This window comes from Kryptolebias marmoratus, linkage group LG19 (assembly GCF_001649575.2).
Source record: "Kryptolebias marmoratus isolate JLee-2015 linkage group LG19, ASM164957v2, whole genome shotgun sequence".
Lineage (NCBI taxonomy): Eukaryota > Metazoa > Chordata > Actinopteri > Cyprinodontiformes > Rivulidae > Kryptolebias > Kryptolebias marmoratus.
The window spans coordinates 8,873,789-9,155,298 of NC_051448.1; the positions used below are offsets into that span (position 1 = coordinate 8,873,789).

Sequence of the window (281,510 nt, forward strand, 5' to 3'; positions counted from 1 at the left end):
AAGCTGTCACACCAGAAGCCTCAAGTGTAAACACAGTCTTCAAAAATCACAGTTTTAATGAACTTGAACACCCATACCCTCATCCCATGGGCCGAATGAGGTCCCCCCATGGGCTTAAATTGGCCCACATGCCACCAGTTGATGATCACTCTAATACAGCTTAATTATTCCTCATGGTATCAAGGGGGTGAAGTGCTCATGCAAACATAAACATGAAATGTTGTGACATGATGATAGTCTGATAGAAGCCCCTCAGCACTGAAGCCAGGTAAAAGGTTATTTGAAACCATAAAATAAATAAAATAAAATGAGCTTCAATTCATTCGTGTTTGGAGAACTACTTCTGCTAATTTTGTTGATTTGACTTTAATTCCGTACTCTAACACGAGCCTCCTAAATATGTCACAAATGAGAGCGTAAAACATTAGGATCTGACATTTTTACCTTGGGTTTCGGGTCAGAGAAGTTGTGGGACAAATATGGACCTTTAATCCACTCTTTAGCATTAACCAGCATTAGCCTTCCTTTATCTGTCTGCAGTTGTATCACCACAAGACGTTGAGAGCAAACAAGGAAGGATGAACCCATGTTTCTGCCCGTCTGAGCTGCTCTCCGTCTACATTTACTTTTCCTTCCTGTCTCCTCCTTTTGCTCATTTTCAGTCCCTCATCTGTCACCCCTTTCTCTATCTTTCTCGCTCATTCTCTCTGCTGCTGTACAATCAGTAAAAACTGTATGGAGACAGTAAAAGAGCTCGGCGTAGAGAGGCCGACGCCATTGGCTGGCGAGCACTCCACCCCCACTTGTGATTGGCCGCGGGCCTCAGCATAGGATTCAATCAGCTGGGTGGAAGTGTATGTAGGTCAGCGTGTAGTGATGTGAGCCATCTCTCTCTCTCTCACTCGCTCTCTCTCTTTCTCTTTCGCTCTCTTGCTCCGCTCCCCTCCTCCACCAACTTGGTTTGGCGAAACCCGGCTGTTATGTTTGCTGGCCACGTTCCAAACCTCAAACCCAGACTTGAAGCCTGAGAGGAAAGGCAGAAGGAGGCAGGAAGGTTAAAGGAGGAGGTGAAGTTGAAGAAGTGAGGAAAAAGGAAGGGGGCAAAAGGGCGTAGGTGACAGAAGGCAACGGTTCGACGTGCCCTTAGAGTGTTTGACAGAAACCTGACGAAAACGCAGCACGTTTTTAGTCTCTCCGTGTTTAAATAATAGTAGAGAGGGAGTAAAGTGGGCACGATGAGGGTTAGAACCATCATGCCGTGGAGTTCTACAGGCTAAAATAAACTCATCCTCACTGTGTCACAAAGACCAGAAACAGTTTTGACTATTTAGATACCTCACCTGTCAGGTTGTGACAGTGTGGGCGCAGAGCCTCTTTCATATGTATGGAAATCCTGCCTCACGTGTTCCTAGCCGAGCTTTTTCACTGAGTGCATCGCCTAAGGAGCAGCCAGCCTGCCACTTCTGTACTCAGCTAATGCCAGTGAATAATTCACGCTAACCCAGATTCATATACAGTGTTTACTCTACGCCCCCTCCCAAAAAAGAAAAAAAAAAAGCTGCCACAGACTCTGAGCAACACAAGCACCCACTGTAAGTGGTGCTCCCAAGGCGTCGCCCATAGTTGACTAACCCAGACAAGCAGACTGTGAAAAGCAGACAAAATAGTCTTGTACACTTCACTTTACTACTCCCTCTGCACCCGTGCCTGTCTGCATACTTCACATTAAAAGCGCCTCAGAGCAGTCTGCGTTCCCTGCAGCCCTCCCTCCTTATGTCTGTCTCTACCCACACATCTCACCCTTCTCACTCCCGGCTTTCTTTTATTAGGAACCCACAGTACAGTACAGTAAAACCCAAGGCATTCTGAGCGCGGCCCTGCCCACATGGAGTCAAGCACATTCTTTCCTGTCTCGCTTCACCCCATGTCCTTTTTTTTAAAAATTATTTTTAAATCTCGATTTGATGCTCCGGTCTTCTCCTCGCCCTGCCCTCGCTCTGAACTCATTATGGCGGATGTAGGCGATTCTTAACCATCCGCAGACTCGCGCAGAAAGGCTGGCTTTAACCTGAACATACCCTCTTACTCATCACGCCGCTGACCCACTTAGAGCGCAGCAGCACACCAGATGGGATTTTTACTCCAGGGCATGCTGGGAAAAAATAAGCTAAAAACAACCAAATCTGCATATCCACACATACTATGTGTGCTGGAACTGCTTACTCAGTGTCTAATTATTCAGATGATAAAATGCGACTTGCTTTTGTAACATTCAGTAGCCACAAACAGGTTTTTCCAGTGATGTCCTGACTTTACCTGACAGAGCACCATACCTAGAAACACATTCACATCTTATCAGCTATATTTCTGGGAAGCTTATGTAAAAATATTCTAGACTCATATCTCTGCCACTTACTCAAGTTTACTTAAAAAGTAAAAATGCTACACAATCATAACAATAACACTCGTGCATTTACATTGATCTAAGGCCAGAGATAGCAGCTAGTTAGCCTAGAAAGTAAAAATGTATATAAAGCATGTATACAAATGACTAATTGTTGTGCAATTGCTTAAATAAAGCAAATAGGTTTAAAATATTAGTGAATTTTAAAGGTTTTGTGTGGCAGACTTTGTTATAGTTTAAATGAGGCATGCTAGCAGTCTCCACCACGGGTGCTGTTGTAAATTAAACACACAGATGTGAAAATCTTCCTATCTAACTCTCCATATATAATCAGGTTAATGCCAATTTTATTATATTTTCTACTCTTTCTGTTAATCGTTTTAAAAATGAAGAGGATACAGCAAGGCTCATATAAACACACCATACAAAGCGTTGTACAAAGCATAACTCTGCACAAAGCTTTTTAGCACACAGCTAGACATGCATAATATATTATCAATATTACTTTTAAAGATAAAACAGTGAGATTTGACAAACGCTCAGCTCAGCTTTTTCTACCTTCCTGATCTTGTGACAAAGAAAGCGAACTACAGACCGTCCAACTAATGCGACACCACCACTTCCCTTTTTATCTGCTTATTTCTGTCCATCACTTTAAGGCTGCATGTGCCACACCAAAATCTAACTAAAGAAAGGTCAGAATGCAAATTTAAGGGGCTTAAAGCTGCAACGTCAACTTACGCAGACGCCTCAAACTTTTGCACAGGTCGCCGATTGCCCTTTTTTGTCTTCTTTCTTGTTGTCATCATTGTTTTCGTCCTCGAAGACTGAAGTTGCACGAACTTGTTGCATGATAAAGATCCACAAGCAAAAGTTTTTCTTGCTGTGTACATTTAGGTCAGAGCACTGTCAGTCGGTGTTAGGGTTATTTTTCAGGAGAGCTTCCTCTAAAGGATCCACACAGGGATCAAAGTAATGTGTGAGTATAGTTTTTCCTTTTTACACCCACCTGAAAGATGTAGTGTTGAGGCTTTCAGAAGAGGCCTGTTCATCTCAAAAACCTGTCAACGCTTTCACTCTCATTTCTCCACCCTCCCTTCTTCTTCTCGTTTTTTTCGCCTGTCTCTCTCTCTCTCTCTCATTTACAAGGCCTTCTCACACAACCTCCAAAGGATTACCAGACACACCCCTTTCAGAAGCGCTCAGCCCTAAAGCTCCACCGTCACCTCGCTGTGTGTACGCTGCGTGCACGCAAGCGTACGTTTTCGGCACTTTCTACCCATTTCTGCCTCCTCTGAGAAATGAAAGTGTGCACGAGGAAAAAAAACATAAAGAGAGATGGAAGGAGAAGGAGGGGAGGATTGAGTGATTGCTGCTCCCCAGTACAAACAGGGAGAAAAAGAGAGTGGAGTTCTGGCCCGCAGCCAGCTAGAGCCACCATGCAGCTTTTGTGTGGAGGTTTGACTTAGAAAGGACCTTTCAGAGAGGGAAGAAAAGAAGTGGGAGATGACAGAGAAATATAAAAACTGGCAAAGACAGAAAAGAGGGGGAAATGAGGAATGGGAGGAGATTTTAAACTAAATGATACAGACTCATTTATACAGTGGATCATAGATAGCCCAGTAAACTCCCATGTCCCCAAAAAGAAAGATCAGTTTACTTACAGTTATCAACTTGGGCAAACTGAAAAGTGTACCCACGATGGAGAATAAAACCTAAACCAGAAACGTTCAAAAAACGAGCGGCATGGTTGCCCCGTGGCTGTCACTAAATATAAATACAAAGCATGTTGAGACAAGCACTGTTTGGAGGAGAGGCTGAGGAAACTGCTCACCTCCTTTTCTGTGCTGGTTTGGACGTGTGCGACTCGGCGGCGGATGGGAGGAAATTCCAGTCTGACCTGTGAGCCGCACTTGGTGTTTTTGTGTCTGTTTGAGCCGTACTGTTAAACTGCGAGAGCCTAGGGACAAAGAGAGGGACGAAGGGCCTCCTGTGACCCCGCTGAACTCCGGTGCCCACGTTTGCACCCCACTGTTCCCCTCCCCCCGGAGAACAGGATATTTAAGCTCATGTCACTCTCGGGCTCACTTAGACTTGATAACAATGTACAGTATGCTCAGACTCCACTAATTAAATTCCACCTGAGTTGCCATGGCGATGAAGTTCACTTCAAGCGTGGAGGAAAGAAAGGGGGTGCGTGGTGTTTTGGTGTAAAAATAACTACACCCCTCCAGAATATGATGATAAATAATGGGATTAATTTCCTTTGTGAAAGAAAGAGTTTGTCCTGAAAACGGAGACTTTATTTATTTTATTGGCCGTACTTTCTGAAAAGGTAATGAGTAGAAACTGAGGAGTGGGCGAAAGAGAGATTTAGAGGAAGGAGTGGTGGGTCCCTTTGGACAAAAAAAAGGCATATTTTAGAATCCCAGCCCCTCCCCAAACATCCTGTCATCTTTTTTTTTTCTTTAATCAAGAGAAAACTCCTAAAAACTGCAAAACGTCCCCATTCTTCAATGAACAGATATAATAAAGAAAAGAGTAAAAAAAAAAAACATCACGTAACATTGTGTTGTTTGTTGCTCTGCACCTAACAAGTTTCACCCACTGTGGTTTCCAGTCTCTGTTTAGGGTTCATGTCCTGTTTCCAACCAGCACATGCACAGATAGCATCAGGGTTTTGGTTTCAGTCAGTTTTACTGGAACTTGATTTGACGCTGCAAAACTTTTTTGTTCGGTTGTTTTAAGTTCATAGTTCAAAACATGCAAATTCTGTGAGCAGACCATGCAAATACAACTGACCAGTGCTTGGAAATGGAAATTCAAACGAGTGCAGAGAATTCCACGCTTATACCAGGTACTTTGATCCTCATACGTATGCAGTCAGAATTGTAATGGACACACTAACGCATGAACTTAAACAGACGAGTAAAGTGGGTCAGAAGGTCACAGAACTTTACTCCAGAAACCAGGATTTCAAAGGTTCCTTTTACTTTGGTTTTTCAGAAAGTGATGCAGGGAGAGAAGTAATGAGAGGGCTGGGACGGAGGTATTGCAGAAGCGTGAGGTGAAACGAGAAATAATGTTTCTTGATTTTAATGTTCATTCAGAAGTCCTGATTTTGGGTTTACATTAGAGTTGCTTTAAGGAAACTGCAGGAACATGCATTAGCAGAAATGAAGAAGTACTCAAAGTAGAAGCAAGCTTCTGTTTCCTTTCCTTTTGTCTTGAAACAGGAAGTCATGTGACCAACCCATGAGGGTTGAGTCTGGAGGGGCTACTGTTGCTGGGGGGGAAAACTCGTACGCGTGCATGCGTGCAGCTGGCGTGCGTGTCATTGGCTGTTCGCAAAGGTTAGGATCTCCCGTTGTGCTGAGCCGCACATGAAACGTGCGCTCGAAGCAAAAAGACAACCTGCATGATGAGCGCACACGTGTCAAGGACCTTCACCGCCTCCTTCCCTTTCTCCAGCAGCCCAGCTGGTGTGCAGGCGGAAAAGAGCTGACGCGCCTGGAAGCGCTGACATCAGCAGATTATGAAACGCACAAAAACAGAAGTACACAGAGATTTTAATACGCATGTTGTCAAAGACTTTCTAATATAAAGATGTGATGGGTAGATCAGGTTAAACCAAAACAGACATGCACAAAACCAAAGTTTGAGTTCTTTTCTAAGTGGCCTCCAACTATTCATTATAAAACATTTAATGCACTGTATTTACTCCTGGCATCACAAATACTGTAACATCTGAGAAAAGTAGAAGTAAATTTACTGATTCTGGTTTTTCACTGTTGTATGTTTGTTTATAGGTTACCTTTACCCCTACCTTTTAGCTGTTTATTTACAGTCGGGATGAGCAAGGACATCCGGATAAATTCTCAGAAAGTAATCATAAAATTTACATCTACAACTGTAACTTTTCGAGTCAGTCCAATTTAAGATGGCCGCCATCGACCTTAGCAAACACAAAATGACTACAAATCAGGCATTTTTGCAAATATTGGGCTGGGAGTTGGTTGGATAGTAGCTGAGAGTCATCCCCAGCACATGCTCTGTGTGCTAACAGATTGCACAGGATCTTTATTTCAAACTTTGGCAATTTGTATTTCTTCAAGGAAAGCTCCTTTTTAATTAATTCTTCCTTTATAAATAGCCCTTTTCCACTGGTATCGCTTCCTCTTGTGGTTGACATTGCTCCATGTACATTGCCATAAATGATAATTTTTTTTTAATTATTTTTTACTAGTATTATTTCTGTTCCTTCTCGCCATCAGATTTGGTAAATCAATCATGTTTTGTCACTTCTTGCTGCTCCTTTTTTTTTTTTTTTTTTTACAACTAAGCAGCTAACTCACCACATCCCAGTAACTCTGACTTAAAATAAACTCTTATTTATGAGGCTGTAGCCTTACTAACTTTTAACAGCCCAGGACCCATAAGCTGGTATAAATCTGAAAACCGAACCACAGCAGAATTTATCATGACAAGTTTAAAACACCATCACATAAAAGCCTTGGTTTCAAACTAAAAGACTTTCATTTACAAAATAATATTAGATTTATAGATAGTGTGTGTGTGTGTGTAACTGCCTTACTTTCCCCATTTAGTGAGAAACAACAACAACAACAACAACATGTGATTTGCTGCGTGTCCTGTATCTAATTTTAGCACCATTAGGGTGAAGGGCCCCGTAAATACCAGCAGGGCCCCAGCATTAATCCGAACCAGATGTGAACTCCAGCGCTGCACCAAAAACTTCACACAAACGCACACATGGCTGCCAGAAAGGCCGTGTCACCAGCTCTGAGCGACTGGATTTGTGTCCGCCTCTCCAGTTGGGCAACATGTTTATGTGTAATGCTATTATCGCCATAATCTGTCTCCGGGAGATCACAGCTCACCTTCAGAGGAGTGAATTGAAGGTTTTAGAGGATATTAAACTGCCAATGTCAACAGATAGAAAACTACCCAAACTACGTCCCTGTGGGCGTGACTGCAGTCCAACCCTGAGGCATTAGGCGAACTGTTGTGGAAACACTGGATCAAAGACACAGCAGATGTCAGTGTCAAAGACACACACACACACACAAAGTGGAAGGAGGACCTGGAAAAAACAAGAACCTGCAGGGAAATCCATCACCAGGCATTTAATCCACAAAAACATCTAATTTCTGTCACCTGCACAGTCTACAGACATGCACCGAAAGGCTTCGTTACAGCGGCGTGCAGGACGTGCACGCCTCGCTTTGGGACAGCTCAGGACATCCCCACTGGGTTTTATCAGTCCCAGTTCCAGGACACGGTGTCCTTAAAGCTGAGGAGCAACTGAGCCTGCCAAGAACACACACACGCACACACTCAAACACACATACGCGCAAGCAGACTGACAACAGAAACATCTCAACGAAAACAAAGACGACTTCTTCAGCAAAAGGGGGGGGGGGGCAGATTTGCAAAAGAGTCAAAAAGCTGTATCCAAAATCAGCAGGAATTTCCTCATCTTTGTGTGTTTAGGTTTTCTAAAAATGCAAGCTGCACCACACCTAAATACTGCACTTTCAGATAAACATGCCCAAGGGTGGGTCAGGCCTTCTGTCACATTATATATGCTTCAAACTTTTATAAAGCGCATGCAATAACATCCTGAGAGGCTAATTAAGATCCTTGTTAAGAACAATAGCGAGGCCCAAGTCCTATAACAGTACACTGGGATTGTAATACAAACAAGTTGAACGAAGTCGAACTTTTTTAGACAGCCTGAACACTCTATAACTGGACTGTAAATATGGCTGAATGTAATTATTAAGCGGCTGGTTTAATCTAAAACTAAAATGCAAGAAAAGGAAGAAGTGGACAAACAAGATGAGGACAACATCCCACATTTTTTGTTTGGCTTAGTGGCACAAAACTGATTTGGACAATAAAAGAAGCATTTTTTACCCCATAAATGATCTCACACTTGGAGCTAAATCAGCCGTTTTTGGTGCATGTACACACCAAGCTGTAAACGTAACAGAAGATGGTTTTATTTTATCATTATTATCCTTTTTTTTTTCTTCTTTAAGACATCAGTCTGGCCTCTGGCTCTGGCAAGCTTTGTGGTTCGGTGGCTTGCAGTTTTTTAAAATCTTGAACTGTTTTATTATCTGACAAATAAAGGGAACAGAGGGCAGTTCTGCTGGAGACCATTATTGTACCGATCCAGGAGTGTGAGCATAGTGATAACAGAAGTACAACAAAACACACACACACACACACACACACACACACACAGAAGAAAAACAGTGAAATATCGAAACAAAAAAAACCCCAACATGAAATGATCCAGCTGTTATACATTACAAAATGATTGTTAAAAGCATGCAATTAATAAGGTCTTCAAACGATGCAGCTGGATATGTGGAATTAGAGGGAGACAGAGTCGGCTGAAGATTAAAGGGAGGAGAAAGGACACTTAATATTAAAACTAGCAGGGTGTCTATGTGATTAATTACATCTCTGTATGATGCGAGTATCACAGAGGGGCAGCAGGATGGAGGGAGACACAGGAAAGGCTGAATCATTCATGACTATTAGTAAGAGAATGTTATTTAAGCAGGACTATTTACTTCAGGTGACATCGGATACATTTGGGACATTTAGACCTAATTGCTCAGATAGTTTGAGAAAAATATCAGAGTAGCAAAGTGGGAGAATTGAATTTTGGCATTTGACTTTTGAGTCATAAATAAAAGAAGCTTCTCCCACTCACTCATACTGCTGCTCCTTTTCTGATTAGTTTCATTAGGTTTCATGGTGATCAGCCTAAACTGCTGTAGACTGCTAGTCAGCCCTGAAGGCTAATGGAGTCTGTTTACAGAGACAGAGGAGTCAGAGGGGTCCTGATGGTCATAAAAGTTCTCAATAGTTGGTCAAACTACTTCAAAACATCACAGAATGATAACAGTATGAAATGTAAAACACCTCCGAGCAGCTCAGATAATCTCAGTCATTGAAAACTGCTACAGAACAACTCAATAAGTCTTCAAAACAAGCAGAGAGACTATCAGAATCAATGACTAATCAGTGACTAATCAGAATCAAATTACAAATCACAAGAAACAGCCATTCAAGACGAACACAATGAAACTAAAACATTTACAGTAAACTACAAATTTATTACAGCTGCAAAATGTATCAAAACATCTTCAAAATCAGCATTAATAGACTCAAAACAACGAAAAAGACAAACAATAAACCACATCTACAAAGAGACTTAAAATGATCGAAAACCACCACAGAAAAACTTGTGACAGAAACCTCAAACAAGGGATTTTTAACAAATATTAAACAACAAATGACTTTAAAATCCACAACAAAACTCAACATTTTGAGGCAACTATAAGAAAGATTAAAATGACTCAAAATAACCAGAAAATGTATCAAAACACGGATTCAAAGTGAGTTAAAACAATCAGAAAGAAAACCAAAGGTTTTATAGTCGTTCATCCAAATGTTCTTTATAACCCTTTACATAACTGTCGGCTTTGCATTAATTATATAGAACTATGCAGTTATTTAGAAGCACAGACAGCAGCAGCAGATGGCTGTAGCCCTTCCAGCAGGATTATCATCATATTTCTGCCAAAATAGCCATGAAATATAAAACTGACAACAGTGAAAAAACGGCAGCAGTCTACTTTGGTCTTTTTGCTGCTCAGCTTGTTAGTCCACTCAGAATTAAAGTTTATTTCTTCAAATCGAAGCCATTCAAAGCGCTATCTACAGCAGGTAAGATACTAATTGTTCATAACCTTTCCACAGAACCCCTCCTAAGCCTGAACCTGTGAAAAGAAATGAGAATTTTCTTCATTTTTACATCAAAAGGCAAACAAGATGGGAATCACTTCTTACATAATCTCGAGATAAATCAAATTAAAAGGAGGACTCTGTGCTGACTCACGGGTTCACTAACATTCAAAAGCTTCCTTTTGCAGAGGAGTTACCGACAATGAGGCATAATATCAGTGAAAATGTCAGCTGCAAAGGAATTGATGGCTGTTAAATTTCCTTCAGGTTACGTAAGACCAAACAAATATGCCTTGCTCTCAAGTTGCCTTTTTATCCCTTGTCAGGAAGTGGACTAGATCTTCTCCCTCACAGTGTAAACATGAGCTGAAATGACCCATTATCCCTTTTAGTTACAAACACGGACGCACCTTTGCACTTTTGGTCACATTGTTTGTGTGCACGCCACAAGCTGTCACCGTGGCGTATGCTTTGTTGGGACACAGGCGACCGATCTATTGCTGATTAAAACACACTGACCCGGAGCAGCTCTGCAGAGGTGACACGGCCAGCGTGCCTCTGCAGTGACCTGCTCCGATTGGCTGTCGAAGGTGGGATGGGTCAGCCAACTCCCACACATCGGGCCGGGCCAGCCAATTGGAGAAGGTACAGGAGCGCACAAGGAGTCCTTTGAGCATGTGGTCTTACACAACAGGATACACCCAGAATCCAGGCAAAGACGGAGAGAACGGAGGACGAGGCACGCAGCTGAAACGTGATTTAAAAAGACAGTAGGATATTATGAATCAAAAACAAGACCCCTTTTCATTACAAGAAATGATATTTCACAAGTCTCTCTGGGAGTCTGGCTTTCCTTTTCGACCTCAATATGTTAACAGTGAAATAATAAGCAGAGGAAGGTGTAATGAGAGACTTTCTGTCAAGTTCCAGATCACCACTCACATAAACACGACTTTAACACAACTGAGAGAGACACCAGGCTGCTGGCTGGGAAATGCACTCATGATTGAAGAGAATGGAATGTTCTGTCTTCAGTCCAGAGCTCAGGGCAGCTGGAACCTGGACCAAATGTGTGTTTGTGTGAGTTCCTCAGAGTGTGTGTGTGTGTGTGTGTGTGTGTGTGTAGGGTCACAGTATAAATAACCGTCCTCTCTCTGCAGTGTTAGCACAGACCAGCCAGGCAGTTTATTTATAAACCAGCTCATACGTGTCAAAGACCTGCATGTTGTCCACACCTCTGCCCACTGTTGGATTCATGCTGACTTCCAGGTGTGCACACAGACACCACGAATGTGTAGGTTTCCCAAATTTTCAGTCTACACTGAATGAGCATTCCACACATGTGAAGAATGTCGACTTCTGCCGAGACTCAAATTATTTTCCTCCTTCAGAGTCTGACCAATTTCTCTCTAGCTATTATTTGCCATTTTAATGTCTCTGTTCATTTTTCAGTGTGTCATGTAGGTAAATTACTGACATAGGTAGCCTCAGACCCACAGTTGCGTATTTCTAGAGCTTTATCTATCACAGTTGTCTAGGCCAGTCTGGATTTCTGATTTTTGTTAAACTTTGATCTGCCAAATTTGATTTTTTTTATCTAAGAATTCCAGTGAACTGGAATTAAATGATTGTTTTCTAATTTCTGGTTAAACTAAAATTTGTTTTTATAGCTTCAGACATCTCTAGTGCTTCCTTTAACTTTCTTTTTAACCACCTTACAGATAGCGTGAAGGATGAGTCTCCACTCAGTCCACATCAAAAACATGCTGCCAAAACAGAAAAATCTGATTTTGGATTGCCCCTTAGCTAATGCACATTTACTGAACATTAAACGTAAATGTACAAAAGGTGATTTTTGAGCGTCAGATCATGTGATCACCTGTGATTCCTGTCAGGCTTCAAACCAACCAATTTCAGACACGAGCTGATTAACTGCTGCGACTCTTCTTTCTGCCATCAATGTCATCAGTTATTTTGGTTCTTCCACAGTTGAGCCGTTGTAGTGCTGCAGCTCTTATGCTCTCACAAGCTTTGTGCACTTGCTCCAGTTTTAACATTTACTGACATAACAGTCCCCTTGCAAACGCAAAAAAGCATATCGCTAACTTGTTACTACTGCCCCACACTTTCACTTCCCTCTACAACGTACACACTTCTTCTATACACTAAGAGTTTTGCACGTTTTGATACACATTGCGTATTATATCCTATTATATATAATAAAGACAAAAACTGAGACAACATAATTTTAAAAATAAAAGTTGTTTATTTTAAAGTAAAACAGTAAATTATATGTATTTTAAGCATCTGCACCAGACTTATTTGTGTTTGTCTTCAAAGTGAACTTTGAGGTCAGTATGTGGGTCTAATTTTACATCAAAGCTCTTATTTTGCAGTTCTTTAACACTGTCATGTTTAAAAATATCAATATAAAGTTTATTACCAATAAGTATTTATATGCTTGATAAGCTCATTTCTTTATATTACTGGGACTTTTAAACCATTAAGTACTTTCTTTCATGTTCCGTAAACTACTTAAATCAAAACTTTTATATAGTTTATATGTTTAAAAGTTTGAGAGGTTTGTTGTTTGTTCTCTTGTGGATAGGCTGGTGTGATTATAAACAGGAAATAAGAGCTGTAAAGTCAGCATATACTATATAATCATATATACTTATATCATATAAGTTGATCTTCACGGTATCTTCTGGACAAACAGTACTTACATAAAGCTTCATCACGGCTGTTTGCTCCCCGCCCTCGTCTTAAATCATAAATGACTTGGTGCCAAATGTCTTCTTGACCCAGCAGCAGTCACTGTTGACATTAGACTCAGATTAGTGCTGGTTTATATAATGACCTAAAAGCTGTGGAATCACACACACACAGTGTAAGGTGGGTTGTTGTGAGGCTCAGGTTACAAATTTTGTCCAATCACAGCAGCTGAAACAGATTTTGTATTATTATTTTGTTTTAAAGGGTGTGGCTAAAACATAATAAGTGAGCTGCAAACCCAGAGCACTTTGACCTTTGACTCAGCCCTGTCTCCAGCTCCATGACTCTGTGACCTTTTGACACAGCTTTTTCCTGCCGTACAAAGCAAAGAATACAATGTGTCTTCCCTCCTTTCTCTCTCATTATCTTTGCAATTCCAGTTAAGATAAGTGTGTGTGCATTTCTCCAAGGCAAATCAAGTACAGCAGCATAGTGAAGTGAAACTGACCCACTTCACCTATGTGCTGTAGCAGGGTGATGAAATACACTTGCAACACCGTGCATGCCCGCCCCTTTCTGCACTGCCTGGCTACATAGCCAGTTTCGCTCCACCAATCATTGCTGCTGGAGCCGGGACAAATGCAACCAATTAGGAAGCACACTTAAAATCATCTGAACCAATCAGAAAATTCTGCCTCTGACTCACCTTGAGGAGGTTTATTACATTTACAGCATACGCTTTGTGCTTTCTCTTGGATCTAATTCCCTTACAACCGTCTTAACGAGAAATGCTGGTATAGACGCCGCTTCTCGTGTTCACATTTACATAAATGCAAATATGAGCTCACTACCCACTCTCAAAAATCAGAGGACAAGAGAAAAGGGAGGGAAAGGGATTCCTTGCATGGTTGCTGACAGTGATTAATTGTTCCCACATGTTGCTGACAGACAAAAAGGTCTCTATGTTCCTGAGCTCTGCCTGCAGCTGGTGCACACACACACACACACACAAACACACACACACAGGCCTGTCATACAAAGTTCAGCTTTGTCAGGCTACTCTGAGCAAACTGGCTTCAAAAGTATCTAACTGATAGCAGATCTCATAAAAACTGAAAACTGTGAAGTTTACAGTGTCCATCCAGTCACGTCGGCTGAAAGGAGAGTTCATTCGATATAAAAACAGATAGCTCAGTTTGTACTTGTGATCACTTGAACTGACATTTGTATCGTGAGCTTGCTGCAGTGCAAACAGTAGAAAATAATAAAGAAATAAAAAAGAACTAAAGGAGTGAATGTGCTCTAATTGGGATATAAATGGCTGAAGTTGTATTACTTATGAAGAATACATCTTTGATGATTAAAAAAAAACTAGACTGGGGTCAAGTAAAGCAAACATTCTAAACAATGACATTTCTGCACGTTTGGTTAAACCAAAATAATTAATGCAGAATAAGATTGGGATACAAAGCCCCCTTTGAAGCAAGAAAATCCCTAAATTTATGAATTTTCTCTGGAAGGCGTCTGCTGCCATCTGTGTTAGTGTGTGTGTGTGTGTGTGTGTTATTTAGCTCCTGTGGCTGCTTAGTGCGAGCTATGAATCAGAGCTGCTGTCTCAGTGTGCTGTTTTTATTAATGGGGCTTCGGGAATACCCCAGAGGAGCTCACAGTCGCAGGAATACAGTGTCACTCTCACAACATGATGTAAACATTAAAACCAGTTTGGTACATATTTTCACTGAGGAACAAAACTTAAAGTAAATGTGTTTGTAATAAAGGGGTCCTTAATACAGAAAAATTGAAAGGCAGGACTACAATTCCAAAAAAATAAAAATGTTGAGTCATACTTATTCAGCTAAAACAAAACTTGCGGATATGAAGAGGGGAGAGATTTTTGATTTAGCATACAGGAATTTTCCTCTGTGTAATATTATAAGCATAGTATCAAGAAATGATCAAAATCTTGATTTGTTTTATTTATTTGTTTAGTCTTAAATGAACTAATGGGCAGTTTAGTTAACGTGTCATTAAATACATCAAACATGATGAGATATGATATGAGTGACTGAGTAGCTCCATGAGATTTACAGCAAAGAAAATGTTGAACGGTTTAAGGGGATAGTTCAGGTCCTTTGAAGTGGGGTCTTGTAGAAAGGTTATGAACATTTAACATGTTACCTGCTGTAGATAGATCTTTGGACAACCTGATTTTGGAGAAATGAGAGTTTGATCCGGGCCAGATTGGGGATTGCTGTCATCCTAAAACGACTCAAAAATTGGTTCATGCGAATGAACACCTTTATTTACAGTTTTATTGTTATTCGTGCAAATATCTGTAGCAGCATCTAGCTGTAGCAATTCTGGTGTGGCCGGGGGCACATTATGATATTCCTGCTGGTAAAAACATCCGTCTATCCATTTTTTTTTTACTCACTTTTTCCTTTGTGGGTTGTGGGGGAGCTGGTGCCTGTCTCTAGTGATCACTGTGCGAGAGGCGGGGATACCCTGGACAGGTCGCCTGTCCATCACATGGACACCTAGAGACAAACAAGACAAACGACCATTCATGCGCTCACTCATAATTGTTCAGAACGTTTCCACATAGCACCACTTCATAGTATCTGAATCCCTTTAAAGGTCTGTCCACTAGAGACACAGATTACCAGGTTCAGGTTTCAGCTGTTTTCAGAAAAACGACCTTAAAGGAATTGTTTTTAATGTTTGATTTTTCCAGACTGTCAGGTGTAATCGGCACAATATTTGTGGCGTAGAGAACGTAGGAGGATCTGCTACTAGCATTGCTCTTGTCCATCACACACGTTCCAGATATACCGCACACTTTTTCCTTCCTTTCATCTTGCAGCCATCATCTTCTCACCCTCTTTCTCACTGTGAGTCATTCTCGCTTTCATTTGGCACATAATTGTCTTTTCTTTCCGTCACCGTCCGTGTACCGGGTGCAAATGTCGCTTCTCTTTTTGTCGCCACTCCGAAACACCGAAGCACCTTGCTTGACATTTTCAGGAAATGATTGGTGACACAGAAAAGAGAAACATTGTTGAAGAAGGAAGGAAGACGGGAGAGTGGGCAGGGCTACGGGAATGAGGGACTGCGGGATGAATAGAGTTGAAAGGATTGACGGGCTATAAAGTGCTGGCAGGTGAGAGTTTGAAGCAGCAGGAGAACAAAAATCATTCATTCCTCCTTTCATTCAGCAACAGAAGTCGTTTTTTTTCTTCTAAAAATATCTGTCTTCCTACAGATGGAAACACTTAGCCAGAATGTGTGTCCATGCATGTGCTTATTGAAAAGTTTGGTAATGAAACAGCTTTGCATCATGCTGCCAGAGATGCTGGCAGAGCATAAACACGAGTCCCCCTGGTATTTCCTCACATCTTACCCCACTGCACAAAACACACACACACACACCCGGGAATTGTGCATTCAGACACACGCCCCATTCATGATTCCAGGCACCATTTTATGAATCTCCAGATGCACAACAGTGGTCACACATAAGTCCAACTTTTACATTAGTGTTTCCAAACATTCAGCACAGCTACATACACTCGGAAAAGGTCGCCGGTTCAGTTTGGCCACCAACAAAACATTCAAAAATGTAACTTTAAACGTCTCTTTTCTCCCTGATTGAACCACTTCTGACCAGAATAACAATCCATACCAAATCATCCGTAAACCGTTGCCCAGAAATAACATAACTGCTTCGTGGAAAACAACATTACAATTCCCACAAAAGCTCAAAAATGTTGGTTCTCACTGGTTTGAACTCAGAAATCTGTCCTGTTTCGGAGGGAGCAAAACAATGTACCTTGGAGGGAAACCGGAGAGGAAAATGTTGTGGATGGTGGTTGGGGTTGTTTATATGGGAGGATATAGCATTGCCCCGGAGTCCCTCAGGGCCCGTAAGAGCGATGTGTTTGGGAAACAACAGAAAGTGCAGAAGAAGGGAGGGAGTATGGAAAGAAAAGGAAACGGAATTCAAAATAACGAATTCAACAAAGCCTTTAGCAGATTGTTCAGCTTAAGAAAAGGAAAGGAAAATAAAGTATAGTTAAAAAGCATATATCCACATTTGAAACATGTATTGAAAAGAAAGAATGTTCCTGTTTGTGTTCATTCTCCAACATTTGTGATTCTTTATTTTGTTTTCTCATAAGAACCGCATATTGGTGTCCTCTCAAGCAACCAGATGGCTGCAAAATGTGTTTGAGTGGGTGGATGTGTTTGAGATAGGGGTTGCCCAGATGGACATGTACATGGGTCTTATTGAGGGATCGAATGTCACAGCAGTTTGGAGTACTAAAAAACTGCCTAAACAGAGCTTACATCAATGCAACCTTCATTTAAATTACAGTCACTGATTACTCAAAACCAGTGCTGCCATAAGCTTCTTTAATACAGTGGAAATGTTTTAGCGCTTTTGAGTGTTATTAAACAGTATCACTTCCTAAACTTTGACTCTTTTTCTAGCCTAAATTTAACCAAAGTCAACATTATTTTAAAATAGCGAAACCTACTCTCGCCAGTGTTTTATTCCCTGAAACCTACTATGATTACAATGATAATTTCAGGTATTTGTGGTTTGAGCTTCAGCAAAATTACAATAATTGACTGAATCCCGAATGACCCCTTCACAGCTCTATATGCATTTCACCACGTTCATTTTTAGAGTCAGACTCCCACACAGGTGGAGTTTTGCAAACCTTGGATCTGTGTGCTCCCATTTATATTACTGTGCAAAGGTTTTAAATCTGTCTTATTTTTTATATATTTTGCTTCTAAGGAGTCAGACTTTTCTTTAATAGGCTTTTAAAGTGATCTTGATCAATAATTCTCGAGATGCTTCAAAGATCTTCTTTGAACTTTGGCTTCTTTTTGACTTTTTTTTCAGTCCAGTTCTTGCATCAGACCATGACAGTGTGTGCTTAAAAACACAAAGAAAGTTGACAAGTGAAGGGCAAAAAAAAAAAAGGTCAGGACTAAAAAAACTATCCAGCAGATGAATAATATCTGAAACTCATGTCTTTAAAAAACAAGGAAAAAAATCTGAGCAAAGACTTTAGAGATGCTGAAGTTTTCAGCAAATAGCTCTTTGGGAATTAACTTGTTGGTGTTAAAAAACAAAACACTGCACAAAAAGTAAGAAAAGTTGAGTTTGGTTCATTGGTACTTTAATGTAACAGTTGCTTCTTGGTGAAAAATCTTACACCTTTGGAAAGCCTGCTTATTTCCCTTTAAATGGGGCCACATTTGTTAGGAAAATGCATTTGTGGGTTGAGCAGCAGAGTGGAGTATGTGGGTTGCGCCCATGAAAAACTTGCCAGATCTTCTCTGCCAAACAGCTTATTCTGCTAGTGGCTCTTGTTTTGAGCTTCTGACGCTGCAGGCGCTGACAATCAGGTGCCTGATTTTGTAACTGTAACGAGTATGTAGTTACTGAAGTTGGAACACACAGAAATCAAAATTTTTTTTATGTTGCTGTACACAGACATTTTAACATTGTGGTGTTTAAAGAAGGAGAAGGAAGCAAAACATAAAGAAATGACCGAGGTCTCAAGACTTTTGCACAGGACTGTAGCTCAGAGAGCAGATCCATGTCATCCTGTTAATATAAACCTGGCAGTCTTGCTGATCATTAAACATTGACCACAAAGTGATATAGCCAGTCAATAAGATACGTATTAATTTCATGATGGTTACCAACTATTCTTTTTAACCTTAGCCAATGAGCGCTCAACACAGTCTGATAGGTTTTATCTGTAAAACCTAAAAACCTGTTGAGACACAAAAGTAATATTGTCGTAGGTAAAAGTTATTAAGGTATAAAGGCTTATTTGTGTGTGGACTATGAACCTGGCCATCTAATTTTTCAAAATAGCTCACTCAGAGCCACAGTTTTGGACAGACAGACTGACCTTGACATTCCGAAAGTTACACTGTTACTGTGGACATTTGCTGCAGCGAGATTGGAGAGTAAGAACAAATGTCCATCTGATAACTGTGTCAACAGTTGGACAAGTTAGTCAACAGGGCTATGTTGCAGTTTGGGCTCTTAATGTGCGCACACGGCTGCGTGTGATGAATGAAACACTTGATCATTAGTAGGGGCTGTCATGTGCACCAATTCCTCCACAATGGGCCTTTTGGGATTTCACAAGAAATCAGAGTTTATCAACACACACCAGCCAAAACTCACACCCAAACAACCCATAATCTGACACACAGAGGCTCTTTGTTTGTGTTGTTCATAATTGAAGAGATGCATGATTATAGACCTCTGTCTCTGTTTTCTCTTTTATAAACACAACACAAAAGCTACAGCAGGGACAATGCTGACATCAGCGCTAAGTGTCACTTCACATTAATGCGAGCCTGTCTATATTTTTAGGGGAACAGAAACAGAGTTTGTTTTGCTTTCTTTGTTTGTCTCACTAACAAATCAATACTGATGACAGTAATAGTTTGAGGACTTGTTTCAAAAAGCTTTTGTACACATTGCTCAGTGAAGGCTCTTTCTCTGTTTTGTGTTACAGAATTCCATCCGGCACAACCTTTCCCTCCACAGTCGCTTCATCCGTGTCCAGAACGAGGGAACCGGAAAGAGTTCTTGGTGGATGATCAACCCTGAGGGAGGGAAGGGTGGCAAGGCTCCACGACGCCGTGCAGTCTCCATGGACAACAGCAACAAGTACACCAAGTCTGCCCGTGGCCGAGCTGCCAAGAAGAAGGCTGCCCTGCAGGCTGCTGCTGCAGCAGCTGGGGAAGGTGGTGGGGACAGCCCGTCAGGTCCATCTAAGTGGCCTGGGAGCCCAACGTCACGCAGCAGTGAGGAGCTAGATGCCTGGACAGACTTCCGCTCTCGAACCAACTCAAACGCCAGCACACTTAGTGGTCGGCTCTCGCCCATTTTGGCCAACCCTGAGTTAGACGAGGTGCCCGATGACGAGCCTCCGCTTTCACCCATGCTGTACTCCAGTCCTGGCAGGACACTATCTCCTGGGAACCCCACAGCCAATGGGAAGACTGCTACCACTGAGCTGCCCCGCCTGACAGATCTGGCAGAAACAATGAAATTGACTGATGGAATGACAGAAGAACTGATGGATGATCTGCTAGAAAACATTAAACTTGCACCAACCACCGCTAGCCAGACCCCACAGAATGGTTCCTCAGGGTTCAGTTTTGGGTCCAAACCTAATGGCATATGCTCACCATCCTCTACGTCCCCTCAATCTTCCAACTCTTCCTCAAATGGTGGAAGTAATAATTACAGTAACTCCATCTTTGGCTCCCACACACCAGGCTCCTCTCTGCGTTCGTCCCCCATGCAGACTATCCAGGAGAACAAGCCAACAACCTTCTCCACCCTCGGCATGTCCCGCTTTGGAGGCCAAATATTACAAGACCTGCTCAACTCCGACTGTCACAACCACAGTGATGTAATGATGACCCAGTCTGACCCACTGATGTCACAGGCAAGTGCAGCCCCCATCATGTCCCAGAACTCACGTCGCAATGTTATGGTCCGCAACGATCCTGTAATGACCTTTGGGACGACTGGAGGACTTCAGAGCAGCCAAAGAGAGATGCTGCACAGCAACAACCACAACCAGAGGTCTTTAAATGGAGACGTGAACTTAGCCAACGAGGCTAACTCTCTGGCGAACGCCAAACAGCAGCTTCTACTGTCACCACTGGGAGGAAATGGGACTTCCTCCATGCAAATTGACCCCTCGATCTTTCTAAACGGCACAGTCAGCAGCAGTGGAGGGTGTCAAGATCGCTTCCCTGCAGATCTTGACCTGGAGATGTTCAACGGCAGTCTGGAGTGTGACATGGACTCCATAATTAGGAATGATCTGATGGATGCGGATGGGCTGGATTTTAATTTTGAATCTCTGGTCAACATGAATGGAGTTGGCAACTTCGCAAATAACAAGCAGACCTCTCAAAGCTGGGTTCCTGGCTGAGGGGGGAGGAGCAGTACAGGTGTGTATGACTCAGTGTTAGGTTTCATGGCAACACAACATTATGGAGCACATCTAGCCTTTATGAATTAAGAATGACATAGTTGCATTTTTTCTTTTTCTACAATTGGTAAATATTAAAAGCTCTCACTGTAGCGCTGTTTAAGGTGTCTGTAATCACCATAGAATACACAGAAACCTCAGCACGCTCTAAGGCAGAGGTCACCAAAAAGATGTGCTGATCTGATAGGCCACATTTTTCTATGCATACAGTGGGGCATTCAACCTTTCATTAGCAAAGCATCTGGTAATTATGACCTTTCTGTTTTATTTAGTTCATTCTTGGCTGTTATAAATTCACAGCAGTGGCTAATACAACTGCTAATTACTGCTCAGCTCACTATTGCTAACATTATTAGCTTCAGGGCTGCTCGTGTGAACTTATTAGCTTTAAAATCGAAACATTGGAAGCACGTTGTATAACCAACATGGAGCACTGCATAAAATGTGTGGCGGACATTTCTTGTTCTAAATCACACACTCGAGCCAAAATGCAGGTTTGCCCTAACATATCAACCATTTCCATTAATCTCCTCCTTTGGTGGCTCAGAGGCTAAACAGAAGTGGGTTGACCTTAACTCTCCATGCTGCCTCAGTCTTATGTGACTCTGAGACAGGAAGACAGTGACTTAGGGCCAGCCTGAAAGTGTTTTCTGAAAGGGACTAACCCCTGATCCCGTGCTGTGAGCGAGTGCTCTGATTGACAAAGATATTGCTGTTATAAACACTTTCTGCTGAGCTACTATTGACTCCTGCATTGTGTGTAATTTATTAATAATGTAATACGGACCAGACAGGGTGAGCTCACAGGCCAAATATGGCCCCTGGGGCCATCAGTTGACAATTTCTGCAGCATGTGAATCTGGAATAAGTATGAACGTCATTGTGACCTCATTCTGTTTTAGAAATTCTATCCACTAATTAATAATGTATAAAAAGATGACTGCTTTTATAAAGTAAATTACAACATCACAAAATTGCTCAATGAAAGAATAATTCCTGAGAAAGAAAATGAGTAACTGAATTGCAGGGTTAATTCTTTAGAAATCAGAGGATTGTTTGGCAGCTTTAACCACATTAGCTTATAGCTGCACTTTTCCGAAGGAGAACTTATTGAACTTGTCACAGTTGGCTAATTTGTGCCTCTTCTAAGTGAAATGTGTGACTTTAGTCAAAGACAAGGGGACGTATGTTTGTCAAGCAGCGGGATTATTTGAATTCACACATATGTTATTGTTCTATCTCTACAGGTCTGACCTATGAGGTGGAAGAAACGTTCAGACACACACCATCCTTTTTGCCAAACCAACCATCAGCACAACGTAAAATCCAAACCCTGTGTTTACAGAAGTAGACTTCCTCTCATGAGCTTTACCTGCGCTCCCACACTGGTGAACCACGAACAATCTGACAGACGTTGGAGATGCTGCACATCGGCTCTTAAAGCCTCCTGTGAAAAAACAAAACAAAACAACGACAACAAATAAAAGCTATGTCAAACAATCACAACAAACTCACTTATATCTTGGAATTATGCAATTTTTTTTTTCTTGATATCAAAGAGACACCGCTTATCAGAAGGGACAAAACATCAAGCGAAGAAGTTCGAAGAGCGTGGTGCAGTCGTTCCCACTGAAGGCAAAAAAAAAGACAAAAAAATCAAGAAGCGATGTAGTGTAAATCTGATCCAGTTGTTTCCTGATATGTGTTACATTGGGAGTAAAACAAATCCCTCTGCTCTTAGTTATTTTAATTGTTCTGTGTTTGTTTTTGGGGGTTTTCTGTTTTATTGTAATTGTTTATGGATCATTTCTGGTGTATTAGTAAAACGAAGAGATGGAAGCGAAGGATCCTACTCACTTGCGTGCACTCATACAAACTAACTGACATTTTGCAAAACCTCAGAAACCTTGGAAGTAAAAAAAAAAAAATAAATAAAAAATCCTAAATTTAATACCATGCACTTACTGTTTTATTATGCATTGCTTGAATTTAAAGTAACAGCAGCATGCTAAGGGTCATTATTATAATTAGCTCATTTCTGCATCCTTGTGTACATTAAAGCGTACACAAAGAAGGGGGAGGAAAAGATCTTATGTCTGTTTTAGATGTTATAGCTTATGGTGAACTCCGCTGACGTCGTTTATCACAGCATATCATGTAGCCAAAACGAAAACCTGTTTGCTAGCGTTGTGAACATTTCCACACCACTACAGGTGCTATATAAACAGTGTTGAATCCTGTCCTGAGAGCAAGCCGTGCATTTTTTTTTTCTTTTTTTGTTTGATCACTCTCTACCTGCAGAAAGCCCAAAGCTGCAGCCACACGAAGCGCGGCGAGGTTGAAGACGGCAGCGGGAGCAGGGTTTCCTTTTTAAAGGCTCATTCCTCTCAAAGCCATTTGTTTCTTGGGTAAAACAATAAGCTATTTCTGTATATTGCCAAATTTACTTGAAACAGACAGTAGGATTTGCTGGCAGCCAAATCACACACACACATACACACACACACATAAAAATAAAAATCTATTAGCAGGGATCTGAGTTAAGCTCTTGTCGTGAGCTTGTGGGGCTTGTTATGCATATACAGAATCACTCAGGGGGGGCGGGGGGGACATTAAGGTTTCCCATTTGAAATATTTACATTCAAATGGATTTACACAGTACATTTCTTGATAATAAAACCTAATACTTTGTGCTTGTGAACTTGTAACCTGTGAACTTTTGGTCGTCGAGATGAAGAGAAGGAAGGAGGATTAACATCAGGATCATTAAGTCACGCATGTCTGTTATTTGTTTTTTGGTTTTGCTGTCATAGCTATTTTTCTTCCTCCTGTTGGACTTGTGACACAGACACATCCCCTCATGGACACGCCTGGTGCTCCTGCAGGTGACTTCCTGTATCTCCTGACTTGTGTACGTGTTTCTCTACCAAGTTGATTTCAGCTGAATTAATCTCACAAGGATGTGTAATATCTCACGATGCATACAGCACAGCCAACTGTATGCATGTCTGTATTTATGCATTATGAATCGTGTGAAAATGCATATATACTCGCTGTTTGTCCTTATATACTGATGTTAGTACTTGACCCTTGGATTTTTCGTGATACCTCTGTAGTTGAAGAATTATTGAACAAAGTTACGCGCCGGGTAGGTGGGAACACTGTTACCAGCGATTTAAATGTTGAACCAGATTTTTTTTTTGTTTATTTTAATGGTCGCGAGCACCATTGTTGTAGCATCTGCAAGCTCTGGTACCCCTTTTCCTATTCGGGGTAGTGACATGAAGTGTATTCCCTGCTGTGTATCATAGTGTACAGATTTGTGTATATCATTTTGACGCCAAGGCAGAAGAGCGGGTGTGCATGGTTTGCTGGAATGAGCTACTGTGCTATCTGAGGTTTAGTGCATGAGTTAGCATAACTCCCCCTCAACCCTCCAAGTGGTTATGTCCCATTATAGACATCGTAATACAGAGAGGACCAAGTATTTTTAGCCCCCAAACACACTCTCTGTTCTTTTTTCGAAGAAAGATCAAGGCTTAGGTAGGAGATCTTGCACCATCTTGCTCATTTAAAGCAATAGTTCAGATTTTATGAAATGGGATTTAGAAGATGAGCTGGCGGCTAGTCCGAGCGAGGCCGTCTCATAACAACTCCCATGTCAAAAACCTCATGTGAACACTAATTTATAAACCTTGACATCACTGTTAATTTTGCAATACTTTGTTTTTTTGCTGGAATAACGGTGTATTTTAAAGTTTAGGACGATGTAAAAGTTCATAAAATAGTATTCACATGAATTGCCATGAATTTTTTGAGGTTTTAAGACATCAGCATCTACTTTGACGACCTGTTAGCTCGCCAATCAAGTAAGAATTGAACTCTGTTTCTCCAAATTGAGGTCTTTCAAATAGCGGTCTACAGCAGGTAAGATATTATTTCCTCATAACTTTTCCAGAGAACATAACTTGAAAAGCTCTGAACTATGGCTTTAATAGGTTTAATATACAAGTGTTTCCGTATGTGTAGACAGAGACAACCCTCCTTGTTTTACATGAACATCCTGGTGCTTTCAATGACCAGCTGATTACAACTTTGATGTAATTTAAAAAAAAAAAAAAAAAAATGCTGGAACACCTCATTTTATCTAAACCTTGCAGAACACTATCATTTATTATGACCGGCTTAGCGTTTAAATTCACCCACACTGATTGTATTTAATATTACTTCTGTAGTTATCCTGTGAAGAACACTGAGAAGGTGAAGCTCGGGATCGATGCGATCTTTTGTATTCAAAGATAGGTCATTGATCCCTGATAAACTGCAGGTTTCACGGGCAGCGAAGTGTTCCTGACATTTTGTACGTTCAGTGTAAAGTGTTTCAGCTCTTCTGAGAGTCACAGTGGCGCTTTTCCTTCAACACAACCACTCATTGCTACTACCTTCATTCAAGCACAGGTGACCTCCCTTTACGCCCAACACACACACAGACATAAACACACACATGCAGCACATCATGCGCTGGGTCAAAGCTAACAAAAGAGAAAACATCAACAAACCACTAGAAACCTTAATGACCTCTTGGACATTTTGTATTTTTCTCTTGTTAAGAACCCCAGACCAGCTCCTTTTCCTCACACACCTCTATCAAACATGCATAAAACCACATGAATCTCACTTCTTCTCAATGTTAGTGGGTATTTTACCTGTGTATTCCATTTTGAATTGTAATCTAGTTTGTATAAGAAATGGTGCGCATGTAAATAAAAGCTTGGTGAAGCTCCACACTAGTGTTCCTGTTTTTTGTTTCTTTATTAATCAGGCACCGGAAGTGCTCAGATTTGCCAAGAATTGTCTTACTGTGTTAGAATTGCTGTTGATCTTGCATGCCATACATGTGCTGGTAATTCTCAAGTGAGTGTGTTGTGTGTGTGTGTGTGTGTTGCAGTGCATTTTGATGAACAGGCGTAACCTCACACTCCCTGCAGAACATAAATCCTCCTCTCTGTGTCAGTATGGTCGGATCCAAAGAGCAAAAGAACTTTATGTTCTTCTCAAGTTCCTGGAAGGCTTCTTGCACAATATTTGTTTTGTATGAGGCTGCCTAAAAGAGAACAGACGTACAGCTTCAGATACCTGACACTGGGGTGGGTATTCGTCACCGCTTTGTAGGAAAAGGCACTATAAAGGCAAAAGGGAGTAAGGTCGACCAGAGATGGAGAGTAGCGTGCATGAAGTCTTTATCAACACAGATCATACGCTGACAGCGTTACTCCCTTCCTCCCTATCTTGCGTTTCCTTGAAAAAGCCAACAGGCCACAATTACGAGGTTATTAAAAAGTCTTTTTGAGGAGTTTTGCGTCTGCGAGTTTGACGAAAACAAGAAAATCTTTTTCATCTTCAAAGGGGAAACGTGTCAGTCTGTCTTGTGGTGAGGCAAGCCGGAGCGTCTCATCCAACTGCAGCTGGTGTGAGTGATGAACCGGGTCGCTGCGAAAAACTAATTGCCCTCAAAAAACAAGATGTTCAAAACTCTTGCTGTCTTTCACAGTCAAATAAGATGTGGTGCAAAACAATACAAAGCGAAGAATATATTAGAAATAACCAAATTATCTAAATCTGCTTGATGTATGCATATTTTGTGACTTACATGTTCATAGTATTCAGTGAGGTGATTAGCCCCTCACTGGAAACAGATTACTACCATACATTACATCACTGAGCTCAAGAAGACTTGTTGAAAAATGCTAAAGATGTCAGGCTGCAGTCACAGACTTTTTCATGGGGTTACTGATCCTTTTTCTGTTTGTTTTCAGGGCAACAACGTCACATCAGATGTCAGTTGGAGCCAAAGTGTGTGCACTCTTATCCTGAAGCTGTTCACTTTCACTTTGCATTGAGAATATTTAGAATTAGACCCAAAGTGTGGCCCGTTTACGGCTTGTTGTTGTCTGCCTGGCTAGTTTCACACTGATGCCACGACTGAATGACTGCGTCTCTTTGTTTGCTTCTCCACCCACGTTTTCAGGGTTTTTATTTGCCTCTTCTTTGCTCCGGGACAGTAGGCTCATGTTTTTTTGCAAATGTCATCTTTGTGGTAATACAGGAAGCAGATAAGAAAAGACCACTTATTGCATCAATGAAAACACGTGCTTCATTTGAATAGGTGGCCAAGTATCCACGGAGCTGCAGCGAAGCATGTAGGCTTCGTATTTACAAGTGTTGAAGCTTTTTGTGTGCATGTACATTGAGGTGGTGTAATTAAATTACTCCCAGACTCAGATTAGGGTGTAATTCTACCTGAGCAGGAGTGGTTTGGGGTCATCAGCTGGGCGCCATGTGACTCTTCTCATCCACACGTTTTTTTTGTTTGTTTTTGTGGTTATAACGTGCAGCCTGCTGAGTCATGAGACATATCTCTAACAAAGGTTTTCTGCACGCACAACTCAACGAAGGTTCACACCACAATCATGTACGAGAATCAGAATAAGAAGCGCTCTCTGTGGTAAAGTCATCTGATTTATCACCATATTATTGCCAGCATGACTCTACCACAATGAAGGCTGGTTTTATGCATGTTTCAAACTCTACAAGCCTTCCAAAAATGAAAAACAAACCTGATGTTTTACATTTATACCACCACACACAAACAGCATTGGTAGCATAACCTTATCCCTCCGTCTGTAGAAGCCTCAAATTAAAATTGTATTTTGTGTGTGGCTTAGCAAAACACAAAAATGAATATAACTCAGCTTATTTTTCACATATTGTGCTAAAATTTGGTAGCTGAAACTGATTTCCAAAACATACTCCAAGAGCAGACAGAGCGAGCAAGATCCTTGTTAGAACCTTGTCATAAACTATTAAAATCACCTCTCTCTGCCTGTTAGTAAATCTCTCACGAACCACTGGAATGATTTAAATGAAACTTTCAGGAAGTAATTATTGGATGTACACTTACAACTGATTAACTTTTGGAGCCAAGAGGGCTGCCACAGCCGACTGACCTTAGCCAATATAAAAATGACTTTAACTCGGTCAGTTTTACAGATATTGAGCTAAAACCTGATGCAGTGATGGCCGAAAGTCACCCACAACACATACTCTGAGCACGAGATCTCAGGATATGTTGTGAGATTGCACAGAACGTTATATTCGAGGTTTGACAATGATCTTAGTGTGAAACTCGAGCATGAAAGGTGATTGTTCCATTAATCAGTGTTTCTGTTATTTGGTCACTTATTCAGTAGGGGATATTAACTAGAGTGCTCTATTTGAAGATCCTTATATGATGCCTAAGGACCTATAAAAGCCTTAAAACTATTTTGTGACATTATAACTAGAGGCGTTAATAGTATGATGAACAAGTTTGTTCTTTGGTTACAAGAATTCATGACATTTTTGAGAGTGGAGTTGTTTTAAGAATTCCAATATTATTAAATTTTGTAAAATCTGGGATATAAAATAGCACTATTATTGTACATTTGTGTGTAAAAACTGCCTAAAAACCTTTAAAAAGTGGGCAGATTAGCATATTTTTATTGCCCATATTCAACAACGCCTTAAATATTGAGCTCATATAGACCTATCTTATTTTAGGATTATTGGTAAGACTTTCATAACTTATATTTGTTTCAACAGCATTATAAAAACTACCTGCTGTGGACTATTTGACAGTTTTCCTGTAATCGTCATGAGTTTTAATTAATAAGATTACACATATAGCACTTGCAAAAACAAAGTGTTTATTTAAAAGCTGTGATGAAATTTAATTCATGCTTATACCTTTGTCTGTTGCCTTATCCTTAAAATAAATAAAATAAATTAAAATAGCATGATTATTTGTAACAACAGCTCATTTTCTTATTATTCCTAGTAACTACTTAAAGATTAATTCTACCTCTGGAATAAGGAGGTAGGTCAGTCTCTTTGTATCAAACATGAGCCATGGACAGTGATTCAGGAGTCAGGAATAGATCTTTCATTGATGTGAATTTTACTCACCAGGTAGTGTTATTAGACAGAATAATGCTGTTAAAGTCTGGGTTTTTAAAGCCGGGACTGTGAGTCATGGTTTCATTTGTTGTGGCAGCTGCCAGGTCACAAGACCTGTTACCATTTAACAAAAGAACAAATCAAGATACAGCATCTGAGATGAGTCAGCCCAGGCCATTAAATACCACTTTAAAACTGTGACACCGCTCACTCCTTACAGTACTGTGTTGCAGATAATCAGAGCTTGTTGCATGATCATCTTCTACAATAGTCAAGTATCATCAAAGTTCCACTATTAAAGTACATAAAGTAATTTAGCAAAGAGTGTCTTCTTGTATAATCTTTATTTTCTAAAAAGCTGGTTGAGTAGGATGCTCCCATTAGGTTATAGATTTGTTTAAATTTTCTATATCGATAAATTATCGGATTACAGTTTCACGTTTGAATTCTAAACATACACCATTACATCAAGACTGGTTAGAAGATAATAAAACTCTGTTAATATCAAATGTTTTAAGCTTATTCGCCACCACCTCGTGACCTTTGAGTAGACTGTTTTTCAGATCCCGGCTGGTTCAACAATAGACAGTTTTCTGCCACACCTTTGTGTTCAGCTGTTTGTAACAGAGCAGTTTGATGTGGTCACACTGCACAACCAGCAAGGTATGTTTAAACCATAAAAACGACATATATCAGTTCCTTAGCAATTCAAACAAACAAAGCAGAGACAACTATCTGGCCGGACTGGAGGCTGAGGAGTCATTGTGGCTTTTGGCTTCTCCTCACTATTAATCATAATTATAGGCTGGCAGCAGATTTAGACTGACACGAAAACCAAACAAACTAAAATCAAATTATTAGAAGACACGTATGTGAGAGCTTCCCACTTTTTGGTTAATCTTTCCATCAACTATAGTAACATGCAAAAGTTTTAAACCATCCCTGATTTCTTTTGATTGATTCATTGGTCAGTGTTAAAACAACAAAATAATAATAAAAAAATACTCTTCGTCTGAAAACAGTCATAGTATTGAACTGACAATGAGTGAGAAAAGCAGCCAAAGGCCAAACAAAAGCCTTGAACATTTCTGAAAGTTTGATGAAAGCTTGATCAAAAACGTTTAATCTTCCTTGAAAGATTATAAAGAAATTAGAGGTGATTGAATCCTTTTTGCAAAACACTGTGCATAAATATCTTTCTTTCTGTATGTGTGTGTAGCTACTCTGTGTGAAACAGTCCAACCACACAGCAGCACACTAACTAATAAGGAGTGAGTCATCAGTTGGGTGGGGGGGTTTCAGAGTGTGAGCTGCTCATTCCTTACAAATGTACACAAACACACACGCTAATTACTACTGGGTGCACGACGATGCAGGGTGTGTTTGACCTGAGAGGTGCGCAGCCGTAAACGATACCCATGAGTGTGTTGCGCCGTGCACGTGTGTGTGTGTGTGTGGAAAGCGTGCGTGTGCGCTCTAAGTGCTGCAGAGGAATGATGTCATCTCTGTAATGGCACACTGGCACAGAGCTGTTGAGCATTGTCCCACAGCACCTCCATTCACAGGCTGCGATCAGCGTCATCAAGGCAGATTATAGCTCCGACTTGCAGCCTGTGGCGGAAAGACAGATCGCCACACTCAGCCCTTTTACTGTGCACACACACATACACACTCACACACAAAGGACATGCATCAATACAGCAGGTACAAAAAAACAATCCTTTTTACCGCCTTCTCTTTCTTTTTCCTTGAGTGCAAACATGAGAAGATCTGAAAGGTGTCAGCCAGAGGTGAAGCGTTAAATATTGATAGAAACAGACACATGAGAGGAATTAATAAGAACTGGTTAGGTTTGCAAAGAGGCGAATCAGAGGCGGCGGGGTCCGAAAACTACGATAATATTCACTGCAACAGACATGTGGTCAAATTCGAAATTACGAAGGCACACAAAGAACCACGCAGTTAAAGAAAAGAAACCCCACAAAGATAAAGACACTTTGGTTTGAGATGGAACCCCCCCTTTCCCATCTTCACTAATGCTATTAGGATTGACTTAAACTGTTTTCTCTTTGGTGATTTTAGATTTAGTGTTAGTTTTTCTTTAGTTAGTAATACACCCTCTCCACCATGTTTGATACATGCTCTTTTTGTTCTCTCTCATCCTGGAGTTGAGTTACAGATATCTGACTTGAGTTTCCAGTCCAACTGTCCCTGAGTCGACAGAGAAACTTTCCTGATGGTCACCCTAAGATGGAGTAACAAAGACTGCCCTCCTACACGACAAGACTATGACCTACAGTATATTCACCTTTCAAAAATGTGCCACTTCCAACACTCTTGGGACTTTGAAATCTTCAGTTTAAGCCTCACCAAAGGAATCAAACTGAGTAATTCCCAGAACAGTCTTAACACGTCACATAGTCAACATTTTACAGAAGTCCAAGAAAAATCCATAGGAAAAAATTGTTGCAGGTTCTGCCTGTTTGCGTGTGATAAACCACAAATAAGTAATGACACCTGGATATTTTGGGGCATAACAAAAAAACTAAACATTGTCTGTTTATTACAAAATACTTTAAATGTGTTTTACTATGTCTGCAAATCAACAGGGAATGTAGACATGTTTTTAAATGTAAAAAATGTTGCAATACAATTGAGAATATAGTATGTTTTCAATCCTCAATATAGTATATATGGTATATAGAGCATAAAGTTCTTCCACGTCTTTATTTTTAGGCAAATCACAGAAATTCTGAACAACTTCCAACCTGTTTTCATCAAATAAGTAATAAATTTTGTGTTAAACGCTGTATTTGTATTAATTAGGAGCATTAGACATATTAAGAGTGGCATGCTGGCTGAGTTTTAAAAAGTTTACATCTAAAAGAGTACTTGTATGAACATTATGTTTCTAAAGGCCATGCGAGGATAATTAGAACAAATATTTTCCTTTGATGTTCTCTCAGTTTGAAGCTGTTCCACTTGAATGGTAAACTGAAGATGATAACCGGAGAGAGAAATCAATCAATACTTTTCCACTTTGCTCTCCTGAATAACCCTGAAATTCGAAGATGTGGATGTTGCTGAAGTCCCTCGCAGTTTGACTGGAGAGATGGATTTAGATAAAATAAGAAAAGAGGAGCAAATTAAATCTTCATCTGAAACTTGAGATAAGAAGCTAAATTTTAGTTGCTCTCACTCTTACTGTATCTATGTTACTAAAGCATTGCTGTGGTTTCCAAGTCCTGGTCGGGGATGGATACAGATACTCTGTTGGAGAAGAGGGGAAATAATTATACTGATTGATGCTTTTCATCTGTTACAATGATTTGTTTGAGAAACTAATAGTCTTGAGGTTAAAGTGATAAATCCACAAATTTTCAGTGGTTTGTAACTCTCATTTGTGGGACTGCAAAACGAGAGAAATGTTATTTTCTGTAAAAAAAAAATGCAGCGTTAAGAATGTTAAGTGTTGAATTACTGCTGAAATTCGCTGATGAAGCTAAAAGTAGCAAAAGGCCAGGTCAACTCTAAGTGTAACAAAAGGCTAAAAACACCAAAAGGTTAGTTAAAAGCTAAAGTAGCAAAAGTCTAGCTAGAAGTTAAATGTAGAAGAGCGTTTACTAAAAGCTAAAAGTAGCATAAGAAGACAAATTATAGGAAGTACACTGAGGCAGATCTCAAGGGAATCAATGTTTTTAAAAAGAATCTGAAAGATCTTAATGTATTTCTAAGGGGAAAACATTTGTAAATAAAGCTAAATTGACCAAAGGTCACAGCCCCCATGTACTGGATGAGCTGACCACATTGATGATATGTAGGGCTAAATAATGTATGGAAGAATGAAAAAAATAACCCAGAAACAAATAAAACAATCAAATTGAATGTCAGACAAAATAATGTTCAAATCCTTTTCCTGACAGTAATTTCCACTTCCCTTTTCCTATTTTCAGACCTCCTTATTCTATCATTTTGGTGCGTGTTTCTCTTCTGTCGGCCTCGCTTTCCTTCAGAATCGGCCTCACACAGAGAGGACGCTGCTGGGCTGGATACAGGAAGGGAGGTGAAGTGGAAGGATCAGAGAAGCTGCCATCGTCTCCTCCTTTAGATCAAACCACCCGATTCTGTCCAGAATTCACACCTTCATCGTGCTCATCCTCACACACAAATCCATACATGCATGGCCAGTTTCATCTCCCGTGTGCAGGGGAATCATGCTCAGCGTGTTCTCAGTCCCGGTAACGCATAAGATCACCAACCCCCCCGTCATGTTCCCATCCCCCACCTCCCTCCGGGTTATGAGTATTATCTCCCGCTGTAGCATGTGGTTGCAATGAACTCCATTATCGGCACCCTCTGTTGATCACTGAGCACAAAATGCCATACTGTACTCTATCCTGCTGCCATTTAATGGTGAAGAGATGGATTCTTCATGGTGTCTTGTCTTCATAGTGTCTGTATGAGATGACTGGGCTGAGGCATCTGAGGACGAGCACACTGTGAGAAGTGTCATGTCGCCTAGTGTTAACACGTCTTGCATCATCCACCACTGACCTATGTGTGTTATCTCGGCGTGTGCTCATTTCTTCAGATAAATAACTGCCCAACACCGCTCCAGTAAAAGCCTGTGTGTGATTGATTGCTTCTCTTCCTCGCCGGTAAACCTTCACGGACAAAGGGTGCTTTCACACCAGTTTTATTAGAACTGGACGTTGGCTTTTCAGTTTGATCCAGACCAATTTACTGGCGTGAGGTGTCCCCAGGCGACACCATCTGAACAAAACAGCTGGAGTTTGGTTTTAACAGAACCAGGTCATTTTGGTCCAGTGTGTATACAGTCCTTAAATTGCCTCCACTCTTTACTGGATCCTTGTCATCCCCTTGTTGTTGTTTTGTTCCAAGCGTTGTTATCCATATAGTTTTAGTTTGTTTCAGTTTAGTTCTCTCTGAGTCTGTTTAGTTTGTTCAAAATAATAAAATTCACGTAGTACCTGCCTGCTGCTGCTCACCCACCCCCATCCCACATACATTCAGAATGTCAAGGTCACTCTGTCTCGCACCTTCATAAATCTTCTCTGGACTGGCCTGAATGGAGGGTGGGACGCACAAAGCCACAGCAGTATCGCTTTCTGTGTAGGCGTGTATGAATGTATTCATTTGTGCCTGTGTGTGTTGGAATGAATTATGACCTGAGCTGACCAGTAAAACCACTGAGGAAAGCTGCATCCTTATTCCCTTTCTTTATCGTTCCCATTTTTTGCCTTCATGATAAGTAATTGTGTTGATGACGTGTCAGACAAAGTAGAAAAATCGTGCTGAGAAAAGGTCTCCGCTGTGATACATTTTATTATGCAGATTTGTTTAAAACAGTCTGACCTGTTCAAGCCACGTTCTACCTCAGAAGATAGTTCATATCTTTGAAGTTCTGTCAAAGGATCATGAGCAATTAATATCTTACCTGTTGTAGATAGCTGTTTGAACAGCCTTAGTTTGGATAAAAAGTGTTTAAGCTAATGTCTAGTCTGAGCTGGGAAGTGGATTGCTGCCATCTTAAAATAACAGTTCATGTGAAATAGGTTTTCTAAATCTTCACATCTACTATCAGTCTTCTACTACATGGTTATTAACGCAGAAAGGTTAGGATTTTCCTGCTGGAATGCGAAAGTGGTAACTCTATTTGTGCCTGCAAATAACTATTAAAATCTATCTAAATAACCATGTATTACAAAACTGACTGCGCTGTGAAGGTTTATAAAATAATGTTCACACAAATCACTACATACTTTTTGTGCCTGGAGTTGTTTTAAGAAGGTAAAAATCCAATCTAGTCCTCGCTCTGACTAGCTATTAGCTCGTCAGCCTGATCAGAATTAAACTATTTCTTCAAACGGAGGCTTTTCAAAGAGCTGTCTACAACAGGAAAGATAGTAACTTTTCACACCCTTTTGGCAGATTACAACTTCCAAACAGCTGAACTATCATTTTAATTAAGTGTTTTGATACTGTGTTAAACAAAAAGAAGCTAATCTACTATTTTTTAAAAGACATTTAACTCTCCACAAACTTAGGCCACCTTTTCAAAACACACCCTGCCTTGGATTACAGAACAAAACAGTCATTTGAATCTTACTTTTTTTAACGTCTGAGTTATGAGCTGTAGCTTTGTGCTCATTAGATGTGTAGCAGCATGCGTGCGTTAATACGCTGCATGTGCTTATAATGTGTGGCAGTACCAATTATTCTTGAAGGCCTCTTTCTCATCTGTGGTACATATGTGCTTCTTGGGTTTGAGCGCAGGCCTTGACATGTACCTCTGGGTGTTTACATGTTTCCTTTTTTTTTTTTTTTGTTATTGTTGCAAGTGTGTGTTAGTCATTACACTGAGAGCCTCGTCCCCTTGGATGTGCAAGCCCATATTTGCACTGAAGCAAACATTTTCACATGTGAAGATAAGAACTACCTTCATGCCTTGCTGCAAATGTGCCCGAGAGGATTTTCTTTTTCAGATAAATGCTGCTGAGCTTTCATCGAGAGATCCTAAAAGGTTTGTCAACTGATAAAACGTTCGAGTTTGTGTTTGTGTGCGCATGTGCGTGCAGGAGCTAAACAAGCCCAGGCACTATTTAACTCCATCCCTATTTATTCAGTAGGACGACACAAAGCATTAAGGAGGGAAACATGTTTACTAGCAGATATCACTCATAAGATATGAGTAAAAGTGGAGCAGAGGGGGTTTGACAACAGGATGAGAAGATTTTACTCATATAGATTGTATGTGGGCGTTAATAGAATAAAACCTACCAACGTTGACAGTGTTTACTGGATGTTTACTCTCGGTTTAAAAATACACAGGTTCAACATGTGGTTTAGATGGTCAGTCTGAGCAACTGCATCCTGTAGATTTCCCTGTTTTGTTTTCCACAGGGCTCAGCCTTTTTTGGACAAAATCTGCAAGTGCAGCAACAGAAGAAAAAAAAAGGGTGCGTATACCATCTGATAAGCAGAGAAACAAATCAAAACATTTCTGTAAACATGAACCACTCCATATTGATGTTTGCTTCGCTGGTTCCCCTGAGAACACAGATCTTTGGTTGTACATGTAGGAGAAATCCTTGTTTTGGGTTTTTGTTGAATCCTCTTTAAAACAACAACTGCTAATTTTAGACTTCATCCATATTTATATACTCTAAAGAGACTGTAAATCCAGAAAGATCAATCTGTTTTAACATCTTAGCTTTGTTTTCTCAGCCTAATTATTTTCAAATCAAGGTTTTTCTTTTAAATGCCTTCTTTGACCCTAATAAATCTAAACATGTTGAAAACTGATGAAATATTTAGTTGTTGTATTTGTACAACACATTTACTGCTAAAGAAATTGTAGAAGTAACCAAAAGGTTGTTGTTCTAACAAGTATTTAAAAGAAAATATTATATTGGGAGTAGGCAAATATGAATTGTTTTTTTAAATTTTTTTTACATATTGATCTTTATTGGGGCAGTTAATTGGCTCCTCTTACTCCTCAACCTCCAAAACTAAAACTGTTATTTTCATATTTAGTAACAAGTTTGTTCATATCTACAGAAGAAACACACTGTATTTTATTATTAATAATTTGATTATACAATGTAGTAAAGTGTCATTTTTTTATTGACTGTAAAACATATCATTTTAGATTCATATTTATTTTTATTTAGTAACACAAAGCAACTCTGGTTAAAAATATATATATTTTATATATTATGAATACTTTTTTTTTTAAAAGTTAAAGTGATAGTTCAGAACTTCTGAAGTAGGGTATTGTGGAACGCTAATATACGTACAGTTAATATTTTACCTTTTAATGACCTCAGTTTGGAAAAAGAGAGTCGAATTCTGACTGGATTGACAAGGCGACAGCTAGTCCCAGCGGGGCCAAGTCTTAAAACAAGTTCGAACCTTCACTGTGGTCAGAGCAAACACTCTTTAATAAAACTTTTAGATTGGATCATTGGTGATTTTGCACTAGAAGGTTATTTCCCAAAAATCCTAGAGCCACTTGCAAAAGCAAATGGCAACAGCAGCACCTAGCTGTAGCACACTCAGTGCAGCTTGACACTTTGATAACAATTCTGCTGAAGTAACAACGGAACGCAAACCTGATGGTGGAGTAAAGGTTTCTAAAATAACATCTGCATGAACAGACATGAAATCTGAAGTTGTTTTAAGACAACAGCAACCCACTTTGGTCTTGGCCTGAACAGAGTAGCTATTAGCTTTTCAATCCAGTCAGAATTAAACTCCATTTTTCCAAACTGAGGCCGTTCAAAGAGCCATCTACAACAGGTAACATATTAACTGTTTATGACCTTTACATAGATCTCCACCATAAAAAATCTGAAGTATTCCTTTAAAGACGTCCTGTTAAGCCTGATGCAGGGTGTTTTGATTTTTGAAAGAATTAAAGCACAACCCTTTGAAGTAATGTCAGTTTAGTGACTAGTTTGCAAAGATTTCTGATCTCGTGACGGCCGTCAGAATATAGAAATTAGCGCTCCAGAAAAAAGAAGATCATGACCATTAGTTTTGGTACACAGTGTAGTGAAAAACATTTATGCAAAAGAAGCGGGAAGGGCATCGTAAAACAAACAAAAGAAGACGCACCGTAGCTTCAACTGGTGACTTCACCACCAAAGCCTGAAAAATAACAAAATCTGCTACAGAGTGAAGACGGCGCCGGTGGCCTTCATCGGTCCCCATGCACACTTGAAAAGCCGACTGTGAGAATGCCAAACACGGACCTTGATGCTCACTTTTTGAAGCAAATCTTTTTTCTTAACATAATTAAGGGGGGGGGGGTAAATAATAAAAAGGAGGCTGTTTGGGTGAGTCAGCAAATGTGTGTTTGAGCGTTTTTTGTGTGGTCGGATGGCCTTGGAAGGACTGGAACACGGTAAACCACACCGGCAGGTCAGCACTCACACCCTCATTTCTATTCATAGAAACAGGAAAAAAACAACAAAACAGTAATGTGCCATTGAGGAAAGGCTGAGCCACTCACTTTCAAATTAACATATAAAATGAGATGGAAATGCTTTACAGGGATTTGTCAGAATAATAGGAGTCTGGAAGGAAACAACTTCCTCCCTCCTACTCATTAGGTGAAACTATCAATGTAAAGATCTTCTTTTTTTACACTTTAGAGACAGAGAGATTACCTAGCTGCTGGCTGTGGCCTTATATTTGATAGACACCTTCAAAAGTGGTGTTTATCATCCAAACTGTTGGAAAGAATAGAAATGAGTGTGTTCCACACAATGTAAGTCATTACCATTTGCCCTTAAGGCTCCATAAAAACTTGCCTATGCATAACAGAGGTGTGTATTTGTGCGTGAGCCTAACATATGTTTTATTTTTCCGTACACACAAAGAGAGGTGAAGGATGAGCTGGGACCTGTCTGCTTTATTTGACCCTCTGCATAAAAAGTCGTCTCACTCGTGGTCCAGACAGCGTCTGCCTCTTCGCCAACTTCTGCTTCTGACTGCAAACCCATTAAGCTCGTGACACAAATGTGAGCCGATTGACACATTTAAAAAAAACTGCTCCCAAAGAAAGGTATGCTTATGCATTAGACGTTTTATTTTGTCTTTGCCTTCTCTGTAAAACCTCGACTAATCGAACAAAGCCGCTTGCAGTTATGTAAGACAAGGTTTTGTTACGGCTTTTTAAAAATGCAAAACATGCTGTTCTCTTTGTTCTGTCTGCACAGAAGAGATCTTCTTTGAACAAACCGTTTTGTTGCAGATTTTTCTAAAAAGCTGATTTTGTAATTTCACAGAGACAACGACGCACAGAAGCTTGAAATCTATTTTTCCTTTCTTTCTTTCTTTCCTGTCAGATAACCGAATCAGCCGGCAAGAAGGAAGATGCTGACCAAATGCAAAATCAAAGAACGACTCACTGCTAATTTCTGTCAAGGTCTAATGACAACCCGCTGGCTCGGAAGAACTTTACTCTGGCTGTTACTTACCCAACTTCAAGAAAAAGCTGACTAAAACGTTACCAAGAGACAGGATAATAAAACAAGAGGTAGCATATAAAATCATTCTCATTAATCTAAAGACAACTCCTGGAGTCAGCCTAATCTCTGGACAAGAAATCTGGTGTTTTTCCCATAATTAGTAGCTAATTATGTCTTGTTTGTGGGTTTATCAAAACAAAACATTAAGAAACACTGATGTTCAATGACAGAGAACCATCCTTTCAATAGAGCCATTATGTTAAATAGCCAGTATCTGAAATGAGCTTTACTCAGGTAGGTAGCTACATGTCAAATTAAAAACCTTCAATTTACTACCAACAGTAGAGTATACACGGATTGGATTAAATCAGATTTAAAACCAAATTAATTTGACTGTTACAGCTTCTCCTAATTGCAGAATGCCTTTTGTGTTATATTGGCAAAACAAAACAAAACTTAATTTAAATAAATACACACATACTTAAGGGTTTACATGTTAGGTAGTATGATTCAGCAGGTTTTACTACTAATGCTCTCCCATTATGCTCTAAAGCAAACTACTGAATAACAGAGATATTCAAGATTTATTCAGATTTTTGGCTAAAATGCAATCAATATACACTGGTTTAGTTCAAGGTTTTTTGATACAGACTATCTTTTTGTTTGTTTGTTTGAAATATGCTTTGATTTATACCCATTCAGATTCAAACTCAGCTCCTTTTTAAATGTCAAGATGTTTTCTGATTATTGGGTTATTTTGATGTAACTGTTCTGTGTTACAGGTCTCTCTCATAAATGAGACTACCTGTCTCAATGAGGTTACCTTTGAGAGTCATAATCAAAGTTTGTCCTAATGAATCGAGCCCCGTTAGGAATTCAGTGCCTTTATGAGTCAACAAACACAGGAATTGGGAAGAAACCTTTTCCTGTTTTATTTATTTTTGTCTTAAGAAAAACTGTTCTTGGTGCACATATAAAAAGGTTGACTAAAATAGGGGACTAAATGTGTGTTTTGTTTCCTGATGAAACAAAGTCTGCAATGGTTTATCAAAAAATAAAACTCATCATTAACAAAACACTGTTGTCCACAAAAGTAAAAATATAAAACTTTAAAAAGTTTGCACAGAATAATGTCTTAAGCACAACCCCTAAATGTTTATATTTTGTGTGTTTTTTTTTTTTTTTAACACTGATCCCTAAAATGATTGAAGCTACCAATAAACAGCTGACAGGAGCAGATTTACAGTTTAACAGATATCCACTATTTTCTACATTCGTTCACATCAAATGCATAAATATTTCTCTTAAATATATCGTTTTTATTCCAAATAAGTAATTTGGGGGTTTTAAGGTGGAGTCGCTTGCTTCATTAAGTAATTAACGGATATACATGTACGGTGCATGAAATTATCAGAACTAGAACATATTGTTTGTATTAAAATGCAATGGTTGTGACTACTGAAGCTGTATCAGCAGAAGAACAGATGGATATTAAAAAAAAGATACCCGCTCCTGTAGGGGTCAAACCAGAACTGAATATCAATCTGAAGGGTGAAGGAGCCCCTGTCCTAAAAGCTTAGCACTCTTTGTCAGTCTAAGCTCCTGGTCAGACTCGGAGCTGGTTGCCAAGGAGACGCACCACCTTCAAGCAGGACGATGGCTCTCACAGATCAACCCATTCAGTCTTGTGACGTGAGCAGCACCGATGTCAGTGACGTGGGAGTACCACGAACTCATTTGCATGGGAGCTTCTGTCGAGAGGAAGCTTCCAGCCAAGACCAGCCGTCCGCTTTGCTCCCCTTGGCAACACTCTTGATCTGGCTCCACAGGTTATCTCGAACACATACACTCAAACCATAATAGAGTTCACCGCTTAACATGTTAGTGCCAACTGTCCTAGCAGGATCCCCCTCCCTTAGTGACAATGAAATCACAGAGACCATCTTCCTCCTCCTATTGGCTGGTAAGCTCCATGGTGATGCCCTGTGATTGGGCATGCCCAGCGTGCACTCTGAGCCAATCACACTCACTGTATCCAAGAGACTGAAGCATGTAAGGCTATTTAAATCCAACCAGAGACCCACAAGATTATACAGATGTACATTTCAGAGTGTGAAATAAAAAAGAAATGGGGGGGAACAGGTTTATGACTGGATACATGTGAAAATCCAGACAGATGTGATTGGTTGTCAAAGCAGACAGGTCAAATAGGCACAGAGCGAGGCGTGACTTCAGAGGATGAACTTCAGCAACATCCTTAACTCCGAACTTATCTGTGAACATCGATCGCGTCCCCTTCTTTTGCGTTGACGCTTGAGCTGCAGCAAATGAAGCTTGAAGAGAGCGGGGACGGTTTGGTTAAATCGAACGGACAGAGGAAATCTTGCTCAAACACAACTGGGGGCAGCCTGATCAACGGTGCGCACACAACAGAAATGTTGCGTCAAAGATCAACTCGCAGCGGACCGCAACAGCAGTCTGAAATTCGGGCTGATGATGACGCCGTAAGTCTGCGGCCATTTTGGGTCAAATCCGTTTTTTTTTAAACGTCACAGTTCGTATTCCTACAAAATGGTGGGCAAATCTGTGTGGCAACAACAACAAATAATCCATGTCAAACTCAAACCATGCAACTTTTTACTTTCATAATCACAATTTTATGAATATAAAGCTGCAATTTATTCTGTAGAACCTTTTTATTTATAATTTATGTTTATTTGAGATGAATATTAGTAAAGCAACTGCATTGTAATTTAATTATAAAACCCTGTTATTAAATGTGATTATCTGTTTGTTTCTTTCTAAACTGATTTGTGACATTTATCAAACAGCTGTAATTTACTACACACAAGTTTACAACTTGTAGTTTGTCATGTCAGCTTTGTTTAAAGCTGTTCAGGAACAAATATATATATACCCTGTTAAAAAAAGAATGCTTATTTAAGAGAAAATTATTGAATGAATGTCTAGTTTGCTTTGATGCACAGTGAGGTTCTCAGTATGTTCCTCTGGCATTTTAAAATCACACATTTTATGGCCTTTCCAAGGACTGGTAGGCTGTAATAAATGGGATTATGGGCTAATAGGCTGTTTTTTTTCCAAGTTATTACAGTAATAAAAGACCATTATCACAAAGCACATGTCCATATGTCTGCTTACCTTCCATAAACTACTATTAAAGCCTTTTAATGACCTTTTTATAAATATAGTTTAGGCTTACAGGCCTAGTTTGAACCTAGAATCTGGAGATGGAGCCTAGTTCACGGTTTAGTACAAAGCAGGTTTTGGTTTAGAGCTTCTAAATGGTGGAACTGTCTTTGAACAAAACATATTAAGTTTCCAGCTTCTTTTAAATTACTTTCTAAACCTGGGAAATGTTTGGCATGTTTTGTTTTTATTTAAATATGCTTAGTCATATTACTGTTTTGAAACATCTGAGGTGAAACATCTTCAAGAATCAAGAGAAGTTCAGTCCTTCTACTAAACCACAGTTTGAAACATGCAAATGTTCGAGTATTTCATTGCATGCGATTTATTTATTTTTTACTATAGGGCTCGACGTAACAGGGCCTACTTTTTTGTTGTTTAATATTAAAATGAAGACTGCAGTTTAAGACTAAAAGCACATTTTACATGAAAAAGGGTTTTCGCTACACCAACTAAATAAATAAATAAACAACCCAATCATCATCACTGCTAAGTGTATGCTAACATTGCAAAATTTCACCCAACAAAATACATTTACATTGAATTAATTTTGAATCACTTTACCTTATTTTCCACAAGGTGGCTTTGTTTCACAGAACGAAGGGGAAAAAAAGTTTTAAAAAATACTTTTGCTAATAAAAAAAAAACGCAAACACTGACTCGAGTTAAGCTAAAGTTTGTAGTTTTGGGGTGTGTGTTTTTTCTCAGATGTTAAGCGCGTCACCCGCTCGGTCGCGCGACTTGAAGGAACTAGCTGAAGCTCGTGCACTTTTACACCTCCGGGCTGGCTAGCTTGCCGCCTGCTCGAAAACTTCTCAGTTTTCTAAGAAATATTATCAGGTTTCATTCGTAATGGTTCTTTTATCTTTGGCCGAAAAAGCCTACTTTATTTCTCGGAGAGACACCTGCTTTGTTTTTTCTATTTAACCCGAGAGGAGCGTTAACGGTAAGTTTGAGTTTTAACCAGAGCGAGCTTTCATCAAACATCACTCTATGAAAACGTTTTTTTTTTTATTATTATTCCATTTACATTTGATTAAGTTAAAGCTGTGTGTAAACGATTTATTTCTCCAGCTGCCGAGCTGCTGGTGAAATAAGTTAAACTTGTAGTCATAAATGTTAAGTTTGTTCGTTTTTTCCCCCACCGAGTTTGTCGACCTGGTTAGTATAGCAACATTTTGGTCACCATGGAAACAGAGCGTGAACGCGCATAGGGTCCTCCGACATACTAACAATATTAATGTTTTAGCGTGTTTAATTGCTTTAAATTTTAACATATTTATGTTTTTTTTTTCTTAGGAATATCCAGTGTGTATATTTGGGCAAGTACATAATAATAAAACAAATCTTGCTGCATTTAAAAAGTGCATATCAGATTCTACTTTTGAGCAGTTTTAAGGTAATTTGAAAACAACATTAATTTTGGTGATCAGGTTGGGTGTGCTGATAACGAATGCTCAAGTTGTTAATAATCAGTTTCTCAATTTGCATTTTTTGCACTACCTTTTTGTAATGTGTTATATATTTCATCAATTAAATATTCAAAGACTGCAAATAATGTTTTTTTTCTGAAACTGCAGTTTTCTGATTACTTTTCGCCACTCAGATGTCTTTGCTTTTGTGATTTGATACAGTTAATTGATGAATTTGTGGGCTTCTTTTTTTTTGCCACCCAGGCCTAAAAGTCCTCCATGGAGACAAACCATGAGATCTGCAGCCCTTTCATCCCACGAGGACGCAGCAGTTTGAGGAAAACATGTGCAGAGATCGTCAGTGAATCCAGGCAGTCACTGCGAGTTCAGTCCACACAGAGACCATTTACTCCGCAAGATGGACGCAGACAGCTGTTCGGGGGAAGCTGTGTTCGAGCAGATTGTGACAGCAGACCTCCGTCTACTTTTAGGTTAGTCGTGAGTTCCACTGTGCAATTTTATATATATATGTGTGAAAACTGAAGTGGTTTAACCATGTTTTAGAATGTCTAAAATGTAAAAAACAATAATCATTTATTCATACTTTGCAGTCTTCATGGTCGAAATTTTGATGCCTCAGACTCCAGGCCAGGCTCTGGGACTCGGCTCTCGCCTTTGAACCATGTATGTTCCCTCACACGTGCAGTAATAGACGTTTTTGTCAGGGAAAAAGACTTTGAGCTGAAGATATTCACCTCAATTTTAGGCACAGCATGTCATGTCCCATATAAACTAAACTCTAACTTGTACACTTGATTAGTAAATGAAGGAATAAGACTGTTTTGCCTGATACAATAGATTTTAAAATTACATACAATTCAGAGTTTGAAATTAAAATAAGGAGACTTCCTTGAGCAAAAAAAAAAAAAAAGTTCTGTCACTACTGATTTCATCCTCTGGCTAATTCCTCAGACTGTTATAAACCAGTGGTTTGTTTCTGCTGCTCCAGAAACCAAAACTTCCAGCCCCGTTTAAAGCTGAGGATTCATCCAAGGATTTTCCCAAATCCCCCTCTGGCCCAGTGGATACGAGGAGGGGACTGGCACAGGCTCGAGCACGCCTCCTCAAGCCTCTCTGCACGCCGCTACCACCAGAAGCCTCCACAGAAGGCAAGGGAAAGAGAAATGTTAAATGTGTTGACCAACTTTGACTTCTTTTAGGTTGGGCAAGGTACAAAATTAAATTCACCCCTGCTGTTTTTGGAATTTGTCTCCTTGTTCCAGCAAAACTGCAATATATAAAAAAAATAAAATAACAGAGTCCATCTGAGTTGTGCACATACAGTATGTTTGAATTGTACTTCGAGCTAGGCAAAGAAGTAGAAACATTCCTGCAGCACGCAATAGAAACCTGAAAATTACTTATTACTACTCCTTTTTTGTTTTCTTTAGTGAAAGAGAAATTAAATCCTGGCCCAGAACAAAAGCAGCTGTCGGCTCAACAACTTTGCAGTCCAGAACAATCGACAGCTCACAGTGTTCCTCTAATACCTGGTCCATGCAAACCACCAAGAGAAAGGTAAAACCTTCTGTTTAAATTGTAATATATGTCCTTTGCTTTGTCTGTTCACCCTTTTTTGCCCCCAGTGTGAGATCATAATGACACCACAACAATGAGTTTAAGATTTACTGGCATCCAAGGCTGCAGGGGTAGCTATTACTAGATGGAGTTTTTGCCTCTCTCTAAAGCCTTCTTAATCCAGTTCTTTGCTTTCTGTATATTCCCAGTATGTAAAATTCACTTTGTTTCTAAAGTCTTTAGTGAGTCTATTAGACTACTTAGCAGTGAACATATTACCAAGAAAAGCTCTTAAAACGTTGATACCCATGTAATCTAAATCCAAAAACCCAATACATTTGTGCATAAACCCACTGAATCAAATATAACAGAGACAAACTCGAGACAAAATCAAATTTCAGGTAAGATTTTTGCATTTACAATGCTTTTTGGTGACATAATATTGAATGCTGACATTTGTAACTTACTGTTTTATGGCATAAGAATTTTAAGTCTATAATTTATTTACATTTTTTTTATATATATCCAGAGCTACCAACAATGGTAGTTGAATTTATGAAGTTAGTTAGACCAACACCAGTGTCACTAACTAAAACAACCAATTCTTCAGCTCGGGATGCTGAAGCTCTTTTTAAACCCCCTCTTTACACTATATCTTTGTTGAGGTTCATTCCAGCTCCTTGGCGAGCTTCACTCTCTGTGAATCTGCCTCCATCTGTCATTACTATCACGTGTCAGCTTTTACACTTCACAGCACTGAAAGGCTAAAAGCTTGGCTTTTTTGCAGACCTCATCAGCTGCGTGTCAGCTCGGGGGGCATAACTCTGAGCATGATGTCAGGGGGCTGTCGTTACAATCCATCCACCTATCGATTGAGTGGGGCAGCAGAGGGGGTCAGACCATAAAACACTTTTACAGGAAATCTGGGCCATTGCCCGCAAAGCAGCCACCTCGCTCACAAGCCAACTTTACACGCAATGTTGTGTAACTTGTTGCTTAAAGAAGACAGGTCCCGTGTGATTAGAGTGTGGTCACTTTATAAGCAAATAGAGCTAATTTAAATACTTTCAGATGTAGTTTCAGGTCAGAGCTTTCAAACGTTGTTATGTTGCAACTACCTCCATAAAGAGAGTGTTGAGAAATTTAGGAAGTTACTGAGTGTGGTCAGAAGCAAGTTAACTTCAACTGGAAATAGAAACAGCATGACAGATTTAATATGATGGATTGGATGAGATATAAAGATAGGGGAGATTAGACATCCATTCGGTTCTTTTTCTCCAATAAGCCAGAGCTCTATAGCTCCAAATGGCTCTCTATTAGATTTGTGTGCCCATCTGGGCAAGGCTGGCAGCATTGCATATTGTGACTACGCTGCACTGGCCAGGCCTAAGACAGGGATGAGGTCATGTCTCAGAGAATACAGAATCACACAAAGAGGCCTTATTATCAGGCGCTTAATCCTATCATACAAAGCCAAAGCAGCATGCCTCGGCCAGGAGTTCTTGCTGCATGTCTCCCTGTTGCCAGACACTAAACCTGCAAATGGGAATCTGGTTTAGAGAAAGACACAAACTGTATGTCAGTGTTTGTGTCTTTAGGGTTAGAAAGTCTGGGGATGTTATAATACAATAAACAGGGTGGTGTTGTCACTGAATTTCCATTTCTGATAACATACAAAGGTGATAGTTCAACAAGCTGTGATTTGTGATTTTTCTAATTATTCTTTAGGATAGTCAGTTATGATTACAGAGATGCTGAAACTGAGTTGTTAAAGAAGCGAGAGTAAAAAGCACCAAAACACGAGCTAAAAGTGCCACAAGAAGACAAAAATAAAAGCAGGTGTCATAGAGAGCTGTGTTTTTGAATGAACTGAGATCTCATTGTATTTATGTGGGGAAAATAGTTTTCAATAAAGTGACACATTTTTGAAAGTATAAAAGTTACAGACTTAGCACCATCTCCTAAATGAACTAAATGTTTTGATATTTGAACGGCTAAAATATCACAAAGCTGAATGCTGAATCAGCATTCACACAATTAGCCCTACCACTCGCCACCAGACAAATATTACAAAAGGAAGTTTAACGTGTTGTTTTCCATAACGTTTAAGAGTAAAGTGCAGATGCATCATGACATATGAGAGGTAAACCACAACATATAGCTTAGCATGCCGCTTGGCCAAGTTTTCAGGAGCGCATTACCGTTATTGCACAGAGGCCGTAAAACTGTAAAGACAGCTCACAGTGACGAAGCACGAACAGCTTTAACCAGGCTGACCACAAAGCCAAGTTAGTTCCTGTCTGTTGGGGATTGCAGCAGCACACAACTGCACAGTCACACAACTACATAAATAAAGACAGTTATGCTCACAGGGAAGACATACACTCACATGTATCTGCATGCAAATGTGCTCACCCTTGCAAACAGGAACACACAAAACAGAATCAACAGCACCTGTTCACTCTTCTCAACCTCTGTTGCAACAGCGACACCTAGTGGCTGTTGAAAATAAGCATTGAGTCTTTCTGACGGGATTTAAAATCACTGACTTCTCATTGAGGTGTGTTTTTAAACACAGCGAATAATTATTTAAAGATGTGTTTGTAATTCTTCAGTTTACCTTTTCAGCTATTATTTTAATGTTCAACTGACCCAGAGCTCCCTGAGTAAACACAGTTTGACATTACAGGACAGTCGTCGCAGCACTGAAGTCAAGTCAAGTTTATTTGTATAGCACAATTTCAGCAACAAGGCAGTACAAAGTGCATTACATCATAAAAACACAAAATTAAAAGGTCATAAAAACAACAAAGACGGCAACATACAGTCACCAAATGAGATACCAGTGCACATCCATTTATTCAAGAGCAACTCTAAACAGGTGGGTTTTCAGCCTTGATTTAAAGGAACTCAGCATTTCAGAATGTTTTGCAGTTTTCTGGAAGTTTGTTCCAAATTTGTGGTGCATAGAAACTGAAAGCTGCTTCTCCTCGTTTGGTTCTGGTTCTGCGGGTGCAGAGGAGACCAGAACCAGAAGACCTGAGCGCTCTGGAAGGTTGATACAACGACAGCAGGTCTTTAATGTATTGTGGTGCTAAGCCATTCAGTGATTTATAAACTAGCAGAAGTATTTTAAAGTCTATTCTTTGAGCTACAGGGAGCCAGTGTAGGGACTTTAAAACTGGTGTTATGTGCTCTGTCTTCCTGGTTTTAGTGAGAACACGAGCAGCAGCGTTCTGGATGAGCTGAATGTAACGTCTTTGTTTTTTTTGTGTGTGTTTCTTTGTAACAGCAGTAAAATTGTACAGCTGGATGTTGACTCACGACTTAGACCCACAGCTAACAGAGCAGCACAGCAAACAGGTTTGTCCAGATCTACTCAGTCTCCCTCACTGTTATGTTTTTTTAACCTATAAATACATATAACCCAAATGATACAGCTTTACAGCATGTAACACTTTTTACAAACTCAGTGTTGTTGCTGAAATTTAGCTGATCCACTGTCTAAATATAATGCCAGAGTCTTTCAGCCAAAAGTGTTGTTTCATGAGAAACACTTTTGCTCTGTAACTGAGCAAACCTTGCTGAGTGTCAAACTTTGATTGGGGTGTTGTTGCTAAGGGCCCGATTTCCACCCCGACTGACAGCCAACCAATAGCAGAGAGAGCTGTTGACTTGTGCAGCCACAGTTTCCTGTATCTCACCAAGCAAGGGGGTTATGCAAATATTCGGAAAAAAAAAAAAAACATATACATGGTATGCAAGAGACTCGAGAGCTTTGCAAGCGCACATGCACACGTCCTTTCACAGCACCACAGAAAGAAATAAGAGGAAGTTTAACTGTAGATGGTGAATTTTTACTGTGGTATAAAACTTCCTGCTGTTTTATTTTAAGACGGTGAACTTGTGAACCAGTCTTGCTGTCTCTGTGTTTGCAAATGGTAATTGGTGAACTGTAATTTTTAACTTTTTTTTTTTCTGTGCATTTCAGAGCTCAAGGATGAAGACAATGCCACGAGCACAAAGGAGGATGCAGAGTCACTGGTGTGGAATAATGTGATAGTCCCTATTCTTGAAGAACTGGAGAGTATGGCTGCAGGTAGCCTGTTGTGTGCAATACAGAAAAGAAACCCACAAAATAAATTGCAAACACACAACATCCATTATATCTGAGAGGACTCATTCATTTTACCACAATATTACATTCCTTTTGGGCTTTTGAATGTCCTAGAATGTTATCTAAAATGTCTTTTGGCTGAGGAGACTCTGGTCTTTTCACTAGAGCTTACCTTCTCTTGTTTCCTTATTATATTTCATTTTCAACCAGCAGGCTAAGAAATTGATTTCTCAGTGCTGGCAGATAGTCATGCATAAAGCCTCACGAAATGAAAAAGCACCGTCATTTCAGAGAAAGACAAACAAAACAGTGTTACGTTTGGCATCTGGACAGAATATGTCCCAGCCCTCAGCTGCAGTCTGGCAGCCATGAAATGAAATCTGTGGCTTTAAATATTTTAGCACTCTACAAATTTAATGGAAATTTCATTTGAAAGATAAATATTAAATATTTATTGTACTAAGGGCCTTCTGGCTCATGCATAAAACAGATTGGAGATTCAGTGAGAAATTGCAGCGAAGTGTGGAGTGTGAGACAGTGTTCAGCCTTTTGTAGAAATGGTCTTTTATTTATGCAGGGAAAACATTTATTTTACCTCAAAAACAAGGAAAACGCTCCACCCTTTCTCTTCCTCTGCGTCAGCTGCCTGCTGCCTTATTGTTCTTCTGCATTTGACCACTGATACTGAAAGCTTTTTCTCAAAGAAGGGACTTTCTGCTGACCAGTGCATTATTAATGTTAGGGATTTGGCTTCATGTTCTTGTACATACAGATTTATTGTAGACATACACAGCACCACATGCATGAAACTCCTCTGCTTTTACGTGGAAACACACTTGCCCACACAGAAGTGGGTGTTTTTCATATTCAGCATGTTTGATTTCTCTGAGTTCTTGTCATGTTTTTAATGAGCTTAACATGGTTTCTTTGCAAAAATGTGTGGGTGCCTGCTGTGCCAGGCAGCTTTGAGGGCTCGGTGGACCGCCTGTGTGATTTGTGCGACGGTCTGCACGGCACCTTGGCAGACGCTGACATGCTCGGTCGGCGCTGTAAGAGGAGGTCGAAAATACTGCGAACACTGTTCCGCCTTATTGACCTCAACTCTTCCAAGCTCAACCTGCACATCGCTAAGCTCTGCCTTGCTGTGAGTCATCTGTGAGTTTGCAGGTGTGTGTGTGTGTGAGAGAGAGCGAGCGGGGGGGGGGGTGTAGGTGTGTGTGCTTCAACATGTCTGCCACAAGCTTCTCTATCACAGACCAAAAAGTAGTACAAAGTTCTGTCTTTTCTTTTCTCTCCAGCTGTGTGTCAGTGGAAACAACCTGCTCAACATCTGTAAGCTCATTTTTCAGATCAGCCGGAGTGAATCCAACGACATCCTCTTCCAGAAAAACTCCATCATTGGTCAGGACATCCGATGTGTCATTACTGATTATTCTGTACACCTTAATTAGAGTTACTTATGTGTAACTGTGGGGGAATTAGTTTCATTTAGTCTCTCATTTTGTCTTGTTTTTCAGACTCGTTGCTGGTTGTGCTTTACAGTGAAGATGTGAATGTATCCGGAGAAGCCCTGCTGTATTGTGTCGGTACTTTGAAATTTCTCTCTGGAAACACGGCAATCCTCAGACTCTTGCTGGATAAGAACTGTATCGGGGTTGCTCAGAAACTCCTCCTGGCGCTTTGCAGAGTGGATGACACCACCACTAAAACAGCAGGGCACATCCTCGTGCAGGTTTGTCACTAGTTCAGTATTCAGTTACGGCCTTTATGACTTATAACTTGCATTATTATAGATATTTTTAGAGGTTTGATAATATTTTTTAGAAATATGGCTGAACGAAAACCACAAAGTCAAAACATGTCATTAAAAAGGAACCAAATGTACTTTTGGTGTATTTTTTTGCTTATGCGGATTTTCCAGCTATTAGGTAAAAATGTTTTTGTTTACGTCTGGAATGTTGCTGCTCTGTGAGCTTAATGTTCTCTGCCGGCCAGGCCACTTCAGTCCAAAACACACTCCGCTTCACTCTGCTTGACATGATTGCTGCGAACCACAAAAGCCGACCCAAACAAACATCTTGAAACAGTCCTTCATTTGATCTGTAACACAACTCATTACCCTGTTAGAAGAGGAAAATAAGCACACCAGGACTTTCCACTGCATCTCAGTGCCACCATGTGTTGGAAAGTACAGTTTCCTTCCTTTGATGGGATGATTTATTTAATCACTGAACAGTTTCCCATTGCTCCTCTGCACAAGCCAGAAGCCAGCCTTAACAAATAAATGAACAAGATTTTGTGCTAGTCAAAGCCCTGATAGGCCTCTCCTTCCTGAACCTCCTTCCCTGTTTTTGTCTTTAACCCCTGAAGCTGACAGCCACCCTGAGGAACCTTGCCAATCACCCTGATTCCCGCGCGCTCTTTGTTTCCTTCTCCGTACTTCCAGCGCTCTGCCAGGTGTTACGTCATCACCGTGAAGATAAAGACATCTGCACAAACATTTCCAGAATTTTCAGGTATCATGTGTTCATTTTTGTATGGTTTCACAATTTAAATGTAAACAGGCCGTCACTTGGTCTTCATTCTCTCACGCTTGACTTTTCTGCCTCTAAGAATCACTGTGAAATTTCTTCTTCTCTTTGATTCTCTTTTATGAAACTGTTATGTGAACCTGAATCTCTCAAAACCAGAGAGTTGCTACAGTTATGAGACAAGGTGATTCTACATCTGTTTTTCTATCAAGACCACAGCAAAAGCAGTCACTGTGACACAGACAATTTCAGTTTTGCCTCGCCTACGCTCATTAATGTTTCAGCTCTACAGTCTGAAAGTACAAAGACACAAGAACAAAGAAAAAAGTGGAGTGCCGCCTAAAATACAGTCCTCTTCGGGGGCTGTAAGGTGTTTTTTTATGTTATAAAATGAATGTTTTAGAAAAAAATACACTGACATCTTTTAAAACAGATATTTATGCTGCAATAAAGTAAGTTTAGACCTGATACTTGATATATTTTCAAGCTGTATTGCTTTCAATGAGCCACATGAGGCAAATATTTGCTCACAAACCTCTAATCTTCCCACCAGCACCAAATGATGCATACCCATCACTTTGGGCACAATTTTATTATCAGTGTTTTGTCTAAAACGTTAAGCTAAATGTTTTGTTTAATGCGAAATCTTAAAAAAAGCATACTTACCAGATTTAAGTACTGATCAATCTAACCCTTGTTCTAATATTTTGCCAAGTTTATTAAAACATTAAAGGTTTTGGCTCGTTTTCTTGATGCGTCCACCAGTTTTTAATAAAAATAGTTGGTGATAAGTGGGCTGAACGATCTGTGTTATTTATGGTCTCCCTTTTTCTTTCAGCAAACTCTCCTCTTACTCTGAGTGCTGCCTCGATTTGGCTCAAATCCCCAACTGCTATCCCCTGTTTTTAGAATTGCTGAGGAAACATCACCAAAAACAGGCAAGTCCACAACCTTCCTATTTTTTTTATTGTGTTCTCTACTCTGTATATTAAATCGAAAAGTATCACTTTCCCAGCATGTACTGTTTATCTCTCACTTTACTTTGACAAATAATTATTCAAGGAAGAGAGGAGTAAGAGGAGACGCAGCGAGGATGAGTAAAAACATGAGTAGAAAGAGGAGAAAAGGTAGACAAAAGAGAGAAGAAAGTGGCAAGATTAATTAATTATGATGTGCTTAACCTCATACGGAGCAAACAGGTGTGGGATAGATCCCCAGAAACGTATTGTGGGACACAGTTTTACTGTTTCTGAGTTATTTGGCAGAACAGCCTCTGTGCATCAGATAAAGTTAGTGTTGATTTTTACATCTTTTGCAGTCAAAAGAATGTGTTTTGGCTAAATTTTAATAAGTCACAGCTAAATCTATTATCCAGTCTCCAGGTAATTGATCTGAAACGGTTGAGGTAAGTGACTCAGTCTTAATCACATTGGCTAAATGGCCAATTTCCAGAACTAAGTTTTCCTCTCTTTAAAATCAAGTAGTACAGCTTAATCTTACTTAATGCTTTTGGTTTTGGCCTTTAAATGGCAAAATAACAGATCGCCTTGGGTCCCAGAAGGCTTTAGTCAGCTCGCTGCTCTCTGGTGGTTTAGAGAGAATGGAAAGACAAAAAAAATATTCAGCAGGGTAATAAATAATCATATAATATAAATAAATTTATAATATAAATCCATTTTCAGTCCAGGAAGTAGTACAGAATCTTATAAAATAACTTTGTCCAACTCAGCCTGACCTTTTACTGACTAAACAAATACCTAAATGACTTGATTGATGAGTTTTTTTATTGTAAATTTGGAATGAGTAAATGTATTACATTCGCAGGTCATTAAAAACCTCTCCACGGTTCCTTCACAGGATCTTGTTGTGCGTCTTCTCTTCACCCTCGGCAACCTCACAGCCAAAAGTGACGCGGCTCGGCTGGGGCTCTTTCAGTGCAACGGCTGCACGGCTACACTCCTCCAGCTTTACAGCAGCTACCAGAGGAGAGACGAGTCGCCACGCACACCGCTGCAGAAACGGGCCTCGTCCCCCAGGAAGCCTGCCACTCCTCCCGTCGGTGTGCGAGAGGCAGACGACGTGCTCGTGAAGCTGGTCAGGGTGTTGGCCAACGTGTGCATCCACCCAGCTGTGGGTCCATCACTGGTCACAAACACAACCTGTATCCAGCTTCTGATGGAGACACTGGGTAAGAAAACATCACAGACTACAGTCAGAAGTAGGTTTAGAGTGGCGGCATTTCTTCGATTCTCTATTAGTTTGTTTGTATCTGTGTTTTACTGGATCTGTGTCAAACAAAAAAAGCAGTGTTTGAAAATCTGGAGTTCTGAAAAGTTTAAAAATAGCTGCTAGGAGCAGGCTTTACGTATATGCCAGGCACGCAAACCACTTCCCTCGTGCTGGGAAACCAATTCCTCATTTGTCTGTTCACGCCATCAGTTGGTCTCTCAGAGCAATCGACTCGACACATCGCACATCCTCTTTTGGTTTACCTGTTTTTGCACATCTGACAGAGCGATGCACTTTGCTGCAGGAGCAGGATGTGCTGTCACATCTCACAGACGACTTGGTTTGTGTGCATGAATCTCTCCCGCGTGGTTAGTTGGTTTTAGGACAGGTTGAACTGATACGTAGGTGGGTGTGAAACTCTTCTCTGCTGCTCGCCTCCTACACTTAACTTAGCGGCAGTTGGAGGAAAGAAATAAACAAAACAAAGGTAAATAAGTTAAAAAAGATCAAAAGCAGTAATACATTAAGGGCAAAGTGTCACCGAGGGCAGAAACATAAAATAAATGACTGAAAGTCAATATAGCGTTAGCACAACCACCAGAGAGAAATCAAAACTTTCGGTAAGAGATGAAAGCGCAAGCTTGGCTGATTGATGTCCTGTTTTGATCAAGATCACGCTACGCTGAGCTGCTTTCTATTACACAGTAATATGGAGGGGGGGTACAAAGCAAAGCAGCATTTCCAGTCAGAACCAGAAACTAAATCTGAGTGACACAGGCACCAGTTGACAGCTCAAACACAATATCTGCGATTTATGACCAAGAGCACAACATTTGCAGCTGTATCAGGAACAGACTTTATTTCAGTGCTGCTCACAGCCCCGTCACTTATTTGACTGGATCATTTTGACCTTCATATTACCAAATTAACTGTATCAGGCTGAGATTAATGCAAAAGCTAACTGTATTTGTCAAATCAATACACTAAATCTGCCCTTATTTCACTGGATCTTTTCATCAACTAAAAGTAATCAGTGCTTTCATCTGGTTAAACTTTTCTGTCTTTAACAGAGCAGTTTTTTTTTGCAAATATGTGCATTTCTTTAAAAAGCTCAATCACTTCTCTTAACAGCAGCTGTGAGAGTCTTTTCACGTAACTAAATGCTGAGAATGTATTTGACCTTTAAGATATTTTCCTTTTAATCAGTCTGTGTTGCTCTGTTTTATACCAAGTCACTGTGTCACCGGTGCTGTTTCTTGTCTTTTCTTATTTGTTTGCGTCGGCGTGTGGGCTGCGCAGAGCTGAGGTCGGCGCAGGAGAGCGAGGAGCTGATGGTGAACGTGGCTGCCACCATCAACAACCTCTCGTTCTACGAAGAAGAAGGCTCCGAGATCAGACACAATCGGCTCGCCATCGCAGAGTGTGAGCCTGAAAAATTAAATTAATTTAAAAAAAAAAAAAATCATGATAGAATCTGCAGCTACAGTTTCTTCTCCTCACGGTTTTTTCTTGTATTACAGTGATGTTGAAGTTGATGCTTACCTCGAGTATGGAGGCCGTGCTCGAGGCCACTCGTGTCTATGGAAACTTGTCGCAGCACAGGGACGTGCGAGACTTTGTTATGCAAAACAAAGGTAAATGTCCGCCAGTACTGCAAACTGACACCTTAAAAGCTTGATCCAGCATTGAGCTTTGTTTCCTTTTAGTCTTTAATCCTTTTTTAAAACCATTTGCATACTGTGTAAGTTTTATGAAGTGGTTTGAAATCATTTACACTCCGTATTTAATTAAAAATAGTAAAGACAACAGTTCACTATTCAGCCCTGAACTCTTACTACAGAGGGGTGCTGTTGTAGAATGAGTAAAACATGATCTTTCTGAAAAAAAAAAAGTCCTTCTCTAATGAAGCAGCTTTCACAGAGGTGCCTGTTGTCCATAATATAAACCATCATGGATCTGTGTGCCGACATGAAGCTGCCTGGTTCCTTTCCTCTTCAGCTCACTGGAGCATTCATGATTTCCAATTAAAACCCGGATATGATTTTGACAGACCGCATTCTGAAAAATCCCAGATTCGGAAAGTGCTTCGGCATCTCTGAGTCCTGGGTTAGGGTTTTTATAGTTTGAACTTACTTTTCTTGTGCTTGTAGGAGGCGCTGCTTTCCTGTTCACCTGTATGTTGCTTTAATTAACGCTGATAGGCAACATGTAGGTCGGACATCAAATCAAAAGGAGCTCTCATTCACACTTTTTAATTTTGCTTTATAACATTTGCATCATGTCCTGCTTCCTTTGCACTTTGGACAAACGTCCCCCCCGTGCCATATCCTTCATATTTTACACCATGAGAGCAAACATATCTTGCTTTTAATTGCATGTGTAAACAACTGAAGTGGTGGAAAAAAAACTGGACCAATATTCCAACACATTTACGTCAACGTCCATACTTTTAAACCACATTACAGTAAATGGCAGTATTAGACTCATGTTACACTTTACAGACTGGAATAAAAATTTTAAAAACACTCATAAATCAGGTCACAGAAGCAAACAGCTTTGTAGAAAACTGAGCGTTCAAGCGCCGACTCTCCACACACTTCTGGATACTTTTGTGTCACGTTGAAGCCAGGTTTATCTGCAAGGCCAGCTCCACAGACCATAAACATGACCACTAACTCTGCTGATAGCAGCTCTCTTATCTCCCACCCCTTTGTCCTCATCCTCTCCCTCGCTCCATCATCTTCCTCTCTCTTCCTCAGTGCACAAGTTTGCGGTGACCCTGCTTGACTCAAAGAGGGCCGAGATGTGTTTTTCAGCCTGCGGGGTCCTGACCAACCTTGCTCTAGATCCTCCCAAACGGGTCAGCCTCGCACAGGAGGGGGCCTCGGCCAAGTAAGAACAAAAGGCCCTTATATTATTGTACATAATATACATAATATACATTTGTTTTTGTTTAGTTTTTTTTATGATGCATCTGAAAGATAAATCTCAAAATTTCCAGGAAATGTTGTCAAATGTAACGAGAAAGGAGCATCTACGCCGACATAAAAATAAGCGCCACAGTATGAGAATAATTTAAAAAGCATGTCGTCGTAACGACAGCTTGTAACAATAAAGAATCCGCTCATTGCTGACACATTTTTACAGTGCATAACCATAATTCCTCACAAGGTTTTCTGCCAGTAAGTGTTAACCAAGTCCAGCTGATTGCTAAAAGGCATCAAGGAGGAAGATTAATGGCAAAACAGAGGAAGGAGGATGTTGTTGTTCAAAAGACAGTTTCACACTCGGCAAAATGGGATTTCTCTCAGGCTGAGATAAGAAGAACAATACTCGTTTCAAGTATGTGTGGTGAAGCATGCAGCTGAAGAGCACAAAACTGAGAGCCTGAAATTTTTTGGATTATAAAAAAATAAGACTAATAAGACTTGTATTTATATTTTTAAACAGGATTTAGGTTAAGACGGCATCTTTGTTGCAGATGTTTTTGTAAATCTGCTCTTCAGTGATGAGAAAACAGCTCTGCTGGGACAAAAAAAGATGCAACAAGTTATATCAGACTGGATGAAATTTGTTTGCGTGGTTTATTTTTCTCACCCAGATTATTTCAAATGATTGTATTTTACTGATGAGGTCTTTAGTCGAGGAAAAAAAAGCTTTTTGTTCAATCTTTCCAACAGTGAGAACAGTTGGAACCTTTACTTTTTCTTTCCGCCTCACACACCCACCGTTCTTTTCCAAACGAAGGTCCAGTGAAGCGCGGCTAATGTTCACAAACCTGACGGTCATGTGAATCCTCTTTCATCTGGTCACATGCGATGTGTTCGTGTGTGTTCGTGTGTGTGTGTGTTTGAGCAGGCTGGTGGACTGTCTGAGAGACTTCGGAGCAGCTGACTGGCAGCTGGCAGCCCAGGCTTGTCAGGCGATGTGGAACCTGACGGGTGGCGGCTCAGAGGAGCTGCTAGACTCACAGGAGAGACGAACGCTGCTCCAGACCCTAACTGCGTACTTAGGTTTGTGTTGTTACCTCTTTAACGAAGGACAAACACACACACACACTCTGTCCCAGAAGGAAGGAATAACACATTTGATTCTCATTTTTAGGAACATTAAAGACCATTCATTCATTTCTTTACCTTATCTTTAGATGAAGACGAGGCTCTGAAGTGGGCACAAAATGAAGACATGAGGGACTTCCACAGGGCATGCTGGGAGTCGGAGTTTCGACCTGTTGCTGAAAAGCTGCTGAAGGCGCTGCAGTCTCAGAACCTGACAACTTGACCCACTCAAAGCTAAGAATGATACGTTGTTGTGTTTTATAGTTTACAGTCTGAGGCTGAGACGGTTTGTATTTTCTTTTGTTTCTTTGTATGGCGAAAAACACTCACCTCAACTCTGAATGGGTTTAAATAATGAGCTGCAGAATAAAACATCAAAACTCCCACAGAAGTTTCTCCTCCCACTTCAAACACTTCATCTTGTGACTACAGACTAAATAAACTCACTGCAGTTTAAAACATGCAGATGCTGATGAGAAATCACATATGATTTCAATAATACATGTCATCATGCAGAATATCCCAAAGGAATCTGCATGAAATGCTCATAAATTATACAGAAAGTGTATGTTGATGTAAAAATATTATATTATTTTTAACTATACACTTTGTAACATCTGTTAGCATCTTTTATTTCTAATTGTTTTAACATTATTGGCTAGTATTATTGACATCAGTGGTTGTATTTTTTCTGTTTTTTCAGATTTTGAACATTTTATGCACTTTATGCTTTCCTAAGCACTGATTTCTTGGCACATTTTACACAAACTTGTGCTAACTTGAACTTGATTCTCTACTCTGTTGTAAAGATACTGTAATAATTATAATTATAATAATAATAATGGGGTCCTACAGTCATGACTGATCTAGAATTTATGTCCAAGTTTAAACGGTGGATTTTGAGTTTGTGTGTGATGAAGCTGAGCAGAACGTAAAGAAAGCCATAAAACCTTTTTTGTTGTTGTTTTTGCTTCTCAAAGCCTTTATTGTTACACATACAAGGGGCAGGGCAGTGCTTACAGGTTACACCAATCACATCATCATTATTACATCAAAACAAATCAGAATGGCACTTAAAAATAAAACAAAAAAACCTCGGTTCCCCCAGTTTTTGTACAGTCGTGACCTGTAACAAGAAGACAAGCCGATGTTTCAATAAACCCCAAACAACCTAAAAGCCGAAGCTCAGAAACAATACATTTCTCTGGCTGATATGAAAAAACAAAACAAAAAAAACTGGATGGTTGATATCAGTTTTGCTTTAAAAGATTGTTTCTTCTTCCATATGTTGTGTGGGAAACCACTGAAATGTGACATTTGGTCAGCGGGGAATCACACTGAGCTCCTGCTGGTGATTGTTTACTGACAGGCGGGTTTTTGACAGGAAACTCTTAAATTCAGACAGATCCCCAGAAACAGCTGGAAAGATGAAATGACGGCCAGCAGCCGGGAGACTTTGACCTCAACCGCACCGCAGGTCCAACCATTACCGGGTTCCCGGTGAGTCACACGGCTCTCAAACACAGAACAGTAAGATAAAAACTCACATGAAAGTCCCTGAACTGGACCGATAACAAACTCAAACATCCCCCTGAGCTCAGCTTACTGTCGATGAGGTCAGCTTTTTATATTCAGAGCCGTGCGCCAAATTTACACCAACGTTTTAAAACGCCACACTTTTTAATGAGTCATCTTTTGTATAACAGCACTCGGATGTGCTCACCAATTAGCCGGGGTCGTTTAATGTTTCTGGGTTTTGTTTTTTGTGCCACGGAGTCTGCTGGCGACACTGATTGTGCTTCGGTTGCTTGAGTCCTGAATCGTGCTGGCTTATCCACAGCTAATACAATCTCTTCGATGAAGTGATAAAAAGGTACGTTTAGGAGAAAACTACGACGAATACACAATTCAATATTATACTTTATTTTTTCCATCTTTTTTTTCATAGATTTTCATATAAAAAGTGTCAGTAACTGACATCAGTCAGAAGTTTGAAAAAAAAAAAAAAAGAAACCAAACAAACAACCTCTACTTCCTCTTAAACCACATCCAAATGTACCATTCCTTTATCACCCTCCTCCTCCTCATCAGGATGTCTCTCATACATTTGTCTGATTTTCACAGTCCACCCTTAAGAATGCAGTACTTAACTGATTTTAGTAAACAAAAATAACTAAACAGCACAGGCTTTAAACCTCTGGTTAAAATAAAATTTTAAAAAAGCTGCTTTTGCACTGGTTAGACTTCCCTGTCAGGGAAAAAAATAAAAATAAAAACAAAATAAAATAAAAAGCACAGCTACAACCTTCTGCGTTCGGAAACAAATCGACCGCAGGCAGCCCTGTATGGGCGCACGGTGTCCCCGAGTACCGGGAACAGCAGCCCCAAAAAAGTTTCTGCTCACTAAAGAGCACTTCTTACATGTTTAATAGATGAAGAAGAAGAAAAAAAACTAAAATAATAACAGAGGTATTTATTTACTGATAAAATTCACAATCAAAAGCTTTGAAAGTGTTTGGGCCACCAGGCAAGTGGGATAAGCGGAAGACAGATACTGTGTGGTTAGGGCAACCGGAAGCAAATCCCTCCTGGAAAACCTGGTTTTTTAACTTTCTTTATGATTAACTTGTTGGTTTTTTTAATCACTTTTCCCATTATCAGAAAAAAAGACATCAACAAAAAACAAACAAAGTATCTCACAATAACAGAGCTACAGCAGAAGCAAGAAGGTTTTCCTTCAAAGTGCCTCGCTTTTCTTTTTTTTAAAAAAAAAAAAAAACAAATGAAATTCCAAGACGTACTTTTTTTTTCTCTCTTTCCTTTCTTGCCATTTCTGTGAAACACACACACACACATTCACAACTCAGTCAAGATAAACTCATTCACACACATACAGTCAAACTCAAAAAGGGCTCAGACAGTGTTCTTTTGAGTTGGTTTTCACACTCCTCGGATTAGCTTACTTTGCCGTTTGAGATTTAGGATTTGGGTAAAGGATAGGAGGATCAGGGGGTAATGCATTGGATTTCTAATGGACAGGGGCTTTTCGAAAAAGGGACTTAGGGAATTGGGTGAAGGGTGATCTGGGCATCGATATGATCCCACTAAAAATACAACATGGGAGCAGCAGCATCAGCACGTATGCACACTGTGCTGGATAGTTCAGGCACACGTAAAAATAATAAAAATAAAACACTGAACAAAAAAACACTAGAGTTAACACATCCGTCTCCAGTTAAACACATCAACAACATCCGTTTCTTGTCATACAAAAAAAATGAAATAAAAAGATATTAAAGAAACTAAACAAATACAACAGTGACGACAGAATCAAAGTGCAGACGGTTTCTGGCCGCACAGCTTTCGTTCTGGGGAATTTTTCTGGGTTCTCACGCAACAGATGAAAGGTGAGACAGGCAACCATCGTGTTGCATGCTGGAATACTGAAATCTAGTCCTGGATGTCTCCAGTGTTGGAGCTCTGGCCCGGCACAAACCCCCTCAACAGGTCAGGGGTTTGCTCAAGGCTGCCCTCTTTTGGTCAGTTTTGGCACTGCAGGCAACACATCTGCGTGTTTGTTTGTGGATCCACTTGTAGTTTGAGATGACTTGTCTCCATCAAAAATCTTTCCACTTGTTTTTGATCGTCTTTGCAACATCCAACATGAATTGTCACATCCGTGACCGCTTTTCCACATTTTTGCTGATTTTTTTTTTTTCTTTTCTCCTGAAGTCTTCCAAAACAAGCAACAATAATGACAATCAAAAGGACAACAATAAAAATTAAAAAAAAAAAAAACGCCAAAAGCACTTCATGTCATGTAGCGGGTGATCGCTCTCAGAGCGTATAACAGTTCTGCTTGCATTCGTGCTTCCATAAGAAGCAGATTTACGTGGACCTGCAGGAGATAAAACAGAGAGAAGGAGAAAAACAGTTATTAAAGCACCGCAGCACAGTTAAACTACAAGCTGAAAACAGGAAATGACACCTCACCTTTTCGGAGTGCTGAAACTGCCTCCAGAAACTCTCATACATTCGTTTGGTGGTCTTCTCAGGGCTGCACACCATGGTCTTAATATAGATCTTAAAGCTACGGTCCAGAAGCTGGTTTATCTCCCCGTAATCATAGTCATCATACCTGAGGAACACAGAGAAACTACGCTAGGAGCAGGAACACAAAGCTGACTGAGAAGAACCATGGATTACAAAATAAAAGCGTATCTGGTGACTGACCTGATGCCAAACATGCAGTGGATGTAGTTCCAGATGGCCCTGCGCAACATGCTGGTGTCCACATCCTTATGTGTCGCCATGGTGTTGTACGTCAGATTGTAGGCCATCTGAAACTTCTCGTCCAGCATCTGGCCAACATCAGGATACAATCTGTTGACCAGAGAGAAACCGTGGTCCTCCCAGCTGTAGTCCTGCAGGGTCACACCAACACCAGCTCAGTGACGTTCACGCGCACCGTCTTCTCAGCCAACACGGAGTGACTGGATCGGACCTCTTACCTGAGCTCTGAATGTGGGAACGTGCTCCCCCCTCCGGGAAAAGTCCTGGTAGCCGTAGCTGGTGTCCTCAAAGTGACGGGAAATGTCTCTGGAGGGGACGGAGTCCTCGTCCTCGGCGGTGACCACCAGCATGCTTTCGGTCTTCTCCCTCTCGAAGCGGGTGGCCATCTCCTCTTGGCTGGCCTCCTCGTCGTCGCGACACTCCTGCAGCTGCTTCATCCTCTTCATCAGCACCTCCACCTCGCCACACATTTCCTACAAAACCAAAAAAATGAAAGTCTTAAAAAAAAAGAGGCACAGAACCGAGGAATCAGCAGCTGTCCTTGTTCCAATCTTCTTGAGATCGCTCACCTGGTTGCCAAGCAAATCGTCATGGTGATTGGCGTGACTGTTGCCGTTGGCGATGTCGCACACACAGTACTGGCTGAGGGAGGGGGGTCTGAAGGTGTGTCCGCCGTCACAGTTGATCTCAGGCATGATGCCACAGCCGAAGGTGAAGGAGGCGAGGGAGTGGTAGTGCGTGAGCAGGACCACGGCGTGGATCAGCTCTGCCAAGGACCAGCTGTGCTCCTCGGCCTTCAGAAAGCGCTGGAAACGACACGAAAAGCAAACGCCGTGAGCGACGCCAGCAGACTCTCGCCGAAGGAAGGAAGTCACACGGCTGCGGCTACAGCTGTGCTTAACCAGAACCAGAGCCCACTCACCTCGATGTGCTCCTTGGTGATGAGCCACGGACGGTGGGCCAGGATTTTGTTGAGCTCTCCGAGCTGCTGCAGCTTCTTCGGGGCTTCATTCAGACCGTTCAACCACTTCTGATCTCCCCCGACCTGGAGGAAGTCGTTCACGTGCAAGTTGACCAAGTAGGAACACTGGTGCCTTGCAGCCGCCTGCAGGATCAGACAGACAAACCGGTTTAGATCCTCAACCTAGAAGAAGCTCATCTGGAAACTGACAGGAGATTGATCCGGTCGTACCATGATGCCGATGTAGTGTCTGTAGTGCAGAGGCAGGGGTCCGTCCATCTGCAGCAGGTAGTGCTGCGTCCGGAGAAAGCTCTCCAGGTACTGCGGGTGGAAACTCATCAGGAGGGAAATGTTGTCCAGGCGACCGAGGGCTGCGAATGCATCCTCGAATATTGACTGCGTCCTGGAGTCCACTTTACTGACTTGAAGAATCTGATTTTCAAAATAGATACATTCATAAACTTCATGTTCTTTTTGCTGTGCTTGTTAAAGGCTTTTCAGATTTGCACAGGATTGCAGAGGTCTCGTACCTCTTTTTCAGGGATAAATCTGCTTGGTCCGTTGCCTAGGGGTCTTGGGATTCTGATTCCCAAGTCCTGCAAAAACAAACAAACAAACAAACAGATGGGTTTAGTTTCTAGCTGGCTCCATTTAACTGCAACTTCTTGCTTTTGGAAGCCTCTCTATTGTTGTCATTTCTGCTGCAACGCAAAAAAAGGGGGGGGGGTATTTTTGTTTCACCTAATGTTATGTGATAAATTGGGGGTTTTGCACATATAAAGCCCGAGCAGAAAGCCTTCACGCTGTCTGCTGTGTCCAGTAACTTTCCGCTGCTTGTCGAGACATGTCCAGCGGCCCCTGCCTGCCTGCCTGCCTGCCTGCCTGCCTGACTGTCCCACAATGAAGCAGATGAATTAAAGTCCGATCAAGGCGCATTATTCTGCGGTGACACCGGCTTCAAAACCCACTTTTACACGCACCATCTACAGGAGAGCAAATTAAATCCAGACTGGTAACCATTGCATCCATAGGATCTCCTGCCAGATGACCACAAACTCAACAACACGTAAACAAGTCGGGACAAAAGACCGCACTGCTGGAGAAAAAAACAAACAAAGAAATAAAATGACAAAAACCCGTCTGGAAACATTAAGAGAGCTGAGTTCTAGTTGAAGCCCACGCAGCAGAATAAAGCGTTTAGCCGCAGTGTTATTTGTGTTTCTCTCCTCTTACCTTTTTGTTGAGCCGTTCACAATGGGTGCATATCTTTAACAAGCCTGTCACTGCGATTGAGTTATTTTCCACGCTTTCTGACGGTGCGACGGCGTGCCTCATCTCGTGTCTTCGCCGCACCTCGTTCGCTTGTTTTCGGGGGCAGCAGGACAAATTTATTTAAAAAAAAAAAAAAAAGCTACGTCTGTTTTATGCGGTTTGAATGGCTGTTTCCTCCTCTCTTTGTTCCTTGAGGCACTGGGGAAGGAGGAAGGGGAGGGGGGGAAAAGTGCTCAGTAGTCAGCTGTTGCAGCCCCACAGCAGAATACCGACCTCTCCGGCTCATACATTCGGTAAATAAGCCGAGGCTCGTGCGAGTGACGCGCCGGGCAGCCAATCGCGGAGCGAAAACAGACTCGTGGCGGCCAATGGCGGCGCTAGAATCGCCAAGGGGCGGGGCTAAGCGTGAGGAAAGCGTTCAACGTGAGAGAAGGGGAACGATCCCCCCTTATTTTTAAGAAAACACCACCACTTCTTTGCTTTTGTTCTCTGTTGACATTGATTCCTGATTGAATTTTACTGTGAAGCATTGAGCTCTGTATGCTAACTAAAGCTCCCAATCAATTCTGATTGATTCTGTCCAGTCAGTACTAGTATCTAAACATGATCAGGCCTCTCCAGGACTTAAAAATAGCTGTGTGTGAGTGCAGTTAGGAGGAACTGTTTGTGTGTTATCTGAGTGTTCATCTGTGCAATGAGCACAAAAACAACAGCCAGCTTTAGCAAGCAGCAGCAAGTCCCCCTAAAGGCTTTTTGCTGTACTGAAGGTGCAGGGGAGGGCTGCGGTGGGAGGAGGTGGGGGGGTGTAAGATGAGCCCCCAGCTCTCCTGGGCGAGCAGCATAAAGGTGGACTCAGTGAAGATCAGCATCAACGCAGCGAGATGGAGGGCTGCTGCATCAACAGCCCTTCAGTTGGTGGTTTTCCACCGCAGCCTATCACACCACAGATAATGCCATTTCTCCACCAATCAGCCCGCACCGAAGGAGTCCTTTAAAAGCCAGGAGGAAGCAGAGATAAGAACAGGCAGCTAATATGGCTTTGTTTATGCCAGCCTGACAATAATATGCCCAAACAGTGTTTAACTGGTTTAAACCACCACCGTGGTTACAAAGTCCATTATCTCTCTGCTATAAAACTAACAAGATGTTATAAATCACACTGTAAGCACACTATATAAAGCAAATTTTAAAATTACATTGCTTGTCGTGTATTTTTCTGCTCTTATTTATTTGTTTTTGCGACCAAGATTGTGCACGTGTTGGAAATTCTAGGTTAACCACAGATAAATGCTTTCATTTCACATAAGCAGCACATACATTTTGTTTCCTGACGAAATGCCAGCAGCCACGTTAGAGAGCATCCACTTTTTGGTGACTGTGCACAGGCAAACACAAAGACGCCCGAGTGTCGTGTTTGTGAGCGAGCGAGATGTCAAAATAACGTTTCCCAAGCGAATCAGAGAAGTTTCTCTTTTCACTTTCTATTCTCACTTTTACTGATCTGTTTTGATAGTTGAGGAAATCCACGTATTTCTGTAGCATTATGTCCTTTGTTTTTTAGTTTATCGTTACCGTAACAGGACACTAACAGTAAAAAGTTTCAGCTCAGACTTTGAGAAGGCTGCCTCTGCGAGCCTGACCGGCAGCGCCTGTCCACAGCGCTGATAACTGGATAGCACCATATTCAGCAGGTTTATTGTGTGCATCAAGCCCCCCCACCCGCCCCCCACCGGGTCCTCTCCTGATGCCACAGGATGGGGTGCAGGCCAGCAGTAAACATGTTCCCAGGGCTGGAGTCAGCACTCCCAGACCTGCTGGGAGCCCCATGGCTCAGCAAAGCTGCAGAAGAGGCTGGTCAGCGTTCGGCTGACGACACACCAAACCCTTTCACATAAAAGCGCTTAGGCTCGGGGGGTCCGGCCTCGCAGACACCACCAAACACTGTTATTGTCAGGAGGGCACACACTGACTGGGCAGTTAGTGTGTGCGCACACGTCAGAGGAGTTTGTGTATGTGCCTCAGAGTTCTTGTAAATACTGCGCATCCGGATTTATTACCCCCAGCTGCCCAAAAGGAAAAAAGGCAGGAGATGTTTTTGCCTTTGTCTGCGTTCCGTTTGTCCACAAACAAACCAATGTTAATGAAAAACTCTCAGAAAGCAATCAGCCGATGTACACCTACAACTGATTAACGTTACGTTTAACGTCAACCCATTTCAAGATGGCCGCCACAGCCAGCTGAATTTAGAGAACAAACAAAAATGGCTACAACTCAGTCCATGTTTCAGATATTGATGTGCTTGTCGCTGAGAGTCCGTCCCAAAATAAACCCAGCACTAATAAATTGCGCAAGATCTCACCATATCAACTGAGATCACATATTATCTCGTTTTTTCAACATAAGATCATCTTAGTTTAAAACTCTGGCATGAAAGGCGGTGGGAGATGTGCATTTCTTACAGGAATGCTTGGCCTTCAAGTTTTTACACAACTTTATCAAGAGAATCAGTTTTTTCTTAATGCAAAAATTGTTATTTCATAGTTGTCAAGTCTGCCTTTTCATTACCAGAGCTGAAGAAAAGTGACAGGCTGCTGGTAACAAAGTGCCCAAAGATCTCATTTCAAAGCCCAGTTCTTTGCTGCGGGGTGTGTGGTATGTGTAAACACGAGACTGGTTTTATCCTCGGGTTAGGAGGCTTTCCTTATGCTTAACACAAAAAAAGAAACTTTCCTCCAGAAATTGTTCCAAATCCAAGTTTGGCATATCCCCAGCAAGCCTGAAGAACTATAGCTCACCATAAAAAATACAACAAAGTCTGGCTTTTTGAAAGCCAAATAAAAAGAAGTGACAGGTCGTTTTGAGACTCTGCAGTACCATAAAGACTCGTAACAATCAGAAGCCTGCAGAAACTTAGACTAAGAGACTTTTGAAGGGCTTTTTGTCCAGCTAACCATCCGGCTCTCGACTCTGTGTCTGAGTGTTTTCTTCAAATTATTCTCTAGCTTTGACAAAAAAAACAAAACAAGACTTAAACGTTCACCCCAGACCTGGATGTGTTATCTGGCTGGTATACCAAACTGAATATACTTGTGTTTTTTGAAGCTTGACATATAAAAACCACACTGCGGGTGTCTCAGGGGAATATCAACACCTACGTCGTTAGGCACCTCAGTCGTTTGTTTGATGTCACCTACAGCGAGTTTGCATTTTGAGTGCGTTATTCTTACAAGACAGGGTAAAAATCAAATGAGCCACTCGAATCACTTAAGACAAGACACCTTAGGCTCAAAAAGCCACCAGGAGTAAAGGCCACCCTGCAGACGTGTGTGATGGGCGTTTAAATCGGATTAATAGCAACATTGGACAGATAAGTTACAATAAACGGGAAGACTCCTGGAAACAACAGGAATCATCTCCAATTTGTTCAGATACTTATCTGATAGAGGAAGGGCATGAACAATGGAAACAATTCCACTGGATCTTTTTAGGTTAATAAAAATACTCCCATGAACTGTGGGAAGCTGGTAAAATATCCAGATTAAAAAAAATAATCTTTTTCTTCTCGCGACATTGATGAGTAACTGTTGACTCCCTTTAAACATATGTTTATTCCAATCTGCTGTCAGTTTTTGAAGCTAAAAGTTAGGGGAGTGTACTTCAAGACAACATTAAATGTTTAAAGTTTAGCCGAAACATAGAGGCCTTTTAGAGCGATAATATCACTTTACATGTAAAACAGTTTGCAGAGTAGTTTGTGCACAAATTAAAACAATTTCTGTACTCAAATAACACAACGTGTACTAAGATGCATCGAGAAGTATTCATGTAGTACACTGAACACTTATCTTCATCTTCAACTGCAGCTTTTCACAGGTGCTGGGGGAAAAAACACTCAGTTTAGCTGTGTTTTTAAAAAAAAGTGTTGCAGAAAGAAACTAACTTCCTGTATTTACAGTGAAGCCAAATCAGATCAAACCGGTACACTAGTTTCCTCTGCAAGTCAGACATACAGTTAAGGAAATTATTATTTGCTCCCCTGCTGCCTTTGTAAGTCTGCCAGCTTACAAAGAATTGAGCGGTCTCTATTTTTATGGTAGTTTCATTTTAATGGAAAGAGACAACACCAACTGAAAATTACAAATGCAAAACACATGACATAAAAGTTCAAAACTGATTTGCAGAACATTTAAGGAAATAACTGCTTGACTCGATAAAGCCCAGCCTTTATTTGGGCTCAAACAGATTGGGTATGTGCCCATATGGTGCACAGATTATAATCAAACCGTCAATATCAGACCCTCCTGATCTCATCTCATTAAGGCACACCTGTCCATACAATACATTTCAAACCTCCACCCCACCCCAACCACCCTGGGCAAGACAAAAATGCAGTAAAAGGCCGTCGGTGACAAGATAGTAGATTTGCACGGGGCTGGAATGGACCCTCAGCAAGAAACCTGGTGAGAATGTGGCAACTGTTCATTGTTTGGTTATTTGTGAATACAAACAGCAGCAGCTAGTTGTAGCGCTCCCGTTGGACTCCGTGGGCACTTCAAGCAGGAATCGTTCTGACTTTTTTGAGGCAGGATTTGTTTTAAGGCGACAGCAGTCCCCTTTGGTCTCAGCCCCGCTCAGACTAGCTGTTCGCTCGCCAGTTCGTTCAAACTGAAACTGTTTTTTTTTCTTCTCCAAACTGAGGTCGTTCAGAGAGCTGTTTAAAATATTAAGTGGTTATAACTTTTCCACAGAACCACCACTTCAAAAGATGTGAACTGTCGCTTTAAAAGAAAACACCTAAAAAACCCACAAAGTGTAAACTTGTTTGCATCAATGATACAGCAAAGCCTAAATTTAATGTCACCGCATTAGGTCAAATTAGCCAGTGACCGGCTGCTACTCTTGCAAAAAGTTTTCATGATGATTTGGTTTTACCCAAACTGTAGTTAACTGGGACAGAATGTGTTGCAAAACTAATAACTAAATCTGAAACCTTTTTATTAAAGCAAAAGAGTTTCAGGAGAATCTAAAGTGACTCAGTTTGGACAAGTTGGCAGCTTCTTTCTCGGTTTGTTCGTGGAAGTAGCTGTGTTAGTTTTATGAGTGCAGAAAAGGTAAAAAAAAAAAAAAAAGAAGAAAAACAGCCCAGTGAAGAAACTGATGAAACTTAAGATAGAGGGGGAGACGGAGGAAGCTTTGCTGGGTTTAACTCTGCACATGTGTTTCTTAAAGCTGCGGCTGCTGTGTTTTCTCATGAAGTTAGACAGGAGAGAACCACAGAAACTGTGGGGATGTTCAACAAGTGGCAGAAGTCTACCAGACCAGCTCGAACCCGACCTATCAGGGCGCAGAGCAGAGGAAGCAGAAAACACTCAAATACTGACATAAGCCTAGCAACAGGCTTCCACCAATTACAGAGAAGAACAACAGTTTCAGGAACCAATCTTCTCTGCTCTGTCGCTGCCTCTCTTAGAGAAAAAAAAAGGAAAAAGAAAACAGAAAAAAGTTGTGTCAGAAGTATGAAGTTCACAAAGAAAGCTAATGCATTCAGTTTCATGTAAAGTTTGCTCACGTGTTCGCAAAGTTAGAATTTGTCTGTTGGAAGCTAAGGTCGTCAACTTCACAGCAAACACCAAACCACATGTTTCAAATTAGCCCAGAGGCTCAAAACAGCAACTCTCCTCTGTGAAAAACAACTAGTGAACTTTTTTTTTTTCTGTGTAAACAGATTACTTTGAAAGTGGAAAAAAAAAAAATATAATAATGAGAAAAATCAATACAGTTAGACAGCGGAGGACCAAACAGTTTAAAACTCAGCTAAAGAGGACAAAACTGAAGAGGATATCCCCCCATAGCACTCTTCAAACACAGCTCTAGATTTGAGGCTGTCCATCTCAGTGAGCCTTTAACAGAACAGGGAGAAAGGTTAACCCTTACCTGCCCTGCAGGCTGAGACCTGCAGCCTCACAGAGCAGCAACAAACTCTCATAACCTCCTGCCCAGTTGGTAAAACCTGTTGATCAGAGGCCACCAAAAACTGGCATAAGAAAGGACTAGCATTCCTTGCATGTGCATATCACCAAAATGTCCTCTGTGGAGGACACACCAACTTCTAGCTCAATATCTATAAAATTCACCGAGCTGTAGCCATTTTAGTGTTGACTCAGGCCAATTAGCTGTGGTGGCCATCTTAATTTGGGTTTACTCCAAACAGTAATAAGTGAGATATTTTGCAAACGATACAGGCAAACAAACACACACACACGGGGAAAAGTGTTATTTTGCCACCTTCACCTTAAGGAGATAAAAATATGTGTAATTGCCCATAACGTTCACCTCATGTGAAAAATCATAAGTTTGATATGTGCGGATATTAGATTTGTGTTTTAGAGCTCTTCGAAAAACTTTCCTTCTGTTCTCTAATCGGTGTGTATTCTGGCAGAAAATCAGAAAGAGGTGTGCTCGCCGAGAGCTGGCTTCCCTCAGATGACGGGCACGTCCCCCTCCCCGCAGGTCCAGCAGTTCCTGGATCTGTGGTGCACCGTAAGGAAGTAACGTTCCCTGGATTCCACGAAATACCAAGGAACTGAAGCGTACACACACACACACACACACACACACACACACACACACACACACAAAGGACATTATGGATTGGATCGAAGGTAAAAGTATCCAAGGCAACAGATAACCTTGCTTTTATGACTTTAGGGGAGAAACGTGCATCTGAGCAAATCCTATAATAATCTAAAAGTGCTCAAAGTTGGCTATCCAGGGGAAAAGGCGTTGGCCTGGAACCCCTATGTGCACGTGTGGAAGAGCCAGTTCCCGGGGATGTTATTCTAGCAGGGATAGGGCAGCTGTCACAATACAACAAGCTCCGAGAGAAAAGATCCCACAGAAAAACAGAAAACACTAAACCCTCCTGTGCTATCTTTAGTCTGATATGACACAGCCACTGCAAATCAGTAAAAAAGCTTTTCGGTTGGCTTTTTCTGAACTCTTCTTTTTCCACATTCAGTATTCGCTCACCTCTATTTTAACTCCTAGTTTACTGAACACTTCATTTTGGAAATCTGGGGCAGGCTTATCTCTGCGACTCATGTTATCTGAAAACATACAGCCAACAAAGATGAGCTTATGTTGCCATAAAGACTCAGAAAGCTCAAACAAAAAGAGGAAAATACCCTGTGGTCTGATACCGTTGGGTGACTCCTTGCAAACACAGCTGTTTTTTTCTTACCCTGACAGGGCCTCTGGTTGGCTGACAGAGCAAAAAGAAATGACTCATCTCACTTGTAACGCAGCCAAATCGTTGTTGGTCATCACCCTGTAATTCTTAATAGACGCTATAAACTGTAAAAGACCTGATCCTTCACCTGTTTCTGTGACAAAACAAAGATGGTGGTTGAGAGCCAAAAATAAAATCATCATGAAACAACTTGCCAACAGCTGACAAGCAGGAGCAACTATTATAAGCAACTCAAAAGCAAATGCAAACAAGAACCTGTTGAGCCGGTTAATATTTCCTTGTCATTTCTTATGGAAAACAAATCAGTGCTTCATTTTATTTATAACAACAGAAAGGCATGTCCATACTGAGAGCCACACCAGAACTTTTTTGCTTTGCAATCCTCATGGGTTAAAAGCCGGTTTCTCTTCTGCCCATCTTTTCCCCCCCATTACCTATGCTCCCAATCTTTAACCTTCACTGGGATGCATTTTGATTGCAAAGTGGAAAAGGTGATGTGATACTGTCGTGTTTTAAAAGGGCGAGGAAATGATATGGCCTAATTGCGGCCCACAGAACCCGTTTGGCTGTGTTGTATTACCTCATTATTAGGTAATGAGCTCTAGTACTGAACTGCAGAACAAAATGGCTGACAGAACCTCGTTTGAGAGCGATGTCACGGTGACGGCCCCATTAATATTTCATCGTTTATGAAATGTTCGCTCGATGAGGTGATAACTCATCGTGCTGGTCTCTGTCCTCTTCACTGAGTGTTACTGATGAGCGGGTCATTTCTTATGCTGCCAAGGTTTAAATTGAAAAAAAAAAAGAAATCTTATTCTTCATTCAGGTAAAGCATGTTTGATGAACACATCTATTGCTTTACAAGTAATTCAAATTGTGTTTCGAAGGCTAAATTAAATGTGAGTTTAATGTGACTTGAGTGTACAGTACTATGCAAAAGTTTTAAACCAACTCTAACTTCCTTATATTTTGCTTCCAAGGAGCCAGACTTTCTTATAATATTTCAAAATGGTCTTGATCAGCAGTTCTCCATTTTTTTTTCTGAAGAACCTTCAAAGTTTTCCTTCAGACTTTGGCTGCTTTTTCACTTAAGTTGTTTTTCAACTGTCAATTGTAACGCGACCCACCTCGCCCTAATTCGATTCTACAGTCTCTGTGTTTTCCATACAACTTAGTGTCACCTCAGTGTGGGTGGGATCATCATAGCAAGGCTGCTCGACACTCCTACGTTGTAAAAAAATTGGATAAAAAGAAGTCAGTGTGGCTGTAGAAAATGGGGGATGAAAATGGCGGTTTTGAAGCAGTTGCTGCCGTAACTCATCCAGTGATGAGGCTCCCGGTCAATCAATGGCTTGCAATCTGCTGACATGAGATCATCGGCTCGGAACCTCGGGCAGGTGGGTCGTAGGAACCACGCTGGTAGCGGGTAGGATCACCCAATGGACCCAAGTAGGGTTGAATCAAGCCCACAGGAAAAGTGCTTTATTTTTAATCCGGCACCATGACAGCACGCTGTCCACTGAGTTCTTAAAAACCGAGGAATGTGGAATACAAAAGAATGAATGTAGGACCTAAAAACAGCAAATAAACAGTATCTGAAAGTCATGTTTTAAGGATAAAATCCAGGAAAGACCTGACAGAAAACTTGAGAGATGCACCGTCTTTCAGCTGATAGGTGATGATCATCTACTGTGCTCAGGTTTTCAGCTAACAGTTGTTTGGGAATCCCTACAGCTGGTGCTAAAATACTATTTTGTGTGACAAATTATGTTATCTTTGCTATTATTTTATAAAGTCAATGAAATAAATGAGAAGAAGTTGTATGTTTTGTGACAGGCTGTGTCTAAAATCCTTTTTAAAATAGGTTCTTAGCTAAGTTGTTATGTGTCAACACAACACTGGTTTGTCCCTTAAGCCTTATTATGAATGGTTCATATGTCAGAGTTCAAAGGTTTAACAAGCAAATAAAAACTCTTCTGAAAATAGTAAGGTACTGGACTGAAAACGAGTGAAAAAACAGCCAAGGCCTGAAGAACTAATGATAAAAAACACTTTTAAAACTTACAACAAACTCTGGCTGCTTGGCAGCAAATATTAAAAGTTAAGAGCATGTTTTGCACAATACTTTATAATGTATTCATATCATGCATACTAAGGCAGCTAAATTTCCCTGAATTAACTAAAAATTATAATTTATTAAACTATAACCTCCCTATTTATTGTTTTATGGACCTGTCAATGTTCCCATTCATGCTCAGTCAATGTAAAGTTTTCAGTGATGATTTATAAAAACTTCAAACTTCAAATTTTTCGTCATTTTCCAACCAAAGTGTTCCTGGTTTCAGTTTAGGGTTCTCTTCGAAATACAACATCCGTCAATTATCTGCCTGAACCCATAGCTGTAGCTCTCTAATATTTCCAGCTGTTTGGAGCCATTTGGGTCAGCGTCATCTCTGTGATCGGGTTAAAAACATCAGACTGTCTACAGTTTTCATCTGGATTCATTTCATAAATGTATAGGCAGAGTCCTACAAATTTGCTTAAAAGCTACCTTTGAATCAACATTTTCCATTAGCTGATGACTCATATGTTGGAGTAAAGAATCAGCATTTCTTTTGTGTTTTAGAGTAGAGACAGTAAGGCTCAAGGGTTGAAAATATTTAAAGGAACGTGAGTTTGGGGGCTCTTAGGGGGCAAACTGTAACTCTATCTTCCGTGCATGTTTGGCTGAGATTGCAGGATCATAAAAAATCCCACAAAATGCATATGTGGCTGACTTAAAATGTGCATGTGCAACAAGGACCTCCTTTCACACAGGAGATGCAATGCAGTTGTTGACTGATAATAACATTTAATATGCTCTTTTATAGCTGATTAACACAGCATTTAAACATTCTCCTTCACATTTGTGTTGTGTTCCTAATTTAGCGACAGTTACCATTCAGAGCTCTGATTGCTGAATCATGATAAATGCTTGCAGGCCGTTCACCTCTGTTCCACCCAGACGACCCAGTTTCTTGCGCCACAAGTTTAACTTTAAACAAAACAGCCCCAAATATACACACAGGAGCCAGCAGATTGGATGTGTGCAAACATGGGGGATGGGTACAACATACACAAACATGCACATGCGCAGAAATGTTGCCCCCTTGGAACTAGAACCAGTGAGTTCCTCAAACATGAAACCAGCAACACATGACATGTGATCATGAGTTTGTCCTATCTGAAGCAGCAGAGGAAAAAAAATGTAGAAAATGCTTAGAGAGGCACTTTATCTTCTAAAAATATGTGCACACATGCAGAGCCTCCAGTTAAGTCTTGCAATGAATTACAGCTAAACTACATTTTCAAAACGTTTACCTTAAAACAATAAGGAAGGCCACTTCAGCAATGAAAAAGTGCCAAAAAGACATTTTAGAAAGATATGGTCAAGCCTATACGGCTATAAAAGTATGAAGTCTTTTGTATGCTATATTACTGCACACTGAAGGTTAAAAATTTAGATTTTCCATTTGCCACTGAATACACCATCATTGCACTGATGAAGCAGTTGGGGAAACATAAATAGTCAACTTTATTTAAAATTTGCACACATCAGCAACAGTTCTTGACATTAGTCTTTAAATACCTGAAACAAAACAGACATGGGAGGGCCGACAGTGAAGCCAGAGGTTTATTAATGATGTTGGAATGTTAATTCAACTAAAATGACCATTAAATTACCGAGAATTTGTATCTCTAGTCTAGTGTTTCAATAACCTGGGCCAGTTCAATGTAGACAGTTCAATAAGACTGGTCTTAAAAGAAAGAACAGCACAAGTGAAGGAACTACAAGGAACGAAAAGCTGAGTATTTAAGAATAAAAGTGTGCCAGACTGAGCTCTGCTTGCTGTGTGTGATACTGCAAATTGCCAGGCTTGATACGATCGACCAGTGGTTCCTAAAGTTTTCAGCTTGTAATCCACACAATTCAAATTGCAGAGACTCGTGACTCCAACTCTTGCTGGATTAAGTAGACAAGCGTTGCTAATAAGCCTTTAAACTAAAAGCCTAATCAACCAATCTGTTGTTTTTTGCCCGTTTATGATCACTGTTTTTAGTTCTAACAGTTAACGTTAAGTAGGGTATTGGAAATCATTTTTAAAGTTAATATGATTTTTGCAGATCTTCTCAAGAGCCCCTCCCACTTGGTGTGATCCCGACCCCATCTTATAGGCTCTCTTTAAGGGTTCTCAAGTGTAATTTGGATCTTAAAGATCTCAAAAAACTTGCCCCACCAAATCAGGGGAAGCACAGAGTCCAGTGTTTCACTTTGACCTCCACAGAAAATAGTCCTTCGTGTGGGATTTAGTTGCAATCTTGCATCTTCCCAGTTAAATTGTGTTTTTGCGGGATATATTTAAAAGACAGTAGGGTGAGAAATAAACAGTATTAAGAGTATATATGTGCTTCAGGATAATGACTGCTTTTTGACTATACCTTCACAATGAAGTGGGTATTTGTAAGACCTGAACTGGTTTTTAACATTTACACATTCTTTATGGACCTCATGACCTCAACATAAGTGTGCCTGCACTGTGTGTGTATGTGTGTGTGGTCCCTTATCTCATGCCACAGGTAGTGTTGGACATATTTGCTTTGTGGTTAATCAGTTACGGGCCCATGTGACCGATGAAAGAACAACCCAATGGATAAAAATCTTTCATTCCCCCGAGTGGATTAGATTCAGCGTCAAATATCTCACCAAGCTGCAATCGTCACATATAATTAACAAATAATAGGCTATTGTTCTATAAAGCTTTTTTTTTTGTCTATGGTGACAAAAAAGATAGAAAACTTTTATTTTTTGTAAATGCTTTTTTCTAAAATTGGCCAACGACAGCAAAAATAACACACAAGGCACTACTATGCAGTAAATAGTGTTATATAACCTCAGATAGGTAAACAACTCCAGCGGAGGAGGTCAGGCACTGTTCCAGCTGCTGTTACAGTTGATAAAAATCCATTACTTCACAGCAAAATAAGACAATAAACAGCGATAATGACTGATTTCCCCCTTTGCTAAATGATTCTGTGGCTGAGCTGACTCAACATTTGATCAGAAATTTCAGAATGAGGCAAAAAAAAGAAATCTGTCTCAGCGAGATCCACTTAAAGAAACAGTTCAAGCCTTTTGAAGTGGGGTTCTATGGACAGGTCAGAAACAAAAAATATCTTACCTGTTGCGGATAGTTTTTGAAAAGACCTCACTGTAGAGAAATACAGTTTAATTCTGATTGGATTGACAAGCTAACCGCTAGTTAGAGCTGGAAAAAGAAACAAGTGGATTGCTGCCATCTTAAAACAATTTCAAATGTTATGATTATTCAGGGAGAAATAGGATATTTCTGCAGAAAGTGCCCCAAACTGCTAGCTGCTGCTACAGAGTTCTGTGTACAGGAAACAGCCATGTAATGGTAAACTAACTGAAGTATAAAAGTTTATAAGATAGCGCCCACATGAGCTGACTACAGCTGCTTTAAGACAACAATCCAATGATCTTAGCTCCGCTTGAACTAGCCATTAGTTTGTCAGTCTGCTCTGAATTAAAGCCTAATTTACCAAACAGACATTGGTTAAGAAAAAGAAGCTATCTACAACAGGTAAGGTATTTGTTATTATTTGCTCAAAACCATTCCACTCTCAAAAACAATTTTTACACATAATTTAGTAAATAAATTGACTTTTTTTTTTGCAAAGAGCAAGCGAGTGCATGTATTTATACCTTAATAAGACCTTGACAAATAACTGTTTTATGACTGCAGTGGCTTCTTTCATGCAAGATGAATGCTGCTGGGGTTAATGAGTGCACTGGCAATAAAAAAGAAAAGAAGGTGGAAAAAGTGATAGGGGGAGAGGGGTCGGAGGGAGACGATTATTTGACCAGAGTGCTGAGAGAAAGCACCTCGCACCTTATCATGGATAAGTAAACACCACGCTCAGTCTGGAGTGACATCATTGTCCCTGAAAATCAATAACCAGCCACTTCCTGTGCAGTGGGAAAAATCGATGACTCTGTACACTAGATTACCTATCTTTGCCCACTCACCTGCAGAGGCTCACACACACACACATACACAATGCACACAACTTATGTGCCTACTGTACTGCAGGGCAAACACATAGCATTAAAAGAAACAAACCAAAGTTCAAAGTTTTGCAGTGAGTAGTGCAACATTTCCAGTGCAGAGTCAGCTCGCTATGGGATTAGCGGCTGGCAAGGCGCAGGGTGGGCCTACCGTTGAAATTTAAAAGGGATAACGGCTCTGCCAAATCAGATTTCTATCAGCTATCTCAAACAAAAACATAAACAAACATGAGCACGAATATGCAAATCTTTCAGATCCCTCCAGCTTTCCTTGGGAGTGTTTGTGAACCTCTGCTCTCACTGCTTGTTCTTTTCACTCAGTTTGTCATTGTGCAAAAAATAAATAAAAATTTGAGTTTACAGTTTTAAAGGTAATAAAATGGAATAGGGAAAGAAAAACAGTTATTTAACATAGCTAAAAACAAACTTCTTGTAAAATTGTCACTCACAAAACAAATGTCTGGAATGTGGGCTGAGCTCAAAAGCCCAGTAAAAGTCAGAACCGTGGCTGAATGTGCTCTCTAGATTCTTAAAGAAAAAGAAAAGGAAGAAAAGAAAAATGGCTCTTGGCCCATTTTCCTGCTGGGTTGATGAGTTCACTGTCATGAGCACGCCTCAGATTTGCCCTTGTTGCCCTGCCAAGGCAAGGAGCGGAAGAGCAGGCAGGTAACTGACGGGAGTGGATGGATGAATAACGAGTAACTGAGCCCTGATCACCTGTGTGTGCAGAAGAGCGGCGTGCTTTGTGCAAGCAGCAGGACGAAAATGGAAATGGAGGGTGAGAAAAATATGGCACAACACGAACGTTGTTTGACATCACAACTTCATTTCCCTGCTCAGACCAGACTGGGTTTCTTTATCACATACACCTCTGTATACTGCTCCTGTTGGGAACAATATGTGTGGTCAGCCACCACTGATCTTTCAATATTGGTTTTGAGTGGGTGAACAAGATTTGATGCGATCATGGAGGGCCATCTGTCTTTTCTAAATGTTGTTTTATATCAGGGTTGCTGCAAAGGATTCATCAATAATGATGACAAAGAACTACAAATAATACATTTAAACAGAATTTGACTTTTCATGTCAGATCAACAATCTTTTTTCTTTCAATACTAACATAAGCTGTAGCTAAAAATCACTATAATACTAACAAACAGGGTGAAACATTAGTTTAGTGAAGCACTTTCATAAACAAGCAGAGCTGTGTTTAACTACAGACTAAGTTAAGTCATGTGTATTAAAAGAATAATCTGATAAAATAGGAGAAAGGGTTCTTTGTTTTCATGCCAAATGTTTACTGAAACGACTGATCTCACTCTCTGATCTGTTTAATTTATAACCCTGTTTCAAAAAGGGATTTGATGATGTGTGAAACAAAACAACCTTGTGACTCATTTCAATATGCTTAAATAAATTTAGTACAAAGACAGCATGATTTAAAATATCAGGACTGAGATACTTTATTGTTTTGGGGTAAAATGTGTCATTTTGAATTTGATGCCAATTGGTTCCAAAAGGATTTTGTCAAATTTGTCATGAGAACTGCAGTTTGTTGCATCACACCCTTGAAAATGGTTTGACTGTGACTTACTGAGTTGAGAAAGGTCTTCCCAGAATTTTTTTCATGCCTATTGCAGCATGGGGCATTGAAAAAAGTCCTTCTGTAATGATTTGGGTTTTGTTTTTGTTTTCTTTTAGATTCATTTTGCATTTGTTTCCTTGTTTGTGTCTGGTTCCTTGTTCAGTATTCATTTCCCCTCTGTTTGCCCCTGATTATCTGCCACGCCCATCTCCACCTGTAAGTTATTGTAATCACTCACCTGTGCCCACTTCCCATAATTATCCCCTGTGTATATAACCTGGTCATTTTCTCCACCACCCCGCTGGATCATTGTTGTTGTTGTTGTGTGTTCATGTTCTGCTCCTTGCCCTACCATGACCAGTTCCTTTGTTTGGTCTTCGTTATTAGTTGGTTTTTGCTGCCACGTCAGCTATTTTGTTTATCTGTTTGTTTTAGTTAATAAATTAGTTTCCTTTTTAAGATGATTTTGCGTTTTGGGATTGCCTCTGTCTCCCCACGTTATGACACCTTCTTTATAAATGTAGCACAAAAAGTAAGGAAATTTATGCTTGGTTGATTATTTCTTTGTTGTAATAGTTGCTTCTTGGCAATAAACCTTATACCGTTGGAAACCGGTTAGTTCCCCTTAAATGGTGACACATTTGTCAGGAAAATCCATTTGTGGGTTGAGCAGCAGAGTTGAGTATGTAGCTTGTGGCCATGAAAAACTTGCCAAGCCTTCTCTGCCAAACAGCTTATTCTGCTATTGACTGTAGTTTTGAGCTTCTGGTGCTCCAGGTGCTGATAATCAGGTGTCTGATTGTCAACATCTTGATCAACCTGTGGCAGCCCCATATCTCCACATTCTGGGACCAAACTCTATCCTCTAAGATGACAGTGTTTGCTCCCACAAAGTAGTGTTTATCAAACACTACCTACAGAATTTGGGAGCGTCCTGCCTGCAGTCCTGACCTCAACCCCACTGAACAGCTGCGGGATCAGCTCAGTGTTTGTTCCAAAGTGACCAACACAACCACATTGTCTGACTTACAGCAAACGCTGGGTGCAGAATGGGACGCTATCCCACGGAAGTGTGTGATCAAGCTCGTGAGGAGAAGGTGCTAACTTGTTGTGGCTGTGTATGGTTCTTCCACATGCTACTGAGGCCCATGTGTGTTAAATGAACAAATTGTTAAAGTGCCAATGTGTCTTATTTCTTTAGACTTTAATTATCTAATCCAGTAAACAATGCCAAACAAGAGTCAATAGCAGAATAAGCTGTTTGGCAGAGATGGGTGGGTGCAACCCACATACTCCACTCTGCTGCTCAGCCCACAAATGCATTTTCCTAACAAATGTGGCCCCATTTAAGGGGAAATAAACATGCTTTCCAATTATATAAAATTTATTGCCAAGAAGCATTGGTACAACAAAGAAATAATCAACAGATTTCTTCACGTTTTGAGTTTGTGTTGCTCAGGACTAATGATGAAAGATTTGTTTTCTAATAAAAGTTTAAAACCACAAGAGTGAAGATTCAGTGCTGCAAGTAAATTTACAGAAGCAACTTTAGATTCTTTTAAAGTAAAAATTGTGTAACTACAAATAAATTATTTGGTAACCAACAAACAATTAGAAGATGTTACAAAAACATTTTTTCATTAGACAGGAAAAATGTCAGTTAACCAGCGCTTTGTGAAAAAAAAGTTCATCTTCGTATTTTTGTTTCTTATTTTAAATAAAAGCCAAATAAATCAGTAACTGAAAGCCCTCTTTTAATAGTCTACTAATTGTCTATCCAATACCAGTTAGCAAACAAATAAACAGCTGTATTTATCAATGCTTTTAGTTATGCAGTTAGATGGAATAAATACAAAATAAGATGCATGCTAGATGTAGGTTTTTGTCATTTCAGATGTACTGCAAATGTGTAATTTATAAAAGCAGATTTAACTGAAGAGTTTTTTACAACAAGTATTTGAATTCTTCAGTTAAATAGCAGCTTTTACCGAATAAAATGTGAAAAAACATAAAATGTGTGAGCATTTTCTGTTGCCACAAGTAGCTTGTACCTTTTTCACATGAAGATAACCAACAATCAGTTAGACTTTTAAACAAAATTTTTGTGAATTCTTACATAGAAGGTTTTTTTGTAAAAGAAGAAAGAAAGAACAAGCTGAGGACGTTTAATCTGCTACATAAAGGGATTTATTCTGTAATACCCTTTCAGCTGGATTTATTAGTACAAATACCTTTGTCCGGTGGTCTGGCCTAAGCGTTTTGGTTTTAGATTTTAAGTTAAAAAAAAAAGCTCTGTAACCAGAAGAACTATTTTGAAGAAATATAAAAGAGAGATGGATGTTTCATTAATCTGCACACATTCAAAACATTAAAAACTATTTCCTTTAGTTGGATAAACGCTGGCTCCTTCATATTCAAAGCTGAGCATATTTCCCGACCAAAGAAGTCAAGGATTTTTCTTTTGTCTGCGTTTGTGTGATTGTAGACACACGTCTGGAGAGGAAATCTGATCTCTTTATTCACCAGAGAAAAGGTTTGGCTTGTAGCCTATAAATCTGACCCCTCGCTAACCCGCCTGTAAGGCCGAGTCAGCTTACACCAAACCGAGAGATGTCCTGCTGGGCCAGGGTGCGTTCTCCACGGGACTCCCACAGGAAAGCTTCACACAATACTTGGCTCTCCTTGAAGAGGATACAAAAACACATGCATGCAAAGAACATTAACTGTATAGAGGCAGCTGAGCGCACACAGAAACAGATGAAACTTCAACAACCTGTCACACACACACACTCTCAATGAGACAATGGACAGTGGATCTGTGCCATAAGGGAGGGCTGTTGTTCAGTCACTGGGCAACTGGGGCAGCAGATGGTCATCTTCCCTTCCACTAACACCAATCTGGAGGAACGGGAGGGGTGAAGGTTGAGGCTCTGGCGGGTGAGTGGTCACTGAACGAACACCTTTCACAGTGCATGGGAACGACTCAGCCCAAAAGCATATCAGCCGGATTGTCTGCACAGAAATCTGAAAAGCTCACCGACTGAAACGTATAGTTTTCCCAAAAGGGTAAAGCTTGTCAGCTATGTTTTAAAATCAATGCGACAGGTTAAAAAACTCCAACAAACAACAGCTAAAGCTCATGCAAATGGAAGAGGCTGAGCTCTGGTGCAGAAAGAACAAAATAGGGTAAAGGTTACTTCTGGCTTGAAGGAAAAGAAGGAGAAAAACAGAATAAGGGAAGGTTTCATATCCTGTTGACCAGTTGCCACGTCTCAGCATGAAAGTTTTGATTGGAGAGCATGCATTGGCATATCCGTGCAGAAGTATGCATGTGCGTGAGTGTGCACACGAGAGAGAGAAAGAGAGGAGGTAGAGCCTCGCCCTGTAGAAAACTGTTTAGGATTTGCACTCATCTCAACCAATGTAAAGCAAGAAAAAAAAAACAAAAGCACCATATTTTCTCCCTCTACCTTTCCTGTAGCGTGTAAGAAGGGATGTTTTGGGAGAGTTAAACCCATAACAAGAGTCATCCTGCATAAATAAAAGACTTATTGGTTGCAACAAGACTGAAGACGCAGGACAGACATGAGCGGTTGGTGCTCGTGTGTTGGGAGATGTACGGAACAGAAAACAGCTTTTTATGAAAGGAGCCTCTGTGCACGCAGCGAAAGGAGCCGCCATCAAGTAAACATGTTTGTTAAGAAAGTTACATCACAGCTGAGGCATGAGAGCACAAAGAGACAAGTGGAGAGCACAAAAAGTTGACAGAAAGTGACACAGCAAACAGTGAAAAGTACAAAAATGAAATTAGAAAGAGAAACAAGAAAAAAAGTGACAGGAAAATCACTAAATCTGGAGAAAATACAGAACGAATACACTGACTTGGATGACTTTTTCTATACAAATGAAGGAGTGTAACAGCAAACCTTTGTGTTGTTTTAATGTATTTGCAACTTTGGTAAGAACAGGACTTACAATCCTAAATGCCAACAATAAAACAAAATTTAAGACAAAATTAAAATATGAGTTTCCCTCTACACCAAACATACTCTGTTATTTGCAAACGGTAACAATAAAATGGTATAAAAAGATTACATTCATGTTTAGATTAGGCTGTGCTCACATAGTTTTAGTTGGTCTAAATGGTTACCATTACTCCGTTCTCTACCCTAAAGTTCCTCTGCCAGGACAAGAGTTGGTCCGTCTCTGCAACTACATTTCTTGACCCCAGAACTGTTTTTCTTTGTTGTTGTTTTTTTGCTGTCCAAAGACAAAAAGACCTGGTTTGATATTAGACACATGTTCCCAATTAGTACTGGATTCTTCCTCAGCTAAAACAGAGATATGAACATCCCACAGCAATGAAAACAGGCTCTGACACTTTAAAGTCAAGTAAGAGCTCAAGTTAGTATTTAAACTTCAAGATGGGCTTTTATTCCATTTGCATTTTGCGATTTAACAAAACCAATACATAACTTTAACCTTGCTTAAAAAGTTAAAAAAGGAATGTATCACTTTTTATCTTCAGTTCATCATTTAACTGCTAACAGTACGAGAAGTTTTGACCTCTTACACGATACAGTACATTCAGCTATGGATTTATAAACATGTGAGATTACTTTTTTATTTCAGTCATTACAGGAGCTTACAAAGTTGAAATCAGTGAAGATGTTTTCTACAGTTCTGTCGATCAATACCAGTCTTTCACCACAGCTATTCATTGTGCAACCATCAAAGCTTCTGCTCTCCAGTTTAATTTGTTTGAGCGTTGCATTTCATAATTGCCTTGAGACAATCTCAGCAGATCGTTAGGTTGTTTTATTTTTGTCAGTGGGACAGAGAAGAATGCGTTCGAGGCAGAGTTCAAAGCGCGGCTCTGGATTGTTGCATGACTCATCTCACAGAGAAGCACCTTGAGTAATGCCTGTGTTTCTGAGTATTTGTGAAGTGGCCGTTCAGGGAAAGTGTCACCCAGATTATTCTCTGCAGCTGGAACCCACGGCCCTGAAAGCTTCACATGAAAGTGATTAGTTCTTCTAAAAGTTCAGCAGAGACAAAACGCGGGTTATCGTTTCAAAAAGAAATCGTCTTGCCGATCTGAATATGCCTGTCTGCTAATAAAAACAAAGAGCATAGCTCAATAAAATATACCTGCCAACTTTTAAAAACCTGGATAGGCAGCATTCAAAGATTCCTGAATTTACAGCTGAGTTGCAAAACAAAGTTGTAGAAGAGATGAAGAATTATTGTGATAGGTTCACAATATGACATGTCAAATTGTGCAAGCCAGGTTTTGACGATCTGTTAGTCTTCTACTGTGCATAAAAACACGAAAGGATCTGATTGCTTCAGCGTGTTTGGGTTGAAACCAAGTTTTTCTCCTTGAAAAACAACCTTTGTGCTGGTTGATTCCTGAAAAGCCGGGAGTTGGTCTGCTCTTCTACTTTTTTTTTGAGCAGGGCTTTAAAAAACAACTTTGAGTGCCAAGTTGCAAAAAATAAAATAAAAAAAAAAGTTTTTTTTTTTAATTTTTTAAGTATTTAACCATAGAGGTGTAGGGAGATGCAGAAAATACTGCAGGTCATGTCCAGTCTTTCTAATTTTACTCCCCCACACAACCCCCGTCTTGTTATTCCCTCGAGACAAACATCTCAGAGTAACGTGCCTTCAGATTAAGAGAAGGCTGAGGGTAAAATAGAGGGAACGGTGGTAAACCTGCAGTGTATAATAAGCCATATTTTCCCCCCTTTGGGCTCCCAGCAGACCAAGCTTCAGTTTGATAAATAGCAGGCCCCCTCAAAGCAACAGATGCTACGACTCAAACCCACTCAAACTCACCAGCTCTGCCAAAAGAGACGAAAAAAAAAAAAGCTCAGAGTCAAGGCCCTCATCGGCTGTTCCACATACTAGCCTGCCTGCAGAGAAACACTGTAAGTTTGAACAGAAAACAGGACCCCCTCTATGTCTCCCTGCAGCCCCCCACCACTAAGACAACCCAGTTTTAGAAGGCCCTCAAGTCTTCAGACTTCATAAAGGAGGCCCTTCAAAAACAATAACTTCTTCTCTTTTTCTGAATAAGGTCACAGCTCTCCCTTTTTTTGGGGTCCATTTATCACTTGTGCGAACAAAACAAAACAGCTTTCTTTGTTATTTTACTTCATCAAATCATCCTGATTAGAAAGATTTCCCCAGCTACATCCATCCATCTCCCCATGCAGACACTCCCACAGCTGAAAAGACTTTGCAGCATGGAAGCAATTGTGGAAGGGAGAGGAAAATAAGTTTCCCATTCTTGTTTTTCTGAGAACAATGTAGAGCGCTGGATTCTTGAAAAGTGCTTTTCTCTCTGATGACCGAATGTTTTTTTTTCTTTTCTTCAAAGCCAGATGGAGGTTTGGTGTTTTGTGGCTGTGTAGGAGATGGTTTTGTTGTGTTGTAAAAAGGAAGAAACAGACAGCAGATTCAGGGACAAAGTTAGAACTGCGAGGCGCAAATGAGGTGTTTGACTGGAAGTGTTGATGAAGCTGCCATTTCTCAAGTGTGACACAGGATAAGAGACACACTGTCGACAGTCTCATTTGAAACAATCTGGTTGAAAATATATGATTTTGAGTCCAGGAGAGTCACAACAACTAAACTTCTGTTTTTATCTTGGGTTTATTGCTCACAGAATTGCTCCTCGTGGTTGTTTCTTTTTCTGTTTTGTCATGCCACTTTCAGACAAATACTATTCTGTAACACCAAGCCACAAAAGAGTAGCTGGTGGTTGGCCAGCTCTGGCATGTAGGGCATCATCAGTGTCCTAAATTTACTGGTTATCTGCATGTGATAAAGCATGTCAAGCACTGGTGGTGTGTTTCCAAGTGCATATTTCCCAAAGTGACTCACAAGATGCAGGGATTAAACGTTGAATTGAGACAGGAGACAGGTGGTGCCATCAAGACACCCCCGTGGTCTCTGCAGCAGCCACATTCACACAATAAATTATGACCCAAGGTTGACCTCCAGAAAGTCAGGATACAGAGACACTGATCAGCTTCAACCAATGTGAGCCTTTGTCATTTATATTGCATAAGCTTTTTCATGTGTCACTTTGATGTAAGATATTTTTGTAAAACTTTTTTTTATGCAAGTATGTTGTTGTCGTGATGAGGACTTCCTGGTAGAAGAGACGTTTTATCTCAGTAGAGCCTTCCTGGTTAAATAAAGGGCAAAAAATGAAGTGGTTGCTTCAGAGCAAGCCAGAGTAAATAATTTTGTTTGAAATAAACCAATGCTGAGACATACTGCAATGGAGTCCAACAACAAGGCCAGTCAATGACACCTTGTTAAGGTCAAACGCTGTATAAAAGTAAACAATAAAAAAAAGGACATGGAAGTATGAACAGCACAAACAGTAGCTCCTTTTACACACGTTCAAGACAAGCCTGTGCTGCTTGTTTCCTGCTTCAGTATCACATGTAAAAAGGCCAAGGTGGAATGGGACGATGATGATGTTGATCCACAGCTGATACACCTCTGAGACGGCACAGCTAAAGAGTCCAATCAATCTGTGTGTGTAAGGGGAGCAAGGGTGTGATGTAGAGATGCCGTCTTCTGCGTACATCCAGATGGCCACAGGGTTTAACAGCGTAATCAATCTGCATGAAAATCACTTTGTGTCTCGGCCCAGCAACGTGGCTTTTAAATAAAAAGTGTTATATGTTTATGGAAGGCCAGCTCCATAAGTCCAGCTGCCGTTTTGTTTTAAAAACAATGTTTTGAGGGAAATGTCTGATAAACATTTTATGGAGGATACTGCATTTTAATGAGGGGTTGGAGGTAAAATTTATTTTTAGATAAACTGCACTGCAGACTTTGAAATGATTTTCAAATAACAAAAATCAGTTTTGTTAATGTTAACCTGTGCTGTCACTTCAGAAGAGTAGTTTCTGTGTGGTGCCATTTGTCCGAGTAGAATTACCATAGATTCATATTGTAGGAACATACTGCAGCAAAGCTGTGTTTTCACACCTTTTTTTAATCTTTTCTTTATATATATATGTCTGAAAATAATAGCTAAAGTTCTCATAACATAACATTTAGTAATGACTTTGAAATATTTAACTTGCGTATACATTTCCAGCAATAAACTCAATGCTAATCCATTAGCTTTTCTATGATGTTTTATTTATTTATTTACTTTTTTAAACCAGGCAAATTCCACTAAGATCACAGATCTCTTCATCAAGGGAGGCCTTGAAATGTTTTCAGTGTTGAGTTAGCATCTGTGCTAATTATTGGTCAGCAGCCTGTGATTAATAGAGTTTTTTGACATATTATTGTGCACTCTTTATCAGACATGAAAGTAGAGAAATCAGTGTTTATTTAAGTAACATGATCTATCGTCATTTGAGTTATAAGATAATCAAAATGCACCAATAATCATTTTAAATTCACATCACAGCCCTTAAATCTAATCGTGCAGATTCTCACCAGTAAAGTTTAAGGCCTTCGAATTGTACATTGTCCTCCTGTTGAGTCTGTGATGCTAGTCGTGCATTTTGTAGGCACATATTGTCAAGTGATCTGTTCACTTTTGAACAAGAAGAGGTGGTCTGAAAAGTGGATTCTCTTTGCAGCCTTAATTATAGTGTAAAAGAGGCTTATGATTTCATCCCAAAGCAGTTTTTTTTCCTCCAATATGAGTCCTGTCTATACTGTAGCAATGCAAAACAAACAACCCTTTAAAGACAACAAGACTTTCAGGTTGCTCTGGAAAGTTAGAGACTGCACCCCAAACAACATCAGACAGGTAAAGATGTTTCTAAAAGGTTGTGCAAATGCTGTTAACAGATTAGCTGACACCAAGCAATTATTTCTCAAAAATAATCTGTTATTTGATCAGCGTGAAGCACAAGATAAAAACTTATCTAAAGGCTGAAGTGAGATTTCAGAAAGCTCAAACAGAAAAGAACCGGTAAGAGTGTACTGTATATTATAAAAAGTACAGTAGTGTGTTTAATTACTCAGGTTGATATGAGTTAATGTTGGTGCCACTTGCATCCTCCTGAAGCAGAGGTTTTGAGTAAATGCCACGTGACATGTTAAAAAATGCAGTTAACTTATGTTGGAAAGGCATGTCTTGCATTTTTAGGATTTTTATAATAACTCAAACCCACTGGGCCAATGAACAACAGGTATTTACAGCCTATCCAGACAACAAAACAAAAAAAAAAAGTCAACTTTATTGTAGTGAAACTAGCAAAACTCGACGCCAATATTACGGTTCATGTGGGTCAAAATAACATCACTCCGAAAAGAAGTCCAGACATTATTCTGTGTTGCGAGAAAACTGACATTCCAACCACAATGGCAGAGTGCTAACCACATAAACAAAAGCCTAGATGTTGTTTGCTGTCTGCATTTTGTGTTGTTCTGAGTTGAGGCGAGAATCAGTGGTGCAGGACAAAGTCTGTTCCAGGTGGGCCTGATTAGAAAGGTGGAAGGGCAAATGCAGAAAAAAACAAAAAGAAAAGAGCAGAAAATCGGTGATCTCAGACATGCTGGCTTGTTTCACAGGCACTGACATCACTGTGAGAAACTTGCCCCATGCCTTCTCTTATCTGCCTCTGACCTCAGGGGTGTGTGTCGTGCTTCTGCACACAAACCGAAGAGCACATCAAAACACGGCAGCGATGCCCCATGCCCCGTTTCCCATGATGCACTCTCAGCACCTGAATACGTGTATGCTCCCAGCTTACATGTGAGCTGCGACACACACACACACACACACACACACACACACGAACAGACGCACACACAGTGGGTTTTGTAAGGCTGGAAGACATTGAGGAAGCCTGACTGAGATTGTGGCAGCACAGGAAGGAAGCGGAGCACGCCCCTGGATCTGAACAGGAAAAAAGTCAGAAAATAGGACGCACACACATCCAGCACACACATATGCTTAGAGAGTTACAGTTCAAACTGGAAATAAAACCGAAGAAGTGCTTTAATAAAGGCCTGCACACAAGTAAACAGCTGTGCCCTTAATTACATTCACATTTATTCCGTTTTACTGCCTGTCAGTAAACAAAAACCGAGCAGAAACACTTGAGTAAAGTATCGGCATCAGCTCATATAAAATGCCAAAGTTTGGAGCTGCCCATCATTTATTCACAGTATATTTTATTACAAAAGACCCAGACTTTCTAATAATCCTTAAAAGTGGTCCTGAGTCGCATTTGTTTGGGCTTTCTGCAAATCTTACATTGAACATTTATAGTTTTTTATTATTATATTTTCTATCCAGTTTTTTTAGTGTTGTTTAGGTCATTCATGCTGAGTCAATATGCATTCCTACATGTAAGGAATGCTTAGCCTTTAATTACGGTCCCGTTTTTTTTCTTTTGTTTTCTTTGTTAAGGTAAAGTCATTTTTTTGTCAAAATAACTCAAAAGCCTTATGAGACAGACACACAAAATCCCTCCAATGGCCTGCAGGCTTACAATGCATGTTGACAGAGAACACACACACATGCAGAGTTGAACAAGGAGAAGTTGCCTGGGGTCTAGGAGGGGTACTGTTTCCCACATACATGCTAACAGAAATGTCACCATAGCTGCTCAAATACTCGTCTGTTGTTTCTGCAGCCGAGGGGGTCAAGCACAACACTGCATCCCCTCAGGACGTGGCCTACAGTGTGAATGTGAGACCTCGCTGCCATCGGGACTTCCTGCTACGCGGCACAGTCGGCAACAATCAGATCACTTCACGAGACGCCTAAAACGTGAGGCTTGTTAATTCTAGTTAGCAGGACTGATTGTTTTACGGCACCTTGTCAGAAGTACTGGAGCTGCTGAGCAAAGGTGGAGGTGTCCGTCTGTCTGATGAATGCAGGGAAATTGACTCTGGACATGTGACATTATGCAATAGTTCTTTAACTTTTGTGTTTTGTCCTGTAAAGAACTTTAGGCTTGTTTATCAGCAGGACATTATGTCATCAGGTTGTAGAGTACAGGCTGTTTTATTAAGTTTTTAGAAAATGTGTACTCAGATATGGAAGGTTTTTTATGTTTTATGAACATGATTCAGTCAATTACAGTTTCTCAGCACCAAATATTTCCAAATTAAGATCTACTTACTACATTTTTAAGCAGAAACAGTAGCTGTGCAAACGCTGAATCAGCATTGAAATGATTGTTTTCCTGCTTTTTTATCTTTCTGTGCGTTTTTTGCAATCTAACTGCTTCTGAATACTTTGTGGTATTTTAGCCATTTGTATATATCAAAACGTCCAGCTCATTTAGGTGATGAATGCCATGTCTTTGGTTGTTTATATCTTTTATACTTTTCAAATTATTTAACGTCATTTTTCCCACAGAAATACTTTGAGATCTCTTTAGTTCTTTCAAAAACATTTTTCTCCTTGAGGTCTGCTTCAGCAAATTTGCTCTATGTTTGTCTTCTTATACTACTTTTAGTTTTTAGCTAGCCTTTTGCTACTTTTAGCTTTTAGCTGTTTTGCTATTTTTGTCTTTTAGATGGCATTTTGCTTCTTTTACCATGTGTTTTGCACCTTTTAGCTAGTGGTCTGCTTTATAGACCACAGTTTCAGCTTATTCAGCAAATTTCAGCTGTAATTCAGCATATTTTTGTCAAAACTGTCATTCCTCTTGTTCTTAAATACAATATCTTAGTGTAAAAAAGGAAGAGACTAAATCTGTTTTACTTTAAGATTGTTGTTTGTTTGTTCTGTTGTTATTTACAGTTTTTATGGGTATTAGACAATGATGTTTCAAGACATTTGAAGTGAATCCTACAACCATCAGTGGTAACCTAAGGGTGCTGCGTCAAAGTGGTTCATAGACAAAAAGTATCTGAACCCAAAACGTTTTTTTCACTCTCCAACTCTTCAGCTATGTTTTAACAGCCGTCATACAATTACATAAACACGCTCTTAACAAGTTTGTCATTTTAAACTGATTTCACTCAGTATTTTAAAGCTACTTTCAGATTACAGATGAAACAGGCTGCCAAGCCCTAAAAGTCTCTAAAACTAATGTTTGGAAGAGGAAAAGTGTTTGGTATCAGTGTGGGTAATATTTTCCTGATCTGTGCTACTTAAGGGCCTTGTCTAAGAGCAGCTGCACAGGCTCTTGGCCAAAACCACCACTCCCACTCTGTTCTGGCTCTCTGAGGCTTTTCTCCGTTTTCATCTCAAAATGTGAGCGAGTTTTGTTTAATCCTCAAATTTCCCGTTTGTCGCCCATCGAACAAGTCGTCTGTCCATTTGTCTTTTCCTCCCATCTGTCTTCTACTTTGAATTTTCTGTTTTAACAACGGGGGTTGAAGAAAATGCATCCAAAGTGCTCTCACGACTTCAGATGTGCTTTGCAGTATTTTCCTTCCCTAAATGTGTCAGAGGATGCATCAACCTGAGGATTTATCGCTGAAGGCCAGGGCAGAATGTTACACAGGAGTGTCAGAGCACAGAAATGAACGCTGGGCCATCGTCATTCTTACCCCGGGGTTGCATAACGCTGAGGGGGGTCGAGGTGGTGGGGAGGGCTCACATGACCCTCAGCAGGCTACACTTTGGGTCACTTATCCTGGTAACGCAGCTTAGGATGTCTGCTGGCATCTGCACATAAGACTGAAGCCATATTCAGGTTTTCAACACATCTTAGAGCTGTTCGCTGTAATCTGTGTCAAACATTAACAAAGTTTTGGCCTGAACTCTCTGATGTTGGAACAAAGACTAATAATCCAATTACTTAGCATAGCTTTTGTTCGGGAAATATAAATGAAGTTGAAAAAAAAAATTCTAAATGCACAACCAAACATAGCCCTTTATCCACCTAATGAACAGCTTTGATGTTGAAGTCCTTCAGTTGGATCTTTGAGGCTTTTAGATGAGATAAATAAATGCGTATGCTAATACTACAAACCAGACTGACTGCTTTACAGAACTGATTTATGACTATTTAATGATCAACAAATGAATAATTTAGACTATTTCTAGAACAAGTACAGTCAATATTTTATACCCACTCTTTTAAACAAGTTACGTCTTGCTGCTACTGTGGCCTCAAATGTCTAATACAATGAAAACAGAAGAAAGTTAAATTCATCTCCAACTTCTTCATAAATCTTTTAATGGAATAAATTTGAAGGAGCTGCACTTGAGCAGCAACGAAGCAACATACTTGGATTGGAGTATGTCTCGGCGTTAAGAATGACTGATGACAGAGGGGTTAAATGTCACAATCTCAGATAAAACTATTCCTCAGATGTTATCTCACACCTCCATTTCAAAACTCAAAAATAATCAGTTTACATAAAAAGACCTAAAAATTACGTTAGAAACAAAATGCGACAACAATTTACATTTTACACACTCCTGCTCAGTAACATTAGCAAATTTTACAATAAGCTACTGAAAAGAAGAAATCATTCTGATCCAAACTAACACGTCTGTTGGCTGCCATGGCCTGTATTTCACAGAGAGGACAGGAAAGTGGACAAAGAAAGGTTTGATATGTTGCAAAGGGCCTGTAGCAACAAGAACTTCTGCCTCTGTATGTGGTTCAACAAGCTGGGCTACATGTGAGTATGAATTTAACCTATTATTACACATACAATTAAAGGCATGCCGTAGATGGCCATGTCACCTGCAAGCAGCACAAAACTGATAAATATAGTTAATATTTAAAAAAATTGCTTTTAGTTTTTGCTTATTATACACTTGAGAAAATGAGTAGTTATTAACTGGGTGTAAGTTATTTCTTAACAGTAATGGGGCGTGAAAAAATCTTACTTTACCGATGTGTTTTATTTTAATTGCAGTGCGTCAAGCTTCAGCTTTCTGGGTTTTTGTAAATAAAATTATAAAACTAATCCTTGAAGGAACGCATACCGCCCGCCGCCTTGCCTGCCAATGTATTTAATAAAGATGTCGTGTGGATGGCTCTCAGCTACTACCACAGCAAATCTGAGCTCAATATCTGTAAAAATGACTGAGTTAGAGGCACTTTTACCTTTGCTAAGCTTGATTGGCTGTAGCGGCCATTTTGAATTGGGTTAACTCTAAAAGTTAACCTGTCGGAGATTCGATTTCTGAAAGTTTTATTAAAATCGGTTCAATAGTTCATGAAACATTCATGCAAACAGAAAATGTTGACTCCAACAGCTAATGCCAAAGTTTTCTACAAAATTCTCACCCGATCTGTTGGTGCTCAAAGTCTGTGTGTGGGTTGACTCAGAGCTACTACCACACAACGTTTTCACTGGATATCTGTAATATCGACTGAGTTATAGCCATTTATCTGCTTGCTAGTGTTGATCAGCTGCAGTGACCGCCTTAAAACAGGTTGACTCCTTTAACTCAAATCGTTCTACAAGTTTAAACAATCCTGGGCCTTTATTGGTGATAACAGAAGCATGGATTGAGGTCACTGGTGAACAACATAACAAATCTGATGTGAAAAATGCAGGTCAAATTTACTCTGTGCTGCAAAAATGTTTAAAAAAAAGCTTATTTTGTGAGTCCTAAAGCATGCCTCTGCACGTACATTTGACATGTAAACTGGTGCATCCAGGGTAATGAGTACATGCAGCCGTGTCAGCCAGGTGAGATTAGAGGGGAACTTGTAGGTTTTTGTTCATGACCTACACTCCCGTGTTTCCTGCTTCGCCTCCTCCGCAGTCGGCCTGAGGATTAGCTGGTGGTCACCCCACTCGGGCCGTTCTCTCTCCCTGTCCCTCACAGCTCTGCCACCTCAGCGTTTGTCCTGTTTGGACAGGAAAGCCCTCCACCAGCAGCCTACAACAACAAGCCGACCTTAGCCACAGTGAGTGGCTCTGAAACTGTGTCTCTGAGTAAAATTAAATTAAAAAAAAAAAAGCTGTGGGGGAGAAGATGAGTCGAGTGTCAAAAAAGATTAGAAAATAATAAAAGAAAATGAAAGTAATGAAGTGAAGCCATGAAACTAACGTGTGAAATGAGATTTAAATATCTGAATCAAAACTCAGATGAATGTGAATATTTGGCAGAGAGAAATATTTTCACAGGTTTATATCGAGCTTTATCTAATCCTATCAATCTCTTTGACATGAAGCCACAAAAAAGTCAAACTAATAACCGAACGCTATAATATTTAGGCTGTTTTTGTTTTAAAACCACTCTAGAAAAGCAGACTAACTGTATGTGAGGATAAGTATAATTGTGCTAATTATTAATAGTTAAAAGCATATAATGGATAGCATTAAAGTCAAAATAATAACTTCTGAAATTATGTGAATTTCAGTATTGTTATTATGAGTCAAACAAATATAGAAGTTTAGAATTCTGCTAAAGGGATTATAAAAAGTAAAGACAACATATTGAAAGGTTTAAACATATGAGTTTGGTAGATATGAGTCAGATTCTTAAAAAAAAATGGTGACATCGCTTCTGTGATGTATGATCCCTAATAAAATTATTAACCTCTTTTCGATGTTTTATGCTTTCATTGCCGTCATAAATCAGTCATAGTTCATATAAATTTGCCTTTTTGACAAAAAAACTTCTTCAATGTTGAAGTGAAATCAAATTTCTACAGAGTAATACCAATTACCAACCATTAAATAATTGGTAATTACTAATTACCAATACCATTTAGTGAACTGACTTTGACGTGTAGAATTTGAGGAGAAAAAAGATTTTGAAAGCTTCAAACGTGCCAATACTTAGAAGATTTTCTCCAATTCGTCCAAATGCTTATAAAGTGTGAAGTAGATGTCGCACACAGCTGTTGAAGAAACTTCCCCTGTGGGCTCAGGCGACCTCTTACCCACTCCTTCTACTTCCTGTTCGGGGTATCTAACTGTGAGCCTCACATCCTGTCGAAGTCACACAAACTTTCCCTCATGATTTGTTCTGGGTGTTCCTCTTTAAATTATCGTTCTGTATTTCACTCACGCTGTTCGAGTCGATCTGTGGAAATCGTCAAATCATTTGTTGGGGTCAAAAATACATCTGAAGTGAGCCGGTTGAAGAAGTTTGGCACCGGTCTAGTTTATCTGTACAAACACATCTTTTCACTGCACAAAACTAGACTCGTCACAGTTAATGACTAATAGCACAACTGTAATTATTTAGGTAGTTTGCAATTATGATTGCATAATCTTAATTATTGTCTTAATTACCTTATTTGGAACTAAACACACCATAAGTCTTTTGAACATTTTGCTTTGAACAGATCTGACTGAAGTTGAGATGTTCAGCCATATTGCACTTGAGTCAATCATAAAATTTTCCGGAGGCTAAAGTTTTCTGGGGTCAAATGTGAGGCCAATCTGCCTGAAAGTTGAAACTTGGCTTAAACTGGGTGTCCATGGAGTACCAATCCTAAGCACAACAGCATATTTAAACAGCTTTAATCCACTCAACGTTTAGACCCCAAATTGATAGGAAAGCTGGGGTGGAGCTCGCAGGGCTGTGCAAAAACAAATGCCTTGAAAACCTAAATGAAGGGAAGCAACACTGTAAAAAAAAAAGCAAAGCCCAAGACGAAATTCAAAGAGAATGGTAACATCCAATTATTGTTGCTAAAGGTGGTCCTACAAGCAGTGGCTTAGTTTGTTAAATAAATGTTTTGTTTTCTTGTTCAACTGTTTAACTCATTTTAAACTTGATCAAAACCAAAAGATTTTCATTACATCTTAAACGTAAAACCTTCAACGTGGAAAAAAAAAATGTGTTCAGGTTGTTTGCTGAAATATGGACAAGACGGACAAGATTGATGTCATGTTTATTTACGTTCTTGAAAAATGTTAATTTTATAATAAATGGTGGTTATTTTTTATAAAGGTCAATAAATTATGGGTTGGTTTATAGCATCATGGTGGATTAAAACGGACAGAGACAGTAAAATTATTAATTTGCTGTAATTTGTATAACAAATAAGTTGCTAGAAAATGTCACAATTGTGACAGCCCTACACCAGCCAGCATCTTTTGTGTCCAGTAACCCCCTCCTCTGTTATTAAAAGAGACTTTGTGTGGTATGGATATAACCACAATGGCAGATAAGCTGGTTTGAACCAGTGAGGACTGCAGGCTCCAGCCAAAACAAACCACACAGACCACAAACCCCATACAGTGTACACAAGTCTCCTACAGCACAGGCATGCACAATCACACAAAAATAATGCCTATCATTAACACTCTGCAGCTTCTGCTGAGATGTAAACAACTTTTTTTTTCCTCTCCTCGGTGCAGATTCAGATACATATTTTCAGTTGTGGGACCTGTTTTCAAGCAAAGATGTCACACTTTGTTTCCAAATAGTCACGGAAATGGTTCATTGCTGGATTATACAGCACGCACACCGAATGTGATTTAAATAGTTTTTATCTACGCTGTAAAACGTTGACTGACACAGGACAGGAATAACAACCAACACAGAGACCGGTTAGTGTTCAGTAAATGATTTAAATATGTACCTGCAGGTGTGGCTTTGTAACAAGCTTTTACAGAGACAAAAAACTTTTTTTTTTAAGTTGGCTGAAACCTTTAAACAGAAAAACAATACATCCTGAAACTATTTGTTTCAGTATCATGTCAGAAGGAGGTGTTAGGAAAGGAAAGGGAGATACAAGCAACTGTACAAAAACCTGTCACAACATGCAACTCAGCAAAAAAACAGCCTTCAGCAGTCTCCTGTGTGTGTGTGTGTGTGTGTGTGTGTGTGTGTGTGTGTGTGTGTGTGTGTGTGTGTGTGTGTGTGTGTGTGTGTGTGGGCAGCTGGTTAAATGACACCCACAGACATACTTACTACTTGTTTGTCCATTTGTTGCTCATTTGTTTTAATAAATATCTCAAATGTGATTTATTGTAAACTGGGAGAAAGTAATTAATCTACATTTCAAATCTTTAAAAGAGGGGTTCTGCGTGGAAAAGGTATGAGCAGATAATATCCTACCTGTTGTAGAAAGCTCATTGGGCGACATCAGGTTGGAGGAATAGAGTTTAATTCCAGTTAGATTGATGATCAGGGTCAGATCAGGGTCAAGTCAAAATGGATTTCTTTTGTCTTAAAATGACTACAATCAGAAAAGATTTCAAGATGGTTCAGGAGAACGCTATTTTTTTTAAACCTTTACACTGTGACCAATTTATGCATTACAGAGGGAGAAATATTGTAATAACTAGCTGCTGCTGCTATTTCTGTTTGCAAATAACCAAAGAGTTATGTAATAGTCCATACAAATAAATGTGTAATATGAAATTAATGGTGGTGTAAAGGTTTGTCAAATGTTCTATGCATGAATCCAATATTTGAGACTGGTGTTGTAAGATGGCAGCAATCCACTCTCTCTTGGCCCTACTTAGACTAGTCCATTGAGATTTATTATAAATGGAGACAGGACAAGAAGTTGAAGTCACAAAGAACGAGCACTGAACGAACTAGTGGCTGGCTCCAGTTCAGTTTTTAATCCCGGCCCCCAATGTGAGTGACTGGGACATTTTCCTGACTATAAGATAAAAATACACTTTTTTCAGGTGTTGATTTTTGTTGATTAACGTAGTTCTCACCTTGCAGATGTATGTTAAAAAATTCATTTTTAAAGTCTGTTTAGTTTTAATTTGTTCTTTTAGACTTAACAAAAACCCACCGTGATTGACAAGCTGACAGCTTGTTGGGGCGTTATGTAGGCGGGACTTTCATTTCTGTGGTAGAACCCCACTTCCTTCGTGCACGGACTCTGGCTCCAAAAAGACCACATGGCAGCACACAACAAAAAAATAGACATTTTGGCTTCAAATTTGGACAATGGAAGTTAATGGAGTCGCTTCATCCATCTTTATTTATGCTGATGTCATTAGTCATTAGCTTATCAGTCCTGTAAGAATTAAACTATTTCTCCAAACTTAGGCCAAAACAAAAGCCATCTACAACAAGTAAGATGTCTGTTGATCTGAACTATTGCTTTAAGTGTAAAATTTGCTGCAATGCTAGTTTAATTTAAAGCATAAAGTAAAGTAGCATTACATTAATTTCATTCTAAGATTTTTAACTAAGTATCTAATAAATGATGCCAAATACTGCAAGTAGTGAACTACACTGTGTCCATTTACACCAACCTAAACTGTTTCCTGCAATGAAAACATAAAATTGCTTCCAAAGCCATAAAAATCCAAGGCCTCTTTGGTCACTTAGGTAGATCTTAGGCATTAACAGAACACTGTAAAAGGCAGCTGGATCATAAAAAAAAACCACATGATAGAAAAACAGACGCCCAAAGAGTGAAGACAAACAAGGTGATGTAACTAGAGGGGTGTGTCGGAATATTATGGAGGTCTGGTGATGCAGCGACTTTCATCTACTGCTTCCTTTGGATGCCAAAGTATTTTTGCCACATGATGATCAGGAGAACACAAGAACGTAACTGACATACGCATTTAGTAACGTAATAGCCTTTTCAACGAGCCAGCCCAGAGGTTATTAATGCCTCAGAGTAGATCAAGACACTCCTCCTAAAATACACACAGAGAGCTGGTAAACAAGAAAGACATGACTTAGCACTGTTCAATGCTTTCATAATAGCACAAATCTCTGAACTTGGCCCGGGTATAACATGCAGCAAACTCAATCAATAAAAATGTGATTATTACTATTAACTTAGTTCTAAATCACTTGTACGAAACAAAGGCTCTTAGTAAAGAGTTTCTATTGACGTCTCTGAAAAGATTTCAGCCTTTACATACTGTATGCACATTTGCTGTTAATACATCTCAACTGAGATGCAATCACTGTAAGCTTGTCTTTCATCAACAGGCCGAGCTGCTGAAACTTCAAACATTGATAACAGAGCACTTGCTTTTTGTCACATCTTTAAAACAACAGCCTCTCTCTGCAGGCACAGTGTCAATACATGCCAAACATGAAAAACAAGAGTGATTTTAGCTGCTGCTGATGGCAAACCGGTACCTCTGCAGCAAGCGAGGGCAGGTTTGGGAGGAATAACATGTTGATGTGATAAGATAAAGAAGCTATTTTTCCACTTAGACCAAGTTTTTATACAGATTTTTGCTAAGCTCATAAATAGTGTAATTAAATTAAGTAAGCCTGTTTGTGATTTTCACGGAGCCCAGCACAACCCACAAACAGAGGGGGAGGAAAGCAAACAAACATCCCAGTTTCCTAGAAGTTTCTGCAAAAGGGCCAGGGGATGCTGTCATGAGGGTACATGTAAATACCCTCCTTCTGAATCTTCTCTTCTGTTTTTGCAAAAACCTTCACCCCCCGGCAACCCCTTTGCAATCCCACCCCCACCCGACATCCCCTTCCTCTTTCTACCCACCCTATGCTTTCTAGCTCCACATAAACAGATTCTAGAGGTGTGTCTCCTCTCAGCCAATCGCAGCTTCTTTAGACGGCGCACAGAAGCCAATCAGAGCGGCCGGAGCTGGAGCAGCCGTCTCGCCTTCTGGTAACGGCAGTTGTTGTTTTCCTGCTCTGTGTGTTCTGGGAGTCTTCAGAGTTATAGATGGAGGGAATAAAGAGGAGGTCAGGTCAGGCTTTAATAGGCTCTGAGTGCTTCCCTACCGTTAGGTGGGGGCTGGTCACAAAGTCATGTGTGTATGTGTGTTTTTGCCAGGAGCATCCACTCCATGGCATTATATCCCCTCCTTCCCTCAAACATATACAGACCACACTTTGTTTCTCGCACATAAAGAACAATCATCAACGCGTACAGTTCAGTTACTGGTGATATCAGGCCGCGAGGGTGTGGTAAACGAGCAAATAGGGGAGAGATTATCTTCTGAACAAGCAGGACACCTGCCAAAGCAGCCAACAACAGATAGAAAGCCAGATAAGTGTGAACTCCCCGCATCAACATCAGCACAAAATAGAAGTGCAAAACAAGGAACAGATGCTTGTGAAAAGTTGCCTTTTTAAGACATCTTTCGAACAATTCTTGAAAGCTATTCAGACCTTCATCAGTCACACCGAGGAAACAGCTATATGAAAACACTTGGAGACTAAGTGTACTAAGTGTGGAGTCAGATTTTTATTGCCCGCTGCCAAAGGAAAAGGCAATAATGTTTTTGCCCAATCTGTGTGTGTTTGTGTGTTTGTTTGTTTGTTGTGTTAGCAAAATATCTCATGAGCCAGTGGACGGATTTTAATGAAACTCAGAAAGTAATCCTTGACTGTACGTCCACAACTATCAGAGTGAATCAGCTCAAGATGACCACATCAGCTGATCAACTTTAGGGTTAGGGTTAGGGTTATGTGGTAGTAGCTGAGAGTCATTCGCAACACACACTCTGAATGCTAACATGTTGCACAACACCCTGGGGTATGACATAAAAAGGTATTTTCAAGGTTTGACCAAAACGTCTATCACGCCATCATTTCTCAACATCAGATGATCTGAAAACTCTGGCAGTTAGAGTGACATGAATGCTAGGCCTTTAATTTTACTTTAAAAGTTTTAATTGTTACATCACCTACCTTAAGAGTGAAACAAGTTAAGTTAGTTATATTCTCACAGCTTCTAAAACTACAAATAAGTATTCGTCTTTGGGGATAACTTAATCTCATACTCAGGTTTAGAGATTTTTGTTTTTCTAAAAAATATTTACAAACTTGTTGTACTTTTAGTAAATTTGCATGTGATTTTAAATTGTAGCATCTTTGGATTTTCAATTTATCAGCACATAAGACTAAAAAAAACTGCATTACAAGCTTTGCACAAAAAAAATAGTGGCTTGTTTTCCTCACACTCTCCACTAAAGCCAAATTTACGCAATACGGCTGTATTGCTCAAGGAAGAAACCAAAAGATGTTTTTTTTTTAACTTTTAATATCTCCTTAAAAAAATCTTGAGAAAACACAGACCTTTCTAAGAGGCATGTAACTGCCCATACTTTCTGTGACCGACGGGTGATAAAAAAAGAAAAACATGTTTTGTAAAATTATAACCTGGCACGAGCACTCCTCTCTTCGTTTTTACATGTACTGGGAAGGAAAGCTCGTGATGGCAGAGTGTTTGGACAAACGTCGTCTTCACAGCCTCGCTTTCAGAAATGGATGAACACTTGTTATATTTCACAGAGATTCTTTAGTTCAACAACACCTCGTAACTGTTTTTACAAAAGCACTGAATCTGCAAGGCCTGCTGACCCATATTCATATAAGAGAAAACAGGCTGCATATGAATCTAAAGAAAAAGAAAAGTTGGCAAATAAGTTTATACTTTTGCTTTACTGTATTTTTTGCCTTAAAGAGGCCTTCTTTGTGCTACACCAAGTTTTTTTCATCGCTGATTATGCATTGATTAAAGGTTAACGGGTACAAATAACTCTGTGGTTTCTCCGTTGAGCAATAAAGCCTTGTTGCATAAATGTGGCTGTAAGAAGGAAGACAGGCAGAGAGAAAAACAAGTGAAGCTATCCTTTGTGCAGACTCCTTTTGCTTAGAGATTTAACTAAAGCTCAACAGATACCGGATCGTTGATGCAAGCGTCAATACTGATAGTAAAACATGTAAGTGTTTCCAAATACAAACATTCCTCTAGTGTCAGTGTTATCTATATTGTCAAAAAGAAATCTGGGCCATTAGTCGTCTTCGTAATCAAAGTGGAAAAAGAGAACTTACCATCAAAACAAGCGATTACATGAGCAGTTGCACATATTCTTGTATGCATGCATTTTTGGAGAAATAAGACCTTTATATAAAAGAGCACAGTTCAGTTTCTACAATATTAGTCTCCAATCAGTTGCACTGAATTGTCATAATTGCATTAATTTGGACTGCATGTAACTGGACTTGAATTGGACCTCTTTGTTTTTATGTGCATGGCAACTTTTATGATAGAAGTATTATGTATTTAAACCAAATCATCACAGTATGTCATGGCTCGGGGCGTGCAATCAGACTAACAATGCATTAGTCATAGGCAATCAGTACTCTCATCTAGAAGGAGAGAGCTCAATTAATGTATTATATATTAATATATAATAGAAAGCACTGCGTGTGTGTGTGTGTGAGTGAGAAACATTGTAAAGCACTTTGCAGAACCTGGGGAGGTTAAAAAGGTACTATATAAGTATGGACCATTTACCATTTTTAATTGCATTTTGCTGCCACATCAGAAAGAAGTAGAGGAAGACACTCTCTAAGGCACTCTAAACCAAAGCTAAGCAAAATAAATAAATAAATAAGAAAACCCATTGTTCACCTAACACACAGTAGCTTAAACACCTGCCTGTTTGTTTCACATCAGCAGTGTGGAAATGTTTCGGGTTCCCAGTTATTCAGTTATATGATGTCTTTTATTTTGCACCGTTTAGGTCAAATTAACTGAAAGACTTCTGGTTTGCACTATTTTTTAACACTAGAAGGTTACCTTTCAGTTTTGGAGTTTATTGAACTTTTTGTTTGACACATGGCCTGCAGGACAGTTACCAGTTAAAATTGGTTGAATAAAACAGCACAAAAAACATTTTATTTTTAAAATTTTACTGTGAAGTTCCCAGTTGACAAATACTACCTTGCTGTAGAGGACTTTAAAGTCTACCAAATAGCAAGGGATGGGTTGTTTCTGCATCTAGAGGGGATTATTGTTTATTTGAAACAAGTAAAAGGAGATCATAGCATAAATTTGTTTATTTTTCCTGTTGCACCAAACCCAAATCAAATAATGAACCCAAAATTAGGGTACATAAACCAAACCTTGGTTTATGTGAACATTTGCACCCCAATTTTTATGTCATTAAATAAACAACAACACAAAAAAGCTGTCTTATAAAACAAGTGAATACGTGACTTTAACAACTTGTTTGTGACACAGTTTCAGGCCAAAGCATGTGACAGAGCACCTGATCACCAGGCAGCAATTGGCTTTGGATATCTAGCTATGCACACAAGATATAAAGCGTAAACATATCAGGGCGGCGGAGATTCTGCCGCATGAGAACAAAGCAAAGAAAAACAAGCAGAGACTCCAGTGAAAGATAAGTAAACACACAAGACTAACAAAAAAAATGACAGATGGGCAATACAGGCGCTGAGAGGGAAACAGTGTTTTAGCATCGACATCTTTGATTACTTTAGTACTCTAACTGATATGGAAAGAATGGAGGGGGAAAAGGTTATCTATTCCAACCTATCTAAAAACTCAGATTTTTGAAACTATTTTTTGATCATTTATTCTGGACGACCTGCAACATTTAATCTAAAAAACATGTTAGTAAAGATAAAAGTCTGCTTTAGGCTGACGTGGCTGACTTGTGGATTGATTCCTCACTCACTGACTGAACATCAGCACCATAAAACCGTTGCACGAGTAACTGAATATTCTGTTTGACTTCTCTCCCAGCATCAATTTTTACTCTGCGCTGCGTGAAATTTCCAACAAATGGTCCATACAGAGTTCCTTCCTTCCCGACCTTCTCTTCTGACGTCAAGTGACAAGAAATGGGTCGACTGCCCACAGACACTCCCTTAAAAGAAGCCAATCAAACTCCTGCTGATGGCTATCCGAGGGGAGGCTTTTTATACAAATGAGCTGTTTTATAACAAGAGGAAATTCATGAACAGATCTCCTCGTACAGGAGACATTACCTACTTTTCTCCATTTCTAAGATTAGGGCACGATATTTCAAAAAGCTGGCATCCTTTTGGACTATTTCGTGTGCCAGATGTATTTATCAGGATGTTAAATCCACTGGTGAATAAAAGGAAGGAGAAAAAACAAGCTGACTCAAGCGTTTGTGTTTATTTTGTGCTGGTTTGAAGCCAATCTTTACATGCCTGCCTTCCTGAGGGCCTCAGTGTGTTTACTGCAACATGACTAGATGCTTAGAAACCTACAGAGGAACAGACATGTGGCAATCTGCCAGGAAAAGACTATTGAGGAACCAGATGGAGAAGTTGTTTTTGTCTCTAATCATTGATCCCTCCATGGCTCAGAAACTTCTGTTCAGCCAAGTCTGCTCTGTACTATTCTTGTACATCTAGGCTCACTAAAACGCAGGGAAAAAAAACCTACAGTGAGGCTTTTTTTTTGTCCCGGGTCAAAGGAGAAACAAACAATCATCAATCAATTCGGCTTTTTTGTGCATCACTATATGCAGATGTTTATTTTTTTTTTTATTACATGATAGCATCAGACTGATTCAGTGAGAACTGACAATTTGTGACAAAACATTTCCAACCCCAACTCCAAAAACATTGGCCTGAAGATATTCAATATTGGCTTTCAGCCTCATCTTTTAAACTCTCCAGATTCTTAAAATCTTTTCATGATGTTATGAACTGTAGATGATGGGTGATTCAAAGTCTTTCCAATTTTCCATTGAGGAACATTATTCTGAAATAGTTCCACTATTTTTAGACAGTTTTTTGCAGACTGGTGAACCTCTGCCTATCTTTAATTTTGACAGATTCAGCGTCTCTGAAATGTTATTTTTATACCATCATCTTACTGACCTGTTGCCAGTTAACATTATTAGTTGCAAAATACTCCTCCACTTACTCTTACAACCTTTTACTGCCCTTGTCCCAACTATTTGCTACATATGTTTCTGCCGTCAAGTCAAAGTTACCTCATTTTGTTCCTAAAAGTGGTACAACTTCTTAATTTGAACATTTGATATGTTTACTATGTTCCATTGTGAGATTTGCAAATCAGTGCATTTTGATTTTGTTTACATTTTACACAACGTCCAAACGTTTTCTGAATTGAGTTTGTAAAATCCCCTACTTCAGGATTGTTATTTAAACCTTTACTTCCTGTTTATTAAGTCAGCAAAGCATCACAAAACTGCTTACATATCATATGTACTTCTCTATAATACTTCTTTGCTTTGTTCTTCTATTTTTTGCAGCCCGACATGCACCAACTTTTCTTGTCCTCCTCATTCCTTTCCCCCTACTTACTGTTACATTTACAATAAACCCACTTTATGTTATAAGATCATTATTCTCTCTCATTTTCTCTCTTCTATTCTTCAAACAAAGGATTACATTGTTTTCAAAATATTTCAGCTTGTTTGGATCTCTGTCTAATGTGCTCTTTGACCTCACAGATTGCATTTGGCATTTACAATGCGAAGCTTATTCTTTCTTCGAATCAGGATCAGCAGAAATGTAGAGCGAGCTCGCAGTAATTTAGCACGGCATGGCTGAAATTCTCTTCTTCGAGCTTTGCAAAATGTTATGAGAAAAGAGCAAGACAAGACTTGATTTACTCAGCCTACAGTTGACCCTCCACTGTTACAGAGACTCCAGGAGTTAAAGATTAAACCATAGAAAAGTTTATTGTGATCATTAGCCTGATGGTGACCTGAGGGGCAAGCATTTACTTCTAATTGGGATCATTTCTGCTGAATTGCAGTCGATGGTTCCTGTTTTACAAAAGCTGTCTGTAGCAGATTGTGATCATTTTCTATAGGCACCAAAACAAGATATGAAACAAACTTGGGTGTAGAAACAGAGGTGAGGTCCTGTAATTCTGATAACTTTGATTTTGTGAGTGTATAATCATGTAACGGTTAAGGTAAAATAATGTAATAATAGCTGTGCTACCTCAGAATGAGCAATATGAGCAGCAACAGATAATCGTAAAGGAGAAAAATCACATAAAAATAAGCTGCTCTTGAGAAAATCTGTCAGGATTTTTGCCTTTTTGTTGGACATATGTTTCTGTCAGTTCTGTTGAAAGATTAGATCGACACGTTGACGGCTGAAATCTCCATCTTCATCACTAGATATCACTAAATACAACGTATTACTTCCTTCAGTAGACATGTAAAAACATAAAATGTTATTTTAAAGGCAAGTTCCGCTTTACAATGGTTGCAGCAATATACCAGCAGATGTTTATCTATTATATTAAGAAATAAAAAAGAAGAACAAAAAAAACCAATCTGATGGGGAATTTAACTTAAACCTCTTTCCTCTTTCACTTCTAGTTATACTTCTCAAACTGCCCCACTCACAGCCACTTTGAAAAGTTTCAATATTTATTGTTTGTGCATAAAATAACTTCTAATAACTTTGCAATACTCTAAGCAGCAAACCGTTATATTTGGTGAAACTGGATATACCTAGTACTTGCACACCCATAAACTAAATTTAGAGTTATTTCAAAGGACAGGAAAATAACTTGAAGCTTCTTGATTTGAGTGTGCCTAAGGTTGCAACAAGAAGAGACATTCAGGGTACGATAACTGCCTCAAAAATTCAAAAAGCTGTCTCCTTTACTTTAGATTACCTTCAAGGCAAGGAAATGGAGTCCAGTGAGCTCCAGTGTTTTGCATTAATGCATCATTGTGCTCATGTTTTTCAGTGAACGCATGAAGCTAGAACTGAAGTTCATGACGTGAGCTTATGAGCATAAATGCAACCAAGCTGTACAGGATGTGTGCTGTTCATGGTGGTCTGTGAACAACAATCCTGTTGACAGTTACACACAAAACACAGTGCAGATTAAGATACGTTTTAGTTAATGTGTCAGTGTCAGCCGTGCTGCTCTTGCAACACTCCTCGTGCACAGCTAACTGGGGAACTTGCATTGGAGGGTGAAAGTTAGGTGTGCAGAATAAAGCACCAGTGCTGAAATTCTCATTCCTGTGTCTGTCGACTCTCAGGCTTCCTGTCGTGCCGCAGATCCTGCAAAACAAATTAGCCACACGTTGCTAACTCTACCTCTGCCGCCTTCTTGTTGGTAGAAATAGGCTGTGCTGAAAAATGGCAACTCAGTTATTATTAGGGAAACAGTTTAATGCAAAATAAATAAATAGCTTTAAGAACTAGAAGAACTCGGGAGTGCAAACGTCCGCCAAGGCAACAGCAATCAGCACCAAAGTTTAATCCATTGTTTTTTGTGACAGCCCCAACATTTCCTGAAAATTTCATCCAAATTCATCTATTAGTTTTTACCTGACCTTGGCTCACAGACAAACAAACCAACAGACACAACCGAACACAGAACTTCCCTGGCAGAGGCAACAAAAGGGTCACATGTAGAAGCACGGACAAGTTTTTAACAAAGGGGGTTACCTGTGAGCTTGACCTTTGACCCCATGAACTATGAAATCAACAGCTTTGACCCATGAGGTGTTCAGCTGTGGAGTTTAACATTCCTGTTATCCAGCTGCAGAGTTAGAGCATGGGCTGATCTATGACCTTGAACTCTGACCAAATCACCACCAAAATGTAATCACTTGTTCCTCGTACCATGTTTGACATTTCCTGAGAATGTCATGAAAATCCGTTCATAAGTTTTTACGAGTAATCAGACAGACAGACAGACAGATGCTACTGAAAACATGACCTCTTTGGTGGAGGTAATAAAGCCCAATAAACATGTGAAATTAAGAAAAAACAACATTAGCAGACACTTCATAAAACATGTTAAAATAAGCTCTATTTGTAGCCAATGATCAACTATTTGTCAGACAAAACAAAGACTTCCCATAAACCCAAAGCCCGGTTTAGACAAACATAAAATAATAAAAATCTTCGTCTGAATAATTAGCCAACGAAGAGAGAAAGAGAAAAAAAATACACTACATTTTAGGTTGTATTCACTTGGTGGTAATGCACCCTTAGTTTCATGCTTGTAAATAGGTCTTTGGAGCTACTTGCTTGAACTTCTTCCTTCTTACCTCGCATAAAACTCATGTGTCATCCACATACTGGGTTTTTCAAATTATCAACATGAGAAATAGTAGAAGGAAGGTAAAAGAAATACAGCAAACCATGGCACAATGAAAAACTGTGATCAGCTTAGACGTGGTGAGTTCAGCAACAAGTTCTCTGAAATTCACTTTTGTCTGCCAAACCAGTTTAAAAGGTTCGTGAAAAACTTTTCCCAGAATATAAGAAGATGCTAAAAAAAGTGGAGTGGTTAGAAAATATGCAATTATAATGTGTGTACGTGAATGAGAGTGTGTTATGTTTAACGGTGGTGTGAAACTGAAGGTCTAATAAATCTCTGAGCTGTAATTGTAACTCATGATGTAACTGTATCTCTTCCAAATACTCTGTTAGGACATGTAGTACAAGACTGTATAAGCATTTGGAGGGTAAACAACTTTGCTCTGCACTTTTGAGCCAAAGTTTCCGTTCTGTATTCAGTCATGAGCCTAAAAATAAACAAAAACGCTCAACTGTTAAAAGACCACAAAAAAGGAACATCTCTGTTACTTCTTTGACATGTGGGTCCTATTTTAGTACAAACACAGGCATCTAAAGTGACCAAAACAACTTCTTCAACCACACCGGAGGCCTCCTGAACGCACACAAACCCCTTCAGGTACCACCTCAGACATACAGGCAACAAAAAACACAGAGAAAGGGGAAAAAATATCAAGTGTGAAAAGCAGATGCAAATGAGTGTTAAAGAAAAAAAAGCTGCAAGGCTGTCATTGCTGCTGTTGCTGGTTATCAACTTCAACACACAGCTATAGTTGAGAAGAAATTGTATTTGCACTCATTACAACCCATTAATGTATCCATATTCACTCTCACACATAACCATTTATGTCATGCCAATAAGAGTTTTGTGCTCTTACTGGGTACATTTTAATAATGATGTCTGAATGCTTGTTTGCTATCCAGAATGAATGCACCAGATTTAAACTGCAGGCAGGGACAGAAACAGCTAAATCGCACAGAGAGAACTCAAAACTAGGGTTGCTTGTACATAAACAAATAAACAAACAAAAACACATGAAAGAATCTACTAATTGAAAATGTGCATGTAGGATATCCTGCACAAATCATTATTATTTGAACTTACAGTTCCATATCTGCTAAATTGGCTGAGTTATAGCTATTTATGTGTTGGCTAACGTGTAATAGCTGTGGTGGCCATCTTGAATTCTGTGAGTTTTATTCAGATCTGTCTGGTGGTTCATGAGATATTTTGCTAAAAGGCAAACGTGTTTGACATGAACAGTTAAAGTAAAGTTTCAAGCAAAGATCTGCAGTGAGTAGAACTTGGGAGTATGTGTTGTGAATGACTCTCAGCTACCGCCATACCAAATCTTAGCACAATCGCTGTAAAACGGACTAAAGTATAGCCGTTTTTGTGATTTCTAAGGTTGAGCTGGCTGTGGCAGCTATATTGAATGTGGTTAGCTTCAAAAGTTAGTAAGTTATAGATGTACATCCAGTGATTAGTTTCTGTAAGTTTCACCAAAATGCGTCCGGTGGTTCATGGGATATTATGGTAACAGGCAGACGCGAGAACACACACAAAACATTTCACCTTTAGGAAGCGGGCAATAAATACTGTATGCTTAGATAAATGTGTCTAAGCAACGTAAGTCTGACTTATAATTTTATCTCCCCTTTGCAATTACACTGCCAAAACATCAGATGGCAGCACGTTTTCTGTGCCACTTCATGAGTTTATTTGGCGAGCTTCAGCTCTGAAACTGTGCAGATAATGTTGGAGCTAAATAAACAAACACTGCAAGAGTACTGGTCCACACGACATTATTACACAACATTATGAGACAGTGAGAGACAGTTACAGCCTATTAGGTATTACATTCTAGGAGTTTACTTTGTGTAAATCATTATGTAATGTAAACATGGTATATTCCCCTCTAACAGACCGAGCTGAGCTGCAGGGATCTACGTCAACAGGGACAGGACGCCGTTCCATGGGTTTCTGCTCAAACACACATCAGGGCTGAGCAGGCATTGGGTCAGTGTCAAAGAATAAATCAAGGTTCGAATTGTAAGTCAGGTTTAGTAGATTTAGTAAGGCAGAACATATCTTTCTTTACAGTAATGCTCGTTTCTGCAGTGTTCATCGTACTGTACAGCTTATGTGACAGCTTTAAGAAGATGATCCAGTTTGTCTAATAATGTTTAGGAAGATTAGGAGAAAAAATAACAACAAAACATTTCATATTGTGCTATTTGAATGTGCTGAGAAAAAAAAATTGGTAATCATGACTCAACTAGGAGTCTTCTGTTTACCATCTACTGGCTCATTTTACTGTAGATGGGGGGTTAACGCTGTTGAAATCCAAAGTGCGAATGTGTGTCGTGCATTCAGGAACCTAATGGAGTTGATTTGACTCAGGTGAATGTGTTGCCATCTTTAAACCCCATATTCAGTTCTTTTCAATGTAAGAAGCAGCTTAATTATCAGCTAATCTGACAGTTTAGACTACTAAACTACAGAAAAAAGATGTAACTTTTTAAAAGAGGACATACAACATCAATCTCGATCAATTTAATTCACTTGCATTGCTTTTTGTAACTGCTGAGCACCCACAAGAAACAAACAGGTCATAAAACATTTAGTCAACATGCAGACAAGGTATTAAATCTTCTTGAAAACCTTCGGTGTAAAAACTGCCTCTTTAGAGCAATACCTCTCCTTTAAACCATCAAAATAGGCTGAACTGTCTAACAGTCAGGTCAGGTATTTTGTAAAAGTCTGGAGGTTTTACGATTGTGTCCACCAAGCGTCTTTTGATCTGCATCCACGAAATGTGTGGGTGGTCTACGTGGTGAATCAATATCACATGAAGTAATGAAGAACAGGATGTCATTACACTTACAAAATTAGAAGCTTCAAGACAGCTGACTGCAACTCAAAGCCATCAATGCGGCGAAGGTAAGAGAGACCGAAATAAATGAAGATGAATCATCCTGGGGGTGAAAATGTGCTACAGTTAAAAATGTTGTTTGAGCTCCTGACCGTGGCATAAATATTACAAGGCTGTTCGCCTCATTCTCAGATTAAAATGGTGGAGCAAGACAGGTTGAGCAAAAACCTGATGTTCTAACATTTGAACTGTCAGAATAAGAATTTAAAATTTACAGACTTAAAAAAGATCCCACTTTAGGAACAAAGTCAACCTCTTTATTTCAATGAACTTGAAAAAGAGGGATCAAAAGGTTCATGTCTGCAAAATGGCGTCATTTCTTATAGGGAGAGAACCATTTAAAATACCACAAGTGGGCAACTTTAAATAATTTTGTTTCGTCTCTGATGTTAAAATAGGTTCCCTCGTGCATCCTGAATGACCACTCGTAACCGTAACTCTCCAATTAAAACTCTCGTCTACGCCAAACAGTCAGCTGAGCAGCAAACAGAACATCAGCAGGTCCACTGATGGCTCTGTAGATTCGCAAATGCGTTCAGAATTTACCACGTTTTATATATTCGCCTCAGCTGAATTATTCACAAACATGTCAGATTTTACAACGCTCAGTGTCAGTGTACCTTTGATGATGAAAGACACAAACACTGACGCTTTCAACATCTTAAATTTTGACAGCTAAAGAGCAAGTTGATTGCTGTCTTTGACACAACTTGCCTTTGTAAACAAGTGTTGTGTATAAAGGGTGCACATGCGGCAAACCGCTGGAAAGCTAATGTGAAATTCCATTTGTACTCAGAAGCTGGAATCTCTGATTTTCAAGTTCAACAACAACAACAACAACAACAACAACAACAAAATCGATTGAAATGCCCCATAAAATCTGAATTCTGACTTGAAAAACCAGACGTTTCTCTCCAGCGCCAATGTCAAAATCCAATGTTTGCCTCGCACATAAAACATAGTGATGCCTGCAGTAATAAACTATTTATTTGTACTTCTGAGCTCAGCAAATCAACGTGATACTGTCCAACCTCTGTTAGTCAAGATGTTGCTGTTGTGTTTGAATAGCCTGGTCACTGAGCTCAAGAAATCCTTCTGGTTTTGCAATAACCTGGGTGTGATGACTTCTGGGGCAGCATAAGACACTTGTGACTTGATTGGTGCAAATCGTTTTACAAGAAGCTGACCGCAGGAGGTACAATCAATGAGGAAATTAATTAAAATGGAAATTGCAGGGCCATCTGATGATACATTTCGGACAAAATTGGTCTTTTTCCTCATTGACAAGTTCTTAAAAATCCAGTTCTGCAACAACTTTAGCCCTCAAAATGATTTCCTCAACAATAATCCCACAGATTACTGTTGCATCGATACAAATGCTGACTGTAATCGAAACAACGCTGTTAGTAAATTTGCCATTAAGTAGGCGGTTCTTTAATTTGACCCTGGATACATTTGTGGTCAGACTAATAAACAAATGCGGCTAACGCCCATAACAACCTTTGAATGTAGGCCGAGCAACTGGATTTGACCGAGTCCTTGATCTACTTTTTGAGGGTGTTCACATTTGTGTTGAACACCGTCCACTCATACATATAAAGTAGATATGTATAAAACCCAGAATATAAACAGATATTATTAGTCATATTTCTCTTTCATGTAGTAAAATAATAAAAGTCATTTACTGTAGATTTGTAAGAGTTACCACTTTGATTTCATCTCACTGTATGAACAATGCATTATTACAACTATAAATAGGAGGGTGTTGCAACACCAAACAACCTCCAACGTGAATCTGTTCGTCCAGATTCAGGCCAGACATTCTGTTCAATGAGAGGGAGTGTGTTTTCCTACACAAAGTAAACACAACGAGGCAAACCCACACAAGCAGCTACTACTAACACTGCACGTCAATCACATATTCAGACACCCTCCGTCTGCCGCTCTACCACGTACGCATGGACCTTGGAGCTAAAGAGCTGAGGTCACAAGTGAGCGGCTGTGGGAATGCAGAAGTCCTGGGGCTTTCGAAGTGTCCCCGTTCTGACAAACCGGCCTGGAACATAAACAAGCGCACGTACATCGGGCCCTGGGACAATACTCTCGAGAAGAGAGCACAATACCCTCCACCCCAACGCACCGAGCCTGAAACAATACCACACAAGCTAAAACAACATCGCAGCCAAACCTAAGCCAGCACGGCTCTGGGTAAAGCTTGAAGCAACACCGGTCAGCGAGCAGCACCACACAATGACTGCGATGGGAAATGACCCGTCAGGTGCTGACACAGCTGAGTTCAAGTCTAAATGTGTGAGGTCTTTATAGGGCTGGATCGCATCTATGGGCTTTGCCATTTAGTGAGCATTTTGTGTGAATAATGTTTTGTTTTTCTTTATGACTAGACACAAACAGAAGGTGGCTGAAGCTAACACAATTAAGGTAGTCACTGGAAGATAAAGAGCCCATCTTAATTTATATATTTGTTATGAAACACAGCAATCATGTCAGTCTAAAGACTTAAAATCTATAATGTGTTTAAATATCTAATAATGTAAACCATTGTAAAAGTTGGTATAACTCCTATCTTGTTAGTTCTTCAGTATTCAGTTTTTATTTAATGGTATATTTTTACGTGCACTGCTTTGTTTCAATGCTAATTAAATCGTCCTGATCCAGGCAAAAACAAATGTCCCTAATATTTTGTTTGTGTATTCCAGATGGTTAAGTCTGGTGTTGAGCTGATGTGTTACCTCAGACTGAAGTCTGGACCACAGCCACCAGGGTGTTCATGTTTTGTGACCTGATCCACAGATGCCTTTTAAATCCTGCAAGCTCACTGCTATAAATCTCTCAAGAAGTGTAAACACACACACACAAAAACACACACAGACAGTCCGGTATACATATAAATAAACACACAGGAAAAGTCACACACACACAAACACTGGATGTGTGCCCGGTGACCAGGGCAAAAGGAAAAAAAAATCATAATCATGTGCAGCATTGCATGCATTCAGCACAGTTCATGGAAAATTCCCAGTAAGCAACTGGAAAGGGGAGCTTAACGTGTGCAATCGGCTGGTACAGAGCGCCCTCCTGCGACCCCACTCTGAACTGCAGGTGCTTTAATATGCAGCACGATGAAACCACTCAACAACCAATTTTGTTTCGTCGAGTAAAAAGGATGAGCATCAAAGTGGAGAATAAAAGGCACGCATTGATTTTTTTTTTCCTAACAGAATCCACAAGGCAATACCCCTCATAATTAATTAATGAATCCAATCAAATTTATCCTGAACAGATGGCACTTAAATCCATAGATAAAAGTGTCGGAGACACACAGACTGAGGAAAGCAGAGTTATATTCAGTCCGCTTCACTGTGGCAACATGATTTATTTGAGGGTATGTGCGTATGCATGTACATGTGCATGTCTGCAATAAAGAAAGGAGCATCTTAGTTGTTCCTAATGGTCAGAGAACACCAACTAGTTAATGGGCTGTAGTCCACTGTAGGACAGGACAAAAATAAAGCAATAACTGAAATGCCTGATTACAAGTACAAAAGGTGTTGGAAGAGTTGCACAATTTGTCATTTTGGACCTCTGCCAAGGATGTAAATGTTTTCTGTTTGTCTGTGCACAAGATTGCACGAAAAGTAATGAACCAATTCTGATGAAATTTTCAGGAAATGTTGAGGTCATCTCAAGAACAAATGATTAAATTTTGGTGGTGATCGGGATCACGATCCAGCTCCTACAACTTTTAATGACCCATCAGTGATAATGATGCTTTCAGTCCCATCACGACAGCACAATCATAATGGGTCTTCACGGAGGTTTGCTTCCAGTTTTTTCTAATTTCTATTCATTTTTCTGAACACAACAGCTACACCATGGATCATCACTGACACAGAAAGAGAAGCTCAAACCCAGCTCAGCTGATCCTTTGTTCACAGAGGTAATTACCAAACTGGGTAGTAATTTTTGTATGGATGACATTTTAATGTCTAAGACAATAAAAGTCCAAATGTCAGGAGAGCTGTGTTCATAAAAAATTCAGTTTTAGCTGTTGGTATTAGTTCAAACTGTACTAATTTTGCTATAATGAGTTCAGACTGCTAGCTCAGACGTATTACTGGCACATCCAAAATGCATCTATTGTGGCTTTAGAACCCACAAGGGCAAAATGTGGCCTGAGGGCCTGAAGTGGGCCTTGGGTCATCTCCATCTGGCACTTATTGTCAAGTACAGTCCATGCAACTTAAAATAAACCGACAAAACCTTCTGTTTCCCCCCACAATGGAAATCTTGTCAATGTTTTAGACTAAAACAAGCCTAAAATGTGTTCTGCCAAATAAATTATGAACTAGCATTTATTGATGCATCCTAAAGTTTAAACAAAGATCTTGTGCAATCTGTGTGTGTTGGGAATACTCAGCTGCTGCTGCACCAAAGCTTAGCCCAGTGTCTATAAAATAAACTGATTTCTAGCCTTTTTTGTGTTTAATAAAATGGATTAGCTGTGGTGGCCATTTTGAATAGGGTTGACTCCAAAATTCAGTCAGTTGTAGATGCACATTCAATGATTTAGTTTCTGGGAGTTTCATTAAAATTGATCCACTAGTTTATGAGATATTTTACTAACAGACAGGCAATCACACACGTATACCACCATGAAAGGCAGGCGATAATAACAAGGTAATCTGCAGTTGATAGAACAAGATTAAAAATAAAAGCTTCAAAAAAAGAGCAGAAAAGAACGACTAAATGTCAGACCGTTCTTAACCAAGAGGTAAATTTACTGTAACAAGAGTCAGTTTAGATGCACCATGTTTGGTAAAGCTTAGAAAGTATTGATGTGTTTTGGTTAAGCACTTTACTACGCTACAATCTTGATATCATTGAAAAACAGAAAAATAATAGTTTTAATTCACAGAGGCATGTCGTACAAGAAAAACAGAGCAAGCCTTTTTTCTGACTGTGTCCTCCTAAATGATTATATGATTTTGTTTATTGTAAGAAAACCTTAAGGCAGGCTCCGAGCAGGAGAGGAAGTATCTTCGTACTGGAGGTGGCTTACTGAACACAGAAAGTGTTTGTCCCACCTCCTCATTTGCTTTCAAACCTTCCCCTCTCCCAAAACTACCATTTCTAATAGTCCTAGATCGTTAATTAGAAGAAAACAGAACACGTTCACGCCATCTTTATGTGCCAACAATCTTTGTCCAAACCCAGATGCATCTGAATGTCAGTTTTGTCCAAGTAGGAAAGCATACGAACACACAAGCTCCCACTTTGATCCAACGACACACACAAAGCTCCACCTTCCGGCCAGTGCAGTGTGCTGCTGGTTGCACGCTCAAGACTAGTGGGGGAGAAATGTGCAAATAGGTCATTGTCAATCCTGTTGTAGCTGCAAATACAAGATCAAAAGACATCACATTTCTTTTTTTAGTTCCAGCTAAAAAAAAATGAGGAAATGGGGTGCTACCAGGAAAAAAAAAATGCTTTCAGGGAGAATGATCAGTCCTCATTATAGCAAGCATTAAACTAAAATATTTAACACCTGCATTATGCTGTCACAGAAGGAGAAATGGGTTGGTGTTAGGTACGGGCTTTTTAACGGTATAAGCAGTCGTCATGGCACCGGCGGCATGAGGTGCAGTAATGGGGTGGGCTGGTTGGCACAGTTACTCGGGGGATGGGGGTGCTGGCTCGTCCGCGATTATTTCTGGCCGTGCTATTCAGGAACCGAAGGGGGGGGGGGCGGAAAGAAAGGAAAGGAGATGGAAGTGTGTGGGGAAAAACTGTAAAGGAGAATGCCGCAAAACGAGACGACGGCGGACTGGTGTGTTAGGATTTGGTGAGTTTAAAGACCCAAGGATGCAGACTGACTCGAGGGCGGGTTTTGAAGAAGAAATAAAGAGTTTAATTTTACCAAATTAAAGGCTGATGGGGCAGCAGAGTAAATACAAAAGGCACAAAACAACCAGGAGGACACGGGGAGCAGGCAGGTAGACGGTATGAGAGATGGAAGAGAGTGAGAGCAGGGAGTATAAGGAGGCAGGGAGGAATGGGAGAAAGTGGTGACAGCTGAGGGTAATGAACATGAGGAGCAGGTGTGAATGGTTAACTGAAGGTAAAAATGACTCAGGGGGGAAAAGGGCTGATGACTCGAGGAGAAAAAGACAAACTAAACACAAGGAATATAAAATAAAACAACAAGAAAAAATGGAAAAATAACAAACAACCACAAATCTAAAAAAAAAACACACAAAGAACCCAAAATCATGACATGAGGACTGAATATGAGATGAGGAGAGAGAAGAATAGCACATCAAAATTTCCATGTTTTTTCTGCACAAAGACTGAACTAAATTCTCAGTGACGCATTTATTTTGTAACAATTTCGAAAAGCACCAAAGGATGAGCTGCGAGGCCTGCAGAAGCAACTTCACCAACTATCAAGGAATAATGCAGGAAATCTGCAGGAAGCCTCATCCAGAATGAGCACCTCATGTTGTACAGATATGGCAGACAGCTCCAACACCCACCCACCCACCCAAAGCTCCCATCACCACTTTGTCCGACCACTCTGCCCAGCTGGCAAGCTGCTGTAAATCCGCAGCTTTATTTCTCTATCACATCCTCCATGTCCACAACGCATTTCACTGTACAAATACTGTGCCAAAGGTCACCGCCTGCTGCTGCTGCTGTCCCCCCCCCATGACTGTACAGTTTGTCTGTCCTGGGACTGGCTGGAAATGCTCATAATCCAGCAGATCTGTCTGACAACAAGGCTCTCGTCTGACTTCATGTTTTAATGAACGTTAAGCAGAGACATCCTGGTTCGAACTAGAGTGCGTTCAAGAAAGCAGGCTTAGTGAAAACGCTGGATTTGCTTATATCGAATAAAATTGCATATTTCTATTTACATTGTATTTTAGAATGTGATAAAGTTGTTTTTAATTTCAAATTTTTGATTGTCTGCTCACTCAACTGATATAAAACTAAAACAGACTGCAATAAAAGCTAAAGACATAAAAAATCATAATAATGTGAGATATTGCTATTTATTTTAAACGTAGTGTATAAAAAGCTGATTTTAAGACATAAGAAAAACAAACTTCCTTATGTTCAGTATTTCATATGACTATACACACACAAAAAAACATTTTAATAATAGCATACTGAATTCTAAATTAGATAGCAATTTGACTACTTTTTTAAGGCAATCAGATCAGCCTTTGTGCTCAGAATGCAAAGATTTATAGTGACAATTTAAATAATAGTTAAAGAAATAAGTTGTGCTTTTACAAGTGGCTCGTACTACCAGAAGCTACAGACAACATTTAGGCTTAAAATACTTATATTTGTCTAATGAGTTTAAAAATCATTAAGATACAGTAGAATAAACTTTCATGAGCAGGTAAAGTAAAACATAATTTAATGATTTTAATTTGCCTTCACTCTGGTCAGCTAAATTCTGTATTTTTCCCCTACAAACAGCTGAACCCTCTTCCTATCTCAGGGTTCATAAAGTTAGTGTTTAGAGTTAAAAATCAATTGTTAAACGTGCTGAAACAGACGGACACGGCACACTAACAGAGACAGAAACAGGTAATTAGTGTTTGTTCGCTCATCCATAAAGGCAGTCATAAAGACCTTTTTTCCTGCCACTGTGACTGTGAGCACGGATTTTAACCGTTCCCTGAATAAAAGCCCCACTTTACGAGTGGACTCTGAGCCTGCCTTCTTAGAAAAGTCACGCTGTATCTGTCCACGCGCCTGTCTGTCAAGGTTGTCAAGTCAGGTCTGTTTGTGTGGCCTCTCCAGAGCTTTTCCACCACTGAGACAGGCCCATACAGACGACAAGGCTTCTGATATAAACCTAATCCACAGCCAGTCAAAACTAAGCAGCACAGTTTCAAAGACTTCAGTCAGATCAGAAAGCTCCCTGGGAGAGCTCCGTGCTTGCCTCATCATACATATTTCAGTCCTGACACACGTTCGAGGCAGGTCATGCCCTTTCAGCCTCTTATGACTGATGACATGTTTTACCACTTCCATAAATAAATCAAGCATAAAGAAAAAAGACAATTATCAATATATGATGTAACCTCAGAGAGACTGGAGCTTCACATGTTCTAGTTTATTCTGGGAGGAGGCCACAACCAGCAAGACATTTCACTTAATTATTCACATGTAAGTGTTTATTACAGGGACCGCTTAGTCATTATTAATGGCTATAATTAGGTAAATAAGTATGTGTAAAACCAAGCCTTTAAGTACCGGTGCCTCATTGAAGATTTAACCAAACAAAAAGAAAACAGAAAACAAAACTGAGCATTTGTTAAAGGAAAATAAAAGTATTTTTCAGTAACAGAAAAAAAGAAATTGTGAACTTTTTATGAGTCAAAGTGTAACCAAAATAAAAAATGTCAGGAGCAAGGTCATGTTTGAATACTTTTGTGCTAGTTTACACCGTGCAAACTGTACAACTCAAGTAAAAAAGGTTAGAAATTTGAATGATAAAGACTCTTCAAACTTTTCAACGCCTCCTAAAAATACGTTCTTAAGACTCAAAAATCTAATCTTAGTTAATAAAAAATGGTATATTTCAAAGTGTTTGTCAGTGACACACCAGTCTCTAGAATAAAAATGTCTTAAAAGACACTGATGTAATTTTACACCTTTGACTCCTCTAAAATACACAAACTGAATTTGCAAATTAGACTCAACTCTTTTCAAACATTCCTCTTGACTCTTTAACTTGACAAAGTCAGCATCACTGAATGGTTAACGTTAAACCTTGAGCCCAATCCTACCCATAAAATGATGACTATAATTTGAAGCCCTTGTTTTCTGTATCTTTTTTAATCATTTTCAGAACAAACAGGGACTCTCTGACTAACTGGAAGCCAACTTAAAGACTTGATGTCAGCTTGTCCTTGTGATGACAAGGACAAGCTGATTTCTTGCTTTTATATACAGTAAGGGTAAAAGACTAGCACAGCTGTTTAATAACATAACACAAATAAACTCCTTTCTGTCCCAAAAACTGGGTTTCTTTCAGCCACAGCGAGATGGAGTTAGAAAGAATCAGCTGATGGACTGATCCCACCCTTTTAAGGACTTTTAGAAATAATTGCTTCTTTGTTATTGTTTGCATCTTTGTGTCTTTGCAGGATGTAAATTATCTGGTGAACATTCGTGCTGCAGTTAGACTCAGCTCAGAGGTCAAAATGAGGTTCTCTGAAGGCATCTGCTTATGCTCGCCATACTTGATCAGTTGCACCGACAAGCAAATTTTGACCTTTGTTCAGCCCAGCAGATCTTCACACGTGGATCATCTATGGGAACCTGACCCCGTCCCGAACACACAGAACCCTATTTTTGCTCATGACCCCGTAAACCCTGACCCCTGCGACTCAGCAATATTAGGGAAGCCTGGCACTTCAAATGGTCAAGCCTCTAAATCCAGCGCAGAGTGACAGTTGTTCTACAATGTTCATCGGATGTCTGCAGAATAAACAAATGAATCAGACTGGGGGGAAAAAGGGCCAAATGAAAAGACTAACAAAAATAATCTAATATCTGTGTGACCAGAAAACAGCTAGCCCCGTTCTGCTTGAGCACACGTTAACAAACAAAAGCAAAAATGAAATACAATGAATAAATAAATAAACTGAACTCAACTAAAATATATTGAATGAATCCATTTTTAAAAAAAATAAAAGAAGGCCTAACAGGATCTGGCAGGTTGCTTAATTTCTCTCCTAATAATAAGTAAAGTTTCAAAAAGTGATTATTTTCTTATGTACAGTAGCAATAATAAGGGTGCCAACACACTTTCCCTCATGTTCTGAATCTACCAGCATTATTTTTTTGTGTTCACACATGTATAATTGTACCATTATTTGGATTATTTTTCATACTTCACTCATGCAAAGACCTTGTTTTACAGCTCATAAAATGCTCAAAAAAGACTTTCTCACCAGATCACAAACTTTGGAAAAGCTGCTCCATGTTTAAGTTTCGTGAGTTAAAAAGGTACATTATTCTGACACAGCAGGGGAGCATTCGACTTCAGGATGACAAGAAGAAAAGACTGCCTCTCTGTTTTCTAAGATTTTGTCTTTAACAGTAGATCTGATGGAATTGGTGGTCCGTCTGAGCTGGAGCCCCCTCCCATCCCATCCCCGTCAGTGTGAGAAAGGTCTGTTGGTCATAGGAAGAGAAGTCTTCTGGCATTAAGGCAGAACAAAATAAGTTGCCACACTGGGCTCGTAAATGTAGTATCCGGCAAGCTCTGGGTAAACGGGGCTTAGAATAATTCAGAAATACCAGACGGTGTGTGCTGTGGTGCGCTGCTAAACCCTCAAAGCAGCTTTCTGCCCCCCTCCTCAACGTCTTCAAATAAACACTTCTGCACAAACAGGAATCCTGCCACGATCGACGGGTCTCTTTCCTGAGAATAACAACATACCAGGCCACCTAAAGATAGGTTCTGTTTATCAGTGGGACTCTGTAATTGGAGCAGGATGCAAATATCGGCACACAAGATGAATCCAGTATTTGGTTTGTCAGAAGCATTTACATTTAAATTTTCTTTATAATTTATTCTATTTCTTTAGAACTGTAATAGCGTTAGTCAAGGCCGGACTTTCTGAAGGGCTTACCCAGAGCAGTAGCCCAGGGACCCAAGATTTAGGGGACCCCAAATCACATTACTGCTTTACATGATTGGGTTTTTTTTTCTAAATGCTTTACTTTACTTATTTCCACTGAGGTGCAAGCCAACATTACAGGAAAGAGTTTTATTTGTCGAAGCCTGCATCGATTAACAGCTGCTTGATGTGTTTTTAGGGTTTCTGGTTAATTTGCTTCAAACATTTTACAGTTTTTAAGTCAATACGGTGCTGTAGTTTTACTAAATGACTTCACTCTGTGTAACTCTGAGCCATGATGTTTTGTAAATGTTCCTATTTTCTTTGTAGAAGACGGTGTTGCTGTTTTATGTATTCTGTATTTTCACCTTTAACCTCAGGTCCGTGCAGCAGAATCTCTTTATGGATGTAAATTCAATCAAGCAACCTAAGTCTGCATCTTTTTGTACCAGATCTTTTTTCTTTTTAAACCAAAGCTCTGTAGTTACATCTTATTTTGCTCCATGTAATCTTGACACACTAGGATAAATGTTTATATGGCTAAATAAAACATTGTTACTTGGTCTGCTGATAGTCTATATCTTGATTTTTCTCTCTCATTGTCACAACACTTTAAAATTATTTTGTCTGTGAGAGAACAGACTTTGCTGTGCAGCAATGGCTAATCAAGATAGTAAGCTGTGACAAAGCAGACTCTTATTATTTCAGATGGTAAGCTGATCGTTTCTCTGTGCTTCAGACTTTAGATGCTACCTTAAAGTTTAGAGCAGCTCTGCTCTGTGTCACCAGAAACCTTGGAGTTAATGTGAACATAATAAGTATTGTTATTTATATAAGCTGGGGCCCACACTCACCATAATCCTTCCCCTTCCAGAAAAGGAAGCTGCATTAATATGAATAAGAGAGTAAAAGTGAACTGAAAGTTCTTTAGTTGAGACATTACTGTCAAGAGGCATCACCATTCTGCCTGCCTATGACATTCCTGTAATTTAACACCTCTATATTCATTAAGAACTGACCCAGAGGGTGGCTAAACTTAACCTGAGGTGTCAGAAGGTTTTTAATACAGAAGCATCTGGGACCCCCCACTGATGGAAAAATGCTTGAAAAGAGGAGGGCACTTGTAAAAGAAATACTTAGCAGACTGAACGAAGCGGCTGTCTGTCACCAATAAGAGCAAACTTCGACCAATCAGGGCAGCAGCACACATTCAGTTACAATCAGTAAAAAAAAAAGAGCTGTTGACTTCTGTCACACATAAAAACTGCCCTCAGCTGACAGTACGGGACACTTATTGATCCAAACTTTGGTATTTTGGCCACAAACATACGACTTGGAGCCAAGTGAGATTAAATCACTCGTGGTTTTTGATCTTGCGAGAATCCAGCTGCCCTATAAGGAAAACCTACATCTATTTGGCAAATCAGCAGCATAACAAAAGCACTGAGCAAAACACAATTGAATGACAGCAGCAGTGCTAGATTGTGATTAAATAAGAAAAGGTTAGGCAACATTTTGTTTTGAAGCTGATGGCGAAGGACATTAGTGTTTTTAGTAAATAGAGCTCTTGGAGAATACCTTCACATGTTTGGGTCAATATTTTTTTATTGGCAGAACTTGCTGTGTGGGTTTAAACAACATCCTGATCAGTGTTATGTACAGAAGTTGGGGCATGTTTTACACACAAACTACTCAAACTGTGCCTAACTTAGCTGATATTATTGCTATCAGGATTTTTGATTACAAAACGTATAATAAAAGCTATGACGCTATTGTGACGTAAAGGATCTGGCCATTTAACCTCCTGAGTGATGGCTGCTTTTACTGAGAGCAATCAGGAGGTTTAGGGGTACTCTACAGGCAACTGTTTAATATTGAAATGATCAGCTTAACACCTAAAACTACTGTAAATTATTTCCAGTTCCTCAATGAATGTGTTTTAGTTTATTAAAAATAACATAATTATCAAAATAATTTTAGATTAACTTGCAATAGATGACAGATTTCTAAATATAAAATGTTTTTACACCAAGTAAGCCTAAAAAGCCCTTGAAAATTGTTATTTCAGCTAGATAGCTAGATAGGTAGGTAGGTAGGTAGGTAGGTAGGTAGGTAGGTAGGTAGGTAGGTAGATAGATAGATAGATAGATAGATAGATAGATAGATAGATAGATAGATAGATAGATAGATAGATAGATAGATAGATAGATAGATATTACAATGGAGCAATTAATGATTAATTAAGGGGATTGTTGCTGTAAAAGCTTAGCACTAAGAATATGGAGTTTATGATGTTGTGTTTTGTTATTTACTGCTCTGAGAAAGCTTTTGACGAAACCACAATGTTTGCTTTGCTTATGAGAAGGTGAAGAGGGGAGGGTGGCAGATGGCAGCAGCACAATTCAACGCACGCTGGAGAAGAATGAGAAAAAAAAATCTGCCAGACTGTCAGGACTTTTTAAAACAGGAATCTCTTTACCTGGATGTCTTGCAGAAGCTGGGTGCATCGGTCTCTGACGTCTTCAAAGGGACAGCGCTTGGAGAGCATGAGAAGGTGAACCAGGATGTCGTTCAGGTCACTGTTCGGAGGGCTTCCCGACGCCGGGGACAAGGCTGTTATAGGGTTGATGGCTTCCACTTTCCTCATGACCTCCTGGCAGATGTTCTCCAACGCGTCAGCTCTGGAGCCGGCATCGCGGCTGCCCAGCCCGTCCCATCTCCCCACAGAGTCCTGATCCTGCACCTCCATCATTTTATGTAGAACTAATGCTTGTGCTGTTTCACAACAGGCTGCAAACACACAGCAAGGTAAGATGCTTTTTTTAAAAAAGAATTCACTATGCCTATGCTTATGCATTGTTATTACTATTATGACAGATTACCAAACTGGCCAGTCACTTCTATTGCCAAAATAAGCCATTAACAAGTATTAATAAAACACAAAACATCATCTTGTAAAAATAAAATGCACTGTAATGTGCAGGCAAAGGTGAAAGACACTGCATTTTATTAAAAATTGTTCTACTGAACACTGGAGGTTAAAATACTCATTTTGTTGCAGTTAACATTTATTTTCTTGAAAATGCAATGTTAATTAAATTTTTTTTATTGTAAACAGTCAAAGATGTTATTTTGGAAGGTTATAATATACACATAATAAATACTCGTCTGGCAACAAAGGTGCAAAAAACAATTACAGATAAAAATATATCATGACAGCAAAATTTTTAGCATCTTGCTCATAATTCTTGAAAAGGCTAATCCAAAATACCCCCACACAATTGATGATATTAATTTAAAAAAGTGACAGATGAGCTCTAACTTTACATATAATTACCAGCAATAAAATGAATTTAACCCACAATTATGGTGAAATAATTCTGCCAGTAATTCACTGATTATACCTTTGTTATGTCAGAATGAAGACCAACTCTGCGACCTGGTATTTAAAGGATTACAGACACTGCTTTTTTGGATGTTTGCTAAAAATCTGTGACTTTTAAAGGGAATTTAAAGCTCGACATGTTAGTGAAGTCCATTCATCAGCCTGGAGCTGCTGGTCTGCCTCTCCTGTCAACGCTTTTTCCAGCTGACCGTTAACAAAGACGCCAGCAAATTCAACAAACACGGCGGTGAAAATCCCATTTTCCACACATAAAACCTTCACTGGAAGCTTAAAACAGAAAGTGCCACAAACATATACTCACTTTGTCCACATTCTTCGGTGCAGGTTTTCCGCTACTGGACGCTTTCCCTCCGCACTGACCAGAGAGCGCAGAAACAGCAAGGCGAGCAGACACTTGAGGGCAGGCAAACATTTGACTGGCAGGCAATTTTAACCAATGAGCGCAGCCTGAGTTCCTTCAGGGGCGGTAACTCTAAGATCCCGACAAACGATTGGTTAGTCGAGAAACGTACTGTTTGCGAAGAAAGGAATCATGGGAGTTGTATTCTTTTCGTTCGAAATGTTGTTGTGAAAAAAGCCGCTTTCTGACTACGTTTCCCGTCATACATTTCGCGGGTAGAAAGCTCTCCCCACACTCTACTCCTCCCCTTTCTCTTGTTTATCAGAAAATACAGTCAGGCAAAAAAACAAGGGAAAGAAGAAAAGGAAGGTGGAAATTCTGTACATTTCCATTTACTTACTGTTTAACCGTGTTTGTATTTACTAGCTAGTATGGACAAACTCATAGCATAATATACTGATTTGAAGAAACATAATAAAACTGATTTCTAGGAATTTGATGTGCTTTCTAATTAAATGTGTTAATAATATCTTTGCAGAAAATTTGAAAACATAAATCCCTATCCGGCTGTGGCAGGTGTGCAACTTTATACTGCACAGATTATTTGTCTGAAGACAATGTGATGCTTTGTATTTTATTCAATTAACCTTTATTTAACCAGGTAAGTCTCATTAAGATCACAAGATCTCTTTTTCAAGGGAGCCCTGAAGGCAGCAGGAACAAGTTCCAGGTCAAAATACAGATAAAAGAATGATAAACAAATACAGACAAAGGATTGGCTTACAATTTGAAGACAATGTACCAACTCACAATATCCGAAATGAAGGAAGTAAATAAAGAATAAGCACATTTCCCTTAAATAAACTGTCCAATATAAAAGGATGTTTTCTTTTAGTTCAAAGTTATCACTATAAACTCTGAGGTGATGCCCTCAATATTCAATAATATTTGTACCATTTAACCAGCAGCCTTTTATTTGTTGTCTTGACAGCAGAGAGATAATAAACAGATCAGAGAAAGAGATTATTGTTGTAAACATCATTATGAAAGCTCAATTTTGCATACATATAAGTGTGTTTGATAAAACATTTGTATTTGTATTTAATCTTGCTAAAGGTTTATTTCTTCGCTGTATAATATATGCCTTTTCCTTTTTTTTCAAGATATCTTCAGCAGCACTGAAACGTCTGGAACAGTCTAAAAGAGGAACTGTGCAGAGGCGGAACCAAAGTAAGGAGAGCGGGAAAATGGAGGGAAATTTAAAAGTGCGGACTGCTTAACAATCGCTAGCTATGACTAACTGCCGCTGAAAGACATTTTTAACGAACTTCTGTAACTCGAGAAAGTGAAGATAATTACACGAATCGTTTTAAAACATTTATTGCCATTCTTGGTACATAATGGAAAGTCAAAACGAGCAGGTAACATTTCCTAATTTACCGTTGGATTTTAATGTGTCGTTGTTTACTTTTGTACGTAGCCGTTAGTCGAAAATATGTAAGAAAAATAGCTTTTCCTTTGTTTACTTGGTTGTTTTGAAACGTTTAACTTGCTTACCAACACAATACAGACTGGTAATTATGCAGTTTAAATAATAATGAGCTACAAAACATCCGTAAAACAAAAACATGGAGGAAAATATATTTCTTGTTGACATGAAGCGTGTAACTCCGTACTTATAGTTTATTTTTGTTCCTAAATGATAACCTTGAGTTGCAAAACTCGTTTGAACCGGAATCACGTAAAGGAACCTAACTTTTAATTAAACAGTCCACGAAGGATAATATTTCTGGGGAAACTGGACTTCACATGACTTTGGCAAAAATGTTTTCATTTAAAAATGCCCCAGCGTTTCAGAAATCATACAGCTGTTTAAGGAAGGCAACATTGTACGATACTAGAAAAAGATAAAATACTTTGTAAAATAACTAAAACATGTAAGAAATGTTGCAAAAGACATTGCTGCATTGAGGTAAATGCAACAGTAAAAGAAAATACTGTAATAGCAGAATTTATCTTGGGCTGTGTAAGCTTTTTGATACACATTTTCTTGATATGCTGGTGATTCTCAGTCATCCAGGGCATGGTAAATCCAAAAAAGGTATAAAAAAAAAATTCCAAAAGAAAAAACTTGACTTCTATTCTGTACTGTAGTTGAAGACATTTCGCTTCTCATTCTCAATTCAAAAAGCAAACAGTGTGGAGTTCAAGCTTTTAAAGCTGAGATGTTCTGTAAACTGGATTCACCTGCAGATTACACTCTCCTCACAACAGAGGCTTGTTAAAGTCTTTGTTTGCCTGACTCATAACTGGGACACACTGGTCACGTAAATGAAGGTGTTGATTGGAGTGAAACATTTTCTTGATGGTTAATTTTAGAGACTACATATTTTTTTGGCATTTTGATTTATTTCTAATGGATTGTTCTCTTGTGTGTAGGACAATTCAGATTCACCCTCCAAAAGCAGTTACATTGGGAGCTACTACCAGCCTCCAGACAGGATATTATCAGTATCGAGACAGCTGGAGTTTCCTGCTCCATCATCTTCCAACGTGAACCAGACTGCGAGCCTTCTGTCTCAGACCCCACATAATATTGACAGCAAAGGTGCTGCACAGCTTCCTTTTTTATAACTTTTAATTTTCCACGCCTAATACTGTTACGTTTATGTAGACTTTTCTCTAACTCTCCTCCTCAGCCGTTGTCGATGCATTGAAGACCCTCCAGGAGAAAATCAAAAAGCTTGAGCTGGAACGGAAACAAGCGGAGAAGAGTTACCTTCAGTTCTCCCACGATGCGCAAAAGCGTCAGCAGGTCACTGCGTCAACCTCAGCCAGCTTTCTGGGAACAGATGACTCAGCCAGGAAAGGCAAGTAGTGAGTGTAAAGAGAAACTGCTGCTCTTCTGTGTGACCTTGAACTACTTACCAATGATGTTGTGAACACACAGATTATCATACGTACACGGTTTCAGCAGCTTGTTGTGCTTCTGACAGAGGTGGACTTAAAGCTGCAGTCTGCAGAGGCTCGCTGTAAAGTTCTCGAGAAGCAGCTGGACTACATGAGGAAAATGGTTGAAAATGTCAAGAAGGAGAGGAACGTTCTGATGGAAAATGAGGTAAAGGGTTGAAACTAAATTAAATTCAAGCTTTTAGCTTGATCTTATCCAGTACAAGAAATAATAAACTTTTACATACCTTTTTTTTAAAGAAAGAAATATAAATGGTGCAACTTTATATAAGTAATCAGTTTGGTAATATAATAAACTCTCTTTTCTTTTTACTTTCTTACAGGCTTCATTGCACAGCCAACTAAAAAGCAGTTCAAACAACCAAATTCAGAGGGAAAAGTTGGAGAAGCTTGAGTCTGAATATCTCAAACTGAGCCGAACCCAAACACTTGCAGAGGTAACACATTAGCGAGTTTCCATGATAAGATATGGCCTGGTGTGATACAGCTCTGCAGTTTTTTTGTTTTTTCTTTGTTGTTAATGCTGATCCTTCGTGGTAATACTCCACCCAGAGACAAGTGAGCCAAATTAGTGCCATATGATAATGATGCCGATGCTGCCACAAAGAATCTTCAGCTGTACTTTTGAGCAGCTTTTGCACACAAGACGACAAATTTTCTTGCTTTATAAAGTTTTTTGAGAGTCTGGTGCACAGTGTTGCATTTGTGTGCACACATCACACAGAGTGCGTATGATTGAGTGCATGAACTTTGCTCATGAAACTGAAAACCTGTTTTTTTTCTCCACTTACTTTTTATAACTGCTATGGAAATACATTTAAAACTTTCTGTTCAAATTTACAACATGACAGCCTAATAACAAAACTTACTTGTTGATATTTCATTATCTTAACTTAATAATAATTACAAACAAAACTATAAGGTTTTGCTTCATTGTGTTGGATGCTTTCAGATGAAGCTTGCCATTTTGGAGCAGAAGCTGCTTAAAGAAGAACATGAGCGTAAACTTGTTCAGGAGAAGGCAGATGAGGTCAGTCCACGAGTTAATTTACATCCTGTCCCAACACCACGTGTGGCCCCATTGTTTTACATATTTATTTTTAAAAAATGTCAAATATAACACCTTATGACAGGCATGAAAATAGCGTTTCTATACCAACAAGGTGATTTCAAAACACCTAATATTAGAAAATATTTGGATACAGTTGATGATCATCTGAAGGAGGGAGAAAGGTGCCTGAAGACAACATTTAAAGTAGGATATTTGATAAGCTGTTTGTGTGGACTAACATTCTGTTCCTGCATTATGTTTGGTTATTTTTAGATCTTATATTAGTCATTGTTAATGTTGAGTGACAATCTTCTGAAAGTAGTAAAGTGAAAGGTTCAGACTGGCAATGAGGGGTTTCAAGTTCAAAGATACACGTGTACATGCTATCAAGAAATAGAGGGTGAAAATACATCCAGATGTTCCATTTTCTTGTACTTTTTGCCTAAATGTACAAAACATACATGTAATGCATCCATAAATGTTAAATAAAATCCTTAAAGTAGCTTTAAAAGAAGAAAAGTATTTCTCAGTGATATCCTAAACTGTTCCGACCCACAGCTGCAGAGGGAGTTGGATATCAGCCTACGATTGGTTGTGCCATCTACTGAAGAAACAAAGCCAAAGAAGAAAACTAAAAAGACAGTTAGTGTTCTTGTTTTTAATGCGTATTAACCGCTGGTTTTTTAGATTATGTGTAATTTATAAACGACAGCTGGAATCTTTTACAGAAATCTCTGAAACAGAATGAGCTGGCTTCAGGCAGCCCGAGGCACAAAATAATGCCGTTTGTTGCAGGAACAGTAAGCCATTTCTTGTTGCTTACAGGTTTGTTTCCCCTCTCTCTTTGAATAATTTTGACTGACTTCATTTCTCTTTGCACGTCGCAGTCGACAAGTCCAAGCCATTCGGTTCATGCCAACGTTCAAAGCATCCTCCACATGATGAAGCACCACCAGCCCCAGCTGTGTGAGAGAGTGAGCGCCCTGCACAGGTCTGGATGCGGAGCCAAGAAAAGCCTCCAGAAGGACTTCTCGGCGTCTTCCGCTGCGCTCCAGAAACCCGCGAGTCCACCTGCTGATCAGTCGCTGAGCTTGCTGTCCGACCTGCTCTTGGCTCTGCAGGATGAGCTCGGACAGATGAGCTTGTGAGTAGTAACTCTTATCCTGTCTGTTTCATCGTACGCTTTCTTTCGACATCTGTCAGTATTTGTAAATGAAAGTGTTTGTCAGTGAGCATCAGGAGTTGCAGCATCAGATAGAAGCAACCCAAGCGCCGGGGCAGAGGAAGGACCTTCAGCGAGACTTGGAAAGGCTGGTCGCCCGGATGGAGGAGAAGGAAGCTCAGATCACTAAGCTCCGCAAACACCAGCAGACGGTATCTGAACTTTTATTTAGTGCAGCGAAAGAACTTGTTTTTAAAATGTCTAATAACTCAAGATGTTGTATGTTTGTTCTGTAAGCACACCCAAGTTTCAGTAGTTTATCTAATCTCTAAGGCAGTTTTAGTCTAACAGGCTATCACAGTGTGATTAAAATTGTTTTATTCCTGCACAGCAACCCTTTTATACATCTTCTTGTAGGATTACGTGTGTGACTACAAATTGCTTTAACTGGAGTGGGCTGGACGTTTTTTTTTTTTTGTTTTTTTTTAGGGGGGTAATTTTGCTCAGCTCACAGCCAACCTACAAAATTTGCAAATAAAACCAGGAGTGAATAAAGCAGGAAGTCCTCTGGAGCATCTACAGGCCAGCAGTTTTGTGTGCAAACACATTTAGCTCAGCCAAAGATTTTCTTCCTGCTTCTATGCAAAGTCTGTTGTTACAGATACATATAATATAGATGCCAGAAAATAGCCATAATTCTGTTTGACTAATCCTGATATTTGCCATCTTTAAAATGCTGTAAACACACGCTAATTTGTGTATCACGGTGCACCTTATTGAGGTGCTACTTTGGTGGATTTTGATCTTTTTTTCTACCGCAAGGCAACTTACAATTTCCATTTTTCCTATGTATGAAAAATGGTAAAAACTCAAAATCTGCAGCAAACAATAGACTCTTAAATGAGAAGTTGTTTAATATTTGCATTTTCATACATACTAGATTAAATTTAAAACTTCACCTGGTGATTTCACTCTTTTATAGACAAACCAATTATTCAAAATAAAGCATTTTATCAATTAAGTCTCTCTTTAAACTTATAAAACATGTGTTAGAAAGCTCAGACAGCATGCTATCTCTGGTTCTGTTTGTAGGTTTTGATGTTCCCTGTCTTCTGCTCCTCTGCAGGTCCATAAACTGACCCAGAGCGCGTCACGTGACGAGGAACGCTCGGCCACGAAGCCGAGCGGGATCAAGCCACCCGCCCCCTCGCCCGTTAAGCCCAAGAAGAAAGGAAGTAAAAGTACGGTGACTCAAAGCAACCTGCGGCTCCTCCGAGACACCCAGAAGTTTAGAAACAGCCTAAAACAGGACGACGTCTCGTGGGAAACATGAGGTTTTTCCTGAGAACTTTTCTTCGTGCTGCATTTGATACGACGGACAAAACTTCTCTGCTCCGTCCAGCCGGGTTTCCTCCATCTTCAACCAGCCTGGGAGAGATTTTTAATCACAAATCAAACACGTAATAAAGCGCTTTACACAGGACTTGACTTGTTATCATAAAACCTATGAAGTGTTTGGGTAATATTCACACATTTAGGGCTGTGAATGAACTTTAACTGAAAACCATTTTGAAAATGGAGAGGGAAATGTGGCTTAAAGTTTCATCTCAGATTTAGCTGAAATAATAGATTTTTTTTTTTTTAATTTAACGCTATATTTTTAATAAAGCATATTTGTTCCTAAATCTAGAATTGTCATTTCTGCTTTTTTTGGAACATGTCAACAGCAGCCACAAGATGGCAGCTCCTAGAGAAGAAGCCTGCATGCAAATTGAAAGGTTCTTTTTGATTGGCTGCATAATCTGTCAAATGAAGATGAAATTACTGTGTGAATGCTGTTAAAGCCGCTGAGTAAGTAGAGTTTACTCTGTACAACAAGCCTTGCACTTTTAAAGCTGTCACCCATCTTTAATTCTTCACTGGTCAGATGACGGGACACATTTTTTTTTTCTGCGTTCCTGAGTTTTACTTCTGCTTGAGTCAGCGTTTACGGGCTGAACAATCGTGCCAGTTCACCTCGTAACGTTCCTGAATTTATCTTCTCATTGTCAAGGCTTTGTCATTTCATCAGGTCTCCCAGTCTCAAGCACTTGTTTTACCACAAATTACTAAAAGAATTCTCTCAAAATGTGTCCAGAAATCCAAAATAGTCTCAAAATCTGGATGCGTAGAAGGAATAGACTTGTTATTGTTATCTACATTTTTTTCCCTTTTGCTCCTGGTATTCTTGGCATGATTCAGCGGTTAAATAGAACGAGCTGGTGTTTCCAAGAGAGGCTGAATCTAAATGTATTGTTTCTCTGTGCTTGCAGAGATTAGATTACAGGGCATGACTGGACACAACAATCAGGTTAGCCAAGGCAGCTAAAGGTCCCTCCGTGCCTTCATACAGGGCCTGCATGTGTCCACTCTCCTGACCCTGCAACTTTGAAACCTTGTGACTGCTGCACATCCCCGTCCTTGTCTGAACCGGCAGCGGCGTGCCCAGAGAGGTGGACAAGAATCTGCTTAAAGTTTCTGCAGCAGGAGCAAATCACACATTTAATGGTGCATGTCTAATTTTGAAATTAAAATCTTCCTCAAGTTCATTCTTTTGTTACCGAGTAAAGAGAAATCAACAAGTTACATCTCCAGTGTCTGCTAAAAGTTACCAACGAATAAATTGTTCTTTATTATGAAACACTGAGAATGACCATGATGGATTAGGACAAAAGTCTGTTTTTGGGAGAACTAACAACAATAAAAATAAAATTTAAAAAAAGCCTCATTTGGGAATGAGGTCACTGGTTTCAGAGTGCGTACACACACACACACACACACACACTTCCATTAGAGATAAGGTTTTGCTACTTAAGCAGAACTTCACTGTGACCCTGAGGAGTGTCCCATTTTTAAAATTTTTGTTTGGTTCTTTTAGACTTTTGTGAATGTCAGTAAACTTTGGATCCTTTGTGTAATTTGCATTCACATTTTTATTATTTTCTGTAAATCTTAGTATAGTTTAATGATTATAGACTTTGTAGAATACTTATTCTACTTTTGAGGTTTTTGTTTTCCTGTTGAGGGACAAATTAAGGATTCTTACTATTTTCTAGTAGTTAGTACTTTTGCAGAAAATACTACAGATCGATCCACTCCACTCTTTAAAACAACTAAGATAATGGGGTCATGTCCACATAAATGACTGTAGGGGCCTTCATGGAGGAACAGCGGGAGATGGATATCTTTTAAATCTAATGTCTATAAACAAAGTACTAAATCTTCCGATTATTTTTTCAAAATCTCAAAATACTTGGCCGTTTCATTTCCATTTGTGTATAAAAAGCAATATTTCCTTCCAATTTATGTAGTTTTTAGGGATATATCAGATTTAGCTCCGGATCGCAATAAGTCAAAAAAAAAAAAAAACAGTGATGGATAATAAATTAAGGTTGTGAAGGGAAAAGATTGATTAGATTTGACATTAAAATCAAGGTGAAAACTGATCCAAACACTACTTTTCAAACATAAAAAATCAAAAATGTTTTAAGACAATCCTCAATCTTAATTCTGCTCAAAATTATTAAAATTACCTACACTGAAAACATGCTGAGTACTCTTCAAATAATAATTAAAAAAAGTTTGATTACAGTTGTCTTGGTTCACTTTCTCTTCAACGAGTGAGTTTGTTGACTGAGTATTAGTTTCAGCAAAGACAAAGATTCGCCAGAACTCGATACTCCACCTTGTGTGGCCAGGGCGGCTGTAACCACAGCAACAAAGCCCCATGAGTGCGTCCTTTTCCCCACTTATGTAAAACAAGCTCGGAGAAAGTCTAATCTGGCGTTAAATGAAAAGCAAACACGGGGGATTTGTTTAACAATATTCAAACTTTTATTGGTTTAACATTGTGAAACTAAAAGGCAACACCAGAAAACGAGGCCAAAAATCAAATAAAAAGGCTCAAAAGGCAGAAAAACAAAAACAAAACAGGAGCACAAAAGCAGCAAAAGTAAAATTAATCATTTCAGGAGGCATTGTGGCACTGTCAAGTGTCTACATATGGCTATGTGGTTGAGAGGAAAGCCGAAACTTGTACCAACAAGACTAATGTGCACTAAAAAGGGTCAAAGTTACAGCACTGCAGTGTATGCACTTAGCTAGAAAGTCAAAAAGGCAATATAGGACGGAGCCTGTACTCGATCTGAACACTGAAAGGCTGAAAACAAATATGGCCAAGCACATGTGAATTCTGAATTTCAAAATTAAAAAAAAAACAAAAAAACAACAAGACAGAAAAAGAGTCATCAAAACATGCAAATTACAACTAAAGTGGAGTTCAAGTCATTCGGCGTCGTGACAGGGAGCACTAGAGGTCTGTGGTTACAACCTTTCCAGTGAGTTTCATTACAAAGAGCTGCCGGGACGCTCCTCGGGCCACGACCGGCACCACGCCGAAACAATCCCCGTTCGTTTCATTCGAGCTTGCATTTTGGTCTCGGGCATGTTGACTCGAGCAGAAACGGCCCCGGCTGTCGCCCGAGCAGCTTCTCGTTTGCAGCAGCTCTGTGGTTTTGATCAAAACAAGAGTTAAGGCTGAGCGTGACGGAGCACATATTTAAGCAGAATACGACACGGAACCGCTTCACGGGGGGCCTAAAAGTGCTGAGTTTCGCTGATATTTAGTAAAGTATGGCGTCTCGGTTTTACAACACAACTGTATGTGGGTACGAACTGAATAAGGCACTTATCATCAAGAGGTGCGCAGACTGAGTTGATTTGAAGCTGAATCTGGAGAACACGATGGGACGTCGGGAATCCTTGGATACCGATGATGTAGTGACACAGACACACACACACACGTGATGCTGCGTGCTTAAAGAATGCAGCCGTAACTGTGAGAGCAGACAGCGCTCAATGGCTATGAATAACACTCCAAATAGTTCTCCTAATTTCTGTGAAAGGGGGGGGTTCTACATGCAGAAAAGGGTCGAGGTTTTGTAGCCGAACACTGCCGTAGTTGTGTCTTTGGGCTGCAGATTACAAGGCAAGGGAAACTATAAGCAGCAGAAAACATGCAATCCCAGAAATCATACAAGCAAAAAACAAATAATTTGCATTCAATAAACTCTTAATCTTTGTCATAATCTATTAATATTCAAGAGTATTTATACAGGTGGGGTGGGTTTTTCTTTTTCCTTCTCTTTTTGAGCTGAACCATGAAAAACATTTACAAAAGATAAAGTTACAAAACAAAGCTGGTCAGTGCAATGCTCATTTTCCATGCCAAAACAGGACTTTGGCTTAATGCACACCGTTTCAAGGCATTCCTTCAATCAGCATGAGGGCTAATCACGAATAATCAAGTGGTTCGAGTGTATATCGAAATCCTTAGGAGCATATGCAGTGAGAGTGAGGGAAAATGAATTACAATTTCCAGGCATTTAGCATGCACTAACAGAAACCATGTCCAACAGGAAATCTGGAGCAAAACACTCTGCTTTACATTTCACTTCTCCTTCAGCAGAAGTCTGAAAGATGAAAAGATGAACAAGAGGAGGAAAATGGCTATATACACGATGGACAAAGTTGGGGAAATTAAAAAAAAAAAGTCTTATTAAGATTGAACGTGAGCCGCCGCTTTGCAAGTCTGCACAAAGCAGATTAGAGGCGCGTCGCTCATCACCTAAACAAAAAGCTCAAATACTAAGAATTTTTAATTAAGCCCAATAATATTTTTGCCATTTCTTTAAAAAAAAAACAAGAAAAAAAAATGTTTATCACACTTACAACTCAACTTCCTGCCAGCTCACAGCCTAATTTACCATCAGATCTAAACCATCAGCAGTGAGGTGGGAGAAAACTGAGACAGTATTAGATGCTGCAAAAACAACGCGTCCCATTTAAATAATTTATCCCAGTCACCAGTGGGATGATCTTAGATTCCTGGGTGACTTTTTATACCTGCTGGACATACAGGCTGAATGGCAACGACGAGCTGAAATCTTCACTCCAGCCAGGAATAATACAGCCGTCTGCAGCATCGGCACCACAATACTGGTACTTCCTTACCCCCAAAAAACCCCCCAAAAAAACAAAAAGAAAAGAAAAACTAAAGGCAACACTCAGGGCTAAAACCCAGAAGTGAGAAATCATCTTTCTTTCACTCAAACTGGACATCAAAGGCACTTCACTGTCCACGTCAAGAAAGGTGCACACCATTTTTTAAATTTTTTTTTTTTTTTTTAGTCCTCTATTCCACAACAAATCACTCATATTTCTGAAATATTCTACAATAATTCACTTTGCCCCCCTTTAATTACTCAACAGAAAGGAAGGGCCACCTCCACATTGGCAACGCAGGAGGTTTAATGATCGGGAACAACAGCTGGGAGATTTGTGGCTCTGAAATGAACTCGATACATGATTTATTGCATCGGGCTGCTGTACTAGAAGTTTGGCGTTTTTAGCATTTCAGGGAAAACCCGCTCGGCGACGAAGGAGACGCTCATCAAATAAGACTTATTTCGATCTTACAGCAGACGATTAAACGTTGCTTTTACTCCCCGCTTCATCTTCTCCATCATCTTTGAACGACTATGCACGAAACAGATGTGTGGAGGAGGGGAAACTCACCGATTTAAAACAGGCTAAAAGCAATTTTGAATCATCTGTCACATTTAAGAATAGCTCAAACAGTGTTTCCTAATCAGGAGGTTTGTTTTTTTTAAATGTGAATGTTAAAAAAATAAAAATGTAAGGATCAACAGGAAAGCAACTGTATACATGAGTAATTCTCCTACTGTCATGTGGTGCATTTAATTGAGAAAGGCATGAGAAGCAGGGCTGTAAATAACACAAACCCACTCGATTTGCTGGAAAACGCTTGTGGCAGACTCACTAACGGCTCGATGGAGGCAGGGTTGCTCACAGATTACGTAATCCATACGCTCAAGACCTAAATGCCTGTCAGAGGAGATCTGTACCATTGAAATTCAATAAATAACACACAGGAGTAGCAGGTCAGAAACACAGTGTTAAAAAAATTTAAAAAAAAGGAAAGAAGTTGTGAGAAATCTGCCTGGAAACACTGCCTGAGTCTACCCTCATGAGTGAGCGCCGAGTGGGGTTGGTTTCTCTAAGAAAAGGGCCGAGTTGGTTTGGAGAGATTGAACGATGGTGGATCCTAACGTGCAGCCGCTTCAAAGGGTGTGGTAGTTACGGTCCTTGGATTTGCAGAATTTGTAGAGGAAGAAGATAACGGCCTGTAGGCCCAAGACCAGCACTATTCCACCGATGAAGCTCGCGGCGTCAAACGTGGAGTTCTTGTGAGGCGGGGCTGTTGTGGTGTTTGGCACTAAGAAAAGACAAACAAAAAACAAAACGATACAAAAGACAAAGGAGAACAGCAATCAGATATTTTTGGTCATTTAGGTTGGAAGACTAGTGTGATGTCTGTCAGAACGTCAGACTTACTTAAAGTTGTGGTTGTGTTGCTCGGAGGCAGTGTGGAAACTGTTGAATTGGTTGAAACAGAGTCGCATTAGAAGCAGAGAACATTTACATACAGCATTACTTCTTATTAGTCAGTCAAACAAAATGAACTTTTACATTTAATGAAAAGACGTACGTCAATAATTACTGTGACTAGAATTGAATTTAATGCCACAGGATACAAACCGTTTCACCCTCAACCACAGAAACAGAGTGAGGAGGTGCTCTGCTGACGAGTCTGAAGGTGTCAAGCATGGGATTCACACCTAACTGCTTTTTTTAAAGACTTTATTCTGGCTTCTAGCACTTCTTTCTCAAAGCAAAAGCTACTCAGTGTCCCCCCCCCCCCACATTAAAAAACCAGCAGCGTTGATGTAAATGTTAAGATTCCTTAAAGCAGTTTAGCGTTACTAACGGCAGAAATTCTGCCACGCTTACAGCGCTCCTCAGACGTTCTGCTCGGACCGCTTTGCAAAAGACCAAACGGCACTCATCGAGCAAAGAAGGCACGACCGATGGCGTTCGTCATTCATCTCGTGATGACAGGGCTCACCGCAGCACTGACCGCCGCCAAACTGCACCGAACAATGCTGATACCTGGATAACTGACGCTACAGATTTGATCTGTCAAACTAAAGGTGAAGGACAGCCATCTTGATTCAGTCTTTGTACCTAGACGGAGTCAGAATGGGACTTTCACGAGGCGTTTTAAGGATGTCGCTCCAAAAGCGAACAACATGGAAGCAGAGTACAACCACCCAAAATATCTTTATAATTTGCTTCCAAGAAGCCTTGATGAAATACACAGCCAATGTTAAAAAAACAAAACCTTTTAGACCGTCGAATAGCATAAAGAAGTTAATCGAGATCCCTTTAAGACAGGTCAGGCTCATTAGAAGCAAAATATAGGAAGACTTTTGCGTCGTACTGAAGATGATGGCCATTTTTCTCTAGATATCCACTGTAGATGGGACTATGAAATGATGAAATACAATTTTAAGAGATTGTAACAAACCTACTTCCAACCCCAGCACGCTTGACACCACAGACTACACGTAGCAGAGAGCAGCTGAGGGTTTTAGGGAACATTTACCTGAGGTATTGGTGTTAGAGGTGGTGGTGACAACAGGGGCGTGAGACGTAGTTGAAGAAGCAGTAGTTGGAGTCGTGGTTGTTGTGTTTGTCACAGCTGGACAGAGAACAAACACCAGGACACGAGGTACAAAAGGAAGCCAGACGGAAGACACACCCAAACAAATTTAGAGACAACGGATGAAAAGTCCCAACAGCTCAAACTGATTAACACCTTAGTAAGAGAAGAGGTAGACCCATACAGAATCAGCAGGAATTAATGCTCTCCCATCATAGCAGAATACTTTTAAACAAATATGGAGTCTGCTGATTCCCTCATGGTCTACCAGAACATGTTAATGCAGAAAGTTAAACTCAACTTTGTTTTTTAAGAACCTGCTCTGATTTTATACTTACTTTGGCAGGTGAGGTTGGTGCAGGTTTCGTTGCCCAAAAGCGTCATATTGTGACAACCAGCCGGTACTGAAAGAAACAAAAAAAAGGTATTAGGAATAAAACAGTGTTTTATACACACATTAAATGAGATGGAAAGTCACCATTAAAGTCTCATTAAAAGCAACATCTTAGAGAACTCACAAAGAAGCCAAATAACCTTGATCTGTATCGCCAAAAGATAAATTTTCCAAAGCGATGACTCGTTTTAGAAAACCTTTCATGTTTCTACAGAGCAGCACACCACCGCTACTGAGGATTTGATCAGAGCTCAATCAGTTGATACAAATAGTTAAGTAACACGATAAAAAGCAGAACAGCTTTTTTTCTGACGTCCTCTGCAGGAAGGTCAGGGTTGTTGCTCACAGACCCACATCCTGCAGTTGGATGATATCCTGCCCGTCCCCCCAGTCTACCAGATTATTGGGTTTTTGAAGCTTGGTGTGCCATATGTAGTAGAAGGCCTAATTTATTTTAGCCAAAGCAAGCAAGATAGCACTCTAAATACAATGAAGTGGTGAAAAAGTATTCAAGTATGAGGAAAAAAATAACCTTAAGGGTTTAAATTAACATCAATACAATGGAGTTTAAAATTGGTTAAAAATTGGTTCTCAGTTTGTTTAAACACACTGAGAATAAAATAAAAAAAATTGTCATTACAAACATCACTGATCAGTTGGTTGTGCTTTAACAACACCTAGTCACAAATACAAAAGAAAAAAAAAAGTTCAAACGTCTTACGCTGTGGGAAACTAAGACACGATGAGTGCGTTTGGCTCCGACTCAGATTGATAAAGATTACTCAACTCAAACGGTCTAAACCTGACCGCAGAGAACCAAAGTGCCGTTATGACTCAAACAGGCCCTGCTTTTATAGTTTAAACCAGGGATTCTGAAGCTTTTCAGAACAGAGTTCTTCGAGCACCACCGCTATGACAATCTACCAATCTCATTGAACATCTAACGCCAACCTAAAGACCAATCCAGGTTCTTCATCCTAAACTTAAACCCTTCAACAAACCCAGCTGAGCAACACACCAAGGTCTGATCGACTTCTGCTGGGAAGCCCTTTGGTGAGGGGGGAGTTAAGTAATAAAGGCCGAAACACCCAATGAACCCGAGGTCCACAACTAAAGATGTCTGCCAAAATTTTAGCGACAGGAGACAAATTCTTGCTGCAAGTCCTTTAATTTCCAGACTAAGCAGAGGACTCCAGACTGTTTTGGTCATTGAACTGATTCCATCTCTACGTTTCAGCTTCTTAAAAATCACAATTCAATGTAAGATAGTCAATTATCTTGTCATTTAAGCTGTAAATAGTTGATGCCAAAGTTTCTTTTGAGCGCCACCAGTGGGAATCCTGATTCCCGCCACTGGTTTAAACCACTGATGCTCTCCTTCACTCTTAGGACCAGCAACACTGGTGAAGGTAACAGAATCATCTGCGCTCCGATTGTTCACTTGGATTCGCGACAGAGACAACATTTGCGCTCATTTCTTCAGAATCCCTCAGTATGGACGCTGAGGCCGTGGATTTCACAGGAAGTTGATCGCCTCGTTCGCAAAAGAACTCTTCGGATCTCAGCGTCAATGACTAAAGTTAGTTTTAAAAATACAAGACTACCCCAGTGAGACAAAGCTTAATTTACAACAACAACAAGCTTAACAGACTCTAATTTGAGACCAAACCATGTAAATATATTTTAAAACTCCTCTTGTCAGATGCATGCAACTTTAACAGTTACAGGATTCTATCAATTATATATAAACCAGTAAGAAACATTTTCATGTAGTTAATTTATGGCTTAAAGTCCGTAACAAGGCGTTATACAGATTATACATCAACTCATAGCTGGTAATGATAACTGTGAAAAAACAATGATAAAAATTATGACTACTTCTGTTTTAAATAGAAAAGAGAATCTCATAAAATTGAAATAAATTACTGATAGATGACACTTCCTGGTTGAGTCCATTTCTATTGGTTTTGTGCATTTAGTCTGCTGAGTCACAAGCAAAACGATCTATTCTATATTACCATCTGGTCACTTATTAACCGTGGCAGAACGAGACTTTGCCCCACCAGCTGGTCTCACCTGTGCCAACTACCTGCGTCGAGAGAGAAAGACGCCGCAGAGATTCTGTTTTATGCCACCGAGTTGTATCGATTTACGAACCTAACCCTGAAGAATCCATCAATTTGTGACAGTTTCTCGGTGTGTCATAAGACGTTGAGTCATTGTGCCGGCGTGCATCTTGTGACGGGGCATTCTTTTCACACACAGTTATTGTGCTACATAAAGTCGACTGCTGCCGGCGAAGTTTAACAGCAAGCAGATATTTACGAAACGCTTGGCACAGACATCAGAAAAATCTGATAGGGCCCAGATCCGAATCCAGAATTACACTGCGAATACCTGATTTTAATCAAACTTTCCTTGTAAGAACACGTTTCAGCGCGAAACGCACAGCAGTTCAAGCCAAATATGATTTTTCTTTTTTTTAAAGTAAATGCTATTATTAGCCAATCTGTAGATCATTCTCAGACACAATGTTTATACCCATCATACACCAGTTTAAACACTGAGGTTGCTTAATTTATGACAAACCAGTCAGCCATTTTTGACACTAAAACAAAAAGCTTGAACCACTCAGTAGAAGGACAGAACATCTATCTTCTGATGTTATGCAAGCCGTTTGTGGATTAACTTTATGGTTTGTTTCCTCTGGTTGGTGTCAGGAGAGTTCAGATTTCTTTCTGTCTTCTTTGAGCCATTTATGATTTCATGATCAGGTTTTAGGAGAGACGTGTCGTTTCCATTCAGCAGGACGGCGATCGGTTCAGGTGTCAAATACCGTCCTTGTCATTTCCAGGGTGCAGGTTTTGCCAGCAGAACATGTTTGTGACAAGATGATTGAGTCCCTCCCTTTCCCTGTCAGTGGTTAAGATTTACTGCAGCTGATCAGTGACTGATGGGCTGTTTTCATTACAGTCGGGTATGTTTGAACAAGAAAAGTTACTCCTCAATGTCAACAGGCCTTAACTGTAACACTATCTAATACAAAACCTACTGTTTGGCAGCTAAAAACTGATTTGGAAACTTGACATGACTATAGTCCTTGTTGACAACAATCCTATCTGCAATATGGCTTTGCAGGTCCTACAATTAATCTCTAATAGAAGTGGGAAATAACATTTCATGTAAACCTTTACAAGCAGGGAAGTAGGGTGACTAGGAAGACAATCACATGTTTATTTACTTGTGTGAGGAGCTCACCGGTAAATTTCATTTATGAAAACATACGGCGATATCATCGTCGTCACCCCGAACACAGGAATACCATAAAGACAACCGTTCCCACTCTCTGCCGCGTCATAAAAAAAAACAAACACTCATCAGCACCATTTGTTGAATCTCGACTGATAATCCGGAGCGATCGGACCTAATGGCTCCCACCAGATGGCTTCCCATAAAATTACAAATACACCACCTTTAAACACAAAGCAAGGCTGCGGTTATCGTTGAAGGCGTCCTCTGGCTGCGTCCAAATAAGGTGAAAAAAAATGACTCGCTGGCTTGCGTTACACTTCCCACAGCTCACAGGGCTGCGTTTTGTGCTTCTCGTGGCAGATTAATCGTGTATCCAGCCTTAATGACAAGCATCTACCAAGCAGCAGCAGCAGCAGCCATAATTATTAGTGTGTGAAGCTCATGAGTCTATATTCTATTAGGACCGTGTCACTTCGCTGCTGCTTCAGTTATGTGAGGCATTTGGTAGCTCTTCAGCTCGAAGTCTATTGCTGCCATAAAGCACAGACCTGCCACCACAGTTACCATCTGCCTTCGCAGCTTCACCTCCTTATAATGCATGAACTGATCACTGCTGCATTACACCATTTAGCAGCAACGTTCCAACTGGACAAGGAAGAAAATAAATGGTGAATTGTCTCATTAAAAAAAGGCAAAATTTACAAGTGAAACCTTTTAAAAGACGCAAAACTAATAACTCGTCTTTCTCACTGTGACCTGCACTCAAAGTCATTAAAAAAAAAGGCAAAAGTAGAGGCTATTTCCCCCTCAATAAACACACACAGTGTGTGTAATCTATGTAGGCTGAACCATATGGATAAAGGCTATTTTCTGTCTTCATTAGGTCACGGGGATTCTATCTCGCAGGCAGCTGTGAAAGTTAGGACTCGCTCTCACCCTTTGTCAAGATGGTGACATTATTATCACCATGCTGTACATCAACCCCTGCTGTCCAGCCTCAGGTTTGGGTAAAAAAAAAGAAAAAAGAAAGAAGCGCCGTCACAGCAGAGTCTACACTTGAGGCGAAAACAAAGCTTGGGTGTACACGTGTAAGTACTCCGAGCGCTTAAGCACAAGACGACGCTTGTTTACCAAAAATCCCACAACCAAACATAATTCTGATGACGGCCCCGGCCGCCGCAGCGTGTGGTTGCACTCCTGCTACAAAAAAAAAAGCCATCTCGACGGTCAGAGCTGACCGTTCCAGCTTCAGCCCAGCTCTTTTTCTAAAGAGGTGAGCCACTCCTGGCCGAGCACATGAAAGTTTTATGCTGCTTTTCTGCTTTTCCTACCGTCATGCTGAGCTGGCACACATGACTCGCCTTCTCTGGTCTGTAAGGAGTCTTCAGACAGTCAAAATAGAGTAGGAAGAGGTTTTGGTTTTCTGTCATTTCAAGGAACTGCACCATTCTGATCTTTATTATTAGTTTTCTTTTTCAAATAGATTAAAGCTTAGCAACAAGACTAAAAATTAAACAGGTTTGAAATATAAGTGTTCAAATTCGGAGTCTGTGTAACCTCCTGAGCACAAAATGTTACAGTAAAAGCTTCTCCCGCTGGAAAAAAAAACAAACAATGAAACCTACCCATCTAGTCTTACACGAGCGTAACCTCGCTTGTCCTGCTCAGCCACTCGATAAATCACCGAGTATTCATCAAAAAGCCATTTAATGTCGTCACAGAAAGCAGAGGGCGGGCGTGGGGAGAGAACATCCGAAATTAGTCCTTTTATTTGTATTATTTTTCCTGAAGAGAATCAAAGCCTTTTATTGGCGAGGCTGTCAGACAGGTCAGCTCTTATGACGGTCGAACCAGCAGGTGTTGGATTTGCTGCGACACATTTAGGATTACAGGTGGATCATTAGCTTTTATTATCAGAGCCTTAATAGAACCGGCTTGTTTGTTTGTTTTTTTCCCCCTCTCGATTCGCTGTCGTGAACTGAGGCCGGGGGATAAATCACGCAAACACTATCATCGAGTAAATCCTTTGTCCCATTTGCACGCTTTTCTGTCACTTTCACCATCATCATTTCCTTTCTTCCCTCCCTTCCCCGGCATGAAGCTTCCTGCCACACGTCTTCGTTTCCGCTCGTATTCATCTCGGTGACAATTACCAACAGGTTCATGTTACGTTTAAACCACTGCAGCAAACTAGTTTCCCCACAGACAAAGACGAGTTTAATCCCACAGTTGCTTTCATGTCGACTGATTAAACTCCAACGATGAACCTAAAATCCACTTTCCAGACAAAAGTAATGACTTGGCAGCGTGAAAACAAACAGCTCCTCGCCAGATCCAACAAAAACATGGAGGAAAAAATAAATAAATAAATAAATTAATTATATTTAAAAAATGTGGTTAACAGAAAGCTGTAGGTTGATCCTGGAAACAATCTGTCATGTAGTTTTGTTTTGGCAAAAACAAAACTGTGCATAATTCGTCCAAATAACTCCAAAAATTGTGATTGAGCCTAAAAATAAAAAATAAAAAAAAAAACACCAACTGCATAATTTATTTCAGCCTCCGTATAACTGAATAATGCATACCTCTAACCACAACCAGCAGACTTCCAAATTAGGTTAAAGAAATCTGCTGCAGCCTGCTTCCTAGCTGCTCCTCTTCACAGCAGAAGTCAGTGATTTATTTTATTTATTTTTTTAATATTCAGAGCACTTTAAATAAATTTGTACCACTGTATTCAAATTATAGTACAGCTATTACTAGTGGCAAGAGATCAGAAACGAACACGGACACATTTGGAGAAACAAATCAACCTGGGCTTCGATTTCTACACTTCGTTGCCAAAAAAAAAAAAGTCAAATCTTAAACAAAATCAATGGGGGAAAAAAAAAAGAGTCAACTTAACTGTATTTACATGCGCTTTTTATACTTAAGCTACTGTATAATTTTTCACTACTTACAAGTTATTAGGCTCTGCTTTTACAGGCCAAAAAGTATAAGTTTTAGCTTTGCAACTGCATTATTTCAGTACAAGTTCGCTAAACTTTGTAAAGATAATGGCTGCCGACACCAGAAGTAAAACCAGGTAACGACATAATTACATTTTTTAGCTATTATTTAGACAGGCTAGTGGAAACTATTCTCACAGATTGGTATAATTTTTCCAAAAAGCCCCAAAAATTGTGACCGAATCAAAAACAAAAACAACCAGCTGCATAATTTATGTCAGCCTTGGCTCATTGCCCAAAATCCACAGCTTTAAGAGGCTGTTAAGATCTAGGACAGTGTGGTTTGGGCTCCGTGGGCGATCGAGATCGCGTCCTCCTTCGCTGCCAGGAATCCTGCGCTCAGTAACCTCTGCTGTCTGGGAAATTAAAGTCGCCCAAAGGGCACCGGGCGGCTCTGATCCCACGGGCCCTTCGCGTCTTGAGGGGGGTACTCACACGATGTGCAGTTGAGCCACTGGCAGCCAGTTTCGTTTTCACACGCCTCGCAGGTCTGAGAGGAACACCCATCTGAAAAGAAGTTGTAAATCAGATTTCAGTTATCTGCAAAGGAAAAAAAGGGACTTTCACATAAATTAAAAGGAAAAAAACCTACTACATCTGTGCTTCAAAAGCCTAAACTGATCCTGTTAAACCTTTCAGAACAAACACACATGACTGACATAACCTAAAGTGCAACAATCTGTGGATACGTGTAAAACAAACACAACAAACTCGCTGCTACTCTCCTTATTTTTCTATTATGCTGAGCCCAGGCTGTGTTTTTATTCTCATTTACTATTACTTTTATTCTGCTTATGGAGTGATATTGATATACCAAACTATATATATATATATATATATCAGTATATTTGAGTTAAATTGAACACAAAGCAGGATATATTAAATGCGATAGATTACATTATAATGTAATGCTATTACATAATAAGATGGTCTGGTCCTTCATAGGTGATTAATCATTTGTTGTCATGATCTACCTCGTTTTGAATCGTGGCACCATTATTGCACAATCATGTAATTATAGATGTTAGCAGGTTAGCAGCTCGAGTTCCTCATTGGCTACAATGTCAATAAAGCTGATAAAGTTGCCCACATTTCATAATTTTATGTAAATAAAGGTGAGCAGACGGGTTAAAAAGGCAGGGTAAAAAAGCTTGTTTACCCGCCGGGGAACTGGCACCAATTAGCCGCTAGCTGAGCGGCGAGAGGTCGCCTAAAAAAAAAAAAAAAAAAAACTTACCTGAGTGTGTTGAGAGCGCCGCGCCAATCAGCGCCAGAGCCACGGCGAAAAACACCACCTTCAGGTTCATGGCCGCGGCCGACTCTCAGCTCAGACTTCACCGAGGAGAGGAGGAGGGAAACGAGCCGACGGAGAGGCGAGCGTTCCTGCCGAGAAACTTCGAGAATAAGGACTTGGATCAATCCGCGTCGTGAGCTCCTGGTGGTGGCTGCTGCTGCTACTGCTGCCCGCTAGCTCGACACTTCCTACTCGAAGGGTCATGTGGCGCTTCTCTTATGGGAGGGGCGCAAAAACACGGAGCGATGCGCGAGCAGCGGACACGTCATAGCTAGGAGACGCAGCGCTGTATGGCAGAACGTTGTAGCATATAATCAAACTACACACCCACACAGCCCTGATTGTTTTGTTAGATGTCAATATTATTCTTGAACGAATTCAAGCTATTATATTCTTTATTAAACAGATTAAAAAACTGGAAAACTGCTAGAATCAGATCTCTAAAAACGTATTGTTTTAAGTTTCTCATATAGCCTTGCTACTTTTTTATTTTCATTATTATTATCTTGTAAAACACCGTATGTTCCTGATTTCATTTAGATTGTCCCAGCTCATTAGATATTGTTGTGTGTGTTTTGACTTTATTTTTTGTCTTCACATGTTGTAAAGCACTTTGTATCACCTTGTTGCTGAAAAGGGCTATATAAATAAACTTGACTTGACTTAACTTGACTGTTTTGTGAAATGTTAATTATGACATCCTTCATGAGAGTTTGTCTTGTTACATTGTTCTGTCTTTTTTGGTAATAAAAAAAGATATAAATATTAGCATCCATCTTAGCCAAAATGATATTCTTACAAGTCAAAAACCAAAGATCTGAAAAAACAACTCTGCTTGTAAAAATTATATGTCAAGGTCTTTATAATGTTAAAATAGCATCCTAATAAATTCCTTATTGATACCCAAAATATCTTTTTAAACCAGGGCTCTGCTACTTTTTTGTTTAAAGGAGCTAACTAAGTTTCTAATGCCTCTAATAAGAACTCAGTTTCACTCAGTAAATAAAGGTTGTGGTCATGTAATTGGAAAAATAAATCATAATTAAATCAAAAGCAAACTGATCTCAGTTTTGATGGTGCAGCTTATTGCTTCATTTCTAAATTGGCTGTTTAATGCATTTATTTTTCCCAAAAAATATGGGAAAGATTTAAATAAGTCTGCATAATTTTGAACAAGAAAGAGTAATTACCTTGTATCGACCTATAATGAAGATATTTTGGTATTATAACACAAAAAATAAAACCACAATTTCCATTTCAACATAAACTGTAGTTTTATAAATGAACCAAAACTGTTTGCATACACAAAAAATGACAGTAATCATTTAAAACAAATAAACTGCTTCCTGTCAAATTCTTATTGTGAGCTCTCTGGGTCAACATTCTGCAAATTACAATCAACAGTTTCTCTCAATGAATGGAAACATTTTATAGGAAGAAAAATTAATGTGTGTATGCAAATCAGCTTGCAGATGCACTTTAGGTTTATTTACAGCATCAAAAACAAAAGAAAAACAAACATATATTTAAAAAGAAAGAGATAAAAAGCTTTGGAGCTACAGTTTTAACACCCCACAAGCTGTCACTTTACATTCATACTTTGGTCTTTCGTTGCAAGTTGTGGCCTCTTCTAATTTCCTCAGAATGTCGGCACCTTCAATCACCTGACTAGAAAGGGGAAAAAAAGACACTTTATATGTGAGATAATATTATAAAGAGTTTGAGAATAAGGTGAGCGTCTTTCAAGTGCACACACACCCGAAGGCAACGTAGGTCCTGTCCATCCAGGGAGTCGGCTGCAAGGTGATGTAGAACTGGGACCCGTTGCTGTGGGGACCCTTATTGGCCATTCCTAACACGCCCCGCTTGAAGTGGGAAACAGCAAAGCTTTCATCTGGAAGGCGAATAAAGAGTAAGTTTGACAATGCCCGCCACCGTCTCATCACTGTCAGGCTGTTTGTATCTGCACCTTCAAATGTTGGCCCGTAGATCGACTCGCCACCGTTACCTTTACTCCCTGGAGAAATGTCTGCAAGGTTAAGAGGCACAGCTGCTAATCCATCAGAACAGAGTGGTCCTAAAATCACTTTAAAGCTCTAAATTGTTGTCAAATGTAACCCGCTGTTTACTGTATGTGAAAGAAAGAATAATAAGGATGCTCGCTGGTTGAGATGTAACAACTATGGGCTCAAATCAGTCAATATATGCACATCAGTATTCCTGCTGTGCATATATTGAATATTTATGAGGCACTTGAAGGATAAGAGGTGACTGCGTTACCTCCACCTTGCACCCAGCCATTGGGCACAATTCGATGAAACAGGGATCCCTTGTAGTGGAGCGGCAGGCCGCTCTCTGACCGTCCTCGCTCTCCTGTGCACAGAGCCTCGAAGTTCTTCGACGTTTTTGGACACACATCTGAGAATAGCTGAGCAGGGGAAAGACAATGTAATTAAGTTCAATTCTGCAGTGGTAGTTTATTTAATTTTCAGTCAGGCTGGATTTTAAAAAGTAATCATCAAGGCAGAGCACAACTTAAGAATATTGTATCCAGATTGCCTCACCTCAAACCATAACCTCCCCACTGCTTCTCCAGCTACATCTATGTCCATGAAGACAAAATGGTGCTAAAGTGGAAAATACAACAACAGTGTTTTTCTCTAGAATGAGAATATGTCTGTTTCTGCAGAGCCATATTCAGGTTGAAGACCCTGCTTGCAGTTAATTCAGGTGAAACTAGATCAGTTTTATCATTGATGTGCTGACTTGCCCCTGTTTCCTTGAGGTGTCTGGTGTAGCAGTCCTCAGCGAGAGCTTCATAAAAACTCTGCGGCTGAGTGAAAGTGAAACTAAATTGATTCTCAGCCCAGCTGGCAAGTTGCTTTTCATCCCCGAGGAGACGGCCGTTCAGAAAGCACATCAGGCTGCTGGAGTGCTGCCACACTTCGCCACACAGCTCCTGAAATCACAAGTTTGAAACAATGGCCGTGCTGTGAATCAGCGTTTTAGGAGGGACCGGAGCGTCGGGCTGCAGCAGTATTTTCTGCTGTGTAGGCGTGACATGCAACAGCTCACACTTTTATTTATAACAGCAATATTATTTCTCATCTCAGATGATGCAATCTGCTATGCGAAACTTGGAGCTGCGTGCATTTTTTAAAACATTACTGCACTTATTGTTCTGAGATGTTTCAGACATTGTGTTTTGCAGACTGGAAGGATTCAAACAGTAACTAAAATGTGGTCAAATCAAAGCATTTTAATTGGTTGTTTAGCTTGAATAACAAACATTTAATGGCACCAACTTATAAAATGTGTTCACACAGAAACCTAAGTGACTATTAATGATAGATAGATAGACAGACAGCAAGATAGATAGATAGATAGATAGATAGATAGATAGATAGATAGATAGATAGATAGATAGATAGATAGATAGATAGATAGATAGATATTGTATAACCGGTTCCTAAACATTGTTAGGTAAACAAGGAAACCTACCCTTTTCTTGTTGCACAGATAATTGTGCCAATCAAATTCAAAAAGTGGCTGAATTTTTGGATCCAAAAATTCCTCGGGAAATTTTTGCTGCAGTCCCTGCAAAGACAGACAACGTGTGCTGTGAGGAAGTGATAAAAATAAATTATGTGATGAAATATTATATAAATATCTTATTCTTTTTTTTTTTTTTTTTACCTCGGCTATACTTTTAGCCATATGAAAACTGGGGTCTTTAACAAAGCCAACAACTTCTAGCTGCGTTTTTGAGCCCATGGTTGAGAAGAAACCTCTCTGTGAACAAACGTCTCGTATCCATAGCAACGAGGTTGTAGAGGCGCTTGAATATGACGTATGTTTTTGAAAATGTTGGGCTTCGAACAATTTTGTGGACAGCTTTCTCTCTCTTTCAACTTTGTTATTTTAAAATCATACTAAGCGACAGGATACTTACACGATACGCAACACCGAAGTCTTTTTGACATCTAAGTGAAACTCCCCCACAAAACTTATTTATCTTTAACACAGAAGCATTGTATACGGCAGCAAGGTAGCTTTGTAGGGAAGCTCGTCGCGAATCGGAACGCAGCCTAAACGGCGCCATTGTTTGAAAAAACATCCTCGATCCGTCGAGCGCCCTGTTTTTTGATGCTCGCTCCCTGCCTTTTCAGTTCATTTATTCGTATCTAATTACTCCTAAATCACGTAGCTGCAGTAATCATGGGTGTGCATGACTTGTGGTCTATCGTCGAGTCCGTTCGTGAGTCGGTGTCGCTGTTTAGTTTGAGCGGAAAGACGCTGGCAGTTGACCTGAGCTTATGGGTGTGCGAAGCTCAGCATGTTCAGGCCATGATGGGGAGGGTCACGAAGCCCCATTTGAGGTAATGCGAACACGCTGCTCCTAAATGTAGTCGCCTTGTTGTCGTTAGCTCCGGTTAAGATAGCAGCTAGAGGTTATTTAACCCAATGCGACCGTGTCCCGTGTGTGTGTGCAGGAATTTGTTTTTCCGGGTGTCGTCCCTCACATTGATGGGGGTAAAGCTGGTTTTTGTCATGGAAGGAGAAGCCCCCAAGCTTAAATCGGAAACGATGAGCAAGAGGGCAGAAGCAAGATACGGAGGGTTCAAAAAGGCTTCCGCCTCCAAATCTGCCAAAAGCACCAGCAGGGGGCGCTTTAACGCTGTACTCAGAGAGGTTGGTTGGTCTCTTTTGTTCTTTCTACTGGTGAAAAGTTTTGTATTAACAAACTCTCCCCTCATCATCTCCTCCTTATCATTTTGTTGTCAGTGTGCAGAGATGTTGGACTACCTGGGTGTGCCCTGGGTGACAGCTGCTGGGGAGGCAGAGGCCATGTGTGCCTACCTGGACTCGGTGGGCCTGGTGGACGGCTGCATCACCAATGATGGGGATGCATTTTTATATGGAGCCCGGACAGTTTACAGGAACTTCAACATGAACAGCAAAGTATGTCTGAGGGAGTCCACTTCACTGTCCAAAGAGATGTGAACCCAAAATTACTAGATCTGATCAAACATCAGAGTCAGAATCATGTTTATTGAGGTAAAAAGTGTAAAGAAGAAACAAGGCTGGTGGTCTTGCTCAGGTTGTAGAGAACAATACAATACAAAACAGTGCAATATTTACACATTTAGACATGTTGTCAGAAACTACACAGGACATAAGGTGTAGATAACATGTTTGATGTTACACGACATAATGTAAAAACAAAAATGCTTCACTGTAAGTTTTTTTTCTGTCGAAGTGTTTTATCCAAGCTTCTAGATGAAAGCTTCTGCAGAACATGGCGGCTGTGGCTCAGTGGTACGTGCCGAAGTGTCCCTAGGCAAGGGATGTTTTAGAAAAGGATCAGCTTGTATCAGTAAAAGTGTTAAAAGCAGAATATTTTATTTAATTTATATGTGATTGAACGGTCTTTACAGGACCTGATTAGGTTTTAAATTGAACCAATTTAATTTTTAAAATTTAGTTTTGTTTTAGTCTTGTTTTACTGGATGCATGCTAGTTTATTACTTGCTGTAAAACCTCTTTCAGTAACCACCTAATAGACAACACCACAATCTGAATTTTGATGAGCAGTATTTAGAGTTTGAGGGTTTGTTAAAAATACAAACAATTAGCAGATTGAAACAAGAAATGGATGATTCTGGATGAACTGTTTGCTCAATCTACAAAATGTGTTCTAATGGTTTTATTTTTGTCTCTTTGTAGAGAATATCTAAAACAATCCACAGAATTTTCTACATTTTAAAAACCACTACAACCCTAAAACTGTACTTTTATCCCCTAATCGTGATCCAAAAAGAACTCACCTGTGTAGGTTTTTTTTTTCATCCAGGACCCTCAGGTGGACTGTTACCAGACTTTTCGAGTTCAAACCGAGTTACATCTGTCCAGAGAGAACCTTGTTGGTCTAGCCATTCTGCTCGGCTGCGATTATATTCCTAAGGTAGGCAAGATGCATTCATAATTAAATTTGTCACGTTTTGTTGTTTATTAACATTACATTTTCTTGTTTGCTTTAGGGTATACCAGGTGTTGGCAAAGAGCAAGCTTTAAGGCTTATCGAGACGCTGAAAGGGCAGTCACTTCTGGAGAGGTAGAAAACCTTTCTGCCTCTTTATGCGTCATATTTAGGGTAACATATGTGCTCATGAATTCTTTCTCCACTTGCTAAAGGTTTAAACAGTGGAAGACGGCGAATACAGATGTGCTTGATGGAGTTGTGAAAAAGGTCTCTCACTGCAACATCTGTCGACATCCTGGTAAGTGCCGCCCTGCTCTGAATCGAGATCACGTTCAGAGGTGAAGACAAAAGGAAGTCGTGACCCATCTCGCACGTCGTTGCTTTGAGAGCCGTTTAATCTACTGTGTGAAAAAAAAAAAAGCACGTGTGAGAAAGATTACAGAACACGAGCCGCCTCGCTGATTCCTCTTTGGTTTTCAGGCTCAGCCAAGGCACACGAGCGCGGCGGTTGTGAGTTCTGCGGCAGCCAACGGTTCTGTCAGCCACGGGCCTTCGATTCTCCGTGTCCCTGCGACTGGCACTGCCACGAACGGACCCGCCAGGCCTCGGCTCTGGAGGCGAACATCAGGAGGTACGCTCGTCTCTGAATTCTCGTTTAGAAGGCGAATGTTTAAAAGACAGATGTGAAGTATGAAAATACACGTGCAAAAGGAGAGCATAAAGTCAGCTTATTGAGGAGACGTTAAAGAGTTACATACTGTAGTTATAGGTCTGTCAAATTTTATCCTGGGTCATTTAAAGAACTGACTAAGGGGTTCTTTCAGTTCATGTTGTTGGTTTTCTTTTTAAAAAAGGAAAGAAATGTCACAGGAAAACATCACAAAATCATAAAACTCCACTCCAGATTTAGGATTGTTTCCCTAGCTGTGATATTAAAGCTAAACTGAACTATTTTTTTCTAACAATTATCAGTGTAAATCTTTTTCAGCCTCAACTATTTCTAATTTTGCTGGATTTGGTTGTAAATTAGATAGGCTTAAATAAAAAAAAAACCAAACAGTTGTTGCATCAAAGGTGTGTTCACAGTGAATAATTTCTTTTTCAGAAAAACGATGGTGAACCAACAGTTCCCTTTTACAGAGGTACAGATATATTTACCTGCTTCTTTTCTTGTTTTTAACACTTATAATCAGTTGTTCAAACACTTGATTCGTCTTGCAGATCATTAGTGAGTTTCTGGTTCCCAGGGATAAACCTGTGTCACATTTCAAGAGGAGACAGCCCAACATGCTGTTAATGCAGGTAAAATCTTTATAAATGATCGAAGTTTAACGTGCATTTCTCTTTGCATCGAGCTGCGCGTGCTCATTGTTGTTTTATTTCTCCAGAAATTTGCCTGTGACAAGATGGAGTGGAAGAAACACTACACCAGCGAGAAGGTTTTGGTCTTGATGACCTACACCGAGCTGATGAACAAAAAGTGCAGACAGGACGTCCCCTCTCAGATCAAGCCGATCCGGTAGACTTTTCAAAGGCAAAAGCTTGTGTTTCTGTTCAGTTTATGATGTCATAAAGGTGTTTCAAGTGTGTACGTAACACAACTCTTTTTATTTTATTTTTTTTTACAAAAGAATACTGAAACCAAGGGTGAGGAATGCCATTGCTTGCTTTGAAATCATCTGGAGCGTTCCAGGTCAGTTCAAACCATCATATCAACTGTTTTTAATGCAGTTTTGTTTTATAAGATCAGAGGGGGGGGAAAAGCAGCATCTGTGAGTGACGCGACAGCTGCAGTAAGGGGCAGTTTGGTTTTGTCGCCAGGTCGTCTGTTAGTGGCTGGCTGTGAGGTAAGGTTCAGAGGTGGCAGATCAGTCGCAACAGCCACGAGGTGCTAAACTGGCTTCCTCTCTGAGCTGACAAATCTGTCATATCAAAGCGTACCTCACTAACAAGCCTGTTTGACATGACCGGCTTGAGAAAATCTCTGTTTGCTAACTTGGGTCGTGATCTCCCACAGTCTGAGGCACCATGTAAGATCTTAAACATAAACCCTACAAAATAATGGATGTTTCAAGGAAAATAGCACTGAAGTTTCTTATTACAAATGTGTGGTTTTATGCATCCAACATTGTGTCTCTGGCAGTTTAGTTAGTGACATTAAACCATTAAACTGTCTTTTCCTGCTTTATTTGAACCTTAATGTTCTGACAGCCAGATGTGGCTAAATTAGATTTAAAATAAACTTCATTTGTAACGCACGTAGGCTTGTAAATTCAACATTACCAAACCGTATTATATCATCAAATTTGGAAAATAATAACAAAATGCTATGATTTAAGTCAAGTTTAAAAGATTTGGCCCACTATTTTGATTCAGGTAGTTCTAAAGCAGAAATGCCAAAGCGTGTATTTATTAGAAACATGGGAATAAAGCTAATTGTCCTTATTTATCATTTTAATATAATCAATATTTAGGGATTTTAGTTTGGTTTGTAGACAAACATTCCTTAAGATGATGTGAATAACAGATTTGTTTATGACCAAATTGGATGCAATCCTGGTGTTTTTGTCCGTGCAGAACATTACGTGTTCCCTGAGGACCGACCTACAGCGGACCGACATGAGGTGAAGACCGTGGAGGAAGAGTCGCTCTTTCGCGCCGCCTTCCCGGAGGTGGTCGAGAGCTACCTGAGAAGCAAAGCTCTGGCTGTAGAAGACAAAACCAAGAGTAAGGCACTGACGTTCGTCACCTTAAATGTATTTAAACGTCCACTACTCTCTTGATGTTTCTAAATTTGGGTGCGTTTTCTATAAAAGCTCCCCTGTCAGTTTAACAAACTCCCCAGTCTTCCCACGCTGTGCTGACAGGGACGCTCTGATCAAAGCTACTCGGAGGTTTTACTTGTTTTTTTTTTAAAAGCTCCCTGTTACAGCAGCCCTGACACCTGAAAATGTAGAGCTTAGCAGTTCGACCAGTTCACACCGAAGGCTTTAATACAGCCGAGAGGTGTCTGCCTCACGGGCTCTTCTGTCACTTTATCCTGTTAGGTCTGCTTCTCACTCGATGGCGGTGCTTCTTCGGATGCATGAGCGCTATTTCTGAAAAAGATCGCGCGCAGAACAAAACGTAAACGATGGCAGAATGCAAGGATTTGCTAGTCTTATTAGATAATTTACCAAAAATGTAACAAGAACGTCATTAGGTGCTGAAAATGAGACATTTTTATGGATTTTTCAAAAATGTATTTTCATTTTAAAATATTCTCATCACCTCTGTAGCACATTTAACAAAACTCTAAATGAGTTTAGGAATCCACTGGATCTTCAGTTTGATTATAAGTAACAGACTTACATAAAATACTACAAATTGATGGTTAAATGGGAAAAATAATAGAATCTAAAGACATTTTTATGACCTGTTGGAATATTTGAAGTGTGTGGTTTGACATTGTCTAGTAGTTATACACTTAACTAAACTTTTCTCAGCATATGTTGCTCTAATACCTGTAAATATTCAGCGTTTATATGGTTTTCACATTTTGCAAATTACCCGTTTCATGGCCTCAAATCCACCTACATTTCCACTTTTATTTTCTTGCTCCAAATTGCAACTTTTTTGGGATCAACATGGATATTTTTCAAAAATAAATTAAGAAAAATGAAATGATTTTAACATTTTTTATGATGTTTTATATTAAATTTTTTATAAAGGGCAGTCTGAGTAATTTTCAAATCACTGCATTTTGTTTTTATTTATGTTTTAAACAGTTTTACAACTTTACTGGAAACAAGTATAAAGCAAAAAACAAATACAAAGTCATGAGATGCCAATTTAAATGTGAGGTTATTCAGAAAATGAGATTCTGTCTCAATTTTCTTTGCAGAAAAGAGAGCAAAAACTAAAAAGGAGAAGCCGTGTGATCCCTCTGATGGTGTTTTGGATCTCTTGGGTCGTCTGACTCTTCAGAGCTCCTCCGCTCAGACACAAACTCTGCTCCCTTCCTCTTCGAACACAGAGAAGGCAGAGGTGATCGTTCTGGACACTCCACCGAGTCATAAGCAGCTTCGGGAAGAAAGCAAAGTCTGCACCCGTCTGAGTCGTCCACTGTCTCCAGCTGAATCAGAAGTTGCTGCTTCACCTTCCGTCTCTGCTGTTATCGATGCTTTACATCTGAGCGACATTGACTGGGACGCGCCGTCCTTCGCGTCCTCCCCTTCCTCACAAGCTGCCGAGCCAAAGCAAGCTAACACGGCAGACCGGGAGGAGACACATGGTGGGATCGAAGAGCGAGAACCGGCGAGTGACGTCAAACAGGCGGACTCCGGATCTGCTGCAGAGCTCTGCTACACGGAGTGTCCTCTAAGAGACAGGGTGCTCATGAGGAGCACGGCCATGAATCAGACAAAGAAAGGCAGTGATGTGGTGCCAAAACAGCTGAACTGTGAGCTAGCTTTACCTGGACACATCTCAGAAGGAAAACACAGTGGAGGGAATTCAAGTAAAAGAAGCACTGATGGGAACGTATTAGTGAAGGAACCGGTTGCAGACAAAAAGCAAACTCACGCTTTAAAGGAGCAGCAAACGCCATTATTACAAACTCACAACAGGATGAAGGAGAAATCCAATGAAAAGCCTCCGAGGAGTTATAAGTTTGTCAGGGCAGCTCTGTCATCATCATCTGCTCCACCTCGGAGGTGCCACTCTGATCCAGATCAGAGCGACAGCAGGAGCACGAGTGTACCACAGAGCACCAAGAGGAGCGTGTGCACCGGCGTGTGTTCGTCCAGCGAGGACAGCGACACGGAGAACCAGCCGTCTGCACCTCAAAGGCAGACAAAAACCAACAAAATCAGGCGTGCCTTCGTTTCAGACCTCCCTTCGAAACCAGTTTCCAACCAATCTGAAACTATCAAACCAAATCCAAAAACGTCTCACAGGCTTCAGAGAACTGGACCGGTATCTCAGAGTCACGGGGAAAAGGTTGGCGATGACTCGCCGGTATCGGCTGAAAACAAACGTCAGGATGTGTGTGACGAGGTGTTTCTTCAGACCCCTGCGTCACCTGTCGCCTTGTTCGACTGCTACGGTTCGGTGATTTGCAGCGACAGTCCGCTGCCGCTGGCTGAGAGACTGAGGCTGAAATTTCTGAAGTGAGCAGCGAGGTTGTAAGAAGTTATAAACGTGTTTTCACCACTTTGAAAGTTTATTTAAGAAATACGCAACCATACAGACTTATTAAAGCACTTCCTGCTTGCTTCTAAATGGCCCGGTAATCATTTGAGTAGATTTTTGAGCTAAAATGTCAAACTTTTTTTACTTTTCCATTTCCATTTAATTCTTATTTATATCTTTGGACTTGATCAGATCAGGGTTTAGATAATTATTGCAGACCGCAGGAAGGCAAAAGCAACCAATGTTTTTGTGTGTGTTTGTCTGTCTGTTACCAAAAATATCTCATGAACCATTGAACAAATTAAAGTAATTATTAGATATACTGTATATCTATAACTGATTATTATTAGAAAAATAGCTACAACTCAGACAATTCCACAGATATTGAGCTAAAATCTGATGCTTTAGTAGATGAGAGTCACTCAAAACACTTACAATGAGCGTGAAATCACATGAGATTGGACATAATGTTTCCTTTTAAGGTTTGACTAAAACGGCTACAGCATCTCTTAACATCAGATGATTTTGAATATGAACTTGGTGTTCTCACAATATGATCAGAAATGATCCTGGGTTTGTGTTAAAGACTAGAAAGTCGTTCCGAAAGTTTTAAAATACTTCCCTACTGAATTTCTGCCTGAGCCGAGTTATATGAACCTATTAAAGAGCTCCACATGTGTCTCTGACAAGCTGCGCAGAGCTGAAGGGAGCGGGCCCGGACAGGGACAGGGGGACAACCGCTAAGCCAGAGGCTTTTACAACCCAGCAGTGTTGGTCCCCCTTGATCACGAGTGAAGCCTCACACCTTTTCAGACATGAAAGGTCTGGCAGGAGCACCGGTGACAGCTGCATCCTCTACCTAAATAGCGTCCCAGTCCAAAAGTGCCAGCTCTTTATTCTTAATTTTACACAAATGAAACCTGGAGAGGTTTGTCCACTGAAGTGTGTTTAAAAACCACTTTGACTTCTTTAATCATTTAAAGGGAGGCCACATTTCAAGTGGCGGCTCCAGGTTGGACCGGAACCCTTATGATTGTTGGTCTTTAAGTGGATTTTTTTGTTTGTTTCTCTCTCTTTAATATGATTCTGGTCTATGGTTTTTATTTGTATTTCAGTCTGGAGACACACAGGCCTGAATTGCCAGAGTGGTGTGAAGATCTGAGTTGAAACAGCAACCTTCATTAGACAGATCACATAAAACTGACAATTGTCTCCTTGCAGACTTAAAAGAGTAATTTCCCACAACAGGAATCTAATTATTTTTCTTTCTATCACATTATCCGTCTGTTTGGCCTTATTCACACCACGGTGACAACTAACGATGGGGAAGGTCGCATTTTTTTCTCACTTGAGTTCTTTGAACTTTTTTTTTTTTTTTTGCCTCCCCCGCCTAAACTGTGAACCCATAAACTTTCTGCTCCTATATAAATCTGCTTTGGTAAAATGACTTTCCGCTCATTTAAGCCTTATGCCAGCCTCACCGCGCAGAGGTCGGGTCTGGGTTTCCGCCATGGATCTGGATGCTGCCATGGCCAACATACTGTCTGACTGGGAGAGCGCTTCTGGAGAAAGTCGAGAGCCCCTTCAGTCCAGCTCACCGGAGCTGTGCTACCCCGGCGACCACCGCAAAACGGAGGATTACGCCTTTGGATTCGCGCGGCGTGGCGTCGCGACGCAGAGGCAGAGCAAGTCCAAGATGTCCGTGAAGAGGCGCATGAAGGCCAGCGAGCGGGAGAAGATGAGGATGAGGAGCATCGCGGAGGCTTTGCACCAGCTCCGCGACTACCTCCCGCCGGATTACAGCAAAAAAGGCCAACCTCTGACCAAGATCCAAACTCTCAAATACACCATTGAATACATCAACAAGCTTGCGGACATGCTGAGCCGTGCGTAAAGCGCGCAGGATGGATCACTTTTACGCACCGGATCATCTCTGGACCAGAAACTGTCACTTTGTTGTTGTTGTTTTTTTTTTTACAGTCACAATAACCCCAAATCTTTCATGCCTGTCCCCTACTTTGCGTTCTTGGTTTAAATTTGTCTTGATGTAAGTATTGTCAGGGCGTGTTTATGTATATGAGGTTGCCCTTTTTGGAATTATGAATTTAGTGTTGGACATATAGTTTATAATTGTTAAATTCTCTTTTGTGTAACAGAAGTAGGAATGTTAGTTTTTGGTGTTGTTTTTGATCGCATGTTTGGTTTGAATAGTTTAGGACTTAAATGCTGCGAATTGTACGTTTTTAAGCTTTTAAACAAGTTAAACATTTGCCTGAAATGCATCAAAGTATTTTTTAACATATTTAAATAATGTTAAATGAATTACGATTAATCAAAATATTTCATTCCATATAATGTTTTTCTTTTTTTGTCTTTTTTTTTTTTTTTTTTACAATTAACGTGTTTAATAAAACCGTGTTTGTGTGGAACCTGTGGTCCCGTTAATTAACGAGACGTTTCGAACGGTGAAGACGATTGGTTACAAGTCATTCGGTTTAGCCAATCACAAGGTTATAATATAGAGCACTTGGGGCAAAACAGCCAATCAGAAACCAGGATTTTATCAAAGTGGGCGTGACTTAAAGGGTAACGTCTTTCTCACAAAGAAATCCTCAATCTGGGAAGTCGCCATTTCAAAGCCATTAGGAATCACGAGCTGTGGGGAATTTTGTATTTTTTATTTTTCTAATATATACTTTTGTATTTTATTAACAAGCACGGAAATTCTTACTTAAAAATAAATTCTACCTAGCTTGCATCACCGACGGACGTAAGTAATTTCTGCTTATTGTTTCTCCGAATTGGATTAGAAATCACAGGATCTCCCTTTGGTGTTCGCAGTTAGCGTTTATTCCTATTAAGACTTTAGAGTCGTGTCGATTTTGAATACAGGGGAGTGTTTATCCAAACATAAATAAGCATGTTTAATTCGGTCAATAACGAGGCAAGACCCACTCAACGGTAGTAATTCCAGGAATTAGTCAGAGCCCTTTAAGGTATCGCCGCACCATATTTGTAGTCATTAAACTCACTCGGTCCCACTGTCATCTGTAGCACATGAGGTGTTTTTGTACCCAGGCCAGCTCCGGTTGTGCTGGAGGAATATTTAAGAGCTCATGTAGCTCCGGCTGCCTCGAAGGATCAGGATAAAAATGTTTCCGTGACGCTCGGCGTGCCTTTGCCATCGCTTAAATATCGGTGTGAAAATGTACACATGTGTCCTCCACGTATATCTGAAGGTTACAGATGATGTTCACCAGGCTGTGCAGTCCAAAGTTTCTGCTCAGATGCATCTCCTGTCATCCAAAAATAAGCTCATGTATGTAGATATTTGTGGTCGTCTGTTTTGTTGATTTCAATATTACATTTAATGGGTAATAACATGCAACAATAACATTTTATTTACAAAAAACATAGCTGACACACTACAATATAAATGACAAATAACTTAATATTACAAATTTCAGCATTCAGCATGTTATAGCTTTTAATTTTATTAGTTATACCCTGAAACTCAATCATGTTGACTAACCTAAAATAAAAAGTACTTCATGATTTGCAAGTCAAAGATAGAATAAAGGAACTTGATGTTGAAATTTTATGTTGTCTGCAAAAATCCTTATTAAAATCATGATGTAGTGAAATTACAATCACCTGTTATATATTTTGTCTGCTTAGTTTTATGTTTTTGTTTCTATTCACAAAGAACTGATCTGAGAGGTTATCCCTTCTTTAAGGGAGGCTGCTCCTTTAAAAACAAGCTCTAAATTCAGTCTGCTGCTTAACTCGTGTAAAATCAATTTGTAATGAGATAAAAAAGCAAAGATGAGCTTTGTGTAACGCATATAGACAGTGACGTCTTAAACATCAGCGTAAAATAGGTCGGATCAGGCTGAGTGCTTAAAATCCTCTTGTGAATTTGTCTTATAAACTAAAAAATTAATGAATTCTGGGAACGGAGCAGCCATTTGTCTTCTTCATGCTTGATTACTATTTTGCTGCAGGGAACATAAGCATTTATTCATGCATAGCTTTTCTTTGCACAGAACCTAAAGGATTATTTTTACATGTTGAAACACAAATTGTGCTCAAACATATATATATTTTTCAAAACATCTATAGTTATTTGCTAATTGACTAAATGTTTGTGTGCAAAAAAACTAAAAAATGACCACTTTAGAGCACCGTAAAAGCCTGCATGCTTAACTCTTGGCCTGAATCATTTCAGATGGATGCAGGTAAAGAAAAGAAGACCACAGAAACTTCAAAACCTTCCAAGGACGAAACTGAGAAACCAGCTGTTGAAAACAGTTCCAGGTTTGTCCCGTTGTTTCTGTACTTACAGACACACCGGTTAAAAAGAACATTTGGTTTCTAGAGATAGGTGTTTTTAGGAGTTAAGCAGCGTGACAACAATTTGAATGCATCACTTTTTGGTTGGTTGATATGCTTATACCTTTATGCACAGGCATACAGTGGATACTCGTGTTTTTAAGTTGTCTTTGAGTGTAGTCGCTTATAAAATTCTCTTATTCAGTAGACTTTTGTTCTTCTTTCTTGGATCAGAAAGTAATATTGCAAACTTGTACATCACTGACAGACTGCATGGTGGTGCAGTTGGTTAGCTCTGTTGCCTTGCAGGTTGGAAATTTGGCAGGGGCCTTTCTTTCTTTGTAGGTTCTCTCCCACAGTCCAAAAACCAGCCTTTTTAAGGTGATTGGCGCTCTGTGTTCATTCATCTTTATGTGGCCCTGTGATGAACTGGTGAACAGACTCATAATATATATGGTAATAATAACCCACAAATAAAGGGACTTTATTAGAGAATGTGTTTGGTAAATTTAATTTATGCTGCTTTGGCATATACCGTAATACAAATTGCAATAGAAGTCAGCTAAATCTCACAGATTAATCACCACTTAGGTTGTAGCTGCTGCTCTGTTATGCAAGACCAGTTCGATATCTTTACTCAGTTATACTGTAGGTCTTCCAGGCAGCATTAAATAACCTTGATTCACTTGCCACAGTTGTTTTAAAGCCATTTAAACTTCAGAATTAGACTTTCTTCCATCCATCTTCTACCGCTCATCCGTGGTTGGGTCGCAGAGGCAGCAGGTCCAGGAGAGAAACCCAGACATCTCTTTCTCCAGCTACACTTCCCAGCTCCTCCTGTGGGATCCCGAGTTGTTTCCAGGCCAGAGAGGAAATATAATTCCTTCAGCGACTTCTGGGTCTGCTTTGGGTTCTCTTCCCAGTGGGTCAACTCCAGGAAACCTCCAAAGTGAGACATCCAGGAGGCACTCTAATGAGATGCCCGAATCGTCTCAACTGACCCCTCTCCATGCTAAGGAGCAGCAGCTCTCCTCCAGAGTTCCTCACTCTCTCTTTTTGCTTAGAATTGCACTTTCCTCTGTCGGAAATTGCAATCTGGACTTGACTCTTGGGTTTATTTGAGAGGGATAATGTTATGAACGGGTTTTGAAATCCGTAGTAATTGTGAAACGTTATTGAAGTGTGACTAGTGTCTGTTTTCTCTTTAATTTCTCCAGGGGACGGGGACACAGAGGCCGAAGTCGTGGAGGACGTATGGGCCGAGGGGGCATGCGTGGAGGGCGAGGCATGATGAAAAGCTTTGGTCCACCAGGCCGCGGGAGAGGTCGAGGGAAAGATGGATTCATGAATGGATTTGGACCCATGAGGTACTGCAAAGGACACACCTCTCCACTTGTTTTAAGTGAAGTGAACCAAATCAATGAAATGCTTGACTCCCTTCATTTAAATGCAGTATGTTAGAGGAGATAAATTCAACTTTATCTCCTTTTCCTCTTACAGAGGAATGGGGAGGATACGACCTTACCCAGACCTGAGAGGCCATCGTGGTAGGGGTGGACTAATGGGCCCTCCTCCCCCTCCTCTCCCGCCTCCTCCTCCTCCTCCCCCTCTTTCTCCTCCCATTCCTCCCATGCACCTCAGAGGCCCCTTTCCACCAATGCCAAGGTAACTTCAATAAAAAGCATAAAACTTACACAGGAACTCTAATTGCATAGAGATGGCATTAATTTAGGGGTGTTTATCTAAGGATGACTCTCTTAGAATTTAAAAACTTTGCAATCTTAAGTGGGGTTTTTTTTTAATCCATAAACTTACAGGTTCCCAACTCAGGAATTTTATAATCTTGCCTTCTTGGATAGACAAAATTGTAATTTCTGTCCCTTTTTATTAATTTCTCTTCCGAAAGAAGACACATCTCTGTTGTGCTTGTTTCCGTTTACAGGCGTGGACCCCCTCCACCTTCTCCTCCAGGTCACCCTGGTTTTAGGGGGCGTCCACCACACCCACGAGGCCGTGGCATGCCACCTCTGGGACCTCCACGCCCTTTCCACCCCCGTGGCCCAAGAGGGTAAGACTTGTTTTGGTACTAATCATACTTAAATTCTTTACTTCGTGAGTTCCTCCTACTTGCTTGCACACGTCTGAGATTCATTTATAGAGCGTGATTAAAAGGCAGCCTTTGTTTTCCTTCCTTTCTTTTAAGCCTGTCCATTGCTTCATTTATCTTGCGCTTGAAATTAATTTAAACGTTTTTCATCATTTAGAAGAAATGCCACAGCGTTCGTCTCCTGTGTTACAATGTTTCAGTCAGTTAATAAATAAATAAAAAGACCTATTGTTTAATTTTTTGTAGCCAAAGTATTAAGCAGTGCATGGATTATGAAACTGGAAACAACAGTACACATCTTTTGCGTCTGACAGGTACAAAGTTGATTTGGAGGGGGGTTGAAGGGATCTTAGACTCCCTGCGGTAGTTCAGAAATGGCTGCTCTTATCAGAGTGTGCCACCTATTGGCCAAAGCCACGTATCCAATGTGTGATTTTATCCTTTTACACAGCTACCACAATGGACCGGTCTCTCCTCCGCCTCACCCCCCACCTGGCAGAGGCCAAAGGTGGCCAGGCCCCCCTGGTGGCCAACGATTTTAAACACAGCCTGGCCCCAAAACTCTATAAACAAGCACCTGTTAATGTAGAACGGGCCTAAAGTGGAGCGGGGGAATGAAACGCCCCAGAACTCTGTTACACAAAGTCATGAGTATCTATAAAGTACTCTGCGGCCAAATATTCTATTCTTGTCTGCTGAGAATGAGGTGACAGTAATTACAGCTGAAGACACATGAACGGAATGGTAACTTGGCCGTGCGAAGGCGTTCATTCATTCTGTTACACCATAAATACTGTTAGTGCTGTAAAGACTATTTATTGTTAAATCAAGCTTGAACTCGTTGTTGTTGAAGGGAAGAGAATTCATGTTGAAATTTAGTAATTGTTCTGTGATTTCTGTTACTGTCACCTGTTAGCCTTAAGATATTTTTCTGATTTCTCAATAAAGATAAAAGAAAGGGTAACTCTGAATATTTAAAGGTGGGGGGGGGAAGAGGGAAAAACACTGGGTGCCCAAATCCCTCCAGCACCACTGTTAATTTAGTACACCTTGGACCTCCGTAACTTTATATTTTGTTACATGAAGCGAGTTATGTATTATGTCATCTAATAGTGCAGCAAACATTGTTTAACACTTGTTAAGTGATGAGACAAGACTGATCTTGTCAGGTTTTCGTGAGTATTTGAATATATAATATATATTTTAAATGTGCAGCTATTTTAAGTTATGATTATTGCTGTTTGAAAGAGTCATGTTTGTCTCCAGCAATTTCTTGTGTAACAAAAACAAGGCATTACAGATAAATAGTACACTGAAGAACTCTACATACAGTCGTAGCTCTTAATATAATTTAATTTCATTGATATTTCAGTCAAGTAGAAGTTACTCTTCATTCTGTTTTTAGTGTTTTGAAGTGTTACTTCTTTATTCACTGTAATTAACAAAGCTTTTTGTGAACTTGTGAATGTGTTTTGAGAACTATCGAGACCTGAGAGTCATGAACAAAAGAAAAAATAAAACCAAAAATAAACTCTACTTCTCCTTTTTTTGTTTTTTCACAAACAAGTCTGAGTTTTCATTACAATTTTACAGTATAAAATGAAGCAGAAATACATTGTATTGCCACTGAAAGTTAAAATATTTAAAATCCTTAAGCATTTTATTAAGTAATCACTTACACACAGTTTGACAAATGATTATTTACACCTTTAGCTGTGTGGAGAACCAAGAGTCTTTTAGTACTCATTTTATTAGTATATTCCGAGGGTTTAAATTTCTTACATCCTGATAAAGGCTTGGAAAAAGCCATTATGGCTTGTATTTATAGTAACTGAGAGTATAAAAAGGGTTTTCCGAGAAGTATTGTATATTTAATTCTAATTTGACTGGAGGCATCAGGACTGCTCCACTTGCAAAATGTTAAAATGCCTGAACCTCATGTCTTGGAGCAAAAATCTGTGGTAGCATGTCTAAAAGGAGGACATCATCTGGAAAGGATAAACACTCTGATATGACCAAGGACTGGGTCGCTTTGGCCGTGCTGACACATAAAAATAACCTTCAGCAAAATATCTCCCGTTTCATGTAAGAAAGTTGTTCCACAGATCTCATCAGTGGGAATTTTTGCTTAGTACTTTTGTCAGTTTTCCCATCTGAAATTATCTCCTCATCCTATATTTTAATAACTTGTTACCAGACATAGTTGCATCTAAAGTTGCAATAACTTGTAGCAGAAATAACTGTAATAATTGACATTAGAGAATAGAAAACATGCTTAAATTCATACTTTATTGACATATAATGCAGGTTTTCCAGTTTATGTGCATATTAGTATTTCATTCATGTTTTGATTTAAGCTTGCTTGTAATGTAAAAATATGAGCCTTGCAGTAAGAGCTATTTAGAAGCTACAGTGAAAATGCATTTTTTACAATCATGGTAGATTGTCTGCATTGCTAGTCTGAATAAGGACTTTGAATTTTCCTGTAGATGAGTGTGTTTTATGCATTGAACCACATTCTGCCGATCACTCCAGTTATGCAGCAGACAGAAGGGGTTGATTAGCATCTAGCAACACGGGTGCTGCACTCTCCCCTCTTCACTTTGTTTCCATCTCTTCAGCGCTTTTAATTTTTGCTAACTCCTCAGCCTCTGCACTCCCTTCTTGTTTCTCACCTTGGTTGATTATAACAGACTGACTGTTGTTGTCTCCTGAAGGGGGGGGGGCACACAGTACAGTTAACCTCCCTGGCCCCAGGAACCCTGGCTCTCCCCTCCGTCACCAGCGATGTGACAAGACTCTGCGCTGTACTTAAAAAGGTGAGCCCCTTCTTGTGTCTTAATCCCTCTCTGAAACCAGGAGATTTTCTCTTTCAGGACAGAAGGTGCAACAATCTTGGAGTTCCAACAAACTGCAAGATGAAGAATATTTGGGGGGGTAACAGGTACATCTAAGCTGCAAAGTTATAAAAAGTAGTGCTTCTTGTTCAGATTCAAAGAGTGTCACAAGCATTACATAATCCATAGGTTCTTTTCCCAAATAACATTTGAGACTAGCATAGCAAGTTTGTTATCATGAACCTGCTGTAGTGCATTCTGGCTCTGGGGGTTTGTGTCAAACCTAACAATAAAGTTAAATAAAAAGGAGTTATTGGTAAATGCACCTGTGCCACTTTGCCACAATAAAGTATCTGCCATGCAGGCATTTTGTTGGAAGAACTGATCAGTGTTCATATTTTATTTGCTGGCCTCAAACAGGAATTAAAAAAAATAAGGAATCAGTCTAAAAATGTAGGATAAAAAGATTTTTTTTCCTCTAATATTTTTAAAGTTTCTATTGTACCAAATAGTATCAAAATAAACTAGTGGAGGTTAGCTGACGGCTATGAGAAAAGGGTAAATGAGTATTATTATTCTGTAAGAAAGCTTGTTTTGAGGTTAGGGTTTTTCCTAAATAAAATGTACATATGACTCTCAGTTCAAATAGCCATGCTCCCAAACATCTTTGGAAAAAAAAGCTTTAGGATTTAAGGCATGTTTATGAACCATAAGACTTATTTCTTAGAAACTTCTGTGGATCTTGCTAATTTTACCAAATAAGCACAGGTCTGATTCAACCCTGCAGGTAGAATCTTTAAAATAGCACCGAAAATGGCCTAAATTTTGTTATTTGTAGACTATTTTAATAGTCACAGAAGGAAAAAATGCATCTCTTCTTCGTCATAGCTGCATAACACCTTTTTTATTTACCAGATGAAAAAAACAGAAATAACAAATTTGAAGTTTGTGAACAAAATTAAGAAATCTCAGGATGAATTCGGGTTCTCTTACCAAGAAAATCTCAAAACCATAGCATTAGACTTCAGATTAGCATGTTTTGTTTTTATTACTTTGTACAAAATGTATATGGAATTTTACATTTTTGTAATGTCTGTATGCCAAATATTCAATAAATACACTAAATACTATTTTCTGGTCTTGTGTTCATTGTGAATATTAAAAAATATTCAGCAACTATCAACAGCATTTATTAATCAGAAGTACAGTCTGAACAACATTAAATGTTGAATGTTTTTATTTATAAACGCAGTAAACAGAAAAGAAAGGACCAGTGGAGTCTGGTGCTCGTGTTTTCAGATTTAAATACACAAATTATGCAGCTACACAGAAATGTTTATTTGTTTTTTTTATTCTTCTGTGAACAGATTATTGGTATAAAACTGCTTGCATGACACACAGAGGGATTTATTGGCTGGGTTTGTCCTCAACGGGGTGGTCCTTCCACATGGGTTCAAGGATGTGCTCTGGAACTTTCTCCATGGTGGTCTGACAATGATAAAAAAAACAAGCAGAGGAGAATAATTCACATCCATTGGGTAATAATCCTGCCTGAGCATATAGGTTTGTTGTCGTTGTGCCTCTGATCCTCCACCGCCTTACCTTTCTCACCTCCATTGCTACGCCTTCGGGGAGGTTCCTCTGTATATACTCAAGGTATACCTGAGCTGTGCAGCCAGTGATATGCAACAACTAAAAAAAAAACAAAAAAAAAAAACCATGAGGTAATGACTAAAGAAAATAAAAGAATTGCTGTGAATATTTAATTAATACAGTAGTTTTTTAACATTTGTCTTGTGTTGTTAAACATGACTTTGAAACAATTCAAGCACCCACCTCAATACACCGGTAGTGTGTCCTCATCTCATACTGGACCCTGTGGTTTTTATAGATGTGTGCTGACTTCAGGACTGTCAATCTGTCTATGTCTCTGCGTGGTTCAGAACTGTGACACGACACAGAGGATAAACATTCTAGCAACCAGAAAGACAATTTAAAACATGTTATTAATTAATTGATTTTAAGACCCACATTTTGCTGATGTTGATACCCAGCTCTTTAGCTGCCACGGTGGCAAAGCGCTCATAGCTGTCCAGCACAGCTCTGTCGTGACCCTTGACCAAAATGACCACTTTCTGGATGAGTATATCTGGCTCCTCTGTGACGGTGATCTGGAGGAGAGAGACTGCACATATTACAATAAATTCCAAATAAAACTCTCAGATCCAACATTTTGTAATCCAAGGACAATACAGGGCACACAATATAATGATTTGAGAGACAGATTTGATACTTTAGAACAAAAAAATCTGTATGAAAACTCACTGTTGGGGTTGCAGATAACAACGTGGCCGTGTGAAAAGAGTTGTACGACATCTGTGGGAGATTAAACCTGCAAAAAAATGTATAAATTAAAACTGCTGATGTGATAAACATGTTTGTTATGGTTGATTTTTGGCTTTACAAATCTTTCTATAAACTAATTTAAATAATCCTTAATGCAGATTCTTACTTTATACTCAACAGAATTTAAAATCTAACCTGTATAAGTCTAGATTTATATTTTTTCATGATCTCAGGCCTCAATATAAACACAGTTACTGCTGCAGAGTCAGTCCTCTACAGAACATTTACCACTGTGGAAATTTTAGCATTAATATTTACTTCATTTTCTTGATTTTACCACTGGCTTCTAACCTCGACAACTATTGAATTAGACCCATAGAATAATTCAAACATGTCAATTTAATGACAGACAGGTTAATGAATAAAGCTCGAAGCTAATTCTCGAGGCTAACACTGGGGCTAACTGAGGTTTCAAAACTTAAAGCGAGCAAATAAAAATACAATTTACCTGGTTAGATTAATTTTTTTGTGGCTGGAGCAGGCACTCAAACCTCTCGGTATCTGAAAGATAAAAACCAACATTTATATTTGCACATTTAGAGACGACTTGCTGTGCTAACCCCCCGTGATGCTAGCAGCCACTAGTGACCTTAACATAGTCTGAACACAAACTTTCAGATTTTTCTACAAAACAAACCATCTTATTAGTTAAAGTTTTGAAGCAATACAAGTGTAATTTAACGTACCGAATGTGAAATCCCACTAAATATCCTTGCTAAAGAGTATAACTCTCGCCTGAGAACCAAGGGTGCAGCCATGTTTTAGTGAAAGGAGAACAGAAGTCAACAGGTTTCCTATACTGCCCCATGCGGCCTGGAGGAGAAACTACACCAGACATTGAATTATAATCTGTTTTATATCAGACAGCAGGCTTTTGTACGTTTTGTTCAAAATATCGTTTTTGTTTTTCACATACAGGTCAAATTAAGGTTACGAAACAAGAGACTACTGTAAATGTTTGCACACAAACCTTTGTTGAATATAAAAAGGGCTTAAATGTATTTTAGATAAATTTAAAAATATATTACAACATTTACAATCTTGTCTTGTCTTCATGTAAAATATATTCCATCTTAACCACCTACAAAATACAATACTGGTGTGCTTTATAATAAACAGTAATGCTAATTTAATACTGCACTGGACTTTTTGGTAAATTATTTTTGTCCCATGTTTTAGAGGGGAAGCCGATTATTTCAGACGGCTGAAATATTTTGTTCCCCCCTTGTAACTTTTGCAAAAAAAGAAGAAATGTCTTCAAATTCACAGGACTTGTTGTCCATGATGAGAGGAATAAACACAGTTAAGGACTTTTTGGTAAATTATTTTTGTCCCATGTTTTAGAGGGGGAACCGATTATTTCAGACGGCTGAAATATTTTGTTCCCCCTTTGTAACTTTTGCTAAAAAAGAACAAACGTCTTCAAATTCACAGGACTTGTTGTCCATGATGAGAGGAATAAACAGTTAAAAACTTGTTGGTAAATTAACTGGTTGTTGTTGGATAATTAATGATCTAAATAACATTCAACCCGAATGTTATTTAGATAAAAGCGAAATACCACTTCAGGCGGAGAAACCCTGCATAAAAATATTACAACAGTTCACTGCAAACCCATATGATGCACTCGATCCACTACAGATTACATGCAGTCTAACACCAATTAGGTGTTGTGATGAGAAGCTATTTTATTTTCTGTTTTTCAATAGTAGTCGAGGGAAGAACCGAAAGTTAAACAACGTTTTTTTTTTAAACTAAATCAATGACGTCATGACGTCAGTCAGTGTGCGTTCGCGCCTACGGCCGGTGTTCTGACGATCTGTGCTTCCTCATCAGATTCTCCTACCGTAGCACGGCTAAACAGCTATGTCTAACGGTCAGTGCTACCCGTCAAAAACTGCTACTGTCATGTTTACAAACCGAAAACTACAGCGGTTCGTGTTAATGTTAAATATCATCGGATACTGAAGTGGAAGCTTAGATGTTATGCTTAGCATAGCATTGGAACAATTTATGTCCACGCTACTGCATATATCTGCTAATGCTACTACTACTAATGCTAATTCTGCTACTGAGATTCTATTTATTCTAATTCTATTAATGGCCATGCTAATACTGGTAATGCTAACGCTTTTAGCTAGTGTTTTGCCTCTGTTAACTATAGTTAGTGTTACTTCTTTTAGTTAGCATATTGCTATTTTTAGCTCTAAGCTAACTTGTAACTTATTTTAGAAGCATTTAGCCAGTGTTTTGTTAGTGTTAGCATACAGCCATTGTTTTGATACGTTTAGCTTTAGTTGCAATTTAATCAGCAAAATAAATAGTCATGCAGCGCTCAACATTCCCGATGCATTCTGCAGGAAATGCGTTGTTTTTTGTTATTATTTTTGTTTGTTTGTTTTGCCCTTTTGTTCCTGCCTTGTTCGAACTAAAACTAATCTGTTTTAGTCTGCTTCCAAGCCTGAGGATCGGGCTTCGTTGTGTGTTTCTCCTAGTTCGGGGGAAAAGAGCGGAGGGAGCGGCTGGAGCCTGCCCAGTTTTTGGTCCTCACGTGAGAGATCAAAGTTAAACCGCCGTAGTTGTTGATATAAATAATTCAATCGGCCTGGGTCACGTGCCGGTCACGTGGCCCAGCTGTCGGGGCCCTGCCAGTGTTGAACAGTGGCTCCAGGCAGATAGAGAGAGCGGCAGCACTCCGCGCACCGAGCCGAGGTAAGAGCTCTCCTCCGGGCGTCGGGGCGGCTCCGCTGACGGCGGGACGTGGGTTCGTTGTTACGCTCGGTCAAATATCTCCTCTGCCAGTTGTTTGTTTTCGGATAGCTCCGTTCTAATGTTGGATAAACATTAGGATAAACCGTCGGCTAGTGCTAGCCGCGTTAGCGACAGTACCGAACAGCGGCGGCTGGACCGAGAGAGTCTCCGCTGATGGAGCTCGAGGTCCGGGCGCTCGGCTAGCGGATATCACTCCCTGGCAGTTCATACATCGGCTCGCTGTTTTCCTGAGCAGATTACCGCCGCGACACAAAGAAGGCACTGTTATATGGGGGGAGGAAAATGAATAAAAATAATAACAACAACAATAATCCCGCTGCCGGAGATGATCGGAGCCAGCAGCAGCCCACTGGTTGGATCCAGCATCACGGCTAGCTGTAAGCTAGCAGGCATCTTGTGGTGAAAACGGCGATGGATGTTTTCACTTCACGTCTAAAGCTTCAGTAGGAATTATTTTGCTGCCTGTAGTGTCAGAGTTCTTGTGTCTTTTGTTATTGTGGCTCCTCTTGTGGGAGGTCGCTGTATGGGATGCTAATTTAGTCCTAGTTGCATTGTTGTGTAAGTCAGTGGTTTTCTGGTATTGATTCCCTATATCCTCAGATAGCAGTTGTTCTCTGGGCGTCATTTCAGAAATCAGCGTCTCCTTTGTGTCCTGTGTTTTAAGCATCTTGTTAAACGTCTTTATTCTTTATTACAGTTTCGGGTTTTTTTCTGCTCTTGCTCACTTTATTTACCTCTTGTCCCTGTTTTTTAAGTTTAAACGTAAGGATTCTGCCGACTTACGCCAATGAAACAAAGGCTTAAATGATGCATTGTTCTTCTAAAATAGACAATTCACTAATTAAACATCTTTCCGCTGAGCAGCACAGGGGTCTGGCTGCCTCAGAAGAAGTGAGGAGCTATTCCAGGCAGGTGCATTAATATTTAAATCAGTGGCTTTGGGTGGCAGGTGAGGGGTTCGGTGTCACGTTCACTTAAGTTTTCATTTTGTAGTCCTACCCCAGACACACTTGTATATCTAATAGTTACCATTTCTGCGTGATAACGTTTGTTTTATTGTTCTGTATCACCCAGCAGCCCTGGTTGGAATCCCCGAGGCTGCTTGAAAAGGCAGGCCGGCTGACGTGATGACGTTCCCCCGAGAAGCGTCTCCCCTGCGGGCTGACAGCTGATGACAGGAGTCCCTGCTCCTCCTCCTCCTCCTCTGCATACACACCACTGGGGATAAATGAGGAGGACAAAGAAAATAGAAAAGAGACAGTGATTTGGAGAAAAGCGTTACCTGGAGCACCGTTTGGTGGAACGCATGAATCGCCTGATGTTTGAGTTTACAAGATGGTGTTGGATTTTGATCTGCTAAAATGAGTCTGAAATTCACCACAGCAGATTTCTAATTATTATTATTATTCACTTTTTTTACCTTGTCATTGAAACTGCAATATCAAGGCAGCTCGCTGATCAAATGCATCACAATGACTTGAGTGCCTTTTGGTAACACCATTAATCCGATGATGCTAAAATCTGCTGTTTTGTGATCTTATTTGGACTTTTGGGGAAGTTTCAATTGATAGCCAAGGGGTAGTACCATGCACCGTTTTAGCTGTCTCACATCCAACATTAAACCGTCAACCTCAGTGGAGGAGAGGCGCTCTTAACGGTTCTCAAACCCCTGCAAGGAACCTCCCTCTGGATTGTTTTTTTTTTTTAATTATCAATATTATTTGAATTCAGGGGTAATAGAAAGCTGCAGGTATGTTCGCCGCTGTGGAGCATGGCCCGGTGCTCTGCAGCGACTCCAACATCCTGTGCCTGTCCTGGAAGGGCCGGGTACCCAAGAGCGAGAAGGAGAAACCGGTGTGCAGAAAGCGGTACTATGAGGAGGGCTGGCTCGCCACAGGGAACAGTCGAGGGGTCGTCGGGGTCACGTTCACGTCCAGCCACTGCAGACGAGACCGGCCCAGTCCACAGAGAGTGAACTTTAACCTCAGAGGACACAATAGTGAGGTAAGTGTGGTTCGATTAAAAATGTGGCTCATTTGGAAGAAATTCTGAAAGCTAATGACTGTTTAAATAAAAAATTGAAATGCATAGCAGTGTTAGTCCAGTAAAGTTCCCGAAAACAATAATAAAAGTAAAAAATGTGTTCATGGCAGTTTGTTTTTTTATTTCCCTGTCGTAACAGTGAAACTGGCAACGTTTGACCTTTTTTTTACACCAGATGCAGCAATTTAAATCTATTTATTTATTGTGTTTGAAAGCAAAACTTGCATATTCTCTCTGATTTACCCGTCTTGCATCAGAGCTCCCTGCTGCTCCCAGTCAAAACATTACAGCGCTGAAGTCTCCCAGTGCTGCTAATAACGCTCCGCGTGTTTAAGCTATCTAAAGTTTCCCACCACAAGCGCACTGAGGCCGTCGCATTTGATCGGATTATTCGTGTGACCGGATCCCGAGTGTGGTGTCTGCTGTGTGCGCGAGAGCCAAAGTTTGCGGACGGCGTGTAACAAGGCTGGCACAAACGTGGCTGCACGCAGGTTGTGTTTTCTCTTTTGGTGGGTGTAGCTGCTGGTCAGATGGCGCAACGTGCTGTGTCAGCATTCCATAAGGCAGCTGAGGGGAGAGTGGATGAGTCCCTGCGTGGAGAGACTGAAGCGCAAGAAAAATGTAATTTAAATCTGCCCTCTTGAATTCGGTCCAAGCATAAATTCGGTAGAATTGATTTTTATGTGTTTTGTCTGGAGGAGGTTTTCCTTTTTATTTCATGTTTCATGTTGAATTGGACTTTATTTTCTTTTTTGCATTGATTTAAATATAGCATAGATTAGATGGTTATTAAATAAACCGTAGTGTTTTGGAAGGGAGCTGCTTTAACTGCAATAGACTTTCCATTTTATTTAATTTCTGATCAATATGGTTTTCACGACAAACAGAGAAATAATTAGGAGAAAAGTCCACTTTTCTTTTATGAGAGTGGGGAAAGTCCCGTCTACTTTCATATTTTATTAAATATAAAGTGACAAATAAATGCTGTAGGAAATTAGTTCCTGGCAGTAGTAAAAATCAAGCAGCCTAATGAATTCTGTCAAGATGAGACAAATCTTTTTGTCCTTCAGTGTCATGTTTTTATCCCACCTCTGATGTGAAGAGGACAGAACTCAGGCATTTATTATAATACATATGAAATAACCTTCACAGACTTGCCACACAATCTCTCAGTCCTGCCTTGAGTTTGAAAGAAGTTTTCTAAATAGACAGTCAAACTTTGTTTTTGTTTTTTTGGGGGGGAAATTGCTTTAGCAAGATGTTTAAAATGCAGTTCCATCTCCTAACGGTCCTGTCCTTTAGGAGTCAGTCTTGTCATTGTATGCTTGTTGACTTTTTGTGTCCTATCACTCAAATTAGCTCGTCATGTTTTGAGCACAAAAATATAAAAATTAACTCATCTCAGCAGGTAGAAAAGTCCTATAAGATCAGTAGTAATGGTGGAAATCTCCCCTTTAACCATTGTTCCAAGTGATTTGTAGTATTTTCTAGTGAAAGTGCAGTTCTCTCTGGATGTTTGTTCCACGAAATAAAGCAAAAGCCAGATTTCTAACGTGTCAGACATTTGTTAGGACCAGAGCAGACGGATAAGATAAAGAACTCTTATTTCTGTAGTGTGTCAGTGTTTGGAGTAGGAGCTTAAATTTCATTCCAGTTTAGTCGGGATCCAAAGGTTGGCACACTGTGAACTGGAGAGAATTAAAAACATGTTTTGTTGTTGTCTTGAACTATCCAGTATTCAGTCTTCTGTTATCTTATTCAGATACCAAACATCCTGATGAACATTTCCTCTCCTTCCTATCCATTTTATTCCATCCATCTTTCATAACTACCCTATTATAGTGGATATTATATGTTAAAATACAAAACTAGAGCGTTAAATGTTGGTATTATTGCGGTTACAGTGTGTTCCTTTTATTTTGAAATATCAGACTCAATAGAAGATTGCTTCCATCCCAAGTGGTGCAAACAATTAGAAATATTTTTATGTTTATGTACTTGCATGTCCCATAAACATCGACGCCAGATGGCAAGGTCCAACTGGAAAAAAATTGGCAGTTTGTAAGGTATTGTCAGTCAGTTATTGGGTATTAGGGTAAGCCTTGAAAACTAAGCGGCAGATGCTGTGCAGTTGTATGTTAACTTTGTACAAGGTGTTAAATATAACCACATGTTAAATCTGGCAGTCTGTCGGAGCCACGGCCATTGTTGTCTCCGTTTTAAAGCGAGCGCCATTGTGTGGAGCTCGCACTGAGCGTGACAGCACCTCGCAGATGCAGCGAAGTTTATTCAAGAAAGATGGTTGTGCTCCTGATGTCGACGAGAATACTTGCTCAAACGCGGTCAATTCAGGTTAATTATGAATACGCTGCAATTGTCTTACTTGAAAATGTAACAGGTCTCCCAATGCATCATTGCTAACATGTTGTTTTTATTGCCCCCTGACAGTATGCTGAAATCTGAAAATGCAGAAGTTACAACTATAGAAACTATTCATTTTAGAACAAAAAGGAATCATATGATCCATTTATTTATCTGGAAACGTGACTAAACAATAGACAAAATGTTGAGTAATATTTTAAGTAAATTTTGCACCCTGATACATGTAGGATGCAGTCCTGAAGGCTCCCTACTCTCTAAGGTCTACAAGCAGCAAGCTACAGCAACATTAATGTTGCACTAATATTGCAATTAAGGTGAATAAATGTGTATGTATATTGTGATAAAGATTGGAAAAAGTCACATAGCTTAAACAGACTATCGCCAAAAAAAATTTCCTTTTTTATGTTAAAAGTGAGTCTTAATTGGGTTAATATCTGAATGTTGCTGTTTGTGTAAGTGTAAAGCCACTCAAATCTATAATCGCTAATAAAAGGGGAAGAAAGAGCCGCAGAGAACAATTTCACTGCATTTAGTTTAAAACGGTGGAAGAGTTGCATTTGACAAGTAGTTTGTGGTCCAGTGTGATACAATCCTTCAGATGTGAAGTGGGTATGGAGGGAAATTTCATCCAGTTTTGAGAACTGAATTTAAAGCCGTGTTCTATGAAAAGGCCAAACATCTTGGTCTGATTTTTGACAGCTCTCTTAAACTTGATAAAAACATCTGCTCAAATATTTCTCAGCTGAGCTTTTGAGCCAAACAAGAAGTCGCCCTACAAAGTCTGAAAGTTTTTATTTATTTATTTTTTTAAAAGAATTTCTTGACTGGATTATTGTCTCTTTGTTTTCTGCAGATGGTTTTAACAGATGATTGTAAAAAACAGTGTTCTGTCAGGCTGTCTTTTTGACATTTGACATATTTTCTTCTCTTGCTCAGATGTCTTAAACCCCACCACTGAAAGTGTGATGCATGTATGCTGGTTTAAAAAACATGAAAACAGGGCCACCTCCCTCCCATTCTCAGGAGACCTGCAGGTAGATTGTTGCCTCATGACAGGAGTCCCAGCTGATATTCTTTTCCCCTGAAGACCAGATCCTGATTTTTCTCTCTGGCAAAAAGAAACCAGTATCTAGAGACAGTGACACCAGAGGACAAGATTGTGTTTGTCGTTTTGTTTAGATTGTTCTGTCTGTGCAGTCTGTTCGGCTTTATTTATCCACTCTGTTTGTGTTTGATCACTTATTGGCTCAAAATGGTTTAAATTCAGGCTTCATAGAGTCTGTTTTTCTAATGCTGTGGGTGTGTATTATACGGGTGAGATTGCCATTCTTTTTCTTTTTTTTTTCTACCAAAGTCTCATGAATAAATCAGTCTAGATCTCTGGTAGATGGCTTGTGCAAGAATCTGCACTGGTCTGGAAACTACACAGCTCTTTAAATAGACAGGAAGGATAAAATGGTGTTAAACTCTTTAGTTGTGCACTTCATGTGATTTATATGTTAACAAAGGTTAGAGAGATAAGGCAGAATGAATCGTATCTTTTACCTTGAGTCACTTTTTCTTTATATGCCTATGTTTGACCCTTTTCTGAGTTTCGTAGTCTTGTTTCTTTATCTAATTAGTTATTTCCTCTGCATTACAGTTGTCCAGCCTCTGTTCTGGTCCTCTGCTATTTCTCTACCTGACCTCTTGACAGTAGATGTCCGACTGAGGTTTGAATCGTACATGACCTGTTCACTGCGTTACAGTGGTCTCACCAAATGTGCTTAATGGTAATGGCTTTACTGTGGTAATCCATCCTGAGAGAAGACATGTTGCATAACCTTATTGCTCAGCTGCCACCTCAGGTTCTAGATGTACTTGCTTCAAATTTTACAACAGAAATGTGGTTTTTGTGTGGTTAAAAATAGTAAAAAAATCTATTCTGTCTTGTGTAACATACAGTTCTGAAAATGCGAGAAGACGCAAACGCCTGGACAGACATGAAATTCTGGCACTTTGCTTGGGTTTGCCTTGGTTTGCCTTGGTTTGACATTCAGTAAGAAGATCAGGTCTGCCAGGGCAGAGTACATCACATTCCCAGCTCAGAGAAGAAGAAATCCAGGTTCCCCTGAAGGATCTCTTCTGTTACGTTAGAAATTCATTCATTCTGCTTTGCTTATTCAGACTTTCTTCCTTTTTGTATGACCAGATCGAAGAGCTTGTCTCTTGGTGTTGATTTTGATAGCTCTTCAGACCTGAATCAGATAAAGCAGTGGAAGTGTGGAGGCATTGAGGTCTTATTTCCTTCTTGCTTGCTCCACGGTATTCAATATTTACAATATCTTAACTGGTTAGTCCTGGTTAATCCAACACCGCTGCTACAGTTCTTCAATTAACATTTTTTTTATCTCTATTATAATTCACGGCTATTGAGTTTATGCATGGTAGAAAGCCTAATTTAAATTTTTGTAATAATTTTGGTAGCTCATTTAAAAAAAAATAACACTAAACTTGTTTGCAAAATAAAAATATTCTGGATAAGTGTTGCATCGGTGTGATACCTCCCAGTCAAAGTGTCCTTTTCAGTTCTGCTGACTTCAGTGCAACACCGAGCTGTCTCATGACGTGATTTGGTCTTTTCTGTGGAGTTGCAAGGGTCAGTTGATTTTTCTTTTCTTCTAAAACTGCACCCGTAGGAGTTATTAACTTTACCAGCATGCTTGGAGAGCGGTAGTTCTGTTGGAACCATCTGGATCCGCTGGCAGAACCCATTAGGCAAAAGTTTCTTCTTGTCTTTCTCTGTGTCTGTCTGATTGGGATCATGCTGCTGGATTTTTATAACCAGGGTTCCACAAACGTATCGACAATAGTCCCTGTGTTTGACACATGAGGTGTTCAAGAGAAGCGTGTCCGTGTGCTTTTCCTGTGATCTCTCTCTGGCCCCTTGTTGTCCTGCGGTTTCTCACTCTTATCCCGTCTGTCTCCATGTGATGTCTGATCTCCCCGATCGCTGCGTCACCGAGGTGCTCAGCTGTCCCCTTTGCAGGATGCCTCACAACCTCACGCTAATCTCCACACCGAGCTAAATTTACATACATTCACAGTTTAGTCTCAGCTCTCTGGGACTGTAGTGAAGTTTGAATACACGTGAAACGTGGCATTTGTAAACCTGAGCTTTACTCGTTATTTTAACCATTTTCATGAATAATTTAGAAGTATTTATTTAATCCAAACATCATGCCTTTTTCTATATCATGTGTCATATAATATCACCTGAATTTGATTGATTTCTTGCTCATATCTAAATTGAAGAAATGTATTTTATTGTTAAAACCTAAATGACACATTTTCCTGAAATTGCCAGTGATCCTACACTGCAGCTTCTCTATAGCATCATGATTACTTTCATAGAAAAAACAAAAAACAAAGCAAGCTTTAGGTTGTTCAGCTACTTTTAGTCCTTGTTGAAAAAGAGCTCTGCCCTGATAGTTCATTAGAGACCTCACTTGTCTTTGTTTTAGCATACATGTAGAAAAACAAACATTATGTGTCTAAATATTTCAGACTTAGTTGACTATTAAAATATTTGAAGCACTGAAACTGAAAACAATCATGTAAATCAGAGTACTTTACTGTATTGATGATGCTTTATTAAACCAAACTGGATAACACATTAAATCACTCTTAAATTCACTTGGATGACCTGATCAATGTTTTATCACTTCAGACATTGAATATTATGAAGGGCCTTGACAAATGTGGAGTTGTAACTGCAAGAATGATGGACGACTAGAGGTGCATTGATGTTTCATCACCTTCTCTTGAGTTTCCTCATTCACTGCTGAGCTGGTATTTGTCAGTGTAATAACACCTTCCTCGGCTGCCTCACTAAAATAACAGTAGTGCATAATTGTCTCCCACAGCCGAAGGCGCAGTATTAATAATATTTCTGCCCGTGCCTGTGTGTGCATGTTTGTTTTGTTTGTCGTGTTAGCAAAGTAGCTCATTAAACGCTGGACATGTTTTAATGAAACTCACTGGATGGACGTCTAGATCTGATTAACTTTTGGAGTCACCTCAATTCAAGATGTCTGCTACATCTAATTGATCTTATCCAACACAGAAATGGCTGCAACTTGGTCACATTTACAGACGTTGTGCTGAAGCTTGCTGTGGTAGTAGCTGAGAGTCACCCCCAACCTATCCTCTGAGCGCCAACATGTCTCCTTAGATCTCACAATGTCTTAGGAGATCGTGTAAAACGTCCTTTACAAGATTTGACCAAAATGGGAGTAACTTTATCCCTTCTCATCATAAGATGATTTTAGTCTAAAACCCTCCACACAAGGCAGCGGGTGATATGCATTCCTTCAAGGAATATTAAGTGCTGTACAGATATAAACCATATTATCAATTAGTTTGATTAACGTTTCTGTAAATTTATTCTCTTTGTCTGTTTTCAGAAGAATAAAGAATTGCTGTGACACGGTGATACAGGTTTTTTTTAGACACGAGTTGCTCAAGAATAAGGGGAAGATTGTGTTCTTTGGTTTTAAAATGAGAGAAGCAGACCGGTTGGCTCATCCAACTCACAGACTGATCTACTGAAGTTGCACTCTGAGAGCCTAAGCCACACTAAAACCCTGTCTTGTGTTGTGTATTTAAGCGTGTAAAGCCCACGTGCTTCAGTCAGTGAAAGCAGAGCTGCTCTTTTCTTAGGATTACTCCTCTGGGAATAGGCTGAGTCACGCTACACAAGACCGGAGAGGGAAGAGAAGCATAATGGGCGTCTGTAATGATGGCGACAGTGTCAACAAAACTGGTTATAAATAGTTTGATCTTCTCTGCTGTCTGATGGTGTTTAAAGTCTTCCTCTTGTGCATCTCACACCTGAGGCCAGTGATGATCCGTCGGTGTTATCAGTCAAGGGAAAAACACAAACCCTTGCATAGTTGAGTCACTGTTGGTATAAGCTGCCTGTCTTTCTGCATCTTTACAGACACTTTATTTTCTGAGGGGACAGCGAAGCATCAGTGCACTCAGTGACTTACTTAACAACTCTTTCTCTCCCCTCTGCATGTTTTATTGTCTTTCTTTTCTCCTAACTGTTTTCTAAAAATATAGAATGGGAATTAAAAAAAGCTTTTGACTTAAAACAAACAGTAGAAGCCAGCTATTCTAATTTTTATCAAGTAATGTTAAAACCAGAAAGGAGATCAAAGAAATGCTCATTGTTGAACAGAATGTGGCATGAACTGAGTATATATAAATATCTATTGCACTATGCTGAATAATTTCAGCTTTTATGTGACTTTTCTCAGATTGAGGTTAACCCACTTTTTCTATTTTTAGCTAACATGATTCTAAATTTAGGTCTTAGATTTTTTTCCCAAATGAGAATCAGCTGAATGTCTGAAACAGAGCATAAAGTCCTGGTGATGGATGCTTTCTTAATAATTTTACAATGTCTGTCATAGGTTAAGATTTATTTAATCTCTGTTGGGAGGATTGCTGCTAAATTGATTTCTGCCCAAAACAGACTTGAATGAGCTTATTTGCATATTACTCTGCAAATTGTGGAGAAATTTGTCTAAATGTTTTTCCTTTTTGTTTTGTTTTATGTGCTCCAAAGGTGGTACTGGTGCGGTGGAACGAACCTTTCCAGAAACTGGCCACTTGTGACACAGATGGAGGGATTTTTGTTTGGATTCAGTATGAGGGCCGCTGGTCTGTGGAGCTCGTCAACGACCGTGGAGCTCAGGTAAGAAACAGAAAGTCATCGAGAAGCGTGTCAGTAATTTAATGTACATTTTTACTCTTTAAAACATACTTTGGACTGACATTGACTGTGTCATAGAATGAAGGGGGGGTGAGATCAAAGTGTGTGTGAATGAGCCAGTAAAAGTGTTTTAGGAGCATTTATGAGACCAAAACAAGCATCAGTAACATGATTGTTCATAGGATGCAAAAGGATAAGACTGACTTGACTGAGAATCTGTCGCTATTAACAATATTATCAATATTATGATGATTTAAAAACTAGCATTCTTTGAAGGAATTCATATCGCCTGCCGCCTTTCATACTAAAGTTTTAAATAGAAATCTTAGAGATCTGTTAGTGCTCAGAATATTGGTTGAGGAGGACTTTCAGCTGCTGCCTCATCGAATTTTAGTTCAATATCTATAAACCTGACTGTGTTTATATCCAGTTTGTATTTGCTAAGGTTGATTAGCTGGGGCGGCCGTCTTGAATCAGGTTGACTGATGTACATCCAATGGTTATTTCCTCAGAGTTTCAGTAAAATTTGTCCGGTGGTTCATGAGATATTTTGCTAACAAACAGACAAACTAACACAGACGCAGGTGATTACATGATCAGTTTAACTGACAAATTAAGCTTAGAAGTTGTGCTCTTATTTCTTTATTCAATATAAGAAGAGAAGAAAGTTTTATATTGTTTGTAGATTTGACAAAGCTTCAGATTTGAAAACTAAGTTTAGCACTGCAACCATGTAATATTACATAAATGTTCTTTATCACAATAATAACAGAATATCTGTTGAATTGTTTTGTTTCAAAAGTCTCAAAAATGAACGAAGCACTGCATTAAAATTTTACATTTGTAGAATTTTGATCATTATTTGTAATCTATTACCAGCAGCTTAAGTCTGAAATTGAATTTATTCTCATTGTTGACCCATTGCAGGTGAGCGACTTCACCTGGTCACATGATGGCACGCAGGCTCTCATCTCATACCGTGATGGGTTTGTCCTGGTGGGCTCCGTCAGTGGACAGAGACACTGGTCTTCTGAGATCAACCTGGAAAGCCAGATTACCTGTGGGATTTGGACTCCTGATGACCAGCAGGTAACATTCAGACCCACAAACATTTTGTAACCATTTCAGTGTTTTGCCACGAACAGACTGCGTCTAATCAGGTTTAATATTGAAGTCAAAATCATGGTGTTCAAGACTCAGAAAGGCACAAAGTTTTACTGTTTGGACTGTTTAAGTCAAAGTTAAAAATACTGGAAGATGGACCATTTCATCACACTTACTATGGATGATAAAGTTATTTATTTTTGATAACTTGAGCATGTACTGTTGGCTTTTATATGGCAGAGTTACACCCTGAAATAGATGATTTATAAATGACAGCTGTCCTGAATGGGTTGTTGTTGTTTTTAGGCTTTGTTCTTATACATGTCACTGTTTTGTTCAGTGCCTTCATCTTATTTATGTTATTTTCTTTATTGTTTTATGCATCTATAATTTCTCTTTTTATTCCCTTTGTTGTCTTTCTCTGAGTGCAACCATTTCCCTTTTTGTTCTTCTGTTTCCTTGTTCTTTTTTTATATTCTTCTAAGTAACGTTGCACCGTTTCCTCCCCAGGTGCTGTTTGGTACTGCGGACGGACAGGTCATAGTGATGGACTGCCACGGGCGTATGCTGGCCCACATACTGCTGCACGAGTCGGATGGGATTGTCAGCATGTCCTGGAACTACCCCAGCTTCCTGGTGGAGGACAGCAGTGAGAGCGACACAGACTCTGATGACTACACTCCACCTAAAGGTATACCTCTCAGAGGTTTATCTGAGCAGAAAACTGATCCCTGAACCTGTTCCTCACCTTCAACCTTAAACTTTCCATGGGCTCACTGATGACCAACATAATAAGACGTTTAACATATAAACTCAAATTTCCTGGTTCCTCTGTGGCCAGGAACTGAAATAAAGGGAAAAGGGGGAAAAACATTATTTTTCTCACATATTAAGCTCAGAGTTGTTGTTTCATTCCACCCTTTCAATACTTTTTGAAAAGTCTTTGAGTTAGTCTTTTAATTTTCATAAAACAAGGATTTTACAGCAGAAGGTTTTATTATTATTTAGCGTAGTTCTATCTGAAGTTATGTTTCACTTTTGTTTTTACCGGCACAAATGATCAGCTTGTTTTATGTGTTTCTTAATTACTCCCACTTGCCAAGTTTGTGTCTTTGTTGGTCTGTCTTTTGACCACTTTGCTGTTTGTTTTTTTCCTCTTTCCTTCACCGCAGGCCAAGTGGTAAAGCTGAAAAGTGCTTGCCTGAGCTGGAACACTGATTATGCTCTAACTCACTAATTAAATCATTCAGTAAGAATTTATCGGCCCCTCTAAAAATTAGCTCTCAAGTTCACAGCCTGACTGAAACATCATGCGTTTTTGTCACCATGGATGGTGATCACTGCACCATGCTGCACTTTTAAAAGATTTCTTCCTGTTCAGTCTGGTGGTGGCTTGAGCCTTTGTTTGTTGAAATATTTGCATTATATTTATCTCATTTTCAGAGCTATTTTTTCTTGTATAAATCTAAAAATTAAGTAATGCAGAAAATTCATTGTAATGAAACTTGAAGAACCTCTTTGAGGAAGAATTTTGTTTTAAATAGTTTATATGTTTTCTTCATAATCCTAGACATGGATGGCTAGGTTGGCACAAATCTGATGTTCTTCCATTCTTCAATCATCCCTTTTTCCCCTCATTGGTCGACTGTCATGTCCTGTAGGCACTACTGACCAATCAAACCTTAATGTGGTACATTAATTTAAAGAAGTAAAGATCTCTTTGACCTGTGAATAATGTTTCAGCCACACACCTATGTAATGTCAGGCTAAATCATAGCTGTAGTAAGCCTAAATACTTACTGATATGTAGTTACTTAAAAGCTAAATAATAAAGAATATTGATGAATTTCTTTGAGTACAACAGTGTGTATTACTGAACCCATTTTAAATGTCTTGGATGTAAGAACATTTTAGTGGTAAATATGTTACAAAATAAAACTGAGACTGAAAAATGAGTCTGTATAACTGATGTTGATCAATCCTGGTTATGCACAGCATAAGGTCCAGGGTCTTTGAATGACAGGTGAGTGATGAGACACAGGTGAGTGCCCTGGGGACGTACGTGCATAATGTCCTTGTGTTCACCCTCATTTTGTGCAACTTTATCTCTGAGTTCTAAATTCAAGAAGCCAATGTGGTGACGGCCAGATGGCAAACTGGAAGCTTTAAAACTGTAACACACAAACTAATGAATAGCATCACTGTGACTAGGTCTTTTTTTGTTTGTTTTTTTACTAAAACTTTCACACCAGTTCCCTAAGATGGTTGTTTTGTTCTTTGTCTCGTCTCAGTGCACAGCCAGAAACCTCTTCTAACAGTCAGCTTCACCTCTGGAGACATCAGCCTGATGAACAATTACGATGACCTCTCACCCACGCTCATCCACACTGGTTTGAAAGGTGCATAGATGTCTTATCAGTCACACTAATGGTCCACCAGCTTTATGTTTTTATGTCTTGCTGTTTAGCTCAATCATTTGTTGTTTTCTTTACAACTTTTGTCTCTTGGATTGCTGTGTGGTCCAGTGAATGTTTCAATTGGACACATGTTGATAATACACTCTCTGTCTCCAATGTTGCAGACGTTGTGGTTCAGTGGTGCTCTCAGGGAGATCTCCTGGCTGTGGCAGGGATGGAGAGAACCCCTCTTTCTCCCGAACCCTCCTGTCCCCCTCCCACCAGGAATGCCATTGTTAAGTTTTACAATGTTCGGGGAGAACACACCTACACACTCGACACACCAGCACAGGTGATGAGCTGGCTTAATAAAAGTTCAGTTTAATAATAGGTCATAAGTCTTCCTGTTAAATTATTTAATACTATATTATTTATAGTAACTTTAACATCCCCTATCTTCCCCTTCCCACTGCAGCGCCCCATCACTACGCTCTGTTGGGGTCACCGGGACTCGCGTCTGTTCCTGGCATCGGGCCCGGCGCTCTACGTTGTGCGAGTGGCGCACCGTGTTGCGGCTCTGCAGTTGCTCTGCCAGCAGGGCATTGCCACGGCCGTAAAGGAGGAAAAAGACGTTGCCAAGCTCACCATGCCTTCTCGCCTCTGTTCCTACGTCACGGCTGCTTTCGCCCCCACCATCAAGGTATCTTGGCGTGAACTGCGAAGAGCTTTCTCAGATTTTATCTGATTATTATTGGTGGCGAATTTTTAAGATGATTTGTCTTCAGAAGTTTTCTCTGATTTGCAAAATAATGTGGTTGTTGTATATGTTGTTAAACGTTGTTTCGACTTCACTTTTCCAGCCCCCGATTCCAGATCCCAACAACATGCGTGATTTTGTGAGCTACCCGACGTCTGGGAACGAGCGACTGCACTGCACCATGAAGCGAACGGAGGATAACCCTGAAGTGGGAGGGCCGTGTTATACTCTGTATCTGGAGTACCTAGGAGGTCTGGTGCCTATCCTGAAGGGCCGAAGGATAAGTAAACTGCGTCCAGAGTTCGTCATTATGGACCCCAAGACAGACGGTAAAACAGGTGAGTTTATTTCATGGAGAGCTCAGAGTACGTGATAACGCAAACCCTGAAATTTACAGGTCGTCAATTATAAAAGCATCATAGCCTAGATTCTAATAGTCAAAACTTGTCATAATTTGTGTTCTGAAGTACTTTTAACTTCAAATAATCTATTCTTGAAAATCTTAATACAACTGCTCAGTGTGTGTCTGACATCCTCCTATAGCTTTCCATAGTCTTGATTTGGCACACGTTGAGTGTTTTAGCTACAGAAGGCAGACTGGATCCATGTTAATTAAAAGCTGCTTAATGGGAGCTCTGATGGCCCTTAGTTTTTTTCATAAAGCTACCCACTCCCTCCCTACGTAGTGATAAATGAAGCCAGCCATGAAATGGTTCCAGCTTATTCACACCTTGATGTCCATCAAATAAATTAGCCTGGCTCAGACTGGAGCAGTAGTGGCTTACAGCAAGAGTAAAAAGTGAAGCATTAAAGGCTCCTAAAGTAAGGGTTTGGACTGAAGTTTAAATGGTTTTCTGTGGAGTTGTGGTTCTGTTGGGTTTTGGTGAAAGTATAAAACAAAAAATACTACTTTAAATGTCTGCCAGTGTAGTACCAATAAACTCCCATTTCCTGGAGCAATTTGTATTTGAATAAATGCTTGAACATTTTATCAGTGATCTTCACAGTCATTGGTTAAGTCCACACAGTAATACAAATAATGTCATATATTTGTCATAATAAATAAAGTTTAATTCCATCCAAATAACATGCTGATATATTTTTTTTTTCCCAGATGAGATATATGGCAACAGCCTGATATCAGCGATGATTGACAGCTGTAATTGCTCAGACTCTAGTGACATTGAGCTGAGCGACGATTGGGTCGGCAAAAAATCTCCAAAGATATCCAGAGGAAGCAAATCTCCCAAACTCCCAAGGTAACTAACTAAACAAATGGGCTGCAACAAACCGTGACAAACCTTTATTTATTTACTTTTACATCTTATATTTACAATCTATGTAAAATTAAACAGAATTGCTCTGTTCACTGCAACTTTAAACACTTTATTTAAGTGCACGTCAAGGCCTTTATAGCGAACAGAACAGCCGTTCTGTTGTATTAAGCATATTGTTGATTAATAAAGATGTAAACTAGGGATTTAAGGTAAGGTTTAGATGTTTTTTGTAGAACGAGAATTGTCACCCACGTGATTACAATTTATTTTTTAAAAATCTAATTTTATACAACTTTTACCAGCTTTGATTGCCACCATTTGACTGTAAGTTTAACACATAAACTCCTACAACTTTTAAGGCTTGTTTTTTTTCCCTTTGGCTTAAAACCAAAACATTAAATGTGTTTGGTTTTAAAGTTATGTTAATATCAAGACATACTCATCATAATGCAGTCAGAGCATAAGATTCTTTTCATCCATTTGTTTTAATGCAACTAGTAGTTTAATATTAATGCAAAGTTGTAGCTGTTTATTTTTTTAAGATGGCTACAAAACTTATCACAACAACAAAAGAATATTTCTTTAAGAAATGTAGATTTTTTGAAATTGAAATTCCTATCATGCTTTAAAATGTTCTGAGTTATGTAACCTCTGTGATTCTCTATAATAACCTTCCTGCTACTGAAATTAACCACCCTTTCTAAGTTAACTGAGAACTTTTGTTTGATTTCTTTTTGTTTTGTTTTGTTTGGTTTTGTTTTGTTTTACAGCATGCCTAAACCTTCTTTTTCATTTGCTACCTTCTCTGTAGAGACTTAGTTTGTCCCTTTACCAACAGGATTAATATTGACCCCAGGAAATCGCCCAAACTGTCCCGAGCTACACAAGAGATCTCTAGGTCTCCACGCTTACCCATACGGAAACCCTCCATTGGATCACCCAGTCTGTCACGAAGGGAATTTCCTCTGGATGACATTAATCAGGTAAATTGCAGATTATTTTTGGTAAGAAAAGCCAGTGCATGGGATCATAGCTCGTTTTATCAATCAACCATGATGTTGTGGGCCAGGTAGGCCAGCATAACATGGTTAAAGCTAGTCTATACGTCCCGAATGTTTCGCAGATTTGTAATTTATAAAACTGCACTTATTTTTAAGTCTAGTAACAGCATTCTCCATTTGTCTCTTGCAGCAAAATTACCTTGCCCAGGTCACATCCAATATTTGGGGAACAAAGTTTAAGATAGTGGGGCTGGCCACATTTTTACCAACCAATCTTGGAGCAGGTAATCAGTTATCACTTTTACCTATATAGATTATAATATTTGTTGTTTACGTTTTTCTTTGTCTTATTTTTACACATTTTGCTTTCTTCTTAGTTATCTACAAGACAAGCCTCCTCCATCTGCAGCCCAGACAGATGACCATCTATCTGCCAGAGGTTCGCAAGATCTCTATGGACTACATCAACCTGCCCGTTTTCAGCCCCAATGTCTTCAGCGAGGATGAAGATGACCTGCCTGTCTCAGGTCCTGCTGGAGGCGCTGATGACAACCCTCCCTGTACTGTAAACATCCCCATTGCCCCTATCCACAGTCCTGCACAGGCCATGTCTCCTGCCCAAAGCATTGGTCTGGTCCAGTCCCTGTTAGCTAATCAGAATGTTCAACTGGATGTCCTAAGTAATCCCACTGCATCCCCTGCTGGAGCAGCTGCCAGTGGGCCGGACCAAAGCCAAGATTCAATCTTGACAGCCCAGTACAGCGTACCCACCAGGTACTCCAGTCCTGGTCAGGTCATTTTTGGGGGACTGGAAGTGGGGCGCCTAATGGTTGGACCTCCACCATCTCATCATCCATCACAACAGCAACAACCAAGTCAACAGCAGCAGCTGCAACATCAACAGCAGCTTCAGCAGCAACAACATCAGCTTCAGCAGCAGCAACAGCTTCAGCAGCAGCAACAGCTTCAGCAGCAGCAGCAACAGCTTCAGCAACAGCAACAGCATCAGCTTCAGCAGCAGCAACTTCAGCAACAACATCAGCTGCAGCAGCAGCAACAGCAGCTTCAGCAACATCAGCTGCAGCAGCAACAACAGCAGCTTCAACAACAGCAGCAGCAGCAGATGCTCCAGCACCAACACTTGCAACAGCAGCAGCACATTCAGCAGCAGCTCCAGCAGCAGCTCCAACAGCACATACAGATGCAGCAACAGCAACAACTACAACAACAGCATCAACAAATTCAGCTGCAGCAACAGATGCATCATCAGCTTCAGTCTCAACAGCAGCACCACCATCAGCTTCAACAGCCGCTTCAAATTCAGATTCCTGTCTCCTCCATGTCATCGGGCCAGACTTCAGTTGCTGCTCTGCACCAGCTGCAGCCAGGAGCCCTGCAGATTCAAATTCCTCACCCACCTGCTGATTTAGTTGTTGACAGAACAGTTGGGGGTGAACAGGAGCACTTATTGAAAATCAAAACAACTCGGTCAACTCCCCAGCTGGCTGACGGTGATACAGTTGTGTTCAGTGCTCCTTTAGAGCTCAGCAAGATGAACCCACCACCCCCTTATCCTGGGACTGTGGCCGCAGCTGTTGCTGCTGCAGCAGCATCTGCGGCTGCCTCACCTTTAGCCTCCTCAGCAGCTGCCAGCTCCTTATCTGCAACAGGCATGGGCACAAGTGGAACCCCTCCCCCTGGTGATCTTTGTCTGAAGAAGGGGGATTTCCCGCTTTATCCCTCAGGTCAGCAGCAAGCGCAGTATCCCACTCCACTGGGCTACGAGAGAATAACAACCTTTGACAGCAGTGGGAATGTGGAAGAAGTGTGTCGTCCTCGAACGCGCCTTGTCTGCAATCAGAATGTCTACACTCTCCAAGGACCTGGCAACTCTGCCACTCTCAGGGTCACTTCTTCTTCATCCTCTGCAGCTGACAAGAAAATTCAGCTGCCCTACACCTCTGCTACCCTTAACAGACTCACTGCACCTCGTTATTCTATACCCAGCGGAGACCCACCTCCGTATCCTGATCCAGCCAATCAGAATAATGCGGCTGGGAGGAACTCTGGTCAGAGGCTCGACAGCAGTCTGATTCATGCAACCCTCAGGAGGAACAGTCGAGAGGCTGCACTCAAAGTTTCCCAGATGCTGGAACCACCTAGACCGCTGCCTCCTAAGGCTAAAAATAATGCACTAGCAGCCTCATTCCAGCAGAGGGTGCCAACGGCCTTATACACCTGCAGTCAGTGTAGCAGTGGGTCCAGTGTTGGAGGTACTGCACCAGGGAGTGCTAATGGAATAGCAGGGGGAACAATTATCAGACAGGATTTCCCTCCGGGTAATGGAGCACCTCACAGCACAGTTATAGTTCACTCCAACAGCGCCACTCCTCTAGCCTCCCAGTCCTCGTATAATTTGATGAGCTCACTTGAAGGATCTGGGAGTGCAGCAGGAGGAGGAAGCAACAGAGACAGGGCCGATTATGTGAATTCAGCATTTACTGAGGATGAAACGCTGAACCAATCGCTGAGGCATCTGGCGCTAGGAGGAAATGAGGCATTAGGGCTTGTTGTCAAACGCCCACCTCCTTATCAATGGGACCCAGCAACCACAGAGGAGGTTTGGGTTCCTCAGGAAAGGACAGCATCACTGAACTCCAATCCCCCACCTGCACCTCACAAACCACCCCCTCTTATCCTTAGCTCGGCTCAGCACTTGGATGTAACCAGAATGCCTTTAGTCCTTTCTCCAAAGTCCCCCACCAGCCCTAGTGCTGCATCATTCCAAGCTGCAGCTGCAGCTACAGGTTACCAAATCTCTCTCCAGTACCCACCTGCAACTGCCTATACTGGAGCCCAGCTGCAAGCCATCCCTGGGTCTCCACGCCCCTGCACCTCCCCAAAGGAGGTGGTGGCGCCTGTGCCCCTCTCACAACAGGAGGCAACCCTTGTCTTATCACCAGGTTATTCTGCAAATGTAGCTAATTTAGCCTGCTGTCCCCTCCCACCTTTGTACCCAGGAGGTAATGCTTGTGCTGGACTTCCAATTCCTCCCATTGCCCTTCACACACCATGGGGTACGTATAATTCTTGTCCCCCTTTGCCCAGTCCTGCAGTGCCACTACCACCCAAAGTGTCCCACATGGCAGCAGACAAAAATGTTCTCTCACCTCCCCCTCCTCCTCCACCACCACCACCACCACCACCACCAGCAGAACTACAAAGTCATGGTGCTTTACAAGAGGCCATGGCAGAGGCAGGGGAAAGTTTCCAAGAGGTGCTTTCCTTGACTGAGAGCCCTGTGCCGCAGCGCTCCGAGAAGTTCAGCAAGAAGAACCGCAAGCGGGTTGATGGTCGGGCTGAGGAGGCTAATGTGTCTCAGCTAGCTGAAGGGAGCAAATCGAAAAAGGAAGGCAGAGCTCTGGGTGATTTTAACTCGCTTATCTCTAGTCCACGGCTGGGAGGAAGAGACAAGAAGAAGCTGAAGGGACAGAAAGAGCAGCAAGTGAAGGCCAAGAAGCTGAGCAAGGCCACTGCCAATAGTGAGTTCCAAGATAGTTCAGAAAGTGAACCGGAGCTTTTTATCAGTGGAGATGAGCTCCTCAATCAGTGTCAGAGTGGTAAGAAGGGCTGGAAGAGTAAAAGGAACATGAGGGCTGCCAGTGAGCTGGATGAAATCAAGTGTCGAAAAGCCAACGAGAAAGAAGACCGAGGACTGGGCAGTCAGGGGTTTGTTTATGTCATGGCCAACAAGCAGCCACTGTGGAATGAAGCCACGCAGGTTTACCAGCTGGATTTTGGTGGACGTGTCACACAGGAGTCAGCCAAGAACTTTCAAATTGAACTGGAGGGCAGACAGGTAAGACATCTGCTCAAATCAGGTTATCGAGCAGAAATCACCTTTGCACGTAGCAAAATGTAATTCGTTTGGGTTGTTAATGGCAGTACCACTTTGTATATTTTTGTTTCATAGGTAATGCAGTTTGGCAGGATTGATGGCAACGCCTACATCCTGGACTTCCAGTACCCCTTCTCTGCTGTCCAGGCTTTCGCTGTGGCTTTGGCAAACGTCACTCAACGCCTCAAATGAGATGACCTCTCCCGACTGACCCTGAGTTTATCTGGAAATTTAAATGCAATCTGCTAAAGGGGCCCAATTGTTCAATTTGAGCTGTATAAACTCTCGCGGTGGATTTCAAAGTAAAGATTGAAATTAGCCTTTGTCACAGAGAGAAGTAATTAGCCTTTGTCACAGAGAGAAGTACAGTCACACTGCACTACACAGTGCTGCCACTAGATATGGTGCAATAAGCATTATCAGCGTCTATTAAGAGCGCCGTCAGATCTGCTCCGTTTGGCAGTCAGTGGCACCCTTCAAGCAAGTAGGGCCAAAGAACTGAGCTTGGGTAATCATCATGCAAATAAATGCTGCTTTAGATAGAAGAAGCTTGTAGATTAAAGGGGGAGAGGGAACGTCGAGGGGCAGTTTTCAATAAAAGCAGCAGTAATACTTGAAAACCACACTCTGGAGATTAAAAGTTACTTTTTTCCAGAGCGCACAGGTACTACTGGGCACTGAAATCCATTGCTGTACAAAACTTTAGTGAAACAGTTACCACTTTAATAGACTGCTTTTGCTTATATTTTATTAAATGACAATACATAATGGAGGTTGGGGGGGTATTTGTTTTTACTCTCTGTCGTTCCTGTTGTTGTTGTTTTTTTTTTTATCTTATTGTGTCCTGGCTGGAATTGAAGCTGATATATGCATCATTTAGGAGCACTACTAAGAGGTGAGACTTTTCACTGTAAAAATTTACAAAAGGTGAAGAATGTGGCTGAGGTGAGCTGCAGTCTTTACCTTATTGGAGTTTGCAGGTTGAGGAACCGTCTGCTACATGGAATAATTTATACGTACATGTTTATTATTTAGAAGTTTTTACATTTATTGGTAATAGTAAACTACCCTCATACCTTCTCATCACAGTTTTCTCACCTGCTTTATTTGGGAGACTGAATTTGAGTATTGCTGTGCACTTCAGGTGGGAGTGGTTTACAGAATAGCTTTGGCTGACATATCTTATACTTGGATATCTAAATGTGGTGACAAATGGGCGCCAAAGACGTCGCCACGGCCTCGGCTGAACAATTTAACCTCTGGCATGAAGTGAAATGTCACCTGCTGTCACTTCTGTGAAGTGAGTATGTATTTGGGGGCAGTCTTTGCTCTTTAAGAACACACTAAACATGTAAGCATGGTACAGGAAATATTTTTGTATATTTCACCTATGCCATTTCATACTCTTCTCAGACGTCATGTAAATAAATCGGTTGTGTAAATGTTGTAAAGAGACTTAGGCGACTTTGACAAATTTCTGTTTACACCTGCCTCCACTGTGTTTAATTTCAGGTGTGGAGTAAAGCTGTAATGCTGTTGATTTCAACAGTTAGAACCACAAAATATAACTTGTTGAGTCAAAACCATTGTCACTCAGTTTAGTAAGCCTCAATGAAAGAATGAAGGTTTGGAGATTTCTCTACTTAGTAAGCTGACTTTGTGATCTGAACGGCTGGTGTATGTTTGTTTTTAAACTTTGGATCCCTAACAAGGAAAACGAGCAGTAATGCATTAAAAGGCACATTTAAATTATTGCAGTAATATCAGCCAAAATCTCTACAGTGAACAGAAATATTTAGGCTAAACAAAGCTGCGTAGGTTCACCCTAAATGTTAGTGCCAAATGTATAAGTTTTCTAAACTTAAAGTGGAAACAAACAGGCCTGGATGGAAGTGTAACTTCATTATCGAGAACAGAAGTCATTTTGAACCAACTATATTTTTGGTCTTTGAATTGGTGAGATTCATGCGTTCATCAGTGTGATCTTTCCACATGTCAGCAAGATGCATGTATGTTGGTAATGGGTTGTAGGAAAAAGAAAAGATTTGAAATCCTGAAAAAAGAAAAGAACACGAGCATGTCATGGGGAAAAAAAAAACCTTTTGTGTTAGTTGTGCAATATTTTGTATGGAGACGAAACATTCTGTTGCTTTTAACCACATTTTGATACCGATCTTTTTCTTTCTTTTTTTTTTTTCAAAGTTCAGTATCTGAGATGCTGGTCTGTTCATTTTATTTATGAGATTATTTCCTAATGGAGATAAAGTATCTATTCATTCTGTATATTGTGAAATTTCTGAACATTTTCTTGTGTTGATGGGTTTGCAGAGAAGTGTAGCCCAAGTTGTAAGACGGGAATGTGGAGTCGTCGTTTCAGGGGTTTGGGGAGGAGGAGGAGGAGGAGGAGGACGAGGAGGACGAGGAGGACGAGGAGAACAGGCAAAGTTTCAGTTTAATGTGAAGTTTGCTTTGAAAAGACGTGAATGAGTAAGTTGCCCGGTTTATTGTAGTCGGTAGACTAGTTTTTATAGAGTGTAAGTGTCCAGTAAAGGTGTGTCTGTTCAGCTGTGCGGTCCACCAATCCCATCAGTGTTAAACTTGTTTTCTTCAGATATGTTCGGTCATCACTTCTCTCTCTCTCTCACACACACACACACATCGTTCACATGGGCTCATTAGTGTAAACAACTCAGTTCATGTTCAACATGACCCATGGTCTCGGTTAAGGATTCGTTTTAAACAGATGATGACCTGTTGTAGATACTGTAGGGTTTAGTTTTTCTTTAGAAGAGATTTGTGCGTTGTATTTGTAGGTGTAGACCTAAAGGACAAAAAAGACAAAAACAAACAAAAAAAAAAAGAAATACACTTGAAAAAAAATTGAGTCTGATACGGTGACTGAATGTTTATAGTGGATGGATAGTTAAAGGCATGCCATGTAAATTATTTTCTAACTGTATATGTCACTCATCTTTTTAATAAAATGTCATTGTTTGAGGAAAATGTACTGAGTCTTTCCTTTTAAAATGCATATCTGGTGTTATTGTTCAGCTTCAAGATGATGGTTTCAAACAAAAAGCTTCTATTTTTTATTTATCAGTGACTGAGAATTAGAGAAAAGGTCACCGAGGTATGAAGAAAAAACTTTAAGATCTTCAAAAAGCCTGAAGATTTATATAATAAACCCACTTTAAAAAGTCCCAAAAAAGGCTGGCTCCTTGGAAGCAAAATGTAAAGAAATGAGAGCTCACTCAAGATTTTTGCACAAAACTTTTAATAAAACAGCGTTTATAAATGTACATAACTTACTAAATTTAAGGAAATAAATTGATCGGTTTTATATTTTGGAACTGATAAATCTTAATTTCATAATATTGCTTTTGTGTCTGACTTTCTGTAGCTCTTATTTGATAGAAAATCATAATAAATTGAGTCAAAGATCTTTATAAGAAATTTTAAGTGAAGTTTTAGTGTTTTTAATGGAAGAACTTTAAAGGCACTCGTTGCAATGTCATGAAGTAAGAAAATGCATGTTTTTTTCTTATGGATGGTTATATGTCCTTAAATTAAAGATTTGTGAGCAAACTGCATTCTTTTACCTACATAAGCAGCTGAAGTGACAGAAAATATGTCAACAATGGTGGCGTCCTTGAAAGAAGCTTTTGTGAACAAGAAGTTTGACATTTGATATACTGGTACGAATATATGCTCAGATTTGTTGAGGAAAGTATGCAAATAAAAAGACAGTAAACTCATCGTCCAGAACAAGTTTTACAAAAGCTGCGGGTGTTCAAACATCGAGCTTGATCCTTGATGTTTATTCTTCAGAATTGTCTTCTTCGTTCTTTCTCTTTTCTCTGCGTTTTGCAGCAGATTCGCTCTCATATTTCTACATTTAACGTATTTTACGAAATTCTGCACTTGTTTGATTCCGCCACATCTGTTTACCGACAGGGACAGGTCGAGGTCAAGCTTCTGGCTTGGTTTGTTTATATTGAGTGTGTACCTGCGTTTCAGAGCTGCACACGGATATATGTGAAAAACTACTGGAGTAAACGCTTTCAAATTGCGCCATTTGATATAATTCAGGATAACCTCCTTCTATGTTTGACTTCATAATCCAATATGCTGCACACTGTTTCACTTTATTTTATTTGTGAGTTTTTTTGTGTTCATAGAAGGCCATTTTAATCCAGAGTGGGTCATTATGAGCATCACTTCTGCAGCTCGTCTCTGTCCGTGGTGCTGAACAGAGATCACGTGACCTTCCTCCCTCACGTTAGCCGTGTATTTCCGCCCCCTCTTCGGTTTTGAACACCTTTTTTCCCCCCTCAGTCTTTCTCCCTTTCTATGAAGCGACATAAACAGAACAGCTTCAGCTGCACTTTCCATTATTTAAACGCTCCTAACGACACAGACAGGCCTCTGCGCTGATCACCGAGGACAGTTTTATTTTATTTTTTGTTTTCTCTTCCTCGTCGCCATTTTTCAGCCGTCAGACGGACGCGGCTCGGTGGTAAAAAAAAGAATATTATTATTGTTATTATTATTAATAACAATAATGGACAATGACTACTCGCCAGGCTTGGAGAATCCCCTCTACAGCGAGCTAAAATACTTCTGTAGGAAAGTTCAGGAGGCTTACGACGAGCTGAAGGAGGACCTCACACCTTACCGTGATGATCGATTTTATAGGTGATTATCTGATTAGAAACAAAGCAGCTAGCTCATTTTACAGGCCTGTGTTAGCTAGTTAATATTTTATTCCATTAGATTATATTTTGCTGCCTTGATGTTTTAACTGTGATACGTGGTTGCTAAACGTGACAGAAACCAGGAGACGACAATCTGCTGAAATGAGAAAAAAATGTAAAACCCAGTGGTACTGATGACATTTGAACGCATCAGCTAACCTACAATTAAACCGTTTCTGTTCGAGGCGACGTGACGTCACCGCTCGCTGTCTCGAACAAAAACGATTAATTGTATGTTTGCTGATGCGTTAAATTATAACGACCTCCCAGACATTTTAGCTGGAAGAAAAACGCTTAGAAATCAAAAGTGAACGTTGACGTGCCAAGTGGTTCTGCTGCGCATGCGCACAAAGCCTATTTCTCTCAGCGACACGGCAGCTCGCTACACATGCGCACATAGCTCATTTTCACAAATGTGTTCAGCCCTCAGGTAACTGGTACTTTTCAAGGTTTTATGATGAAACACGTTGGGTTACATTATTTAGGGCTGTTACAAACTACAAAAAAGTATGTAATTGATAGTAAAATAACTGAAGCCCACTTTATTTGACTTTACATAGAAAACAAAGAAGAAAAGATAGGATAGCTATGGCTCGTTATAACATAATCAAACCACGTTTCTTATTACTTCTTCGGACAATTAACTAGTCATAACATGAATACTGGATAGCCCAATTGACATTTTCTGTTGTCAAGCGTTTGTTATGTTTAACTTTTTATAGATATTTGGAGTTAGGTTTGTTGTTGCTGTTTTCTTATCTTAAAAAAACATGGAAGCTTTGGAAATACTAGATTCACGGGTGAAAAAGACATTGTTTTAATATTGACCAGCTGTTTAAAAAGCACACTTTGTACAAAAACAATTACAAAAATATTAACAAAACAACAGAAATAAATGGAAGGGTTTTGTTTTATTGTTTTAAAATTACCAATGATTTTATGAGATGACAAATGGATAGCATTCACACCATTTTAATGAAATAAAAGTTTAAAAAGCACACTGTACAAAAACAATTACAATAATATAAACAAAATACAGCAGAACTAAATGGCAGGGTTTCGGTTTAAGTGTGCAATGTGAATGTAGTGAGTGCAAGCGGGGATCTGTGTCCACTTGTTTTTATGTATCTTTCCCTGTTTTTTTCTGAGATGTCTTGTGTGCACACAGCATTTGGTGGTAAGTTTAAACTAATAATACTCATAAAATCATTGGTGATTTGGGAACATTATAACAAAACCTCCTGCCAGTTATTTCTGCTGTATTTTGTACATATTTTTATTGTTTTTGTGCACACATGCTTTTAAAGGTTTTATTTGGAGTTTTTTTTAATAGTATAAATGTTATCTGTTTATCATCTCTTATATTTTTTGGTGCTTGGTCTTGTTTGCAAAATGAATAGCATTTGCTTCAAACTGAGATACATCAGTGAGCAGTCAGTCATTTTGAGGCCTGGCCCTTTTACCAATCTTTAGAAGTGCCGCATATCTGTAGAAGACAATTTTACCAATCTGAGGTTATTTTTTTCTTTTTGAAAATTTTGTTTCTAAGCATATAATCGTAGGAAATTTTATGAACTTTAAAATGAAACCAAACATGCAGGTTTTTCATTTTTCCTTCATGTTTTTTGACAATATGAGCACTCACATGTCTGTACTATGTGCAGTTTGTTTAATGTAACAAAAACTCAGATTAAACTAATATTACTCACATAAAATAATGTTTTTGGTGAAACCAGTAAAGTTTTTGGCTATAATTGCAAAGAAGTAAAGGATTTTTGCCAAAAAAGAAACAAATAAGAAAGCATTATGGGGTCAAAGCAGCTGCTGTGAAGAGCTGGCCGTTTGAAAAGTGAACATATCTGCAAGATTAAAAAAAAATCACATGAAAAATAAGACTTACATAACATAAATAATTCAGCCTGATTTTTCATAAAAACACATGCATGGCTATAATTGCCTATTACAGTCTGTTAGTTTGCAAAGTAACATATTGTGGTGAAAACAAGGAAGTTTCTGTCTAAATTTGCACAGGAATCAAGAGTCATTCACCCATTAACACATCCATTCACACACTAATTGTGGTTAAAAGGGCAAACGTTTCCAGCTGTCATTTTTGGCCAGGAGGTTCCTAGAAAGATGCAGCATTTATTTAATTAAAGCTTTTCAGTGTCACCTTTCCAGTGATACCAAACATCATGGGGTCAGCTGCTCTAAATATGGAAGGGTGTGTTTTTTATATTTCAAATGAAAATGGATTAATAGAAATGCTTTTCATTTTCAAAATAAAGCTGCATGTTTTGACTCATAAATAAAGCTAAAAATAAATAATTCAAACCGCATTTTCGTTTTTTTCTCCAAGACTGCTCTGTTTGTAATTTAATTAAAATGATAAATAAAATAACGTTTAATTTTTAAGGGTTTATTTTGAAAATTAAAGGCATTTCTACGTGCAAAAAAAGTCTTGGGGAGGGGAAAGTTGTGGCAAGCTGTTTTGACTCCTCCCTCTGCTCCGTGACGTAACGTGACGCTAGCTGTCGTAGACCGATGTGGCTACACGGATGTGGATTCACGGTGACAGTTTAACGCTTTTTCTCGCTACAACAGCTGTCAGAAGGCAGAAATGGAGCTGTGAGTGTAACATTTTTTTTCAATTTTTATCGCATTTGACGCGTAAACGTGCGAGAAATGAGCGTTAAACAGCTTCTGTGCCGGTTTCTCTTTCCATCTGCTAGCATAAATGCTCGCTAGCACTGTGTTTACATTGCATATCCGCTTTGGCCACAAACCATTGAACTTGCAGGAAATAAGAGTTTTATTTGTCAGTTTGTGTTCGTGTTAACCCCGATGACTGTTTTCTCGTGACAGACTGGCCCCCATGCGGCTCTACACTTTGTCTAAGAGGCATTTTGTCCTGGTTTTTGTGGTGTTCCTGATCTGCTTTGGCCTCACAGTCTTCATCGGGATCGCAGGTAATAAATCAGTCAGCAGTGATCAAAGTTTAATCAAGATTCTGCTCAAAGATTTGTGCACGCACAATTTGAGATTCCTGAATACGGCTATATGAATAACTATCAGACAGATTCATTATATGTGAGGTGATCTCACTCACTTTTTACTGCAGTTTTGACACAAACCCTGAGTTCCCCACTTTGCTGATAAAGCTGATTACAACCAACCTCAAGCAGAGAAAAATATCATGAACCATATAAAAAACAACATGTGAACCTCTTTAGCAGGGGTGTCAAACTCCAGGCCTAGAGGGCCGCTGACCTGGAAGTTTTAGTTTTTTCTGCTCCAAAACACCTGAATCAAAAGGTTTAATTACCTCCTCACCAAATCACCAAGTTCTCCAGAAGCATGTCCACAAGTCATTCATTTAAACCAGGTGTTTTAAAGCAAGAACACATCTAAAAAATGCAGGACAGTGGCCCCAGAGGAATAGTTTGACACCTGTGCTCTATAGGAACAATATATTGTATATACAGTGTATTAGAAAGCGTATTAATGCTAAGAACTGATTTAGCATATAGAAATTGTTCTATTATACTGAGTGCATGCAACAAAAAAAACTCCAGCCTTTTTCAGCTCTCAAAAACAATAGGTTGATAAACGCTGCGCTCCTGAGATCAGTAAAAAAACAGGTTTAGTAACAACAGAGCTCTACAGCAAACAATTATTCAGCAGATTGTTCCCAACGCCTACATTAAGGTTCTCAGTTAATTACTCAGAATGCAGCTCGGTGATCTTTTTACACTCCATCAGTCATCTCAAACCTATCCGTTCGTTCTGTCGTTTTTTTGCCTGCAGTGTTGATTTTTTTTTCCCCATTAAATTTAAACAGAATATAAAGGCGAATACTAATTCTGCTGTAATTTGTCTACGAGCACTAGAGCATCAAGGTTTGAGACAAATCTGAGGATTTGTTTTGCAAAAGAGGTGATTTTTGTTATTGATGTTGTTAACATCACCCACAGTAGAGGAACAGGTGCGAGTTTTCCCAATTTAAAAATGAGCCACTGAGCAGGAATACTACTTAATATCATTCATCCAGCTTAGTCCAACTCCATCCAATTATTCTTTTTTTTTTTTTTTTTGTAGGTCCAAGGATTATTGCTGAGCAGGAGCACAATGGTGATCAGTTAGTGGCAAAAAATGTTTCTGTAAAGGTAAGAAAAGAGTGCAGTTTCTAATAATGCATTAAGCTGCCTGACGATTGATGGAGCATATGTTATCATAATAATACAACAACACATCATTACTAATAATTTGATATACAGTATTTAAGCTTGTTTGTCAGGAATTATTGACAGTAATTGTCACAGGGAATGTCGCAGTTTTAGTCGAATGGCTAATTAAACAATCAGTAATTAGAATTATAACAGGTAAAGCTAAGTAAAGAGTAAAACAAAAGCATGTAAACACAACAAAAGCTTAATAAAGTACAAACAAAACATATAGTATCAAATAGAATGCATACAAACAATAGACTTACTGTCATTTTTGTCTAACCTGTTGTATTGTTCACTGTATGTTTTCAGACTGGACCCTTTAGTCTAGTTTCTCCTCCCCTCACCACCTACAACCAGCAGCTATGGCTCACCTGTGTGATGCAGGCTGCAAACAGCAACCGTAAGAACATAAATCAAAAGTTTATTATTATTATTATTATTAATGCTACACTTTATAGATCTAATGAACTGTTGCTGCTGTCTGTATCAGTGGGAGACTTCAAGCAGTCATTTGAGATCAGCGTTGAGCTGAAGGGAGTGATGCAGGACGCCAGCGTGATGCACATCAAGACTGTGCAGCAGAAATCCCGGACACTCCACTGCGGAGCCGTGAGTGTCCGTCAGCGGCCCGATGCAATTTGAAGTTTTAGCGCTGAGATAAGCGTGCTACTGAGTCCGTGTTAAGTTGATTTTTTCCAAGCAGCCTTTTTAGTGTTCAACACATTGATTTGTCTTTTTGGTTTATTCCAGAAATGTGATGAGATTATCGTGCTGCATTTGGGTTACCTGAACTACACTCAGTACCAGGTTAAAGTCAGCTTCAAAGGCCTTGAAAACATCACCTATGAAATCAAGGTCAAGTTTGTGGTAGGTGGAAAAACTCTCCTTTGTCACTGTGTTCACGTCTTATTATATTTTACAATCTTTTTACCTATTTGTTTGTTTGTTTTCTGTTTTAAAATAACTCCTCCTCAGTGGAAGATGTACAATCCTACCTTCTCACAAGTGGAAATATGGTTCCGGTTCGTGTTTGTGGTGCTAACCTTCATGGTGACGGTAAGAACATATTTACTACCAAAACCTTTAAAGATACCAGTGTTCCAAATTCAGTCTGGTTATCTTTTAAACAAAAACGAGGCTGCAAACGGAACACGGACTCGCCAGCTGATTTAGTTTTATTGTTGTGTTTCAGTGTATGTTCGCTCACTCGCTGAGAAAGTTCTCCATGAGGGACTGGGGCATTGAGCAGAAGTGGATGTCTATTCTGCTCCCTTTGTTGCTGCTCTACAATGGTGAGATTTTAGTTGGTGGTGGAGCTGTGCAGCTAAGCAAGTTTGAAACGCCCAGGTTTTATTATTTGTAACAAAAAACTATCACACTAAGCGATTTCATTAAACCATGTTAAAGCGGCTGCGTTGAAGCCAAATAACCAATAACAAACGTGGATTTATTGCCACATTTTTCTAAATTAAAGCAGCATCCAGGCATATTTTAGTGCTTTAATTAGTCTGTGATTAAATAATTTAATGGGAAAGCCAAAAATAGATAGAACTTTATACATTTTAATTCCATTTTGTTCCCCTCAATCAAAACTTGTTCCAGTCAGGGTAGTATTTGCAGCGTTAAGTTATTCTGTTAAAATACCTTCATGACACTCGAAACCCAAAGTTAAAGCCGTGGTTAGCAAAGTAACACATTCTGATTAAACTACTGACATAAAGTGGTGAATATTAGTAACTTGATACTTGATTAAAATGCTGTTTTATTAATAATAAAAGCAGAATGTTTAAAGGTTTCACACAAGTCAAATAAAAAAATCTGAACTGGATTTCCAAATCACAGCTACAATGATCAGTCTAGTTTGAGCAACTTAAGCTTTAAAAAAATATCCATCTTTTAGTAACATTTTGTTGTTGTTTAGATCCGTTTTTCCCGCTGTCATTCCTGGTGAACAGCTGGTTTCCGGGGACGTTGGACACGTTCTTCCAGGCTCTCTTCCTGTGCGCCCTCCTGCTCTTCTGGCTTTGTGTCTACCACGGCATCAGGGTTCAGGTGGGCGCTCCGTCCCAGGTTTTTTTTGTTTGTTTGTTTGATTGATTGTTTACAGCTTGTATTTGATTTTGATTTTTCCTCTTCAGGGTGAGAGGAAATTCCTCACATTCTACCTGCCCAAGCTGATCATCGTCGGCCTTCTGTGGCTCTCGGCAGTCACTCTTGGCATATGGCAAACGTAAGTGTTACTAAGAAATGAAACCAGTTTGATTCGAACTGTAACTTAAAACAAGATGGAAAAGATTTTCTCTGTTTGTCTGAATTTTCAGGGTTAATGAGCTCCAGGATCCTACATATCTGTACAAAGTGGATATTGCAAACTTTCAGGTAAAATATTTGCTTTTTGTGAAACTTTTAAACAGCATTCCAGGAAATGATCCATTTAAACTTTTAGATGTACAGTATAATAAATAATGTTTTGTTTCTTCAGGGTATGAAGGTCTTCTTCCTGATTGTTGTGGTCTTCTACATCCTCTACCTGATCTTTCTGATTGTCAGAGCTTGTTCTGAGCTGAAGAACATGCCTTACTCAGGTATCCCAGCACCCCTCGTTTCTCTCATTCAACCTCAGTTTTTAACATTCATAACAAACCGTTCCCTTCGTTTCTAGATCTCAGGCTAAAGTTTTTGACAGCGCTGACGTTTGTAGTCCTCATTATAAGGTGCGTTCAAGGAAAACCAGTGCCGTCTATTAAGTTTTCAGTTTGAAGTTTCTCTAATTAGTCTCTGCTTCTTCTAGCATGGTGATTCTGTACCTGAGGTTTGGTGCCAAGGCTCTCCAGGATAACTTTGTGGCTGAATTATCTACTCATTACCAAAACTATATCCTTTCAGCAGTGTGTCATTTTGGTCATTTTCAGTTCAAATTAAGACAATCTGGACTATAAAATTGCATATATTCCTCCTTAATTAAAACATACCAGCTGAATTTTTGTCCTTCTATGGTTTGCTCAACTTCTACTTGTACACATTAGCGTTTGTGTACTCTCCTTCAAAAAATGCCCTTTATGGTAGGTAATATTTGACTTTGTAGTGAATTTGAACGCTTTGACATTGCAGCATATATTTAACAAGTGCATTAATTCAACTTTCCCAGACTCTCAGTTGAAGGATAATCCAGCCTTCTCCATGCTGAACGACTCAGATGACGAAGTCATTTACGGGTAATGGTCCTATTCAGTGGTTTGTTTTGTTTTTTTTCTGATTATTGGTCTTTTTAATAACCTTTTAGATTATGTTACGTGTAAATGTATGCAAACCATGATCTGTTTTCGTTCGCACAGGAGTGATTACGAAGACATGCCTTTACAAAACGGACGCGCTAACAAAGTAACTGCCAAGTATCAGGATGAGAGCGACAGCGACTGATGGATCTGATGGCAAATCGCTCTTCTTATGTTTCCCAGTTGGAAACTGTAGTGAATTCACTGCAAAAGATTAACGCGCGTGTGAGCAAACAAGGTGCAAGGGCACACGTGGCTTAAAATAATATACCATAAGTGTACATAGTTATATTTTTAAAAGATAAAATGTGTCTCTGCTGAATGTACTGTATTTTTGAAAGGTGAGGGGACCACTCAAAAAAAAAAGGAAGGTCAACAGCAAACAATACAGTTTTTACAAACATTGTAAACACTTTTCCTCTCATAAGCAGCACTTCTTCACAACATGATGAATAAAAATGACCAGGAAAAGTGCTGCTGAGAGATGAGGGGTTTGTGTGGGATCATTGTTTTTTTTAATGCTTTGTTGTTTCTTGTTCTTTATGTTCTTTATATCATTCCCTTCTGCTCTGAGGATCAGTAACCACTGAAGGATGCAGCTCTGTAACACTATAGTGACATTAGGAAGTAAAAGGTGTTTGTTAATAAATCCTCTTTGTCCTCAGAAGTGTTTAAAAATACAGAAAGAGCCTTTACGACAGAAGATGCCACTACTCCTACTGTTTTTGGAAAGCAGCTGTAAATTTGCACTTTTCACACTTCTTATTTATTTTCGCCAAAAAGTGATTTATTGTATTATAAGATGGTGTAGATGGATGCATTTTCATGAGTTATGTGACTATTTCTCAACTGTGCTAAAGGGACTACCAACCTGCTTCTTAACAATGTCTTATCCCAGCGTGTACAGTTCTCTTTGCTGGCCAAATAAATCTTTGCCTTCAGTTTAAAGCGATCAGTTTCTCAATAACTTTACTTGGCTTGCCAATATTCTACTTGTTTTCCAAGTCTGGAGCTTATGGACAAAAAAACCCAGCCAAAACAAATGTATTTTTGTTGTATACAGATGTGTTTTAATCAAGATGGTGCCTTGTCTTCACTTTTTTTCCTCCATTTTAAATGAGCGTTCAAGCTTGTAAATGTAAGTATGACTGTAGTTTGTTTAAGGTGTTTAAATAAGGTTGTTTTTTTAATGTTGCTTCTCTGTGAGTTAAAGGCTGTACATGTGGCAGTGTCATGTGATGTGTAAATAAAGCAAAGTAGATATGGCATAGTGACGTTGCAGTCAGTTGCACTTAAAACATTGAACTTCTGACTGGATGTTGTGTTCAGATGGCCAGCCCAAACACATTGACGATGCAGTACATGGACTTGTTCTCCCACTTCACCACACAGTTCCCTGTTGGATGAAATGTTCACTTTTAGTTTAAAATGGTAGCACCGTTTGCTGCATTTACACTTCACCAGTAATATAAAATATATATTGATGCTTTGCTCACTCTTACACAAATACTATCCCATGAGAATATTTCTTAATGTATAAAAAAAAAAAATGAGGATTTTGTTTTTAATACCATCAGTGGAGCTGTCCCAGTAGCATGTGCTGGCTGTTTGCAGTCCTGCTCCATTTTTCTGCATAATGACACAAGTAACTAAGAGGGGGAGAAAGTATAAATTATTACAAAACTAGAATAAAAAGCATTATATTAATTATGAGTCAGCAGTCCTTGTACCAATGTATTTAAAAGGTTTTCCTAGTTTGCTGAGTTGACTGAGGCATTGCTCCACGACGCTGGTTGTCCATTGATTCACTCTGTTGTGCTGGTAGGCATTTCCTCCTATGGTTGTTTCTACTGACTACACACACACACACACACGAATATAACAAAAAATACAACAAACATGAACCGAGCAGGGTTAAAAAACTAATATTTAAACAACAACAACAAAAATACAAGAAAGCGTCAGTTAACCGCTGCCTAGCAACCGTTACGGAGTCCTTAGCAACCGCAAATCGCTAAACACAAATTAAACATAACGAACCAATAAATCCCACGAAATGAAGCGCACACACAAGTGTCGATGCTTTTCTTACATCGTTTATGATTTTGTCCACTTCTTCGACGACGAACGCGGTCTGTTGGGAAGAAAACCAAAGGTCATTTTTTAAAGCTAGCTCGGATGAACTCGGGTGCCTGTTACAAGATTTAAACACTTAAACGATTCAAAAAGAAGGCCAAACATCGTGTCGGTGTTTAATTTTTGGGATCAATCAATACATAAATAAATACCCGTGAAATGACAAGTTTCAAGAATGAAAACCGACCTCTTCTTCTGCCAGATAGTTGTCCATGGTCGTGAAGCAAGTCGCCTTAAAATGTTACTTCCTGTAATTCCTCTTCAAAATAATAGCCCCTCTGAAGTCAACAAGAATTAACTAAAGGGTAAAGAAAGAGTCCCAAATTATCTGACAAAATTATTTTTGATTATGGATCTGCGTAAACAAGTTACTGTAACTGGGCCCTTCAGCTACTACTCCTAAAGTTAAAACAGAGAACAATAATAATTAAGCAACTAAACTTCTAATCTTTAGTTGAAGACGTTTCATTGCATTGAATTAGGAAAGCTCCCCTGATGGGAAGCGAAACGTGTTAAACTATGGAAAAAAGACCATTTGCTTCGCTTTTTCGTTTTGAACGATTGTGGTTCAATCAAGCTAACAAACCTTTATTTTGAAAACCGGAAGTCAAAGCATTCCAACTAGCTTGATCAGTTTTAAATTAAACACGGATCGATGGTTTGGCATTAAACGTATATCTTTTGTTAAACAATCTGAGTGCACCCCACTGTGATTCCAAAATATTTTATATATTTTCTTCGACCCAACGAGAGTATTTGAATGTACTACAAACCACGTGACTCAGTCAGTTTACTGCAATTCCTGAACTGAACACTAGAGGGAGACAGACTACAGCCCTATGTAAACAAACGTGTCGAATTTCATGCAAGGGAAAACATACTCAGTGTAAAAGTAAGTTGCTATATATCGGTCACCGGATTGTAGAAGCAAATATTTTGATAATGAGAGAGTGAATGGTTGTCTCATTTGTCTTTGTGTGGCCCCGTGATGGACAGGTGACCTGTCCAGGGTGTACAAGTCTCCCACACAATAACTGCTGGAGAAAAGCACCAGCTGCCCTGCAACCTAAAAAAGAAAAGCAGGTAAAGACAATAGATGGATGTTACTGCATAAATAAACTTACCATCCTAAACAATCAGAAATTAAACAAGAAACAAGACACAAAGAAACCAAGTAGTAAAGCATCTTTTTAATCCTTGAGTTTTTTTTAATTTTTTTAAATATCAAATATTGAGCTTATTGGCTTATTTTATTTAGCAACTACAGCCGATAATAAAAGAAACTAAGCAGTCCATAGTCCAAAAAGAAGAAGTCCTTAGAATAAGATGGTTATTTTTGCGTGATGGGGAATGAATTTTGGTCCATTAACTCCCCAACTCTGTCCTGCAGAGTCTGAACCACCTCTGCCAGGATGAAAAGGTGTGTGTCGTCAAGGTCCTTGATGATGAACTTCTTTCCCAAAGCCATGGTTTCATCAAGGTGGAGGAGGAACTGCTTCATGGCAGGATCACTGGTCCAAACAGCAGAACAGGGAAAGAAAGACATGATTTAAGAAACAATCCAGTGATAGTAGCATTTCCTCTATGGAAACACCTCATTTCAAAGCTTTCGGATACATATACAAATACATGCAGGTTTACTTACCATTCAACAAGGACACCTTTGTGTACGTTCACCATGTTGGCAGGTGTAAAAAAACAACAACAATCAGTTTACCAGCTGAGTCAAATCGTGTCTCATAAACTGCGAGAAAAAAAGGAAATACGACGTGAGTTTCCTGACGTAGAGAAACACAGGGCAGCAAATTTTTGTAACAAAATCCAAACGAAAAGATTTTAAAGAGGCGTTTTGTTTTTAAAGATACAAACGGTTTGGAAAGGTTTCTCTGAACCCACTCGGTTAGCATTTTAATGCTAAAGGTAGCTCAATATAATACAGCCTGGAGTACATTTTGACAATGCCACTTTTTATAATGCTTAAGAAAGCATAAAACCGGTACCAACTTACCTGGAAATGTTTAACTGAACGCCAGCTAGGGCAATAAACTACTTCAGTTTAACCAGACCCCGATACAAACAGCGGTTCCTTATGCTAACCCCTGTAGCATTATGAGATAATCTACAGTGTGCGATAAGGGACAATCCTTAGCTCATGCAGCGCAAACAGGAAAACAAATGAAGCCCTTTTTTGTTACCTTTTTATCCAATAAATTTTATAAGTATTTACTTCTATTATCTGTGCTGAAACAAACTGATGAGGTATTTATACAGAATTTCTCCCATCAATACATCCTTAATGAACTTAATAACTCATTTAAATATGACATATTTATAAATATGTTTACTATAGTTTAAGAATTGCATAAAACGTTTTGTATTTGTACACTGACATTAATGAACAACTATAATTTATTTATAACTGTAATTTTTAGGTTCAAACAAATAGAAAAGAAAAAAAATGCACCCATGTTTGTTTAAACTTTTCCTCAAATTTTTAGTTGTCTGCCAACAAGATAAAACTATTATTGGCTCTTGAGAGGCTCCATAATATTTTGAAAAACCATCAGATAAACAGAGCATTGAAAAGTCAAAGACACTCTGCAACTTTCCTCATTTATTGGATTTATTGACAGCAATCAGTATTGCTAGTAAGTGTCAGACCTGTAAATCTACTGTTGTCACTCATTAAACTGTTCAGTTCTGTAAAATAAATATAATAATCTAATTATTATAATTCTGGACCATCTGATGTAAGGCTTGGGAAAATACATTTGGCACAAAATAGGTAAAATTCATAAATATAAAAATAACACTTTAAGCCACTACTCTGATCCCAACTACAGAGGAGGACTTTTGGAAAAAATGTAAGTACATCTTTAAGTAAATATATAATCATTATGTGCAAGGCTGCAAAGTCTGAAATGAAAAGAAGTTATAACTGAGAACAAATTCTCTTTATCTGAGCCTATTTGGAAACAATTTTGTCTAGTAAGAATAAAAATCTGGAAAAACGTATCTGACTATCAAGGGAAACAAACAGGATGCATGAAAATAAGAACTCCAGGTTTCTTTATCATAGTTAGAAATAAATTGATATTATGATCACTCATGGCTCACATAAGTGGTTGTTAATGTGTAAAAGAGGGTTTGGTGGACTTCATTCAGTTTTGGGTTTGAAGGTTGACAGCGATCCTCAGATTTCCTGCGTACATAGTAGGTGATGCCGTTGTATTTTGTGGTCGTAAGTTTCTGTCATTGGCTGATGTAGCTCTGGAGGGCCTCCTGGATAAACTGGAGGCTGCGCCTGTAGAGAAATGAGTCCTTCTTCTCTGGTTTGCAGATGTTCAGGTGATCAACATCTACATGAATAAGCTCCCCGATGCCAAGATCTGAAACAAAACGAGAAGACTCAAAAATGCAGAATCTACACGACACGGTCTAATTTTGTCTACAGTGAAGCTCACAAACAGCCTTATTTCTCATGTGAAAGCGTTACCCACCTGCTGACTGTGCTGGTACCACATAAATCTTGATCATGTGGCCAATATTTGTAGGCCGCGTTTCTGTGAAGCTCAGCACCTTGATTTTATTTTCTTTGGCAATATTCAGGAAGCTCTCGTTCAAGTTACGTAGAGCTGGCGAGTCTTTAAACACACATATGTTGATTTACAGCCGATTTTAAACTATTTCTTTAGAATCCAAAGTTTTAAACCTCAGAGCAAATCATTAACACTCACCTCTGCAGAGCTCTCTGACTTCTATGGAGGGAAAGAGGAGATATCTGACACTAACGGAGTACTCCGCCATCGAGGTGCCACGGTGAGGAACACTATAGAACATTATTCCTTTAGTGTTCTTTAAAAACTCCTGCATGTCTGGGTCGTCAGCTGCATCCTGCAGCATTTTCTTCACAAGAAGTCCTGGCAGAGGAATCAAACGTAAGATACCACACATGTGGTAAATGTGAAATATAATAAAGTAACTTGTTCTTAAGGTGCAGTTAAGAGATCATGTTGACAGAATACCTCCCATACTGTGAGCGACCCAAACAACAGGCCTTTCTCCAACTCCTGCTAGCTTCAACTTATTGAGCAACTCTCGACTTCTGTAGGCCAACGACTTCCTGAAAATACAAATAATCCTCAATTTAATATAACAGAATTGCTAATGAGTCAAACAAATGGAATAGTAATAAACTTAATTATCGCCTGCCGCCAAAGACGAGAGGCGATAATGTAAATGTGGTTTCTCAATTTTTTGCACAATTTTTTGCTCAATTTATTTTTACAACTAACAATATTCTACAGTAAATCACAAGTGGATATGTAAAGAAACTAAATATTCACCTTTGATTCTCAGCAGGACACTTGGCCATCCAGTCACTAAGATGACTGTCGTACTCGACCGACAGAACCCTCAGATTTGGACAATCAGCTGCCAACCATGACTGCCAACAAACAAGAACGAATATAACCCAGAAGAACAGGGAGATCTTTTTCTTTTTTTTCAATAATAATCCAGTTAGAAGAATGAAACGCATTTGTCACCTTTGGCCAGCACTCTGTGTAGTCGTCGTTGCTTTCAGGGTCTCTCTCTTCCTCTAACGCACTGCGGTCCTTCTGCCTCCATGTCTTAAAAGCTGCTCCTAAAATCCCGTGGATAAACAGCACGTCTGCTTTGATCGGCTCACTGCAAACAAACACATTGTCAAAGGTAAGTGTCAGGTTACAGTGAAAGGAAATAAAAAAGTTTATAAGTAGAATAAGTCTAAAAATAAAAGTAACTGTTCTCCTACTTGCCACGTGTTTGTGGGTGGAGGATGTAGACACCATCTTGGTATTTCTCCTTCACCGTTTCTCTGTCCAGGTTGGCCAGAGCTCGAGCTGCGTGAGACACCTGCATGACATGAGGAGACTGCATCATCTCAGCCAGGACAGGCAGCCAGCCTGAAGGAGTCAAAAAAAAGGAGAGAAACGGTTGGACCCAACATAATGTGCTGCTCATTTTTCAGTTAGGACAAATGAGACGGAACGCATTAAAAACATAAAACACATAAATATCATCAAGTAGGAATTCTCTAAAGAGCATCTGGGTTGAAGAAAAGAAATTTAAGCTAAAGTGAGTCATACACACAGACTTACCGGACTGGACTATGGCCTGGTGGATGCCTTCATCCAGAGCCAGATTTCCTATAATACGAACAATGTTTCTCTGAATCTTCAGGGACTCCCTTCTGAGCTGGTAAAGTCTCTGAAGGAGCTGCAGACCTCCTTTTGCAACTATGTGGTCACAGTGGCTCTGTACCTGCAGATTATAAGTACGCGTTTCTGTGAACTACAGTCTGAGTCAATCCAACAAACTAAAACTGTGATCAGTCACCAGCCGTGAGTTAATGAGGCAAACCTTCAGCCAAGAATGACAAGAAGCCACAAAATAAAACAGATCTACTCTGATTTTAAACTAACTTTTGCCTCTTATCAATTCAAAATGTGCTGCAAAAAGAATTTTCATAGTCATCATTACCTTTGAGTGCTGCACCAGAGCCTGCAGACAGAAGGACTCCACTTTCTCTGAAGGGACAGAGGTCAGGCTCTGAGCATAAGGCAGCCCATTGCCACCAAAACACCACAGACCGCCCTGCAACATCAGTGAGTGCACATTGTATTAACTGGATTTGAATTTTCTAACTTTTAGGCTACTGTTTGCGTCTTACTGTTCTGTGATCTACGAGTGTGTGTGCACGCATCTGTCATTGTTACCCTTTGTGCAGCCACGGACTGCGTGCTCTCCCTGAGCGCCAGTGAGGTGAAGTACTGAACACATTTGTCGACCTCAGACAGAGGAAGAGACGCCAGCAGCTGCCGTAGTCCATCCTCTGCAGACAAACCCTGACGGGACAGAAGAACATTTAGCCTCCTTCTTTTATAGAGTTCCTGTGTGAGGTAAAGATCCAGACGTCAGATCTTACAGATGATACTGTTTCTTAGAGATACATACATCTTCTAAGTTGGGCAGTGGAGGTGGGTGCCGGAAGAATCGCAGGTCCACCTGCGGAGTTCGGGCCAGGCCTACTGCTGTCCGCTGGTCCACAACCTGCGCTGCTGTCTGGTACTGGTAGTCTGGAATATTCACAAAATGTGTAATCTAATACCAGTTCAGTTTGTGTTTTTTTGAAAAAGAGAACAGATTGTGGACTTTTACCTTGCCAGCAGTGATTATTTGCCAGCTCCTGAACAGCCTGCAGCCGGATGTCTTTATTGGCTGATTGGGTCCTCTTCAGCAGTACCCATAATGCAACTTCATGTGGGTGGGCATCCACATGACTAAAGTGCTCTAAGAAACACAGTTTTATTTAGAATAAAAAAGAGCTGACTGACTTCATATTTACAGAACATTTGCCACAAATAATCCTAAATTCAAAGCAAACCTAAATCTATTAACTACCGTTATCTACAGTACTGCCTTTTGGTTATTACAACCGCTATGGAGTTGCAGCACAAACCTTGTGGAAGCAAACCTTGTGTCACCAGTTTTGCAGCTTATAGTTTGTAAAAGATCAAAAAGTTCAATTTTACCAGGATCTAAGGTTTGACAATAAAGTGTTACATATTCTCGTTTAATTAAAATGTAAACTGTAATTGTTCAATGTAAGAACAAACCAAGAGAAAAGTGTTTCAGTCGACTGTATTTAATGTACATAACGCAAAAACTATGTGAGATTCAAAAACAGGATGTCTATGGGTTAGGCAGGTGTTTCCTTTCCTTGTTCCTCATGTGGACACACCATTAAAAATGGACTGTGGTGGTTTTCTGTGAACATGTTTTTCTGCTTCTAAATGAAACAATCTAATTTATCTGGCACCACATTATAGAAGCTTTATGCAGTGTACTGCAACTGTTGTTTAACTGTGCAGTATCTGTAAGCGAATTGATATTGAGGCAACTTAAATATGCCTTACCATCTAGCGACTGCAGGAAAAGCCTCGAGGATAGTTCCACAAAGCGCCTCGCTGCTTTATGAAGCTCCCTTCTTGCTTTGTGTGTGAGGCCTGCAACAGAAGCAGAGCTGAAGCAGTAGCTACCACTATCTACAAAACTGGCTTGACCTTCAGGTGGAAAACAGCAAATATCGTGGGCAAATTCTACAGCACAAGTCTGTCATGATAGTTTCCTTTAAAAGTGTCGGCCTTGATTTGTGGAAGTGAGATCGCAGAACAGAGTGACCCAAACATTCAGACAGGAAAGGCAGCGAGAGGAAGGAAAGACAAGACAAAAAAAATACAAAAGCCATGAGCCAGCTGGATGTAAAAAACCTCCATATGACTTTGTATAAGAAATAAACTGATGCTAATATTTGCCAGACAGCCTCCAGCTGGATTAAGTTAGCCACAAATGGTCCTATTTATCATTAAAAAATAAAATGTAACACCTTTCTTACTGTTACATTGGTTACCTGCTGCGAAGTTTTCATTTTCAGCGGAGGAAGCGGCTCTGAGATAGATGAGAGATTTATATTTCTCTTGCTGGATTGCACTTGTGTCGATGGTCACAGCCTTATCCAACGCAACCATTTCATAAGTAATAAAAAGACAACCCCTACAAAGAGGTTAATAGATAAGCTGTAGCACAGAGATTCATTATTTTAACATAAACTGCGAGAATATTTGATCACTGAGGAGTGTCAAAAGTTTTATTTAAAAAAAACTAAAACTTACCCAAAGACAACTGCGCCGGTTACTTTAGCTGCTTTCCCTAAATTCACAAGAAAGAAAATCTACATTAGCGGAGAGTTTCAAATGTTGATACAGAAATGATCTTTGTTAATTTTATACCACTAAAACAACACGTAGTGGGGATGTCTCACAGCTGATTATCTTACAACAGTTCAGTAACTTAACTGACACAAAAATAGCTTCAAAAAGGCTGAATTTTTCAAAAGAGATGAGGAGCTCACAGCTCTAAAATACCGTATAAACACATAATAATGTTCTTCATCATAATGAAAAACTACAAATGATTTGTGGCTTTATAATTCAGAACATATTTTAAAGATTCTGACAACACAAGTAAATCTCTATATGCTAAAAAAAGAAACCAGAAATGATTAATTATTATGACCTTCAGTCCCTCAGGCAGCTTTGATTCTCTATACATCACTGTATGAACTTGAAAAAACACTTCAAAAATCACCGTCAGTGAGCAGTGTTTGTTTCCACATCCACACATGCAAGTTTAAAGTACGCAATACAAAAATAAACAACCTTTATAAACCAGGCTAAAAAATGTACCACCTTCCTGTGTACAAGCTTATTTAGGTGAAGGTAATGGAAGTCTGCTATAAGTGAAAATTTAAAGCAAACAAGATTTAATATGCAAATCACAACATCGCTTTCCTTAGTTCACAGTAAGAGAAACATGATGCGGGTATTTTCTTTTTATTAAGGTTTAAATGCTTTAACTATATCTGCATTAAGTTTTTATCTTCGATAATGTCCCATTCGTTTGTAGCTGAACAAGACTGCTGACAGAGGCAGGCCAATAAAGTGTGTAATGACTTACTTAAAGCTTTCTGGAGCACTTTGTTCACACCAGGAGGCCCAGCTGAGCTCAATCTTCGACAGTGGATCAAACGCAAAGCTGCAACAGACATCCTCCACCTCTCTGTCTGTGAGTTTATTATTATTAGACCACCCAAACACACACACAAAACAGTTTGTGAGCCAGGATTCAGAAAGAAAGATGTCACTAAGATTTGTTTGGTCATTTAAACCACAAATCTCTTCACAAAGATGCCGCAGTTTAACACGACAGCTGATAGTGGTTTTCTCACAATCAGTTTAGGTTCATTCATCAGCTCTTTAGCTAGCTAACCTTAGCTAACTTTGCTAATTCGGAATCATAGAAATCGTACAGTTGATATATTTATTGTCAGTAACATTTACAGTCTTTCACCTTTTGTCTTACACAACTAAGTCGCTGTAATAGGAAGGCGAGGACGTCGCATTAATCTCTAATAACATCGGAGGAAGCGAAATTATCGGTTAACTTTAACTTTTTACGGCTCGCATTAACTACAAAATAGGACCTGACAGACAAAGAAAACACGCGGAGTGGTTGAGATTTAACTCTAAAAACTGAATGATATATTTACCTTCTTTAATGAACGACAGGTTTTATAAGAACTACAAGACTGCAGCTAGTGATCATAACACAACTGCGTCTCACAAATAATACGTCATCAACCGCCGCCGCGGATCAAGATGCACCGAGGTATAAAAGTCAACAGGAAAGTCACGATTTTAATGTTATTTTAAAACACTTAAACGCATTTTCTTAAAATTTAAAGAAAGGTTGTTTTACTGAACATTTCATTTCGCTCCATTTGTAAATAATATGTCAATAGTCTTAAACAAAAATACTAATTATAAGTAGTACTTTTGTTTTTCTATAGTGTTTTTAAAAACAATTTCACTACACAGCAAAAACAATTTTGTGCATTAAAATCACAGTAACACAGAAAACAATAATAATGGCATGCAACTTTTTATTTGAATTGTGAGTCTGTTTGTGGTTTACATTGCTATTAGGTTGTTCATTTTATTCTGCATCATTGTTAAAAAGTCAAGTATCTACACATTAATCTTGAGGAACCCTCGAGTATTTGTACTTTATGTGAGCATTTGATTACCTTTCATTTTTTTATTCTTCCATTATTTAAACAAATATTGTCACTGATTTTTAATTTATCAATTATCTTATTGTAAATAGATCATCTAACTCTGCAAATATAAGTGAAAAAGCAAATCATAACAGCAATAATTTTATAGTAATAATAAATAACAATTAAAAATACATTTTTACATCAACTAAATATATGAGAAATATTCTAAAATGTAAAAATAAAAATGAAAAAAAGTTTTTTTTTACTTATAATTATAATTTTTTTATGGTTTCAACTCTTACATATATTTTTCTGCTTGTTATTCCTAGAAAAGTTACTGTATTAATTTTATCTCGCTAAGATCAGTGAACTATTCTTTCTGTGAGTAAATATCTGTCATTTTTATTCCCTAAATGCAAAGTTTATCTGCCCACAATTATAGCAAGGTGGCTGAATTCTGCATGCCAGCAGTCTTCTTAGGTGATCTAAAACATGAAGCCTGTTGATATTAATATCAAAGTCATCTCCTTTGTAGAGGTCCTAGTTTCCAATTAATAACATTTTGCTGAACATTTAAGGCCAAGGTAAATTAATGTCTGTTGACAGCTGTTTTGTTTGTTTTATTCTAAATGAAAGGATCAGATAGTTTGTTTTAACAGTAAAGAAAAATGCACAGCTTTATTTATACCTTCAGGTGCTTCCCATATCTGCACAGAAACACATTTCATTTGTGATTTTATTGCATTAAATTAATACTATCAAATGTACAATAGACAACATTTAAAAAGCTCCACACCTAATGCCCACTTGGAATACCCGCTTGCACTTGTGCATACTCTTTATACAAACACATCATTATTTAAATTTCACACAAGGTGACTCAGTAAAAATATGCCTCCCAAAACAACAACAGTAGGTCAGTTTAACTATGTCTGTAGCATAGTTTTGTATAGACAGGTTAACACAAGCCTCGCTTTTTTTGCTTCACGTATAAAACATTTTTTTGTGTGTGTTGTTGCATAGGTATTATACTGCTGTACACATTTAAACATTTTGCTTTGGTGTAAACTTAGTAAACAGTCCAGTTTGAACAATTGTATAGCAATAATATTTGTTCACCAGACAGTTTCACATGCGTCAAAGGAAAGTTATGTGTTGTATAGGTAATGAAAAACAAGTAAGTTAAAAAAAATGTTCATTGTGTGGATCAGATGATTGAATCATTGACCCTCTTGTGTTGTAAATCAGAATAGATTCAATTATAAGAACATCCATTTTTAGCTCAGAGCTCGTTCGTGTCTCACTCCTGTCAGGTGGCTGTTTCCTGATAAGCCCTGATGATGCTCTCATAGGCCGGAGGTGGGGTCTGTGTCACACTGAAACCCCTCAGGTTGTTGTTCCCCCAAAACGACTCGGGTCTTGGTGGGGTGGCAGGGGACCGGGCAGCAGTTTGAGCCGATCCAGCCGAAGTGGTCAGAGTTGGCGTACGGGGCAGCGTGGTCTGGCTCCCCTCCTCTGCCTCCCTTGCAATCTGGCTGCACTGGATGAGAGGGTGGAAGGTGGAGGCCCTGAAGCTGGATTTGTGCCCCACTGCGTCCAGGTGGTCCGGGGAAGAGGTCTGACGGTGGAAGCTGAAAGCTGCACTTAATAAACTGTTGTTGCTCCTGCGATCGTAGCTGCTGCTGCGGTTGAATGATGGACGATTGTGGGAGGAAGTGCGCGAGGTGCGGGGCGGGCGGCGGGTGATGCTGGCAGAGCCTGCTTTGCGTCGGGTGATCCATGTTAGGATCACATAAACCATGGCCCCCAGGAGCAGACCCACAGCAACGGAGACACAGAAAGCTATAATTAAAGGAACTGTAAAATAAAAAAAGGGATTTTATGTTTTGTGCTTCAGCTGTATAATCAAAACAACACAAACACTCTTTTTATTCATTCATTTTTGTAATTTATCTATTTTTCCCTCTTTGATGGTGAGGCCCAAAAGGTCACTGATGGTTATGTTCATGTAATACATATAAACGCATTTCCTTCTCCAGCACATATATGCTTTCAACTGCGTAAACGCTGAATCAACATTCTTCTTACTGTTATTCTGTCTTTTATTTTTTCAAACGTTTTTTGAAATCTAACAACTTTCACATACTTTGTGGTAAGTTTAGCCATTTATATATATCAAAAACATTCAGCTCATTCAGGAGATGGATGCTATCACTTTTGGGTTTTGTACCTTTTATACTTTTCAGAATATTTAACTTCATTTACAAAATTTCCCCCTCTAGATATACCGTACATTAAAGTCTCTTCAAAAACATTGTTTTTTTAAAAAAAAAAAAAACCGCCTCAGCATGCTTGCTTTTTTTTCTTCTTTTGCTACTTTTAGCTTCTAGTCACCAATTTGTTACCTTTAGCTAGCGTTTTACTTCTTTTAGCTTTAACAATTCAGTTCCAGCTTCTTCAGCAAACTTCAGAAAAAATCATTCAAAATTCATCCCTCGTTTCTTTAGAAAGTGGTTTCATGGATATTTCTCCTGAATTTCTAAAAATCTTTTATAGTAGTTCACTGTACTTTGGCTGCTTTTTCAGTCCTGTACTTGATTTTTTTTTTTAAGAAAAAAAAAGTTGGTTAATTCATTTGAACTCTAATCAATAAATCATTCAGAGTAAGGTGAGGTACAAGAACTGGAAAGGAAATGGGTGGAAAAAGTAGCCAAAGACCAAAGAAAAACATTGAAAGATCTTCAGAAAGCTAGAAGAGCTATTGATTGAGACCACTTTAACAAAATTTAAGAACGTTTGGCTGCTTAGGAATAGGGAATGATTTATTCATCTCTTATTCTGAAGAAAAAAGAAAGAGAATGCTGCAGATAAGATAAATCCATTTGGACTTTTTCCAGAGAAAAACAATCCAGTTTCAGCTCAGACCATTAGTGTTTAAAAGACTTGGCCAAATGTCTTCATATTACCTCTATTTTTGGAAAAGAGAGAACTACACACCAGTAAAACATCGTACAAACTTTACTTTTAAGAACACTGGGGGAAAAGAATGCTAAGTTTCGTTGGTTTAAAGTAAGTAATCCACAAAGGAAATGTTTCGTTTGCATAGTCTAATTTATTTTTTTGTTAATTATTGCTCAATAGCAGCCAGGCAAACATGCTGTATCAATTTCAGGAGTGATTAAAGCCTGAAATTCCTGAGACAAAACAGCACCAACCAAAGTGACCACATCAAACAGAAGATGGTGGAAAGTTAGAAACTCACCAGCATCAACGGACTGCAGAATGTCCTGAAAGACACTTGTGTTGTTTTCAGCCATGACATAAAAAAGGCTTTAATACTCTGTTTTTAAGCTTTTCTTTTTAAACTCCTGTCCCCCTTTTGTCCCCCCTCTGTGAGCTCTCTTTCCTCTCTTCTGATGGCTTTTCCTGTCTTTCAGCCTCGTCTCTTTCCTGTTTCCTTACTTTCCTCACTCCCCGCTCCTTCTCTCACTTTCTCCGTCCGTACGTGTGACTCGTTTTCCAGAGAGACTCGGCCCAGAGGCGTGCAGAGAAGACTGACGGCAGACCCTGGCAGTCATCTTGTTTGTGGAAGCGGAAAACTACACTGTCACATTTCCTGCCTTTCTGCTTGAAATTAGCAACAGGAGTGGCTTATCTGACCAGAGCAGAGATCCTGGAGGTGGAGAGGCCGGGTGTTTCTGCAATCACTTCCTTTATCATAATTTCCCTAAAGTTGATGAATGTGAAAAAACCTATCACAGAAGTATGGCAGTCAGGGAAACCATGTAAATGTTTGCGTGCCATCATTTAACTGCAGGAGCACATTTGAAATCAATAGCTGGAATTGATGGCGCAAATAGCTTTGTTTTTGGTGCAAATATGAGATTACTCTTGCACATTTTTTACCCAGCCTGTCAGGATGTGGATGTTTGCAGAAATTCCAGCATTTTTGTTGGTAAGCTCAGCCTTTCCCCACGTGTCTGCCAGAGCAGCGGGGCCTGGATTGGATGTGTGCTCTTTTCTCCGCTGGAGAACTTCCCGTAAAAAAAATATTTCTTTTTTTCGATAAGAAAGAAAAGCAGTGCAGCTATTTCATTAATATGCAGGGAGTCTTTGAAAGTCAAAACACAATGATCTGCGGTCTGCAGCAAAATTGCAAGGCAGTCAGATGAAAACATGAGAGTCATCATTTTTCGATTTAATGGCACTTTCTAGAGTCAGTTCTTCACCTTAACATCAATTTTAACGATAATTGTGTCAAAAAATATAGCCTTTCCTTGTGTTTTAATAGGCTGAGAGCCTCACAGCTGCCTTACTGGAAACTACCCAAAGCTTGAACTTCCTTTAATTGTTGGCTCTGCTGTAAAACTTGTTCAAAATAACAAGATAGCACTCATAAATCTATAGCCATTGTGTTTTGGTTTTAATAGCAAAATATGAGTCTGACATTTTTGTAGTAACGGAGTCATTCTGTGAACTTAAGTCATTTTATTGTCAGAATATATACATACGATTTTGTTGGTAGCTCTCAGTGATGAGAGGCACAATACTTAATACACAAAGTGTACAAAAAATATGATAAAAACGTGATCAGCAATGGGATTGGAAAACAGAAGGTCGTAGAACACATTATTTTACAAAAATACTTCATGATGCAAAAGATGTGCATAAGCAATTGTAAAAAAACAAACACACAGTTAAGTAATGTTAAATTTTATACAAAGTTTTAAAAAAGTGAAGATGTTATTCTTGAGGAAGCTCATGTTTCGGGCAGTTTTGTGTATAAATACAACAACTCTGGTCAAAAATGTTCTGGTTCAAATAAAATGTTTATTTTATTCCCACTTCGTCCAGAAGATGGCGTTATACTCTGGGAATGTATATCTCATGTAATGTGGAAGTCTGCACATTTTGCTACCATATCAACTTATCAGTTGTTACTTATTTAGTTTAAAAAGTAGAAAATGAAAACAGAACATCCTAATTAGCAAATCCACTCAATTTAGCTGCATCTCCACCCCTACAGGAAAATCAGAAAATCATAGGAGCTGTCTTAAATCTGCAACTGAAGCATAATTTGTTTTGAAAGCTGGCATAGATGCATACAAATGTAAGGGGCGGGGTCAAACCTTTGGCCCCGCCCGCGACATTCACCAGGTGTTAGGTTTGCATCCTGATTAGTTCTCTCAAAAAGTATCAAAAATATTAAAATTCCTTCTGGTGCAAATGAGACTAATATTTATTGTTGCTGTTGTTGTTTTGGGGGAATTACAGGAGCTACAAAAATTCTCAATTTAAAAATAATTAGAATAAAAGTGCTTTGAAAGTGAAAAAATCGGTTACAAGTAACAATGTTTTATTGAGGCAGGTTTTTTTTTCTCCTGAAGGGGGCGCCATAGATCACAGCTCGAAGGTTCGTGTCGCTAAGGTTGTTTTGAACGTGTTGAGTAAAATCAAGACACTTTTAAAGCTTCTAATAAATCACTTCCAACTCATGCCTGACGGTGGGGAGCGTCAGACTCGGTTCATCAACACAGAGGTAAGTTTTGGTGTGAATAGGTCTCGTTAAACTGCGGGAAAGAGTTAAACTAACATGAATCATCCACCTTTACTCAACAATTAGACTAATCTACTAAATGTGTAGAAGTCTTTATCTGAATTTTTTTATAGCATCTCGTTTGTTTGTTTTTTTTTAACCATGGGAATATTAAAGTACAAACAACAACTATGTAACTACAAATTTAGTTATTTTGTGTTTTAAAAAGCAGATTTACTGCATGACCTAATGAAGTGGGGCTGCCTGGAGCAAGCTGAAGTGAAGACAGTCAGGTTCTTTCACTGCTTTTAGTAAAAGAACTACTTTATAAACAAAAACGAGTCAGAGGTTAAAATAAAAATGCATTTACTGATATTAAAAGGTACATTAAATCAAAGTTTTATTCTGAATTATATAAAATGGTGCAGTTTCAAAAAGATTATTTCAATAGTTTTCCAGATATGTTGAGTGAAAATCTGAAAAGCGGGTCTACACTCAATATAAACAAAGCACGTCACCGATTTAGTTGAAAACCATGTGGAAACTTGAGTCACGTGACCAACCTGCATAAAGTTGGATGTAGTCTGTGTAGGAGAACAAATAAGGTTAATTTTTGACCTGTTTTCAGTCACTTTAGCTGTTTCTGTAGGTAAAGAAATACACAGGGTAGTTGGCATCTGGTCACAAATTTTGCTGACAAATTTGTAATTCAAGGACACATGAACCTTTTAATATAAGAAAAAAGATAGTGTGGATTTTTGTTTCTTAATCATTTTCTTTTTGTCATGACTTTGCAATGAGTTCCTCTTGCCAAAAACAAAGTGGACAAGCAATCCACTTTGGGACCAAGACCAAAGAGGACTGGTGCCACCATTTTAAAATCTTTATATTTTGTTTCATAAACCTTTACATTGTTTTTTAAAATGGTGGTTTAGTTAGATACAAGCATAAAGCAGAATCTAGCTACAGCACTTCCAGTGCAGCCAGCATTTATCAAGAATATAATTATGCCAGGAATAATTGTGTAATGTGAAATTAAAAACTAAATATGATTTAATTTTTTTTAGACTGTTTAAAGATGGCTTCAATCTACCTTGGTGTTATTTGGATGAGCTGTTGGTTCGTCCATCTGGTCAGAATTGCACTTTATTTCTTCAAACTCAAGTTGTTCAAAGTTACAACAGGTAAGACTTTTTTTGTTTTTGCACAAGATGTAATTTTAGACCATTTGAACTTGACAAAAACACGGTAAGTGGGCAAAAATGCAAGCTACATGGACATAGAGAGAACAGTATTTTTCCTGTGAGGAGTAACGTGTAAATGGAAACAGGTTTGCTGATTAATGATGGGAAACAGGTGGTGTTGAGGAGCTGAGGCTAACAGAGGACATCTAGTGGCTGAGATGATGGGAAAATCAACAACATGATTGATGAATCACAATAAAATAAAACAAAATACAAAGCTAAAGATTAAGACAAAGCCAGACTGATATGTAATTAAATTTAAACAGCAGCAGCATATTTTATCAGGTCCTCAACATTCAGCCTCAACTATGTTACAACAAGCTCTTTTTATAGCAGCTGGTCTGACATATTGAGGTTATTGCAAGAGTTACTAATGACTTAATTGTGCATTTTTTTGCCACGGTGCTATATTTAAAATGATTAATTGCTGTTTGTAGATTTCATGTCAAAAAGGCTTCATGAAGATTCCCTCCTGAGCCACACAGGCCAAGGTAAGCACCACTGTTAGCACCTGGTGAGGATATCTCAGAAAGGTAACAATTTTACTGATAATTCTTAATTTACTTAGATCTTTATGCTTCTAAAAATTCATATAAAAAACATTTGACCATTTGCAAAATACCTTAAGAAAAACTATGGGATTTATTTAATTAAAAATTACTTTAAGGGGCACAAAATGATTCACGGTTCTGAATAGTTTACTTTTAGGATTAGTATTAGTATTTTATGGATCAAACCTCATTTAAAATGGACTGAGGGAGAGGGACGGACCAGAATTTCTTAATTTCAAAATTTGATACGTTTACTGCGTTCCATTGCCAGTAAAATATAGGTTTATGAGATTTGCAGATCATTGCATTCTGTTTTTATTTACATTTACAACTTTTCAGAATTAGGGATGTGTTTCAAGTTCTTTCTAAATCATAAATAAAAATGTAAAAGCTGTTTGCATTTCAGCCCTGGTTTTACTTACCTGCTACACAAAATGGATTTGCAGCATTATCCCTATTTGCTTCTGTGTTTATTTTGACATCCAGGTCGACAACAAACTTTCTAATGAGGTTTTTGGAAAGTGCTGACTAAGAATTAAAGAGCTTACCACTCCAGTGGTTCTGGTCCGAGCTCTCTGCCTGTGCAATGATTAGATAAGTAAACGGATTTTAAAAGGGTAGGGTTGGTTTTTTTGCATATGCTGGAAGATTTTCTATTGACCCGTGAGCTTTGTCTCTGCTCCTCTCTGCTGCAGCATTGTGTGCCCCACTCTTTTGCTGAATCGGTTTGGTCCTGGGAGACTCTGAATTTTAGAGGTCACCCCAAGCTGAGCTGTGTAAAAACGGAGGAATCAGCAGTCTGCTGCTGCTGCAGAGGGCTCAGCCAATCCTACAACATTTCGGTGCACTTGCAATTCAAAAAGCAGATTCTGACATATGTAGCTGTAAGTAAGCCACTCTGTAAGTAAGATAAATCCATGTCTGAGGAATTTTTTTTTTTTGCTGTGGTTGCTGCAATTGGACAAGTCTGTAAATTTGATGGATGTTTATTTATTTGCTTTTTTGGGTCATGTTTATATTCAATTTTACAAGAAGATGTATAGAAATGCGAGTGCTGAATTCAGGTAGTAGGCTTTGTTTTACAAAATCTGGGAATCTGGGCGCACAAACACTCATTTACAGGGCTGTTTCCTTAGATCCTCATTCATTTTTTCCAGGTATTCCCCATCCCTGAAGAATTTCCGGTCAACTTATAACTAGTCCATTTGTTTTTAATTCCCCATTTTGTTTCTGCCTTTCCTGAAAGATGTTGCTGGTCAGAGCGCTGTGGCCGCTCTGTCAGCTCTGTCAGCTCTTCTAAGATCTCTCCGGAGAGGACGATGAAAGGTCCTGTCTAATGGGATTACACGTTGTGATAAGTGCTCAAAGCGGTTCATCACACCTCCCACCTGCATTTCAAAGAGTGGCATTGATCTGTTGTGGAGCAGAGCAGCTCAGAGTTTGTATTTCTGTGAGATGATCATAGGCAGAGATGGGTTTTTGATTATTGATTCTTTACTTTGATTTGTTTCTTTCGAGTTGCACTTTTTTTTGCCCTTGTGCTTTTTTTAAACTGCTACATTAAAAAAACTCTTTAATGTGCTGCAAATGATTTGGTTTGTAAAGTGCAGAAATTCTCCTTTAACCTGAGAGCAGAAGAGCAGGTTGTTGTTGTGACCATAAAATTCACAAAGCTGCTAAATAAGCAGTAATTCATGAAGGCTACTTTATACAAAAAAAATATTTTCTAAGCTTGAACTTTAAGAACAGCTTTTTTTCTTTTTGCTTTAATAAAAATAAAGAAGGGTTGCTTTTACTTTCATGTGCATCTTACATACAGATGCATGCATTAAAAACCTCTATGGAAACCTATAAAATTAAAGGTCTAGCACTCCTGAAAGAATGCACATCACCCACCATGTTTAATGTCGAAGTTTTAAGATAAAATCATTTTTTATTGAGAAATGACAGAGTTACACCTGTTTTGGTCAAACATTAAAATAACATTTTGCATGTTCTCATGCAATACCATAAGATGTGTCATTAATAAGATGCTACTACCACATTGAATTTTAGCTCAATATCTCAAAAGTTTGTGATTTTTGTGTTTTGTAAAGTCAATTGGATGCTGCAGGTGATTAAAAGTTAGACATTTCCAGCCAGTAACTTGGTTTTTTGTTTTTTCCTGTATTGTCTTTCTGCAGGAGCAATCCCTGTAGATGGACAGCAGATGGCAGCACTTCCAGACCAGAAACTAATCTTCTCTGCAGGAGTAACAGACTCAGGCGAGGGAGGGGAGATGGGAGCTCTAAGATGTGTACGCACACGCATACATGCCCGCCCGCACATACAGTATGCTCTTACATCATCATTACCAGGGGAGGAGCGCTGGTGAGTGTGAAGATTGCAGCCTGCTACTGTAACAGGAATGATCACAGTAACCTGGACATGACTCACTTCAAATATAATCCTGCAATTAGTGTGAAGACGGCAAACTACTGCAACGACATCTTCGACTCAGTCAGAGCATGAGCGTCCTGCAGAGGTGGACACAAACATATGCAGGAGCCACCACGACGTGACTTTGGTGACCTCGAGGCAGCAGCATGGCATCACCCAGGCACTACAGACACTCTGCAAGAGATATCGCCAACGTGATGCAGAGGCTGCAAGGTAAAGTGCTTACTCACTCACTCTGACACAACTTGGTTTGCAGCATTTTTAAAGGTGACCTCGTGCTTCACTTGGCAAAGATTGTTTTAAAAAAAAGATTTTCAGATGTTTTCCTTGTTCAGGATAATTGAAATGGACTGACTGTAATTGGATTGGAATCTGGATTGAATTTGAACTTAATTTAATGTATGATTTGGACTTTTTTCCCCTTTTTATAGTGCTTAGAGTTCACTTGTTGTGAATTAGCTCTATAAAAAAACTACTGAATTGAGGATAAATGTGTTGTCTGAGAAATGTAGAAATCCAAGTTTGCAAGGTTTAAATATTAGCTGTTATGGCAAGGACAAGGCATTTGCAATGTCATGAGCTGCAGTTTGCAAACAGATTGAAGTGTTTAGGTTACAGTAAGTTATGTTTTATCTAATATTTTTGCTTTAATTTGATTCACTCAGCTGGTTTTTTTTTGCCTGCAATTGAGAATTAGGTGAATTATGTGAGACAGTTCAAGTTTCTGTATGAGGATAGAGCAGACATCAGGACAGCTAATCCCTGCAGAAGCTGACAGGATGAAGTCTGTTCCTTTTATTTTACCCGACAGCAGGACTTTCTCTTAGTACAACTACCTGCTGTTATTTTTACATTTAACAGCAGCTCCTGGTTTTATTTAAGCCATTTTTGTTTCATTTGTATTGGTACCAAAAATAAGCATTCATTCAGATTTTCTTTATCCAACCACATTACTTGCATGTACACAAACATCCTGCATGAAACAATGCATTTCTGTGTGTTGGGATCTCATATTTCCCACTGCCTGGGTCAGATTGATGACGCCTGCGAACTAGCGGGAAAGTCAGGTGACGGTAGAGCGGAGATCCAGTATGGCTGCTCCCTGTGTGGCTTGTGAGGTGGCAGTTTCTGTGAGAGCTGAGAGCAGCAGCAGCATCAGCAGCCACGTGGCTCCTCTGCATCATCGTATGCAGGTGTGGATGCACGCTACGAGTCCCAGTCGGCTGGTCTAATTTTAGAAGCTGCTTTTTTACAGCTGTCTCGTCAGTTTAAAGGCAGGTAGCACAGAAAATGCAAAATTCAGTACAGTTTGCTCTTTGAAGATGTAGAATTTAGGTTATTTTTTTTAATCTAAACTGTAGCATCAATGATTTTTACAATACTTGACAGTGTCCTTTTTATTTTGGCTGTTCTCTTTCCTTCTTGTGTGAATGCCATTTCAGCATTGTTTTCCTGTTTTGTTTTTGTCTGTATTTTTTTGCAATCAAACTACTTTTGCACAGCTTGTGCTTTTTACCCATAACGTTATATTCAAGATTTAACCAAAAAGGCTCTAACTATGTTATTTCTCAACATGAGATGGTCTTAGTTTAAACGCTGACATCAAAACTCGGGCGATATGCATTTCTTTGGGGAATTCTACGTTTTTAATATTTATTAGTTCCTGCATGACTAATATAGGTATTCGTGATGACTTTCTCCCTTCAGGTTTAATCTGTAAATGGTTAGTAACGCCCGCTGCAGCATCAGAACGATCCAAACTTTTCTGCCCCAGTTTTGGAGGCTGTGTTTACCTCCCTTCGACCGTCTCTTTTGACGCACCTCCTTGTCGCAGTGAAAGAACAGCAATTAGTGACACCATATGGCGTAAAACAGCCAGGCCGCTTTGAACACCTCCCAGCCTGAACTCCTCCATATGCTGTGGAATTTGTGTGTTTGTGGTCTCTCACTAATGAGAAAAGTGATGAGCTGTTTTTACCGTTTCACTTTTCTACCTGTTTTCTGTGTCGTGGGCGGCGGAGGCGTACCGTCCTGCCAGGGGTTTTACTGTCGGCTGGCCTATAAAGCAGACAGGTTTGCTAAATTTTAATCTGTTCAGAGAATTTTCCCCGACATCGGCTTTATGAAATCCTCTCCTGCTTAAACAATACAAAGAAACCGACTTTTGATAAGCACCTTGTTGATAATTTTGTGCTAAATGCTGAGCAGGACGAAAGGATGAAGATAACAGAAGTCAGCACATCTGGAGGACTTACAGTAACTCCCATGATGGGAGTATTGATGGATTAAACAGGAATGAGAGCGACAGCAGGAAGAAAGCATGAAAGTAAGACTGAACAAGCAGGAGAAAGAGAGCCATGTCCAACACACCAGGTCTTCTGATTGCTTCTGGGTCTGGCACAGATCCGCAGTTGGCACGAGGCCAGGGCAGCATCCTGTTGCCAGGGGCGACATTATGATTTGGCCACAGCGAGGAAGGCTCAAGCAGACGGTCACCTTGAGCCATGCCAGCCTCCTGTTTAGCTGTGACACCAGCATTCATCGGTGGCTGCTCTGGTTACCACGGCGTCACACAAGCTTGTGGGCCCAGATTTACACAGAAAGCACCACGAAGTGTTAAAAATAGCAGCTATGCATCTTTTTTTTTCCCCCCCTCTTCCCCATCACACTGCTGGGAGTAAACAGTTTAGCTGAGTGGTTAAACAGACCCAGAGCGAGTCTTGAGGGTTGTCAGAGTAAAACTAAAGCAGGGTGGGACAGCTATATAGTGAGATTACTTATTAGTTCTGCTGCTTTTTCTCCTGATCTTTCCAGATTGTGTTTGTAAACCGTTGCCATGGCAACAGTCACAGAACAGCCAACGCAAAAATTATTTCCGTAAACTGCTTGACCATCTTAGACTCTTTCACTTTGTACTCACTTTGCAGCAAGCACAAGAATACAGGTATTCATATGCAGGTATGTCTTAGTGGGTGTTTGTGGTTTAATCCTGCAAGTTTCCCAGTGACAGCCTCTACTGCAGATCAGATTATAATCTCTTTTACCCTGACAGTCACTGAAGTTTGACTGACACATCACAAGATTGGGTCAGCAGAGGTCCCAACCGCACCATATGGAAAAAAAAAAGCTAATTTCAAAGACAATTTAAATGATCACCAAGGTTGATTGTGCAAAAATAATATCTATTATTTCTGTCATTCTGGAACAGAAATGATCTAATTTGACAATGCATAGATTGTCCAAATTAGGAGACGTCAAATGGTTAGGATCCCGGATTCAGATCCGAATGGCATCTTATCTGAACCCAGATTGGTTGTTAAGTCCTCGCTGAATTAGATCTGAGTACAACTGGCCTAAAGCGTCATGCTACCTAAACTATATTTGATTAAATTAGTGAGGAATCTTTTTACACATACAACAAGAAGCAACTAGAGATATTGCTTTTTTTTTTCCCAAAAAGACTATGAATGAAGAATGTTAAGTGATTTTGCTGTCATTTTTTGAAGAATGAATTGTTCACAATAAAACAAGCAGAACAGAAGGTAAAAGGAGCAAAACAGTAGATGCAAACAAAAATCAGCAAAGCCTTTGCTAAAAGCTTAAATTAGCAAAATCACAGATAAAATCTAAGATTAGCAAAATGGTAGCTGAAATGTGTCAAAACTGTAGCTAAAAGCATGGCTAAAATCCTGATCAACACAAACATTTTGATATAAGAAAGGTTAAAATAGTTCAAAGTTTGCAGACGTAGTTAGAGGAGAACAAATATACGTAATATACTATAAACAGAAAACAGTGATGTGAATGCTGAATCAGCATTGAATCCTGTGAGACAAAGTGCTGCTCCGCTATTTTGGGTGGAGCAGATCGGCTTTTGTCTGCATGAAGCTGCAATCTTTGGAGTATTTTACTGTATTTTCAGCAATTCTATAACACATCTAATGCTGTCTGTCAGACTAAGCTATCTGATAGCTTTGACTGACACACCAAACAATGTCCCTGCAGATAAAATCCTGACACCTGTGCTTCTGACCCCAAGACACATTCAGCTTCTGTCTGCGATACTTTGTACGGTCTTATCTTTCATCCACAGACACCTCAGTCTCTTTTTTTTCCACCTGTCACAGTGGGGTGGGGTGGGGAAAGTTCGCCTTCAGCAGTAAATTAGCAGGTCGCTGTGAAGCCGTGACCTCAGGGAGGTCAGCTGACCAAATGATGAGGATGATGATGGTTATTTGAGGACCAAAATCAGTGGCTATTTTTAAATGTTCCAACATTCAGGACAGAACAAGATGCTGACATTTAGAGAGCTTTTATGAGTCTTTCATCAGTTATTTCATTATCCCACTTATATAAGTTCCTGTGTTTGGTACACATTCATGCAAAATAAGGTGTTTTAGTCAGATCTTATGATGTGCCATTGTTAGCGCCCGCCACTGAAAGAAGGCTGTGTGTGTGTGTCTGTGTCTGTCTGTCTGCCTGCTAGTTAGTTACCAAAATATCTCATGAACCACAGGATGAATTTTAATGAAACTTGCAGGAAGTAATCATTGGATGTGCATCTACAACTTAATAACCTTTGGTGTCAACTCAATTCAAGATGGCTGCCACAGCCTTAATGACTGTAAAACAAACAAACAAAAATTACTACAACTCAACCAATTTTAAAGTTATTGAGCTAAACTTTGGTGTGGTAGTGGCTAAGAGTGATTCACAACACATACTCAATATTCCATGAGATTATTTTTGTCATTTGCAAGGTTTGACCTTTCAATGCCACAGTTTCTCTGCCTAAAATGATAGTAGTCTAAAACTCTGATATGAAAAGTGGCGGGTGATATGCATTCTCCAGGATTAGGTTGCAAAACATCCTTCTTCACTTTTTATTTGCTTCCAATGTAAACAAAGTAATTAAAAAACGATATTTATAACATGTTATATTGATGGTTGACATGTGTTCGTTTTCTTTGCTTGCCTCCAGACTCAAACAACTTCCCACCTGACAAAACAAACCAAAGGCGTAAATCTGCTGGATAAGCATAAATAGACTCAGGCAGTTGTGTGAAACAAGATTTTGTTGGTTTTGTTTGGCTCTGTTCCAGACAATATTTTTATTTCACAGCAAAGACGAGACTTTTTAAGTGAATTTACTGTTCTGGCTGGTGTGATTTATGTAGTTTGCTGATGCCAGTCCTTTCGCTTTTTTTGTCCCTGTAATGTGTGGCAGGCCACTGAACCTGGATAAAGAGCTTAGACTGTCTGACCCACTCCTGCACTCACACACAGAAAGCATCCCATAGGCACACACACACTCACACTAACACACACACACCAGTCGACACTAACACACATCCACGGAGCGCAGCAGAGAAACACCAAGCTGAATATATTTTTCAAAGCCAAATTGAGTCTTTGTAATGCTCTTAGTACCCCTGAGTGGTGTGTTTTGATGTGACCCCCAGTGCCTCCAGTGAAATAGGTGCTTTTTATTAGCCGCATATTCAGTCTGTTGGTGTGTGTCTCTGTGTGTGTGTGTTGGTAAAATTAGGTTTTGTTCAGCTAAATGCATTTCCCTTGATTAAAAAAAGAAAGAAAGAGAAGCTTCTAGCTCACAATGTGACATTAATTTGTTACAGGTTGAGCTTCTGCAGCATCTTTGAAATCACATTAATAACTGAAAGGACTGTCATTTTCACCTAAACTGCTGCATGTCTTATTTTGTTTGATGTGTCTTAAAAAACAAAAATCCATTTTTCCGTATTCCATTTCAAATGTTTTTACTTTTCACATACATATATTCATTTTATGGTCATTTGCTTTAATTTTCTTTGTGTAGTTGTGTGGGAATGAACGAGTTTGTGCACTGCAGGTGCTGAAATTGCTTAAATAACTGTATCAGTGGCCTGAGTTTAATGAACACTGTGATTTTTGGCCATTTTTGTCAGCAACAAAGTGGCTCCTCTGCACATCTGCTCCTGAAAAGGGTGTGATGGTGCTTGAAAGAAGAAAGAGGTGGTTTTGATAATCACTTTGACTTGTTCTCCTCTTCTTGCTCCCTTTTAATGTGGTGTCATTATTACCCAAATGTAATTAGCTATGCTAATGGCCCGACATTTGGACTTCCGTCTCGGCACTTTACATCAGGACCGGGAGAAATGTGCTGCAAATGAAGTGGGATCACAAATGGAGAGGCTGAATGGACATGTGAGGGTTGAGTGGAGGTTCTGAAGGGTGTTACTGAGAGCTGAAGGGTCTGAAGCGCTTCGGAGGAAGTGCTGAGAGGGTTTTTTTAAAATTAGGAATTGTTGGGGTGAAAGAGCTGGAATCAGGAAGTGGATAAATAAGCTTGTGGAGGAGAAAAGAGGCTGAAAAGCCTCCATAACGTGTGAAATCACTTGCACAAGTGTGTGTGCTTGAAAAAAAAAAATCTGTGACGTGCGTGAAAGTGAAGCAATTACAGGGCGCCTCTGTTGAGCACAACAAAGCCATGCTTTTAGAGAATGATAGCTAGAACAGACTGCTCCATTAATGTTCCTACTGCAGATGAAGATGCATTACTGCAAGAGAAATGTGTAAAAGGCTTCAACAGCATCAACACTTCCCATATCAGCTTGATTTAATATAAATATTTTATAGATGAATTAATGTATTACTAAATGAATACATGACAGTAAGTGTATTGATGCATGTTCGTTCAGTCATTAAGTCATTAAGGGGATGAGAGGCACAATTAAAGCATTGTGTCCACTAGGTGGCGTTGTGTCTCTGTACACCTTTTATGGAGAAATAAGAAGTCTTGGTTTCTTAGAAAGCAAACCTAAATACCCTCAGGGTGAGTAAATTACTGTATGAGCAGAAGCAGTGTTACTCCACCCTCCAGGAGGCAGTTTGTTTTTCCTTTAATGGTTGAAAAGACATTGTTCCTCCTCTCCTCGGGAAGCGTCGCACCCCGCAGACATACCTGAGTTTGAGCCGGGCGCTGACTCACATCCAAACCTCCACTGCCTCAGTGAGGGATCTGCTGTTTTTGTTGGGCTGCCAGAGGCTCCAGTAGGGATCCAGACCAGCTGAGGTTCAGTCTGTTTTAACCCGCAGTCTGTTTTTTTTTTTTTTTTTTTTCTCTCTCTCTCTTCTAGAGCCTGAAACACTCCTGAGATCTGCAGCCTAAAGGAGTCTGTTGGTGTATTTTTTGCACAGACAGTAGAAAGGGGAAAGACTGCATTCAGCTTGTTTTTATTCTTTTTGTGTGAGTGTGTGTGTGTGTGTGTGTGTGCACCTGCTCACCTCGTGTTTCTCTCAACTCCCACGGTGAAGTCTAATAAGTCCCACCAGCTTGTTTTTGATTTTGTCCTGGGGTTATTTTTTTAAACAGTTTAACTCACCAGAGAAGTTCCGCTACATCTTTTTTTTTTATATCTCAACTAAACCAAGAATACTGGGCTAATTAAAGGCCTTGTATTCCTTGAAGGATTAGGTTTCACCCACCAACTTTTATGCCAGGGTGTTAAACTGAGATTATCTTATGATAAGAAGAGAGTTCTAGTTGTTTTGGTCAAACCTTGTAAATGACAACGTGCTACATCTCATCTGATATTACAAGATCTTGCAATATTTATTAGAGCTTAAAGTATGTGTTGAGAATGACTCCCAGCTACTACCACACCAAATTCAATATCAGTATATCTATCAAAGTTATAGATATGTTTGTTTGTGTTAACTAAAGCCATTTAGCTGTGGCGGCCAGGTTAAGTCAGGTTGACTCCAAATGTTAAGCAGTTGCAGAAGCACATCAAATAATGACTTTCTGAGAGTTTCGGTAAAATTTGTTTATTGGTCCATGAGATATTTTACTATCAGACAAACAACTGAACTCAGACAACGACAAAAACAATGATGTTCACATTGGTTTTCTGGCAGTGTTGTTTTTAAAAAGCCTGATCAAATCATGATATTTGGTTTCTCATTGACAGGTTCAGCACCTTGGATAGTTACCTCACACATCAGAACTCAAGTTGTCCCGTTATTAATTTGTTAGCACATGTTTAACTCGGGAAGGACACAGACATGATTCCAAATAGTGCATATTCAGAGGTAATTGATAAACCGTGGGTTGTTCTGCACAAATAAGTAGTATGTTAAAAAAAAATAGATTTTAACCTGGTTTCAGTATAAGTCAAGGACTTTCTTGCAGTAGAGTTATTGACCACAAGTTCGAGCAAAGTGAAGGCTCCACTGAATTCTGCTTTCCTCTGCCATAGAAATATGGATTTATGGCTGAAAGTAGAAAAGTAAAGTCAATGTAAATGTAATTACAAAAAAATCGGGCTGCATAAATATTTGTTTGAGCTCTCTGTTTCAGTTGCACACACATGCACAAGCTGTCCAGAATACAAACAATAATCATTTTTTACAGAAATGTAAAAAACCCCTCAGTTTCAAAGACGTGTCCGTGAAATAAGCTCCTGGATTCATTGTGACGGCTAGTTTCAGGGCTGCTGGAGAGTGGGGTGTCAGCAGTGTGATTATCAGCAGACAGATAGCGGATGACAGTTGCCATTGGTTATTGATGACTTTCATAATTAAAATCCCTTATGGGGAGAAGCCAAAGAACAAAAAGGAAAAATCACACAAATGATGAATGGTCCTTTCATCTTTATGACTGATATAGAAGCTACCAGGCTCTTCAGTGTGAATATTGCTTTCCAGGAAAGTCTCTGAATTTGACTTCAAAGAGGAGTGCTGTGCTTTTAATACTTCCAGAGCTCATCATGGCCTCGTGGTTGTGTGGCTATTTGTGTGTCCATATGTCTGTGCTTGTCATGGGATAAAAAAAACTAGCTGAATAAGAGATTGTAGATACAACATTAATTATGAAAAAGTTAGGATGTTGTGCAAAATTTAGATACAAACAGAATGCAACAAATTAGTATTATTAGTAACAGTTCAGTAAGAGAACTGGGTATAAAAAGAGCATTTTAGAGAGGCTGAATCTCAGAAGTAAAGATGGGCAGAGGTTCACCAGTCACCAGTCTGTGAAAAACTGTGTCTAAAAATAGTGGAACAGTTTCAGAATAATGCTCCTCAACAGAAAACTGGGAAGACTGAAAATCCCACCATCCACCATTCATAATGTCAAAAAATTTTAAAAATCTGGAGAAATTTCTTTGCTCAAAGTATAAGGCTGAAAGGCGGTATTGAATGCGCACAGGTCAAAGGTATGCCTCTCTGATGGTATGGGGGTACCTCTGGCACAGGGAGCTTACACATCTGACAAGCCGCCTTCAATGCAGAAAAATATATACAGGTTTTAGAACAACATATGCTACCATCCAGACAAAATCTTTTTCAGGGAAGGCCTTAAATATTTCAGCATGACAATTCTAAACTGACTACTGCATCCATTACAGCAGCATGGATTCATAGTAGAAATGTCCGCATGCTGAATTGGCATGCCTGCAGTCCAGACCTCACATTAATCAAAAACATTTAGAGCATCATGAAATAAAGACGACCCAGGACTGTTGAACAGCTATAATCCTAGATCTGACAAAAATGGGACATTTCCCTCCAAAACCTCCAGCAGCTGCTCTCCTCGGATCCTAAATGTTGACAGACTGATGTTAAAAGAAGAGATGCTTCACGATGGGAAACATGGTCCTGTCACATTTTTTTAAATGTGTTGCTGCCATAAAATATAGAAAATATCTTTTATTTTTCAAACATACAATTTCTTAGTTTAAACATTTGATATGTTTAATATGTTCCATAAAATATGGGTTTATGAGATTTACAAGTCATTGCATCTGGTTTTTATGTACTTTTTACACAACTTCTCTACTTCTTTGGATTTTGGATTGTGAACTAGAATCAGTGGTACAAATCAGACTTGAAACTGAAAAGGAAATGATGTACTGTAAGACTGTTTTCCATTGGAGAAACAAACACTTGTGTGTATGGGCACACAAAATAGTGCACAGCATCATGTGTTGGTTTCCATCCAAGGATCATGAGTTTCTCTGATCTTTTAAGCCTGAAAGATGCCTATTTGAAAAAGAAGCTGAGTATTTCTTGAAGCCATGCTTGAACAGTACTGCCATTGTATTCTCTGTTAGTTGTTTTGTGCATGGCACAGCTATTAAATTTCATAAGTATTGGCACAGTTTGATCACAAGTGTAAAATAAAATTACAGGAGAGAATAAAGATTAAAGCGAGAAACAGCAGGTTTTAAATAAACAGGTATTAACCTAAAACGTCCCCATTGATTACTTGTAGATCCTTTTTACATTAGAAATTTTGTGTCATTCTGTTTTTGTTTCATAGATTCAAAAGAGACCTTCTTAGTTTTGCATCAGTTTGCTAAAATGTGCAGATTTTCTTTAGGGAATTTTTGATCACATCTTATTATTTAACAAATCAGAAAACGCTGTTAATGATTTTATGATTTTAGGACAAATGTTTCTGAAAGTCAGGCTATGAGTCATACACAATCATACTTCTGTATAAAAACATTAAAAATGTCAAAACTTCATTGAATTTAAGTGCTTCTGAAGTGAAGGTCTTTGCAAGATGAGTGTAAGAGGAATGTCATTTTGGGTAAATATTCAATTAACAGAATTCACAATTAAATACCACCCATTATTTCCTTCCCTGAAGTCAATTAGTTGTTTTACAAGTTTTATAAAATGTAAGTGCAGAAATGCAAATGAGGAAGTATATAATTAAACATGTTCCAATCTGCATAAAGTCTTAATAGACAAAGTATTTGAAAAATGCTAATTTTACACATACTCTCTCTACTGGTCTGAAAAAATGTAAAACAAAATAACAAAAAATATTTAAACTGTGGTTAAGAAAACAATGCATCAGCTTGTAGCATTGCACCATAAAGCTGTGATCTTGGTGCACTGTGCACATTGTGCTGCATGATATCTACACATTAACTCAGACATTGTCTTTTCCTTTACTTTTATTATGCCTTCCTACAGACTACAGACAGACAGATGTACTGTTTGTGACTGTGCTTTAGATGAAAGCAGATCTTTTTTTATGAGAGTACAGTCAGACAGGACAGATTTCAGGATTAGTCTGCTCCACTGCAGGTACTATAGAGTAAAACGCTGTATGTTTCAGAGCACTGCATCTGTGTCGATGAAAGAGAGAGAGAGGATGGGTGTTATGTGTACCAGGAGCACACGGGGAATTCCTGCACGTCTGTTGCAGCATTGCTGTGTGAGAGCATGTCAGAGTAAAGCTCCCCCTAATAACCTGCTAAACAGCCTCCTTCAACCCACCCACAACTACTCAGTCCTCCCTTTCTACCTCAGGATGGGGCTGCCGTGACATCACTCCTTCCCGCACACTCTGATTGGCCGGCCAATGGAGGGAAGCGGATTCTTCCTGCAGCCCGTGGTGAAAAAAACTGATACAGCGAGTGAAAACATGGGAGGACCAACGTAGAGAGTGTACGAGAGGGGGAAAAGAGGGAGGGGGGGAACTGAGCAAGGAAGATTGATGCTGAGGCAAGCCGGCACTGCGCAGCGCTCACACACACACTCACACAAACACTCTGAGTATCACGCGTACTCTGCCATCTCACTCCCAAGCTGCTTAACAGGCAGGAAAAACACTGAGTCTGATTGAGTCCGCAGCCCGTCACTGCGGGACAGGACAGAGGACGCAACGGGAGACCCAAGACGACAATTCCATTTTTCTCTGCTTTGCCTCAAAGCAACAGTTTCACTGCTGTCATCTCAGGAGGTCCAGCGCTTCGGGGAACTCTTTAAAGTCACCTCCCCAAAACAAGTAGGAGGGGACCAAGGGCAGGAGCAAGGGCGAGTGTTTCGTCTCTCTGGAGGTCGTTGTAATGGACGTCCTCTTGATCTGCTCATGAAAACAGGCGGAAATCGTTGGGAAGTCCGGGCTCCAAGATGGCACGCCGAGTAGGGGGCGAAGCCTCCCCGAAAAAGAGCCCATCCCTCAACCTGGTGGCAGGGTTCTACCACTACCTCCGTGGTAAGTGGGGCAGCTAGTGTGAGTGTGTGTGCCCTACTGAGACAGATAATCAGAGAAAAAGAAGTTCACCATATGTGTGTTCTGCATGTGGGATCTGGTGTGGGACTGCAGTATGGATTCTGTACATGACTGTGTTATGTATGAGTGTGTGCACTTTGCAGTGCAAGTTTCCTGCAGGGTAGATTGTTCTTTTTTATGTATGTTAAGTGAAAGGGTTGCATATTTGAAGTTTCCATCTTGGCACAATGATGGTGTTTGTGTCTGAGTTTGGAGGCTGCTGATGTTGAAGCCTGCAGAGAGTGAAACAAGCAAACCCAGCAGACAAGTAGCACCTCCCTACATGTATCACACTGCAGGGGTCTGGCAGTCAAAATGTTTGATTTCTCATCTCCGTTTGATCCTGTGGATGGCTGTATTTAGATAACAAACATCCAACATCCTGTCTGAATGCTCGTCTCTGTAAGAGGAAGCTATTTGAAACATTTTAGGCTGTTTGCTGTGAGTTTGGACCTCCTTCCCTCTCTGTCAGCTACAGCTTTGAGATTACAAACCAGATTTTAATGCTGTTTTGTTCAGGTCATCCTTACTTCATGAGGGTTTGTGGGAGGCGTGAGTGATTGTGGATGAGACCAGTGATGCAGAAGGTGTTTTGAAATGCTTGATTGCTGAGGATGCTGTTTCTCTTTGGTTTAATGAGAGAACTTGAATGTGTGTGCGTGTGTGTGTGTGTGTGCTAAAGTCAAAGTCACCTCGTCCCTGAGACTGATATCCTGGCACATTCATGCGTGTTCTCCGCCACACACGTTTCCCGCTCATGGATCTTTCCCCATCCTCATCCAATATTTTAACCCATCAATATTTGATCATTCCTGGACCCAATTCCTGGATTAATTCATAAAACAGGGACCGGCTCAGTGGCACGTATGACTACGCCTGAATGTATCTGCATTATGTATGAACAGCAGCCCCCCCCAGCAGAATCTCCCTCCAACCATCTCTCCCCTTCCTTTTCTGCCCACAGTGCCCACTGACACACAACTTGATTTTAATCAATTTGTCAGCATATTTCATTAAGGTAAAGCACTATAGATGTCCCTCTCTTTCTGATAATGTGCTTATCTCAAGGATATTGCTCTTTGGCCCAGATGGGACAGAAATAACATCATCAGATGCTTTGAAAGTATTTGTATATATGGTAACCAAGCTTGGCTGAACACATGTGCGGAGCTTGATTTATTGTCACGTTCTCATTGGAGTTAAGTGGCTTTTTAGGGGACATCTTTAACAAACATCTATAGTGTATTGATTGTGCCTTTGCTAAATGGCCTTTATCACATGCAACCTTATGGATAGGGAAATCAGTGCGTGTGGAGGAAGGTTGGCTTCATGTGCTGCCCTTTTATCATCTAAAGGGCATTTTCAAGATCAGATTTTTTTTTTGTCCACAATAAGAGGTTGCCAAAATGTCATCAGTAAATGTCAAATGACGTCTCTGAGTGCGTTAGTGAAAGGTAAAACTTGGTGTGACTGTTCTCTGACACATTAGACATGAAGTGATAAATCAAAGTTAGAGACGCCATTCTCCTCTGAAATACAAAACAAAAAAATCCCAATCAGCTCTAACACCGATAGACAATTAGAAGATTGCATTTTAATCCCTTATTTGTTTATTATCACATGGGGACTAAAAGCAATGCTCTGGGCTCTGATTTACAGATGAGCAGGAGGCAGTGCAGAAAAGGACATTCACAAAATGGATCAATTCCCACTTGGCAAAGGTAAGAAGGCTGATTCTCTTTGTCTATGTACATAAAAAAATCTGTGCTTTTGTTTATTCATTAAAAAACCTCACCACCTCATTTTTTTTCGCTCTGAGTGACTTTACTCCATCCGTTGTGTATGCATCTTTAAAAAAAACAGTGTGGAGCTGGTCATATGACTGACTTTTCCAGATTAGACCACACAGTCCTTCTTGCTCACATTCCTTCATTATTTCACATAGCTTGTGGCAACGATTTACTGTCTAATTATCACATTCACATTACAGCACGCTGCATGTTGCATTCTTTTCCTGCAAGCTACAATCAGTCATTTATATCTTAGTGGACCAATTTAGAGCTTTTACTTAGTCTGCCCTTCATTTGTCTCTAAGCTGCTTCAGAACTTACTTGAAACAATCACGCTTAATGTAGCTGCACACAGATGTGATCTTCATATATCTATAATTATTGTATCATGCTGCATTGTGCTTCTCCGTTCCACTCATTATTGCTCAAATGCAAAGGGGTGGACAAGGTAAATATGGCACGGGGCAACACAATTAAGTGCTATTTCCATCAGTGATTCTCCTTTCAAGGTTTTCTATTTGATTATGACAGCTGTGGAAGCCTCAGACTGCAGTGACGTGGAGCAGAAAATTTATTTGGAAGGCTCTCTGACATAGTATTAAATATCAGCTATCAGGACGGTGCTGGCAGAAAATTACACACAGCACAACATTTAGATGCCAAATATTTTTAATAACATTTATGGTTAGCACATGGTCTGATTATGAGCTAATTCTCCTGAAGCAAGCAGGGGGTTGTTTTTGGTTTTGTATGGGGATGGAATATTTGGTTTGAGGAATTTAAGAATTTTGATGAAGGTTGAGAGAGATTCCCAACACGTGCTCTGTAAAGAGCTTAAAGTTCAGATCCGTTGATGTGGGGTTCTGTGGAAAGGTTAATAACAATTATTACCTTTTCTTTTTAATCGCTCTCTGAACAGCCTCAGTTTGGAGAAATGAGTTTAATTCTGACCAGATTGACGAGCTATTGTTTCGTCCAAGCAGGGCTGAGACCAAAATGCATTTCTGCAGTCTTTTTATTATTACTTGCTGCCCAATGTGAGTACAAAAAAACACAATAAACAAAACCTAAAAACAGGCAAAAAAAATTTTTTTTGTTGTGTTGGTGTGCAGCTACACATCATCAGTCTGTAAAATATAAAATAACAGTTGTAAAAATGAAAATATTTAAACCAGTATTATTGACAGTAACAATAAAAGATCACGATTAACAGAAAACAACAGTGACAGGGAACATAATAGTAATCATAATTTTCATACCGATAATAATAGTAACCATAAATAGAAAATCCCTGAAGAAATTATGAAGCCATCCCGCAACACAACCCTGCAACAATCAAAGCCAAGAAGAAAAGAATGCCTACACCTTAATTTATGCACAAATGGCACAAGAAGTGCAAAGAGATTGTTTCAAACAGCTCTATTCTCAAACATCTTGAAGCAGATCATGCCACTGCAATTTTATACCCTTATATTTCATGTTTTTTTGTAAGCACAGATTATAGTAGTTGTAGCACTTCTTCTGCAGCATGGAGAACTTCCAGCAGAGATTTTTCTATAGGAAAAACATAAAAAAGTTTAAAAATGCACATTTTGTTTCCTTGCAGAGTAAAATTATTTTTCTCACGTTTGCTTTTGTAAACATTTGTTTAAAAAAACATGTTTTTGGGAAGAAAAACAAGTTAACTTGGCCCCAAAGAACCATTTTTTTCATTAATGAGACAATAAGGTGATAAGATAATGTTAATTAAAGAACTTTATAGGTGCTGTTTGGCATTTTATCTCTCTGTTTTGAGTTTTATCCTAAGACAAGCCGACAGGCAGCTGATTCCAACAAAATATTTAGATATGAGAGTGATTTTAATTTTCTCATCTAGCTTTTAACGTGAAAGCAATTACTTCCTAAAACATATTTTGGAATTATAACCTGAAGTGCATTAACGAAGTGCCCTCACCACAAACAAAAAAATTAATTGGTTAGGATTGACGTGGAAAATTTCATTTAACTTCTATTATAACCGACTCTGATTGCCAAATTCAGCCCGTTGCTGTTCCGTTGGAGGACAAAACCATATTTGATCTCGGTGCGCTCTCGCCACCTACTTGATCAAATTACTTAGTTCTGCTTCCCTCTTTGCCCATCATGAAACTGCTCACCCTTTCACCTGATGCCTGATGTTGCCATGGTGACACTGATTGGCCTGGTTTTGTCTTCAAAAATCTCTTTAAAAATCCTAGTGGTGCTTTGAGATGATTGAAGGACAAAAGTTGTTTACTTTTAAAGCTAGTGCTTAGGATGAAGAGGTGCATTGTTCAGGCTTTATTGTGTAGATTGGAATAGATAAATGGGTGTTTTAGGAGTTTGTAACAGTAAACACAGTGTTTTTGATTAATTTTCAAGAAACAAAAGGCACGTTAACCTTAAAAAATAAAATGGGAAAGACAGAAGGAAATGGAGAAGCTTTAACAGTTGGTTTAGCTTTGCTCTCAGAGGGGACAGCTCTTCCTCCTGGCTATACAGATGATTAGGCCACTCCAGTTATCACAGGTCTTTAATTCAGCGCCTAAAGGTGTGTGATTAATCGGTAGGTGAGTTGAGACATATCGCTAGGGCTTCTTTCCGCTGACGCTCCCCTCCCCCGTACTTTTCCACTCCACAGGTACAACAAAAGAAGTCTTATGAGCTTGAAGATTCTTCTGCGAGTGGAGACGTATTGGAGCTACTAATTTATACGAGAGATTAATGAGGATCATTACTTTAAGCAGTTCACCAGATTAACTCAGGAAAAGATACAAACTATAAGAGAGCAGTGGGCTTTTCATTCAGATAGAGATGTTGTTGTGTAGGCCATGCAGTCGCTCAGGTGCGGTGCAGAGAAATGCACATTTTCAGTTTTCAAGTGTATCTGGCATTTTTTTAAAGTTGCACAAGTCTGCAGTGGAGGGGGGGGGGGTTCAGTGAGCGCACCCCAAGTTTCCATTTGACAAATCCTTTCTGAGAAGGTTAAAGCTTAATTATGGAGTGGTCAGAGGCTTCATCGTCGCTCAGGCATGTCCCAGGAAAACGGCTTTAGTTCAATCTTCAGTGAACCAAGTGTTCTTAGAGATTACAGCTTCAGTAAGAGAAGCTCCCAGAGTGTGTTTACTTCCCCGCTTTTTCTGAAGTGTGTGGTGTGTGTGGAAGTTTATTCAATTAAAAGGAAGACAAATCACACTTTACTTTACTTGTATCTTTCTTGCTTTCCTTCTTTATTGTTTCTTTCCTCTTATTAGATTAATTTGTGTTGAATCAATAGCAAATTTAGCAAAATTAACTGCAAATTTTAACATTTTCATATGATCCTTCGACATGGATTGTCTCTCGTGTGGGCGAAGCTGTTTGAACTTTGCAGATTTGTACTAATCTTGTTGGAGTTGGCAGCACAGAAATGTTTCACTCTGGTGAACACTGTTTCACACTCCAGGCTGTTTGTCAACTGTCTACAAAAACAGACAAAAAGAAGAAGAGCATGAGTGATTTCTCATTAGAAATTTGACACTTTTTTGTGTAAACTGTTTTAACTAATCACAGGACGTTGGAACCACAAAGGACAAGCGCAGTCACAAAAATCTGGGCAATATTTGCTTGTCTGCTGAAGAACCTGCTGGACCCTGATGGAAAAATGACAAAAATGACAAAATTCACATCACACATGCTTTGTGGATGACCATATTATAAGTGGAGGGTGAATCGGGCCTTATTGATAACCAAAATCTCCAAACATTTTGAAATTAGACATCCAGAATCACTTATTCCTTCAAACCAAATGTAATACCAGTCAAACCCGTCAGTCTTCTCTTTGTTTCTGGCTCTTTTCTTTCATGCAGTTGATCTTGTGGGATCTACGGAGTCAAGTGTACCGGGGGAATAACACAAGAGCACACACAGACACACACCCTCAAACTCCTCTGTTCTCAATCAATTATGACCCAGACACTCATATGTAATTAGCTCATTAAGTTCTCGATTTTATTTTTTTAAGCGCATGTTGCTGCACAGAGAAGAGGAATATTACTTCCTTATTTTGTAATTAGTCTGAAATTTCCTCATTAGCTTTGGGATTAAAAGGAACAAATAGGTGAATTTAACTCCGATTAGCTCATGGTGTAATTTATCCCTTTGAGTTAGGCCTTTGTAAGAGCCTTTGCTTCCATGTTATGATTTTTTTGGGGGGGCGTGCTGTCTGAATATTCTCACATCCAAAGCCATGAAATGACATTAGAAGAGGAATTAGTGAGAAGAGCTTCTGTATTTTCTAATTAATTTTTGAAAGACGTGGGGTTAGTGTCACCCCTCTCTGCCTGTCTTCTTCGGTCCGTCTCGTTGCCAGTCTTTCTTCTAAATTAAATCCCCCCCTCAAACATTCACTGTGTTCGAGCTTGCAAGTATTTCCCTCCCGTGTAGGAACACAGACACACCACTTCTGCCTTCCGTCTCTTCCCTCACTCTCTTTGCCGCTAATCTCCCTGTGAATGGTTCACTCATCTGAACGCCCCCCATTCCCCCTCCTCCTCTAAACCTCTCAGCCCCAGCATGTGACTGTGCTTTAAGAGAAATCCTTGATGTGGCGTTGGCGAGCGACAGAGATATGTGGATTTCCTCCGAGTCTGGAAGTCGGTGTCAGGTCAGGGTGGAAGTCAGAGACAGTTTGAAATCATCAGCATATTTTAGGATTTGAAGAACCCCCCCCCCATTCAGACTCTACTTATAAGGGAATCCAGCTGTCAGTAATGCACAGGACTGCAAAACGCTGTCTGGTACCTTTTTTTCATGAGGATTTTCATTATCCATGTTGCACAAGTTTAAATAAATGTCTCAGAGTGTAATATATGTACTGCTCTGCGGTTTATGTTGGAGCCCAGATTGGGTTACCGTACATTGCAAGATTTATTAGGACTAAAACCCATGGCATTTACATTCCTGCTGAACTGCAAAATCTTTGTTTAAGGTTATACTATGAAACATTTATGTAAATGCTGTATTCATGCAACTTTGTGTGCAGAAATAAGCTTCATGTGACTTATCCAGAAATATTTCTGACATGTTTAAAAATGATATGTTTAGGAAAAGTGAAAATAAAGAGGGAGCCAAAGGACCCTGACTTCATTCAGTATGCATAGTTTAAATGCTAAAACACTATATTTCAGGATTAACTTGAAATATTTTCATGGGGTTCTGAGGAAAGGTTATAAACGCATAGTATCTTATTTTATAATACTGGACCTCATATGGGATTCTGAAAGCTATAGCCAGAAAGGTATCAGCTATCAGCATCCTCATTGGCTGGACCCAGTGCAAGTTTTAAGTCCCGCCCCCTTCATGTAAACAAACGGGACATTGCCTTTATTAAAAGAGAGATGACTTTTCTTGATTAACATAGTTCTGACCTTGCTGCTATGTGTTCAAATATCATTTTTCTACTATGTTTAGCTGAAAATAGTTCTTTAATGTGTAAAAGAAAAGTCATGTGACACCATGATTGTGAGTGGGGGAGTATTCGACTTAAAGCTCCACATCGTGAGTGCACAGACTCTAGTCCTCAAAAAATACAACATGCAGCTACGGTGAATCAGTTTCTGGTGGGGAATTTTGGTTTATTATTATAATATACAGTATGTCAATGATTCTCACTGGATGTACGTGCTGACAGCTAGTCTGAGTTGGGCCAAGACCACAGTAAATTGCTGTCATATTAAAAAAGAAAACTTTGCGGTTCATTCAATTGCTATTTCATAAACCTTTACACCCCCATCATTATGCAGTTACAGAAATATTATGCAGGCTGCACTGGAAGTGCTACAGCTAGCTGTTACCACTACTTGCCCTTGCAAATAGCCAAATAATTTAATTTAAATAACTGTAATCTGAAATGTATGGAACTATAAAGGTTTATCAAATAGCGCTTGAATCAACTAGTATGAAATCTTTGAGATTGGGGTTGTTTTAAGACCACATCAGTTCACTGGTCATGGTCCGACTCGGACTATTAGCTCATCAATCTGGTCAGAATTAAGCTCAGTTTCCCCAAACTGAGGTTGTTTAAAGAGCTTTCTACAACAGGTAGGATATTAATTGTTCATGCCTTTTTCCACAAATCCCTGCTTCAACAAAATCTGAATTATCTCTTTAATCTATTTAATTTGAAAACGTGTCTTTGTTTGCTTGTGCAGTGTGTCCCGCCTCTTGAAGTGAGAGACCTGTTCGAGGACATCAAGGATGGCGTGATACTGCTGGCTCTCCTGGAAGTCCTCTCTGGACAAAAACTGGTGAGCCCTTGTGGTCATTCCTCCGTCATGTGACTCGGCCACACACTTCCACTACTTCGCACTCTCTGAACTGGATTACAGATTTTTAACACAGTCACACCCCTGGCTGCTGTAACGTGGCTCGCTCCGATCTAATACCAGCAAAATTCAGTCATTTTTCATTCCTTCTTTGTACAGCCACCATCAGTTTCAGGGGAGCTGCAGAATTAATGTAGTGAATGTGAAATGAGCCTCAATTACATGGAAGGGCTCATTGATTTGCTTGTATTAGGATGTTTGAATTGTGGAGGAAAGCCCAGATTAACAAAGACAGATCAGAGTTTACACACATAACGCAGAGACACACACATCTCAAGGATTTAACTTGGCCAATATTGCCTGAGGTCTGAGTCGTGTATGTCCTATTGATCTGGCTGTTTGTAGTCAAACACAGCTTTGATTTGACCCCTGTAACTTTCTCATGTTATTTCAGAATCTGGACAATAGATTGTACCTATGCTGTGAGATTTTTGGAAATGTGTATATATAATTTATGTATCTAAAATGAATTCCACTGCTAAATTCCCTTCACTGCTTTCCCTTCTGTCTCTAATTGCTTTCCTTCATATCTATTGTTCTGTCTTTTCCTCCCAGCCATGTGAGCAGGGCAAGAAGCTAAAGAGGATCCACTGGGTCGCCAACATCGGTACGGCTCTCAAGTTCCTCGAGGGTAGAAAGGTAAGAGTTCAATGTCGTCTTTTTATGCGTTTTTCTTCTTGTCTTTTTTTTTTCCTACCGTCTTCCAGCGCTTCTCTCCTCGCTCAGCTGGAGCCTCATGGGCGCAAATATTGAATCTTGACCTTCTGTGACCCGCTCCCCCCTCCCTCCCAAATCTCTCATCTATCCTGAAACCAGTGTTTTCTCTTTTTATATTTCTGTGTTACGTTTTGACTCTGCCCGTGTTTTGTCGTAAATAATTCATTTAATTTAGTTCCTTGGCTGCTTGTAAGTGATGGAAAGTCTTTGAAAATCAAATTACTGGACTAATTCTGTCTCTTTAATCGATTTGTTGTACTTGTTGGTCCTGCACAATACTTGCACTTTATCATATTAGTGGTCGGTTCTTCTTTGTCCCATTTGTTTTCTTCACTTTTGATTTAAAAAGTGTTTTATTTTTCCCCATTTCATCACCAGAATCACACTAAAACTGCTCGAAGTGAATTTAGTTGTTGTTATCTAAATGCATCAGCTGCCCCTCATGAAATTGTGGAAATCATTCTTGAAGCTTTGCATGGCTCATCCTTGGATATACATAAATAAAGCCATAAGTATGAGCTGGAGTCTGCAGGGGACATTGATTTGTCTTCCTCGACTGTGACGGGGTTAAAACTTTAAATCCTTCAGCAGTAATCTGCTTTCTGGAGATGAGACATCAGTGGGCACTTTACCATTTATGGCTGTAAGTGTGTGACTCTTTACATCTTTAAGTTGGGAATTAATTGAAAAGTATGCTGTGTGTAACTGATTTACACACACATGGTGTTGAAATTAGAAGGATGTTTGATACTGTGGAGTTTTTATTGGCATCATGATGTTTAAATCTTATTTGGAACTTGTTGAAACTTTCCATCACATTTGTTTCTCCAAGAATAAAAATTCCCAGGACTAAAATCATCCAGATCTGCAACTTACAATTATTTTCCAAGTTATTTGATCTGTTTATTTTTCTCTGAAGGCTGTGAAATGATTGGAACATTTCCATCATAGCTTACCAGAGCTGACGGTCTGATGGCCCAAATGAATAATTTTACTGGATGGCATTATGGAAGAAGGCAGCAAACACTCACATTTGAAAACAAGAACATGCTTGTAGAGTTAAAATGCCCAATTCTGAATTATTATGTTAGTCTTTGCATTGTTGAAATTGTAAATTATTGTATGATCTTTCAGTTCCTGTTGTCTTTGATCTTTAGACATTGTTTGCACCAAAATGTCTCCTTCCACATAGCTTCCTGTGTTCTTTCTGCTCCTGTATTTGGGTGTGCTGTAACCAAATACTTCCGCTTATCATCTGCACACTTCTGGTTTGATTTATCAGGGCAACCTGGTGTGTTTCTAATATAAAATCATGTATTACATGTTTTCCTTATCAGCTACCATCCCACATTTCTCCACACTGCCCTCTCCTGCCCCCAATCTCCTCTCCCATGCTTGTTCACCTACATGGAGTGGTTGTTATTGCCATACAATGACCTGTTGTGCTGCAGCGACTCAGTAATCTGACCCTCTGTTTGATAATATAGAATACTTCATTATATCACAAGATACAGCCCTCTCTTCCCCCCTCCCTTGCTTCTTCTGCGTCTCAGCCTTTCTTTCTGTTCGTCTCTGCTGGATATAATCCCTGTTGCCTGTGTTGCGGTGATACCTCTCCACTCTCAGCTAACCACTCGTGTTATCTCACCTCAGAGAAATATCTGCCATCTCGCAGTCAATGAGGCGTTTGCTTTCAGTCAAATGCATCTAGAGTACCCTAAGATTCTCCCTTCCTCTCTCCCTCTTCCTTCCCAACTTTTGCTCTCATTTGTCTTCTTCTCTTATCTGCCCTCAGTCTGCCTACAGAGGATCTCCGGTCAGTATTCACAGCGTTTCTGCTCTGCTTTGGTCAGGACATGAAATAGCTCAGAAATATCTGCATCCTGCATTATCATGGATTACATCTATTCTATATATTACTCATTTTGGGAAAATAAATGTACAGCATGCCTCTGATGCACCAGATTAATGGAAATTGTATGTCCATAGTCCAAATATACAGAATTATATTCAAGTCTTTGTGAATAATGTAGAAGTAGGTAGCTATCTGGAATTATATAGCTCTTAAATAGAAAATTACCATGCTGACTATGTCATTCTATTTACACAGATCAAGTTGGTGAACATAAACTCCACAGACATTGTGGATGGACGCCCATCAATTGTTCTTGGGTTGGTGTGGACAATCATCCTCTATTTTCAGGTAATTGTTTACACAAATGCTGCAAATCAGACAATTTGAAATTTGCATGTTGCATTTGATTGAGTAGTGATATATATTCCGCTGGAAAAAAGTGGATTCTGCAGTCCGGGTTGGGGGTGAGCCTCAAGTAGAGGAGTCCAGGTATCCCGGAGTCTTTTTTTTTCACCAGTGATGTTAGGATGGAGCAGGAGATGGATCGACGGCTCAGGGCCTCGTCAACAATAATGAGGGCATTGCTCCTGTCTGTCACACTGGAGAAGGATCTGAGGTGAAAGGCAAAGCATTTGATTTATTGGTCTGTCTACATGCCACTCCTCACCTCTGGTCAGGAGGTGGGGATCATGATAAAAAAAATGAGATGCAGGATGCAAGCAGCTGAAATGAGCTCCCTTCGTAGGGTGGTCGTGCTCAGCCTTAGAGATAAGGTGAAGATCTCCGTCACTTTTTTTTTTTTTTTTCCAGCGGGTCGGAGTAGAGCTGCTGCTCCTCTGCATTGAAAGGAGTCAGCTGAAATAGTTCAGGCATTTGATTAGACATGACATTTTATTCACACGGTTTATGTGTTCTCATGTGTGTTGTGGCTCTTAAAGCCCAACAGAGAAAGCAAATAAACTGATCAATCCTGACATTTGCTGGTCTGCTTTTCCCTACAGATTGAAGAGCTAACCAGCAGCCTACCAGAGCTCCAAGCCTCGTCCAGCAGCACCTCCTCTGTGGACAGCTCCAACAGCAGTACTGACACCACCAGCCCTCCTGTCAAAAGGAAACCCCTGCCTCCTCTGCAGGGTGGAGCCAGGAAGGCCCTACTAAGATGGGTCCAGCAGACAGCCACCAAGTATTTAGCATATCTTTGCAAAAACTAATTTCTTGAATGCTATGGTTCATAATTTATCCCCACTGGGCATAAAGGCAATGTTTTTGTCTGCTGACCTTCTGAACTTTTGTTGTTTGTAGATGTTTAGGGCTTGAGGTGAAGGACTTTGGACCCAGCTGGCGCTCCGGTTTAGCATTTTTTGCCGTCATCAATGCCCTCCGGCCTAATCTGGTTGACATGGAGCGTGTATGGAGGCGGCCCAATCGGGAAAATCTGCAAGAAGCCTTTCTGTTGGCTGAGAAAGAGTTAGGCATTCCACAGCTCCTTGATCCAGAAGGTAAACAACATTCTGTATATCATTTCTTAGAGACTTTGTGACTAAAGTATATTTCAACTGAACATCTAGCATCATGGGATGAAAAGTCCTATGACTATTTATAGCTGCATTTTTTAATTTCATATTCTATTGTATTGATTAACAGAAAGCAGTCTGGCTTTAAACTTGTTTGTTAAAGTCTGTTTCAACTTACTTTAAATCAGCAGCATCTCCCCAAATAGTGTCAGAAAGGCGAGAATACAGTAGTAGATCTGTCAGTGCATGAGATGTGCACCTCTGTGTCATTGCCAAACACCATCTGTGCCCCTTCATGCCTGCCCTTCAGAGTGATCTCTGACAAATCGAGCCTGACATCGTTATAATTAAGGTCCATTAGGCCGTGGGATTCGGCATGGCAGCGTTTCCAAACGGAACTCAGACACTGATCTGAAATGCCGACCATTTTTTTTCATTTGAAATGCCACTTGTCTGTTGTTATCCCTGAGGGAAAAAATGAAGGATTTACAGTCAACCTCAGCTTCATGTGGTTCTGGTTGCTTTCTTTTTTAGATGTGGACGTAGACAAGCCGGATGAGAAATCTGTTATGACGTATGTCGCCCAGTTCTTGAGGCATCATCCTGACCGAAAGCAGAGCGACTCAGAGGGACGGCAAGAGGAAGAGGTAACCTGGTGTCAGACTCGTCTGTATTTGTCATTGTCGTCTCTTTCTGCAGCCAAAACGTTTTGTCTGTCTCTTAAAATGTCTCCACATGTGCATGCAACCTAAGCCATGACATTTAATAAACTGCTTTTTGCTTTTGTTCGGTCATAAGTTAAATTAAAGTCAGCAACTAAACTCTAAAACGTTGAAACATCAACTTTGGTGATCTTACTCAGGTCTGGCAGTGTGTTGGTGTCTTGTCTGTGATATGTTTGTGTTATTTCTACACATCTCCTTTTTTCATGTCTCTGTGGCATTTCTGTGTGCTGACTGCTTTCCTGTGGTTGTTTGCTGGCCTCTGTTTTGCAGCATGATGTTGCTCCTCGCGATATAGAGGAAATGTTTGAGGTAGGTCATGTAGCGCTCAATTATTAATACATTAAAACAATAATACATTTAATATTAGCTTTGAGTTAATTTTTCTGGTTCTTAAATCAATTTTTTGCAGTACTGTACATCAACAATAAGATTAAACATTAATTTCCATGTCAGAATGGATCCTGTTTGCTAATATCTGCTCACCTGATGAGACATTTTACACCTCGGGGTGTCTGAGCAACGATAACAGGAGGATGTCCTTTTTAATAAGATATGATATTGCCATTTATGAACGCAGCCACCTCGTGCTGTGGCTGCTGGTCCCATTAGCATGACAATGAAAGCCTCTGGCATCAGCAGTTTGCATTCATACAGCCTGTTTGAAGAAATGCTGGTGAATAGACGAAGCTCTTTTTTTAATGCTGGAAGTGCTGCGATGTGCCGTAACGCTGCTTTAACCACTGATAATGCTTGTTTTAGTTCTTTGTTAACAACTCTTACATATTCATGCTTGTCCTGAAGGTCAGTGTGTTTTACCATAAAATAATATCCTGTTTTCATTTATAAAATGAAGCAAAATGTATACAAATGTTTGAAGAAAGTGCAAAGAGTTTGATATGACAGATACAGCTGATTTTATATGTTAAATCGAGAAGAATAAAGTTTTGGATTTCTACCAAAGAAAATTGGAACGAACTAAGACTGAGCATCTCTCAAACTGAATCATCTATCACACAAGCGTGTTAGCAGCACACTGTTATCATCACGGTTTCTTAAAATCCAGTGATACAGTAGGAGGTCTCAGACAAAGTATCCTGTTTAAGCTGAGTGTTTTTGGCAGCTGTGAGTTTTATTCTATAGGGAGGACGGATTAGGAAAGCACATATTTAAACAGACTGAGTCTTCCTTTCATCCTTTTGTCAAATTTTCACACATCCCTCTCTCTAATTAAACATTTTCTTTTGTCATTTTTGTCTTTTTTCCCTTTAACCTCTTTGTCCATTTCACCCCTTCCACCCCTCATCCATCCCGACCTCCTGAAGAGAGAGCAGCGAAAGAGCCTGAGGGAGCTCAAAATGTGGCTCGACCAGCTGGAGAGAGAAGCAGCACAGGCGCAGGAGACCGAGGCCAATCTTGCTCAACAGTACCAGGTTCGTGTGGGTGTCTGTGTGCAGTTTAAACCGGGGACACCAGACACAGACGCTCCTATTATTAGCTTAATCAGTGGCGTTTCAGTGTAGGGATCAAGCATCAGCCGTCATAATATTCAGTCAGCCTCGGGATACATTTCATATTCAGCAGCAGCGTGAAGGGTATTCTCATTTTTCTTTGCACAAGTCTGAAAATTTAAAGATAGAAGTAGGCAATATGTAGAGACATTTAGCCTCTGATTTTATTAAAATCTGATTAGATGTCAGTGGGAAGAGGGCCTGACCTGCGGGAGCATAACATCAAGGATGAAAATATGCAAATGATTTCTTTCTTTTTTTTTTCAGTTGTTTAAGAGCCTGCATGTCCAGGTGGAGATGAGACGGAAACAGGTGGAAGGAGCTTTGCAGTCGACGCAGAGAGATGGGATGCTGACTGTGGACCAGGCTCTGGTCAAACAGGCCTGGGAAAGAGTTTCCAACAGGGTGAGAGGAAACAGGCGACTCCATCTACATTTGCTGAGAAACACGACAGAGTTGTCATGACAACACAGTTTGCAATGCGTGGCACTGAAGGTTTAAACAAAGTCATGTTTCCAAGATCCACTGAATTTATTTGTTCTATTTTCTCTATAGACCTTTTGTTAGAATGGCTAAAATACAGTAGTATATAGTATGTAGAAGTAGTTTGCAAAGAACAAATGGAAAAATGGAAAATACTGTGAATGCTGACTGGCATCTCACACAACTGTGCAACTGTATTATTTATTTGTATTTATAATTCAATTGAATTTTATCTTTATATCGATAAACCAACAGTCTTTGAAACATTCACATAAGCTTTTTTTGGTCAGATTATCACTTGTTATATTGCAGTTAAACTATATTAAAGATTAGTCATCATAAGCAGACCTATTAACTGAAGTGGTTTTCATAATTTTTCTTCTTTTTCTTTTACACTTTTCCTGATGTTCGTATCTCAGCTTGTGGACTGGCATCTTCAGCTGGACCGGTCCCTCCCAGCTCCTCTGGACACAGTCGGAGCGTGGCTGCACGAGGCTGAAGGGGCCCTGCGACATGAGATCATCGTCCAGCAGGCTCACGATATCACAGCAAATACTGTCCACAGAGCTCTGGAGCAGCACAAGGTCAGCATTGACCCAGAATTCTCTAAAATATTTAACTGATCAATAAATAAATGTGTTGTGCTGTACACTGTGCAGGATGTGTTGAAGAGCCTGGAGAGTCACCAGCAGGTTTTTCAGAGAATCCATAAAGACAGAAGTGTTGATGGCGTCCCCGTTCCACCGGACCAGCTCCAAGACATGGCTGAGCGGTGAGTCCTGAAAGTACAGTACAAAGTAGTCATGTTTGCTAGCAGGAACCCTTTAACTATAAAATTATATGAACCGCATTTAAGCTTTCTGCTTTGCAAAAAGCAGCAGCAGAATATGAGTGAAAAGCTGTGAGTCTGAAGCCTTGTATAAATTTTGTCTTTTTGTCAGGATGAACTTTGTTTCTACATCCTCCAGCATACACCTGGCTAGAATGGAATATCTGGAGAACAAACACCACATGCAGGCCTTCCTCACGCTGGCCGAGTCCAAACTGAAATCCTGGATCATCAAATATGGCCGTCAAGAGTCGGTGGAACTGATGCTCAACAACTATGTTGTAAGTCTTGTCTCACCTTGTTTTCTTTGCTTTTACATAAGTGAATCTTCAGGGTTCATTGCACAAATATCTTGCAAGGCCTGCATGTTTTTTAGTTTTAATGTTTTGTTCTTTTAAATACTGTGTTCATTATGATATTACTGTCATTCTCGTGTCTTCATTAGTCATTTGTGGAGAAGCAACATTTCTTTGAAAAGTACGAGGTCATGTTCCAGTCCCTGAAACGGTCTGCAGAGGCCTACGTCAGTGTGGACAGCTCAGGTGGGAACTTTGAATTTAATCTCAAATTTCAAAACATTCTCTACTGAGGGGGGAAAAAAAATGTGAGCGCAAACATTTTTTTTTTTTTAATTAGTGTTCGAGTTGGTAAAAATCAATCTGGGAACTCAACTGAAGAACCATTTATAGATCTAAATAGATGGTGATGTGCTGTAATTAAGCAAATTAAGTAAAACACGAATCAATGAGTTTCATTTTATTGATTCTAAACCAGAAATAACCAGAAACTAGAATTCCTTGAAGCAAAGCATATCGCTTGCCTCCTTGCATGACAAAACTTTGAGCAAAGATTCTGTGTGATCTGTTAGTGCTCAAAATGTGTGTTAGGGATGACTGTCAGCTACTGCCACATCAAATTGTAGATCATATTTATAAAATTGACTCCAAATGTTAATGAGGTGTAGATGTAAATCCAGTGATAAATTTGAGTTTCATTACTATCCATCCAGTTGTTCATGAGATATTTCACTAACAGACAGAAAGATAAATTAACACATGCACACATATAGACACAGGCAACTCCATGATCACCCACCTGTCATGGCAGCAGATGATAGTTATCCAGAATTACAATAAAAGTGCCCAAGTCACCCATAATAAGCATAACTCACTCTATTATAATACAAATATATATATAATATCTGTATAGTCTAACAGTGTCATGCCAGTTGCATTTCTTCATCTTTCTTTTAGGTTTATTTTAAACTGTCGGCTTCAAATCCATTCAGTTTGACATTAAACTGAATTAAGTGCTCGTTACGTTTCACCTTAATCTTCCCTTTTTCAACAACTGATTGACCGACGACGAGTTCTCTTCCAGCAGCTCAGTGAAACCCCTGATTGCTTTAACAATTAGCTGGAAGAGGAGAGTCTGCAGGCTACAGCTAAATGAGGTTCCTTCTTTCCCAGCTCTCAGTGGGGAATACGACCCCATTTTGCCAGTTAACGGCTGCTCCACTTCCACGGGTCTCTGGGCACGTGCTGTTCTAGCTTGGTGATTTTATTTTGGTTTGGGGGCTGTGATGCTTTAGGAAATGCAGAGCAGAGAAGCGAGCTGTGGCGAGAAATCAGGACATCTGAGGTTTAACTGGTCAACCCAACAAATGAAAAGCATCACCGAGCCCTACTGGTGTGGTTGGTGCTCTAATTGGTTGGATGAGAGATCATTTAGATGTTTTAAAAAGTTCAGAGTGAGGTTGTAGTAAACTGAACAGGAGGAAGAAGGGAAGGATGTATGATATTTTATTCTGATTTGTGATACATGTCATTTGAAACTGTATTTTTCTTCATTTCACAGTACAAGTAGTGCAGCTAACAGGCTTAAGAGAGTGAGCTAAAGTGATGCAACACTGACAGGGATGATGCATTTCTCTGTGATGAGTTTTTGGGGTCAGAGTTTTGTCTGCTGAGGGTTTTAGCTCCATCAACCTCAATGTGCTCCTCATCTGGTGTACCATCTGCTATGAAACCTAAGAGAGAGGCTATATAATCACTGCTTAGCAGCGGTAAAAGAGACAATTAAAAACACAACACAAACTAACTATTTATCAGTCAGTCTAAAGAAAAACCCAGCATGTTTAAACTTCTGATCTTTAAAGATTACAGAGATAATTCAGGTATTTGAATTGGGTTCTGTGAAAAGGTTGTGAACAATTATTACATGTTGTAGATGGGGCTTGAAATAATCTTCAGTTTGGAGAATCAGAACGGCAACCTGCTTAAACTGCTAGTTTAAGCAGGTCGTATTGAAAATCAATACTTTTATCATAATGGGAAAAATAAATGATGATGATTCAAGCTTTCATTGTGTTGAATCTTACCTTCCAGTGGATGAGGGTGAGATGGGAGTGCGCAGGTTCATGAGGGAAGTGGTGACTCAGTGGAGGAGTCTGTCGATGGAGGTGCGCAGCGTGAGGAGCATGCTCGAGGAGGTTCTGTCCAACTGGGAGCGCTACACCTCCACTGTGGCCTCCTTACAGGCCTGGCTCGAGGATGCAGAGGAAGTGCTGAACCAGCCAGAGAACGTAAAACGGGTATGACGCTTACTGAAACAGGAAACTTAACCCCTCTCTGTGTTCTTTCTCTGCGAGTAGATTAAGAGTCCCCTCATACGTGCCTTCCTTTATTTGTTTGACTCAGAAATGCCTCAGAGTACAGTTAGCAATCAAATTTATGTCAGCCTAGTTACAAGCGTTTGTCTTTCAAGTGGAATCCTATTAGCGTTCTTCTCAATCTCTTTGACTTACAACAAGCCAAGGAGGATGTTCCTGTTGTCGCATCGCCATGGTTACTGCAGATTCACATCCTCACTGAGGATTAGACAGCTAATTACCCCAGTTTTATACGGTCCCTCCTTTGTTTCTTTTATTGAATACTTTTCTTTGTCCCTTTTTCTGATTAGCTTTCTTCACTTCATTCTTTGACACTTGTTCTTTGTTTTTCTGAAATCTTTTGTGCCAGTGTGTCTTTCTCCCTCTCTCTCTTTTTTTTTTTTTCCTCTTTAACGAGTCTTCCTCTTCTGCAGGAGTTTTTCAGGAATCTCAGCCACTGGATGGATCAGCATGCAGCCATGAACGACGCAGGGAATTTTCTTATAGAAACATGCGATGAGACCGTGTCACTTGATCTGAAGCAGCAGCTGCTTCTTTTGAATGGACGATGGCGAGACCTCTTCCTCCAAGTTAAACAAGTAAAGAAACTTCAACTACAACAAAAAAAACAGATATACCTATATTTGCTTTGATTCATACATTAGCAGCTATGTCTTAATAAAACTGATCAGAAACTTTGTCTTATATTTCTTTAGTATGCACATTCAGATGAGTTGGAAAAATGGCGGAAAGACCACCTGAAGGCTCTGTGGGCCCTGAAAGAGCTGCTGGACACAGCAGAGGCCAAATTAAACGCTCCTGTTCAGGTGTCTTTCCTCAGCGTTCGAGCCTTCCTGCAGGATGTGGAGGTGACGATATTCTCCATCTTCATATCATAGTCAAAACCCAATATGTTTGCAAGAAATTAAAATGATTTATCAGCTGTTGTTAGATTATTGCTATTGAAATGTCTATTATTGTGTTAGTAAGCATAAATGCAATGTTCTTATTACAACACAGCTACCCAGTGTGTATTAAAGGTCTAAAAAAGGTAAAAATCTTAACATTAAACCAGCTTTTACCATTTAATAAAGCATTAAAATTAACCATCAGTACGAATAACTGGCACAATGTCTGACTTACAGTAAAAAGCTCAGTTAATGATAGTTAGCAACCACTGACATAAATGTGTAACTCTTTCTGTTTGCATCAAGGACTTCAATCTGTCTGTAGCAAAGGAGCCATTTAAACACAAAAAAATTAAGATTAGTTTAAATATATCTGGTTTCAGAAGTACATATAGATTCATTAGCTGTGTACAATTTTTACCCCTGGTTTGCTAATTTTCTGGACATAAAAAGTGTATATCAAAGTCTGATATGACCTTTTACCTGAACAACTCCTCTCAGAGTACGAAGCAAAAGGTTGTTACCATGGAGACGCAATACAAGTTAGCTGCTCGCAGCGCTCAGCTTCTCGCCAAGGATGCACCACAGGATGAAGCTACCAGGGTCATGGCAACTATGGCAACAGCCAAAAGTCAGATAAGCAAGGTAAGATTTGAACTTTTTCAGGTTTTGTTTTATAATCCATCTGTATTTGGTCACATTCTATATTTGGATTGTATAGTTTGTCGTGCAGCTTTGTCATTTTTTTTTTATTGTTTTGTGTCATTTATGTTTAGGTGAGAGAGCGTTGTCCATCCCTGGTCAGGGAGTGTCACGTCCTCCTGCCACTCTTGGAAGAGATGGAGAAACACTCCAGTGCTTTTTATCAGGCTCTGGAGAAGGCTACCCGCATAATTTCCTCTCCGAGGGACTCGGGCTCAGAGGCTGCTGCTCAACAAAAACACAAGTGGCAGGTTAGATATGATGGCAATGTATGAATTAAATTTACAAGGCCCTTCCTTACTAGGGTTTTTTGATTTAAAAGTAAACAGATGGTTATATCTAAGATTTCAGCTTGAATCTCTGTAATTTCCACAATTAAATGGGTGCTCTAGATGATTTGATCAAGATGAGTATGTGTTTAAAGTCTGGCCTGTAAGGAAGGAAGGGCAAGAGGCAAAACAAATATGCCACATCACCTAGCAGATTTATAATATGGATATAAATGACCCGAAGACTCTGCTGGGTCAGGAAAGACTTTTTGCCTCAGGTGCATTAGTTCAAAAACCTGGGAGTCTCTTGTTCATGAGTGATAGTAAGATGTAGCAGGAGCCTCATTCATAATAATAAGGGTGTTGCTCTGGTCTGTCATGGTGAAAAAAGAGCTGAGCCGAAAGGCAAAGCTTTTCATTTAGTGGTCCATCTCTGTTCCAACCCTTATCTATGGTCATGAGATATGGATCATGAACAAAAGAACAAGATCCCAGATACAAGTGGCTGAAAGAAGCTTCCTCTGTAGGCGGGCCGAGCTCAGGAGCTCCGTCATCAGGAGAGCTCAGAGTAGAGCTGCTGTTCTCCACGTCGAAACAAATGAGCCGAGATGGTTCAGGCATGTCTCCTGGGTGCCTCTAACTGGAGGTTTTTCCTTGCACTTACCACTGGGAGGAAACCCCCAGGAGTCCCTGGAGTCGCTGGAGGGATTATATATCCTTTCTGACCTGGGAATGCCTTGGGATCCCCCAGGAAGAACTGGAGAGTGCCGCTGGGGAGAGGGATGTCTGAGTTCCCCTCCTGAAACTGTTGCCTCTGGGAACAACCACAGATAAAAGGAAGAAGATGGATGTAAAATACCATCTTTTGATTATTCTTATTTTTAATTTTTTTTGATGATGATTTTAGCGTCTGTTGTTAGGCTGGAGTTTACAAATCTCTTTCCATTTTAGACATCCCTGCGTCATATTGATGTAAATTGGGCTTTTTTTAATCTTTAAAATGATGCACTGTCCCAATGTATTTGCACTAAATCAAAACAAGTACTACTCAAAGTAAAATGCACAAAAACAGACAGATAGCAGACATAAGACTTCAAGACGAGGTTAAATACTCTCACTTATTTCTGGGCCACGACCAAAGAAAATCATATGAACGTTTTGACCTAATGGCCTTTTATAGAGCACGGGCAAACATGAAGGTTATTTCATTTAAAAAATAAATTGATGTAGGTGACATTATTTAAACTTCTTTAAAAGTTGCCTCTGTGTGTGCTATTTGCTTTTTTTTAATCATCTACTTTAGATGTTTCATCTTCACTCTTTGCTGTTTGTGTATTCATTTGAATTGCAGATGTGTAAATTTAGAGCAGGGTTTGTCAAAATATATATTGATATATATTTGTTTACTTTGTATTAATAAATGTAGAAGTGGCAAATAAGCATACTTAGTTTGTATTACCTTAGAGCGGTGTTTTCCAATCCAAGCCCTAGGGACCTCCTGCTCTGCATTCTTAAGACGTTGCCCTGCTCCAACACAGCTGAGACAAATTAATGGGCTCGCTCTCATCAGGTTCTGCAGCAGCCTAATAATTGAATCTGGTGGGTTTGAACAGGGAAACAGCTATCCATGCAGCAAGAAGAACAACATTAGAACAGGCTACCCTAAAAATAGTAATTTATATGTGAAGATGCTGCTGGTTATCCTATTTGCCTCTCTACATGCAACTCTGCCATGTTACTACATTTGTCCATTAGCACAATGAAAGACCTTAGTGCTGTTCCTGTAACGTCAGCATAAAACCCAAAGCTTTTCTTACAACATGTGTACATGATGTATTTTTGTCGCTCAATTGTGTCAGGAGTTGTTAAACCAGCAGCAAAGCTGTAAGCGATGTGTGTCCGTGGTTGAGCGGAACCACTACACCCTGCAGAGAACGCTCGGCAACAGTAAGGTGCTCCGAAATTTCGACCTGTCCCTGCTGCAGAAGAGAGTTGCAGAAATACAAGCATCTTTACAGGTTAGTGTTGTCCTTACACTGTCTCTGTCGAGAACTGAAAACCACACATTGATTGTATCAGGCACAATGCTGATAGTGTCACAAAAAAAAAATCTTCTGAAAACACAGTCAAAACGCCCACAAGGTGCATTTGCTGATTAGACATCCATCACATCTCCCATTAGTCATTAGCGTGATGTAAAACAAATAATGTAATTACCCTGTATTACCATCGAGGCCCATTACTTTCACTGTTAACCATCCTCTCAGGCTTTGCTGAAGGAGGTGGGAGAGTGGAGGAGGCAGGAGGAGGCCAATAACTGCCTGAGGAGGAGGTTTGAGGAATCGCGGCAGGAGCTGGAAAGAGTGCTGAAGAAAGCTCAGGGCTGCTTGAAAGAGACTGGAGATGCAGAGGAATTACTTAAAAAGCACTCAGTAAGATCGAATCTGTCCCCTTTTGCTATAAATAACACAAAATTTAGCATTTAATCATTACTTTTTCTAATCGTTATTCTGATATATTTTGTAATCAAACTGTCTGATTTTTGGCATTATTCTTTTTGTGGTGCAGGATTTCTTTGGCCAGCTGGACCAGCGCGTGCTCAGCATGTTTCTGAAGGCTTGCGATGAGCTGACAGACATCCTCCCTCAAGAAGAGCAACAGGGGCTGCAGGAAACTGTTCGCAGGCTGCACAAACACTGGAAGGTCAGGGGTCACCGTGTTTTAACACTCTCACTAATTACTGTACATCTCCTGAGACACAAAGCCATTATTTCATTAACTTTACAAGAGAAGACCCTTGGATAGAGTTGTCCAATTACTGTGCGCTAGTTAGATCAAAATGAAACCATCTTAGTGTTTACTTGCAGTCACTCTTCTGTTTTGTGTTTCCTCAGGACCTCCAAGCGGAGGTGCCGTCTCACCTGCTTCGCTTAAAGGTAGATGTGGAGAGAAATCGAGTGGCTGTGATCCTCCAGGACTGCAGAGCAGAGCTGGACAGAGAAATGCGAGCCCTGTCAGGCACTTGCACCAGTGAGCGAGTGATCAAGGAGCATAAAGTGAGCCTTAGATTTGGTCAAAACGGATTAAGTGAGAGCAAAAAAATAAAAAAAGATTTCAACATTTTCTTTTGTTTGATCCTCAGACTTTCTTCAAAGAACGCAAACCTTTGACTTTATGTGAGAAAAGAATTAGAAACATGGAGGATCTGTGCCAAAAGTTGCCCGACAACGATGCAGCTTATCGAATACTTGACTCCACAAGAGTGGCTGTAGAGGAGGTTAAAGAGCAAATAAAAATCATCCACCTCAAGCTGGAGCAGCATCCTGACAAATGGAAAGAGTGGAATGAAAGGTATGCATGATCAACAAGAGACAATCTTGACTTAATATATATTAGATGGCTGTCTCAAAATATTATTTGTGTTCTAGGTTCTGCGAGCTTTCTGACTGGCTGTCATCTCAGAAAAGGCAGGTGAGGCTTTTGAGAGAGACTGCGATGAATTCCCGTCATCAGGAGCATGTTGATGCTGCTGTTCAGGTGAGCAGGGACATAGTATTTTTTGTAATATACCACAGATGTTATGACTAAAATCTATTGGCATTCGCATCCTTGTGCTTACATCAATTCCAGGCACTACAGCAGGCGGTGAACGCCCGAGAAGAGAGCCTACTGTGGCTAAAAAGTCGCCTAGTCGGCCTTTCTGAGGTCAGCCCTGAAGTGGAAGTCCAGAGACAAAGAGCAGCGCTGGCCAAACTTTCAACTGACCTGCGAGCACTCTTATCGTCACTCTGTCAGGTATCCTAAGTTATTTTCAAGATTTTAGTTCTTAGTTTTTTAATGTTTTTAGTGCTGTGGTGATACCTTGTTTCTCTGCCACAGTTTGGAGAGGAAGGCACTCCTATGTTCCAGTATGAGGAGCTGAGGAATGAAGTGCACGGTGCCCTGGAGGAGGTTTTAAAGGCCCAAAAGGAGGCTGAGGATCAAATGAGCAGAATTCTGAATGCTGAGAGCCTGGAGGAGGCTAAACAACTGTACCTTATTCATCAGGTAGAAGCAAGCCCAAACTGTACCAAGAGCAAAGTACTGAGTATAACAATTAGATTTTCTGAGCTTTTAGCTAGTCTGAGTGGGGCTCTGAGGCTTCTCAGACTATTCATTTCTTGTATTTTTTTAAATCAGGTCAAATTAAACTTTATTTCTCCTCGCTGAGACTGTTCAAAGAGCTAATAACAACAGTTAAGATAATAATTGTTCATTAGTGTTCCACAATATCCAGCTTAAATAGATCTGAACAATCCCATCCCATAGGTTTTTGATAAAAATCTTAAATCTGTATTTTCCATCATGGCTGATTTGTTTCGAAACAGACATTTTTCAGACTACACTCAGTGTTTTTAATGTGACATGTTCTTGTTTGTGTTTACTGAAGCAACACCTGAAGCAGCTGAATGCTAACAGGAAGGAGGCCGAGCTGCTGGTGTCCCACTGCCGCCAGCTGCAGACGGGTGAGGAGCTGAGTCAGCCTCTGCAAGAGCTGGAGGGAGCTTTCAGCGAAGTCGACCGCAAATCTGGAGCAAAAGAGCACAACCTGCAGGTAAATGCACCAGAGTCTTTTTCACGTGTCAGCGTCCCGATGTTTACAAATGTTAGTATGATTTATCATCCACACACTCCCCTGCTGGGGTTATTGATTTGCCCGTGGCAGAACTTAGCCACACATTCATTTCTATGCAATTTCTTAATTGTTGTTTGTGAGTGGTGTTAGAATTTAATTGGATTTGAGTAAAAAAAAGGAATATTGTGATAGATCACCTAAACAAGCTGTATTTTTTGTTCAAGTTTACTTTTTTATTTGTCATGTCATTAATATTTAGATATTTAATGAAACCAAATTATCTTTCTCCTGCCAGATACCTACAAAAATAAGATAAACTTGTGTGTGCAGTCAGTGGGAGTTTCGCAACCTTATTGAATCAACAGTTGCAAACACTAAATGTCATATTTTGATGTTTGTTTTCTTTTCAGAAACAATAACTCTTCCTCTCAGTACTTTGATGCCTAACGTTGGTCTTTTGTTTCTTTGTCACCTCAAGGCAACTCTGAGCTCTTGGCAAAATTTTGAGATGGAAAGAGAAGCAGTTTGGAGGTTTATCACCAATGCTGACAACGAGCTGCACAAAGAACTTATTTTTAACAGCTTGAAGAGCCTGAGAAGTGAACTGGAGCACAACAAGGTGTGTATGCACAGAGTGCGACTGCATGTATATTCTGTTTATTCTATAATTTATCGTTGTTTGGACATCATTGTGTACTCATTAGAATTTTTTTTTTTTTTCTTTACAGGAGCTTTTTATAGAGCTTGAGGAGTATTCTGTGCGAGCAGATATTCTGTTGGAAATGGCCGCAGATATTCAGCTCGGCCCAAAGAACCAGGGTCTTCTTCTAGAGCAGGCCCAGTCCACCAGGGAAGCAGTCGCTGAACTTGAGAAGCATCTCAAAGAGAAGTAGGTTCCATTAAGCCTTTGTTTGTTTTACCTCTATCTCTCTTGTATGTGGGTGTCTGAATTTATTATTGATAGTATTTGTGGACATACAGGCAGGAAATGTTTGGATCGAGATAGGGGGACACGCAACAAAGTCTGGTGGAAGTGTTGACAAATAGCTCAACACAAATCTTATATTTAAATGAACATCTAAGTCTGTATAATTAAATTATACTTTGCCAACATATTGTATCTGCCAGGTTTTTGACATAATATATGCCCTCATCTATCAGTTTCTGTTTGTTCTTAGTCCTCTGTCAACATCTGGATGTTTTGTTTTACAGTTTTGTTCTGCTGGAGAACATGTTTATGCAGTGGGAGCGTTTCGGCAGTGAATCAGAGGCTCTCTCTCAGTGGATCAATGAGAGAGAGAAGGAGCTGGAGGCTGTCTGCTTCAAATCCTCCTCAGATCCTTTAGACAAACACATTAGCACAGTGGAGGTATGCGTTTCCTGAATTTCATTCTGTCTTGTTTCTTTTTTGTAATCCCTTCATGGGTCTGGGAAAATTTATCATTTGACACTAGCTGTGTGCTGCATTAATTTGTATACATCTCCTTGAATAATCCTCTTAAATTCAAAAATCAATATGCATTGTCCAAGCAATTTTTTTTTTTTTTTTTAAGAAGCTCAAAGGGTCACATTGTTGTCTGGCCTTGTTTTTCTAGTTTACAATGAGCATTTTGTTTTAAATTGTATAAAATGCTGATGAAATTCAAATTTAACTCCATGTAAAAATTGTGTCGTAAAAATTTGCTAATCTCACTATGTGTGCTGAATTATGGTCTTCAGTCCTGTCAATCTCATGCCAGACTTCAGAAAATAAATTAGAACAAACCGATAGTCGTTCTAAGACATGAAGGAATCGCATTTGAGTTAGTTTTATTATGTTTCCACGTAATAATTAGTCTTCTGTTCCTTCTCTTTTCAGATGGGTGAAGAATTGGAGGAGAGAAGGGCATCTCTAGCCCAGATGGAGGCTGACTGTGAGGGCCTGTCCAGGTTTGTGATCCCCGGAGAGGCCGGGCATGTCCGGGCACAACTCATCCAGACAAGGCGACGCTTTGATGAGCTCACAAGGAGAACAGAGCAGCTTGGCATACAGCTCAATCAGAGCGCCTCCTACAGGCAGAGATGCAACGATAACCTTGAACAGGTTCGCAACATCACATGACATGAACAAATCTGTTTGTAGATGGTGTTTTTGAGCTGTAAAATTACCACGTTTGTCTTTATCAGGTCAAGAAAGCAATAAGTGATCTCAAAGAAAAGCTGGACTCGTCAATCGCTTATTGTACTTCATCATCAGAGACCTACAAGATCCTCCAGGATCACATGGTAGGAATAAAACTAATCCCTTCAAAATTAAACAATATAGCACAGAGTCCTTTTTTCCCCATGCCGGTGTTTTATTTGTGGATCCATTTAATCATGTTGTATGCTCAAGGGTTAACTTGGTAGCTACAAGTATATTTTCATTTACTCCAGGAGGTTTGCCAGGGGGTTGAGCAGCTGAAACCCCGGCTGATGGCACTGAGTTCGGCCACAAAGCGGCTCGGAGAGGGCAGCCAGTTGGAAGAGGAGGTGGCTAACCTCCAGAAGCAACAGAAGCAGCTCGTTGGAAAGGCGGCAGAAAAGCAATCCACATTAGAGAGCCTTCTAGCTCTCTGGCAAAGGTACAATAAAAAGCCAAATCTGCTCATTTTTATGCATTTCACTGACAAAATTAGATCATATAAAACATTTTAGAACAGGCACGAGTCATCCTCTGCTGTTTTGTACTGTCAGCAACTTGCGTCATCTCGAGTATCATTCATTCAGAGAACTAAAATAGCTTGTCTCTCAACAACTAAAAGAGAAGAATTTTAAAAATTTGAGGTGGTTTTCACCTTTCACAAACACAGAAACAACTACAAATTCTAAACACTTTCAAAGCTGTAATCTTTCATTTCCTGACTGTTTTCTTTGATCCAATATTGTATGAATTTTGCCATTTTCCTTTTTTATTGTCCATGAGCTCTTTCTGCTGGTTTCTCATCTCTATTCTAATTTCCGCTTTTATTCTCTGAATTGTTCTCTCATCTGAGTGTAAAAAAAAGAGAATAAGATTGCTTCAGTCTGTCAGTCTCCCTGTCAGCTGTTGATTTTTTATTGTAATTATATGCTTTTTCTTATCACTTTGTTTGTCACAGAATAGACTTACACCCGAGTAATTGTTTCTTATTTATGAGGGGGGAAAATAATAATCCAGCTACGTGTTAGCTATGTAAAGTGCGAACACTTCTGTGCGCCATCTCAGTTAATTATTTTGAAATGAACAGTTATATTTTTTCCACTTGGTTTGTGCGTGCATGTTTCTTCATATGAGATTAAGGGTTTCTCTTCAGCGAGGCTCACTCTCTCCCCTGCAGACATAAAAATATGAGAGATTACTTTCAGCACTGGGTGCTCTGGTGAGATATAGTTGACCCATTATGACCCTGTCACCGATACAAAACCATGGTCAGATTAAAAAAAAAACGTCAATGTTGCAGTGTGTGTCAGGGTGTGTGTATATTAACTTTAAAGGTTGTCACTGGCATCAATCTACAGTTAACTATTATTTTCTTATGTTTTCCTAAATTTAAATGCAAAAACATTTGTATCCACAGATATGAAAAAGAAAATGTGTCCATGAAAGGTTGGCTGGACAGATGTGAATCACTGTGCTGCCCAGATACTGAACTACTCTCTGCAGATAAAGTAAAACTTAGGAACGAACTACAAAATGTGCAGGTAAAATCGTTGCACTATTCTTTTTATGCCTCCACAAATAAGATTTGTGGGCTTATATGACTCAGTTTTAAGTTGTGTGAAACGTATGTGTTCATGCGTCTTTCCAGGAAATGCAGGGGGAGACGCCAGCCTATGACGTGCTCCTCCAGGGTCTCGCAAATCTCCAGCTATGCCTGAACCCCACGGCACCCGAAGCTCGTATCAAAGAGCTCAGCGATGACCTCACTCAACTCCAGGAGAGATGCACTTCTGTGAAAATTAGTATAGGACTCAGGTATTTTTGAAATGATTCATAATTTAACAGTTTTAAGATTTAAAGTTTTGACATTTGTGTCTTTCAGACTGGGCAACTTAACCATCTTTATCCTTTTTTTTTTTTTTTTTTATCCACACTGCCCTCCCCGCTTTTCTTTAGGTGTAAGCTGCTGGAGATGCACTTGGATGAGTTGGAGCAGTTCGATCAGACTCTTCTGATTTTAGCGCAAAGCAGTGAAAACTTCCTGTCTGACCTGAGAAGCTCTTCTTCTGTTGATATTTCAAACCTTGAGGCTGCAGTTACTAAACTAAAGGTGATAAATCAATAATTAGCTTTTAACAGCGACGTCTTAAACATTATTAGAGCAGTTAAAATAAACATGTTTATATTGATTTCTCTTGGCGCTTGAATGTGTGTAACTGAATGAACTTGCTGCAGGAGCACGAGGCACAGCTACAAGAAAACGCATCGCTGGTAGAAACACTGCATCAAAGGGAGTCCTGTCTTCTGTGCCGTTTGACCCCTGAGGCTCAACAGCAGCTGGAGGCCTGGAGGGAGGACTGCTTACAGCCCCTCAGCGAGTCCCACCGTCTCCTCCTCGTCCGTAAAAAGTGCCTGATTGAATTAAAGACTTTCCTCGAGAAGTATGAGACATCAGCAAAGGCTGTGCGCCGCCTTCACGAGGCAGTGGAGGGCAGAGGGAGCTGGGACCACTCCAAAGCTGAAGAGCTGCATCGTGGGATAGGGGATGTGGCTAAAGATGTGGCCCGACTGGAGGCTGAGGCAGTCGGGTTGGATGGACAGCTAAGCAAGGCTCATCTGCACCTTTGTGGAGTGGAGCAGACGGACTCTAAGGACATCAGCTGTCCTCAGGGTAAAACATCCTGCAGAGGACATGCTGTGGTCCTCACAATGGCTCTGGAGGAGGTACAGAGGGCTGTTGGATGGAGACAAAGTGAAGCAGATGCTTTAGGGGCCTTGTGGTGCTCCTTCAGGGAGAGGAAGGAAGAGGTGATGAAGACTTTGAAGAAACTAGAGGATGATGGACGACAAGAGGAGGCCAGAGAGTGCACTGTCCAGGCCTTTCAAAACAGGTTCAGTCATTTTAATACAGACACTATAAGATCGATAAATGTGTTGGGATGTTTTGTGTCAGCATAGTTTTTATCAAATCACAACTTTGATTAGTAATTAAGATACCAGTTGTTTGTAAGTTATAATAAAACTAAACAGAACCTCTTGGGTACATATATTGGTATTTTATTTACTTACACATTTATTTTTAAGCTACTTAAATGATTAAACACAGTACAACACGAGTTGCATCTTTCCTGGATTGATTTGATTCAAGGCAACAGTTTTTTTTTGTTTTAAACCTATGAAATATCTAAAGCTGAGAGGAAACTTCTCATTGTTTAGTGTATTCTGTTAGATTTTGATGAAGAAATCTACTGCATGGCAAACACCTCAAGAACATGTTGCCAGATTACTGAAGCCAGGCTCCAGATGGAGAAATTTATTTAAATTTGATGTCATTAAAAGAAAAAAAGATGTATTATGTTGGAATCAGGCAGGTAATCCTCCATTGTTTTCTTCTGGATTTATTTCTCCCAGGCTGCGTTTCTTTGTCCAGCTGGAGGACGAGCTGCAGTCGCTGCAGCACTCCCAGCGATGGCTGGAGGAGAAAGGAAAGCAGCTGGCCCAGAGAGACAGTGAGCTGGCAGCCGAAGCTCTCAGAGAGGTGACGTTGGTGAAGTCAGCCTGGGAAAATATGGAAGCGTTGATAACCAATAGGTGAACCGCAATGATGGTGTTGATTGTAACGTTTCACGGCTATGCTAAAATAAACAAAATATTTAACTGTTTTCTGGTATTCATCGCCCCCTTTTGTTCTCTACACTTGCAGTCAGGAACAGAGTGGAGTTGTGGTGGATCTACTTCGCTTGTTCCTCCACTTGAAGTCGATCCTCACTGCTATCATGGAAAACGCTCAGGCTGTCGCTCACAATCTGCCCGACCATAATCATAACGCTCAGGATGCTAGAAGTGCTTTCACACAAGTCAGTCCTTTTTGGGTTTTATATAATGTTAAATTATTGGATTTTTCATTTATGTGTTTTATAGTCCACAGGGCTGCATTATGAGGACAGTTAAACAAATTTTAATCGATTTAGGTGAACTACATTCAGGATTCATGTGCCCATTGCATTGTGCACTTGAAGGAACTGAGCAGTTAAAAACCCATTTATCCATTCTCTCTGTAGGTGTACATAGCATTGTTTCTGATAACTTGGATCTAACCTTTAAACTCTTCTGGTCTAAAACAATATATTTTTCACAAGCTTTCATCATTTCAGAGATTTTACAATTTATTAGGCTTAAAGGCAATTTTAAACAACAACTGATCTATATATCAGGAATGACTCTCAGCTACAACCACAGCAAATCTGAGCTCAATATCTATAAAATTCATTGAGGAATAACTGCTTTTGTGTAGGCGAAGGTCTATTAGCTGTGGCAGCCATCTTGAATTGACTTGACTCCAAAAGTTAATAATTTATTGATGTTCATGAGATGATTTGCTAAAGGTACCGAAAATTAAATATACATGCACACAGACACGGGCAAAAACATTTATTGCCAACCTCAGACGAATTTTAACCTTCCAGTCTGTGCCGTTTCTCCCCCTCTGGTGGCGGCCTGTTGTCATCATTCTCTCTGCTCTGTGTGCCTGCAGCATGAAATCGTCCATGCTGAACTCAGAGAGAAACAAGAGGACATGGACCAGCTCATCTGCACGGTCGAGGACCTGCAGAGAGAACTGGAGAAGGTTCCTAACTCTGACATGTTCTCCATCCAGAAGGAAATGGAAGCTCTCAGGGACCAATGGCTGCTGGTGAGTGGTGCTTCGTACCTCCATCTGCATCAGGGATTCACTTTTGTTTAAAAAAGGGAGAAAAATAACCACTTCATTTTGATAATTGCATGGTACGTGGACATCCTAGATCAGTGAAGATTGGAACATTATATTTTTCTGTGACAATAACAAACTGCCTAGACATTTTCACATCAGAAATCATGAATTTTACATAAACTCTCATGTCTTGGGTTGAGATATGATAATGACTCATAAAGGTATGAATTACTGTTTTGTTTTTTTACTGGTATTATTAAAGAAGATGTCATTCACATTCCATCTCTGCCACAGACCTGAGCCGTGCCTCGTTTAATGGTATTTATATTTCAGCGTTTTCTATTTTTTTATGCATTCTCTCCTTTTTTATTTAGTTGCCTGCTCAGCTGTCACAAATGAGACAGAAAAACAAAAACATGTCTAGACAGGTTATCTTCTTTTTTTCTATCTCTCCCTCACTTCTCACTCCCACATCTGTCAAACTAATTATGCCTCATTTTTCCTCCACCTCCCAGGAAAAAAAAACAACAAAAAAAAAAACCACACCATCCCTTGTTAAAGAGTGACAGAGACGGCTAAACACAAAGGAAGCAGACCCTTCCTCTGCTGTTGATTGAGATGTTTTCTGTTCTGCACTCAGTCCAGGTTTTTATTTTCAGGTTTCAGAAAAAATACAAACAAACACAGAACGACTTGGCTACTGTTGTGAACTCTGGGATGACCTGAAGGCCATGGAGCGTGACATCAACCAGTGGACGGCCGCCTCTGTCACTGATCTCACCGACTCCGTAGCCAGACTTGGTGACGTGGAGCCGGCAGAGGCTCTTCTCGTCACCTTTCAGGTCAGCGCACACTTGAGTAGCGATGAAAAAGAGGTATTGTTCAGTGAGGTGATAGTGGAGGCGATTTAAATGTCTCGCCCTGTGATGTGAAGGCTGAGGTGGAAAAGAAGGAGCAGAGGCTGGATGTCCTGCAGGAGAGAGTGGCAGAACTGAAGGAACGAGCCAAACTGCAGGAGACTCCGATACAAATGCAGGTGAATGTGACGGGAAACGGTAAAGATACAGGTGTAATTGTTTTTTTTATACAAAGAAAAAAGCAAAGACTTAAGGAATGCCATGAATAAAAATAAATTACATGACATTGCTGAGGTTCCTAATCACTATAAAACTGTTAAAGTAAGGTCTTGGTCGTGGACTTTGAAGATTTTTAATGTATTGATGTAAAATTTTCATATTTTATGATATAACAGAACTCTATTGTGCCTATGTATTAAATGTATTATTTATACACAGGAACATGCTTTACACAAAGGGTGCTGTCACAAAACACAGCACTTATCCCATATAGTTTCCCTCTTTTCGCTTATGCCAAACAGTTATAATAGACAATTGTTACTCGGAATTAAAGTTTAATTGATTTTTGTTATTTTTTTTCCAAGTTTAAAGTAACTTGCTATGTCCATCAGCCTCCATCAGTGTGAACTTCCGCACCTCATCTTCGCTCTACGCTTATTTATAGTCAGAGTATTAGTGGCATTTTATTCCTCTTTATTGGGCAGATGTTATCTTTTTATTATTTTTACTGATTTACTGGAGTAAGAATCCTTAGTTCAGCTTAATGGTTAGTAATCAACATTACTATTAAGGATGAAACAAATGGAAATAATTTTTAAAAACACAGACTTTACTTTGACTTTTGCTCCTTTTTGTGTGTGATTATAACAGACTGATAGACCTGCATTTACACAAACTGTATACATGTGTTCTGATTGCCTAAAAATACCCCTTGTGAATTAAAGAGACACTTGGTGGAAAGACAGTTCTTGGTGTAAAGCATCCTAATTAACTTGATAATCCTCATAAAAATGAACTCTGCTTCACGTTGTATAACTCTTCCTTTTGTTTTAAAACGGTGCTAACTGGTTTTACTGGACCAGGTCCTGGAGTCCGATCTGAGGAAGAAAATGTTCCACGCGCAGGAGGTGTACAACCAGGCCAAACACTCTCTGACCTACTTCAACTTCCAGAAGCAGCGACTCGAGGACCTCATGTCCCAGATGGCTGAGCGGCTGGAGGCAGTCGAAGGTTCAGTATCGGACCTCACCGAAGCTGCTTCTCTAGAAGATATTCAAACTGTTAAGGTATGAGCTTATGATTTCTCAGATTTTGTTTAACTGGTGGCAAAGGAACATTTTTTAAATTTTTTACACCGCTCAGCTAAAACATTATGAGCATCGAGAGCATCTGTGGGTGTTTTTATGACTGCCTGGTTCTGGGATGTTAGTTGTAGATCTTTATGACATGCAGTCTTTTAGATTCTGTTAAATGTATAATGAAGACGTTTGGAGCCCAAGTGAAAACCTAAGATTCTTGAAATTATTTGTAAGCAGTTTTATGGGGAGTCAGGTTGATATTATTGAAGTGTCGTGTTGTTATGAAGGAGATTTGATATATTTGTAAAGATGTTAAGGTATGTGACGAAGGTTGAAGTAACATTTTCAGGATACAAGTTGCAACAAGATGTTTTTCCCGTTACTTATCAGTGGTTATTGTGGCTGATTGGTTTATATCTTTTTGACAATCCAGTTAGGTTTTCTTACATCATGTGTTTTCCCCGTTGCTCTTTGTTTTTCCTCAACAAACTTCTGTCATCATTTATCAACCAGCATAGTGTGACTAAACAATATGGCCTAAAATTCATATTTTGGGGCTTTATTGCAATGCACACAATATTTATTAGATTTTAACATCTGCTTTAATCAGTACAATAATGCTAAATTTAACACTATAATGCAAAAAGTGCACAAATGTGAAACAATGCATTTTTTTTCATTTGCATATAAAAATAATTATAAAAATGTAACATATTTAATTTAAAACAGGCATCTAAATACACCTAAATTGAGCGTATTGAGCAAACTTGATTTTTATTGGTCAAAAGTGATATAATCAGGAAGTCCAGAGGTATATCTAAAAAGGAGAATTCCCAAGCTTTACAATGATGCCTAAGATTATATGAAGGGATTTCCCAGCACTAAGACAGCTGGCAGAGAAAAATGGCCAGTTTCAAAGGAAATCAAAAGGATTATTTCTGAAGACATACCTGTTAGAAAACTTCAAATCAAAGATAGATCAGGAAGATTGTATGTTACTTTAGTCACTGGGATCACTAGATGGTGTCTACAAACAAAAATGAATATTTTCACATTTTTGCACTGCAGCCTGTGATCATTCTGACTCATTTTGCCACCGCGGCTCACATATACCTGTATTATTCCACTTCTCTGTATTTATAAATCCTAATATGCTATGGATCTTGTCCTCTTTTTTTCTATTTTAGGACCTGCAGAGGGTTGTGCAGCAACAGAGGGCAGACATGGACTCGGCTAGAGATGCCCTGACCTCCCTCAGCAGATCACACCCGTCTCACGAGTTGTCACGTCTCTCCTCTGATCTCACCTCCATCGCCAAGCGAACAGAGGCTATTGCTCAACGCTGTGCCAAGACCAGGGGCAGCCTGCAGGATGGACTCCAGCTCCATTTCAACCGTAAGACACATGACTAACAAGTCTGGGTTTCTGGAGTTTGATCATGTGTATCAAATTCTATTTAACAAAAAGTAAAGTGATTTATCTAAGAGTAAGTAGATACTGTGACTTATTCCTGGATGAGGAGAAATTAGACTTCTAATAGTGCTTAAAAACTCGTTATCACTCGATCAAACATTGCTTGGTTACACAAAGCAATGTAATTCATTCGTGTTCGTAATGCAACAGATTTGCTGTTGATTATCCTTCATTTTCCCCCAGAGCGCACTCAGTCCGCCCACAACAACCCACACTCCATCGGCACACATTGTCAGGTGCACCGATGCACTCTTGTTGCTTCGACACACACCTGTGCCTCAGAGTGAGTGTCACACTCGTCACATCCGCTCTCGAGGGAGTCATTTTGGGCTTGTTGCCAAGGCAACGCGGTTCTGCACAGCGTGGACACGCCCACACTTCCCATCTGCCTCAGCAGATCTCCTCTACTTCTCCTTCTCGTTCCTTGAATTTTTAAAATCGTTTCTGCCTTTGTTTATTATAGCACCATTTAAATCATCCTGTCAGCGCGCTGATTGTTTGCTTTTAGCTCATCGGTTCTTTCTGTTCCTCGAAGCAGAACTCGTCCAAGACTTTAAGTCCTGGCTCACAGAGCTGAAGTTGGAGCTGAAAGACTGTTTCAACCAATCAGGAGATGTCGTCGTCCTCGGAGCCAAGTTGCAAAGACTGAAGGTACTGTTACATGTCGTAGTTTAATGAGGCGTTTCTCAATGTTGATTTAGTGTTGCAGTAAACAAAAAGCTTCTTTGTGTCTTTCTGTTTTCACTCAGTTACTATTACACCTAGTCACCTAAATTGGATTATTTAATTTTTCTTATTTAATAAGTAAAGCAAACTTGCACGTTCGACTCATTCACAAGATGGGTGCTATGACTTCTGTTTTTTTTTTTTTACTTTTATGCATTTCAAAATGTTTAACAAATGTTGTCTCTGTAGAAATACATTAAAATCTCTTCATTTACTTCAAAAACATTGTTCTCTTTGAAGCATGTTTAAGCCAATTTGTTCCATTTTTGTCATTTTATGCATTTAGGTAGCATTTTTTATTTTTTAGCTCTTAGCATTTTAGCCAGCATTTTGATACTTTTAGATTTTAGCTACTCTTTTGCTTCTTTAGCTTTTCTAATTTTAGTCAGCATTCTGATACTTTAGGTAACATTTTCCTGCTTTTAACTAGGCTTTTTCTACTTTTTTTCTTCTTATAGCGACCATATTGTTAATAAATTATCTGTGTGAAGTATTAATTATGGAGGGTTCTGGTTCTGTATTTTTCAAAGTTATTTAATTGTGACACGTCAGTAAGGACCACGTTCCTCTTTCCCAACATAGATGTCAGCTGAACAGACATCCGAAGGTGAGGAGCGTCTCTCTCAGGTCTGTAAGGAGGCTGAAAAAGTCCAGCTTCACCTGAGCAAAGCTGGAGCAGCACAGGTACAAGAGAATCTCTCCTCATGTCAGAAAGAGTGGAAAAACTACCTGGACAGCTGCTCTCAGACCCAACAATACTTACAAGAGAGCATTGACCTCCTGAAGAAGTAAGTCTTCTCACTTGTAAAGTCTCACATTAATTCAAATGCACTTTTATTTAACAGAAATATGTTTTTTTTCCTTCTTCACCCTTTCTTTCTCTTAGTTTTGATGATTGTGTGGAGAGTATAAAAGGCTGGCTTCAGCAGATGGATCTCAGACTCAAGAGCGAGTCTGTTCTTGAGGCAGAGAGCCAAAAGGGAGCCCCGGACCCTTCAGAAGAGCTGGAGAAACTGGAAAACCTCAATAAAGATCTCATAGCTCGAAGGTTTGTATCTGTGGGCGCCTGAGGGCATTTGTTATAAAGGTTGTAAGATCTGCTGTTTAACAGTCAGAGCGATAATAATTCATTATTTTCTTTTTTTTTCTTGTAGGGAGTCTGTGGAGCGTCTCTGTCAGGAAGCCCAGGCTCTGTCTGAATCCGGCCGGGGGTCAGGAGGAGAGGTCAGAGTGACGGGCCAGCTCCAGATGGAGTATCAGGCTCTGCTGAAGACGGCCAGGGAGAGGCTACGGGGCTGCCAGGAGAGCCAGGCCTTTGGAGACACCCTCCAGGGAGTTTGGGCCTGGCTGGAGGAGATCCAGGAGCGCCTGGGTACAGTAGACAGCACAATGGGGACGAAGGAGCAGTTAGAGCAGAGACTGGAGGCTGTGCAGGTGAGGCAATGCGTGGTGGTTTCAATAGACATGGGGGGGGGGGGCTGTTTGTTTTAGAAAACCTTTTTCAGCTTTATTATATTTGTCCAAACCCAGTTTACAGAAACCATGCTCTATTTGAACAGGACATCCTGCTTTTGAAGGGAGAAGGGGAGGTGAAGCTGAATATGGCGATGGGCAAAGCTGAGCTCGCCCTCCGCAGCTATGGCGCTGCTGGACAGGAAGTGGTCCGGTCTCAGCTACAGGAAGTGGAGGATGCTTGGGCCACGCTGCTTGTCACTGCCATGAGCTGCCACAGGTACTCTGATTGAGTCATACCACGTAGTTAGACATCCCAGTTGATACGAGTGATAAATAAATAAATAAAATATCTATATTTGCCGTGTCAGTTGCTAAGAACTTTGTCTTGACCATTTTTGATTTTTCCTTCGTCTCATTTGCCATTAAAACGTTTGCCTCAGGACGTTTTAGAGAACGTTCATCTGTGTGCCAAAAGAAATCCTCTCACTAGGGGATGTGTTATTTTCATTATGATAGAGTATGCGTCATTACTATTAATTACCATTAAGGTAAATACATAATGAGACCTATTTGTCTCTTTTCTGAATCTGATTGATACATCTTTGTTTGCTCTCCTCTGTGTGTGTGCAGGTCAGCATGCACTGATTTGTGTGCTAAATTGAGCAATTATGGCCCCTCTTAGGGAGAAAAAAAAATTGATCTCATTAGGGACTAAATGGTGGATGGCAAACAGTGGGTCACACATGGGGTGTGTTTGTGTTTTAAGGGGAAAGTGATAACAGGAGGAGAGGGGTAGCAGGTGAGCGAGAGGTGCGTGTGTGTGGATATTGGCGTTATGTGCACATGCAGGGGTAACAGATGGCGAGGGAAATTATGGGCGTGTATCTGTGTCTGTGTATGTTTGAACTGCACGATTAAAGGGGATAAAAGCACTTGGCAAGTATTACTGACAGTTTTTATTTCATGCTCTTGTTATGGGTTTGAAAAATGGACTAAAGGTGTAAGGAATGTAAAAATATGTCTGTGAACTCTGGACTGGAGATGAAATTATTCGTATCAACATGAACTGTGATTATTGTGTGATCAATTTTTGAGCAAGTAAGAAAAACAGCTCGTTGCTTTATGTGAAAGTCATATTTATAAACAGATCTTCTGTCTTGTCTGCAGCCGATTAGAGTGGACTGTGTCTCAGTGGGGGGGATACCTCGACAGCGCTGCGCAGCTGCAGAGCTGGATGGAGGTTGTGAAGCGGGAGGTGTGCGCCCCTCTCCCACCCCAGCCGGGACCCAGAGAGAAAGCCTCTCAGTTAGAGAGACTTAGAGCTCTGGTGGCTGACCTGGAAGACCACCAGATGGCGCTCTCCAGCCTGGAAGAAAAAGCCAGAGAGCTTTTTAAGAAGACTGGTGATGCCAGCTTTAACCATGGGGCTCGCACCCAGCTGCAGGTGCAGTTTGATCACCTCACAGCTTTGGTGGAGGTAAAAGGAATATTTTCCATTTTCACAAAAAATCTTGACCTATTTGAGTATTCTGTTCCATAATATTAGAAGTGTTAAGAAATGTGGATGTTTTTTTTCTTGTTTATTCTGTAGGAGAGAGTGCATCTGGCACAGGCGGTGGTGTTGGAGCACCAGGACTACCTGGAGGCTGTTCGGGAGCTCACTGATTGGTTGATGACTGCAGGGGAGGAGCTACAGCATTGGTCTGATACATCAGGAGACTCTACCGCCATCAGGAAGAAACTGTCAAAAGTGAAGGTGAGGAAGGCTATCAAATAGAAAGATATTCAGTTGTATTTGTCTTGGAAAAATAAGTTGGGGTGTGCTGCTGGGGAGCACATAAGTGCTTCTTTTTGTAAAATGTCAAGATGTCCTGCACTTGTGTACTTTAAATCAAATATGCTAATCAGTGTTGACATGGAGATGACCTTTTTTAAATTTAGCTATGGAGTGAGGGAGCTCAATTCCACACAATTTACGATATTACATTCACGGAGGAGTCCATCTTACTGTTTTAGACTCAAAGTTATTAGTTTGTGGCCGAAACCCAAAGTTTCAAACCAATCAGCAAGTCCTCGGAGCGCCTAACTGATCTGATTGGAGTTTACTTGTGTCAGTGATAGACATGCTTCAACACTTTTACAGTGAAACTCTCACAAAGTAACCATTGGATGTACTTCTACAACTGATTAACATTCGGAGTCAGTCCAATTCAAGCTAATCGGCAGTAGCCAACACAAAATGGCTACAATGCAGTCAGTTTAACAGATATTAGCTGATGGTCATTCACAACAAATACTCTGAGCAGGAGATCTCGTGATATCACATAAAGGGATCCTATTCTGAAAATCTGACATTAAAGGCAAAGGGTGATATGCATTCCTTCAAAGAATGGTAGGCCTTTAATTTAATATATTTTCCTCCATTTTACATTACTTTATAATGAGTAAAGAAATGTCATTCTGTCTGAAAGTGCCATACTGTCATTCTCACACGTTGTTTCTTGAAAATTTACACCCAGTTTAAAGGTGTCAAACCTGCTGTTTTTGGTGAATTGAACCGATAATTGCATCCACTGAGATTAGAAAACTTCAGATATTTCAAAGAGAGTAAGTCATGTAGAGAACTGAAATTGGTTCCCAGCTTGTTTCTCCTATCTGAGTCAAATATCTCAATTTCTTTGGTTCGGTTTACTGCCAATTTACTGAATATTATTGTCTTACAAAAGGAGAGACAAATTAGAGAAGAGGCAGTTGTGCTCTCTTCCCTGTTAAATAATTCTGCAATCACGGTGGCGGGAAAAAATGTGTGGAGAAATTGATTTGCATTTAAATATTACACATGGGCCCTAATTATCACGTTCTAGATGTGTTTGCAGAGCTTCTGAGTGAAGCGTTTCACAGAAGCTATGATGTCTTGTCTGTACAAGGTTACTGCTGATAAGCACACATTACATGGTCAGATGCTCTTTTAACTGCCTTAAATATCTCATCACAGTCAAGTGTTTGCTTTTCACTTGATCTGCATGCTGAGGGCTTCTTCAAGAGAACAAAGAGGGGAGGTAGGAGGATGAAATAATTAAATTAATGTCATGAGATAACCACAAACCATACAAGATGAACAGGATTGAACAGAAAAATACTGAATTGAGCAAGAGACATAAGAGGACAAAACAAACACTAAATAGAAAGGTTTAAACATAAAAAATTGTTCTTCCTGAGAGGGCAGTTGCCTTAGCCACAGTTTCCGTAGCAACTTTGTCTCCTGTCTACCTGCCGCAGGAACGCGTGAAATGTCGACTCATGGAGGGCCGAGAGCGCCTCAGCCGGGTCCGTCGCAGCGCAGCGACCACAGCGGAGCACACGGCAGCGGGAGGCTGCGAGGCCATGGATCGCCAGCTGGGGGCGCTGTCACACGCTCTGGAGCAGTGGGAGGGGGCCGCTCTGAGGGCCAGGGATGGCCTGGAGGGGGCCCTTGCTGCAGCCGAAGCTTCGGAAGAGGAATACGACCGTCTCACCGCCTGCCTGGAGGACAAGCTGAAGGAGTTTGATGGACATCTGAGGGGGTGGAGCCAGGAGCTGGTTAAAGCTGAGGGGCGGAGTAACGGCGAGGAGGCAGTGGAGGGATGGAAGCTGGCCAAGGTAAAAAAAATAAAAAAATAGAAAAGTTAAATTTTTTGTGAAAATGCAGTGTGAATGCTAATTGCTGAATGACTTCACTGAAATTTGCTGAAGGAGCTGAAGCTGAGGCGTCAAAGCTAAAAGAAGCAGAACACTAGCTAAAAGCTTAAAGGAGAAAAAGGCTAGCCAAGAAGTAAAAGGCAGCAAAATGGTAGGTAGAAGCTAAAAGTAGCAAAATGCTAGTTAAAAGTAGCAAAAGACTAATTGAAAGCTAAAATAGCAAATGGGGAGCTAAAAATTAAAAGTAGCAAAAAAAGACGAAAAAGATCAACTTTGCTGAAACAAGGAGAGAAAGATGTTTTAACAAACTGAAGATCTCAATGTATTTTATGGGGAAAGTACTTTACTATTTACTATTTTACTATTTTAAACATGTATAAAAGTTACAAAATAGAAAAATCATACCTCCCATCTCCTGAATGAGCTGAATGTTTTAACAGATAAAATTGGACAAAGTATGCAGAAGTAGTTGGATTCCAGAAATCTATGGAAAAGTAAAAAAACAGGAAAACAATAGTGCGAATGCTGATTCAGCCTTCACACAATTAAAACAGTCATAATGGTGTCATAAATGCATTGTGTTCAAACAATAGTTTATTAAGCAAAAAATAAATGATAAAAAACATGTCAGACTGGGATTTATGAAGGTTTGTGTGCCGTGTCAGGGAAAGTAATTAACACTGCGTAATGGAAAGTAACCACAAACACACACATGTACACATG

The 281,510-nt window shown here is 39.8% G+C and overlaps 17 protein-coding genes across 41 annotated transcripts in view; 9 read left to right on the forward strand and 8 right to left on the reverse strand.

The window, feature by feature from the left end:
* Window positions 1-25,743, forward strand: part of foxo3b (forkhead box O3b) — a 43,392-nt gene extending 17,649 nt beyond the window's left edge. Inside the window, exons 3-4 of the mRNA XM_017423286.3 lie at window positions 19,462-20,917; window positions 22,206-25,743. Of these exons, the coding sequence (XP_017278775.1) occupies window positions 19,462-20,898 (1,437 nt within the window). The 3' untranslated portion in view covers window positions 20,899-20,917; window positions 22,206-25,743. The remainder of the gene's footprint in view (window positions 1-19,461; window positions 20,918-22,205) is intronic.
* Window positions 25,744-42,661: 16,918 nt separating this feature from the next.
* On the forward strand, window positions 42,662-60,462 carry armc2 (armadillo repeat containing 2). 3 transcript variants are annotated; one of them, XM_037981487.1, is made up of 19 exons: window positions 42,663-43,104; window positions 43,458-43,557; window positions 43,835-44,061; window positions 44,182-44,254; window positions 44,580-44,739; window positions 45,022-45,148; window positions 48,441-48,511; window positions 49,140-49,247; window positions 50,225-50,409; window positions 50,564-50,666; window positions 50,783-50,997; window positions 51,636-51,781; window positions 52,635-52,734; window positions 53,654-53,984; window positions 55,325-55,447; window positions 55,546-55,659; window positions 56,785-56,917; window positions 57,884-58,038; window positions 58,173-60,462. In XM_037981487.1, the coding sequence occupies exons 3-19, from the start codon at window positions 43,850-43,852 to the stop codon at window positions 58,304-58,306; spliced, it is 2,490 nt and encodes an 829-aa protein (XP_037837415.1). In that variant the 5' UTR covers window positions 42,663-43,104; window positions 43,458-43,557; window positions 43,835-43,849; the 3' UTR covers window positions 58,307-60,462. The 3 variants fall into 3 exon arrangements, with proteins under 3 accessions (XP_037837416.1, XP_037837415.1, XP_017278778.1); XM_037981488.1 differs by lacking the exon at window positions 43,458-43,557 and having other exon boundaries at window positions 42,662-43,104; window positions 48,444-48,511; XM_017423289.3 differs by lacking the exon at window positions 43,458-43,557 and having other exon boundaries at window positions 42,664-43,104.
* A 79-nt stretch (window positions 60,463-60,541) lies between these two features.
* On the reverse strand, window positions 60,542-125,667 carry sesn1 (sestrin 1). Of its 2 annotated transcripts, XM_017423290.3 has the most exons (10): window positions 125,565-125,667; window positions 124,337-124,647; window positions 63,868-63,933; window positions 63,569-63,769; window positions 63,299-63,481; window positions 62,946-63,182; window positions 62,595-62,849; window positions 62,317-62,507; window positions 62,077-62,221; window positions 60,542-61,981 (listed from the first exon to the last, which is right to left on the reverse strand). In XM_017423290.3, the coding sequence occupies exons 2-10, from the start codon at window positions 124,607-124,609 to the stop codon at window positions 61,895-61,897; spliced, it is 1,638 nt and encodes a 545-aa protein (XP_017278779.1). In that variant the 5' UTR covers window positions 124,610-124,647; window positions 125,565-125,667; the 3' UTR covers window positions 60,542-61,894. The 2 variants fall into 2 exon arrangements, with proteins under 2 accessions (XP_017278779.1, XP_017278780.1); XM_017423291.3 differs by lacking the exons at window positions 124,337-124,647; window positions 125,565-125,667 and adding an exon at window positions 64,571-64,882.
* Window positions 125,668-126,850: 1,183 nt separating this feature from the next.
* On the forward strand, window positions 126,851-132,475 carry cep57l1 (centrosomal protein 57, like 1). The gene is made up of 11 exons (XM_017423207.3): window positions 126,851-127,024; window positions 128,043-128,211; window positions 128,303-128,473; window positions 128,600-128,721; window positions 128,897-129,010; window positions 129,526-129,603; window positions 130,183-130,266; window positions 130,353-130,424; window positions 130,512-130,768; window positions 130,854-130,998; window positions 131,913-132,475. The coding sequence occupies exons 1-11, from the start codon at window positions 127,004-127,006 to the stop codon at window positions 132,117-132,119; spliced, it is 1,440 nt and encodes a 479-aa protein (XP_017278696.1). The 5' UTR covers window positions 126,851-127,003; the 3' UTR covers window positions 132,120-132,475.
* A 4,476-nt stretch (window positions 132,476-136,951) lies between these two features.
* On the reverse strand, window positions 136,952-147,569 carry cd164 (CD164 molecule, sialomucin). Of its 2 annotated transcripts, XM_017423342.3 has the most exons (6): window positions 147,301-147,566; window positions 146,499-146,570; window positions 139,748-139,813; window positions 139,353-139,448; window positions 138,242-138,280; window positions 136,952-138,122 (listed from the first exon to the last, which is right to left on the reverse strand). In XM_017423342.3, exons 1-6 carry the CDS (start codon window positions 147,368-147,370, stop codon window positions 137,968-137,970), a joined length of 498 nt encoding a protein of 165 aa, XP_017278831.1. In that variant the 5' UTR covers window positions 147,371-147,566; the 3' UTR covers window positions 136,952-137,967. The 2 variants fall into 2 exon arrangements, with proteins under 2 accessions (XP_017278831.1, XP_017278832.1); XM_017423343.3 differs by lacking the exon at window positions 139,353-139,448 and having other exon boundaries at window positions 147,301-147,569.
* Window positions 147,570-148,635: 1,066 nt separating this feature from the next.
* ppil6 (peptidylprolyl isomerase (cyclophilin)-like 6) lies at window positions 148,636-151,473 on the reverse strand. 4 transcript variants are annotated; one of them, XM_025007427.2, is made up of 8 exons: window positions 151,310-151,473; window positions 150,859-150,954; window positions 150,128-150,316; window positions 149,922-149,984; window positions 149,638-149,785; window positions 149,327-149,386; window positions 149,116-149,251; window positions 148,638-149,025 (listed from the first exon to the last, which is right to left on the reverse strand). In XM_025007427.2, the coding sequence occupies exons 1-8, from the start codon at window positions 151,457-151,459 to the stop codon at window positions 148,914-148,916; spliced, it is 954 nt and encodes a 317-aa protein (XP_024863195.2). In that variant the 5' UTR covers window positions 151,460-151,473; the 3' UTR covers window positions 148,638-148,913. The 4 variants fall into 4 exon arrangements, with proteins under 4 accessions (XP_024863194.2, XP_024863196.1, XP_024863195.2 ...); XM_017423232.3 differs by lacking the exon at window positions 151,310-151,473 and adding an exon at window positions 151,054-151,173; XM_025007426.2 differs by having other exon boundaries at window positions 148,636-149,025; window positions 149,116-149,386.
* LOC108240086 (GEN1 Holliday junction 5' flap endonuclease) lies at window positions 151,457-158,806 on the forward strand. 3 transcript variants are annotated; one of them, XM_025007425.2, is made up of 13 exons: window positions 151,457-151,736; window positions 151,851-152,049; window positions 152,143-152,319; window positions 153,194-153,322; window positions 153,399-153,472; window positions 153,553-153,638; window positions 153,821-153,971; window positions 154,446-154,482; window positions 154,562-154,642; window positions 154,729-154,859; window positions 154,972-155,033; window positions 155,918-156,067; window positions 157,224-158,804. In XM_025007425.2, exons 1-13 carry the CDS (start codon window positions 151,576-151,578, stop codon window positions 158,492-158,494), a joined length of 2,709 nt encoding a protein of 902 aa, XP_024863193.1. In that variant the 5' UTR covers window positions 151,457-151,575; the 3' UTR covers window positions 158,495-158,804. The 3 variants fall into 3 exon arrangements, with proteins under 3 accessions (XP_024863193.1, XP_017278710.1, XP_017278709.1); XM_017423221.3 differs by having other exon boundaries at window positions 153,212-153,322; window positions 157,224-158,803; XM_017423220.3 differs by having other exon boundaries at window positions 151,851-152,319; window positions 153,212-153,322; window positions 157,224-158,806.
* A 179-nt stretch (window positions 158,807-158,985) lies between these two features.
* Window positions 158,986-160,850, forward strand: msgn1 (mesogenin 1). The gene has a single exon (XM_017423233.3). The coding sequence runs from the start codon at window positions 159,981-159,983 to the stop codon at window positions 160,404-160,406; it is 426 nt and encodes a 141-aa protein (XP_017278722.2). The 5' UTR covers window positions 158,986-159,980; the 3' UTR covers window positions 160,407-160,850.
* A 125-nt stretch (window positions 160,851-160,975) lies between these two features.
* On the forward strand, window positions 160,976-168,918 carry si:ch211-51e12.7 (uncharacterized protein LOC336335 homolog). Of its 3 annotated transcripts, none has more exons than XM_017423357.3 (6): window positions 160,976-161,282; window positions 162,741-162,829; window positions 164,062-164,211; window positions 164,345-164,509; window positions 164,787-164,912; window positions 165,403-168,918. In XM_017423357.3, the coding sequence occupies exons 2-6, from the start codon at window positions 162,741-162,743 to the stop codon at window positions 165,491-165,493; spliced, it is 621 nt and encodes a 206-aa protein (XP_017278846.1). In that variant the 5' UTR covers window positions 160,976-161,282; the 3' UTR covers window positions 165,494-168,918. The 3 variants fall into 3 exon arrangements, with proteins under 3 accessions (XP_017278846.1, XP_024863249.1, XP_037837617.1); XM_025007481.2 differs by having other exon boundaries at window positions 167,669-168,918; XM_037981689.1 differs by lacking the exon at window positions 160,976-161,282 and adding an exon at window positions 161,325-161,831.
* Window positions 168,919-169,007: 89 nt separating this feature from the next.
* Window positions 169,008-171,016, reverse strand: mrps10 (mitochondrial ribosomal protein S10). The gene is made up of 7 exons (XM_017423359.3): window positions 170,881-171,016; window positions 170,643-170,695; window positions 170,114-170,180; window positions 169,820-169,959; window positions 169,625-169,733; window positions 169,391-169,480; window positions 169,008-169,276 (listed from the first exon to the last, which is right to left on the reverse strand). The coding sequence occupies exons 1-7, from the start codon at window positions 170,950-170,952 to the stop codon at window positions 169,196-169,198; spliced, it is 612 nt and encodes a 203-aa protein (XP_017278848.1). The 5' UTR covers window positions 170,953-171,016; the 3' UTR covers window positions 169,008-169,195.
* A 1,792-nt stretch (window positions 171,017-172,808) lies between these two features.
* On the forward strand, window positions 172,809-196,583 carry tulp4a (TUB like protein 4a). Of its 3 annotated transcripts, none has more exons than XM_017423316.3 (14): window positions 172,809-172,906; window positions 174,041-174,970; window positions 183,006-183,134; window positions 184,080-184,241; window positions 184,767-184,947; window positions 186,548-186,655; window positions 186,838-187,004; window positions 187,128-187,352; window positions 187,513-187,747; window positions 188,524-188,668; window positions 189,498-189,669; window positions 189,878-189,971; window positions 190,065-193,546; window positions 193,661-196,583. In XM_017423316.3, exons 2-14 carry the CDS (start codon window positions 174,719-174,721, stop codon window positions 193,775-193,777), a joined length of 5,469 nt encoding a protein of 1,822 aa, XP_017278805.1. In that variant the 5' UTR covers window positions 172,809-172,906; window positions 174,041-174,718; the 3' UTR covers window positions 193,778-196,583. The 3 variants fall into 3 exon arrangements, with proteins under 3 accessions (XP_017278805.1, XP_017278807.1, XP_017278806.1); XM_017423318.3 differs by having other exon boundaries at window positions 189,525-189,669; XM_017423317.3 differs by having other exon boundaries at window positions 172,822-172,906; window positions 174,044-174,970.
* A 1,330-nt stretch (window positions 196,584-197,913) lies between these two features.
* On the forward strand, window positions 197,914-206,791 carry tmem181 (transmembrane protein 181). 2 transcript variants are annotated; one of them, XM_017423175.3, is made up of 17 exons: window positions 197,914-198,280; window positions 201,205-201,308; window positions 202,438-202,505; window positions 202,878-202,968; window positions 203,059-203,177; window positions 203,319-203,435; window positions 203,544-203,624; window positions 203,761-203,860; window positions 204,490-204,620; window positions 204,707-204,798; window positions 204,890-204,947; window positions 205,051-205,153; window positions 205,231-205,282; window positions 205,360-205,442; window positions 205,541-205,630; window positions 205,717-205,783; window positions 205,904-206,791. In XM_017423175.3, exons 1-17 carry the CDS (start codon window positions 198,147-198,149, stop codon window positions 205,986-205,988), a joined length of 1,575 nt encoding a protein of 524 aa, XP_017278664.1. In that variant the 5' UTR covers window positions 197,914-198,146; the 3' UTR covers window positions 205,989-206,791. The 2 variants fall into 2 exon arrangements, with proteins under 2 accessions (XP_017278664.1, XP_017278666.1); XM_017423177.3 differs by lacking the exon at window positions 197,914-198,280 and adding an exon at window positions 200,817-200,967.
* dynlt1 (dynein light chain Tctex-type 1) lies at window positions 206,581-208,264 on the reverse strand. Of its 2 annotated transcripts, XM_017423178.3 has the most exons (5): window positions 208,167-208,258; window positions 207,936-207,977; window positions 207,574-207,697; window positions 207,415-207,492; window positions 206,581-207,239 (listed from the first exon to the last, which is right to left on the reverse strand). In XM_017423178.3, the coding sequence occupies exons 1-5, from the start codon at window positions 208,191-208,193 to the stop codon at window positions 207,169-207,171; spliced, it is 342 nt and encodes a 113-aa protein (XP_017278667.1). In that variant the 5' UTR covers window positions 208,194-208,258; the 3' UTR covers window positions 206,581-207,168. The 2 variants fall into 2 exon arrangements, with proteins under 2 accessions (XP_017278667.1, XP_017278668.1); XM_017423179.3 differs by lacking the exon at window positions 206,581-207,239 and having other exon boundaries at window positions 207,417-207,472; window positions 208,167-208,264.
* An 885-nt stretch (window positions 208,265-209,149) lies between these two features.
* gtf2h5 (general transcription factor IIH, polypeptide 5) lies at window positions 209,150-210,145 on the reverse strand. Its single transcript, XM_017423231.2, has 3 exons — window positions 209,988-210,145; window positions 209,625-209,723; window positions 209,150-209,490 (listed from the first exon to the last, which is right to left on the reverse strand). Exons 2-3 carry the CDS (start codon window positions 209,657-209,659, stop codon window positions 209,310-209,312), a joined length of 216 nt encoding a protein of 71 aa, XP_017278720.1. The 5' UTR covers window positions 209,660-209,723; window positions 209,988-210,145; the 3' UTR covers window positions 209,150-209,309.
* Window positions 210,146-210,580: 435 nt separating this feature from the next.
* On the reverse strand, window positions 210,581-217,236 carry serac1 (serine active site containing 1). The gene is made up of 17 exons (XM_017423202.3): window positions 217,131-217,236; window positions 216,539-216,644; window positions 215,695-215,731; window positions 215,433-215,575; window positions 214,939-215,028; window positions 214,181-214,312; window positions 213,977-214,098; window positions 213,739-213,867; window positions 213,503-213,616; window positions 213,121-213,283; window positions 212,775-212,925; window positions 212,527-212,668; window positions 212,326-212,426; window positions 212,005-212,102; window positions 211,717-211,899; window positions 211,480-211,623; window positions 210,581-211,368 (listed from the first exon to the last, which is right to left on the reverse strand). The coding sequence occupies exons 2-17, from the start codon at window positions 216,627-216,629 to the stop codon at window positions 211,232-211,234; spliced, it is 1,977 nt and encodes a 658-aa protein (XP_017278691.1). The 5' UTR covers window positions 216,630-216,644; window positions 217,131-217,236; the 3' UTR covers window positions 210,581-211,231.
* A 1,054-nt stretch (window positions 217,237-218,290) lies between these two features.
* Window positions 218,291-221,262, reverse strand: myct1a (myc target 1a). Its single transcript, XM_017423225.3, has 2 exons — window positions 220,903-221,262; window positions 218,291-219,497 (listed from the first exon to the last, which is right to left on the reverse strand). Exons 1-2 carry the CDS (start codon window positions 220,955-220,957, stop codon window positions 218,950-218,952), a joined length of 603 nt encoding a protein of 200 aa, XP_017278714.1. The 5' UTR covers window positions 220,958-221,262; the 3' UTR covers window positions 218,291-218,949.
* A 17,711-nt stretch (window positions 221,263-238,973) lies between these two features.
* syne1a (spectrin repeat containing, nuclear envelope 1a) overlaps window positions 238,974-281,510 on the forward strand; it is a 117,905-nt gene continuing 75,368 nt past the window's right edge. For 6 of the 10 annotated variants that reach the window (XM_017423244.3, XM_017423249.3, XM_017423252.3 and 3 more), the window contains exons 1-55: window positions 238,975-239,423; window positions 241,140-241,201; window positions 247,480-247,575; window positions 248,209-248,292; window positions 250,166-250,186; window positions 250,481-250,573; window positions 251,227-251,408; window positions 251,528-251,724; window positions 252,274-252,386; window positions 252,735-252,773; window positions 253,787-253,894; window positions 254,240-254,377; window positions 254,875-255,039; window positions 255,115-255,227; window positions 255,397-255,565; window positions 255,730-255,826; window positions 257,672-257,877; window positions 258,369-258,533; window positions 258,651-258,803; window positions 259,344-259,487; window positions 259,619-259,795; window positions 261,673-261,831; window positions 262,081-262,245; window positions 262,382-262,516; window positions 262,708-262,869; window positions 262,956-263,164; window positions 263,242-263,350; window positions 263,444-263,608; window positions 263,693-263,860; window positions 264,243-264,407; window positions 264,907-265,047; window positions 265,157-265,317; window positions 265,641-265,797; window positions 266,287-266,511; window positions 266,595-266,693; window positions 266,844-267,031; window positions 268,007-268,130; window positions 268,238-268,404; window positions 268,546-268,699; window positions 268,825-269,480; window positions 270,001-270,180; window positions 270,293-270,446; window positions 271,124-271,282; window positions 271,960-272,142; window positions 272,235-272,336; window positions 273,240-273,443; window positions 274,643-274,850; window positions 275,467-275,579; window positions 276,237-276,442; window positions 276,541-276,702; window positions 276,809-277,088; window positions 277,214-277,386; window positions 278,277-278,586; window positions 278,701-278,865; window positions 280,389-280,748. In XM_017423244.3, coding sequence (XP_017278733.1) covers window positions 239,339-239,423; window positions 241,140-241,201; window positions 247,480-247,575; window positions 248,209-248,292; window positions 250,166-250,186; window positions 250,481-250,573; window positions 251,227-251,408; window positions 251,528-251,724; window positions 252,274-252,386; window positions 252,735-252,773; window positions 253,787-253,894; window positions 254,240-254,377; window positions 254,875-255,039; window positions 255,115-255,227; window positions 255,397-255,565; window positions 255,730-255,826; window positions 257,672-257,877; window positions 258,369-258,533; window positions 258,651-258,803; window positions 259,344-259,487; window positions 259,619-259,795; window positions 261,673-261,831; window positions 262,081-262,245; window positions 262,382-262,516; window positions 262,708-262,869; window positions 262,956-263,164; window positions 263,242-263,350; window positions 263,444-263,608; window positions 263,693-263,860; window positions 264,243-264,407; window positions 264,907-265,047; window positions 265,157-265,317; window positions 265,641-265,797; window positions 266,287-266,511; window positions 266,595-266,693; window positions 266,844-267,031; window positions 268,007-268,130; window positions 268,238-268,404; window positions 268,546-268,699; window positions 268,825-269,480; window positions 270,001-270,180; window positions 270,293-270,446; window positions 271,124-271,282; window positions 271,960-272,142; window positions 272,235-272,336; window positions 273,240-273,443; window positions 274,643-274,850; window positions 275,467-275,579; window positions 276,237-276,442; window positions 276,541-276,702; window positions 276,809-277,088; window positions 277,214-277,386; window positions 278,277-278,586; window positions 278,701-278,865; window positions 280,389-280,748 — 9,075 coding nt within the window. In that variant the 5' untranslated portion in view covers window positions 238,975-239,338. Of the gene's footprint in view, window positions 239,424-241,139; window positions 241,202-247,479; window positions 247,576-248,208; window positions 248,293-250,165; window positions 250,187-250,480; window positions 250,574-251,226; window positions 251,409-251,527; window positions 251,725-252,273; window positions 252,387-252,734; window positions 252,774-253,786; window positions 253,895-254,239; window positions 254,378-254,874; window positions 255,040-255,114; window positions 255,228-255,396; window positions 255,566-255,729; window positions 255,827-257,671; window positions 257,878-258,368; window positions 258,534-258,650; window positions 258,804-259,343; window positions 259,488-259,618; window positions 259,796-261,672; window positions 261,832-262,080; window positions 262,246-262,381; window positions 262,517-262,707; window positions 262,870-262,955; window positions 263,165-263,241; window positions 263,351-263,443; window positions 263,609-263,692; window positions 263,861-264,242; window positions 264,408-264,906; window positions 265,048-265,156; window positions 265,318-265,640; window positions 265,798-266,286; window positions 266,512-266,594; window positions 266,694-266,843; window positions 267,032-268,006; window positions 268,131-268,237; window positions 268,405-268,545; window positions 268,700-268,824; window positions 269,481-270,000; window positions 270,181-270,292; window positions 270,447-271,123; window positions 271,283-271,959; window positions 272,143-272,234; window positions 272,337-273,239; window positions 273,444-274,642; window positions 274,851-275,466; window positions 275,580-276,236; window positions 276,443-276,540; window positions 276,703-276,808; window positions 277,089-277,213; window positions 277,387-278,276; window positions 278,587-278,700; window positions 278,866-280,388; window positions 280,749-281,510 lie in introns of all 10 variants that reach the window. The other 4 variants (XM_017423251.3, XM_017423245.3, XM_017423247.3 and 1 more) reach the window with 3 other exon arrangements.

What these genes read in the sequence shown, in the direction of transcription:
- armc2 (XM_037981487.1), top strand. Translation starts at nt 43,850, where the DNA reads ATGGAGACAAACCATGAGATCTGCAGCCCTTTCATCCCACGAGGACGC. An exon ending in CAGAGCAGCACAGCAAACAG is followed by an intron (nt 48,512 to 49,139) that starts GTTTGTCCAGAT and finishes TGTGCATTTCAG; the next exon opens with AGCTCAAGGATGAAGACAAT. An exon ending in AACATTTCCAGAATTTTCAG is followed by an intron (nt 51,782 to 52,634) that starts GTATCATGTGTT and finishes TTTTTCTTTCAG; the next exon opens with CAAACTCTCCTCTTACTCTG.
- sesn1 (XM_017423290.3), bottom strand. Translation starts at nt 124,609, where the DNA reads ATGATGGAGGTGCAGGATCAGGACTCTGTGGGGAGATGGGACGGGCTG. An exon ending in AGCTTCTGCAAGACATCCAG is followed by an intron (nt 63,934 to 124,336) that starts GTAAAGAGATTC and finishes TTGTTTTTGCAG; the next exon opens with GACTTGGGAATCAGAATCCC. An exon ending in TCACCAAGGAGCACATCGAG is followed by an intron (nt 63,183 to 63,298) that starts GTGAGTGGGCTC and finishes TGTCGTTTCCAG; the next exon opens with CGCTTTCTGAAGGCCGAGGA.
- cep57l1 (XM_017423207.3), top strand. Translation starts at nt 127,004, where the DNA reads ATGGAAAGTCAAAACGAGCAG. An exon ending in TGGAAAGTCAAAACGAGCAG is followed by an intron (nt 127,025 to 128,042) that starts GTAACATTTCCT and finishes TCTTGTGTGTAG; the next exon opens with GACAATTCAGATTCACCCTC. An exon ending in TTCAGGAGAAGGCAGATGAG is followed by an intron (nt 129,604 to 130,182) that starts GTCAGTCCACGA and finishes TCCGACCCACAG; the next exon opens with CTGCAGAGGGAGTTGGATAT.
- cd164 (XM_017423342.3), bottom strand. Translation starts at nt 147,370, where the DNA reads ATGAACCTGAAGGTGGTGTTTTTCGCCGTGGCTCTGGCGCTGATTGGC. An exon ending in CTCTAACACCAATACCTCAG is followed by an intron (nt 138,281 to 139,352) that starts GTAAATGTTCCC and finishes CCAATTCAACAG; the next exon opens with TTTCCACACTGCCTCCGAGC. An exon ending in CAACACAACCACAACTTTAA is followed by an intron (nt 138,123 to 138,241) that starts GTAAGTCTGACG and finishes GTCTTTTCTTAG; the next exon opens with TGCCAAACACCACAACAGCC.
- ppil6 (XM_025007426.2), bottom strand. Translation starts at nt 151,459, where the DNA reads ATGGCGCCGTTTAGGCTGCGTTCCGATTCGCGACGAGCTTCCCTACAA. An exon ending in ACTTCGGTGTTGCGTATCGT is followed by an intron (nt 150,955 to 151,309) that starts GTAAGTATCCTG and finishes CTGTCTTTGCAG; the next exon opens with GGACTGCAGCAAAAATTTCC. An exon ending in TGGGGAGGTTATGGTTTGAG is followed by an intron (nt 149,786 to 149,921) that starts GTGAGGCAATCT and finishes TCCCCTGCTCAG; the next exon opens with CTATTCTCAGATGTGTGTCC.
- LOC108240086 (XM_017423220.3), top strand. Translation starts at nt 151,576, where the DNA reads ATGGGTGTGCATGACTTGTGGTCTATCGTCGAGTCCGTTCGTGAGTCG. An exon ending in CCAACATGCTGTTAATGCAG is followed by an intron (nt 154,643 to 154,728) that starts GTAAAATCTTTA and finishes TTATTTCTCCAG; the next exon opens with AAATTTGCCTGTGACAAGAT. An exon ending in TCTCAGATCAAGCCGATCCG is followed by an intron (nt 154,860 to 154,971) that starts GTAGACTTTTCA and finishes TTTTTACAAAAG; the next exon opens with AATACTGAAACCAAGGGTGA.
- msgn1 (XM_017423233.3), top strand. Translation starts at nt 159,981, where the DNA reads ATGCCAGCCTCACCGCGCAGAGGTCGGGTCTGGGTTTCCGCCATGGAT.
- si:ch211-51e12.7 (XM_017423357.3), top strand. Translation starts at nt 162,741, where the DNA reads ATGGATGCAGGTAAAGAAAAGAAGACCACAGAAACTTCAAAACCTTCC. An exon ending in GCTGTTGAAAACAGTTCCAG is followed by an intron (nt 162,830 to 164,061) that starts GTTTGTCCCGTT and finishes TAATTTCTCCAG; the next exon opens with GGGACGGGGACACAGAGGCC. An exon ending in CCCTTTCCACCAATGCCAAG is followed by an intron (nt 164,510 to 164,786) that starts GTAACTTCAATA and finishes TTCCGTTTACAG; the next exon opens with GCGTGGACCCCCTCCACCTT.
- mrps10 (XM_017423359.3), bottom strand. Translation starts at nt 170,952, where the DNA reads ATGGCTGCACCCTTGGTTCTCAGGCGAGAGTTATACTCTTTAGCAAGG. An exon ending in TTAGTGGGATTTCACATTCG is followed by an intron (nt 170,696 to 170,880) that starts GTACGTTAAATT and finishes TTTATCTTTCAG; the next exon opens with ATACCGAGAGGTTTGAGTGC. An exon ending in CACACTACCGGTGTATTGAG is followed by an intron (nt 169,481 to 169,624) that starts GTGGGTGCTTGA and finishes TTTTTTTTTTAG; the next exon opens with TTGTTGCATATCACTGGCTG.
- tulp4a (XM_017423316.3), top strand. Translation starts at nt 174,719, where the DNA reads ATGTTCGCCGCTGTGGAGCATGGCCCGGTGCTCTGCAGCGACTCCAAC. An exon ending in TCAACGACCGTGGAGCTCAG is followed by an intron (nt 183,135 to 184,079) that starts GTAAGAAACAGA and finishes GACCCATTGCAG; the next exon opens with GTGAGCGACTTCACCTGGTC. An exon ending in TTGAACTGGAGGGCAGACAG is followed by an intron (nt 193,547 to 193,660) that starts GTAAGACATCTG and finishes TTTGTTTCATAG; the next exon opens with GTAATGCAGTTTGGCAGGAT.
- tmem181 (XM_017423175.3), top strand. Translation starts at nt 198,147, where the DNA reads ATGGACAATGACTACTCGCCAGGCTTGGAGAATCCCCTCTACAGCGAG. An exon ending in ACTCTTGGCATATGGCAAAC is followed by an intron (nt 204,799 to 204,889) that starts GTAAGTGTTACT and finishes CTGAATTTTCAG; the next exon opens with GGTTAATGAGCTCCAGGATC. An exon ending in TTTGTAGTCCTCATTATAAG is followed by an intron (nt 205,283 to 205,359) that starts GTGCGTTCAAGG and finishes TGCTTCTTCTAG; the next exon opens with CATGGTGATTCTGTACCTGA.
- dynlt1 (XM_017423178.3), bottom strand. Translation starts at nt 208,193, where the DNA reads ATGGACAACTATCTGGCAGAAGAAGAG. An exon ending in TGGACAAAATCATAAACGAT is followed by an intron (nt 207,698 to 207,935) that starts GTAAGAAAAGCA and finishes GTGTGTGTGTAG; the next exon opens with TCAGTAGAAACAACCATAGG. An exon ending in CTGGGACAGCTCCACTGATG is followed by an intron (nt 207,240 to 207,414) that starts GTATTAAAAACA and finishes TTCATCCAACAG; the next exon opens with GGAACTGTGTGGTGAAGTGG.
- gtf2h5 (XM_017423231.2), bottom strand. Translation starts at nt 209,659, where the DNA reads ATGGTGAACGTACACAAAGGTGTCCTTGTTGAATG. An exon ending in AAAGGTGTCCTTGTTGAATG is followed by an intron (nt 209,491 to 209,624) that starts GTAAGTAAACCT and finishes TGTTTGGACCAG; the next exon opens with TGATCCTGCCATGAAGCAGT.
- serac1 (XM_017423202.3), bottom strand. Translation starts at nt 216,629, where the DNA reads ATGTCTGTTGCAGCTTTGCGTTTGATCCACTGTCGAAGATTGAGCTCA. An exon ending in AGTGCTCCAGAAAGCTTTAA is followed by an intron (nt 215,732 to 216,538) that starts GTAAGTCATTAC and finishes TTGTGAATTTAG; the next exon opens with GGAAAGCAGCTAAAGTAACC. An exon ending in GGTCGCTCACAGTATGGGAG is followed by an intron (nt 211,900 to 212,004) that starts GTATTCTGTCAA and finishes TTCCTCTGCCAG; the next exon opens with GACTTCTTGTGAAGAAAATG.
- myct1a (XM_017423225.3), bottom strand. Translation starts at nt 220,957, where the DNA reads ATGGCTGAAAACAACACAAGTGTCTTTCAGGACATTCTGCAGTCCGTT. An exon ending in TCTGCAGTCCGTTGATGCTG is followed by an intron (nt 219,498 to 220,902) that starts GTGAGTTTCTAA and finishes TTTATTTTACAG; the next exon opens with TTCCTTTAATTATAGCTTTC.